Source organism: Podarcis cretensis (assembly GCF_951804945.1).
Source record: "Podarcis cretensis genome assembly, chromosome: 6".
Classification (NCBI taxonomy): domain Eukaryota; kingdom Metazoa; phylum Chordata; class Lepidosauria; order Squamata; family Lacertidae; genus Podarcis; species Podarcis cretensis.
This window is the reverse complement of record NC_137175.1, coordinates 58321740-58535317: the sequence shown is the minus strand read 5'-3', so window position 1 is coordinate 58535317 and position 213578 is coordinate 58321740. Positions and strand designations below refer to the sequence as shown.

The following is a 213578-nucleotide window of genomic DNA, read 5'->3' as shown; positions in this document are numbered from 1 at the left end:
TTCTTTTTAACCTTTATCTGAAGCTTCTAGAAGGCAACCCCAGGAATTTTGGAGTGAGGTGTCACCAATATGCAGGTGACACCCAAGCTTGTACCTTCTCAATCAGGAGAGGGGGCTGAGGTGCTAAACAGGTGTTTGGAGGCAATGATAGGCTGGATGTGGGCCAACAAATTGAAACTGAATTCTGAAATGCTGGAAGTATGATGTGCTCCAAGTTTTCAAGTCCAGGAGGTAGTAACACGACTTGGAAGGAGCAGGTTCATAGGCTGGAGTTTCTCCTGAATCCAACATTATTACTTGAGGCCCAGGTGGCCTTGGTGCCTAGGAGTGCCAATTTCCCACTCCAGCTGGTTCACTGGACCCTTTGGGATAGAGATGATACTCCATACACTGGCAACTTCCACACTGGAATATTGCAATGTGTTTGGGAGGGGGGGTACTCATGAAGATAACTTGGAAACTTCAACTGGTCCAAAATACAGCAGAAAACTGGGGTTTCCTTTAGAACATATTTGCATAAATTTGCATAATGTTTTATTGTTAAAAGCATTGCATTGGTTGCCAGTTCATTCCCAGTTTACCTTCCTGGGTGTTAAGATCAGCAGAGGGAGCCTTCATACACTGGGGGGGGGGGGGGCGTGGTCCAGGACAGTGCATTCCTTCTCAGAGAAGCACGCCTGGCACTTTCACTCTGGAGCAGCTGCGGAACCCAAGCGGCTTTGCACGTGGTTCCCAGGTCGTCACCCATCCAGGCTCCGAGCAGGCCAAAGCCGGCTAAGCTTCCGTGCTGGTGGCCTCTTCGATCACACGGTGGGCGAAGTCCTGCTGGTTCTCTCCCCCTCCCACTTTTAGTAAAGAAACAACGGTGGGTTGCCTCCAGGAATCCTGCCGGAAGCGAGCAAGGTGAAAGACTGATTGGTGGAAACCGCCAGCAGCTGCCGCCTCGCGCCCCCCACTGCTGGCTCCGAAGGCTTCCCAGCCCTAGAGGGGCGAGTGTGGGCCTTGGAGGGGGACTGGCTGTAGGGCTGGCCCCGCTTGCCGGCCGCCCACGTGGTGCCGCCTGCCGGGCGGGCGGGCCTGCCCAGGTCTGGCTGGCTCGCTCGCTGAAATCCCGCCCAGTCGGGAGCGTCACTGGCTCGGGCTGAAATGCACACACGCGGGAGGAGGAAGCAGCCGCCCGCAGTTCGCGCTCGGCTGGCGAAGGCTGCATGCGAGAGGCAGCCGCGCAGGGGCCCATAGCCGCCGAGGAGGGGACGCCATGTGCCGGCCAGCTCTCACCAGGCTGCTGCTCTTCCACCTGCTGCTCGTCAAGCTGCACATCGCCAAAGGTGGGTGGGTGGCTGGGCGGCACGGGCGGCGTAGCCGAGAGAGCGGGCCAGCGCCAGGCGCGCGCTGGCTGCCCCCAAACTCCTGGCCGACCCTCGGCGTGGCGGGTAGGACCCAGAGGCCACCCCGGAGGTGCGTGTGCGCGCAAAGGGGCAAGGCGCACAGAGCCACGGATATCCCGGTGCAAACTGCTCCAAGGGGATAATCGCTTTAAGCCAAAACGGGGGGGGGGGGGGGGGAGGACGACGACACCTCTCACCTGGGGACACCTTTTCCAGAGGACATCCTTCCTATTTAGCTGTGGTCCGATCAGCACCGTTTCAATTTGCCATCGGTCGTTACCGCCCCCCCCCCAAATGAGCTAATACAATGTGCCTTCAGGAATTGGGCTGAGGAAAGGTGACATATCTGCACCTTTGGCTCTCATTGCCCCCCCCATCTCTTTTTGAAACATTGCCGGGGGGGTGAGGCTTATGTTTTAGGAAGAAACAGCGGCGGCTCCCGCATCTTCTCCCACTTGGCTTGGAATGACCCTTTGTTGTTGTTGCTGCTGCTGCTGCTGCTGCTGCTGCTGCTGTTGTCATCCCGCCTGAGCCATGCCTGCCTTCTGTCCCCGAGCGCGATCCGTGCCGCCTCCCCAAAATGGGCACGCGCCGGGCGGGGGCGGCGGAGGAGCATTGTTTCCCGGCGGAGATGCTTCCTTGTATGCAGATGGGGCTTTGTGCGCTTTTCTGCGCCTTCTCGCGGAGAACGTGGCCTAGAACGCTCCGGGCTTGCTTGCCGTTTTGCAAGCGGGTTGTGGAAGGGATGGCTGGGGGATCGGAAGGAAGGAGGGAGGGAGGGAGCGGGCTCCCCCCCTCCACCCACCACCCCTCTAAACTCCGGGTGTCCCTTTGCCGCTTGCAGGCTCCGCCAAGGAGTGCGAAGAGGACCAGTTCCAGTGCCGGAATGAGCGGTGCATCCCTTCCATTTGGAAATGCGACGAGGATGACGATTGCTCAGATAATAGTGACGAGGCAGATTGCCGTGAGTATCAGGCGTGGGGAGGCGATCAGCCCCCTTTCAAATCCTCTCTTGCGAGCGGGAAGACAGCTGGCTGGGGGGGGGGAATGTGGGGGGCATCTGCTCCTGTTCTGCCGGGGTGTCTGCGGGGGGGGGGGAGATGAAGGCGCGACCCCGCTCGGTTTCGCCTGCCCTGGTCTCCCCCGATGGGCAGAATGGCGAGGGCAATGCTCTGCGTGCATCTCCCGAGAGACGTGTGTCATCAGCGGATTGACCCCGGTTGCAGGAAGGGAGTGGATTTCAGTTTATATGAGACGTGAGACGTGGGCGTTTGTGTTCGAAAGGATTACATGCAGTTCTGTGGCTCCCAGCCTGGAGCGAAGCCGCGCAGGGCTTCATGGTTCCGTCTTAAGAAGCTCAGAATATCAGTTGGCTCGCTTGGCTTTGGCAAAAATGGTCCCGTGCGAGAGAAATCCCGTTTCAAAGTTTCGTAGCACGGTGTAAGATTACACCCTCTTCCAGTTTATGAATGAAATTGCCTCTTGTGCCGGCGACTTTTTGATTGGCTGCCGGGTAAACGCCAGATAGGTCACATGGTACCGGATCCCTTATAGGAGCGGCGCTGTCTTTGTGTGTGTGTGTGTGTGTGTGTAAGTAAGTGTAAGTGTGTGTAAGTGTAAGAGTCCTGGACACACACTGAACCAGCCTCACCTTCGCTCTGCCCCTGGAAGGCCACACCTCCCTGTCATTGGTTTAGGCCCAGAGGACATGGTGGTGTGTGGAGGCAGCCTGACAATCTAAATTTATGCACTCAAAGCCGTTTAGTATTGCATAGTCATGATGAATCCTTTAGGGCAAGGGATGATTAAGCTCTTTAACAGCAAGTGCCAATGCAGGTGATGATTCAGTCTAGTAGTTTCAGAAATACAGAGCTTTCTCTTAGTGTGCGACAACTTTCTCAACTATGCTAAGGAAATGGCTTTTAGTGCTTTTATTGTTTTTTAGTTTTCTTTTTAAATATATCAGTTACTTCCCCAGTTGCTCAACCTACCTTCAGGCTTATCTTGCGTTCCAGGAAACAAAATTTTGAAGTTGTTTTACGCAAGTAGTAGTTTTATATTATTGTGATCTGGAGTGAACATTATTGTGTGTGAACTGCATTTCTGGTATTTTATGTGTTCATCATCCTAAGTAAACCTTTTCCCGAGTTGGGTTTTAGAAACAGCAGTATGTTTATTGTGTGCAGAAAAATGGATAGTTAAATTGCATGACGAGCTGTCCAGGTAAAACATAATCGAACTCTAGGCAGCTAATTCAGTAAGTTCTTAAAAAAAAAAAAAGAAATTTATTATGCATCTGGGGCTCCAAAAAGAAAGATTGTTGCCTTCTTCCTTTTATACCCATCTGAAGGTAAAGGTAAAGGGACCCCTGACCATTAGGTCCAGTCATGACCGACTCTGGAGTTGCGGCGCTCATCTCGCTTTATCAGCCGAGGGAGCTGGTGTACAGCTTCCGGGTCATGTGGCCAGCATGACTAAGCCGCTTCTGGTGAACCAGAGCAGCACACGGAAATGCCGTTTACCTTCCTGCCGGAGCGGTACCTATTTATCTACTTGCACTTTGACGTGCTTTAGAACTGCTAGGTTGGCAGGAGCAGGGACTGAGCAATGGGAGCTCACCCTGTCGTGGGGATTCAAACCACTGACCTTCTGATCGGCAAGTCCTAGGCTCTGTGGTTTAACCCACAGCGCCACCCGTGTCCCTTTTATCCATCTGGTGAAGCAGCAGAAAATCAGAAATTTGAATCACATCTACACCATCCTATTTAAAGCAGATGGCTTTACCCAGAAAATCCTGGGAATTTGCTCCCCACAGAGCTACAATTCCCAGCACCCTTAATGACAGTTCCCAGGATTATTTGAGGGAAGCCACACGCTTTAAATGGATGGTGTGGATGTGACCTCAGAGTAGTCCATAAGTGCTCCCTTCTCTCCATCTTTGTAAAAATCCCATGGTTTGTTTGGTAAGTTAGGCTGAAAGTTAGTGATTGGCTCATGGTCACCCAGTGAACATCATGGCTTAGTAAGGGTTTTGAACTCTGCTCTCCCCAGACCAAGTCAGGCACTTTTAGTTTATACTGCACTGCATTGTCAGCATGTACATGTGTCAGGGTGCTTTACTGAGTAATTATGCTATGCAAGCTTGATGAGCTGTTGATTCATGCTGACTGTTATGAATGGCAAAGGAGCATGAGATTAATGACAGATGAAGAAGAACATTATGCCTTTTGTGTTGAAGTCCTGCTTAATCTTCTGAGCTGTGGTAAAGTTTCCTATTTGATGGTGGAGCTAAAATACTAAATGTGTGTGCCTGAAGACTCATGTTCTAGTTGTTTAGGGAAATTGCTATTGAATGAATGAATGCTGCATTTGTAATTTATGAAGTCCTCAGTGCTGTTTCCGTGAATCGTAATTGCTTATTCTGTGGAATAAGTTGATAGCAGGCACTGGGGAAATGGTTACTTGTGCTACTTATGCTATGCTTTTGCTTAGGTTATCTCCTATTGCTGAATAATTTCACCATCTTTATCCCTGGCTAATGTTCAAGGCTTAGTTTTTGCGAAGAGAAGATGAGATGGTACGCCTGTGTCAAGATGTTTAATTTCTATACCACTTAATATATTTATACCTCCGAATGGTGTACAAAAAGCTGAAGCAACAACAGACAACTTAAACAAAATGTTACAAAAATACATTGTTATATATAAAAATGTTACATTAATACAAACTTACTTGTATATATAAATCAATATCGGTTCATTTTCCTTCTGACTCTGCCTCTTAGCCCTGGCTCCTCACCCAGGGTCGAATCAAACTCTCAGCTCACCCACAAAAGTCTCACGGGAAGAGTTACTGAAAAAGTTACCATCACCCTAGTCTCTCACTGTGACTGGTACTTCCTCAGTCTGCCCACAGCTATGTCCCATTCAGCTGCACTCTCCACACCCAGTTCCAGGGGTTCAAAGGATGGGAAAATGACCACCCTCTGCTCATAGCTCTTTCTTTGCCGTCTGTCCTCTCCTCTTCCAGCTGTTTTTTGCAGGTTGCTCTGGAAGTTCTTTGAGGGACCCCAGCAGGGAGAAGAGAGGCAAAGCCCCATTGTGCAAGTGGAAGTCCTTGTTCAGTGTTTCTGCTGAGGGGGCTGGTTGTGGGACTCTTGCCTTCGATCTTTTGTAGTTTAAGCTTTGATTATTTGCAGTTTGATATACAGTCGTACCTCGGAAGTCAAACAGAATCCGTTCTGGAAGTCCATTTGACTCCCAAGACGTTTGGAAATCAAAGTGTGGCTTCTGATTGGCTGCAGGAAGCTCCTGCAGCCAATCGGAAGCCCCGTCGGACATTCAGGTTCCAAAGAACATTCGCAAACCAGAACATTCACTTCCGGGTTTGCGGCATTTGGGAGCTAAAACGTTTGATTGCAGTACGTTTGACAACCAAGGTACGACTGTATTCACTCTTGCTTCCTTTCCCCTATTAAAAGTTCTCTTTTTTCTTCTTCACCTCCTCTGCTCTTCTTAAATGCATCTTCTCAATATGTGGTTGCAACATCTGATTAATGTAACTTGTTGTTTTGTGGCTGTATTGTTTGGAAGCCTGTTGTCAGGAAGAATATAACATGAGTGGTGACCAGATTGCTTTCTGGGTCTAGGACAGCATTTCTCACACTTGGGTCACCAGCTGTTTCTTGAACTGCAACTTCCATCATCCCTGATCATTGGTCCTACTAGCCAGGGATGATGGGAGTTGTAGTCCAACAAACAGCTGGAGACCCAAGTTTGGGAAACCTTGGTCTAGGAGGACCACTACTGGAGCAAAGCTTCCAGATCTACGCAGACACTTTCTATTTTTTGCTTCCTCCTCTTTTTTATTATTAAGTTCAGCAAGCAGGTAAAAGTTAATTGGCATCTCCGTAATAAACTGTAAATTGCTAGGGAGAAGGTAATTCTCACCCCCAAGCAGCTTCAAAACGTATACTGTTTAGGGGCAAACCATAAGTGAGCATTTTCACCCTAAATTTTAACTGCTTCAAAAAACATGAAATGTTTATTTTTGTTCAGGCTGTTACTTCTGCAAATAATCGGCTTATAAAACAAATTAGGCCTTGTAGGCGTAATGGTCTAAATATCTCCCAATTTCAAAAAGAATGTGGTATATTTGCAATGGCAATAATGAGCAAATTATGCTGTATCTTGCTCTGGGGAGGGGGGAAAGTGGTGTGGGGAGTTGGCGGTACTTGCTGTGCTTCTGGAAAGCATCCTGCTTTGAACAGGCTCTTGGTGTCCCTGCACTCCTCCTTCCTGGCTGTCCCGTTGCTTGTCTTACATCAAAGGCATGCTAGATTTAAGAGAGTCCGTTCATCAGCCAACCACAAGAAGGTGTTTCTTGGCATATTTTGTCATATCCCTGCCTGACCTGTGGTAAGAGCCTGAGGTCTGCGGTTTGGGTTATAAAGACACTGCTGAATTTGCATTGGCCGTTGGGGTGTATTGTAGAAGAATACAGGGAAGGGTGATCTCATGATGGGGAAAATTCTTTTGTGGAATTTGGTAGCTTTAACACGGGCTTCCTCAACCTCAGCCCTCCAGATGTTTTGAGACTACAATTCCCATCATCCCTGACCACTGGTCCTGCTAGCTAGGGATCATGGGAGTTGTAGGCCAAAAACATCTGGAGGGCCAAGATTGATGAAGCCTGCTTTAACGGAACATAAATACTTTGTGCATTCCTGCAAAGTTCACTGGGAATGGGATGGTACACACCTGCTTTTGGCCACTAGTCTTTCTTCCAGCTAAATACTGCTGGGAACATTTCTCTCCCTCTTCTCCCTTTTGAATAGAGTGGGGAGAATTTGATAAGAAGGCAAAAACAAAACAGATAAGCATACATATTTGTCTGTTTGTAGCAGTATTTCATTACAAAATTATACACAATGAGGGTTCCCACCACAATAAGACAAACAACAGCTAGTCAAAGAACTTCATAAAAATGTATTTTACATTCTCATAGTTGCAATGCCCCATATAGACCATGAATAACCATGCCAGTTACAGTACTAAGGAATATCAGTAAGACTCCATTCTGACTAGATGTCTTCTTTATCAAGTTTGTATAACAAAGTCCTATTTCCTGGGCTGGTTTGCAGTTGTAAGCAGCAGTGCCACAACTTCATACAACACAGCACGAGTTTCACTAAAAAGTCCAGGTCTTCTATTTTCATAAGCTGAGATGTTTATGATATAAGATTCAGTGTCCATGGGCAAAAGCTGGTTGTAGACAAAGTACTCTTGCTGTGGAATGCATAGTATTTTATACATTTGAGTTGCAGAGATGAATAGGCTAGATTGGGGGGGGGTTGGGCTAATTATTTCAACAAAAATGAGTCACTTGGTGAACATTCTTCCTTCAGCACACCTTGGAGCTGTGAAAAGGATGTGATAAAAGTACCCAGATCTCTGGAGCAAATTGCTTTCAATGGGGCTGCAAATGTTTCTAAGAGTCAGAGACATAAAACAGTGGAACAGTCTCTGAAGCAGTTCTGGGAGCAAAGGCATAGTTAAATGTAGATCTCTGAATAATACCTTCTGAATTCTGTTCTGTTACCTTAGTTCTGGCCTAGTTGGCCAGGTAAAATTTGCTAGCATTTCTACCCTGCATAATAGTTGGACTGCTTGTGAAGAATCGCAGGAATGGCACAAGTAGAGAGAGGAGGTGGTGGCATTTTATCATATCACTCTTCTTTGGGATAACTGGGATGGGTTTTGCTCTTGGCTGGAGTTTGTATTAGCAAGATAATTGCTGTGTCTTGGTTTTGGGGAAGAATAATCACCTGGGGCAGTGTATGTTCACATTGCACCTTGTGGGTTACCTTGCCTTCAATAGTCATCTTCTGCTTTGTAAGTGCCTCTTGCAATGAACAGACTTACCTTGTCAGCCAGATAGTATCTAGAGCAAGGCCTCATTAGCAAAGCTTAATGTACTTGGATGCCTTCTCTCTGGGCTGCGTTCTGGGTTGTTAAAAGTGCTGGATGTATTGGTGTCGGTACAGATGGGCCTTTGACAATTTAGTGATGGAGATGATTTTGAGCAAGAGGCACTGCTAATGCCAGATACTGTATTTCTCTTTGATTGGAGGCTTAGTGTTGTACATCTGATTTGGCCAAATTAAAAGAGTATAAGACAAGTCCTGTTGGATTAAATCAGCCTGCCTCAACCTTCTGCCCTCCAGATGTTTTGGACTACAACTAGCTGATTAGAGTTGTAGTCCCAAACATTTGGTTGGGGGAAGGCTGGATTAGACCAAACTCTATCCAGTCCATAATTCTGTTCTAAGCTGTGGTCCTTTAGCTTCTAGGATGCTTAGAAGCTGCTCGTAAAGGCAACAGCCCTTTCAGGTTTGTTCTCACCATCTGGTATTCACCAGTATGCGGTTCTTCTATGGGCATTCTCTTGCCCAGAACTTCATCCCTCTGTTTGTTTACTGTAATTAGTACTGGTTATGCTTTATTGAGGGGACACAGGTGGCGCTGTGGGTTAAAGCCTCAGCGCCTAGGACTTGCCGATTGAAAGGTCGGCGGTTCGAATCCCTGCGGCGGGGTGCGCTCCCGCTGCTCGGTCCCAGCGCCTGCCAACCTAGCAGTTCGAAAGCACCTCCGGGTGCAAGTAGATAAATAGGGACCGCTTACCAGCGGGAAGGTAAACGGCGTTTCCGTGTGTGGCTCTGGCTCGCCAGATGTAGCTTTGTCACGCTGGCCACGTGACCCGGAAGTGTCTCCGGACAGCGCTGGCCCCTGGCCTCTTAAGTGAGATGGGCGCACAACCCCAGAGTCTGTCAAGACTGGCCCGTACGGGCAGGGGTACCTTTACCTTTACCTTTACCTATGCTTTATTGTGACTGGTCCTTTGATTCCACAAGATATAGCATTGTTGGCAACCATTTGCAGCCTCCAAAAGGCCCTAATCACTGCTAATGCCATCTCCCAGTGACTCTAACTCATGAACACAATCATTACCACCATTTGTGGATGCATAAAATAACTGTTTTGAGCTTTTGTATGACCAGTACAAGAGAAATAGCATGGGTTCTACGTATTTAGCATAAATATTGTGTTGCTTCTTGGTGATACTGTTTTTGCATTCCCATCAACATGTTTTGAGACTGAGTGTGATTTAAAAAGCCCAGTGATGCATGAAAGATACATTGGTTTACAAAAATATCGCCTATCAGTACACATTTTGGGCAATCTAGATCTCCTTCAGCAGACTGCCTTCTTTATCATGTAGCTACAAGCCTTGGAGTGATAGCAACTGGATAGCTTGGATTGTGTTTGGACTCTGGATGTCCTTATGAGTTAATTAATCTTCTGTCCGCTCCACATTGTTTGCACAGCCACAACCATAATGTCTGTTCAGCTCTGGAATAGAGGAAAGGCTAAATTCAAGACTAGCAAAGGGATGAGTAGATACCTCGTCAGAATGTACACTATTTATCAAACTGCTCATTTTATGAAAGATGATGGCTATAAGCTGCTATTGGCAATTTGGAACAAGAATATTTCAATAACTGAAAAAAGATCACAATAAAGAAAATTTGATTGATTGTTGATTGTGTTGTAGATCACAGAATTAGCAGTGTCTTCAAGCTGAAATGCTTCCATTAATTAATTGATTTTGTTTACTTGGGTGTTTTTGGTACCTTAGTAGAGGTTATGAAATACGTCCTGCTTTAACTTTTCAAAGGTGGGGGGAGTATAGAAGAAACAGATATGAACTGCAGATACAATTTGGACCTAAAGCCTCAAGTGCCTGGTTATCAACCAAATTCATCAAAAGAGAAAGCATGAATAAACACTGTGGAAGTGTTAGAAATAATGAGTTATGTTCAGCGTGATCTTGCCTTAAAAGGACATGTCACTGCTTTCTCTCCTTTTTTCTTTGTAAATACTTAAATTTACAACCCTTTGAATTTTCAGTAGAATTCCTCCCACTCCTTTTGGAGACTGGCAAATATTGATTCCTTTATTTCTTTGTCTTAGGACAAAAGGCAGGCTGGCTTCATTTGGTTTGCCTCTCTTTTAGATCACCTCCCTCATTAGGGATGTTGGCAGGAGTGCAACAGGCCAGTTGGCATCAGCATCAGGGGCCAATTTAACCCGTGGTGTAACTCCAAAAAAGCCTAGAGTTCTTTTGGGAAGGAGAAAACATTCTTTCTTAGCTAAGGGTGAACTGGTTCATAGTCGCACACAAAGGCAGCTGTGTTGGCCCATTTAAAAAATTCGAAAATCAATAGTAGGGCAACACCTCTGTTAGGCCAACCAAGTTGTCACAAAATAGTGTGCAAGCTTTCAAGTCCTCTAGGACTCTGTTAGTCAACAAAGTAGGGTTATTGGGTGGGTGGAAAGTAGACCGATATTGAAGCCATGGAGTGGTATTCAACTCAGAGTAGAGCTCCTGAGATTAATAAGCATGATTAAGTTAGGTGCATTAATTTTAGTAGGTCTGAAACCTTGAGTCTGCATCTGGCCACAAGCTCAAGAAGGAACGTTAGAGAAGGTAGTAGACATGCCAAGGAGGCTCCAATAAGCAGCATGCACATTTCGAAGGCTGGTTACTACCCCCATATAAAATCCAGCTGTTATTAAGATTACTAGTATCCATGTTTTCACTTGGTTTCAGTTTCCTAGCAATTGATTGAAAAAAAAGTTACTGTATTGCCTTCTTTCAAAAATCATATTGTATTGAGAATCTTGCTACTTTTGAGGCTGATGGTTAGTGAGTTTTGTTCTTGATTTCAGATTTGCATTTATGAAAGAAGTGGCATAAGAGGAGTTTGACCAACTTTATGAGCTATAGAAGAACATAGCCCTCTTTTTAGTTTGTTACGTTCTAAGAATCTTCTGATTTTGCTTAGAAATGCATGTTCTTGAATGTTGCAGGTAAAAGATCAAAAACAAAACGGCAGTTTTGTTATACCACCTTACAAATAAAGAACACTGAGATGACACCGGTATTTACATTTTGGTCATATTCTTTTCCCAAGTTTCTCATGGTGGTGTATTTCTCTTCCAGCAAAGTTTGCTCGGACATGATTGTAAACGTGTGGAACTTCTATCAAGAGCCAGTGTGGTGTAGTGGTTAAGAGCGGTAGTCTCGTAATCTGGGGAACCGGGTTCGCGTCTCCGCTCCTCCACATGCAGCTGCTGGGTGACCTTGGGCTAGTCACACTTCTTTGAAGTCTCTCAGCCCCACTCACCTCAGAGTGTTTGTTGTGGGGGAGGAAGGGAAAGGAGAATGTTAGCCGCTTTGAGACTCCTTAAAGGGAGTGAAAGGCGGGATATCAAATCCAAACTCCTCCTCTTCTTCTTCTTCTTCTTCTTCTTCTTCTTCTTCTTCTTCTTCTTCTTCTTCTTCTCTCCTTTAAAAAAAAAAGTTTTAAATTAAAATGCCAGTGGCAGTAACTGTGGAAAGCCAGACCAACGATAAGCTTCTTCAGCTGAAATTAGTAGTTTGATGGTGGTCAAATGTGCCACTTGGAAACTGAAGGAAGGAAATTATCCTGGCTTGCTTAAGGGAATGGTCAAGGAATCCTTACTCATCCTTAGGAAGTGGGAGGCCTCACCCCTGTTCATTCCTTGTAATTCCCTCCCCACTAGCCTTCAAAAATACATGCATTTTTAAAACACAGTCTGTAACTTTAGCTGTAACTCTCTTGGAATGTAACAAGTTAGAATAAAATTCTAAATAAATAGTTTTGGGGAATAATTAAAGTGAAGACAGTGCTTACGGAACATCTTTAGCTTAGTTTTTGTGCTGAAGGCTTGCATTGCTACTTGCTTAAACATTACAAATGCTGGTATGTTTGAGCTGATATCCTAATTGTTTGTGGCCTGGAAAGAGAAAGACGTCTTAAATTCTCGGGTGTTTGTCCCTTGGTACCAACATCTGTTTCCTCCCTTTGGGAGGAATCCCAGTTTTATGCTACACACTTGGCAAGATATATAAAATGACGAGCCTGATCTTTTAGAAAATAATCGGTTTCATGTTAACTTCATGAATATTTACATTAATTCAAGTACAGGAAGGGAAAGTTTTGATATAATTAATGCAAATTTCTCTTCAGCTGGTTAAAAAGAGGTCTGTCAGGAATAAAAACAGCTTAAGTAGTTTAGTAAATACATGCTGGAAACCACAACCCTGTGGCGTGGAACTTATAAATATTGCTCAGAGTGAAGGAATATTTTACAAGGATTCCAAAGTCTGCTTCACGTAAGATACATTTTCTACCTGAAAGTCGCATCTATCTCAGAAGCAGCATGTAATTCTTTGCGTGTGATGATACAGGGTGGTGTCAGTAATAAAGAGTGCTAGAGAAGGACTGGGAAAACCTGGGTTCAAATCCCTGTCCAGTTATGAAGCTTGCTGGGTGAACTTCATATAGGATTGTTGTGTGAACTGAATCTTAGAGGCAGATGACTGGCTTTTATATGGTTTGGGGCTTGCAATCATGCCATTGTATTGAGTCCCATATTTCAAGGCAAAATGACCCCTCTGAAAGTTGGTTTTTGAAAGTTTGTTCCCTTGACTTCTTTCAAAATATGTGTGGGAACCATTGTGTTAATTCCTTGCTGGCCATGCCATTGAGAATGACTTTGAAGGCCATATTTTGAATGCTTCTGTGCATTACCTGGCAAAGATACTGCTCTCTACCCTCCCCTAAGAATCAAGTCCTTTATTTGTCTGTTGCTCTGGGAGATTGCAATCTTAGGGGGTTTCTTCTGCCTGAGCTGTGTATGGTCATTATACCAGCTGCTGGGCTGACTGATCGCGCTAGGATTAATTATTGTTAAAAGCTCCTGGCTTTGCTGAGCCAATTCCTACCAGATGTGACACCACTCAGCCTACTCCAAAGAATAGTCAAATGTCATAAGCTCAGGTCCTGTGTGAACATCGGTTGTCTGCCCTCCCAATAATAGACTATTGTACATGGCTTTCTGGAGATGGATAAAACCGCAGCTTGAGCCCTGTTTGAAAGAGAAGGCCCAAGATAAGATCATTTCTCATGCTCAGCAGAGAAATGGAGGATGCTGACACATTTTACTGACAAATAGGTGCAGAGAATGTGGGCATGCATTGAATGCAGAAGGTCTCAGGGAACCCACTGGTGAAGAAGACTCCTGCAGAGAGCAGGATTGAAGTCTCTGATCATCAGCTGGTGAGCAGAGAGGTCAGTCCTGCCCAGTAGCTCCCCACACCTCTGTGGGTCAGCTCTGATAGCTGGGTGGCCCTGCCAGATAAAGACCTGGCTCAAGGCAAAAAATGTAAATAGCACTGAGCTAGCTGGACCAATGATCAGATTTAAATGTATGAAAACAGACCATTCAGCTTCCTATATGCATATTCTGTCCTTAGTCCATTGCTTGGTTTTTGTAAGTGATGTCCCTCTACATAATAGTTTTTTAAATGACTGTCAGTTTTCTTAATATATAAAAAAATTTAAAAAATTGTCCAGTAGCACCTTAGAGACCAACTAAGTTTGTTCTTGGTATAAGCTTTCATGTGCATGCACACTTCTTCAGATACACATGAAAGCTTATACCAAGAACAAACTTAGTTGGTCTCTAAGGTGCTACTGGACAGTTTTTATATATATTTTGACTGCATCAGACCAACACCTGAGGTCTTATTACTTCATAGTCTATTTGCTCTGCTACTCTTTAGCTAGTTTAGTACAGCAGAATTTTTTTTCACTGAGTAAACTAAGACTAGCAGAAACAGCTTTAGTCTGATGAGCTGCATGCTCTTCAATGGGTTTTCAGCTGAGACCGAAAATAGTGACTTGCCAAAGGCAAAATCATAAATGCATAGGATATCTTTGCTGAGACCTGAGCATGCTATCCGCTGGAGTGCACTGGCTCTTTGTTCAAATTTTCCGCCTGAGTGACCTCTTCCATACCTATCCAGTGTCTCCTTTTAACTCCCAGCTGTGATTTGCTATATTTATCTTGTGGTCTTATTCTGTATGTATGCCGCTAGTGGTTTCTCGTTTTCAACTCATCTGGAGCAGAGCAGAGCTCTTTCCTCATGGAAATGTTAGATAATGGTTCATGCTCTGAAATGGGTTCCGGCTCATAATAAATCTGTTGCTCTTTTAAGGTGCCCCAAAGCTCTCTTGTCATGGGAAGCTCTGTAGTTGTGGGTACTACTAATTCCAGATTTTTTAAAAAGGAGGTGTGGGATTTGGATGCAAAACTAGAATTCACAAACAACATGAATCAATTTCCAACAGTGTTCTCCTCAGTGTGGTTGAATAAAGATTCATAATTTTTGTATTGATGTGAGGAAAGCTCATATTTGCCCTCTACAGGCTTAGAGGCTAGTTCAGCTAAGCAATATTGCCCTCGTTGCTTCTGCATCACCTGGTTTTGGGGCTCCTAACATGGCAGCAGCTGCTTTTACCTTAATGCAAATAAGAGAAGAAGAAATAATGAGTTTCCTTCAAAGTTATGAAAACTTCCAGAAAGTTTTCTTTCTGGAGCATGCCTTCACTATTCAGGGATCATCCCATCTCTTTGGGAATCCATGGTGTCTTCCTCTTGCAGATCAGACAGAGGCAGGAAAACTTCAGGCTTGCAGGGTATCTACTTTCTATTTTACTAAAACCCAGAGACCACCAACTGGATTTAGTTGCAAAAGACATACACCTAAAACTTAAGAATTCTGAGCCCAGGAATTTGTTTTGAGTATTGGAACCGAGCTATACGCTCAGAGTCCTTACACACTTTCTTTAGTTCAGTTGAATAATTTGGGTGGTGGGGGTGGAGAAAGCCATTTTGTTTTTGCCATTGTTGAGACAGTTTGGAGTCAGATATTTTTAATGATGTACTCCAGATCGCTCAGAGATCTTCTGGTAGATCCAGATCTACCTTCTGTTCACCACTGCTTTAGTCAAAACAGTCACTGTAATAGCATTTGCGCAATAGGCACTCACCTCATTCATAGCTAGCCATGGCTTCTTCCCCCAATTGTTGTTGTTTAGTCGTTTAGTCGTGTCCGACTCTTCATCACCCCATGGACCAAAGCACACCAGGCACTTCTGTCTTCCACTGCCTCCCGCAGTTTAGTCAAACTCATGCTGGTAGCTTCAAGAACACCGTCCAACCATCTCGTCCTCTGTTGTCCCCTTCTCCTAGTGCCCTCCATCTTTCCCAACATCAGGGTCTTTTCCAGGGAGTCTTCTCTTCTCATGAAGTGGCCAAAGTATTGGAGTCTCAGCTTCAGGATCTGTCCTTCCAGTGAGCACTCAGGGCTGATTTCCTTAAGAATGGACATCTTTGATCTTCTTGCAGTCCATGGGACTCTCAAGAGTCTCCTCCAGCACCATAATTCAAAAGCATCAATTCTTCGGCGATCAGCCTTCTTTATGGTCCAGCTCTTACTTCCATACATCACTACTGGGAAAACCATAGCTTTAACTAGACGGACCTTTGTTGGCAAGGTGATGGCCCTGCTTTTTAAGATGCTGTCTAGGTTTGTCATTGTCTTCCCCCAATTATGACTGCCCTATTGTTGTAATGCTAAACTGGAAATGAGGAGGGAGAGGCTGCTCAAGAAAGAGTGCCAGCAAGCTGAGGCATTGTTTAACCTGTACTACCTGTGGTTATTTTGCTAGACTCCTATGTGGACTAGTGGAGACAAGGCTGTGGGGTTCACAGGTGCCGGATACCCTGAAACAGTGCAGCTGGCATTTCAAACTTCAAAGCACTTTGTGTGGAAGCTGCCTCACTGTGTGCCTGGCATGCCAAGCACAAAAATTCGAAAACTTCTATCTAGCAACTGCTATATTTAAATTCCCTTGTTTGTTTTTGTAAATGCTGCACCTCTGTCTGTGGTAATGGCAATTAGCATACAAATTAGTCCTGTTGTTAATGAGAGTCTCTTCCACCGGTGCTGTAGAGCATCTTTTGTAGACAAGTTTTCCTAATGAGCCAACAAGTTCAAGCAGAGGCTATGGAAAAACCCCAGTCAGGATCTGATTTGGTTGCCCAAAATTGCTTGCTTTATTATTGCTAAATGTTAGGGTTGGGTCAAAGACTGAAGATGTAGATACACAGACTTGATTCAAGCATCACTTCTAATTGGCTGTGACTTCGCTAATATCAAACCAGCCAGGAAAACGGTTGGGCACACTCTGAGTTAGGAAAGGGCTACTGTCAGGGCTGTCCCTAAGGGGTGCAGGGCCCAGGGAAAATAATACTGTTTCCCCAGCCCCATATCCCCAGTTGCCTTTCTCTCCTGTGATTATGGGCAGCAAATCTGTTTTTATGAAATGTTTCTATGATATAGTTGTAAGGTTGGAATGGCAAGTGATGATGCAGGCAAAAAACCGGCTGTGTCCTTTAGTAATTCTTATCAAGGCCTTCTTGTTGGTTGAAGCTTAGTTGAAAGGGCCCATACATTGCAGTCTTTCTGATCTACGTGAACACAGATGTAAGCGCAACTGGAAATAATCAGCGGGTTATGCTCCAATACTTCTCAGGCTGTTGCTGCAAAGTATATACTGAAATGCTCAGTTCATTGTTAGTTGCTGTAAATCTTGAAGCATAAAGTTCATATTGGGGCATCTCTGGTTTAAAGCAAAATGTTTGCTATTGTGTTGATGGCTTAGATCAGTAGCTTAATATGGTTGGTTGGATTCTTTTTTCGGGATCTACTGACCTTAGTTGACTTCCTTATTGTTTAGCATAAAGCACAGTTTTCACAACTTCTGCTCATTGAGGGGGGAAAATCTGGGATAGGGGTTAAGTAGGGGAGTTGTATGACAGGATGGGTCTGTGGTGGGTCCTATCGGGAATTAAGACTGTGATCTTAACAGGGCTGTTTATGCTTACTGTATATGCTGTTGAAGATCTCCGATTGCCTGTTGGATATTATCAGTCCGCTAGTCCATTGTGTGTAATTTGGCAGTTAGGTAGGCAACCTGGATTGACAGGTGAGTTTGAAGAGAGAGGTTCCAACAAGGCAGAAATAATAGAATGGAACTTCAATTTGGTGTTTATGATTGAAAGCATCAAAAGACTGTTTAGCTTAATCTGAAGTGATTGTTCAGTTGCAGTTCAACTCAGTGCTGTAAGGTTCAGTACAGTTTAGTTACCTACCTAATAAATAAAACATACTGTATTTTGGGCTGTTGTCACTTTCTTTATAAAGTTACACTTACTATAAATGTTGTTGTTGCTTCTGTCTGTCTTCCCTTGCATCAATATGCAGTGTGACTATGTGCCCAGCGCTGGATTCACTGAGGCTGCTAACTTCATTATGTAGTAGCAAACATGCCCCTTGACCAAGAATGCTGTGGGTCATGCCTAAGCCACTGAACCATACGTAACATGTGTTGAAGTTTTATGCGATGTAGGCCAGCCCAAAGAGCTAAGGTCTCTGTGACCCTGGAATCTGCCAAGTGCCAAATGGCGCAGAAGAAGCTACAATCTAGGGAGCAGTTATTGGACTAGGCATCCTGTATAGGAGACATATCTACAGATTCTGACTTGGGGGGAGTTGGAGAAGTGCACCTCTGCTGGTTGATGCTTCCCATCAATTCAGCTTTTAACTTGTAAAGGAAGAATTTTTACAGTGAAGTTCTTTTTTTCCTTTTGCTTGGAAGTCTCTTCCTGGGGTTATAAAAATAAGAGTAATTGATCCCAAAGAAAGTAGAATAAGAGAAATTCGTTTTATTGTATTGCCACTTGCTGTGTACATTTCATTCATCATTTTGTCTCTGAAAGGCTTTTGTATCCCAAGACTTCTGAGTTGGGCCTGTTTGGCATCTAATTAGCATAGCCTGCTCTAGCCTCCTGCTTTCTTTGTTCTAAAGAGCTCAAAATTTATCCCTCTTGCAGCTTTGCATCCATTTACGGCTGCCAGAGAGCACTTGATTTTGGATAAGCTAATTTGGTCCTGAATTGTCACGCCAAAAAAGTATAGTGACTACTGCCCAAGGCCAATTAAGTATCTGTTTTATACTTAAGGGATGAATGTGTGTGTCATTATGGCATCTGTTTAGTGCAACTCCATATCCAGAGAGTGGTTTGCTAATTTGGACTGATTTTCTGAAGTCTAAGTATTGTTGATCCACCCTGTTTTTGGAAAATGAACAGTCCCAACTTGTATCTGCAATGCAGGCTATCTAGCTTCTGTAGCATATTGTATGGATATTGTTAGAAGATGGACCAGGCAATAGTAGTCCTGGATCTTTTGCTCTGCACCCCATATTCCTTTCTTTCTTTTTTTAAAAAAAACTTGACCATCTGTTTACTTTTATTTTTTCACTTTGCTTATGAAGTAACTGGCATATTACAACATGCCATGCTGGTGAGATCCCATCCTCCCATCATCTTTATTTACTCAGAGCATCTATAAATTAGCATATGCAAATTTATGCCATGGGCTTTGGCCCCAAGTCTCTTTTAAGTACCTAGCAATGTTCTAAGCCTACAGTATTGATTTGTAACAATTTATTTATATCTGGTTTTATGCTTCGTTTAGTTCTTCTATGTTGGACGCATATGCTGTGTTTTGAGGTTGGGCACTTGCAAGTCATTCACTTTCTATGTGACTCCAGTTATAACAGATGCGCAAATAAAAATATAATCCAGGAAAGCAGGGGCGGTGAACATGGTGCCTTCTAGATGTTTTGGGCTAAAGTGCCCATCATCCTTGGCCAATGGGCTAAAGGCGGTTGTAGTCCACAGCATCTGGAGGGAAGCACATTGCCTTCAGAGATGCAGTTGCTTCCACTGGAGATTCCTTAGTTAAAGAAAACAAGGCTACTTCATCACTGTCAGGGTTTTAGAATGACCGTTCACTGTTGCTGTGTTCCTTCCCTCTTGTCCATTTTCATAAGTTCAAAAAGCCCAGGTAAGATGAGATTTTTCTGCAAAAACTCTGAATGTTGCACTAAGCCAAACCATGGCTCAGCACAAATGTGTGAGCTCCCAGGGAGAAGATTCTGGCCACATCATTCCTTCCTGGTTGTTTTGCTGCTGTGCCACACTGAGTGTCATCTAGACCTAGGCTCTTGGTTTAGCTTTGTCCAGACTAACCATTGTCTGTAACAAATATTTGTTCTCTGATTAAGAAAGGTAAACCACGAGCCCTGATTTGGATGATATGCTAAGCCAAATTATGGTTCAGCTCAGTGTAGTGCAGCAATAAAATAATCAGGGGAGAAGCAAGACGTTAAAAGTATTTTCACCTGGATCCTTCAAACTAACACCAAGTTATATGTTGGCTTGGTGTGATGTGCGAATTAGACCACAGGGTAGTATCTAAGCCAATAAAGCGAGATGAGTGCCACAACCCCAGAGACATCCGCGACTGGACCTAATGGTCAGGGGTACCTTTACCTTTACACAAATGTGCTGGTTTCTCTCAGTGATCTGTATTTCCATTAACGTTTGAGAGTCCATCATCCAAAGTCCTGTGAAGAGTTCTTTCTAGTTTAAGTCCATATCACCATTTGTTTTTTCTCCTTTCCTATTTTTAAAAATTCCTTTCCCAAAAAGCTTGAACTCTTTTGTCTTTTCTAATACTAACTTTCCTGCTACTATTATTTTTGCCTGTGTAAAAGCAGGGCTAATTAGGTTCCTGGAACAGATGTTCTGGAAGCCTGCACTGCAGTGCAGTTTATTGTTTCGGGCTACAGAGACCCCATCGTAGGTATGTTTGGCTCCCCACCCACCAAGATTTAGCAGAGTTGAAGCCTTGTAAACAAACAGGCCTACCCATATAGCAACATTTAAAAAGGTGGTTGTGTATGTTAAAGTTCTTTTGAAACCAGGCCAACAAGCATCTGTTGGGTTGTGCTTTTTAAGGACTGTGGTTTGATAAATGTTTGGCGCAGCTGCAAGGAGCACACAGACTTTGTTTTGGTGCCTTTTGTGTGATCTGAGATTTGCTTGATGGTAGGAGGCAAGGATCTCTACAATTTGCACTCTCCTCCTATCACTTTAACATGAAAATAATTTGCACCCTCTGCGCACCCCGGGGAGGCAGGAATTCCACCACTGTTAAATCTGCATTCTAATATGCTTTGGGTTGGCTACTGCGGAAATGTAAAAACAAAGGGAGATATAAATAGCATAACATTGAAGTGAATCTGGAGAAATATGGTGATTTGTGGACATCCCTTCTGGTATCATGACACAATTCCTCCCCCTTTTGTATAGCTCATTTGCCTTTTAGATATCTTATTTGTTCATGTATGCATTTTACAATTCATAACCATATGGTATCATATTTATTTTGCATATAAGTTCTATGTGTGCGCAAACACACACATGCACAGGATCTTGGATATTTTTTGTTTCAGAGCAGCATAGAATAGATCAAGCAGAATTGTGATGCAGAATGTTAATAATTTATCTGGTGGGAGGATAACCCCACTAGGATTATATCGCTTGAGACGGCAGATGGGAATTGTCATGATTGATAGCTCCTCTTCACCACAAATCCTTGTTTTCGGAAAAGTAGCCTTTTGAAGAGAATGTCTTATTAATTTATTTATGAAAATATTCATATACCCTATTTCATTAAAAATATAAAAACGGTTTAGAACAAAATAAAATAAAATGCACTGTACAGTTAAAACCAAATAAAAAAGTTAAAAACAGACATCCGGTGACCATTGTGGAAAAGATGTATTCTTATCCCAGCCTTTACTCTGACTGAACCATGTGGCTCCCCTCACCTGCATTCTGAGGGTGTCTATCTGAACTGCATGCATTTTCCTGGATATGTATATTGACTACAGTTGCATATAATGCAGAACTATGGGCACCACTACCAAGAAGGCCCTCTGTCTGATTCCCTGTAATCTAACTTCTCACAATGCGGGAACCTCCAGAAGGCTCCCGGAGCTGGATCTCATTGTCTGGGCTGAATGATGGGGGTGGAGATGTTTTACTGAGTTCGAGTTTCAGTCTGACAACTCTTGAGAACCTACCACTTCTTAGAAGAGTGTAATGATGTACTGGAAAAGTCGTCACTGCTGTGCTTCCCGTCACATTCTTCTCTAAGTCATGCTGCTCAAATTTCTCCTCCGTCTTCTGTGAAATACAATAAATGTAACACCCTGCTGGATTTAGCAAACTGTGGGTGGATGGTTAGGAATCAGATCTTCTAGAAATGGAATGAGATGTGTAGTGGTGGCAGCTTGTTTTGCTGTATCATCAGTGGTAATGACAACACCCCCCTCCCCAAGGTTGTAATATAGTAACTGATATTGAGATCTCAGTCTGCTTTTGTTAAAGCCATGTTCATCTCTATTCTGATCCAGCAGGCTTCTGAGCGTGGTCTGAATGATACTTGGTTCCTATTGTGTCCAGGCATTAATCATGAAGAAAAGATGATTCAGGGAGTTTGCAGTTCCTTCTTGGGTTTTTCTCAGTCTTTGTAATGAAGCATGTCTTCAAATGCGTGACTGTTTCACAAGGCAGGGTTTTTCCTCTTCCTTCCCCCTCCCCCAGGAAAGGGAAAGGAAAACCTTGTGATCATACTTTTTCTTACAAAGATCAAACAGTATTGTGGTGCAGAAAATCAACATTTTCTATGGTGGAATGATATCTTGGAAGAATTAGGTCACATACAAGTTATCGTACCGTGTCAACAACTTTCTAGTCAGGAATCTGCTTTGCCAGTCCTCTACAAAGTCTGTCTGAGGACACTGGGAAATATCTTGGACTCAATCAGAGGTCTTGCTACAGTAGAATCTTATTTAAAATAAAGCAGGAATAGAATCTGTTTAATTTAAGTCTACCCAGACAACATGGTACCAGGTTGTTTGGGATTCTATAAAATGACCTTGCTTCCACGCTCTGTGCTGCCCTCTGCCCTCCTGGCATCCACAAATTGACATGGGGAAACGCTGAGCACTGCCACACCTGCTCCCGCTCTTACTACATCTTCACAGATAGCAAAAAACAATTATCTTCCCAGGACCTAGGTTGGGTAGCTCCTCCCCACTACAAATCTGCAGCAGGCTTAATGTCCACTTGAACCTTGTGCTATCATCCATTAGTGAGAAGGGTCCGTGGCTGTGTTGAGGGCACATGCCATTGCTGGGAGCTAAGCAACTGGTGGGGAGAAATAAGAGGGGTAGGCCATGGGTAGGCAAACTAAGGCCTAGGGGCCGGATCCAGCCCAATTGCCTTCTAAATCCAGCCTGCAGACGGTCTGGGAATCAGCATGTTTTTACATGAGTAGAATGTGCCCTTTTGTTTAAAATGCATCTCTGGGTTATTTGTGGGACCTGCCTGGCATTTTTACACGAGTAGAATGTGTGCTTTTATTTAAAATGCATCTCTGGGTTATTTGTGGGGCATAGGAATTTGTTCTTTTAATTTTTTTTTCAAAATATAGTCTGGCCCCCCACAAGGTCTGAGGGACAGTGGACTGGCCCCCTGCTGAAAAAGTTTGCTGACCCCTGGGATAGGCCCTGCTTGTAAGCATCTGGAGATATCTGGCTAGCCTCTGATTCAGGCACCAGAAACCTGTGGCTCTCCACATGCTGCTGGGCTGCAACCTCCATCACCCCTGACCATTGGTAAGGACTGATGGGAGCTGGAGTCTGTCAGCATATGGAGGTCTATAGGTTACCCATCCTTGCCCTATTTGAAACATAATGCTGCATGAAGTGACCCATAGTCTGGTCCAGAAAGGCAGTTCTGGCATTGGCCCTGACACTGTATGTAGAAAGTTTCCCATGACAGGTGTTATCAAGAAGCTGTAAGTTTTCAGAGTCCTAAAGTGAGGGTTATACTGTGGCTTCATGAAATTCCAAACAGGTTACGAAGTTTCCAGTGTGACAAGGCCAAAAATCTTTGGTCTAGATCTACGTATCTTACATCTTGCTTTCGGTGTCTGGACTGTTCCACCTAAGACTGCAGACGGTGGAGTGGTTCATATAATTGAAAGTCTTTTTTAAATATAAAAAATAATCTCTGTACATAGAAAACTAGATGTTAAGGAGAGAAATTGCGGATTAGCCTTCCTGGCATGCGACATCTCTATTTGGAGAATTATCACCTGTGTTTCCCGGTGGAAGAACATGAATTCCATCATGTGAGCTGCCAAATATAGTCTGAAGTGGAACAGGCAGGCATAGGTTTAGTGACAGTATGGGCTAGTTTAGTTTGGAGGTATTTCACCTGCAAATACTATTATAATATCTTTTTAAATGTGTTTTATTGGTAAATGCAGTTTCAAAAACCATTAAGGTTAAATGTGACTGGTCCCCAGAAGACTCTTCTCAGAACTGATTGTTTGGGAAAGGCCCATCCCAAAATACTCTCTTGTTCACGGTCACCCTGAAGGTCTTTTTGCGTATGTTGCTTGCTTAGGAGGCTTGTTTCATGCTTGCTAGTGCCTAGCTTTAATTGTGCTCAACTTTTTGCTCTTGGTGTCCGATTTAATGAGTTGAACAATTCATCAAGTGCACTAAATAAAGATCTTTAAAAGAAAGACCATTTGTCATTTTCATTGCATTCTATTCATAGGTGTATTTGACTTCGCTGCTGTTCCACTTTAGCAGGAAGAAAAACCTACATAAAATCTCTAGCTAAGACAAAGTTAATACTACACTCTCTAAGAGCTTTTGTACGCCAAGAGTTTTCTGATTAAGAAATTTATATTTTTGAAAAAATAATATAGGAGATTGGTACTAGGCCCTCCAAGTTATGTTTTGATACCATTATAGTATATACACAAATATATAGTTACAATAATCTTTATTGACATTGTCCCATACAGAACTACGAAATTGAAAAATCTGCATTTTTCAGAATCTACAAGCCTGCTATCCCAACCTGGTTAGCCCCCTAAAAACTCTGATACCCCATTTTTAAATACAATATACTCCCATACAGACTCCTTACAATGCGTTTAAAGCCAAAATCGCATTTGGGTAGATAATGTTCTGGAGCTGTCCTTTCATCAGATTTGCAAATTGGTCCATAACAGTTTCTAGCTTAAAATCTTACTTTGGGCCCAACTGCCCACATGTACAGTATCTAGTTTAGTCACTTGTGAAGCAACAAATTTATAAACAAACAAACAGACAGACAGACAAACAAACAAACAAACAAATTAAATAAAACCCCTGCCTGATAGCAGATCTTTATTTTATTTACAACATTTTTAAAATCATTCTTTTTGTCCTGCCAATTCATTCTCACAACAACCCTATGAGGTATGTTGGATGGAGGGATGGCGACTGGCCCAAGGGCATATAGTGAACTTCATGGCTGTAGCAGAATTTGTATCTTGAAAGGAGGCCAGGCAAGTGCCTTTTTACAAGGCTTGTCTCTAAACAAACAACACAAACAAATTATGCCTTCAGCAGTAGCTTTTGAAGCCAAACAAAAACTGCAAATTAATTAAGACATAGCCGGTTGGCTGAACTGTGTGTTTTATTCCAGTGGCTGCATCTGGACACTCATCAAAATTGAGCTGGTAAACAACAGGTATAGAGTAGAATCGGGCAAGAACTGGACTGTGGGAGGCGAAAATGTACCAAACAATTATCATGTGCATGCAGATGAAACACAGACCTTGAGACCTTTCTGTGTAACACATAAGAATCCCAAACCTGCTTGTTCATGGAAATAGATTATTTTAGTAATCCTACAACTTTTTTTAATATATATATATATAAATTAGCATTCTTTTGCATGCTAAAAGTCCTTATTAAGTGTCTCTGAAAGTACTTGCAGCAAAGGACTTATACAGAGGTAAATAACACAAAAACTCTCAAAACAGCAAACAGTAGCACACGCATAAGGGTTTTGTATAAATGATATAATTATCATAAAATTAATGAAGCAGGTCGTCCTCCTCCCAAAGTTCTGTCAGGTTGTATCACCATAAAAACCTATTCCTGAAGCCTGATCTTTCCGCTGGCTCAGTCACCTCAGCTCCTCGGCAGTCTTCTCAGAAGGTTTGGCACTCAGGAAACTTAAAGCCCTAGAGTAGGGGTCAGCAAACGTTTTCAGCAGGGGGCTAGTCCACTGTCCCTCAGACCTTGTGGGGGGCCGGACTATTTTTTTTTTTAATGAATGAATTCCTATGCCCCACAAATAACCCAGAGATGCATTTTAAATAAAAGGACACATTCTACTCATGTAAAAACACGCTGATTCCTGAATCATCTGCAGGCCAGATTTAGAAGGCTATTGGGCCGGATCCGGCCCCCAGGCCTTAGGTTGCCTACCCAGGCCTAGAGGAATGTGCAGTGTTGGGAAAATTTCAAAAGGGGGAAAGATTGATACGATCTGAAAAGAAACCAGAGTAAAATTTCAAACTCATTTTAAAACGTTAAGGGAAACCTCATTACTAACCTATTCTTAAGGTTTCTGGGCCTCACAGAAAAGAGGCAACAGGCACTATCCAACTGTTAAGGTAATAAGCTAGTAGCTCATAATGGTGGCTGCTGCCTGCTGCAACTCTCGCACTGAGCATGTGCAGGATTGTTGACGAGACATACAGCAGTGGGTTACAATTCTTTTCCCTGTAATTATTGTCATAAGTTTAAGGACTAAAGAATAATCAACACTGCAAGACTAGTAGGTGTTAATTGAGTATGGCGCCCCTTTCCAGCAGCTGTTAAAGAAGCGTATTTATCTACCCATGTGCGACCACGTTTCTAGCTTTCTAAAGGACTGGGATCTTGCATATAGGTTTGAATGCCTGTGGCTGATGTTTGAATGCCTATGGCTGATGTTTGAATGCTGTCTTCTTTCTTTGGCACCACAGTTGTGGTGAAGCCCACTGTGGAATTTAAGAAGAGAATTTAACCGCGATCAAATACATTAGAGTTATTACTATGCTCAATCATTTTTGACACTGAGAAATGGCGGTAGTTCAGTTGATGAGGGAAGAGAGTGAAAGGAGTCTCTCTGGAGCTGAATCAGTTTGATGGAGTCGACGTTGTATAAATTGTGTGTGGCGTTGGGTATAAGTCTTTGAGCTACTACAGGTCTACTTAACAGTATTGTCATTGGTGCAGATAAGTATAGTGGGTGATTGTGGTAGAGGTCTTCTTCAGTGTGCTTCTCATCATTGTTTGAGGCATTAATCTGGTGTTGCCATGATGTTTTACTAGCCCAGAAAGCCAGCACTGGCAGTGTAGCATCTGCAAATTGTGAGAACTTCAATTTATTTAATTCCACAACTGAAGGCCACCACGACAAATTATGTGGGAAATCTATGTCTGATTCCCCCCGCCACTCTGGCGCACAAAGATTCAGGCAGTGGAAGCAAATACTGGGCAGGAGGCCTAGAGAAGCAGGGGAGCTGTCCAGCAGGGAATGAGTAGAAGGAGCTAGATTGAAAGGCTGAGTGAGGGAGCTTCCTCCCCCAAAGCCGTTGAATTAACAGCTGGTCTCAGCTGAAGAGTTTTATAGCAGATCTGATTCCTCAGTTGTTTTCTGGATCTCAGCAGGGCCTTGTTCCAGCACATGCAGCAGTGCTCCTTCTGAGTAGGGTTGTTGACAGGGGATTCCTTGAACATGCAATGTACACTACCTGGACTTTGAGAATGACTCAGTATCTCTAACGTTCTGGAGGTGAAAAGGTGATGACAGACGGTCCAGAGCTTGGGGCAGGGGTGTGTCTGTCTGTCTTGGGAGTAGCTTCTGGGTGTTGATTCCACAAGGTGCCTATGTTTCCTAAGGGATAAAGTAGAATTCTGCTGTCCTTTGGAAGAGGTATCACTCATGGGTTCACGGACTGTGGGTCAGCAGGCCCTGATAGAATATCCCAAAACTACTACTACTTACTTTTTTTAAGTGCAGCTGTAAGAGCTTCTAATTTCCATAGTAGAGACAGGCAGGAATTGGGGGGGGGTGTTTAACGTTTGTGCTGTTCTCCTAATCACAACCACGCTTTCCACTGGGTCTTTGCCCAGCCTGAGTCCCTGACATGGTTATCTGGTGTTACCTATCCTCCTATAGTGGGTCCATTCAAACAAAACGGAAATGTACAGTGGTATCTCAGGTTACATACGCTTTGGGCTACAGGCTCCACTAACCCAGAAATAATACCTCAGGTTAAGAACTTTTCTTCAGGATAAGAACAGAAATTGTGCTCCGGCAGCGCAGCAGCAGCAGGAGGCCCCATTAGCTAAAGTGGTGCTTCAGGTTAAGAACAGTTTCAGGTTAGGTACGGACCTCTGGAACGAATTAAGTACTTAACCCGAGGTACCACTGTAGTTAAAAAAAAAAAGTGTATTGTGCTGTGAAGTCTCTTTATTACACATTTCATGTGCTTCTGATAATCAGAATGCATAAATTAGACATGGCCCCAGGACACTATTGTTTGGATTTCAGCTACCATCATTCCCAGACAGCATGACCAATGCTCCAAAGTGACAGATGTAGTTCATCAACATCTGGAAGGCCACAGGTTCTCCTGCACTACCTTATGCTGGGGAGTCTTATCCACTCGGTGAATGTATATACCAATGGCATAGACTCATCTGTCCTTTGTTTTTGGTTTGTGTGAAGAAATTATATAGCCAATAACAGATCTGATGACCCTTTTAACTGCTCTGATCTGGCACTGGGTTACAGGCAAACTGATAGGTTAACCTGAAGCCTTCCAGCAGTCTGGGCATCCAATAAGATGTGAAATTCCTCAGTGTATAGATATTCCATTAGGCAGTAGGTATGAAAGAAACTGCTATCAGTTGCTATATGACACAACAACTGCTGCTAGGTTATAAAATGATAACAATATATTGCATTGCACTCTTTCACTGAACCTGCACTGGGCACTGGGAAATAAAAAGCATTTGAATCAAGGTGCTTCATGAAATCTCTGCATAGCCCATGCTATTATCGCTTACTTGCTGCTGTTTGTTGCTGCTTACACAAAATCCATTGCGTATGTAATGATCGTATGGTGTTCTAATACAGCTGTATCATCAGTGCTGGTACTTAAGAGCTGAGCTAAACTCCCAAAGCAGCATTGCTTCAATGATCTGGCAATCTTGCAAGTAACTGCCTAACTGAGGTAGCTGAGGCAGTCACTGACAGAACACGTAGGTGTATTTGTGGCAAAACAAAATCTGATGCCAACTTCAATACCCAACAAGCGTACCAAATGTCTCTCTGTGTGTGTCAGCCATGCAGCAAAAGGAACAATTGCACTGGGCCTTGCATGCACTCAAATTGTAGCCAGTCACAGTTCCCTGCTGTGTGCACACATAGTGGAACAGATGCATGTCGCCACTTGAAAGGTGACACTCTTTGTCCTTAATGTGTGAAACTGCCCTTAGAGGCAGAGGATGAAACGGAACTGGTTGGAGCAGCTGAAGAGAACCTCCGTAGAATTGCTGAGCAGGTCTGGGGTGGGGGTGCCACTTCAGCTGAGTTCTTCTTAGCCCAAATCCCGCAAATGCTTACTTGGATGTGTTCCTTTTAAGCAACGGTGTTTACTTTTACCAGTTCCACCCCACTATAATCCTATCTAATGTCTGAGATCACACTACTTTCTCTTCTAGATGGTAGGGTAGGAGAAGTTCATTGTTGCAGACACAAAAATTGTTGACTGTGATTTTCTTTTTTTGACACTGGTGTTAAGAAGAGGGCACTCTGCCAAGAATGGCACGCTGAGCTGTTTATTGCTTGGATTATTTGTAGCTGCCTCTTCACAGAACACATGCCAGAATGTGTTTTGTCTTAATTTATAGCAAGCCAAATATACTTCACCTGGACTGATGGATGGATAGGGAGCTTGCATATGGAGCCTTTTCTTTGCAGGAAATCCTCTCTCTGCAATCCCCCCTCTACTCTTCTTTGGGAGAAAAAGCACATTAGCAAACATGTGAAGGTTTATTTTCTCTCGCCAGTCTGCAGCCTCTCATATTGGTTCTGCATCTGTAGAAAACGAATCTCCAGACTGGACCAAAGAGCAGGGTGTTAAATATTCCAAATATGTAAAAAACAAATATATTGGTTCCGTTTTTGAGAGAGATGCAGGGAATTGGCAAGACATTACAGTGAGGGCATAGTTTGATTTGTAAGGAACTGTCAGGAAGAGCTTTTGTAGTGCTGGAGTCTCTGGAGAGTGTATCCCCAGGGCATTGTAACTCCCAGGATAATGTCTGTGTTCGTCTTCTCTGCAATAGGTTAATCCATTGTAAAGCTCTATTATTTCTTTTATCTGCTAACTTGTAGTGGTGAATGTCATAGTCTGCTTTACTGTTCCTTTTTGTCATTTTTTTAAAAATAAATGTTATAAGAAAAGAGTAATTAAGGCTGCAGTCCTATGCCACCTTAAGGTAAAGGTAAAGGTACCCCTGCCCGTACGGGCCAGTCTTGACAGACTCTGGGGTTGTGCGCCCATCTCACTTAAGAGGCCAGGGGCCAGCGCTGTCCGGAGACACTTCCGGGTCACGTGGCCAGCGTGACATCGCTGCTCTGGCCAGAGCCAGAGCCAGAGCCGCACACGGAAACGCCGTTTACCTTCCCGCTGGTAAGCGGTCCCTATTTATCTACTTGCACCCGGAGGTGCTTTCGAACTGCTAGGTTGGCAGGTGCTGGGACTGAGCAGCGGGAGCACACCCGCCACAGGGATTCGAACCGCCGACCTTTCAATCGGCAAGTCCTAGGCGCTGAGGCTTTAACCCACAGCGCCACCTGCGTCCCCCTATGCCACCTTGCCACCTTACCTGGAAGTAAATACCACTGAACTCACTGGGACTTACATTTGAGCAGACATTGCACTCTCTCTAAATCATTCACTCATGCAAGTGTAGAGTAGATTATAGCTAAAGGGGCCTGCTGTGCGACCTTATTTCAAAGGTGGTTGATCTGGCATCCTCCTGAAAACTCCTGCTTGTTTAAATTACTTCCCTTCCTAAATGAGTTAGATGAACAAGTCAACTTACTTACCATTAAACACAGTATGGTGTGCTAGATACTGATTGTTTACATCAAAAGTGTAACATAAACAGCTCATGAAAGAAAAGTGAATTCCTCCTAGCTCAGTGGTATTTCTGTGAACTTTGGGTTCCTTATCAATGTTTAGTGATTTTACCCGTTCAGATGTAGCACCAAAGCATATTACTCAATTAAACCCGTGAACTGAGGTTCCTTTTTCCCTAGTTTTGTGGCAAGCTAGGATTGTTAACCAAGGTTTAATCATTGTCACTACACTAAACGTGGTTTTGTGTTACATCTGAACCACGTCTATGACTCATAGACTCCTTCTATCTGGGATGATCGTCCTCTTCCACCGAGCGCGCAGCTTCGGGAGGGACGCACATGGAGCGGTGAGGGAGGAAGGGGACACCCGCCTAGCCAGCCAGATCAGCCGAATCAACCCTGGCGATCAATGGGGTGACAGATGTCGCAGCCAGATCGCCCTCACATCCGACTCATAGACTCATTGCCTCATTGTAATAGAATTTGATAGCTACATTGCAGTGTTTTATTGGTTGTAAACAACTTTATGAGATGATTGTTTTGCAAAGCAGTATATGAGCCTTTAAAGAATAAATAAATGCATTTCCACCATCATGGTTTGGCATGATGCCTGAATATGGCATGGTGTCTGTAAATCCATGATGTCTTGCCAGATTTCCCTTTGATAAATGAATAGCTACCTTTTAAGAGCACTTTCTACTCTTGGATTGTACCCATGCAGTTAATGTTGAAGTCTTCTCATTGACAGATGCTTCAGTTAGATAAAACTCTGGCTATCAATACAAATGTTTCCTTGGCCAGATTTTTGTCTTGAGTGCTGATTTGTGAGGATGGAAGTGTGTGCTTCAGAAGTGTGGGCAGGTGTGCAGAAGATAAATGGATAAGATAGAGTATGTGAAGCAATGCAAAGATGTGTCCCTATCCATCTGTTCTATGTTGAATTGTTCTGATGTGACGCCCTTCCTGGGTAATGTAATGAAAGTGTTGTCATGGCTGAGGAAGAGCCAGATAAATTTGTTCCTGGAGAATGGAAAAGGAAGGTAGTCCAAGTGGGTGACTATATATTAGCGATGTCATTATGTTGCCTCTTGTGAATTATATTGTTCAATAAAGAAACTGCTCAGCGAAGCAAACACATCATTTGGTTTCCCTTTAAAAATTTGACAATGATTTTAGATGTTTTAGAACAGGGTGGTCTAACACGTGGCCTGTAAGGAACAATGTAAAGGATGCATGGGGAATTGGATCTGGCTTGTGGACCAGAACCTTATCTCCTCCACTGCCCATAAGCCAAATCTGACCAGGGGGCAGGACCACCTACCTTTCAATCAGTGGTGGAGGATGCCGCTGGAGCACCCGGACCTGCAAATATGACGCGCACCCAGGGGGTGGGGCGATCCTCCTGGGGGTGCTGTTGGCACCACGCCAATCCTCCCAGGGGTGCCAGCGCTGCCCACCGGTCACACAAATATGCCCGGCATGTGGCACTGGCTGCCAGGGATGCGAGCACTGCCCCCTGGGGGGGCCTGAATGCCACCTACTAGGGGGTGCATCTTCGCCACCTGCTGGGCATATTTGCATGATCGATGGGCGGCGCTAGCATCCCCAGGAGGATCGTTATGCCAGGGATAAGAGTGCCACCTGCCAATCAGTGGGCCCATTTTCGCAACGACGATCACGAAAATCCACCCGCCGGGGCATTTTGTCACACACCCTCTAGGCATGGCACCTGGGGTGCACCAACCCCTGCCTCCACCTTCGTCCACCAGTGCCGTCAATGACCTCACATCAGAGTTTAGCCCTCACGCTGCTTCCGAAAGCTGGGTAAGCGAGGTGCTGGGCTTTGGGAAAGAGGAGTGAGGGCTCTAGGACCCTGCCAGAGCCTCACGCCTCCTTCCCAAAGCCTGGTGACCTGCTTAGCTGGTTTTGCGAAGGCAGCGCAAAGGCTGGGGCGTGGGTCAAATTTGGCCTTGCTCCCCTCTCCCCATGAGACAAGGCATTGTGTGATCCACAGGTTCTGTGGCGAAGTACTCTTGCAGCCTGTATGTAAAAGTTAGACTGCCCTGCTTTAGAATTTACAGTACTTGTCAACTTCTTGTTGGTGGGTATGAATAGCTGGTGTTGTTTGCAGCTGGAACCAAAAAGTCACATTGAAAAATTCGACTTTGGCCAAAAAATAGCAACTAGTGATTCCATTCTGGTGAATGTAACCCTGGTTTAAGGAGCCATTTGGCACCTAGCTTAGATATCTGACTTTCTAACACTGCACAGAAGTTGTGAGTCAACTGTACTGGAAGTTATAGTTGTGAAACAACTTAAAGATGTATGTAATACAAGCAGCCACGGTGACAAGTTGCAAAGTATACAAAGAAACTACACAGGGAAAAGGAAATCCATGTGTATGATTTTCAGAAACTGAGTATTTTTTCCTCATACATAAAAATTATTATCCAAATAAGAACACGTGAAACAACACTCAGTACTTAAATTTGGCTGTGTTTTTTTTTTTAAAGGAAAGGAGTTTGCATTTGTGTATAATTAAAGTTTTTGCAAAACTGAAATGCCTCCTTTCAGGTGGAACAGCCAATTATTGATGGCTACTAGACAGTAAAATGGCAACAGCCGCAAAACCAGAATAATTACTGTGTTGATGTTAATGAAGAGAGACTTCCACAGCTTAGTGAACAAACCTAGTGGAACTTTATATACCCTCCCATGCCACACTGAAGGGAACAGATTCTGCCTGCCTTTTATTACCTAGCAAACTTCATTTTGTTGACACACTGACTAAAGATGAGATTGAACTTAAAAGTTGAGTGGCTAGGTAGGGAAAAGTGGTCATTTGAGGAAGGGCAGTTACAATCCTGAAGTTGTAAGTTTCAGGTGGAAAAGGCATACATTCCAACAGACACTAATGGGGGAAGCCCAAGTTCACATTCTCTCTTAGGTACAAATTTCACTGGGTGATCTTGAGTTGCTCATCCCTCAACCCAGCCTACCTTGCAGGGTGTTTTGGGGGTAAAATGGGAAGTCTTGTATGCCACCATGAACTCCTTTGAGGAATGATTGTATGAAAATCTAGTAAAAGTAAAACAATTTGCCTCTTCTCAGTCATATTAGACCAACCCCTGTGAACAAAATAATTGAATAGTCAAAGGCGATGGTGGAAGAGTGGTGATGACAGAGAATGCCCCAGCTCTTAACATGTTGAATAGTTAACGATCCAGAAATACATTGACCTATTGAGGAATGTAAAGGAAATGGTTATGCTATTGGCAGCATAGCCATTGCAGATCAAGATTACAAATCTTCTGCGCAGTCCACAAAAACTAATATATTGTGTACCTTGCTTTTTTGCATAATTTTGTGTCTCGTGTAGAAACAGAATGTACTACTCTTTAAGATAAATATGTAACTATTTAAAAAGCCTAGTTTTGTTTTAGTTGGAACCATACTTGAATGTTTGTGAACAGATCCCCTTGCCTCAAACCACAGACAATAGCATATATACAGTCTTTCAGGGCTGCTGCATTGGAATCTGGAATTCCTAAGACAGCTTCATACCTGGAGTTAACTGAGTGACTGGTATCTACAGTTCTGCAAAAGGGAGAGGACCTTTTGTCATAGTCTGCAGTTCCTTGCCCTGCATTCAGTATTTAATCAGCAGGGAGAAAATGGATGGGGGTGGGGAACCACCACATGCTTAGCTTAGGCTAACATCATTTAAAGTTTCTTCCACAAACAGATATGTGGTAATTAGTTGTTATTTCCATGTCTAAAGCTGCATTGAAAGATTTCTTTTCAGTCCAAGCAAGAACAAAAAACATCATTATTTTGGGGCATATTTGTTTTCCTGATAAAGCCAGCACATCATTATTGCATCTGTGTCTGTCACATAGGATAGATATAGAAGCCTTGCTCTGCTTTTCTCTTCGCTTTGGAATACCAGACATTGCTGGCAGCATTTTTACCTCTTGAAGTCTGATGTATAATAGAAAGTGTCTAAAAAGTCAGCCAGGCTATCAAAATGGTGCTTGGGTTGCTCATTAAAATGTGGTGGTTGGTAGATGCTTGGCAATGCTTGTGATCAGAGACTGGAGGATAGAAGCCCAAATAAAGATGTGTTCTTATTTAGGAACGGGGTGGGGAAGATGGTGGGCTTTAGCTGCCCATAAGCTCTGTTTATAAGCGGGACAAAAAGATTTTTTAATTTTAATTGCGTGTCTGGAAGATAGGTATCTCTGGGATACAAATAGAACTTCTCTTGCATCTTTTGCTTCATGGTACAGTTTATGAGTGTGTTGAATAGCTAAAAAGGGATTTTACCAGCTTCTTTGCTCTCCTGATTTTTAAAATTTTCTTACTAGAGTTCATTGGAGATGAAGCCCTTCTGGGAAATGATATATAATGAACTTTTTAAAATGTTGAAATATACATTTGTAAAAAAAACAACCCAGAAGCCTTCCTACTAGGAATCATAGGTAGAGAAATACACAGGCAGGATAATACATTATTTTTATAAGCTACAGCTGCTGCGAGAATATTATTAGCCCAATGATGGAAACAGGAAAAGATACCATCGAAAGAAGAGTGGCAGGTTGGGTATAACAATTTAAAATACAGTTTTAAACAGGTTTTTGAAACTTACAATTAAAAAAAGAGCTTGATGCAGGAATTTTACTTTACCAAATTTATATCCTATGTTTCCACTTCTAATGTTGTTGTTGTTTAGTTGTTTAGTCATGTCCGACTCTTCATGACCCCATGGACCAGAGCACGCCAGGCATTCCTGTCTTCCACTGCCTCCTGCAGTTTGGTCAGACTCATGTTTGTAGCTTCGCGAACACTGTCCAACCTCTGTTGTCCCCTTCTTCTTGTGCCCTCAATCTTTCCCAACATCAGGGTCTTTTCCAGGGAGTCTTCTCTTCTCATGAGGTGGCCAAAGTATTGGAGCCTCAGCTTCACGATCTGTCCTTCCAGTGAGCACTCAGGGCTGATTTCCTTCAGAATGGAGAGGTTTGATCTTCTTGCAGTCCATGGGACTCTCAAGAGTCTCCTCCAGTACCATAATTCAAAAGCATCAATTCTTCGGCGATCAGCCTTCTTTATGGTCCAGCTCTCACTTCCATACATCACTACTGGGAAAACCATGGCTTTAACTACACGGACCTTTGTTGGTAAGGTGATGTCTCTGCTTTTTAAGATGCTGTCTAGGTTTGCCATCGCCTTTCTCCCAAGGAGCAGGCGTCTTTTAATTTCGTGACTGCTGTCACCATCTGCAGTGATCATGGAGCCCAATAAAGTAAAATCTCTCACTGCCTCCATTTCTTCCCCTTCTATTTGCCAGGAGGTGATGTGACCAGTGGCCATGATCTTCGTTTTTTTGATGTTGAGCTTCAGACCATCTTTTGCGCTCTCCTCTTTCACCCCCATTAAAAGGTTCTTTAATTCCTCCTCACTTTCTGCCATCAAGGTTGTGTTATCTGCATATCTGAGGTTGTTGATATTTCTTCCGGCGATCTTAATTCCAGCTTGGGATTCATCCAGCCCAGCCTTTCGCATGATGAATTCTGCATATAAGTTAAATAAGCAGGGAGACAATATCCACTTCTAATTATGTGGGGACAACATGGATGGCATTCAACTAAGTCAGGCTTCCTCAACCTCGGCCCTCCAGATGTTTTTGGCCTACAACTCCCATGATCCCTAGCTAGCAGGACCAGTGGTCAGGGATGATGGGAATTGTAGTCTCAAAACATCTGGAGGGCCGAGGCTGAGGAAGCCTGCACTAAGTGTTCCTAAGAGTAAAGCCACTGAGATTAATACAGATAAGTTAGGACTATTAATTTCACTGGGTCACCTTTGAGTAAAACTTAGTTGAATAATGCCCTGTCAGTTGTTGTTTTTAACTCAATTAAACACTGCAGTCCTGATATTTCTCACTTTTTTTCTTTAGCCAATGCTCAGTGAAAACTGATAAAGGGCAGCAGTTCAAAACACCTAAAAGCCTGGAGGACTAAGTCCAAGCTTCCAAATACTTGGAAAAGCCAATGAATATCTTTTGGGACAATGTATTCTGGTGTTACTTTGGAAATAATATCATAAGCTTCCTGCTATTTGTGGAATAGATCCTCTGTCCATGGGATGATTTGTGATCCAGTAAAGAATCCTTTTGGTGAAAGGGGGAGCTGGGGGCGGCAATATCATCCAGTGCCCCTCCCCTTACTCTTCTAGAGGGTCCCCCCCCCCCAGCCCTCCAAAGCAGATTTTCATGGTGAGGAATCTGCAAAAGTCTCTAGCGTTCCTTCTACTAGCAAAAGCAACCCATGAGTTCTACTCAGGGGACTCTCCTGTTATCAGCAGGGAACTCTGTGTTCAAGGTTGAAGCAATTTTTTAAAGCAATGCAATCAACATTGCTCCGGAAATTCAGTAACTTTTTTTTTATAAGGTAACATTTTTGTGTGTCATCCTCTCCATTTCAGAATGAAAAGAGGTGCAGCTGATTATTTATATGCAGTATATACACATGCTTCCAATAAATGTTAATCCCTGTAACCACTTAATGTTGGTTAATCATCTATCTCTTTATCTCTTCCTCACTCACAACCCTGCTCTAAATCACAGTGGAAATACAAATGCTGTATTTCTTCATTCCCAGTTTGGGATCTGATCCTGCCCTCGCTGCAAGCTCATACAGTTAATTGCCGTTGCTTATGTGTTCTAATCAGTACAAATAGCATGTATGTAATTAGAGTCGACTATTATGCCAAAGTTTACTGCTTGGTTGATTTTTAAAATCAGTACTTTTATTTTAATGTTAGGAAAAATGTGCAGATCTCCCCTCCTTTCCAGGTTGCTGGGTTTGGTAACAAAAATGAGATTTAAACTGGGGGAAGGGAGAGAAAGGGGTTGAGGGAAAGCCAGTTTTCATGGAAATCAGCTGCCTCCTCCATTCTACAGATGGCAGCCTCTCCTTTGAATAGGCACTGGCATCGCCCAAAGTTGTGTTTCCTGTCTTTTCTTGGCTCCCTTGGCTCATTGCCTCAGAGGGATGAGGCTTTTTCTTTTCTTGTTTTGTACCACCACAAAAATCTACCAACTCCAAAATTTCAATCCAATTAACACAGCAGATTAGTGCTTGACTCCCCTTGTTAACTAGGGCACTTGTGAATTGAATGTTTTCAGAGGGGGGTGTTCACAAGTTTTATTGGTTGATGCTAGATAAAAACAAAAGACCCTCTCCCCTTCCCCTCCTTCTGCTTATTCCCTTTGATAACACAGGCCTCAAATTAGAATGATAATATTCTCTGTTTAGAGTAGCAGATACGCACCTGCCAAAGGTTCCTGCTGGTCCAGTAGGGCTATGGGGCACAGCCCTCCCAAAGAGAATTTAAGCATTCTTAAACCACTAGTATCCTGCAGATCTCAAAGCCACAAACTCTTTCCTGCCCCAGATACATTTTATACTTTTATTAGGATTTGGAGCTCTACAAACACTTCTGTCATTCTCCTGTTCTCTGGCCAATCAGTTCTTTGCAGTGCTCAGCTAATCCTAATACAAACATATAGCTATGGCCAAAAAAAGTCCCCTCACATGTTTCTCTGGGAAGAAAAAGGATGTGACATGTGAGTATCAGCAGGACTGCCAACTTTTCATCTCCATTTGTACAGGTTGCTCCTTGTGTTACTACAAAGCAATTTCAGCCTCTGCATAGGAGCAGGTAGGGGCTGCTTTAAGAGCAGTCCTGAGCATGCCTAGAGTTGTTTTCTTTAAGGCCCCCCCCTCCAAACAACTCAAAGCATATTATTTGTGGCTACCCAGGAGAAGGGTGTGGTTGCTAGTTTTAGTGGCTTGTGTTGCTTATTATTAATATTTGCTCAGAGACAGCAATAGTGGACAGGGAGCATGAGATACAGTGCATTTTTTCAGGCAGCACTCAAGTACGCACCTCTTTTTATTGTTAAAAAGTGTGACACTTACTGTAACAGCTTCGTAGAAAAAAAGGACCGGTGACATCTATTTTTTACTTATTCATTTTTATGTATCGGGGAGGAAGATTGGAATGCAAAATGGTGGATGGCTTCTGTAAGTGCTGCAACTTTCAACACTTGCATGTTATTGGAACTGTACGGTTTGTGTATGTCTCTAGGTTTGAGAGAAGTGTGGAGATGGCACCTTTAAGACCAGGCGTGGGCAAACTCCGGCCCTCCAGAAGTTTGGGGCTGGAATTCCCATCATCCCTAGCTAACAGGACCAGTGGTCAAGGATGATGGGAATTGTAGTCCCAAACATCTGGAGGGCCGGAGTTTGCCTATGCCTGTTTAAGACTAACCAATTAATGCTGCAGTCCTGTGCATACTTAACAGGGAGTATTTCCTATTGAATTCAGTAGGGCTTACTTCTGAGAAATGTATAGCTTCTTTGACATGAACCAACACTAGAACTGTTGACAGCAAGAACCCCTTCTGAACCAAGGTAAGACACTTTTACCAACAGTTATCACCCAAGTAAATTTAAAATTGCAATGAAGTGTCCACAGCTTTGCAGGGGAGGAAGATGGGAATTAAACCAGAACAACTTGGCCACCTTTCACCACTTTGTAAATGTGACTAGGAAGGGAATGACCCCATCTTCAGCTTCAACAAGACTGTGCCCGTTTGCTAGTGTTAACGGTAGACAATACTGCAGCTTGTTCCTTCAACAAGATAAAAGTGAGCAATAACAGTTAAGTTTTCCCTGTGCCACCTGTCACAGTTTAAGAGAATAGCCCTGTGAGTATTTGGCAGTGAGGATAACATCACATTTAAATGTCATCCCAGCTAATGGTTATGAACTCAGTTTGGTGTAATAAAGGGGAAAGGGTGAGGTTGCTATCTGCGATCTCTTCATATCCCTCCCTGATCCTAATGACAACCAGAATACCAATTGGGACCTGAGGTAATTTAGAGATGTTTAGGAACTTAAATTAAACACCGGCTGAGAACAGCTCTGCTAATTTGTTGGAACAACGCCCCATGACTGCCTTCAGCTAGCCCCTAATATATTCTCCAGTGTTTGTATGGCTTTCTCTAGGCAGTTGTTCCCTTTCTTATTTCATACTGGGCATTGGGAACTGATCTGCTGACCTACTTAATTGAGGATCGCACATTCTTTTCTGGAAAATCAAATTGGTCCTTATAACTTTTGTAATCGCTCTGTAGTTAATAAATGTGTATAGCAGTTTGAAGGATTACTCTGTAATCCAATGTTAAAAATAGTTGGATGCTTTAAAATAATTGCTGCAAGTGTTTGCTAAATACTGTGATTCAAGTTAAGTGGCATACAAAAGAGAAGTTGTATATTTATCAGCTGTTGGGGATCAGTTTTTATGGGAATATTGCTTTGGCACTCCAGCCACTTCCACAGATTGGGAACTAATTTATGCTTTGTTCATCTTTTGTTCCCTACCCTCCTTGTGTGAGAAATAGTGTTCCACATTGGCCTCAACTATAACTATACGTAATTCACATAAACACATAAAAATTTGACATAGAAAATTACTAACGCTTTCCTTTGAAGGAAAAACCAGGGCCCTTTTTCTTTGTTAATGAGGGGAAATCTCTTGGGAACAGTTAAAGCCCATGAAATATAATAATACTTTGATAGAACTATCATTTCCCTAGTATTTTATACCAAAGAACATTTTTCCATGGGTCATCTCAAAGCACTTTGTTGAATTTAATTAAAACATTATGACCTTGTGTGAGGCAACTTGAGAGTGCTCTTCTATCATTTTTTACCAAGAGGTGTCCAAAAAGCCAATTTGCCATACAGGGCATGGTCTCTGTGTGTGTCACTGTGGCAAGGCTATATGGCATTTAGTAGTAGGAAGTCATCTTATTAGTATTTTGGTTTTAAATGTGGCCTTTTGGAAAGATAGTCACAAAACATTTGTTGAAAGGACAGCAGATGTTTTCTCTTTGTAAAGCTCTTTGAGGTTTGTTTCTTTAAGAAAAAAACAAACGGTGTATTACTTTTATGAATATATAGAGGGTGTGTGTGGAATTGGGGGAGCATGGCCAATTTGGTCACACTGAGCTCAGAGTCCCAGTTGCACCACCAAGGACACCGCAAGTACGATTTACAGTGGAGCGTGAGAAGCGGAGGGGCAACACATTTTGGCGTAACACAAGGGGCCACTGAAATTTGAGACTCCGAGATACCCCCACCCACATACACACATTTACACACACACACAAATAGTACTGCTCCCCTGAACTGAATCAGCAGACCAAACCCATAAGTCGTTGTCAACCAAGCTCTTGACAGCTTCCCTCGTCCAAACAAGTTTATTGTGTTCTGGGTTTAGGGTACCGTACTTTGCAGCTAGGCTCCATTCAGTTTGTTGAGTCACACATTTTGTAGGCCTGCACTAGGTTTATGTTGTGGGCTGATGAGCTTTGTGGATAAGCTCAAGGGAGGAATTATTAGTCACAAGACAACAAGGCCCTGTTTAAAAGTTGGTGCTCAAACCCCTCAGGTGAGCAGATTCATGAGAAAGTGTTGACATTTTATTAATTTAGATTGCCTCTTAGTAGATATCTGCTCTCACTCCAGTGAGGGCTGTATCCCTAGTGTCTGCCATAAGATTGTTTTAGCCAGGCATCCCCAACCTTTGGCCCTCCAGATAATTTTGGACTACAATTCCCATCATCCTTGACCACTGGTCCTGTTAGCTAGGAATCATGGGAATTGTAGGCCAAAACATCTGGAGGGCCGCGGGTTGGGGGTGCCTGGTTTTAGCCATAATCTTGTGGTGTCTTGTGCTAATGCCAAGCAGTTAGGAACTGATTTAAACATCTACCTGAAAGTGGAAGCCACAGAAAAGTGCTCCCATGTGGTGGGTGGGCACAGTAGTTTAAAATCTCCTTGCCTCGTGCATTGGCATAAGAACATGAGAAGAGCTCTCCAGGAACAGGCCAAAGGCCTATCTAACTCAGCATCTTAGTCTCACAAGTGACCAACCAGATGCTTGTGGGAAACTAGCAAGCAGCACTTCATGGTGAAATATGAAAGGCGTTTAGCATATCTATGCCAGTGGTAATTGAAGAAAGAATTGGATGTTATGTGTGCTCCCCGCCTTCCCCTCCTTTTCTTGTGGTGTTGGTGAGCTAAATTTAGCTATAGATGTTCACATTTTAAATTCAGTTATTGTCTATTGTATATTTGGGTGACTTTCATTTAAATGTAGATAAACAAATTACTGCTTAATTTTTAATGCTTGATGGAAAACATTTACTAAAGTCAGCTGTTAATTTAAGACTGAAAAATGTGTTTTGTCCAATATGAGGCAGCCCCAAACATAGGATTTTTACACTGCTGTAGATATATTATGTATTCTTTTTGTTCCTACATTCTCATGAATATGACATGGATTCATTCTGCTAGGAACTGGCATTCCCCATGGTTAGAACTGGGCGCATAGATCAAGAATTTGAAAGAAGAAAAATGCAGAGAAGCCTTTACAAGAGCTCTTTGAATCAAATATATGTTCTAGGACCTATTTTGACAGTGGAGGAAAACCTTTGTTTTTGTCGCATGAGTTATCCAAAGAAAAATACACGTTACAATTGTTAGTTTTCCTTGCTGCTAGAAGCTGTTCCCAATTTATGCATAACCTCATTCCGTGCTTTTCATTGCAGAAACTTGCTATAATTAGCATGCAGTCTCCCTCACATTCTAACTCAAAGAAAGTGATTCCTAGATTTTGAATGGTACATTGTCAAGATAAGATGTTAAAATCCCTGAATTGCATGATGTGTGTATGTGTATTCTGCTTTGCTCACACAACTTCCAAATCTCAACTCTGATTGCCTGGCAGACACATTGTTTGCTAAACTAAGTCAGTGTTGGTGAGATTCTACAGGACAACTACCATATTTTTCTGTGTATAAGACGCCCCCATGTATAAGATGACCCCTATTTTTTTAACCCAAAATTAAGAAATTGCTTTATTTAGCTTTTGGGAGGGGGAGGTCACTTCCACCAATCACTAACCTGCCTGCCCGCCACTGCCAATCGCTTGCCACAGCCACTGCCAATTGCACACCTTGCCACAGCCAATTGTCTGCCTGCTTGCCGCCACCAACAACCCACCTGCCCACTTGCCGCAGCCGCAAATCGCCCACCTGCCCGCCTTGCCACAACCCCCAGTTGCCTGCCCAAGTGTGGCAGCCACAGCCAATCACCAGCAGGCCTTGCCGCAGCCACTAATCATTCACCCAATCGGCGCTGCCAATCTCCTGCTTGCTGCTGCCATTAATCACATGTCCCCCTTCTGTATTCACCACCTGTGTATAAGACAACACTCAGTTTTTGCCTAACTTTTAAAAACAAAAAGCATTGTCTTATACACAGAAAAATACGGTATTTTTAATTGCAAATGTGTCCTCTGTATCACTCTGGGTCAATGCTTTGGGAAAGAGCTAAGTTAATGGATTCATAACACCTGAAAGCTCCACTTTCTATGAAAAGAGAAATTTAATAATCCTAATGATCACAAAGAACGATAATGAAGCGATGGGCTTCATCCATGCATGGTGTTGCACGCCACCCCAATCCCCAAGCAGAAGGAGAATCCAGGGGTTTCAGGCAGTTGCCCAGGGTCTGTGTTTCTTTCTGGAAATGAGGCACAGCAGAGACAGTGGAGTCTTTATGATATATGGTTTATTTGCACATTATACAACCTGAGGCTTCAGTGGAGGGGCTGGCAGCATCATCACCCTAATTGGGTCAAGTTTCTCTTGTTGCCTTTGATTCGAACAGAAAGAAACATTGTGCTCTGACCTTCTCACCAGATTGCTGTGTTTACCAGCCTGCAACCGTTTTACCTCTAGGTCACACCCTAAAGGCTCTACTTCAAACTCCAGTTTTATCTTCTAACTAACTAAGAACTTGAGGAGGGGTCCCAACCATTTGCCATCTGCACAGAGCCCCCCCCCCCCCTCCTTTGCTCTCTGGCCCATCTCTCAGGTGCTTGTTGCTTTTGCCTGCAGCTTTTAGCTCACATAACAGCTAACTCAACTCCAAACTCTGGCTTTATTTCTCCTATCTACAAGTTGAGGGAAGGGCCCCACCCATTTGCCATCTCCCACAGAGCCCCTTTCTTTTCTCTCCTTGCACCTCACCAGGAGGCTAGTCTGGCTGTTTCCTGGAATTTGAAGGCTTGGTTAGCTTTTAACACCTGCTGAGTTCAGGGATTAGGTGTTTTGCACCCAATGAAATATCAGAAAATATAAGCAGCTATGTATGTATGTGAGTGAGATGCCTCTTAATTAATTTTTTTTTAATTTCATATTTATTAAGATTTTTGAATACAAATGCATAAATAAAAGTTACTTATATCATAACATAGTTTCGTCTCTTCTTTGGACTCCCTCTCATCTCCCGCTCCCACTTACATAGTTACAGAAGGTTTTTTCCAAGCAAATTACCCACTTGTTTACAATATTTATCACCGCTCATTTAGATAAAATCTAACAATTCTCCAAAATAAATTTATATTTTCCTTATTTCTCACTTATCATCAAAATCAAATCTAATTCGATGGTAGGCAATTATTTATGATCTAGCATCCTTCTTAGCATTCAACCAAATTACAGTATTTCTGTAAATAAGTCTTAAATTTCCCCCAGTCCTCCTCAACCCTCTCTTCTCCCAGGTCTCGGATCCTGCCAGTCATCTCGGCCAGTTGCATATAGTCTATCAGCTGCATCTGCCACTCTTCCAGTGTGGGTAGATCTTGAGTTTTCCAAGAGATGCCTCTTAATTAATAGAACAGAAAGTGTGGAGAAGTGAAGAGATGCAGCAGTTTCCTCATTATAAGGGAAAGGGAAATCAATACATCCTGCAAATGGTACTGATGCTTTATCCAGGGAATGCATGTGGGAAGGATGAGCAGAAACTACAACCTATTTCCTACATAGATATTCATGGGAAAGAGTGACAGAATGTCACCAGGGACTGTGGGTCCCCTCAGACATTATTTTTATTGTGCATGTATGATTATTTGTGCTCATGATGGTGTTGGGACGATACATGATCCCTCTTCCAAGACTGTTTGTGCCTGCAAATTTTTCCAGGTGAGCATACTGCTCTGTTTCCCATCACGGCATGCCCAATAGCTTCTTGCTGAAATCCAGTCACTTCTCATACCACTTAGGTTCCAAGGGTTCCCCCCAGCTTTTGTTGCACTGTAGTGCAAGAGTTATCCAGACAGCAATAATGCAGAAACATTGGATGAGCATTGCAGAACAACCCTTAAGGTGGAGCGATGCAGTATAAATGCAACATTAATGCAATATTATTGTGTAAGTGACATCATACAGAATCATAGAATTGCAGAGTTGGAAGAGGCCCTGAGGTTATCTAGTCCAACCCTTCAATGCAGGAATCTCAACTAAAGCATCCTTGAGAGTTGGCCATCTAACCTCTGCTTTAAAACTTCCAAGGAAGGAGAGTTCACCACCTTCTGAGGGAGTCTGTTCCACGGCTGAACAGCTCTTACTGTCGGAAAGTTCTTCCTAATGTTTAGTCAGAATCACCTTTCTTGTTAACTTGAATCCATTGATTTGGGGCTTAGCCTTCAGAGCAGGAGAAAATAAGTTTGCTCCATCTTTCATGTGACAGCTCTTTAGATGGTTGAAGATGGCTATCATATCTCCTCTCAGTCCCCTCTTATAAACCTGCACACACACACACACACACACACACACACACGTGTGTGTGTGTGTGTGTGTGTGTGGAGGGGCTCTGAATAAAGTAATGCTCAGACTGCAACATTTATGCCTCCGGGGTTAAGCTACAGAGTACCATCATTTCTTTGCCCTTCTTCCCTGACTGGAAAATGAGAATCATAATAACTTGCCCTCTTGGTTTGTTGTGAGTGTAAGTGTGTGTAGGGGTTATTGTTTTTGGTTATTTTGTTATGTATGTTGTTTTTCTGTGTTCTAAACAGCCCTGTGATCTTTGGCTGAAAGGGTGTATATATTATTGGTGTGTGTACACACACACATACTTTTTAAATCATGCCAGTTAAACTTTGGTTTCAGAGAAGTAGGCATTTACTTCTAGGATAGTGGAAGCTCGCAGAAATAGAGGAATTGGTGTAGAGAAAACTAAAAATCAAGTCATGATGTGACAATTTGTAGCAATCTAAATGCTAAGTATTTGTGGAGAATCATAGCATTGGCAAACTTTCTGTATCTCACAAAAAAACCCCACAGGGTAATTAAAGGAGTATGTACAATCCCATCTCTTTCATATCAGAATTGTTTATTCCTCATTTCTCTAACAAGGCAGATTTTGCAGCTGGGATTTTTGTTGCTGAGAGCTGTTGCTACTGTCCTCAGGCTCTATTCATAGGATACTGCGATGTTGTTTTTTTCCTTTTTCCTTTCTCTCCTAGCAAGCTCTTATTTTGAGATCATTCACTATATGCTCACTCCCACAGCAATTATTACGGTAGCAAGGGCATATTTCTAGTTCATTGGGAGAACTATCTGGCAGACGCCACTGGTGTAGCATTCTCCCCAAATTCAATGGCAGAAATCTCAATTTTGGATTTGGAAAAGACTAAACAAATAAGACACCGCCGGCATATATTTTAACATATGCTTACAATTCTACAGTTCCCTTTTGGAAACATTTTGCAGCTGCAGAATTTCTAGAGTCACGCATTGTATCTTTTAGGGTGTTAGCTGAGATTCATCCTTGGAGGAAGAATGTATTTGGGACTTTCCCCTTTAAATACATAGTTACTAGCTGTTCCCTGACCTTAATCTTGTCAGTGCTTTCAACTCTCCATAGGTCAACTGACACAGAAAATGAGATGGCCTAATTGCTATTACAGATGCACAGTGCACAGCTTCTCTTGGGATTTGAGTCATACCTGCTTCCTTTTCTGCCTTGTGAAAAGAACACACAGAAATGAGAGCCGATATTGTACTGTTATCTCTCCTCCTTGCCTCTCTTTTTCACATCCAAGGACAGCTCTGCCCTTGCTTGGAAGAGCAAGCATGCCGCCTGGTATGGCCCGTCTCAAGGCTTCTTAACTCTAGGAAATCGGGTGCTCTTCTCCATACGTCCTCCCTTGGGTTAGCCTGCTGTTAGCTGGAAGGAAATCTGGTTAGCCCTGTCACCTTGATAATTGCATTAGCTTCTAGCTGAAGCAGCAGTGAAAATTGTGTCATTTAATTTTCCTCTGAAAGACTAGATAAGAGGAGCCGTGATTGCTCCTCTCAGGAGAAGATGGAAGATTACTGATAAAGTTGGAGAATTATTTCTCTTTTCCAGCTATTTAGATAGACAGGGTGCTAATAAGTCTCTTAAAGGTGTTCTTTCTCCTTATCACATTTCCTGTCCATTTTGCTTGTGGTTGTGTTTCAGCAGCTCTGCCTCTATCTGCCCTGTGTGTTGTGTAGCATCTCCCCTCCAGAACCGAAAGGTTTTAATTTGAAGGATAAAATTACATTTCAGAGGGTTTATTTAAGGCTGTGACTGGAATGTTCAGGTTGGATGTGTAAGGACCTCAGGATCTCATTCCTGTTCTGATACTTGCCTTGTGGCATTGGATAGGCCACTTTCTACCTGAGCCCCCTCACAGGGTTGTTGTGAAGCTGAATCACTGCTGTGAGCTTAGAATAAGGTTAGCAAACAAATGGTGCATTAAAATGCTTTATTTCGGATTGAAATTGAGTTTTGTTTTTCATGCCGGCCACAACTTCATTTCACGGCATCCATGTTCCCTCGTTGTGAGTCAGTAATATCCCAATTGCGCTGCCTTGCTCTCGGTTTTCAAATTCCGCCTCAAAGCCTGTTTATTCCACACAGCATCCCATTAAGTTTTCACTACAGGCCCTAAATCTCCAGCACCATGTGTGCATACAGTGTTTTGGGTTTTTGTTTTTTTGCTGTCTTGATGGATAACTGTGATTTGTTTCCTACATTTCCATTCAGTTTTAGACTTCAGGCTCCTCTGGCTAGTGCTTTGTCTGTCTTTAAGAATTGTAAAGTACCAGCTGGCTTGAGGGTGCTGTTGAAATGTTGGTGTGTAATAGTGATGTTTCAGTAGAACAATGGATCATTACTCCTAAGCCATGCTAGAAAGAGAGGTTTCAAATCTGCTGAGGCACTGTGGTTCTTCAGACTTCATACCCTTTCTTTATCAAGTCATCTCTCCCATGGAACCCTAGAGGAAACTGGAGCATCTTCCAGGGTGTGGCCTGAGTTCATGGGGTACATATTAGCCAGGCTTCTGCCCTGCTTGAACTCAGTGCAACCTAGAACTTGACCAGCATGCTCCTGCAGCCATGCATTGCAAAGGAAGATCAATAACGATAGGCAACCAGTCCAGCTGGAAAGTTTGTTCACCATTTTTGTTCTTGTCAGTGATGAACTCTCTTTTAGGAAGCTCCAGTTTTGAAAGCCACTACTTTGAGGAGGAGGTAGCATAAATTAAACTCTAAATTCATTGCCTTAAGAATAAAGGTCTGCTTTTCTGAGGAGGGACAATGAATCCCTTTATAAATACAAACAAATATTCCAAGATTCTCATTTTTATCTTTGAAGATATCCTAACTTTCTAGAAGAGGATATTCTTTTTTCCGTTCTTAATCTTAGCAGAGGGTAAGTGGGGAGAATACTGCAATAATTTGGGTCTGACAATTCACTGTGAAGACTTTCCTGCCATGCAGATTAGCCTTACTATTATACTGCAGCAGTGAATTACTGCGAATGTTTTCATGTGTTCAGTATCTGGGAGTTACTGTAGATGGGAAGCTTTAAGCATTTATATAAGAATAATTTACGTGGCATTAACAAATGCAAAACTTCAGAAAGATTTGCAAGATTGGACAAGTTAAAACAATGGAGAAAATGAACATTGTGAAAATATGTATCTAGCCAAAAGTAAATATTTTATTTCAAAACGTACCATGCATGTTATCTGATCAAACTTCGCAAGGATGACAAAAGAAGTTTATCTGGGATAGGAAGAAAGCAAGAATGAATTACAGTCTAATAAGTGAATCACAGGCTAACGGTGTGTTAGGGATTCCAAATATTAAATATATTGTTGTTGATTATGCAATAGTTTAAAGAAGAACAAAGTAAACATTTCCCCAGCATCAGATGCAAAGTAGATTTGGTGTGGATTTCACCACAGTTTTATCCACCAAAGTTATTATGCCATAATTTATTTAAACACCCTTTAGGTCACTTAAAGGTAAAGGTAAAGGTACACCTGCCCGTACGGGCCAGTCGTGTCCGACGCTAAGGTTGTGCGCCCATCTCACTTAAGAGGCCGGGGGCCAGCGCTGTCTGGAGACACTTCCGGGTCACGTGGCCAGTGTGATGAAGCTGCTCTAGCGAGCCAGCACCAGCGCAGCACACGGAAACGCCATTTACCTTCCTGCTATAAAGCGGTACCTATTTATCTACTTGCACTTAGGGGTGCTTTCGAACTGCTAGGTGGGCAGGAGCTGGGACCAAAAGACAGGAGCTCACCCTGCCGCGGCGATTCGAACCGCCGACCATGCGATCGGCAAGCCCTAGGCACTGAGGTTTTACCCACAGCGCCACCCGCGTCCCTTAGGTCACTTGGGATGATGTAAATAAATAGAGGGTATTAGAGAGGCGAGGTGTGTGTCAGACAGAGAGAACCAGTTATTGCTTTAAATTTACAACAGTATGTGTGCCAGCTTGACTGAATGTGACTGTTAACACAGGTGAGCAGGTGAAGTTAACAAACTTGCCAGAGTGGGAATATGGGAGACAACCAAACATTTCATGTATCCTGATTTTTCCTGGGTGTTTGAGATGAGTAACTCCTGCAGCCATTCTAAACTCTGACCTTATGGTGCATAAGGTCCTGGGGTTAACCTGGAAAGTGGTCAGCATTGCTCTCTTGCAATAGCAGAGCATTTGTCAAGCCGACCACCAGGCATGAAATGAGGCCATGGTTGGACAGGTTCTTCAGAGCTGGGGAAGAAGGTGCTGCTGTGATGTATGCCTTTGAACTTTTTCTTTGCCTTGAGTGATCTTTATTACTCTTCCCCTCACCCCCCAATCCTGGTTTCAATAAAGGTAAGCCTTATCTGTAGCATAGAGAACCATACTTGTCAGTGGAACTTTTTCACATGCTGATCTGTGAGGGGCTGCATGTTCCCTCAGGAAATGTTCAATTTTCATTAAGATGCCAGCAAGTGCTGCTGCAAAGTTTGACGCTTTCTGACGAAAGCCCAAGGCTTTACATGATAGAGTTTGATGAAAATTCACAGCCACACAGAAAGCGTAAGTCTCCTAAATCCTTCTGTCGCCAGCTCTTTGTGTTTCCTCAGCCAGTGGGGCATACACCAGCCTTCATTCCCAGCTGTCATTCTTTTGATACCTGTGGCTGCCTTCATAGCTTTTTTATTTTTTTATTTTTTAAAAAAATATTAATAGCATAAGCAGAATAGATGACTTCATGATCTATTAGACAAAATATTCAGTAGGTATCCTGTGATAATGAATGCCAGAGATAATGGAAGTGGAGTCTGGTTCATTAGGGTGAATGGGGCACTGCCCCACCAACTTAGTCTGCTCCCAACTGCCTCCTTTCTCACCTGTCAGGGGGTGGCTTTGTCTTTCACTGGCTCTGGCTCCACCTAGTGGTGGTCTCCCTGCCTTTTACCCTACCAGCCTTAATGTGCACCAGCCACCAGTGGAATATGTGGATGACTCTGGTTTTTATCTAAAATGAAGAAAAAAACTTGTGGGGTAATTGAGACATGATGCTCTCCATTTAAGGAAATGTGATGAATGATGGGAATGTTTCTTTGTTAAGCAATATGATGAGAGACCAGGCTTCCTTACAGGGTAGCCTTGAGCAAATTGCTTCACCCAGCTCAGAGAGTGTCCTGACCAAAGTCTGTGAGACAATTTGATCCCTCCTTCCTTTCTGTAACTTCAAAAATGTGTGCTATTTTATTCGGGTAATTTTATTTGGGTGGCGCTGTGGTCTAAACCACAGAGCCTAGGGTTTGCTGATCAGAAGGTCGGCGGTTTGAATCCCTGCACTGGGGTGAGCTCCCGTTGCTCGGTCCCTGCTCCTGCCAACCTAGCCGTTCGAAAGCATGTCAAAATGCAAGTAGATAATAAGAGAGTTTGTGTACTGGTCCAGTAAACGCTTCCGCTGCGCAACCAGCAACAGTTCTCTTTGCAGAGCATTGATTAAGTCCAGTGCAGAGATTCTTGTTGCAGTACAAGCTTCAGAGTCTCAGCAGCAAAGAAATAACGACACAGGGAAGCCTGTCTTTCCAAAGACAGGTTTATTGCAGAAAGATAACAGAAACACCTCCGGAGCTTTCAGACATTTTTGTATCACACCCCCCACAGGCAGAGAAAACAAACACTCTTTATATACTGAGCAACTTAACAACTTAACGAGCTTGACTACTTAAAGTGACATGACATTGCTAACTTGCCAGCGTCTTAGGTTTCACACCCTAACACCCCCTCTCGCTGGCAATACAAAACTAAAATTACTTCAGACCCATTTCTTCACAAAAGTTTTCATGCCGCTGAAACCCAAGCGGTTTTGTAAAACCATCAGCTTGATTTTCATGACTGGGACAGTAATTTAATTTAACAATTCCTGCTTTTACCGTTTGACAAACATTTTGAAAACGGATATCCAAATGTTTTGTACGACCTTTAAACTGCCCATTTTGTGCTAACTTAAGACACGGTTGATTATCACCCCATACAGTGATTGGAGTGATAGCCTTTTCATACATCTCTTGTGCCAAGCATTTGTAAAATTCTAGATCTCTACATAACTCAGATAAGGCACAGAACTCAGCTTCTGTTGACGACAAAGCAATCAGGTTCTGTTTCTTGGATCTCCACCCAATCAGAGAGTTACCAAATTTTATTACACAGCCAGACACTGATTTTCTATCCTTTAAATTTCCCCAATCACTATCTGCCCAAGAAGTAATCTGTGTTTGTCCTTCAGAAGATAATTCAAGGCAAAAATCTTTAGTGTATTGTAAATATCTTAACACTCTTTGAATTCCTTTCCATGCATTTACACTAGGTTTTGAAGCTTCTCTGCTGAGTAAGTTAACAGCGTAAGCAATGTCTGGTCTACTCCATTGCGAAATATGAAGTAAGCTTCCCAGTGCTGACTGAAAGATTTCAGCACGCTTGAATTCAGCACTATCCTTGAACTCATTGTCTTTTACAAAACCCATTTCCATTGGTGTTCTAACACCTGCACACTCCGTCATGCCAAACTTTTTCAACATTTGCAATATCTTGCCTTTTTGATTCAGTAGAAAACTGCCATTTTTGGTCCTATCTATCTGAACACCAAGATAGACCTTTACATCACCAAGATTCTTAACTTTGAAGTGTTTATTTAACTCTTTGGCTAGTTTTTTTACTTGTTCTTGTGTCTTTGAAGTATAAATCAGGTCATCTACATAAACAAGCAAAGATTCTTGGGCATCTCCTGAACCTCTGAAATATAAGCAATTGTCAGCCTTGCTCCTGCTAAAACCAATGCCTACCAAAACGTCATTCAAACACTCATTCCAATTATGAGCAGATTGCTTGAGTCCATAAATAGATTTATGTAGTTTCCATACCTGATTTGATTTACCAACTTTCAATCCTGGCGGTAGCTCCATATAGAGCTCTTCAGCCAAGTCTGAATGAAGATAAGCTGTAGAGACATCAAATTGATTCACTTTGAATCCTTTCTGAGCAGCAACTGCTAATAGTGCCCGAAGGGTTTCACTCCTTGAAGTGGGTGCATAGACTTCGGAATAATGTAACCCCTCTCTTTGCGTAAAACCTCGAGCTACAAGCCTTGCTTTGTACTCTGGTTTCCCCATCGCTGTTGTCTTTATCCTGTACACCCACCTACAACTTACTGCCTTGGTACCTTCTGGCAGTTTGGTGATGGAAAACACACCCAGTTCTTTCATAGAATTCAACTCTTTTTGCATGGCCTCACGCCACCTACTGGCCTCCTCCTGGGGTAATTGCTCAACCTCTTCAAAACTTTCAGGTTCGCAATTTGCCAAACCAGCCCAAACACTAATAGCTTGGTACCTTTCAGGAGGTATCCCTTTGTTGGCACGCTTGGAACGCCTTAACAGTTCCTGGGATGTTCCTTCAGTTTCCCCCTCTGACCCAGAATCACTAGTCGTCACCTGTTTATCACTAGTAGTTGAAGAACTTTCTGATTCTGACTTTACACGTCTCTCTTGCTGTACGGGTGAACTTTTAGAGCTAGAAGATTCTGACTTTACAGACTTGGGTGAACTAGGCGATTTCTCACCTTCGTCCTCAGACTCAAATTCCTCAGCCTGTTCTGGAACTAATACCTGCCCTGGGGCCTGAGTTTCATTGTTACTGTTCACCACATCAAATAGTATGTCAGGATTTCCATGAATTTTATTCCAACCATCCTGTTCACAAAATTCCGCACTTCTGCTGATTGTGATTTTTGTTTGATTGCCTTCTACATTCACAAATCTCCAACCTTTTGTGTTTGCTTGATAACCACAGAAAAGCATTTCTTTAGATCTAGGATCGCCTTTCCTACGTTGTGCCCTAGGCACCAGCACATAAGCACGACATCCAAAAACTTTTAGATGATCAATTTTTGGTTTTTTTCCAAATAGCATGAAGTAAGGAGTGTTGCCTGCTGTGCTATTGTACACTCTGTTAAAAGTATAATTCGCATACAGTGCAGCCTCAGCCCAAAACCGCTGTGGAAGTCCAGAATCAAACAGCAAAGCAGCAATGGCTTCCTGTAATGTTCGAAATTTTCTTTCGGCAACTGCATTCTCCTGTGGTGAATAGGGATTGGTAAGTCTATGAACTATACCTTTCCTTTTTAACCACGTCTCCAGCATGTGGTTCACATATTCCCCACCACGATCTGATTGTATTTTACGCACCCTGGTGTCAAATTTACATTCGACTTCTTCAATCCAATCCATCAGGATGGAAGCTGCTTGTGATTTTTCTTTCAGAAAGAAAACCCAACTAGCCCTTGAAAAATCATCCACCAAAATTTGCATAAATCTCGCACCTCCAAGTGATTTGACTGGCATAGGGCCACACACGTCTGTGTGCACAAGTTCAAAGGGTTTCTTGCTTACTCTATCAGATCTAGGATAGTTACATGTCTTAACCTTAGCATGTTTACAAGCACAACAATCCAGAAAATTTGGACAGGGTTTAATGTTACACTCCTCAGCTAAATCTGGCATCTTGCTTACATACTTAAAGCATATATGAGCTAACCTTCTGTGTAGTAGATGTGCACAACCTGTATGAGGAGCCTTATTTACACACTTAGCTTGCGCTTCACCTGTTGAACATCTACCTGCTGCTAACTGCTCTTCATCCAAAACAAAAAGCCCATCCTCACAGGGAATTTTAACTAGCTTCTTCCCCTGTTTCGAAATGGTGCACACATCATTTTCAAACTCAACCTTAAAACCACTTTTTACCAGGCATGACACACTCAAAAGTCCATTCTTCATTCCTGGAAGAACGAAAACAGGAAGGTTAGTTTGCAAACAATTAACATAAATTGTGCCTTTAAGGTTCATTTCTCATTTACTATTGTCTGCTATAGTCACAGTTTTTGCAACTGGCAATGTCTTGCAGTTCATCAAGCTGCCACTAGATGTCGCTGGAACTAAATTGTGACTTGCTCCACTGTCAATTATCCACTTCAAGGTTTGTTGGCTCCTTTTAGGACTCTGTTGTGCTGCCATTGCAGATAGTCCCTTATCAGCACCTGCTCCCCCTCTGGATCGTTGATTCTTGTAGTTCTCACTTCGTCTTCCCCTGTAGCTCCGGAAACTGACCTTGGACTGTTGAAATTCCTGTTGCTTTTCTGGACACTTTGCTATCAAATGAAACCTGCTGCCACATCGAAAACATGACTTGCTGGCCATAGCAGACACTTGTGAGGCTTCCTTACAGCTCTGCCTGCTAGTTCCCCCACGCTCTATGGTGGCTCTATGGTGAATTCGCCTAAGAGCTTCCCAAATTTCAAATGCAGACCTTAAATTTTCCACATGAGGTAATTGGGAATCGTCTATCGATACCATCAACATGCATCTAGCTTTAGTGTCCATTTTATCATGTTCCCTGTTCTGAGCATGTGCAGCAGCCTGTTGCTCTGCTGTGGCATCTGCTGCAACAGCCACAAACGGCTTTCGCCTCTGGACATAGTCAGCCCACACTTCTTTGGCTTCCAACCAGACTTGAGCCCTCTTAGACCACTGCACGTAATTAGCAGAGTTCAACTTTGTAAAGGGAACCTGGAAATTTTCCACTGCCATTCTTGGGGTCGGCTGCTACTCCCTCTGTGTGCCCTTGCTTCTCTTTCCCCTTGGGATTTGTTTTACTCACTTTTCAGACGCCTCCAGCCTTCTCTGAAGCCTTTTAAATTTTTTTTCCGTCTCTTCACTAGCAACCTACCACCGTCCTCTGGTTTTATTAACAAAACAAAAACACAACGGGAGGTCAAGCTAGCCTTTTGCAGCCTAATGAAGCTGTAAATCTTCACTTACGCAGCTCTCTCAACTTTCTGCAGCCTCTCAGTTCCTTTAAGAGCTGGATTTACGACCAAGCCGGTCTTCTCTCATCCGAAAGCTGCTTTCACTTTCTCTGCACACAATACAGCTGTAGAAACGTAGAAAACCCATAACCTAAGAGAGTTTGTGTACTGGTCCAGTAAACGCTTCCGCTGCGCAACCAGCAACAGTTCTCTTTGCAGAGCATTGATTAAGTCCAGTGCAGAGATTCTTGTTGCAGTACAAGCTTCAGAGTCTCAGCAGCAAAGAAATAACGACACAGGGAAGCCTGTCTTTCCAAAGACAGGTTTATTGCAGAAAGATAACAGAAACACCTCCGGAGCTTTCAGACATTTTTGTATCACGCCCCCCACAGGCAGAGAAAACAAACACTCTTTATATACTGAGCAACTTAACAACTTAACGAGCTTGACTACTTAAAGTGACATGACATTGCTAACTTGCCAGCGTCTTAGGTTTCACACCCTAACAGATAAATAGGTACCACTCCGGCAGGAAGGTAAACGGTATTTCCTTGACTGGACCTAACGCGAGACATCTGTGACTGGACGTAACGGTCAGAGGTCCCTTTACCTTTACCTTTAATTTGCATGAGCATTTGTACCCCGACAATCAAGGATGACTGCTTCTTCCTACTTTAAGTGCAATGAAGTAAATGAGGAATTTGAGTGCCCTGTTTCCTACAGCCTCTTGGGGGGGTGTGTGTTTAGACTTCACTTTCAGTCCAAGTCCCAAAGGGCATCCCAAATCTAGAGTTATTAATTCAGCTGCTTTTTGAAACTTTACCCTCCCTGCATACTCCTCATGTTAATACTCAAATGTTTAAACACCAAAGAATTTGCCAATCAGCTGTTACGCTTTTTCATGGAGCAGCATTGCTCATATGAGCCTTCATTTACTGGCAAAAGGTATTTCATGGTTTCCTTCTGCGTGGCTCCTCCTCTGGTACCTTAAGGCTATACTTGTTTTGATTCCTTTGATTCAGTGCACAGGCACAACACCTGGTCTCCAGCTCTGGGATTATGCTCTGTTAATATGTTCAGTCTCTGAGCTACCATTCTCTCTCTCTCATTTATCAGAGACTTTTTTAATCACGAAAGGCAGAAATGAAAACAGTAGCGTTGCAGTGAAATCCACTGGCGCAAGAACCTTAAGCATACTTTAAACAATTTACAGGGCTAGCCTATGCTCATAAGGGCTAGATCTGCTCATAAGTAAGCCCCGCTGAATTCTTTTGGGATGTACTTCTAGGTACGGTAAATAGAAAGAGCTCCTCTCCCTTGAGTCCACCAAACTCACTGATCTAGAAAGCAGAATAGCAAACTGTGGTTTAGTGTTACAAGGATGAGCCTCAGCGAGCTTGACCACCCCCACCCCCCCTTCTGGCACAGCTGTGAACAAGTTGACTTCAGTTTGTCGTGCTTTGAAGCAGCATGATTAGAATATGTTTCTGGCATCATATGGGCTTCAGTTCTGAGTTGGACCATACAGTATATCTGACGCTTAGAAGCTTAATATCCAGTTCCCTTCATACACAATACTTTGTTCTTAGATGTTCACACAGCTTTGGTGGTGATTTTTTTTTTTTTACATTTAACTCACTTTAAGGGTCTTTCCCATTTGTTCAAGTTTGTATTTTAAACTGAGTTCTGCCCCCCAACAAAAGGCCTGTCCCCCATAACAAAAGGCCTGCCCCCCACATAAAAGGGCTATGCCCATGGCTCACTGCTTTTTCTTTACTATGTTCTATGTCTACAGCTTCCCCTTGCCTGTCCCTTGACCTCAATGTGTCTATCCCATTGCCCTCTAATTGACTCAACTTCCTGCTTTTGACAGACTGGAACAAAGTTATCCAAGGCTTTCTTGCCTAAATCCTGTACCATTGAAGCTTATTTCAGACGTATCTTTGTTTGCATAAAGTCCTGTCATTTGACCTGTGATGGTATGAAAATATATTTACTGGCAAAGATTCTTGTGGAAAACCTCATCCCTTTATATTCAGTTGCCATTGTTTTAAAAAAAACTCTCTGGTATTTCAGTCTTCATTCTCTGAATTGTGTGCCCCCTCACCTCCTGCCAATCAAAAGATGAGAGCTAGTTTGTTACCTGGCTGTGTATGAACAGTAATTCTTTCTTTCAGCGTCTTTGTCCCTGCACTATATTTATTTATTGAAAGCATTCTGAACAGAATCCATGCAATTTTTGACTGGGAGACACCTCACCTTCCTGCCAACTACAAATTTGCCAAGGAAGCTTCAAGAGACTGCACAAAGTCCTGGAAGGGATCACTATTTCTTGCTATAAACAAGCAATATTACTTATTGTGAATGAGGAGTCAATTAACTGGCTAATTAAAGCTATTTCTCATTGCATAATTGAATTCTTGTTCATCACTCTTTCTGTGCTGTAAGACTGTCCCAGAAATTAGAGCCCCAACCACAGTGCAAAGCTGCTTAAACATTTGTTACTAGGTATTAACATTTTCACACCAAGGGACATGGTCCTGATAAACAATGTGCTCTTTAGTTTGTTGGGCTAAGTATAAGGGGATGAAATGATTCTGTGGTTTCCACCATTTTATGGAAGCTGCCTGCTCACCTCATGCTTGCCAGCACATCTGAGGAAAATAGCACATTACTAACAAATAATAACTAAGTCATTATAAAGCCCAGAGGCCATTTCAAAGGGATTTTGCTCAAAAGGTTTACTTTTGAGAGAATAACAATGTACATTGTTGTTACCTTTTCGGGGGGGGGGGGGTAATTTATTTCCCAACTTTGAATCAACCCTTCAAACTTGGGACTGGGGCCCATTTCTTCCTACACTGCCCACCCCATACGTTCTCCTGCTGGTTCTGAAATGCAGGTATACAAAAGCCCTCCAGCCAAGTGTGTAGTGAAATCAGCATGTAAATTCTGCTAGTATAAAGAATGGCTGAGGTTCCACTTGAGGTGGTGGAGAGCTCTGTTGGGTTGCAGCACTGTGAAGTTCTTGAGAGCTTTTCTGCGCATTATCTGAAACCATTCCTCTGTTTTGTTGTTCTGCCACTGAGGAGGGTCCAACATTTTTTGCTTTATCCAATGTTGCAGGTCTTCTGGTAGAATGGACCTCTGTGTGCACAACAGAACTTTCTCCTCCTATGTCCTCTCCTGCCCCCTGAGCTTGGGCGATCCTCTGGAACTGATCTGGGGGGCAGCGAAAAGGGGAAACTGTTCTGTTGGTTTAGCACAGGATGCAACCCTGTTTAAAAACTAAAATTAAGTTTGGAGGCCCCCCAAAAAACTTTAGGCATCACAGTGTCACAGCAGGAAACCTTTTGGAGGGGTATAAATAATTTTAAATGAAAAATTGGGAGACATGTCTTTGGGGACCACCATGGACTTCAGGTTGGCTACAACTTTGAGATTAGCTTTAGGAAGGTCTGCTTTTGCAGCAAAACTCCAGTTTTGTGAAAGGGGAATGATAATATATATAGAGAGGTGGGGGAGAAACAAAAGGGGAAGAAGAGAGGAAAGGCAGAGTGCATAGCCTGCAAAGGCCCCTTTTAGTTGGTGCAACATTGGGAAACCTGTGTTTTGGCTCTCCTGCATTCTCTTCCCCCCACCCCGAAATTGTCCCCATTCCTGCCCTCGTACTGTGTGACTTCCTCTTGCATGGTAAGTTAACTTTCCTTCCATAGCAGTACAGTCCTCCACCACCTGCCTGCCCGCCCAGTAACTTCTGGAAAATAAAATGGACTATCTTATCATGGAACTGCCAATGTCATTCTAAGCCTGCCTCTGCAGATCTGAAGATTCCATCAATCTCCAGAGAAGCAGGGTTGACATTTTAACCAAAGGAGAATTTTCACCAGAGACAATATGAGGTGATGGTCAGATTGTGGCTTCTTGTGGGGCATCATTCAGTGCTTGAAATCCAGACCAAAAGGCAAATGAAACAAACATATGACAACACATTTGAGGCATTCTAGAGCTTGCCATAGTAGTGATGCGGGTGGCGCTGTGGGTAAAACCTTAGTGCCTAGGGCTTGCAAATCGCATGGTCAGCGGTTCGAATCCCCACGGCGGGGTGAGCTCCCGTCTTTCGGTCCCAGCTCCTGCCCACCTAGCAGTTCGAAAGCACCCCCAAGTGCAAGTAGATAAATAGGTACCGCTTTATAGCGGGAAGATAAATGGCGTTTCCGTGTGCTGCGCTGGTTCTGGCTTCATCACGCTGGCCACGTGACCCGGAAGTGTCTCCGGACAGCGCTGGCCCCCGGCCTCTTAAGTGAAATGGGCGCACAACCCTAGAGTCGGACACGACTGGCCCGTACGGGCAGGGGTACCTTTACCTTTACCTTTAGAGTTTGCCATAGTGAATTTAATGTATGTGTGCATGTATATCTTAAAACTTTTCATTTATAATAATCTTAAAAGTTAATTTTTCACAATATTTTCCTTGCTTTTGTGTTAAGATAACACAACAAAAAGATTAAATACTGAGACCCCAATGTAATAATTAGGCAGGCTGTACCCACTTTTTAAAAAATAGTCCAGGCCCACCTAGAGATGGGAAGGAATGGGAAAAACTGGGAAGAGAACTGGATGAGATTACTGAAACTAACCATTCACAAATCATTATTACTTAATTTATGAATGGTTTCCTATGAAGAAGCTTGAAATGTTTTCATAGTACAATAAAAACCATAAATATAACTATGTATAATAGACTAAAATGTCTCTCTAACAAGAGCTTTCTAGGTTATGACTTTGTTTGCAGACAAGATCCTGTTTTAATTATGCTTTCCATCATACTGATACAAGGAATTTTTTGTAATTATATTAATTTTTGTAACCAGTTTTCCCCTATTTTGCGTACTTATAAAAAATGTTGGTTACTTAACAGTATCCTCAGTGCCATGTGACAAAATTAAAGTTCTCATTAATAGTGAGTAAATACTTGAATTTAGTCCATTGTATGCCATCCTTTACTTCTTTGCTCAGATGGTCAGCAAAGGACGTTAATTGAAGTTAATTGGTCTGTGACCACCTCTCCATTAGGTTACTGGAAGGGTGCCACAATCTCCAGTCACATAGGTCTCCACAACAGCTGCCAAGTGGCAGTCGTTGTTGCTAATTTGCTTCATATCATTTCCTTCCCGATTCATCATTAAGTGATGTTGAATTGGGCAAAAAGTCAGAACAAATGTAAATTGCAAGAAAAGCTAAAGGGCGAAACATGGAAACAAGATTGACCTATTTCTTGGCGACAGCTTTCTGCTAACATTTACAGAGGGAGAAGCTTGGACTGACTGTAGAGGGAAAAGTATCTTAGGGCACCGCCTCCGAAATAAGTTAATACGTGCTTTTGTTCAGATATTAGAAAACGGGCTCATGACCCTTTATTATGCTAAGGAAGCTTGAGGTCTAGTAGGGATATTAAAGCTGACATACATTTTGCAAGACATTAGACAATACAGTAGAACTGCTGAGATATTGATTGGTCAACCAAACAACCTCCAAGCTTCATATGCTCTCTTCTACTCTTCCTCAAGCTGTTGCTACTGGAATCAGACATACTGCTGGGGGAGGGATAGAGACTTTGACAGGAAAAGATATGGGATAGCATAAAGCCAGGGTGGGGGGAAATCAGCCTCTAGTATAATGTTTGCGATATAAACATTATATTCTTTATGGTTGAAGATACTTCAATTAGATTGTAGCTTCAAGTAAATGAAGATGCTGCCCAATGAAATATCTAATCATAGAAATAGAAACTTTACTTTTTAGACTTTTTAAATGTCTTCTGCTGAAACCTTTGAATAACCATTGTGAGACTGACCTTTGACGCCTATCTTGAACACATGGCTTGACGTTCTGAGCCACTAGTCTGTTACACTGTATATACGAACTCTAATAGATTTATTTCTACTTTTTGAATGCTATCATTATTCTATTATAAATGCTTTAACAGTTATTAGCCTGCGTGTTGTGTCTATATTTCTGTGATTGGTTCTCATTGCAACACAGGGGTTTGTTTTTGGCAATGAAAAATCTATACATACAATCTCAGCAAATAATGCTAACATAGCCTTGGTTTAAACAGAGCCACTAGTCATAATGGGAAACAGATTTCAGTTGGCCTCCTCACTGAGGAAACGTTTTTTGGCTGACCATGTTTATGGAACACCTTGAGAGAAAATTCACTATGTATTTGGATGCGAGTTGAGGATAGTAGCTAGAATTCAATGAACTTGGGTAACGGTGGACAGAAATCAGACAAAATCCCCTTTGAGCCCATCACAACCTGATTAAAATACAGTGAGATGATTTAACTTATAATATTAATTAAAATAAACGGCCAGTCATTCAGTCTCTTAGCATCTGGTTAAGCATTTGGTTTAACTTTAAGCACTCAAATGTGTTAAATGTAGTACTTTGCTGGGTTGAAGCCTGTCAGCCACATTTGGCAATAGAATAGATCAGGATTATTTTGTAGTTGTGAGTGCAGAATGCAGCCCTGACATGAATGTGTATAGATGATGGACTGCTATTCCCTATGTTGCGTTCACTGGGTTTGGGGGTGGGGCATGGTATGTCACACTTTAGTACAAAAGTTAGGAGTGTGTGCATTTTGTACTCTTTAAAATTGCAAGCTATTAATGAAGTTTAAAGTTCCATCTGTCCGTCTGCCTCAAATCATTAATTTTGGAGTAGTTAAGGCACTTAAATGCTCAGTAAAATTGTTTGGAATGGACACTAAAAGGTCCCTTTAGTGTTAGCCACTATTTTTAACAGAGTAACATTTGGAGTAATAATCGGTGTTATAATTTGAGTTACCATATTAATTATCAAAAGGTTAATGATAAACATGAACTAGATTTTTGTAGTGCTAATGCCAGGATGGAACCAAAAGCTGGAAGTTCCAGATTGTGCTTTATGTTTTGTGAAACAGATTACTTGTAAAACAACGAGGGAAGCAAGGGAATGAATTTATTTTAAAACAGAATACCACTTAATATAGTAAAAAAGAAGAAGCTATTTACATAAAAACCATAGAAATCAGCAAAATGTTATTTAAACCAAATGATAACACAACACGACTGCATATCACAAATAAAACTGAGCAAATAAGCAACCTCCCTGGGGGAGAGTATTACACAAGCAAGGAACCACTGCAGAAAAGATCTGTTCTTGTGTTTCTGCTCTCCAGGCCTCTCATGGAGGAGGCACATGTAGAAAGTCCTCAGATGGTGATTGCAGGGTCCGGGGTGGTTCATATGGGGAGAGGCGGTCCTTGAGGTATTGTGGTTCTGAGCCGTTTAAGGCTCAAACCACCTTGCCCCAATGAGCAACCTGACTGCTGAATTCTGCACCAGCTGAAGTTCCCAAACTGTCTTCAGAAGCAGCCCTACATATAATGTGTTTCAGCAATCTAATCTATAGAGGTTACCAGAGTATAGACAACAGAAGTTAGGCCATCCCTGTCCAGATACAGGTGCAGCTGGGTAACCAGCTGAAGCTGATGGAAGGCACTCCATGCCACTGAAGCCACCTGATCCTCAAGCAACAGCAAAGGATCCAGAAGGCTCCCCAAGCTGTGGACACACTCCTTAAGTGGGCAAGCAACCTTGCATCATTCTGGTCTGGACAATCATCCACTAACAGTGCCTCAGTCTAATCAGGATTGAGCTTCAGTTTGTTGGCTCTTATCCAGTCCATTGCTGAGGCAATGCATGGGTCCAGCACATTCATGTTTTGGCATATTAAAGCATGGTACACTTTAGCCCTCCTTGGGTGAATCACACATGTGAGCATGAGTGTGGGGTGGTGCTGACTATCCCCATCCTGACATTACACACAGACTAGCCCTATGCCCTGGTGTCCATGTGCATAGTGTTGATGTCTGCAGGGAGGGAGTTTTTGCATGATTTGGAACTTCAGGTGATCTGGGTTCTAGATTTCATGGAGGCTTTCGTGAATACAGCCATACACATGAAGACTACCTCCCTGCAGGTGTGTGCTGCGTGTATGCTGGGGCTAGCCAGAATGCACAATGTTGGCATGGGCCTAGTCAGTACAACACTCAGTTTGCCCAAATAGATCTTCTCATAAAGATTTTTTAAATGTTACAAATTTATTCTGGATATTTTACGCAAACAGCTTGTGCTCTCTGGTATGAATAACCTATATAAGCATATTAAAATTGGCACCTCAATTCCAACACTTGTTTAACCAGGCCTAAGTCCCACAGAGTTCAATGAGGTGGGAGTATATAGGATTGCAGCCACACAATAGCAGCTCAGAGTGGTGTTTATCTTAAGGGAGGTGAGGCTCATTTTGCTAAGGTGCATTTTAGAGTGTGGAGAAAGTATGGAAAAATATGCCATTAGGAACTTGGGGAAATGGGGGAGAAGTGACTGATGGGACTCCTCCATATCCATCTTCTGGTTCACACTTGTGAATATTGAAATACATTTTGCTGCATAACACGTGTAGTCTTCAGTTATTCTCTTATCTAATGAACTGAGGCTTGTTATTGTTGGCATGCTGAATGCTTTAGAAAGGGTTAGTGATACTCCGGTTTAATTTTCAGGCTGTTATTCCTTACTAAAGTCCTTTTGTTGTTTGTTCTAAGTTATACATTCAGTCCTTGTTCCCTTGCAATCACACTGCCCATAGCCAGACAAAACATTAGCCCTGGCTCCCAAGGTAGTTCTTCCAACAATGCAAAGAAGTCTCATCAGGGTGTTAGCAATTTCCATGGCTGCTTTTGTAATGACATTTTGATGCCAAGTGAAAACATACTTGTTTCAGTAGGGCTTTGACCTGAGTGGCTTGCAAATGGTTATCCCCTTGGCTTTTTAAAGTTGATTTTTAATCTGCCACGCTGTCTGTGTTTTTCTGTTCTACTCTTACATGATATGGTTTTTGTGTGCATTTGATAGGTGCCTTGGAATAAAAAGGCAAGCTGGATAGAAGTATTTCATATAAATCAAGAGAAATCTCTAGACCTGTTGAGCTTTGCTAAATTAAGGACTCTGCTCATCTAGCCAGCAACTGAACCAATCACAAGTTTTAGGGTAGGAGTTGGCCTGCCCTTTCCTTGATCTCCCAATGGGCTCACTTGTCAGCTAGCAGTTGCTGATAAGGCAGGACTCTACGTTTCCTGAACATTTGGGTCTGCTATTGCTGTTAAGATTCTTTGGAGTCCTTGTTCCTGCCAACCAAACTAACAAATGGAATTCTTAGCCTACCTAAACCACACTGGACAAGCCTTGAGTGGGCCTGTCTGCTTTACTTATGTTCTGTTATTGGGTCCCATCCATACCAAACATTTAAAACACTCTTATACCGCTTTGACTGTCATGGCCTCCCTCCAAATAGTCCTGGCAACTGTAGTTTGTTAAGGGTGTTGGGAATTGTAACTTATTGAGGGGCACCACCTTTAACAAACTATTGTTCCCAGGATTCTTTAGAGGAAACTATGACTGTTAAAATGGTATAATAATGCCTCAAATGTATGGTGTGCATGTGACCTATATTCAGCTTCACTGGGGCGAATTTTGCAAATATTGATACCAGCCTTTTGTTGTTGCTTGACAAGAGCCTTGCTGTATCAGACCAAAGGCCTTAGTCCTGTTTCCCACAAAGGCCATTAAGATGCCTCTGGGAAGGCTACGAGCTGGACATGAAGGCAACAGCCCTACCGCTTTCTTTCTCTCAGGAGGAGTCCTATCTAAAAGCTTTTGATTTCCTCAGCTGCAATGATCATTCCAGTGTAATGCTGGAGCCCACAGTCTTTGGGGACAAAAGCAAATGCATTAATGACTCAACCATATAGTCCATAAGCAGATTTTGGTAGTTACCAGCTGATATTGCTTGGCAGGGAAAGCCCAGAGTTCTTTGTACATACTCCGCACATCTTTCCTCTGATTCAGAGGGCTGGCTGGCATTGTACACTGTGAAATAATATGCTAGCTATCAAAACAACGTGGCGAAAGCAGTGTGTGCAGCCTATGGGCTCATTAACATCCACTGACTATGTGGCGTGACAGGGAAGCACTTGAAGTGCTGGATGATCCCTTCAATTAAGAGCCAGCGCAACGATTATAGCCCATCGTTTCCTGAAGGCCTCTGAATGGCATGGATTAGAGGGGAACAGAAAAGTGGTTGATTGTAATGAGTGTGCATCATCCAGCACAATGTGACCAACTGCTCTATTGCCAGGGTCCAGGAAGGAACCAGTCCCAGTCTGAGCCAGCTGCTTGGCCTGTACATGTCAAGTCAGGCTGGCTTGGCTTGGCAGCTTGCCACAAACTTCTGAAGCATGAGGGCTAATCTGGGGGAAAATTGTTGTAATGTATGCAAAGAGCCATTACACTAGCTGCAGAGCAGCATAATACAAATGAATATGCATGGTTGAGGGTGCAGTCTTAGCCAGCTCAAAACACTGCCTCATGAATTTTGTGGATGCAGGAGTTGGAGAGCAGGCTGGCGGAAGTTTTGTGGCTGTCTCTTGTAATCTTCTAACCAGACAAAGCTGCTCTCTTATGAGGAATACCGTTCTAACCTGCATGGGTTCATTGATCTAGTATGTACGGCCCATTGGTTTTGGCTGAAAACGCACAAGATTAAATTAATGTTTGCAAAGCACCTCTGTGGCTTAGCATCTGTTTTCCATGATGGCTTTGCCCCTGTAGCCTTGAAACTACAGACTGAGAGTAATGTGCTGAAATGTTTTATTCCTTAGGAAATGATGCTGGCGAGGCTGGTATTTCCCCAAGAATGAGTTTATGGAACTTTGTGCAGGATGGGTGTTTTGATGCGTTTTGATGATGTGATGCAGTAAACCACCAAAGGCGATTTCTGCTCAGCCTTCTCCTGCTCTGTTACCCTCTGTGTGTTATGGTTGCAAAGCATGTTTTTTCTGCATGTTAGCTTTCTTGCTTTGGCACTGACTCCCTCATGGGCTATGCCTTCCTCAAGACCTTCTGTGGTCATCCGCCATACAAAAATTCCTTGGCTCAAATTAGAAGATAAGTGGACAAAATAAAGTTTTTCACTTCATCCCTGCATCAATCTGCAAAGCCTCTCTGGAGGGTCAGGGGAACAGGGCTCTACTGACGGAGGAGGAATTATCTCATTCTTCAGGATCCTCTTCTTGTAACTTCTCCTATGTCTAATTTTTGTGTGTGTTTGGCCTTGGTAAAGTACAATCAGGACTTGGGTAATGGCATTGAAATAAAAGCAGCTAGCCTCAGTGTAGTTTGCAAATTTTTATGACGTAGCTGTCATCTGCAACAGCTGAGGGAGCTGCTCTCTCATAACAATTGCTTGCTGTACTACAAGCCTCACATTGGGCAAAATATATTTGCATTGCAGGGGGTTGGACTAGATGACCCTTGTGGTCACTTCTGACTCTACAATTCCATGAATATTGGAAACATTTGCTTCTCTTCAGAAGATGAGAACGTGGAAATCAGTTTCCACTGAATACTTAGTGCTAATTTATAAGAAAGGAAAAACAGCCTTGCTGAAATAAACAGCTGTTTTAGATGACCACAATCAGATGAAACAAGTGTAAACATTATTTTCTACCCTGGAGAGATCTATATGACTTCAACAGAAAGCATAAATATGTATTTGTACAGATTGTGACCTACTACAAATTCTACTTCATTAAGGTTTAAAATACAAATAATAAAAAACCAGTAAGTGCATATTGGAGGCTATCGTATCCTCATCTATCCAGCATCATCTGTTATCTCAGTTTTTAAAGATTTTTAAAGAAGTGTGTCTTGAGTCTAGACCAGTGGTGTCCAAACTTTTTTCATAGAGGGCCAGATTTGATGAAGTGAAGGGCTATGGGGGCCGACCAAAGTTGCTGACCTTTTTTAGGATTGAGGTTGTTGAGGGTTTTTTCAGAATTTTACCCCAGGAAATAAACTGCCACAGGGGCAGGATTAAACCAGCCGGCGGGCCAGATTAGGCCCCCGAAACGGACTTTGGACATGCCTGGTCTTATAAAGCCAGGAGAATTTTTCTTCTTAGAACCATAATAAAAGCAGCAAAATGAAAACTCTCCTTCCCACCCCTGTTATGCCACTTCTTATTTTTGGCAAGGCATGTGTCTGTGTGGTCCCCTTCCTTGCCGCCTTCTTGGATTTATAGCATTAAAAGTTCTGAAGAGACAAGTTGATTAGTCAGTTCTTAAGCTTCATCTCAGGTGACAGCAGCTGAATTGATGTAGATGTAATGGAGCAGATAAAACGATCACCCAGTGTTAAGATAAGCTTTAATAGGAACAATTTAGTTGTTGATGCGCTTGGTAAATAATACTTCTGTTTACTAATCCTAATGGCTCCCTTTGTAGCTAATCAGTCATAAATAAACAAAGCTGATTAATACTCATTTTATTGGATTTCACCAGTTGTCAGAAAACATGGAGGTTCCGACGGAAGTTTTGCATTATTATTGTTGTTATTCAAAGGAACTGCATCAAAGCAAGTGGAACTGATTTGTGCCCAAGTAGAGGATGTGTAGAGGATGGGACGCAGGTGGTGCTGTGGGTTAAATCACAGAGCCTAGGGCTTGCCAATCAGAAGGTTGGCGGTTCGAATCCCCGCGACGGGGTGAGCTCCCGTTGCTCGGTCCCTGCTCCTGCCAACCTAGCAGTTCGAAAGCATGCCAGTGCAAGTAGATAAATAGGTACCGCTCTGGCGGGAAGGTAAACGGCGTTTCCATGTGCTGCTCTGGTTCGCCAAAAGTGGCTTAGTCATGGTGGCCACATGACCCGGAAGTTGTATGCCGGCTCCCTCAACCAGTAAAGCGAGATGAGTGCCGCAACCCCAGAGTCAGCCACGACTGGACCTGATGGTCAGGGGTCCCTTTACTTAGAGGATATGCAAGAAGGGAGGAGGGCCCTGTCTGAGAAACTGATCTGGTTTCAAGCACTTCTGCTTCTAAGGTCTGTCCCACTATACTTCCTAGAGGCAGATGATGGTTGTATTTCTCTCCCTCCCACACCTCTTTTCTAAACTTTCACAGAAATGTACTGAATTGCACAGTTGATTGCTGCAGGCTATCCAATATGGTTTCTGAACACATTCTTTGTCTTACATCCCCACCACCACCACGATGTGTATAATGCACAAAGATTTGGTTTGGGTGCTTCAGTTCAGAAGTGGGGCTAATTAACGTTATCGCCAAACCACAAACTAATTTAAATAATAAAAAAATAAAACTCCGACATAAAAATGCTACACTGAACTTATAACAAGCTAATGTTACATATAGCATTACCTGAATCAGTGATTCTAAATTTATAAAGCTGTCTAATCACCCCACCCCACCCCCAGATTATTTGGGTCAGGATAGTGAGTCTTGGCCGAGACCCTTGAGACAAAAGGATTCTTGCTGGGGGATGGGTCCCCCCATAGCTGGCTGGGGGCAAGCACACAGCTTTCCCCAGGCAAATCAGTGGAAACATCTTTGCCTTCCTGGGGTAGGAGGAAAAGCTGTATCATTTAAATGGCTGCTAGTTGGAAAGCTTGCCCCTCACCAAGGATCCTTGGGGTAGTGCAAGACTGTGTGTGTTTACTCTGAAGTAAGCCACACTGCCTTCTAAGTAAGTGTGCATACTGTTGCACCCACAGTGTGGCCCAGCAGATGGTATTTACCTATTTTTATTTTTATTTAGTTAATTTGTATATTACTTCACAGAAGACAGAAATGTCTTAAATTTCTATGTCCCAGCAAGAAGGGAATCAATATTAGAAATTCACTATAAATTCCACTTTCAAAACCAAACAATACCACTAAAGAATAGCAACAACTGTACCTAATTAAACAATAAATGTCTAATTACTTTACATAAGTAAAACAACTAAGAACAAAACCAAATCATAAATAAACATCAAAATACATAAATATACAAAAACCAAACAAAACAAGCTAAGCCTTGTGTATTGTGCCGTTAATACTAGTAACCATAATATAGAGCTTGGAGAGTCAGCAACATGATTGAATACAATTTTGCAAAAGGGATATTGTTTTAGAATAATAAAAGATGGTCAAATATGATAACCTGATCCTGTGATACTGATCCTGTGGTGTTCAAAGCTGCTATGATAGCCATTGGAGAAGAAAGGTGGAATAAATGTGGAAAAATAACAAAGAAGAGAGTTTGTCTTATAGCATTGCCATATGGTTTGTTTTCATACCAGTTGGATATCATTTTTTTAATGACAAAAACACACCAGAATTATGATACTAGGCAACAAACAACAGTAAATGTGCATACATCTAAATTAATTAAGAGATGCAAATAAATTAGAGGAACAGTTTCTTTTGGGGAAGGTGGAAGAGCCAATTAGACACTGTGCATACTTTTTCGAGCTGTCATCCTTTGATAAAGGATTCTTGGCTTGCTAAAAACAGTGCCAGAGATTTTCTTACATTGCCAGTTTTCAATTTCTTCAGCTCTGCAGAACTGTTCGTTTTGTGTTTCCTTTTATTTCAAGCCCATTCATACCTCATTATTTCAAGAAACCCCCATGATATGATCTTGGGTTGTTCTTTTAACGAACCTTTCATCATAGGATGAAAAAGGGATCCCAACTCAAGCAGCGGTTGCCTCCAGCATTCCATGTGATTACTTCTAATGCTGTCACTCGTGTCAAGTTGCTTAATTTTAGGATTGATTAAACTTGCCACTGTCTGGTTCTGAAACTACCTGCTAGGTGCATCTGTACAACACCTTCAGTTTATACAATTTATACACAGTGTTATATATGTAATCCATTTCTTAAAGAAAGCATTTCTACATGATGCCTCTGGCAGTGTGATATTCATGCTTCAGGAAGCTCTTTATGGTATTAATAAATCCTGTAGACACATCAGCATGGCTTTTACTAAAATCAAGGAAAATAACTGTGCTGTAATTAGGTAGCAATTAACCCTTTGAATTCAGAGTTTCTTTGATGGAAAAGCAATCTACATTTCGACCTCTCATGAGTTGCAAGACCAACTCTCTGAAGGAGGGCTATGTATTTGAGACTGCTAGTTGGTGGTAAGGGTAAAGGCTATTACACTTCTCAACGTTTCCTTATATGATCATTTGTACATTTTTTGGTGATCTTTCCCTTGAGGTAAAAGCCACTTCTGAAAATCTAGTGGAAGTTTGTCCGTGCTCATTGCTTCCAGGGGAGGGGGGGGAAATGCAATCCTGTCCACACGGAGAATTGCAGGAGTTTTGCGCTGTAATTTTCCCGCTGTTTTCATAGAGCATGAGAAGTAATGGAGCTTGCTCAGCTTTCTTATACATCTTGTCAGTTTACCAAGCAAATAGATCAAACACCTTTGTGTGGCAGATAAAGAGTGTTCGCTCCAGGCTTGATTCAGACAAAAGAAAAGAGAATTAGTTCACTTCTTGGACGAACTGGTTCCTGAGCTTGGATGCTCCGGAATGATCCATGCCATCTATTTACTAAAGTGCACAAGTTTTTAAAGGATGTTTTCGCCTTTTTTCATCTCAGCCACTTGCGTTGGTTTATTTTGCCTCCTTTGTGCTATAGGCCAAGAGAGAATTTGATCAAATACCAGTACCTTTTGGAGGACCAAAAGTACGTAAATTTGGATGAAACAAAATTCCTGTTTATTGTTCTGTACGTAATTAGATGAGTAACTACCAAATTACATTTTTCTTGAAGGGCTTGAGACTTTCTTAATAATTTTGTAAACTAGAGCAGAATGCAGGCAAGGCAGGGAGGATTGTTGGCTTTTATAAAGAAGCGTGGTAAATTCCACCTTTAATAGTTTTGTGATTTTGAAACAGGTTTCTAGCAAGGGCCTAGGGGCCCACCTGACACCATTTATTTTTTTAAACTGTGGTGCATCCTGGCCACTAGGAAAAGTGGCAAGGAATGGACAGATACAGAGTATGAGTGAATAATTCTGGATCATGATGGGAAGGGCATGTTTCCTCTTAGAACTGGCTTTCTGTTCTCCCTATAGCTTTTCTGCATGGATATTGCCAGGATTTTTATAAGAGGGGGCAGGTCTTTGCTGGGGGGGGGGGGGAGCAGAACCGATGTGGTTAGTCAGTTAGTTAAATATTTCTATTGTTTCACTTGATGGGAGGGGGCAGCTGCCTTGGCTACGCCCATGCTTTTCTGAGTGTGAAATCTCTCCCTGAAGAGTTAATAATCCATCGGCAAGCCACTCTTTGCTATGTCACTGCTTTCACCTCCTTTTGTGCTTCTCGGTTTATACAGGGACTGTTAAATTTTGACATCTATTTTTTTGCTTGGCAGTTTATAGCTTTAATTGTAGAAGGCAAGTAGGGGCTGTGAGGAGAGATCAGGGTGGTTTGGCTGACAGCAGTGCACACACAGGATGGGAAGCTTCTTTCTGTTGCAAAATAGGCATGCAACAGACCTCATCATTTCACATTGGTGTCATTATTATACTTTTCATCCTCTCTATTTGTGTGTACGTGGTCACACATATGGGGGTACAGCATATGCAGCAGAAGTCAAGTACAGTAGCGGATTTCCAAATATAGGAAGGCTACTCTTGTTCCTTTACATTTAATATTTTTCAGTCGATCTCTGATTTTATGTCTTTAAGAAAGGAAGGCGGGGAATGAGAGAATATTCCAGTTGAATAATCTGAGTCACTCTGTTGCCAAAACCAGTATACCACCTTCTTCTTCTTCTTAATTTATTATTATTAATTTATTGAATTTATATACCACCCTATACCCAGAGCTCTCAGGGTGGTTCACAGAACAAAATCAAAATATAAAACCACAAAACATATAATCAAAATGCATATGCTAGATACATTGCAGAGGATTGCAGAAGGGGAGTATCATTAGAAAAATACACTAATTGGACATCCATGGTGAACTCTTCCCATTCGGAATTTGTGACCTTAAGTAATTACATAGACATATTGCTAACTCTAAAAGTCTCCAAGTATTCTTCATCATATTATTTATGTTAATATATTTATATTAATTGTGCAACTTGGGCTCACAATATCGTAAGGACAAACTTAGTCTTTATGTCCCAGAGTGATCACTGAGAATCCCCCCTGGATCAGAAGCATAACTTACACCAACAAGGCGTCAGTGTAGTACACTCAATTCTGTGGAACTCTCTCCCATTAGAAACCAGACAGGCACTCTTCTTGCCAAGTTTCAGTTGCCACATTAAAACAGTTTTATTTCAGGAGGCCGTTGTTCTGTATATGCTGTTCTAATGCTTTATTCTTCAGTGCTTTAATCAATGATTTGATTTTTTAAAAAGCTGCTTTGAGATCCAGATATGATAAAAGGAGGGGTATAGTTTTTAAAATTAAAATAAATAATCAATAGAGTTAACCCTCTTAGATTAGCAGTTGTTGCTGTTTTATGGATAGATGAAAACCCAGGGCTAAAAATAACAACCTGCTCAGAGTTGGCAGTGTTGAGCTCAGTAAAGAAAAGAATAATCTACATTTTTCATGTAATCTGGAATCTTGGAGGAAATGTGTGCACCGCTATAGTTTCTTCCATATATATATTTTTACAAGTACGTGGCTGCTTTTTTGAATGAGTGTGCTAAATGTTACCTTGTAAATTTCATTTCTGAAGCTTCATATGGATAGATCTTGACAAGAATGATCAAGAGTCTACTACATAACCAATACCTATATTGGTTTTTTATTGAGTTGTATTGTAATCTTACTGCCTCACCAGCCTCTTATAACAACTGAAGACAACACTTCATATTTCAACCTGTAATTTCATGTGATCTGCTGATCTTCATAGACAATATTGGCAAATAGTTTCTCACTGCTGAAATGAAGTATTGGCTACTTGGTGCCAATTAAATGGGAGGCTGGGGGGAAAAGCTTCCCAATTGTAGATAGATGTCATGCACACATGCTTAGGGTAGCAAGTTGGCATTTGGAAAGTTGTCAATAGCTCTTAATGCTGTTAACTGATGCTGTGATTAGGTGGGAGCTTTCTTTCGTACTTGATGATACTGGTACCTATAGCTGTGACACCTTCAAAATTCCTATAATTTTGTAGCATCCACTGTAATCCCTCTAATAACCCCTGTACACTGAAACTGATTGTTCTTTCTCCCTGTGCTGCCAGCTTGATCTGCTTGGCAATATCAGAATATGTTGGAGGGGGCACTGGGTGAGACTGTTCTTGGAAGTGGAGCTTTCCGTTTTATTTTGAGAGTCTGATTCAAAAGGCTAAAAATGCTGTGAACAGGAAAGAGGTTTATTTTGCTTGAGCTGAAAGCTGTCAGTGTGTCATTTTCACTGTTGGAGAGAAATGGGTCGACTTATGGTATTTAAAGCCTGGTGATGCCAAAGGGTGTAGGAGTGCCTCAATCATTCTGCTGGGCGACTGTGGGATACTTTATGGAGGAGATCCAGCAAATACATGAGCGAGGTACTGAAAATAATTTTCTCCATAATATCACAGCTACAGCACATTTACCTATTAAAGAAAAGACATAGGCACAGATTTCTCCCCCACCCTGTAAATTGCTGGGTTTTTGTTTTTAAACTATACTGGGTGGCCTTTTGTCTTAGCAGCTTTATAGTTATGTAGAAGGATTCACTCTGATTTTTGATGGGTGCCTCTTAAAACTCATTCTGTCTACCTGCTAAGTGATATTTTGTCCCAATATAGACTTGGTACCTTCATTTTGTCATGGAATTATACTCAATATTGATCCAGAGCAGAACTCTTGATGTATAGTTAGCAGAGTAAAAACTTAAACACGTTGCAGGATTCCCAAAAAATGGACCAGAGCCAATTGTATTTCATCCAGCAGAGCTTTACTGCTACTGAATACAAATGAGTATAATGGTCACAAATCCAATACATTATACAGGATTGGCACTGTCCATAAGAAATCCAGTTGCAGCAGACTTAACTTAAACTTACAATAACTTACTATTATAGTCAGCAGGACCTTGACAGAAAGAAATAACAGGGCCAGTTTAAGCCAGCTGTACTCAGCTTTCTCTGAAGGAATAACCCAAACATCATGAACCTTCTGCTTGTTTCTTTAACACAGAGGAGCTTCCAGAACCCTCTTAAATTAATTAGAATAGGAAATATCTCTACATATCAGATCAACACTTTCTGTACTTAAAAATGCAAACTGACACATTTGTGGTATATCACCAACACAGTAACTTAACTAAGAAATTCAGGTACACTACAGATGCATTTTAAATACAGTACTGCTTTGGCACTATCATCTGGCATCATGCCACAGTAAACCAGATAGCTCCTCAAATGTCACTGTACACTTTCTGCTTCTTTGTCTTTACTCTCTGAATCACAGGCTGAGGGAGCTACCCAGGAGTGGAGGTCAGATGCGGATGAAGACATGGAAGAAAAACCCAGAATAAGTGGCTATGAGCCAGTGTAGGAGCAAAGAATGAGTATAAATCTGTAAGCTTCTGAAGCTAGCCCTGTTTTCCCAGTATTCAATATTTGGGGAATGGGGTGGGAGGCAATATGGAACTGTCCCCTGCACATCCAGAATGGGCCTAGTTCACAGTTAACACTAAGCCAAACTTTGGCCCACGTAAAAGCTCCTGGAGTGGAGAGCAGGACCACTTCGCTCCTTCTTAATCCTTTTGTTGCTGCACTGTGGTAAACTAAGCCATAGTTTGACTTAGCACATCATCAGAACCTGGACTTGGGGTTTACCTCTCTCCAGACAACCACGAGCAGTAACCAAGGTTTGTGTTTTGATTTCCAATTCATTCAAGCCTAGGTTTGGATAACACTTTAAGCCAAACCACACTTTAGCTCCATGCAGTAGCAAAACTATGAGGGAGAAGCGAAGCAGCCTCCTCTCGGGAAGCTTCCAGATTTGCTCCTTTGTGCCAAGCCATAGTATGGCTTGGCATTATGTGTGAATGAGAGCACTGTGGCATGCACCTGTCAGTCATAAAAGAAGGTCATGCAACAGAATGGACCTGGAAGTTATTTTTTTTCCTTTTGGGAGCTGAGATTCACCTGGCCATCTTGTGTTGTACATTTCTGCTGGAGATGTGTAGTTAATGAGGGTGTTGTGCCCCCTATAGTGGAACAAGGGAGACTGAAACACTCTTTTCTGAAATCATTGCAGAACAGTCGTGCCAAGAGATTAATATCTCTCTCTAGCTAAGTTAGCTGAAAACTACCATACAGTGTGCATTAGCTGAGGAAGGAGTCTGAAGGGAGAGAAGTAGAAATGAATAGGATTGGCTTGAGTGTGCTGCTCTGTGCAGCAGGCAGCAGCAGTTACTATGAGACGGAGTAAAAGATGTGCTCTCTGTGTGTCAGCTGACAATGCAAGGGATTTGTGTTAACACACTGCAAACACAAACAGTGTGTGTAATAACAACCCCCTTTTCCCTCTGTTCCTGCCAAGGTGGCAACGACAAAATGGAATTTGCAACCGGGTCTCGGTGCATTGCGATGGTGGGTCAAATGAATGAGGGGCATTGTTGAGGTACATGCTGGATTAATGCGTTGCTGGGAGAACAGGGCATTAGTCTATTAATGGTCATAGGAAACCTCTGTGCGACAATTGAGAAAGGAGTTTGGACTCGGCAGCGAAGCATGGACTCCCCCCCGCCCGCACTCCCCGCCCCACGCCTTCTGCTTGGAGCCTGTGTTTTTCTATCGTCTGTCTGTCAGCATCCCTTGGCGATCAATGCCCAGACACTGCTAATGCTGTGTGGAGAAAAGAGAAATGATTTGTAACAGACAGCTAAATACAGTCATTGTAATGCTCCATAGTCGGAGGGCGGGGAAGAAACAATCCAAATGAAAGTGCTTTAAAGCCAAGTTGGTAAATGTCTACTTCATAGATGCCTCCCCCTATGCCACTGTCATGACAACTTGCTTTTCAAAGACCTGGTTAAAAGTGCAAAAGGTCCAAGAGAAAAGTTGACTACTGTGCGCCTAGCATTTTAATACCTCTTGCCAGGAACCCCCTTGGTCACAATCTTGGTCACAAATTGTCCTTTTAATGTGGTCAGTGTTTTGTTGCTCCTCTTGTAGCTGAAAGCTCGGTGTGAATGAGGAGTAAAGAGGCAGAAAGGCTCAACTTTTGACCAGAGCAGTTTTTCCTTAATTGTTGAGGCACAGCCATAGCAACTATATTTATTATTATAGGATTATTCTTTTGAGGAGGTCAGGTTAGGAATTCACAAATAACTGTGATCTGTCTAAGTTATAATTCCTGGCTACAAAAGAGAAGAACAGCTCAGCAGGCATTCTGTTGAGGTGGACTGAGCAGTGGCGAAGTATTTCTGACTTTTGAGTACAAGTCATCTAAAAGTGTGTAGTGAGCTCCGGAGTCTGGAGACTGCAAACTTTGTCATATATGAGACCTCTTCAGGAGAGTCATTCCTCTTCAATATCATTTCTACAAGGATAACAAAAGCTACACCAGGCATTGGCAAACTTGGCCCTCCAGATGTTTTGGGACTACAACTCCCATCATCCTTAGCTAACAAGACCAGTGGGCAGGGATGATGGGAATTGTAGTCCCAAAACATCTGGAGGGCGAAGTTTGCCTATGCCTGTGCTACATGTTGTGAAAAGCTGGTCATTGAAATCCCTCTTGAGTGGCAAAGAAAAGGGATGAAGAAAACAGCTGTGCCTTTTATGGCATATTTTGGGTACATAGTTGTTTTGAGCATGTTAACTTAATACTACTAATTTGCCATAGCCCTTGCTAATTCCAGAATAAATCAAAACAATCCTGCACCACAAAGTGTAACTATGACAGCATAAGAGTTTGGCTTATATACACAATCTTGCTGCAAGAATGGTGGACCAGGAGAACTTAGGGTCTGCATGGATGGCACAGCCCCATGGTGGAAAGATGGCCATATGCAGCAAGGTGCTTTCCTGAATATAACTTCCACTTTTACGTTAAGGTTCCACCCAGAGTATGGAAAGTCCATGGATTACAACTTGTATCCTTCTGGTCATTGACCATGCCAGCTGGGGCTGATGAGAGTTCAACTCCAACAACACCTGGAGGATTACATGTTGTCTATCCCTTACATAAAATAGTGGTCTTCAATCTGGTTTCCCCTTTATGTTGAAAGACTACAGTTCCCATCAGCCTGAACCAGCATGATCAGTGATTTAGGGGGGGGGGAGATACAGGTTGTAATGCCATAGAGTTGCAGTCCTAAACATCTGGAGGGCACTTGGTTGTTTTAGGCTGGAGTAAAGAAAAGTCTCTGAGTTGACATAGTATTGTAGAAATAGTCTTGGGTTCCGGAGAAATTGAATTGCTGCTCTAATTTCGTCAGTAAACTGAAGACACTGCAAGCAAATTGGCACTACTTGGAACATTCCAGTTCATCTATCTTCTCTATGTTATATGGAGAACATGTTGAGATAGAAAGAACATACAGTTCCTTATGGGGTAAATGAATTCTCTTCACACTTGCTTCAATTAAGCATCTCTACAGGAGTCAGAACCGCATTCTGCTCTCTTCCTGCTCTTTTCCTCTCTCCTCCCTCCCCATAGTCAATGAAAACAACAGTTTCATTCTTGAGTTGCTGCTAGATAAGGATATTTGTAGGTTTTGCTTGAGGATTACCAGATAGATAGCCTAGTGAAGCAAATGCTTTGCAATTACACAGGTCAAATGTAGTACCTTGTTCCTGCTTTAACGTTAGCTGTTTGGCTTTCAATGGCAAAAGAAGATAATTCCCAACCTTTGATTGTAAATGCCAGCTGAAAGGGATGTAGCTTTAAACCTGTGTGCTGAAGTTTAAAGGGGGAAGTGCCTTATGGCATTATTAATCACAGAGCAAGTGAATGGGTCTGTGGGCTGGATTTAAGTTTGCACTACATTTTGAAATTACTGGGGGAGCAGATCAATCTTACAACTAGCAGTGCAACAATGATAAAATCACATGTTTTCATTTTTATTCTTTTGGTCTATGCTCCATTCAGCTGGTATGATCTATGTCCTGTTTATTAATGGAAATATCTGTGAACCTCAGGTGGCAAATAATTTTAGGTGCTCTATGTGTTTTTGTACCATCCCCCTTAACATTTATACACTAGGGAGATGGTCACTAAAGTGCTCCATTGGCTAACTGGAATTTGGAGCAGACAATAAGCATCTTCTGAGTAGCTTCTTGTAAATTTATAATCTAATCAGATAGACTTACAAACTGCTTGAGGTGCTTGAGAGAGCCAGTGTGGTGTAATGGTTAAGAGCGGTGGACTCGTAATCTGGTGAACTGGGTTTGCTTCCCCCCTCCTCCACATGCAGCTGCTGGGTGACCTTGGGCCAGTCACACTTCTCTGAAGTCTCTCAGCCTCACTCACCTCACAGAGTGTTTGTTGTGGGGGAGGAAGGAAAAGGAGATTGTTAACCGCTTTGAGACTCCTTAAGGGGAGTGAAAGGCGGGATATCAAGTCCAAATTATTATTCTTCTTAAGTATGTGCAGATGTGTATTTCTTTGACTTGGGCACAGTCGTCATTAGCAAACTGCATTGGAACAGAGAGAATGTGTTTAATAACTTAGTAGCAGCAGACTATCTAGGATTGTATCATATTAGATGTTTAGGTTTTCCTCCTTATATTCAAAGTGCTTGATCAGAAGGTAGGACTTGTAATTTGCTGGAGTGTATGGGGGTGGGCTGTAGACTGCTGTAGACCAGTCAAGCCAGCCTCATTGACTGTGGGTACCAGCTCAGATAGTGGAAAGGGCAAGAGTGCTGGCAGCAAATGTTGAGGAGCCCAGCCAGAATTGCAAACAGCCCAAAGCATCAGCCAGACGGTTGTTTCACTGCGGAAGACAAGTTGCAGGAATGTTTGTGGGTCATACTTAGCAGCTCACTGTTATGTTGTAGAATAGAACTGAAGTATTCCTCCCAATGAAAACTATTAACATGGCAACCACAAGTGTGCCTAGCCTTTTCTTACGCACAGTAGTAGGCTGTGTCTGCTGTGGCTCTTCAACGGGGTTTGCAAAAATATCTCAACCCCACTGTTATAGAAGAAGCAAGTTTGGGGGCACACACATACATTGGTTTTTAATAGAACCTTCTGATCTGTAAGTGGTTCTGTAAGGGGCTTTCCAGCAAGGGCTAAAGATTATAGAAAGCCATCACACCTGAGAGGCTGTGTAAACATTGATGTGCTTATTTGGCATATTGTGTGTGGGTTTCTTTGCTTTTCTTCTTCTTTGAAAATGTTATTAACTAGAGCATTAAATGTTGGCCTCCAGCAGGGTCCCTCCATATGTTTGGAACAAATGTTTCCTCTACAGAGATAGTGTATTGTGTGTTTGGGGGGAGAGAGAGGGAGGGAGGGAGGGAGGGAGGGAGAGAGACTGTGTACAAGAGCGAGAGAACACTCTTATACGTCCCAAAGCCAGGTTTCTCTATAGGCAGGAATAGATGTATTTGGAAATGTGGCTCCGTTTAGAGATATTCATATAGTAGCAGATTGCAAGGTTTCCCCCTGTTGTCCTATCCACCCATGGCAAAAAGAGAAGTGAGATATGTGGACCAGATGTATCTTTTTGGTGATGCATGAAGATTGGCCTACCCCCTAAGGCAGGAATGAAAGGTTCACATTCTTTCTATAAGGCACATACACTGAACGAAAGATACGCTGGAGTGAAATGTCAGTATTCCACTTGAGTTCTCGTTCTCTCCACCCCCATCTGGTCCCCAACTTCACCTGCTCTTAATATATTCATTCTGCTCATACACATAGGAGTTGCTGATTTCATGTCTCCAGTTAAAACAACATTGCCCTTTCACATGTGAGAGAGTGTACTAGCAGCTATAGACACTTAAAATTTGTTTGTCTATTCCACTATCCATCAGGCTTGCTGCAGTTTTGGCAACTGCCTTGATTTAGTTACTTGTCTCTGGAAATTATTTTTAAGATAATATGGTGTAATGGAGTTGGCCCAAGGAGACCTGCATTCAAATTCCCATTAACCTACATCTAAGGGTTGTCAAAAGGATAAAATGAAGATACAGATCCTAGATATGGATATGATTGATGATTTCATCTAACACAATGTTTTATTTATAGCGTAAATAACAGAAAAACAATCTTCATCTGCTTCCAGTTTAAGTGTTCTAGCTTATAAACTTTACTTTAACTCCCTGCTTTGGGCTGCTGAAGGGAATTAGTATTGAGTGAGCCTCTACATATGTCAGTGGACATGTGTGTGTGGGAAGACTTGTGGAGAGACCCAACATGGGGCATGGACCTGGCTGGCCATGGAACAGCTGGTACAGCTTCTGGAGAGAGGTCCCTCTACTGCACTGGCCTTGAACTAGCACAGCTGAAAACAATGTGAAAGCAGGGCTTTCATTGAAGTAGTGGCTCTGCTGCTCCATTCCAACCCATTGCTCCCTGTCTAGAGTCTGTTTGGCTTAGTTAAGGTACAATTGTATGCACAGTTACCTGGACTAAGCTCCATTGAAAATAGTGAGATTTACTTCTGAGTACAGGAATGCACTGTCAGGTACTTCTCTAACATCAGAATGGTTGTTCTCCATTTGTAAATCTTGGATCCCAGGGCCATTCAAGGAAAATACTACTACTACTACTACTACTAATAATAATAATAATAATAATAATAATTTATACCCTGCCCATCTGGTTGGGTTTCCCCAGCCACTCTGGGCGGCTCCCAACAGAATATTAAAAATAGAATCAAACATTAGAAACTTCCCTAAATAGAGCTGTCTTCAGATATTGACACTAGATTGATTTTATTTAGTATATTGATACCCAGTGGGCTGGTTTCGATATCCTGATGAATCACAATTTGTCTTAAACTATGGCTTAATTCAGAGCGTGCCTCCTCCTGTGACGTGAGTCCCTGCACAGCACTGCATGTTCAGACAAGACATAGTTTGGTTTGTCATGTTATCTGAACCTGGACCATGGCTTATTTGTTTCAAGCAAAGCACTAATGGTTAGCCAGAAATAAACTAAGAACGGACCTTAGTTTATTTCTGGATTACCCTTCTGGGGTCTGGGTTTGAATGACATGAAAAGCTATGCAATGGCTTGTTTGAGCTGCGTGCGGGTTGAGGTGCAAAGGCATGCAAGGGCCCTTGCAGCAAGGTGGAGGCAAGTTCACATTTAAACCTTGGCTTCAGACAAACATGATTCACAGAAGAGTGAGCTTAGGAAAATATTCAACTTAGTAAAATTCTTCCCACCAGGTGATTTGCCTTGACTGAGAAGCATTTCTCAGAATCACTCTAACAGCCCCACAGGGATGAGGCACTTGCTTTGTTGTTGTTCCCGACACGTTTCTGAAGACCCTGCCTCCACGGAGCTGCGGTGACCTGGCATGGAAGCTGGAGAACTGAGTGCATAATCAATGGAGCTGTCATATGAAATATGCATCTCTTCTCTTCTGAAGACTTGTTGCAAGGGGATGAAAATCCTCCCTCTGAATGAAATATGCGTGTGGCGTTCCTTTCCCCTCTAGTTTTCAAATCTGTTTGATTGTGTGATGTTTCTTTCATTAGGCAGCTGGAAGACACATGATACTAATTGACATTGGCTTCTGTCCCTTTTCATACCAAAGACAAAACTAAAAGCCAGAACCCAAAAGGAAAAGAAAGATGGTGTGAATGAGGCCCCCTTCCCTGGCTAACAGACAAGACACAGCAGGGCAGAGTACAGTCTGCCTTCCATATAGTGCTGTGTTTTCCTGTTCCACTGGTTGCGTATACAAAGGATAAGGATGGGTGAATACATCAACTTCAGTTTCTATCAGTTTCCCGTTTTTTTCTAAACTTGGGTTCAGTTCTCCATATTTCCACATTGGTTTGCATTTTTTCCTTTTAAAGGCATCGTGAAAATTCGTCAGAATTTTTGTGTGACTTTTTCGTAATAAGTACATATCTCTGTTCAGTTTTGCCTGTTGTACACATTTTGTGGAACAGTTTTCCCAATATAATGCATTTTATGTTATTTATTTATTAATGAATGCACACATTACCCTACTATATGCAGTGTTGTAAATATCACCTTGCTTGGATAACTGCATTGCGAAATTTGGAGAAGTGCAATTTTAAATGGATGGATGAATGGGTTTCAGAAAGTGTGAATTAGGGTGGCTCACCTTTAAATGCAAACTAAATAAAAAATTTTCCCCATCCACAACCAAGGAGGAAAAGCAGAAGACAAAAGTGCTGCCTACTAAACAAGCAAAGATGGATTACTGGTGGGATGTCCCCACTATGAGGCCAAAAGACAGAATATATACATGATAGATAGGTAGACAGACAGACAGACATACAAGAAGATGGGTGCTAAATCATTATGGTGGGAGGGTCACATATTTTCTTATCAGTAAACTTTCTGTGTCAAGTAAGGGGAAAGGCAGGGCCATATGGGGTAGATTATTCTGCATTTAAACAAAACTATTTACTGTTACTTTATGAATTAAGGCTTTATATTATTCAGTTTTCAAAATCTAAATTGTTTCAGTATAGCATAAGCCAATCCTCCTCTGTATTAGTTCATTTGTGAAAACACACCAGTGGAATTTTATGTAATTTCACTGTTTCTTTTGACTGGACACTTGATCCTTCAGTAAAGCTCTTGTGGCCTGCTGGTTGGGCCCTGGAGAACTGGTACACCAATGACACTTAGAGGTACAGTGGTACCTCAGTTTCTGAGCCTCTCGGAAGCTGAATGTTTCGGTTTTCGAATGCAAAAAATCCGGAAGTGTTTGCTTCCGTTTTTGAACGCACCTCAGAAGTCAAACAGCTTCCGCTGTGTCTCTCCCCCCCCCCCCCCAGTTTTTCCAATTAAACTTGCAGCCAGCCCTTTGCGCCTTGATTTTCAAACATTTTAGAAGTCAAACAGTCTTCCGGAATGGATTACATTCGAGATCCGAGGTATCACTGTATAGCAATGTTGTAAGATTATACAGCATTTTTGTCTGAGGCAGTGCTACTGAATGTTACTTAAAGTTGTGTGGAAAGTGGTAGTGCTTGTTACCAATGTTTAATTTTTTTTAAAGGCACAAGTGTGCCTAGAAGCCCTTGGCTGGAGATATATATATATATATATATATATACACACACACACACACACACACAGAGAGAGAGACAGAGAGACAGAGAGAGAGAGACTGTAGTTGGTGGTGAACAAAGAAGGCTCTGCATGTGTTCAGAGGTGCACTCTTGAGTCTTGTTTCCAGATGCAAAGGAAGAAAAATCCCCATTGCAGCATTCAGTGTAAGACTTTAGGCCAGACATCATCTTCTGAAGCAGAATCCAGGGAGTGGAAATTGACCACTGAAGCGGGCATTTTGATTATTATTGCCGTAAAAGTAATCTGGCCATATCAACCTACCCAGAGGTTATGATATGTATCCTCTTGCTGGATGTAACCTTGAGTAATAGGTATGTTGTATCACATATTTATCTATACAGTGGTGCCTCGCAAGACGAAATTAATCCGTTCCGTGAGTCTCTTCGTATAGCGGTTTTTTCGTCTTGCGAAGCAAGCCCATTGACAGCTTAGCGGATTAGCGCTATTAGCGGTTTAGCGGCTTTTAGCGATCAGCTGTTAAGCGGCTTATCAGCAGATCAGCTGATAAGCGGCTTAGCGCCTTAGGAAAAGGGGGGAAAAAGGGGGGAAACCTGCAGGAACTCGCAAGACATTTTCGTCTTGCAAAGCAAGCCCATAGGGAAATCGTTTTGCGAAGCGCCTCCAAAACGGAAAACCCTTTCGTCTAGCGGGTTTTCCGTCTTGCGAGGCGTTCGTCTTGCGGGGCACCACTGTATATCACATACACACATACAGTTACTGGGTGGGATGGGGATAAATGCTGAAATACATTTTTGCTTTACACCTGGATTTTGCTGAGCAGCTTGGGTATTTCTTTCATTTTATTTTTTTGCTGCATTTAATGGCATTGAGAGAGGCAGTGGCGTAGCGTGGGGGGTGCAGGGGGGGCCGGCCGCACCGGTCGCAACGTCTGGGGGTTAGGGAAATCCACGGGTTAGGGGGCGCAAATCCACGGGTTAGGGGGCGCAAATTACTTGCCTTGCCCCGGGTGCTGATAACCCACGCTACGCCACTGTTGAGAGGTGCTGTGTGTTGCTTGATAGAAAAGCAACAAAAGTCCTCCCCTGCTCCCCTGGTGCCTGAAAAGCAATGTCAGCAGTTTGCGGCAAATTGTTTAACAGTCAATGCAAATCCTTTTAGGATCTTTTCTCATTTGGGAGTTGGGTGCTGAAAATAGTTGCAGGTAGGCAGCCCTGACCCAAGTTAACCCTTGCACATTGCTGAAGACCTCAGGTGAGTTGAGGACCTCAAAGTGGCCTATGGCCATTTTTCTGAGGTATTAAGGTATATTAACCTTTCTAAGGTGGCATTTTAGGACATGGACTTTTAGGAGCAATTATTGTCTTTGTATAACATGAGCAGTTGTTCTGCATGTCAGAAGCACAACACATTATTTTTTTCCAGAGAGTGAAAAGCAAGTTTTTGCAAGTTTTTACTTTCTTATATTTGAATATTTCTGTGTTGGTCACCATGCCATGGATGGTGTGAGTTGATACAGTAAGAAGAGTATGTGTATCCTTATTTACAGAGTGCATCCTCACCATGCCAGTTATGTCAAATATTTGCAGTCTTGAGTCTTAGTTAAATGGCCACAGTCTGCCATATTCTCAATAGTTTGATAGCTAGCATGTTATGCTTCTATTAATGATTTGTGAAGCACATAGCAATCCCAAGTATCTTTTAAAGTGCTCATTTTCATAATGATATCCATTTGCAATGATTAAATAACATTTCATTTTCATTTGATTGCTCTAATAATGGTAACCATAAGGTTAATAACACAGGACCAGCAACATTAAATGTGCATTAGCATCTGCTGCTCGACCTAATGTCCTTTTCTGCTGCGATCCAGAATTGCACATGTTCTGAATCAATGCACAGTTCAACTTTGGACGGAAGCGAAACAAATGTTTAAGCGCTTGATTGCATTGTTGAGGATAGTTTAATAATATGAATGAAGAAAAAAAGGCAGTTCTAGCTGGCAACAAATATATTAGTGTGACATAAATGGCATTTATTAAACATGACATATTTTCAGACTTAGGTATAAATTTTGCAAAAACAAATCCACTTGGAAAGAGCTGGAAGGGAGCAAATGAGTATCAAGACATTTGAGTATAGATCACTGGCCATAATGGGGAGATGTTTCAGAAGGACTGGAGGTAACAGAATGTGCTTTTAGTTCAGGGTTTTCCTTGGTTGGGTGCATTCTGTCTAATTCAAATTGAGCCTAGCCAAGCAGATCAGAAGATGTGTGGTGTTTTGCTTGTTCCTTCTTAGAGGCAGAGGTTTAAAGAACTGCATCCTTTCCAGGTTATTCTGTCCTGCTTTCTGCTTGCTCTCTTTTTGTTCCCTGCTTGCCTCTTTCCCCCAGTACATCCAATACAGAAACTAAATAACAACAGAAGCAACAGTTTATTATTACTGCTATTACATATATACCTTCTCAATCACCATCATTATCATCAATACTACAGTTAAACCTTGTCTTTCCATTAGGGTTGCCATATTTCAAACAGTGAAAATCTGGACAGAAAAGTTGTTGAACTTTTTTCTTCGGCAAAATAACCAAAAATGCTGTTTTTGAGCTATTTTTATATCGGCAAAAACAGCACTGCTGCCATGGGCTGCTATTTGTCCTGGACATTTTGCCATTTTCCACCCAGACACTGCTTCTGACTGCTGTTTACCAGATATATCCCTACATTACTCAATGAGGCTTATGGCAGTATTTATTTAACTACATTTATCAACTGCCATGATTCCATCATGGAACTAGTCTAGGTGGGAATACATGGGGGTTTTCAGGTTGCCTCCCATCCTGGCATTGAGCGGACTCAGATTCGCTTAGCTTCAGCAATGTGGCAACATCATGTGCTCTCATGCCCTGAAACTACCAACCAGAATTATAAAAAGAGACCAGGAGATAGCAGACAAACCTAAAAAATGAAAGATTTTGCAATATGAACAGTTTCGGGAGTTTTTCACTGAGTCGGTAGAAGGCTATCAGGATAAGCAGGCCCCTCTCAGAAGGGACTCTTCTGTGATCCAAATCTTGTGCCTCTTTCATATTCCTACAACCAGGATATCTTCTGCCTGGTAAATACACCCATGAAGAGGAGACTACCCCCCCTTTAAAGATAATTCTTCTATATCCTCGGAAATAGTTATGTTTATAATTCATTTGCAGCAGCCTGTTTCCTTTAAAAATAATTGTTTCAACTGGCCCTGAGATTCAGCTAATCTGGGTTATAAATCAAAGTAGCTCTGCAAACAAGCTCCTGTTATAACACATGGCATTGATTATATTTCTTTTACGTTTATCCCTTTCATAGGTTTTAATCTACAAGACATATCACAACAATGTAAAAAAGTTTTAACTTAATAGTGTATTTTAGTAGCTGAGCAGTGAATCACTTCTTTTATTTACATTCCTCCATTTCCAGAGATGATTTAACCTTGCATCTGTCACATTAATAGATATAATATTTTTGTGTATATATAACACGAATAAGCAAACAATATAGTTCGGCAAAAACAAATGTAAAAATTGGCTATAGAAGCTGAATTTCCCTAGCTGCTTGTAGATCACCTCTAAGCGCACCATATGCAAAGTGCTGGCAAATATATGGAGGATGTCTAATACAGTTTATCTGTAGTAACCCAGTTTATCTGCATAAAGGCACTTCCAGCTGGAGGGTTTTCCGGGTGTTAGGCACAAAGATTCAGTGCACCTGATGCCCAAAAGCCTCATGGGGAAGTGCCAAACCCTAGCTGATGTTCAAACAGCAAACTGAGTTCTAGCACAGCAAGTGCAGGTGGTATAGCCCAATGGAGTAGCCAAAGGTGATGCCTTTCAGATGTTGTTGGACTACAACTCCCATCATCTCTGACCGTTGACAAATGTTGGCTGAGGCTGATGGGAGTTGGAGTCCCAATACCAACTTTTACAGGGCCCTTTGCTGGCTACTTTGTGCTAAAGTTCTAATTTAGTGTCACGGACAACTCAGTCATATGGAAAAGTGTTGTCAGGATGTAGCCAGAGTCTTTACAATTGAGTGGGATGAATAAACTGGGCCCCAGAGGATGGATGGGTAGATAGATGGATGGATGGATGGATGGATATATGCGCGCTCAGTATATGGCTTTTTCAGATTACAAATCTTATGAAAACAAAAAGCAATATAGAATCAGAGAATCATAGAGTTGGAAGAGACCACAAGGGCCATCGAGTCCAACCCCCTGCCAAGCAGGAAACACCATCAGAGCACTCCTGACATATGGTTGTCAAGCCTCTGCTTAAAGACCTCCAAAGAAGGAGACTCCACCACACTCCTTGGCAGCAAATTCCACTGTCGAACAGCTCTTACTGTCAGGAAGTTCTTCCTAATGTTTAGGTGGAATCTTTTTTCTTGTAGTTTGGAACCATTGCTCCGTGTCCGCTTCTCTGGAGCAGCAGAAAACAACCTTTCTCCCTCCTCTATGTGACATCCTTTTATATATTTGAACATGGCTATCATATCACCCCTTAACCTCCTCTTCTCCAGGCTAAACATGCCCAGCTCCTTTAGCCGTTCCTCATAAGGCATCGTTTCCAGGCCTTTGACCATTTTGGTTGCCCTCCTCTGGACACGTTCCAGTTTGTCAGTGTCCTTCTTGAACTGTGGTGCCCAGAACTGGACACAGTACTCCAGGTGAGGTCTGACCAGAGCAGAATACAGTGGCACTATTACTTCCCTTGATCTAGATGCTATACTCCTATTGATGCAGCCCAGAATTGCATTGGCTTTTTTAGCTGCCGCGTCACACTGTATTTAAAATATAGTTTTTAGCTTTTTTAGTTGCCGCGTCACTATATTTAAAATATAGTTTTAAAATGTTCAGAAACCACGAAAGTGGAGCAAGTTACAGCAATGTAAAAACCGCCTAACAGCTAGTCCAGCAATCTAAAAATTTTCTGTGAACAATATTCCTTGTTGAGAATGTTTATGTTTTTCGTAAGTGTGAATTGGCACACTTACCTGTTTTTCTTTAGGCTTTTATTCGTCGCAGGTTAACAGATTGCCTCTTTTTTCGTCATTTTTTTTTAACCATTCTGTTGGCTTCATTATGATTTTGTTTGCTTTATGCAACGGTTTTACTTCTGCTACTTATCCAGAGAATCTTTCCCATCTGATGTTTTGATAATCCATTTACATTAGGAAATAAATTTCTGACTGGGATATTACACCTGAGTGCTCTATTTGAACCAGAGTTGCTGGTGGCCTACAGGTTTCTTGTGTCGCTCTGCTTTTCTTTAGATCAAACTTGTTCAGTAATCGGTTATAGAGCATTTGAGTAAGTGGGATTTAGTATTTGTAATTCAGTGACATTCCTCGAAAGTGAGAAAAATGTCTCGGCATAAAGAGACTTCATGCTTTGAGAGTTACAGTATCTTACCACATTTAGTAGTTTCATCCAGCTAAATTCTACATCCAGATTATACTTTTTCTCTCTGTGTATATCTCTCTTTCTCAAATAAAAGCTGCTGTATCCACTGTAAATACTAAAGGTAGCTAGAGTGAAATTGCTAGAGGGACAGTAATTAACAGAGTTTTAATAGGTTGTCAGTGGGTGTGTTAATTCTAACAAGCTAATTACTATGGGAACAGCAATCAACACATGATAAAACATAAAGCACCCAAAAGTAATGAAGCAATTTGTAGAACTTCTTAGTTCTTACGTTCCCTTTTCAGAGAAGCACATTAAGAGCACCTTTATGCAACTGAATAAAGAGACTTTAATTCTACATCCACTCACTGAATTTTTAACCAAGATGGTACACAGCTAGGTGTTTTTTTAAGTGTTACAAATTGTTTGTCTGTAGCAGCAAAAACAGTGAAGGATCTTGTGGCACTACAGAAAGGCCAATAACTTCATTATGACCTAGTCTTCTGTAGACCAGACTTCAGATGTAAGGTGGGTTCTCATGCCATTACGATGTTACTGATCTTTAAGACAGCCTACACACAACAGTTTGGTGTTCATTCAGGGTCCTCTGTCTTTTAGCACTGATGCGCGCTACCTGCAAAGTATATGGGCACTGATGCACGCTACCTGCGAAGGAAATGGCAACCTGTATGCATGGCTGGCAGCTATATAGATAACACTTTAACTTTTGGCGTATGGACAACTGTGAAGCAATGTGTACAGAAGTATTCTTGGGGGTGGAGTGGGGAAGCAAGTGCTGCGCATTTCAGCCGCTTAGTGTGTGCACAGCCTAAGGTGCCATGTGACTTTGCCGGTCTTTACGGTGCTGTAACATGCTCTTGTTGCTGCTATAACATACTACCATGGCTATCTATCCATCTGCAAATTGTAACCTAAAAAAATTAGGGTGGTATTGCCAACTAAATAAAGTGTACAGCTAGTGCAACAGGAGGTCCCCCCCCCATCTTCTTCCACACACACCCCGGTGCAAATTCCAGAACAGACTTAGGGGCATGGGGGTGGGAGAGGGGGAGAATGTTTCATGAAACAAGAATACACTGGCAGAATGTACACCTTAGCCAGTGTCTTGATTATGGCTTACATGAATTTAAATAGAAACCATCAAAGAGCAATGCTCCTGAGATGTCCCTGCCCCCACCCCCAAGTGGTGGAATTCCAGTTCACTGTAAAGACAGACAAGCATTCTTCTACATCATCTAGTAGATGTTGAATCTACCGGACATCTCCAAATAATACTGGACTTGTTCAGTATTCGTTTGTTGTCCAGTTCGTTTGTTTTTTTGTTTTGTTTAACAAAACCAAAAGCAATACCCATGTTGTATGAAATAATAAATAATGAAATGTGTGAACTTTGGCCATGCCAACTGAGGCTGATGAGAGTTGTGGTCTAAAGCTTCTTCCGGAGGGTACCAGTCTGCGAAAGTCCGTTCTATAGGGTAATCATTGCCATTTCAGTGGGCATTCCTAGACATCTGTTTTCTGGATGGCAAGTTAAGACAACACTTCTTCCACACTTAGAATGTCTGTCTCTTGTCACCCTCAGTTGCTCTCTTATTTCCTCCTTCCTCCAGAAAGCTGACTCTTCAGGTTTCTTGCTCGTTTAAGGTAATTTAGTTGGAGAGAATGCCAGCTAATTGTCTGGCATAAATAGCCCTGTGCAAATTAGCCATCTGCATGAGAAGCGGCACCTGAATGCTGCTGTGAAAGAGCACTAATTTTTAATTTGGGTATTCACTGGGGAAATGTTGCCAGAGTTGGGTTCAGGCACTCGCTCAGCGTGAACTATAGCCTTCCTAAACACACCATGAGCTAATGTAACATGGAGGCGTTCATGTGGGAAATTAAAAAGTCAGATGGACAAATGATGCAGCTTTGAGAACTCAATAAAAACTTATTACCTACTAGAGTGATCCTAATATCCCAGTGATAGAAATGCCGGTGGTATTGCAATGGCAGCAGGAGATTTTCTTTCCTTGTATTTTGCATGTGTGTGAGAGAGAGATAGAGAGGGAATTTTTCAGAAGAGATTAGAATTTAATTTCCTTCTGGATATAGTTAGATTTAAATGGAAATGTCCCTCTTTTGCCCTTTCACAAAATGCCTTGGTTCCTTAGTTGTACTCGTCAACCCTTAAGCAATATGGGGAGCGTAAGTGCACTTAATATTTGACAAAATTCAGGGCAGTAGTGAGAATAGTGGTTTAGGCCTCTCATGACCCTCATTAAAACCATCTCTTATGTGGAGTAATGGGAAAGAACAAAAGAAATTAATTGTCTCCTGCTAGTATGTGAACATTGCTAACATGGGCAGGTGCAGTCACACAGACAGCACTGGGAGCAGATTTGGTAAAATATAAAAGGTTTAGACTGCTAAATTAGATTGAAGTTCCATTTAGTCCTCATCCAAAAGAGGTCTATAAGCAGAACATGAAGGAAGCATCCCTCCTTGGTTGTATGTCCCCAGCATTTGGTGTTCAGGAGGCATATGCATCTGCCCATGGATGTTTTATGTATCTAAACTGCCTAATAGGCCAGGATACCTCATGCAAAGCACAAGGCTTTGTTTTATTTCTAGGGTCTTTCACGAGTACCAGAGCCTTTTGAGACCACTTCACTCAAAACCGAAGTTTGAAAGCTACATGTTATGCTTGTAATCAGGGAAACAATGCTCAAAGGAGGAGAATGACAAAATGTAAATATTAATGCTGCATTTATTGTACATGACCAAGTGCCTCAGACTGATTGTGCCTGATGCACAGTTCCTTGTTTGCTCTGGAGGGGTAAGATTTTAATAGAAGTACCCAAAATGGGGGGGGGGGGAGGCAGTTAACCACTTCTTTTAAGGCAGTGTTCCTCAACCTTGGGTCCACAGATGATGTTGGACTATAACAGGGATGATTGAAGTTATAGTCTAACAACATGTGGGGGTGAGCATTTCATACTACAGTATTTTTGACTAGAGAAAGGTCTGTTGGTAGCACTCAATTTATTGAAATAGTTATGGAAATCTTCAGACATGTTTGAAAGAACTCTCAGTAAAATGACATGATGAACATGGAAAGATCTGTTGGGGGGAGCAGGAAATAGCTGGGGTATGGAAGACATTTGCCATGTGCTTTGGGAAGCTTCACTTTCCCTTTCCAGCCTGTCCTGTGTTAGCAAATAGATAATAGGCTGGGCGTACAAATTTACTATCTGAGCATACATCATGCATGTAGCTTTCAAAAGTATGAATTTGTCTCTTTGAGCTTTCCAGAGTTACAGGCATTCAATACACCCATACCCTTTGTGCTGAATCAGGGTCATCGTGACTGGTGGCATTTCCTAGCTGATTATGAAGAGCGTGTGAACAAGAAGAGGGCTAATGTCTGTCTAATGTCTCTCCAGAGGAGGCTCAGATCAAATCAGCCACCTGTGTGAGCTATGTAAACAATTGCTTATGTCATTGGTTTTCAGCTAAATCTGTGTCTGGTTCCATTCTTTTTATAGTTTGTATGGATTGCTTGTCTAGAACTAATCGCACTTACTTTCCCATTCATTAGTTTATATCCAAGCCTCCGCAGAGGAATTTCTGTGGGAGTTACTTGTTGAAGACCACTCGGCTTCAAGACGATTATAGAGCACCTGTCAAGGTTGCCAGTCCTACAAGCCTTTATGATACACTATAATCTGGAAGTTATGGATTAATCTCCCAAGTGGTGTTGGATATGGAGTTATCTCCTGCTTTCAGCACAAGGTCTTTGGACCAGCCTGGCTCCAAACTTCTTGTAAAAGAGAACATATCACTGACTGCTAAGACTCATTTTTCCCCCCATTGCCGATAAGAGCATTGAACTAAAAAAAAAAAAAAAGCTGAAACTTTGGAAAGGATGTGGTCAGATGAAAATGTACGAGTTAAAAACCTGAGATTTCTGCAGGGAGCCTGTTTTGCTTTTGTTTTGCTTGTTTTTTAAGCAGAAAGCATTTTCCGTATTTCCCTCTCCTGACTGCTTTGATATGCAGAGGACTCAAGAGATACTTTGGGAATTTTAAATAGTGAAAGAGATTCAGGCATAGATCGTTATACCTTGTTCAGCTGTAATGATGGTTCTTAGGAAGAAGTAGCCTACTTCCGCATGCTATTTTCTACTACTAGAGTGAGGAGGAGGCACCTGCAATTAATCATAATGGCAAGGAACAGTGCGGGGTTCCATATTTCATCTCAACGGAGGTTTGCACAGAGAAGTGTCTGCAGTCTCGGTGTACCACATTTTCTGAAGGATTTATTAGATAAGCAGTTGCATCTGTTGAAGTTGTGAATGTTGGATAATTTACTGTATTGTGGGGAGCACAGTATGTGTGTAAATAAAAGTGGTAAATAAAGTTAGTGCCATGAAATAGGGGACATAAATCTATAAACTGCAGTAAAAGAGGGCTTGTGTTTTCTATATGCCTCAAAGAAGTTCACAAATATTTCTGAGTGAAAGGTGTGGAGGTTCTATGAAATGAGGTGCAGGTAAGCATGCAGGGGTGCAGAGAGAGAAAGATGATTCCTTGGGCAGCTACACCAATCCTACTTGGTAAATCCTACTCCTTATAGGGTCTTCGCTGCGAGATCACATTCACCCGGTACTATACCAGCTGCACTGGCTCCCGGTGGAGTACAGGATCAGGTTTAAGGTGCTGGTTTTAACCTTTAAAGCCCTATACGGCCTAGGACCCTCATACCTACGGGACCGCCTCTCCTGGTATGCCCCACAGAGGAACTTACGGTCTTCACATAAAAACATCCTGAAGATCCCAGGCCACAGAGAGGTTAGGCTGGCCTCAACTAGAGCCAGGGCCTTTTTGGCCGCAGCTCCAATCTAGTGGAACGCTCTGTCACAAGAGACCAGGGCCCTGCGGGACTTGACATCTTTCCGCAGGGCCTGCAAAACAGAGCTGTTCCACCAGGCCTTTGGTCAGGGAGCAGCCTGACCCCCCTCCTCTGGCAATCTGGATAGAATTTTGCTTATTGGTTGCCATAAATTTGATTTTAATTAATTTTTATAATGAAATGTTTTTAGAATCGTTGGATTATTTTGATTGTTGTTAGCCGCCCTGAGCCCAGCTTCGCCTGGGGAGGGCGGGATATAAATAAAATTTATTATTATTATTATTATTAAATGTATCTACCAGCAGGAGGCTTATGAGGTATGCTGATAGAGGATTGCGTTCCAGAAATTGTTACAAGGAATGACCATTTGTGCAACTTCTTAATCTTCAAATAATATTCTGAACATTCCTGTGCTCTGTTTTCAGCTTTCAGTTCTATCTCACTCTTGAAGAGGATTAGACACATATTTATTGGGTGCATCCCTGTTCATCACAGGACAGTAGACTATATACTGGGCCAGTTTTTCAACAGGCCAAAATTTAGTAAATCATGAACGCACCTTTCTGAGCTATTTGTGTCTTCTGTGCTAGCGCACAGAGGAAACAAACCATAATCCCTGATTTAGCATTGTGTCCCAACTAGGGAGCAATACAGGCAACCTCCAATTTACGTGGGGGTTGCGTTCCTGGCTCCTACGCATGTTGGCAGAGACATGTAAGCCTGCCCTGTTCCACACCCCTCTCTGACCACTTCCAGGTTGCAGTGATGTGTGCCTGCATGTTCACGCCTGCTTTGAACATGCGCAAAACAGTCGTTGTCTGTAGTTTGTTTTGCTCTCAACATACCATGATCAGCAAGCCAAGAACAAACCTTGCCTGCAGATGATGGTTTGCAAGAAGATTGGTGGAGTGCTTTGAAGCACCAATGATCACCTGATTGGCAGGAATTGAAAGCACATTGCAGGGCTCTTTGCAAGCCCCTTTGAAAGAGCTCTGTTCTGTGCTTTGAAGTTCTATCAATCTGATTGGTGGGACTTCAGAAGCCTCTTTTAGCACAGCTCAGCTACCTTTTTACTTGCCCATCCAAACACCATATATGGCATCAGGTGACTGGATGTGGGCATGGTTTGGCCAAAATAACCTGGCAGGATAGTTGCGGACACGATCCGTTCCGGGGTGCTGTTCACACCCCAAAAAGTCTGCAGCTAGAGTGGCACTTCTGTGCAAGCATGGAGCACTATAGAGTGCTTCTGCGCATGCGGCGAAACCCAGAAGTATAAACTTACGGTTTGTCATGTTCGCAACCCAAAAAGCCGCAACATGAAGCAAACGCAACAAGAGATATGACTGTACTGACATTGCATCATCCAAGAATATTGTTTGCAAAATCCAGAGGCTCAAAGACTGTAGTTTACGTCCTTCTGATAAAGATAAAGGAATTTGTTAATCCAAGTGAACAGGAGCTTGATGTACTTTTATTATCTTCTCCATTTTTATTTGCTGCTGATGATACTTTATTGCAAAGCATTTAATGCAGAATTGTGGTTGACTGTTTTTGCTTATTTACGTTGTTAGTGCTTCCTATGGATATATGTGTATAAAGTATATCAACAGCTACTTTTATATTCTGTCCCTTCAGTTTTAGTCCTGGTATGCATATACACATTCTGTTTTGATGTTTTCTGCCTATACAAATGAGTTTGCTCATTAGCTCTCCCCCGCACTTTCTACCAATGACTGCAGATGCACCTTATCAATTATTCTCATTTATTCAAATGGAGGCTAGTAGCTGTCCATCTGAATTACTCCATAACATTTGCACCTTAAGCAGGCAGTTATTCAAATCCTAGGACAACACTGGTTCATCAAGTAAACTGGATAAGGTAGAGCTTTTTAAAATTGTGTCATAAATTTCTACGGTTTGTTCCTCATGGCTTTCTTACACAAATGCTTTGGGCATGATCCAGTCTACCGTTAGCACAGTTCCTGCATGTGATGGGATCCCCATAACAATAATGTTATGTAAGAACTCCCAGGTTCTTACTGCATCTGGCTGCTGTGGGGACTGCTCCACTTGGTCTTCAAACACAATGTTTCCTGGCTGGACAGAAGGAGAAAGAATATAGGAAGGCATGAACAGTCAAAGACATTTGGGGAAGACCCGCTATCAAATCTCTGCTCAGCTATGAAGCTCCATGGGCAGCCTTGGGCCAGTCACTTTCTCTCAATGTGTTTGTTGTTGTTATTTAGTCGTTTAGTCATGTCCGACTCTTCGGTTTAGCAAAAATAGTTGTTAGCTGCAAAAGCCATTAGATTAAAGACTTTTTCAATACTAATTTTGATCCAAACACGTTTCTGTTTGTCAGAAGTACTTGCTGTACACAGATGCTGGGTATTTTGATCACACTACAGTACGATCAGTAGAGGCTCTGGGGTATATAATTGCATATGATTCTGTAGGCAGCACATTCTCTGAACCATGAGAGTGTGCGTCTTGCTGTTTTCAGCTAATGGCTATTTCTGTATCATTAAATTAAATTAAAATCTGCCCTAAGCTCTCATGCCCTTTGGGCTGGTATAGTTAGGCATGCTACTTTCTGCAGCTTAGGGAGAAAGAACAGTATCAAACCACCACTTATTTTCCCATCTTGTTCTGCTTGAATTAGTGTATTCAGGGTTTGAAATAACTGAATCAATTATCAAGTATTACCTTGGAAAGAACAGAGTTAATAACTGTGGCCTAATATTTGGCATGACATCCAAAAAAAAGTTTCCAAATTGTGTGCACTTCCTCACTGCATGGGCAGGACAATAAGTGTAAGTGATGCCCATTTCTCAGCTATTACATATGGTTGCACACCACACCAATCTCCTAGCGGTGCAGGATTCCAGGGGTTTCAGGCACTTACCCAGGGTTTGTGTTTCCTTTTGGAAATGAGGCACAGCAGAGACTGTGGTGCCTTTAGGATATATGGTTTATTTACACACATATACAGTGGTACCTCGGGTTAAGTACTTAATTTGTTCCGGAGGTCCGTTCTTAACCTGAAACCTGAAGCACCACTTTAGCTAATGGGGCCTGCTGTTCCTGCTGCGTCGCCGGAGCACGATTTCTGTTCTTATCCTGAAGCAAAGTTCTTAACCTGAGGTACTATTTCTGGGTTAGCGGAGTCTGTAACCTGAAGCATATGTAATCTGAAGCGTATGTAACCCGAGGTACCACTGTATAGCAGTCTTCAAATATCTAAAGGGCTGTCATGATGAAGATGGAGCAGGCTTGTTTTCTGTTGCTCCAGAGGGAAGGATTTGAACCAGTGGGGAGAAACTTCAGGGAAGCTGATTTTGGTTAAATATTAGGAGAAACATCTGCATGGTAGGAACTTCTCTATAGCAGAACAGGCAGCTTTGGAAGATCGTGGAATGCTTAAGTGATGACTGGCCATTTGCCAGAGGTGCTGAAGCTGCACCTGGCATTGCAGACTCTTCACTGCCTGAATGGTGGCACCCCACTTCACTGCCAGGCCACTAGGGTAGCCCACCGGCAACAGAGGTGTCATTGCATTAATCCCTTCTTGCCACAATGCATTGTAGCTTAAGGCAGTGGTTGTGGAACTCTCACCAATTCATCATTATCTCCTTGGAAGTAGGGGCTTGCAAGTTGAATTCAAAGTCTCATTGGCGAAATCTTGTTGGCTTCAGTCTGTCACCCCTCCACTTAATGTAGCCCAAATGATCTAAACGACATGGTCTTCAGATAGCGGTACAGAGTTCAAGCAAAGAGAAACCATTGCACCTTTCTGTCTGAATCTTCAGTTATATGGGGCAAGTATGTGTTGAAATTCAGAATCTTCCTTTTGTAACTACGGTAACTTTGGCTTCTACATACACTCACTTATCTTGCTAGGAAAATCCACATTTTCTGAAGAGTTTCTTGGCAGGCTGCCTATGTAGACCTTTCAGCACTGACTATTAATTTCATGGGAGATTCTGTTCCAGAATAAAAGATGTGCCCGGTGTTTTTCTGCTGTGCGTTACTTTATCCTTCTGTTAGTTCGCTTCCTGTTATTAAATTACTCTTTTGTAGAGAATGGCAGATACACAAAGACTGTGTCTCTGTGTTGCTTCCCATCCCATATGTAGCAACTGTAGTGCCTGCTGTTGTTACAGTGATGAGCAGCTATACTGGGGATAACAGGTTAATGTTAGACTTCTAAATATAGTTCTTTTGTTCTATGGCACATTCTGGGTATTCTGCAGAAATTGGGATGTTTGTTCAAAGTACTTTTTGCTAGAGAGTAGGAAAGGAATACTTTGTGGAGATTATTGGTGCAGCTAGAACAACTTTGGAAACAAGGGAAAGGCTGAACTATCTTCACTAAATTTGCCAGAAGTCTGGAATGTATCTAAAGTTTTGGAGTTGTAGCCTTAAGGTCTTTGGGCAAGAAAGGTCATCTCAGAATAAGGGGCTAGAATCAAGCAGGGAGCAGGTTGTTTTTTGCTTAGCTTGAAATTATTTCCTGTTTTCTCTGCTCCCATGTCCATCAGGCTCCATCCGTGAGATACTAGGCATAGCCCTGCTCTTCACCTGCCTCCATCTCCACCAGGTGCCACTAAATCCACTCCCAGTGCTTTTCTTCTAGAAAAAAAAATGTTTCCCATACTGTGTACCCTTGAATTCCCCCAGAAAAAAAGCACTGCCCACTCCTACAGTACCAAGCTTCTTCCTCTGTAGGTCCCAGATGCTGCCCCTTGAATCTCAGGAGGTCTTTTTATGACCGTTGCTGGCTGGTTGAGGCAACACATGAGGGACTGCTGCTCTCAAGGAGATAGACCCTTGTGAAGCAACCAAGGGAGAGTCAATGATAGGGGAGGAAATAACTTGGACTAATACCATTCTGGTTTCTTAAAGCTTAGGTACATTTAGGAATGGACCGGTTGGGATTTCTGGTGAGATCTGAATAAAAAGGGAGAGGGGGTACTGTGTACCTGGTCCTTAAAACCTTTGCTTTATTCTACTACATAAGGGCTGTAGGCTAGTACCTTCCAGGGCGACAGAACATATGACTCTCACAAATAAGCCATTCTTGGGTAAGTGTTGCATGTAGCTATTGGAGATGGGGAAGATATAAAGCAGTCTTTTGCAGCTTGGTGCCTTCCAGATGTTTTAGTTCAAGACATCTGAATAGCACCAGACCCCTAGTTTCTGCCAGCTTTGCTCCACAGAAGGGCTAGCTTTTTATTCAGTCAACTACATACCCCCCCCCAACATTTCAGGAGGGCAAACCAGGATGCAAACCCTGCCACACTCACGGCACCCTCACTCATGCCCACCACCCACTCACCCTTCCCTTGCCCATCCATCCATCCATCCACCCACCCACCCACCCACTCACTTACTCCCTCCGCCCTTCACATCTTCACCTGCTGCCCCCGCCTCTGCTGCCACTGCAGCCTCCCAGAAAGCGAGCTGGCAATTATGAAAAGGTCACACCAGAGCGCTAGATATTGCCCAAGCGCCTTCACGTAAGTAAAAGAGTTGTGCCAGAGCGGAGGCTCTTTGGTGCAACCCTTTGGCGATTGCCAAAGCGATCCTGGAAGGTGTTCTGATGTTCGTCAGCAGGGGTGGGCACAGCCCTGCTGACTCGTGCCAGGGTGCCAGTCTTAAATGGGACATTCCAGGATCCAAATAGAAGCCAGGATTGGCTTCTGTGATCCAGGATGCCCCACTTAAAACAGAACAGTTGCAGGGTATGCTACTAGAGTAGCCATTTTGAGTGCCTCCGTAGAAAGGTGGAGTAGAAAGAGAGAAAGTGTGCAAATATTGTATCCTTCAGTACTTCCCAAATTCTCAACATGTTTCTGAGTTTTTTGGTAGCTGTTTTGGAGTCTTTAAATGAAGCCCTATTCAGCAGCCTTAGATTCATAGCAGCTGGGCTGTGACTAAGCCTGAAGTCACTGTGATTATTTTGATGGTATAGAAATCATCTCAGCATTTTCTCGGAATGTGCAGTTTTAGCTTCTATTTGTAGGAGCTATTATTGTTTCTTCCTAGTGCTCTCAACATCCAGAATGCCAGGGCCCCTGGGAAATAAGAGGCCTAAAGTACAAGCGGTTAGTGTTAATCAAACCTCTAAATAATCCTTCCTCCTACCTCCAAACTTCTGAGCATGTTCCTGAGCCACTCTTCATGCTGTGAATCTGTTTCATTTTCTTATTTTTAAGGACTCTCTCTCCCCTGCCCCAGCTTTTTAAAGTTAGCTGAACTGTTTGCAAAATGGACTGTTTTTCGGTTGCCAGCAGATCCAGGGGAGTGGGAATGGCTTAGCAAGGCCTAAAGATGTCTCCCTTCCTTTATTTTATTTTTTTAAGAGCTGTACATCTAAAGCAAATAGGTCAGCTTTTGTGCTGAGATGCGCAGCTTTTGGACTGAGCTCCGGTCCTGCCAACCTCATGCTGACAGATTCCAACTGAACTGCTCTGGGGTCTATTCCCAGGCCTTCCACAGGTGATTAGAATGTTTAAATTCTGTTTTAAAAGAGTTGGTAACACAGTTTCGACATAGCTTGCAAAATACATTGTTGCCCTTTTATAATTCTCAGATGTGGTAGATTTGAATTCAGGTTTAAAAACAAAATCCAAAATGTGGTGTCACATTTAAAATAAACACTTCCCCTCTCCAGAAAAGCAGATACACCCTCTCTCTCAATGAATTTGAGAAATGAGTATAAGCAGTGACAGACTGAACCCAATGAATAGCCATTAAGATTTTACAAATCTGGCTTACGGTGCTAAGGAACTGTAATTGTAGGTCGTAACACCAATATTGTCACACCTAAGATCGGATTCTGTAGTGAAGTTAGAATAATTGCAGTCTTTGGCTATCTGAAGATTAACTGTATAAATCACTTTTGGTCATGGTAGACTACATCGGTGGAGAGCACTGTATTGTCATTTATACTGAAATAGATTTTTCTTTGTAACCTGTGGGAGCTTTTATTTCTAAAGAATAACAGCACACACCTAGAGTTACCTACTCAAAAGTAAGCACCATTGAGTTCCATGGGGCTCATTCCCACATGTAAGTGAGTATAGAATTACAACTTAAGGTGCTTGCAAATTTTACCAGTCCTTTCTTCTTTGAGTCCCTTACCCTTTCTCCTATACTATATTGTGTTCATCCTACACACCATCTTTATGACTGAATCTGCTCATCAATCAAGGTACGTTGAAGGGAAATGTAATTGAATTAAACTTCTCTGCTTGGTGCAGAAACAGGTCTTACTTGTGAAAGTATATTTGGGGTTAATACTCCTCCCTTCTCCTTTTAAGTTGTCTAATGTGCCTTGCAAAAGAAAATAAAAAGGCTGTGCAGAAAAAAACATTACAAGTAAAACCCCCAAATAAACTCACTTGTATAAGCAGAAAAATGACAAGCACTCTAACCACTCTGTGCATTAAGCTGTTGAGAGAATTATTTCTTGAAACTTATATAAGCATATTAGGAGAAGCATTGGAATGAATAATACATGGAGTGCTGCATTATTAAGAGAATATATTTTATTTGCATCAGGGCTGTACACTTAATGGCTTTTGTTGTGCAGAGGCATGCGTGTGAAACTGTTATACAACTGGCTTCGACCAATTTAAACTTTTTGCTGCTGAATCTGAAACTACGCCACCGTGTCCTCAAACTACCACCTGCACTCTTAACTTCCTTAGTTCATGTTTTCTTTCCATTAGTGGGATATCAGATGATGACTTGCAACTCAGCCCAAACTGAGTTGGTTGGAAACATATTATGAGTATCCACAGAAGACTAGATTTGATTCCAGTCCTTCTCCAACACTTTGTAAAGTGGGTTGATTTAGCTGAGATCTCTTGGGAGGACACCAGCTTCCCCTGAATCAGAACCTTTCTTCAGAAAATCTGAATCTTCAGTCAACACATAGCTATAGCTTTTTTTGCTTTTTGGCAGAACTGGATGAAATTTGCACATTCAAGAATATTAATCATGCCAATTTTCAGGAAAGCGGGTGCAAGGGTTTTGTGCTAGGTGTCTTTAAATTTAAATTCTGGTTTGGAGATAAATCATCTATATGCAGATCTGTGTGCTTGGCTATTGTGGGTGAAGAAAATATTTGTTAGAACTGTGAAACTTTCAGCATCCTTTCTTTTGAAACATAATTGTCCTATACAGTTCTTAAGAACATTGCAGTTACAGTATTGTGCCATATGCTAGCATAGGAATCATTTATTTAACTGTATCTGCCTAAGCCAAACAGAACTAGAGACTGATCTATGATGTCCTTGCTTCAGGTAGCAAGTGGCTCACTGACGTAAGCGATGTAAATCAAGGAAGGGCTTGTGGGATATAAAGGTTGTGAACACATTCCTGCTGTATTATTGGAGAGCCTTACAGCAACCCCCAGGAGATCTCTGGAGTGTCGAGGAATGACACAGATGTGGGTGGCAGCTACAAGTTAAAAATGAAATGTAATGAAGTGGAAATTACTAGATTGAATTTTGAGTGGTCAAGTTGTTCCATTGTGTTATTTATCTTTTGGGATTGGGCAGAATAAAAATCTAAATATACATATTTATAATCTGGAGATTTATTATAACCAAGTTTAGCAGCGAAATCCAGTTATACAACAGATTGCAAAACTGAGCTGCGGTTGAAAGGAGACAGTGACCTGTAATATTGGCCTGTTTTCTCATCTCTTCACATGGGAGTAACTATAGAAAAGCACTTAATCCATTCTGATTTGTTCTATCAAATTACTTAGTCTGAGGCACAGATCTTATACATTTTAAGAAAAGCATTATTGAAATAAGCAATAAATTAAGCCAATAGGGATGTAGGATATAGGGTGAAATGGGCAGCTCTAACAAGATTATTCATTCTGCAGTAAGTTGCAGGGGCCAACCTGGGGAGCCCCATGAGATAATAACAAAAGGGATAAAAAAAGTGTCCTAGATTGCCCCATTCAAGGTTGTTAGGCAGATGTTCCTTAATTAACTCTGTAAAGGCATAATTCAATTTGAGGCGGATCACAATTATTTAATTATTTAGGCTTCTAAACCATTCTTAAAAATAATTCCAGAGCAGGGTACAATATAATAAAAATTATACGTAATAAAACATAAGTTATATCTATCTCTATCTCTCTATCTGTATCAAAATTGTAATGCTGTTGTCACGCTGCACTTTGTGTAGCTGCCAACAGGCAACCCCAGCATGATGACAGACTGGCAAGCAAGCAGTGCAGGTCTCAGGCAGTCTAAGCATACTATATAAAGGAGGGTAGAAGGTGATTCAGAGAGCTGTTTGGCAACTACTATCTGGAGCACCTTCCCCCTTTAATTAAACATTGCTGGAGCTGGCTGTAAGTAAGGAGGGGAGGGGCTTGTGGCAAGCTGGGAGGGGTGGGTGAAACATTTTGTGCAATTTCCAGAAACAGACTGTGGGGCAACAGGGCTGCTTAAAAATGGAGATATGGACAGGCAATCTTGAAAGGTCACCAGAGATTATGCAGGCATAGAAACATTTTTTGGAATTGGACATACAGTACTGAGTGTTTTTACTGTACACTGAGAGGGAAGATAATATGTCTAACATTTTTTGAAAAAAAATAAGTATTATTACTAAACAGCCACTGGTCAACACATACTGCGTATATTACTACTGAAATATATACATTGAAAAATATATGGTATTTTATCTGATCTTTCCAAAATATTAAATGCTCCTCACTTCTCCAAGCCATGGAAAGTTCCAGGGGAAGCACTATTGCAGGGGTAGTTCTTGCTACAGTTCCCATCATCACGCTGGTTGGGGCTGATGGGAGTTGGAGTTCAGCAACATCTGGAGGGCTCTACATAGGCTACCACTGACAGGCAGTGACTTCCCGAGATTTCAGGTCTTTCCCAATCCCACATGGAGATGCCATGGACTGAATTTGGGACCTTCTGTATGCAAAGCAGATGCTCCTCCACTGAACTATGGCCCTTCCCCAAGGCAACTCACATTTGTTGAATGGCAATGAAGCTGAGGATTTGTCAAAATCAAATATTAGCTTCTAAGGCCTCTCCGGGTAGTTCCTGTTTTCCATTCAGATCCATGCATCTGTCACTCCCACTGCTGCTATGTAACCTGGGGTGGAGGGGGAGAGAGACTGCCAAGAAGGCACAATGTGCTATTTCCGCACTTGGACTGCTGTCGTCTTCAACAAGTAGGTTTGAAAGATGTAAAGTGCCACTTGTGTTCATTAACATTGATCTGTGTCAGGCTGCATGTGGCAGTGCATATTTTGGAAGGATGATATGCTACAATGTCTCGTAAAGTGCCAGTCTTACGCTTTCATGAGAGGTCAAGAAGATGGGGGCATATTCATCCAATCAGCCCTAATGAGTTTCATGTAAAGCTGCTCTGCTGCCTACATGCAGAACCCCAGCCGGGTTATTCAGGTGCAGTAAGTCAGAAAAAGGAGCTGACGGGCTCTCTTAGGACAACTGAGCTTTTGCCTTTCTTTCCCTGGAAGTTCTTCATAGTATAGTGATAAGGTTATGGTGAACAAGAGAAAGCAGCACATTATAAATTGTACAGATACTGAGAAAGGCACCAATCTAGATTCTTCTTTATCATGGCAGGGATATGGAGCTTCAACAACTCCACTTCCCTTACAGAGGTAGGAACTTCCAATCTGCTGTAGCTTCATGTTGCTATTTATGGGTCCATGCATCACACTGTGGTCATTAGGATTTTGGACCAAATGCTTCCAAACTGAAAAACTGACTGTAGAGGTATTTATTTGGGTAGGAAGGCAAAGATGATTCAGAGCTCTTTCCCTTGATGTCTAGACACACCCTGTAATTAAATGAAAAGCTTGTGAGAATTAGGAAGGCAATGTATTGTGTTTTTTTGCAGTCTTTCTTCATACAGCACACAACCTACAGGCTTCCCTTGCTGCTGTGCAGCTTCTAGTGGAAGCTCTGTTCAAAAGAACAGAGATGTTACAAAAATCTTTGGGGAGCTGCACAAAATATTAACTATTTTAAATTGCAGCTTTCTCATATTTTTATGTTACATGGAATGATTTTATATAAGCCCACTTCCCTGGATAGATGATAAATTTGTAGCTCTAACTTTCAAAATTAAGTTCAAAGTTTTTATTTTTTAACTTTAATGTTTAAGGAAATGATTACTCTCTCAGGCAAGAGCTGCAACCTTAAAGGGAATTAATTGGTGAGCAAAGTCCATCTACGGCTCTCCTATTACTGTGCCACTTCAGACTTTGAAATGCTTCTAGTCTGGTATTGGAAAGCTGCTTCCCGGCTTGCTTGCTATCATTACTGATGGTGTAACAGTGTTCCTAAAAGGACCAGATGGAGAACTGGGATAAATTGAATTTGCCAGCATGTTCTCATCTTTCAAGCAGATTTCATTGATTCCCTAGTTTTTGTTCTCTAACTTTTTATTTAGCAGGTTTTTCCAGTAGAATTTTATCTTTATTCAAGGCCTCACATTTGAATAAATTTTGCCACTTACCAACTTGAACTGAATTTTGAATTCATTACCTGGAAAGAAAGACTCTACTCTCCTTTGCTTTTTTGTACTTTGTCTGAATGTCTTTTCCCAGTGCTAATGTCCAGCAGGGCTCCTGCTCAATGGAAGACAATAAGGGCAGGACAAAGTAATCTTACACCGATTCATCATCACCTTTGTTTCTTTTCTTTTGGAAGAAAGGAACTGTAGGGGGGGGAAAGTAGCGGGACTTCACCCGCTGATTGATGATGTTGAAATTAAACTGCCCAGTTCCTGCTGCAACAGGACAAGCCCATTAGTGCAAACTTATTTCTAATTTGCCAGAACTCCAAAGTGATTTGCAACCCTTGACTTCTCTAGACTTCTTTTTCCTGAGGATTTTTCTGTTATTTCTTCCCTGCTGCTTCTGTGGAAATGTGCATGTAGAAATGAGGGGGAGATGAAATGGTGCCCATTACCTACAGTTCTTCCTCTGCATTTGTGTCCTGCTGTTGTCGTCTGGCATGAGGGCTTGGAGAGAACATTGTTAGGATCTCTATAAATTGTAGAGATGGAAGGGGCTCTTGCCTTGCTCCTTTCTCTCTTTTTGAATTCTAGCTGTCCTTTCTCTTTCAGTATCCTGTTATGCAGTAGACGGCTGTATTCATGGCAGGGCACATAATGGTCCACTTGTTCTAGGTGATGGTGCATTAAAAAATAGCTTCTCATTGCCGTATGAGAATCCAAATAAGAAAACTTTGTGCCACTTTTCTGATTTCGGCAGATATTGATAACATGGGAGCCCCGGAGCTATTAGATAGCCAGAAAGAATACCTTTTGGTGTATTTTCAGGCTTCTGAATTGGTGTTATGGCAGTAATACTGGTAACATCATAAAAAGAGCCTTGGTGGAGCAGACCAAAGGTCTGCCAACTCCAGTATCCTTGTCTCCTCATGGCTAACCAGCTGCATCTATTGCCATGACTAACTGTAGTTGATAGGCCTATCCTCCATTAATTTGTCTAATCCTCTCTTTTAAAGCCATCTAGTGCAAGGATTAGGGGATGCGGGTGGCTCTGTGGTCTAAACCACAGAGCCTAGGGCTTGCCGATCGAAAGGTCACGGTTTGAATCCACGCGACAGGGTGCGCTCCTGTTGCTCAGTCCCTGCTCCTGCCAACCTAGCAGTTCAAAAGCACGTCAGAGTGCAAGTAGATAAATAGGTACCACTCCAGCAGGAAGGTAAATGGCGTTTTCCTGCACTGCTCTGGTTCGCCAGAAGCGGCTTAGTCATGCTGACCACATGACCTGGAAGCTGTACACCGGCTCCCTTGGCCAATAAAGCGAGATGAGTGCCGCAACATCAGAGTCATTCGTGACTGGACCTAATGGTCAGAGGTCCCCTTTACCTAGTGCAAGGATTAGTGCTAGTGCAGGGGGATCTCCCCCCTCTCCTTCCCCCCATATGATACTCAGATTTGCTTTGGAGGTTTAGGGCAAAGCAGTAGAACAGATTTTGGGGGGCACAAGGGAAGGGGAGATGGTTCTGTTGTGAAAGGAAAAATCCATGTGCTGTCAAAACAGCCTTAGCACTATGTTGAATACAACCCGAAAGTCTTTGAGAATTGTTAAAGTATCGTAAAGTATCAATAAGTTTTCATGCCATGTATCATCCGAATACATTTGTCAGACAGGATTGGCTGAAGATTCCTGTTGAGAGTACACTTGGCTTGTTGTTGTTACATACAGTGTTATAAATGACTTTTCAAGAGTGAATGAAATAGATGGAGGGTGGCAGGTAAAAAGAATCAGCTTTCCTGTGGAACTTTGTAACCCAAAGGAGAAATTTAGCCTGATGAAAAGAATTTGGAAAAGCTGCTCAATCTCTGGGTCAAGGGAGTTTTATTCATATTTTTTTTGTAATTTTATTTTATAAAGTATGTATAAAAAAAGTTAACTTACTTTTAACTCTGGTTTTTATGAATAATTTTAAGCCCTTCTTTTATGTTAGCTGCTTAGATGTTTTTACAATTAAGCGGACTACAAATTCTGTTAAATAATTTTTTTATGGTTGACTTTCTGCAGCAAGAGAAACAGCTCCTGTTTCTGCAGAGGAAAACAGCACCTGCTATTTTCCTCTCCCAGCTCCAGGGGTGAAATTACCATAAAATTTTAATAACCCCTGAAGCCTCTAAAATAGCTCTGGTTTTACTTCTGTGCATGTTCAGACCCTGCCAAAGGGTAGCAGGGAGGAATGAGATGGACCACACAAAGACTTAGAAGGTTGTGAGGTCAAGTTAAAAGGCACCATAGCTACCAAACACTGTACAGCCTGTTTATAAGACACATGGGGATTAGTGAGGAATAGTGGAATGAAGCTTCCCCTCAGCAAATGCTTTCCAGTCACCTAACCGTTACCAAGACAACTATGGCCTTTGGAATACAAATTATGTTTTGGGGTGCCACAGCAAAGTTTGATGGCAACTAACCCTGCATGCAAATTTAAATGACAACTGAGTAAACAACAGCTACTATAAACCATCAGAGGAATCAATGGGAGCTGTAGTCGGTTGGGGAGGGGGGAATGTTACACAAAATGGAGCAAGTAGAGGAGGAGACACAGACATTCACGCACAAATCCATTGGCCTTGTAATTCATGACTGCTGAGACTTGGAGCTCTAACTCCCTAGGAAACATCAGTTATTCTTGTCCTGAAAGTCAGCCACGAACATGGCCTGGGGTTAGGGGTAAAAGCTTTGGACATGAGAAGACTGCCGGTCCTCTGTGCTTTAGAAACTTTGAAAGCAGAGGGGGTCATGGTGACTTGGTTTTGAGTATTCCTGAAAGACAAAGATGTTATTACTTTGCCCAGTTGGATTTGGTACATTAGGCAATCTAAACTTCCAGCTGAGCCGTTCAACTAAAGTATGAGACTGGCTTTTTGGACTCTCAGGCTTTCAGCAATATCACTTGCACCACTGAGCACAGCAGCAAGCACACAAAAAGTGACCTGGAACAATACCATGCCAAGACTGATGATGTCCATTTATTATTATTTTGTCCTTTGATTATGAACACATACTCAACTGTGATAGAGATGTTCTGAAATGTTCAGAAATTTTGTTTCCCCGTGTTTGATGAGGGACTTCCAAGTTTTCATTCTGAGAGGAGTCTCTTTGTTTCATTAACAAATTTTGCAGAAAACTTGAAAACACTCAGGTTTGCTTACTTAGTAATGATGTTATTTTCACAGCAGTTGTGTGACAGAGATTTAGCTGAGGGCTCTTGAGACTTAACAACTTTGCAGGCAAGCAAAGATTTAAATAGGATTCCACATTCTCACACCAATTCTGACTCTCAATGAAAAATTATTCCTGAAGATACTGCTAGTGTTACTTGAAATCTATATCCTGTTCCGAGCCTGCTCTCATCCCAGCATGTGAGTTGGCCTACCTTCTTGAGAACACCTTCTTATAGTGGAACTTGCTACTTAAACATACATAGGATTGCATTGCATGGCTGAAATCCTAGGCATGATTAATTTGGGGTTAAGCATCATTGAACTAAAGAGGTCTTGCTTCCAATAAACTGTGCATAGGATAGGGCTGCATAGCTTTTTGTTCTGTCTCAAATTCATCTCGGTGTCTATTAATCCAACAATCTGTTATCATCTATCCCACTGCTTTCTGTTTTTACATGTCCCAGACTTCAAGGAGTGGGAGCCTAAAGTAGCTGAACATTTGAGGTATGTCTTTGGTGGCTCCGTTTTCCTACTTCCTGAGTAATGATTCAAATCCCAGATACCTCTGAATGTTAAAATATACAGCAGACTCTGTTGCACCTGCTAATTATGCATCTATAATCTATGTTTTAAAACCTATCTATCTTTCTGCAAAACCAAGGGAGTCACTGGCAGGCAAACACTTGCATATTAAATATATTGGAATAAAAGAACCCCATTGCTCTTTCTTGGAACTAAAAAGATCTAAAACTGTCTTTGAAACTGTTAGTTGTGGGGGGGAAATAAGATGGTCCACTGAAGCCAAAACAGCAGAAGAGTGCAGGAGATCCTCAGAGATCTGAACACCTGAAATATGAATTGGCAAGGCAGGTACCCCTTTATCATCACAAATATTTTGTCCTTGGTAGCTGCCCTTGTGGCTGGACAGAGCCACCCTTGCGGCACTGGCATCATTTCAGCTTACTTGGACATGGCTAGATGAGGCAGAGCTGTGTTGAGACCAGGGGTGCACCAGCAGAGCCTCAGCTATTGTGGCAACAAAGTGGGGGTGTCAGTGGGAATAGAGAGAGGAGGAATGAAGGTGGGGTGAAACAACACAGGCAGCACAATCTCTTGCATTGCCCCGGATAAGTTGGTAGATGCAGGAGATGTTAGAAAGTGATGATGGAATAACATAATTCGTACAAATATTTCTGAGTTAATGGCCTTATTCTGTTCTAAAGGGTCTGCTATATGAGGAAGGTTTGTTTGTTTGTTTGTTTGTTTTTAAACTGTTCTGAATTGATGTTCTTTCACTGTCCCAATATGTTCTACAGCAGAGAAAAACACTGTTTCTTTGATTACTTGCTTTTACTTTTGTGGAAACACGCTGAGAAGAAAGGGATGGTTTGTTAATATATGGTGCTTTATGGGCAAATCTTTTGGGGAAAGAAGGGGAGATTATCTCACACTGAAGCAAAAGGGAAGAGGCATGTTGATTGTAGCTAGGATTAATTTGATGTAATTGCCTAAATTCTATAAACTGCAACCAAGGCTTCCAGATATAAATAATGCATTTTAATTAATAGGTTGCCAGGAGCTGTAATGAAACTCAGGTCAATCTGCAGAACTACGGCGCCTGGCATTTTTAATAACTGGAATTTATTTGTGATTTTACTGCGCTTTGTGTTCCACCATCTCCTGATGATCTGAAATATGGGGCCAAATCTAATTTCCTAATGTAAGTAGCCCTATAGAAGTCAGTAAGGCTTCTCGCCAGTAAGAAGTTAACCTTCAGTGTTAATCATAAACTGAATGAATGAACAGTTGTTTACCCTTCATGTAAGACTTTCAGGGTCGTAAACAATAATGTTAAAATTGCAATAGCCAGTGAAATAGCTCTGTTTGTACAATGGAACTTCCCTTCCCTTCCCTCTTCATGTGTGTTGGAGGAACCCTTTGTTGTTGTTGTTTAGTCGTTTAGTCGTGTCCGACTCTTCGTGACCCCATGGACCAGAGAACGCCAGGCACTCCTGTCCTCCACTGCCGCCCGCAGCTTGGTCAGACTCATGCTGGTAACCTCGAAAACACTATCCAACCATCTCGTCCTCTGTCGCCCCCTTCTCTTTGTGCCCTCCATCTTTCCCAACATCAGGGTCTTCTCCAGGGAGTCTTCTCTTCTCATGAGGTGGCCAAAGTACTGGAGCCTCAGCTTCACAATCTGTCCTTCCAGTGAGCACTCAGGGCTGATTTCCTTCAGAATGGAGAGGTTTGATCTTCTTGCAGTCCATGGGACTCTCAAGAGTCTCCTCCAGCACCATAATTCAAAAGCATCAATTCTTCGGCGATCAGCCTTCTTTATGGTCCAGCTCTCACTTCCATACATCACTACTGGGAAAACCATAGCTTTAACTATACGGACCTTTGTTGGCAAGGTGATGTCTCTACTTCTCAAGATGCTGTCTAGGCCTGTCATTGCCCTTCTCCCAAGAAGCAGGCGTCTTTTAATTTCGTGGCTGCTGTCACCATCTGCAGTGATCATGGAGCCCAAGAAAGTAAAATCTCTCACTGCCTCCATTTCTTCCCCTTCTATTTGCCAGGAGGTGATGGGACCAGTAGCCATGATCTTCGTTTTTTTGATGTTGAGCTTCAGACCATATTTTGCACTCTCCTCTTTCACCCTCAATAAAAGGTTCTTTAATTCCTCCTCACTTTCTGCCATCAAGGTTGTGTCATCTGCATATCTGAGGTTGTTGATATTTCTTCCGGCAATCTTAATTCCGGCTAGGGATTCATCCAGCCCAGCCTTTCGCATGATGAATTCTGCATATAAGTTAAATAAGCAGGGAGACAAAATGCAGCCTTGTTTTACTCCTTTCCCAATTTTGAACCAGTCAGTTGTTCCATATCCAGTTCTAACTGTAGCTTCTTGTCCCACATAGAGATTTCTCAGGAGACAGATGAGGTGATCAGGCACTCCCATTTCTTTAAGAACTTGCCATAGTTTGCCATGGTCGACACAGTCAAAGGCTTTTGCATAGTCAATGAAGCAGAAGTAAATGTCTTTCTGGAACTCTCTAGCTTTCTCCATAATCCAGCGCATGTTTGCAATTTGGTCTCTGGTTCCTCTGCCTCTTCTAAATCCAGCTTGCACTTCTGGGAGTTCTCGGTCCACATACTGCTTGAGCCTTCCTTGTAGAATTTTAAGCATAACCTTGCTAGCCTGAGAAATTAGTGCAATTGTGCGATAGTTGGAGCATTCTTTGGCACTGCCCTTCTTTGGGATTGGGATGTAGACTGATCTTCTCCAATCTTCTGGCCACTGCTGAGTTTTCCAAACTTGCTGGCATATTGAGTGTAGCACCTTAACAGCATCATCTTTTAAAATTTTAAATAGTTCAGCTGGAATACCATCACTTCCACTGGCCTTGTTATTTGCAGTGCTTTCTAAGGCCCATTTGACTTCACTCTCCAGGATGTCTGGCTCAAGGTCAGCAACCACACTACCTGGGGTATATGAGACATCCGTTTCTTTCTGGTATAATTCCTCTGTGTATTCTTGCCACCTCTTCTTGATGTCTTCTGCTTCTGTTAGGTCCTTTCCACTTTTGTCCTTTATTATGGAAATCTTTGTACGAAATGTTCCTTTCATATCTCCAATTTTCTTGAACAGATCTCTGGTTCTTCCCATTCTATTGCTTTCCTCTATTTCTTTGCATTGCTTGTTTAAGAAGGTCTTCTTGTCTCTCCTTGCTATTCTTTGGAAATCTGCATTCAATTTCCTGTATGTTTCACGATCTCCCTTGCATTTTGCTTGCCTTCTCTCCCCCGCTATTTGTAAGGCCTCATTGGACAGCCACTTTGCTTTCTTGCATTTCCTTTTCATTCGGATGGTTTTCGTTGCTGCCTCCTGTATAATGTTACGAGCCTCCATGCATAGTTCTTCAGGCACTCTGTCCACCAAATCTAAATCCTTAAACCTGTTCCTCACTTCCACTGTGTATTCATAAGGGATTTGACTTAGATTGTATCTTACCGGCCCAGTGGTTTTTCCTACTTTCTTCAGTTTAAGCTTGAATTTTGCTATAAGAAGCTGATGATCTGAGCCACAGTCAGCTCCAGGTCTTGTTTTTGCTGACTGTATAGAGCTTCTCCATCTTTGGCTGCAGAGAATATAATCAATCTGATTTCGATGCTGCCCATCTGGTGATGTCCATGTGTAGAGTCGTCTCTTGTGTTGTTGGAAAAGCGTGTTTGTGATGACCAGCTTGTTCTCTTGACAGAACTCTATTAGCCTTTGCCCTGCTTCGTTTTGATCTCCAAGGCCAAACTTGCCAGTTGTTCCTTTTATCTCTTGACTCCCTACTTTAGCATTCCAATCCCCTATAATGAGAAGAACATCCTTCTTTGGTGTCACTTCTATAAGGTGTTGTAAGTCTTCATAGAATTGGTCAATTTCAGTTTCTTCAGCACCAGTAGTTGGTGCATAAACTTGGATTACTGTGATGTTAAAAGGTCTGCCTTGGATTCGTATCGAGATCATTCTATCATTTTTGAGATTGCATCCCAGTACAGCTTTTGCCACTCTTCTGTTGACTATGAGGGCCACTCCATTTCTTTTACGGGTTTCTTGCCCACAGTAGTAGATATGATGGTCATCCGAACTGAATTCACCCATTCCCGTCCATTTTAGTTCACTGATGCCCAGGATGTCAATATTTATTCTTGCCATCTCATTTTTGACCACCTCCAACTTACCCATGTTCATGGTTCTTACATTCCAGGTTCCTATGCAATATTTTTCTTTACAGCATTGGACTTTCCTTTCGCTTCCAGGCATATCCGCAACTGAGCGTCCTTTCGGCTTTGGCCCAGCCGCTTCATCAGCTCTGGATCTACTTGTACTTGCCCTCCGCTCTTCCCCAGTAGCATGTTGGACGCCTTCCGACCTGAGGGGCTCATCTTCCAGCGTCATAACTTTTATATGCCTGTTGTCTTTGTCCATGGAGTTTCCTTGGCAGGGATACTGGAGTGGCTTGCCGGTTCCTCCTCCAGGTGGATCACGTTTGGTCAAAACTCTCCACTATGACCTGTTCATCTTGGGTGCCCTGCTCGGCATAGTTCATAGCTTCTCTGAGTTCTTCAAGCCCCTTCGCCACGGCAAGGCAGTGATCCATGAAGGGGGGAGGAACCCTTAGAACACGTAATGTGGGGACAGGGGCAGCTGATCCCATTTCACTGCCAAAGGGGCCTCCCCACCCCCACAGCAGCTTCCAGGATGTGCAAGATCTTGCAAGAGGTGCACAAGTCCCCTCCCCCCCAGAAGCTGGGGGGGGGGGGGCGCCGCCTGCCATGGGAGAAGCAAAGAGGAGTGAGGTGGCGGTTTCTCACTGGAACCCAGTAGCTTTTCCTGCTGCTGCTGCTTCTCTCCTGCAGGGTCACCACCCCTTGGATTCTGTCGCCTGAGGCAGCTGCGTGGAGAAGAGGAAAGGGAGGGGAAGTTCCATTGCACAGCTGGAAGCCTTAACACTAATGGAACTGCTTCCATAAGCACATCAACATAATAAATAACCACTATAGTGGAACCTCGGTTCTTGAACTTCTCCGTTGATGAACGTTTCGGAACCTGAACACCGAAAACCCAGAAGTAACTGCTTCAGTTTTTGAACGATTTTCATTTTGAGTTTCCCTATTGAACTGAGGCTTCCGCTTTCGGTTTTCGAATGTTTTGGAAGCCGAACGGTCTTCCGGAATGGATTACATTCCAAAACCGAGATTCCACTGTACAAATAAAATAAGCAGCACAAGCAAAAATAAAATATACCGGTACTCACTTATTTCATCCCCATCCCCCCCCCCAAATCTACCTGTTTTTACTTGTCCTCTGAATAAAATTAATGCTGATGCATGACTTACCTACATGCACCTAAATGGCTTTAGATCACAGATAGATTTCGTGGTACAAAAGCCAATGGCAGACAGAATGGGACTCACTAATATGGTAAGCATTTTCATAGTGCTTTTGAAATGTTCAGAGAGTTGTAGTCTGGCCACCTCTGGAGGGCCCTGGTGCCCCATTCTCTGCATTAAACTGTAATTTATTTTAAACTATAGTTTAATATGAATGAGTAGTGTGCCAGTACATGCTGCTCAGATTTTCCTAGCCCACTCCACTCCTGCTAATCCTTTTCTGTGCAAGGGTGGAAATAAACTAGAAGCTAGCTTTCTTTACACGTGAACCAGTGCTTGTGGGGTTTTTTTTGGTGAAAATTAACCATGAGCATTGTGTTCACAAGTAACATGAAGTCAGCCTCTGGAATGTTTCCTTTCTGACACTGCAAAGGATTTTGCATTAAACCATAGTTTAAAATAAACTTTGGTTTATTTTAGTATGTGAACCAGTTCACACACCCATCAGCATATTTGTAAAGTGAGGGTTTTTTTGTTCCAGTGTGCATCACTTTGAATTTACTCTCTGCATTTAGGTGTGATAAAATTACTTTATTAATCTTTGCATTGAAATTGTGTAAGGTGGGACGTACTGTTTTGCTGAGGGCTGTAATGTAAATCCTTAAGCGACTCTGATTATTCAAGTTATTGCATGAGCACGAAAAACCAAGGAAACCAGCACTTTGTGTTAGAAAATTAATAGACATTTGCTTGGCATCGTTCCACTAACAGGCTTGGGTTGGAAGTGAAACCTGCTGTTCAATTTGCAACTGATGTTGGCTTTGGAAAGGTTTATTAAAATAGCTTTTATATTTAATTCAGCCAGCTTTATTGGTGATCAGGTTCAGTCAAGTCCAAAGTGAAGTGTGTCCTCATGAATAAACGGAACAGTATTATACTTCCAAATCTTTGTTCTTTATTGTATATGGTCAAGTTACGAGAGATGTCTGTCTTCATCTTGGTGTTCTTCATGTTGCATTTTATGTGTACAATTTCCATTCATTGGAAAGCCTTCCTACTGCAGATAGTTGCCATCATTAGCATCTGTTGCAGGTGCTTCTTTTCCTTTCCTTTTAAAAACATAACCCTTGTCTTATTTTAACTCAACACAAACATTTTAAGTCAATTGTCTACATTCTTGAGCACTTAAGTGTTCGATTTTGCTTAAATGGAAAACTTGGATTGTATAAAGTTTGTGCTATGCAAAATAGACTTGAGGGATACAAGCAGTTTTATGGTTGCATTGTTTGTTACTGCTTTGAATGGTGGGAAATTCCTGTAATACTTGTGGTTATCAAATTTGCACCTCTTGCATTGCGAATTCAGGATTCTCTTGCTTTCACCATGAGAATGTGGCAATTGTTAACAGCTTAATTTTTGAATTGCTTTAAAAATGTAATCCTTTTGTTAATGGAGTTGTGAGTTACTAACAAACATTATGATTCAATTTAAGGTGACTGCATAGTGTATAAAGCTATTTCACAATGCCGTGAAATTTTAAAAAGCAAAAAAACTCAGGCACAGTAAGGATTTTTTTTCTTTTCTTTTGCAAAGCAGAGTGATCTGGGCACATTGCTGCACATTTAATTTCCTATTCCATAGATTAGCCCAACAACTCATTTCCCAGTCGGCTGCTAGCAACAGATTCTGCTCATAACTCTAATAATGCCTTTTCTTGATAGTTCCAGACTGCTTTCTCGTTGCACACAAGCATCTGGGAAAAGAAACAAGCATTTCTGTATACATTTGTAAATAATACATTATTACACGTCTTGTTTCCTTCAGATGAGAGAACAGACTGAACTTTTAGTGCATCCATATGGTGAGTTCCAGTGTAGTGCAAGGGGGCACTCATCCATGCAATGGAATTTCTCACTCCTCTCTTCCTCCCTGCTGGCCCCCTCCCATGCATTACCAGTTTTGGGGGGCTCACGGGGGTGGAGGGCGGAGAATAGAAACAGGAAGTCCTGTTGCACAGTTGGATTTCTGCTCCATACAGTCCCGCTTTCCCTTAGGACGTCCCTATTTTCATTGGAGAAATGTTGAACAGCCTCCCCTGACATGGCTCTTGTCTTTTGCACTGGCCTGAATTTGCACAAGCAGAAGCTCCTCTTAACATGGAAGTACCTATCAAATGTGTATGCAAAATGTGTGTTCCAACTTAGAAAAAAAAAGGGTAATAAGCCCTGGGCATTTTGTGTATTGAATTCAATTCCCATGGATTTATCCAATCATTTACAAGGCATATGTTAAAGTCTGGCATGCACATTTTGCCTGGGGACACACAAATATTTGAGTATGCAGAGACTGGCATATTAATTTAGAGGTCTTGTCGACCTGCTGCAATATTTTTATGCCTTTGGGAACAAGATGAGCAGACCTTTTAAAATCAAGTGTGTAAACTCAATATATCCTGCAAGCTGGGCTTTTATTGAACAGAGCAAATCTCAAAGTTGGGCTTAGATAGTTGCTGAGCAGGAATCATTGTCACTTCCAAAATTTCTGACTGGACACAGACAGTGCAACAGAAGATGCTAAACTGAAGGCAGCTGTCATCTGCCGGCTTGAAACCTGCTGAGTTTACAGTCAGATGACATTGCTATTTTCCAATTTGAGGCTCTATGAAGATGCAGCTTTTGTACATGTCACAAACCTTGTCACAGACCTTTGTCTACATCATAGGTCTCCTGCTAATAAGGTGCTTGCAAGTATGCACTCAGTGATACTGTATATCCTCTCAGCCGTGGCCCTTTATGAAGATGTTCCAGGAGACTGGATGAGTATTTCTTGTGGGGGTGCTACAGAGCACTATATTTTTCCCAATTCTATTTGACATCTATATTGGGTGTGGTCAGCAGGAGATTTGGAACTAGATGTAATTAGTGCATTGATGATATCCAACACTCTTTCTCTCTAACATCTGGATCAGAAATGGATGAAAAGGCCATGGACCAGTGTCTGGATGCAAGCAAATAAACTGAATCTGAATTCTGGCAAGACAGGGGCTCTATGGTAGAGTGGTTCCCAGGTTCCCAGGTCTGGGAAATTGCCTGCCCTGGATGGGGTTGCACTCTACCTGAAGGGGCAGATGCATAGTCTGGAGGTGATCCTAGATCCATCAGTGGAGCCACAGGTGTCGTCAGTGACTAGGAGTGCTTTGTTTTACCAAATCCGGCTGATAAAGACAGCCGTGACTGTTTCTGGACTGAAATAGCTTGAGAACAGATGTCTGCGCACTGGTAACCTCAAGGCTGGATTCCTGCAATGTGCTGTATGTACAGTGTGCTGTACACTTGAGGTTGGCCCAGAGTCTGCAGCTAATGCAGAATGTGGCCCCTAGTTTGCTTGTGGGGGCAAACTAACACCAGCATATCACACCTTGGTTAGAGAATTTGTGCTTGCTGCCAATCTGCTACTGGGCCAAGTTCAAGGTTTTGATACTAATAGATAAAGTCCTACACCACTCAGAATCTGGTTATGTTTTATATAGGCAGTAGGTCTCTGAATTTTGCAGGTGAGGCACTGTGTGTTCTACCAATGCCTGGGCTTGGTAATGGAGCAGGAAACTGATAGTTAGTCCAGACAAGACAGAGATATCATTGGTGGGTGCTTCATCTGTCAAGGCTGGTGTATTCAACTTACCCTAAATTATTTTGCACTTACCCTAAAGGAGCAGGCTCATGGATAGGGTGCATTGTGTGTGCTCCTAGATCTAGTATTGTTGCTGAGCATCAGGGGGCTTGGTGGGATGGAGTGCTTTTGTCCATTTCAGTTGCAATCCTAGGTGAACAGAGATAGTATTGCAACTGCTACCCATCCTCTGGTAACCTCCCTGTTGGATTTCTGAAGTGTGCCTTCCTTACTTGCCCAGACCTTGAGAACTTTCTCAGAAGCCTGTCTCCAGGTTCCCCATCTAATGAAGTGAGGCGAATAACTGCTAAGGATAAAGCTTTTTCAGTGACAAAATCCCCTCCGCAGAGAGGCTCACCTTGTCTTCTAGTTACTAGGAGAAAAGCTTCCTGCTCCTCCCAGGCCTTCTTAATAATCCATTGATTGCTTTAGTTTTTGGACCATGTTCCCTTGGCTGGTTTTAGTGCTGGTTTTTGTTGTTTAAATCATTTTAGTGGTAGTGCCATGTGCCAATTCTAGGAGGTTTTTTGTTGGTCTTTTTGCTTTTGTAATTATTCTTCGTGTAAACTACCCTGTGAACTTGGTTGGATGAGCAGCACACAAATGTAAATAAATAAAATTCTTTTCAGCTGCCAATTTCCTGCGTCTTTTCCTTAGGCTCTTAGTTCCTCACCTTCTTATCTAACAGCAGTGGTACCTGCTTTTGTGACCCATTTCCTCAAGCATGCACCATTCCCCTTCTTCCCAGACCCTCAGACTGCCATCACCACAAATCTCTTTCCTTACCTGTTGACATTGTTTACGTCCTTCTTCGGATCATGCCTGTAATCTGATCTTTCAATTTCTGCAAACATAACCCATGTCTGATTGCAACAGAACTGTTACAGCTTGCGGATTTGTCATTGCCTTGTTGAATGATCCCATAAAAACCAGAGCAGATGGCTGCCTTTAAAGCAGCCGTTTATATAGTGTAGCACCCTTTCTCTTTTATCTTCTCCTTGCATTTAAATCATTAAACAAAAAGAACTGCCCTTCCCCAGCAATTCCAAAATCACAAGCACAAAAGAACAGATTCAGCCCTTGGTAACTGTTTTGAATGGCCACTGAAATGCTCATTGGAAAAGATTAATTTACATTTGATGAGTGTTTGAAATTGCCTTGTGGGCTAAAATAAACAGTTGGGTTTTATAAAAAAAAATAAAATTCTGTTATAATTTTGATGTCAAAACATCTATAAGAATGCTTGTACCAGGATGCACTTTCTCTTTGTTTCTAAGAATTGTTTTTCCTGTACAATATTCAATAGTCATTGATCAAGAGGGGCTGTACAGATGCTGGCTGATCTTGAGGGTAACCAATTTGGTAATACCTTGTAAGACAGGGAAGCTCAAATTTCTCTCTTCCAGGAACAACAAAGTCAAACTGAGCAGGGTTGTGTTTTTATGGGGGGTCTTTTGCACCTGTTTCCTGACAAGGGATTTAACAGGGAAGGAGTGGTAAGTGGGGCGACTACCTCTAGCAACCCATCCAATGCATGGCTCTGACTCTGGCAGGCTGATGACATTCTTGAAGAGGCACCATTTGCTTACCAGCATGGCTGGCAGCTGAAAAAACAAACAAACTCATTACACCTGTAGTAAAAGGTAAACTGATCTGACAATTGCATTTGTAGACCCCTGTCAATTACTGGGTATATAGTGGTTTTAGCCAATGAGATGGCAGGGTGGGGGGAGTTGGCGGAGGAAAGGAATTGCAGCTTGGCAGGAGTAGGTGAGACAAAGAAAGGTTATTAGACAGCTTATATTTTTCCATGAAGCTCACTTGTTTTTTCCATAATAAAAAAAATCCTTCCAGTAGCACCTTAGAGACCAACTAAGTTTGTTATTGGCACGAGCTTTCGTGTGCATGCACAGTTCTTCAGTTTTTTCCATGTTACCTTTCTGTTCTATGTGAGGAAATATTGGGCAAGTCTATGATGTACATTTCCTTAGATAAATCAATTGAGATAAATCAATTTTCATATACAATTTAATATTCAGCATTCCTGGTGTTTAAAATGTTTAAACTGACAACTGTGAAAAAGCTCATTATGATGCACAGATAAGAAATGGATAAACATAAATGGAATTTTATCTTCCCTTTTTTTTAAAAAAAAAAAGTCAGCTGCAATTAGAAGTCCTTCGCATCCTTAGAAATAAGTCACATTGAGTGCAATGGGGCATACCGCCAGGTAAATGTGTTCAGAATTGCAAATTTTCAATAAATATACATTTTTAAAAATGTACAGCAAAAATCAAGACAAAAGAATTCAGTTCAAGCCAAGTGTTCAAAACTCCCTGGGTGCCAGTCCCTGCTGCTGTCTCTCACTCCTGCTTGTGCAGCCCACCTTCATTTGGGAAAGCGGAGACTTTGAGCTCTTCAACCTGGTGGAAGAGGTCCTGAAAAACTTCTGCTCCTGGTGGTTGGACAGGAGTAGTGAACAGTGTTATAGTTAATTGCTGTAGCTTGTCTTCGCTTGCCCTACCCCACTGCCCTGGGGTTATAAACGGCCCATGTCACCATTAAGAAAAAGAGGTAGGAAAAGGCCAATACATATGAGAATTGTCCCTGCATTAAGTGACTTTTCTTCTTTAAGTTCTCAAAATTCTTAACCTAGCTTAAGGTTGTCATCTGCGCTAGCCAGATGTTTAACTGATAATCAATCACAGTCCATCATTCAAAAAATAAGACTTTAAAGCCATCTTGCCCCAAAATGGCAACTAGACATTCCATTTTGGTGACTGCAACCTAGGTTTAAGAAGCCATTTGTTCCCCATCTTATATATCTGAGTTCCTAATACTATTCAAGGATGCTGTCTTACTGCCACATCAAATGTTGTCTGATCCCCAGCTCTTTGCTCTGCAAAGTTCATCTGAAAATGTTAATACATGAAATATACTTGGAGTGGAGTGTGAATTTCAGGCTCTTTATTCAGCTCATAGTAGCAATGAATGAATCTTTCCCCAAAACGTCTAGCTATATATACATGATTTACACAATGGGCCCCGTGTGATTGGCTAATTCTGGGCTGCTTCTGTAGGCCAATCAGGTTGCGGATTCACTTCCTCCAGAAGCCTGATTGGCTGCTGCTGCAGGCCAATCAGGTTGCTGATTCACTTCCACCTGGAGCTGGATTGGGTGGCTTCTGTGGACGAATCCGACTGCTTCATTCTGGATCCTATTGTTCTAGGATTCAGCTCAGTACATAACATACAGGTTATCTTTATTTCAAACAGCAGCCATTAGAAACTTGTTTGAGTAGCAAAGGAATCCCTCTGGTTCTTTCCTAGCTGAATTGTTTTCCACACAGTTTAGGGAAATGATGATTATAAAAGCTTAATATCTTCTAATCTCATGCATTGTGTTGCACTCTTGAGCAGCAGAAACAGGCTCAACAGCAACAAATAGTAGCAGCGGGAGGGGAGCCACCCTTCTGCCAATAGCATTGTTGCTGCTAACCTAGATGAGCAGGCAAGTCGTTCTCCCCCCACCCTCAGTTCCCATCTATAAAATGGGAGGTCTCAGTCGCCTCCCTCACAGCTTTATTATGAGGATGACATAATTATGGCAAAGTAATTCAAATACAAATGAGTGACATGGAAATGTGATAAACAGTAAAAATAATAATAATGAAGAAATGGCCCACGAGTATAGTTTTGCCAAGGGCCTACACTTTCCCCCGAGGAGCGTTATATTTAGTGATTTGGTAGCAAATGAATTGCCTGTGTGAAATCTTCCAAGGTTAATCATATTCAGTGGCATTTGTTTAAATATATTTGTTTTAATTAAGAGAAAGGATTTGCACGCTGGGGGTGTGTTCACATTTCAAGATCCCTGAACTCTGTTGCGGTAGGAATAATTACAGCCCGGGAGTTTTATGTGTCTCTGCAGTGTCCTTTTGAGATATTTAGATGGCTTCTGTTGAGATGAAAGACCGTATGGATTTCTTTTCCTCTATTAATCTGGCACAGAATACCAGACCTCCTGGGTCAGTTTGCTTACCAGCAGTGTTTGTCCCTGCAGTTTAATCTGCAGATGTTGGCTTGGCACATATGACATTGCAGAGGAGAAGATGCTTCAGCCTGTCTGATTGTCGGGATGCACATCAAGCACATTAACATCTTCCAAAGGCCATCTTGTGGTTTATTGTCAACAATGTATTTCTTCTCGCCTTTTGTGATTTCTCATAATAAATTAGTTGTGCTTCCAAAAAAACAGTGCCAAGGGAACAAAGCAATCAGTGACACCATCTGCTGCCAGCAGGTTTGTGTGTTGAAGGAGCTGCATATCTCCATCACTCAGGAATGTCGACGGACCCTGATGCTGGCAGCAGTCCCTTGCTTCAAAGCCACAGGCCTGGGCATGTGTGAGTAGATCAGCGGGGAAATGGCTTTGTCAGACTAAGGTGAATAAATAGGTTTGGCAGTGGCAGGCTGGAAGCAGACATAACGGGCCCCTTGGGTGCAATGTTACTATCATAAGTTAGATGCTTAAGGCTGAAGCAGATCAAACAAAATGTGAAAAATTACTGGCCGCATACTTTATGAAGGCCATTAGACTTTAATGCTGTACTATCTAAATTCTTTTGATCTTTCCCTAAGAAGAAACTTTTGATCCTGAACATGGGAGTCATAGAATCATAGAATCATAGAGTTGGAAGAGACCACAAGGGCCATTGAGTCCAACCCCCTGCCAAGCAGGAAACACCATCAGAGCACTCCTGACATATGGTTGTCAAGCCTCTGCTTAAAGACCTCCAAAGAAGGAGACTCCACCACACTCCTTGGCAGCAAATTCCACTGTCGAACAGCTCTTACTGTCAGGAAGTTCTTCCTAATGTTTAGGTGGAATCTTCTTTCTTGTAGTTTGGATCCATTGCTCCGTGTCCGCTTCTCTGGAGCAGCAGAAAACAACCTTTCTCCCTCCTATATGTGACATCCTTTTATATATTTGAACATGGCTGTCATATCACCCCTTAACCTCCTCTTCTCCAGGCTAAACATGCCCAGCTCCCTTAGCCGTTCCTCATAAGGCATCGTTTCCAGGCCTTTGACCATTTTGGTTGCCCTCCTCTGGACCCGTTCCAGTTTGTCAGTGTCCTTCTTGAACTTTTCACATGTACTGCTCTCAAGCCAGGTGTCACCCATCTTGTATTTGTGCCTCTCATTTTTTTTGCCCAAGTGCAATACTTTACATTTCTCCCTGTTAAAATTCATCTTGTTTGTTTTGGCCCAGTTCTCTAATCTGTCAAGGTCGTTTTGAAGTGTGATCCTGTCCTCTGGGGTGTTAGCCACCCCTCCCAGTTTGGTGTCATCTGCAAATTTGATCAGGATGCCCTTGAGTCCATCATCCAAGTCGTTGATAAAGATGTTGAATAAGACCGGGCCCAAGACAGAACCATGTGGCACCCCACTAGTCACTCTTCTCCAGGATGAAGAGGAACCATTGATGAGCACCCTTTGGGTTCGGTCAGTCAGCCAGTTACAAATCCACTGAGTGGTAGCATAGTCAAGACCGCATTTTACCAGCTTCTTTACAAGAATATCATGGGGCACCTTGTCAAATGCCTTGCTTAAATCAAGGTAGGCTACATCCACTGCGTTCCCTTCATCTACCAGGGTTGTAATTCCGTCAAAAAATAAGATCAGGTTAGTCTGACATGACTTATTTTTCAGAAATCCATGCTGACTATTGGTGATCACAGCATTCCTTTCTAGGTGGTCACAGACTGTTTGCTTAATGATCTGCTCCAGAATCTTCCCTGGTATTGATGTCAGACTGACTGGGCGGTAATTATTTGGGTCCTCTCTTTCCCCCTTTTTGAAAATAAGGACAACATTTGCCCTCCTCCAGTCTGCCGGGACTTCGCCTGTTCTCCAGTCCATTCAAAGGCAAGCGTGTGAGTGTACAATCTGAGAGCTATATAACCGTTTTTCAATAAATGCTAAGCTAATTCTATCCTTAACTCTGAATTTTAAGATATGGCCTGCAGTGTATCTTAACACTGCTCAAGAGGGAGAATACCAACACCTGCAATTTTATTTTATTTTTGTATTTCCTTGTGTGCTGAAATTTCCCATTGTCTAACTCAGCAGACAATTTATATCACCGTGCACATAATGTCTGGAGATACCTTCAAAACCGAGTTTATATTCCGCTATTGGCTGTCTGCTCAAAGCGGGCTTCTTGAAAATGATGTAAGTTGGATATGGCTCATATTGCTGTCCAGTTTCAAAATCAGTGCCGGCACAAAGTTAAGCATTATGCACCATCTGTTTCTGTACAAAGACTCTGAAGCACCTGGAGCAGTCTGCACCAAGGTGTTATTTGATAATCCCTGGAATACAAAAAATAAAAATGAAATGAAAGGATGTAATTCAGCAAACATCACTCATGGACATTGAAGTTTAGATTCTAATTTTTCTTCAGATGCCCTAAGTACTCAGCTGCCTGGATTATGCCACCTTAGCTTCTCTGTGATGTTGAAATAATTAAGCCAATAGCAGCTAGAGGGTCTGTGACACTTCTTTCTGCAGAGCAGTTCAGCCAATGGCATCAAGAGGGAGCAGATACTGAGACCAAGTAGAAAATGCTGTGAGAACAAGGAAGTGAATCTACAGGAGAATGAAACTTGCAGACCATCATACTGATGGACCGTTAGTTAAATTGTTCTGTGTTAGTACAGAGCCATTATTGGTGACACTGAAGTAAATACCTGCTATTGTCAACTCATAATTCATATGTTGAATGCAAGGGAAAACAAATATACTTTGTTCTTATGGAATGCCTGTCTGAGTAGATTATGTTTATGTTTGATGAGGCTTTACAGCATTTATTTTTGGGATGCCACAGCAAGGAAACTGCATGTTTTATGAATCAGAAAATTAATGCTCCCATCACAGACCCTTTTTCACCTGCGTGTCCGCCTCTCTGTTGACATACTATTCCTTTACAGCTTGTCAGTTGACTTTGGTATAACAAAATTAATATTTTACCAAGTGGGCCAGTGATCATTCTTCATCCTACATACCATATTTGTGCCTCTCTCTGTTTTTCTAGCGGTTTTACTCTTCATGCCTCCTGTGGTGGGCTTTGGCAAGGCATGGCAACAACTCTTTCAGTCCCAAAGCTGCATTAATGTTGAGTGCTTGCATCAGGATAGAGGGACTTAATCTCTGTCTTCAGCTATTGTTAAGCTCATGTTCACCAGATCATTCACTCAGGCATGTCTATGCAACAAATATAAACTACTTTAAAATCCTAGGAACTGTAATTCTTTGCAAGAGCTGAGAGACTTTTATCATAAAATCTCAGCACCCTGTTCCAAAGTATAAGGACGCTTCAGGAATTAGGTATTTTGTGTGAGTGTGTGAATGCTGTTATGATCTCCCCTGATCCAGTCTCGCAGGATAATGTTTCACTTGGAATGCACGTTCTGCCCTAGGGCTGGGTGATATATTGTCCAAAAGCATTTTGAAGTGCATATTGTGATATCTGTTTCATAGTTTTTGACCTGGCAATATATTGCGAATCATGAGGTGTGTGCGCTATGCAAAAATCACAATGTGGGGAAAACCGTGAAGCCAGCCACGGTGGCTAAGACCATGAAAGTTAAACCAATAATAAACTGGTTTACATTTTTAAAATTTATATTTGTATCCTGCCTTATCCTTGCAATCAGTGAGTCTTAGAGCTATTTCATCAAATAGGTCATTGCATGTTTGGCCTGAAAGATCAAATGAGAGACGGACATCAAAGGTGGTGTGTACTGTTAGTTCTCCTCAGAGTAAACCTATTGAAAATAATGGACATGACTACCTTAATATCCATTATTTTTACAGCTCTACTTTGAGAAGCAGTGGAAAATAATTGTGTTGGATTGAATCCAACGGTCTAACGTTCCCTATTTCTTCTTTCAGCCAAGAAGACCTGTGCAGAAAGTGATTTCACTTGCAACAACGGCCACTGCATTCCTTCCAGGTGGAAATGTGATGGTGAAGAGGAATGCCCAGATGGATCTGATGAATCCGAAGCCTCATGCAGTGAGTACTCCTGCTAACTGGTTATGGAACATAGCTTTATAGCTGTTTGAAAAGTGGACTGATAAACAAAATAAATTATATATCATGTACACATGTGTGTGAGCTCCCCCTCTCCATACCACTGTCCTGAAAGCAATCAGTGGTGTGGTTTCATTATTATGTCTGGTTGAGGGCAACAAATGATATGTTGTGCACAAGTTAAATCTTGCCTCTTACTCAGGACTTAGCAGTTTACCTCTAGAAACTTGCAAGGCTAACCCTAAGCCTGGGGTGGGGAATCTTTGGCTTGTCGGCCTGATTAAGCCTGCCAAGCCTCTCCAGTTGTCCCAACAGGTCACTTTGGCCAAGTCATGTCCACTTGCCAGGGGGCTTTTCAGTTGGATGAATTTTATGTGATTAGCCAGCTCCTTAAGACATTTTCCACTTTTATATTTTAATTATGTTTATTGTGATTTTATATTTGTTGTGCACCACTTTATGTTTTCTGTAGAGTTTAGCGGTATATAAATATATATTTTATTAAATAACTAAAAGCTTTCTCCTTTTGCTGTAGAGAATTTCATTTGAAAAATGTGATTATGGGATTCAAAATAAGGAAGATTTTATGCTCAGACATTGCTAATAAAAAAACACCCCACCATTCATTGCTGACAGTTCTTTTTTTCAGAAGATTGATTGTAATTTAAATCTCCTCGGGCTTATGTTGTTTCCCAAAAGGCTGTGCAAATGGAAGACTACTGATGCAAATGTTTTCCACTGCTCATGGTTAGATTGGAATTATTGGAATTTCACCTGTTCCTCTCTTTTATATAATTGTCATGCCCTTAAATAGTAGTACTGTTGTCTAATTCTGTCATGAACCACTGTGTTCAGTAAGGGTTTTTCTATAGATCTCATTAGCTTTGAGTGGCACCCTGAAAGGAAGTCAACCTCAAAAATCTTTTTCAGGTTACATGTTGTCCTTTTGAAACTGTACCATATTGCATCTCTCTCCTGTTGCATTATAATAGTTCTCCAAGACAGCATGGCATTTCATGAGCTGTGCTTGTATTGGGCAGCACAAAGCAAGCAAGCTGGAGACTTCAAGTTAAGTAAAGAATGCTTGCAGGCAATAACTGACATGGAAACCAAATGTGGCAAATTTCCCCAGCAGGATAGACTCAGTTGCAAATGTGACATTATTGTAAGTGTCAAGAAACACTCATCTTTGCTTCAGTACCTTTTACCACATTGTTATTCTCATCCTATGGGACAGATCATCTATTTCCCATTGATTTTAGAGAGTTATTAAACATTTACTGATACTGACTAGATGGGGATTTACTCCAAATAAAAATTGAATTTAAATATTAGGTAACACACAAGTGTAAAAGTGTGTGTTTGAATATGATTGACATACTTTTTGTTTGGGAAAACAAACTCTATGAGTGGATACTGAGCTATGTGGACATAATGGACTAGTTACTTGGGTTTCAAGGTTTGTTTCAGGTCACACATGTTTAAAGTATGGAAAAGAATAGGTAGAACGTAAAGGTAAAGGACCCCTGGTTAAGTCCAGTCAGTGCGGTACTCATCTTGTTTCAGGCTGAAGGAGCCAGTGTTTGTCCACAGACAGCTTTCCGGATCATGTGGCCAGCATGACTAAACCACTTCTGGCACAACAGAACACCGTGATGGAAGCCAGAGTGCACGGAAATGCCGTTTACCTTTCCGTCGTAGCGGTACCTATTTATCTACTTGCACTGGTGTGCTTTAGAACTGCTATGTTGGCAGAAGCTGGGACAGAGCAACGGGAGCTCACCCCATTGTGTGGATTTAAATTAATGACCTTCCAATCAGCAAGCTCAAGAGGCTCAGTGATTTAGACCACAGCCCCACCCACTGGGTTGGGCAAAACACGTTCCACAATTGGTCAAAGGTTTCTCATTTTGTAAACGGCATAAGGATCTTACAATTTTAGTAGTATATGATGTTATTAATAACAGCTGCCTTGAAATGAACATGTGCAAATTTTAATCATGCCAGATGGAAGCATCAGGTAGAGAATGCTGGTGCCGTGTGTGTGTGTGTGTGTGTGTGTGTGTGTGTGTGTGATCAGAAAAGGAAGCATTCTGCATTATTCATTACTGGATGCCCAGACCAGCAAAACAGCTGGTTGGAAAGAGCAGGAAATGGTTAAGTGGGCAGTGCATGTGTCCAGCTAGAGTGCAGCTGTGGACATGACTATGGGTTTGCAGCATAGAATCTGAAGAAAAAGAGGCAACACAGGCCACAGAACATTATTTTTTTTAAGGTGCTAATATATTCCTCTCATTAACTGATAGCTACTCTCTTCAAGCTACCACAACCCTGTTGGGTCTTCTGGGACATTCTCCTGTTAGAAGAAACTGAATAGGCTCCAATAAGGATATATAATTGCCCTGTGATGACTTCTTATATTTAATTTATAGGCCAATTTTATGTTAAAGATATCCAAGGTAGCAAAACAGGTGTCCTCCTCCTCTGTCCCACTCCCTCCAACCCTGTTCATTGTCCCACTCCCTCCAACCCTGTTCATTCCCCTCTGAACGCCACCATGTGTTGCAGCCTTTCTAAGTCCATTGAAGACAGTGCATTGAATTTTCAAATATATGCCATTTAAGTGTATTTCCCCAGGATGGATGCTCCTAGCAAAAGGGAAGATGGTTTGTTTGACTTTGTCAGTGTGCAGTGCAAAGAGGAACGTACAATTATCCACCCTCTTTCCTCTTTATTTCGTTAGCCAACTCTGCATTGCTGCCTAATTAGGAAAGATACATGCTGCTTCCTAACAAAGCCCTCTTCTAAGCAGCAACACACAGTATCAACGTAATCATCTCAGCTGTGACATTAACATATTTATAATGCACTAGGGTTTGGTCTCTGCCTGCCTCTCTCCCTCTCAGCCAGAGTCTTCTTATTAATGCAATGCCACTCTCCCATTGGATGGGCTTAAATTAACTTAGCAGTTTCCTTCCCCAGAATTCCCTGCCTGCAAATCTCTCTAGCCTGAAGCAGCTATGTTTAGACTGCACAGTTCACTGTGAGGTCCATGAGGATTTCATTTGACCTCCGTCAGCCAGCAATGCAACTCTTCCTGTAAAGAAGATCATCCTGCGTTATAGAAAGGCTGAGCCTTCAGCTACCTGAGCATTGGCTTCAGTTATACTTGCATGCCTCTGGCTTAGTAGTCTTGCAAGAGGCTTCCATTTCACCTTGGAGCTTACAGTGCATTTTGACTCATATTATGTTCTGGTTAGAAACAGGAAAGCTGCATTGAGAGGAAAAACTTGGATATGGCTTCCAACTCCAGCTTAGCCATGGGCTTCTTGGTTGGCTCCTTCAGCAAGCCATTTCCTCCTGGCTTTAATGTGAATTTTCCAATTGCTTCATTAAGTCGCCACTGTTTCACAGCCATCCCAGCACAACAGCTCTATGGCTATCACCTTCGGTTAATTCCAGTTTGTCTACAGAGCTAACCATTGGCAATGATGGGAGTTGGCAGCAGGTTGAGGAAGTCTTCTGTAGGCAGCTTTGTGGAAGGATTTGCCACTTCATAAATAGAAACACAACTGCATTATCAGATGCGGGTAACTTTCTCACAGAGATCCACCACATGCATCTACACTAAATCATGTGACTGCACCGTGCTTATCAGAAGGTCAGCTGTTTTTGTAACTGGTGCGATCCAGTGTGAAAATGATCGGTTCTGAACTTGAGAATCCCTTAACTTTGGCCACTGAGTCTCCTAGGGGAACCACTATCTTTTGACCTGAGTTTTTTGTCTGTAAACTGCAAATAGTAGTTGGATAAAGAAATATTGTGATCCACCAGGAGTCTTTGAGGACAGTGTAGCCTTTAAATCTATAAACCTACAACAAGTTGACTGAAGAATTGGGAGTCTTACTCTGGACAACTGAAACTAATCTGCCTCTGGTTTTTGAGGCAGTATATTTTCACATGTTTATTCATATGCACGAGGGCTAGAGATTTTACTTCACTAAAAAAATGACAAGTCTTCTAAATGAGTTCCATCTTACTTTAAAGAGGTAAAGATTTAAATATTGAATTGTGTTTATTTAGCCCCGAGATCTTTGTGTGTGGTCAAAAATAAAATAAAAGCTCTAGGAAATCTAATATTGGCTAACGAATTGTGATAGTGCTAGTGAAAGCTCAAAGGGGTAGGACAAAAAGTGAGTACAAAAGGTGAGTCCAAAGGTCTTATGTGTGCAGGTGTATACAATGAAATCCAAGGATGTGAGCTGCATACTTTCCCCATCCACTTTCCCTCTTATTACATACACACAATGCTCTAACAGAAAACAGTAGAAATTGCTTTATGCAAATGTAATCTGAAGACCCGCATCATAAATAGAAAGAATAGGGAGGAAATCACTATAGCCTTTCATGAATCCATATTAATTTCACTAGAGGATATAGCAGGCAACCATTGATGAATGAGTCATCTGTCCAAAGCAATCGGTTCAGTTAAGCTGCACATTTATATGAACTAATGTATTTATGTATTTAAAGCATTTATAACTCGCCCTTCCTTTATACCAGCCTGACCCAAATCTGGTGCCCTTCAGATGGTTTGGACCACAATTCCCATCAACTCCAGGCAGTACATCTGTGCTAGCTGAGGCTGATTGGAAGTGCACTCTGGGTTGGGGAAGGCAGATACCATATAGAGACCAGGATAGGGTATAGAACAAATAATAAAATAAACAACAATTAATATTAAAATGCACAGTCGCGCATATAGGACAGTGAAAAACAACAGAGCAGGTTAAACAGTCATCAACTTATGAAACTAAGTTTCTGCTTCTCAAGACTCTTGATTCACTTAGCCTGGTATTGTCCAGTTTGAGGGTAGCCAATGTGGTGCCTTCTACCATATTTTTCACCCTATAGGATGCACCTTTTCCCCTCCAAAAATGAAGGGGAAATCTGTGTGCGTCCTATGGGGCGAATGCAGGCTTTCGCTGAATCTTGGAGGGCGAGAGGGGGCGGTGCGCACCAACCCCTCTCGCTCTGCAGGCTTCAGGAAGCTATCAGCAAGCCAGGGGAGCCCGCTGGAGTTCCCGCAGGGCTCCCTAGGCTGCGGATAGCAGCCTGCTGCACGGAGCGCGGGGCGCGCTGAAGCCGCGGCTGGGGGGGGAATAATTTTTTTTCTTTATCCCCCCCCAAAAAAAAAAACTAGGTGCGTCCTATGGGCCGGTGCATCCTATAGGGTGAAAAATACGGCAGGTGTTGTGGTCTCCAAGTCCCATCATCCCTGACAATTTGCCTTGTTGGTTGGGGCTGATGGGAGGCAGAGTTAAATAACATATTCCTGTTGATGGGAGCTGAAGTCCAACACCAGCTGCTTCGACTGGCAGCTTTACTCTTGACTGGAAGAAACTCATCAAGGAACTCAGGTAGAAATCAGGGATTAAACCTAGAACTTGTCTCTTTCACTGATTATGATTTTTCATAATTATGAGCTATGTGTTGGTCTTCAACAGTGCAAATTGTGTTTTAGCTAAAGAAAGAGGGTTCCTAGGCGAACAGTCCCATGTCATACATGCCACTTTGGTCTGCTAATGGCAGATAGTATGACAGAATCCTCCCTGGGAAAAGGACCTAGACATAAGATTTCAATACATAAGGGGTGCAGACTAAGCTGGAACTCTTCCTGTAGTCATCATGCAGGTCTTCTACAGGAATGATTATTTATAGATGTATAAGATTTTTAGACTACTTTTATTCAAAGGTCCCAAAGCTGTTTCCAACAATAAAAATGCAGATTAAAACCAGATACAATTTGAACAGTATAGAATAGGGCAACCTAAAGCACCGGGGCAAACTAAACAACTTTTCCAGAAGCCGAGGAGAACTGATAGGTCTTGACTTGATGACAGGAAGCCAGCCACAACACTGACATCTGTACTTCTAGGGGAGGAGTGTTCCTAGGTTGGGGCAAACTCGCTAAGGAGGCACTGTCTGGTGTCTAGCACGGCAAGTAATACTCATGGTGATACTGCAAGCAAGACCTCCCTCCCCAATTGGTCTCAGGTTCTGGGGTCACTGATATAGAGAAAGAGATTCCGTCAGATATCCAGATTCCAAGTCAGGGCCTTATACACCTTTAACTGAGCCTAGTAGCATATAGATTTACCCTTCAGTATTTCAGCTACCCCTTTTCTCTCATACTATGCTATAGTGAAACAAAGTTAATGTTGCCCTTGCAATTCTTCCCTAAGTCAGTTCTTTTCAGAGTTTGTTCATCAAATACTATGAATATAGTAGCAATGTCAAATTTCTGTTATTCCACTAATGCATTTGAGTAGTTCATAAACAAGGACAGCAGTAAAAAGCTTGATGGGATGACTTTTATAGCTGTTATGAATCTTGCACCCATTCAAGTGAAAGGGTAGAGGATGTGAGGGCATTGGTGATTACAATTGTAGTACTATCCTATTTTTAAAGACAGAAGAGGCTTTGGGTTGTACTGAGACAAGTTTTTGACACCCCCCTCTCCCAGCAAGTTTAACATAATTGTCTCCAGAAAGGGGTGTTTATTTCATTGCTTTCAGAAGAATCCTGGCTTTGGTACTGGCAAATGCAGTATGCTTTCAAGTAATAGATGGAAGCTTGGCATCTTCCTCTGAACAGGAGATTTAATGTGACTAGGAATGATTTTCTGTAAATCAATTAAAACTTTGGCTGCATGTACAGATCTTGATTAATGGTGCACAAGAACAGTAAATGAATACAAAAAGTGTGAGTTTTAACTGGGATAGGTAAAGTTACAAGCTGTAACCAATGACAACTTGACCGTAATGGTACTTAATGAAGAATATTCAAGAGCCAATGATCCGTTACTTGTGGCTAGAGTGCAGAAGGGGTGTGTTTTTGAGTGGTCACTACTGTTGCTGCTGTTGTGAAATCTGGTTGCATTTCCAAGCTTTCAAAACTTCTTCAGATATCTCTGAATGCACACGAAAAGCTTATACCCAGAACAAACTTAGTTGGTCTCTAAGGTGCTACTGGACAATTTTTAATTTAATTTATTTCGACTACATCAGACCAACACGGCTACCTACCTGAATCTAAAACTTTTATGCTTTGTCTGCCTGGATGGTAAGGTGAGGCGAAGACTTCTGTCATGAGAGGAGCAGGTGACAATCATCTGGTTGTCATAGGAAGCTGCTTTGATGTAGAACCCTGTTACTGATAGGGAAGACAATCCAAATTACATTGGTGGTGGAGGCTATCTAGGCGGTAGATAGGAAGCTGTGAAATGCTTTCTTTGTGTGGAACCAGTGAAAGAAACATCTACAGTGCAGAAGCAATTCTTAAAGTGAGAGTATGAGGCAGCTTCTGATCCCTTCTAAGTGGATTCCCCAAAGCATAGGAAGAAATATTTGTCCAGGAGTGGTTCCCTAGAGCGTGCGTGAAAAACTGGGTAGAGGAGAATATTCCCTCCAGAGGATATGACTCTTCTTTCTTTGCACGTACTCAGTTATATAAAAGCTTGCCGTTGGTAGTGCCGTGGCACTCCTATGACTGACAACGTAATGGAATGGGCAAGTCAATGTCTCATTCTTGCTGTTTAGATACATTGACTTGCCCTTTCCATTATCTTGTTGAATCCCAGATACTGATAGAGAAAGTTGGGATAGGCAGTACTGAGCTGCCCCATTAGTCACATTTCAGCCCTGTTGGCCATAGGTGCCATCATGTGGCATATAGCCTTGGTAAGCTAAAGTCAAGCTTTTGAGGTAATATAACCTTGAACCCACAAATGTATAGCAGGATTTCTTTCCCACAGAGCAGGGGTGGGCCCCAGCTCCAGCAAGTATGACCAGTTGTCAGGAATGATGGGAGTTATAGTTGAACACTTGGAGGTCAATAATTTAGCCAACCCTGGCAAAGAAGTATATGCCTTGATTATATGCAGCTTAGAGTTCAGTATTATCTGGCATACCTACATTAGGCTTCCCTTGTTTTTGGTGGTTGTTTTCATTATGCAGTCATTGAAAAGCTAAAGGGAAAGTATTTTTCCATCAATACAAAGGAAATGCATTAACTAATACAATAGAAATGCATTAACTTTTTAATGTATTACTTTCCTGCTCCAGCAGATATCAGGCAGCCGGATAAAAATAAAATTCCCAGCCCATGAAAGGCAATTTAACTTCTGTGTTGCTGCTGATTTCATTGAGACCTGCACAATTTGCCTTCATCATTTGATCACTTAGTTTGATTGGTTTAGTTTTATATCTGGGGACATGTTAGAAAATGATAGAGTTGTTAGGTTTGGGTTCTCAAAAAATCCAGAAAGTACATGCTGGACACAGACTCATGGTTGGCTTCTCCTTTGCATTGCCACAGGATAAAGAACAACTGTTCTTAAGGATGCATAAGCTTTCATAGTCTTCTCTTGGTTACAGTAGCTCCTTAATCATAGAGTTAGGAAGAGGCTGGGAGGTTGTGTAGTATGCAGTGAAGGTTCTCTAGCAGATGATTTTCCAGCCTCTGCTTAAGTATCACCAGAAAAGGAGAGCCTACCACCTGCTGAGGCAGTTGGTTCCATTACTGAACATCTATTATAGTTAGGAAGAGTCTCCATTTAATGTTTAGCCATAATATGCTTCCCGCCCATTTCCACAGGGATAAGGACTATAGCTTAGTGGCAGAGCATCTGTCCCAGGTTCATCTCTTGCCTAAAACCCTGGAGAGCTAGTGCCAAGTCACTGTAGACAGCACTGAGCTGGATGGACCAATATCTTAGACTAGGACAGCTTCCTATGTTCGTATATTCCACCCATTTGTTCTAGTCCATCCTTACTGAGCAACAGAGAACAAGTCTGTTCCATCTTCTGTATGACAGCCCTTCATTTGAAGACCACTCCCACGTCCTCCCTTTAATCTTCTCTTTTACAGCCTTCTACAACTTACCCAATTCTTTCAACAATTCATCATAGGATTTGGTCATCAGTGTCAGTGTCCTCCTTGGTGGTGTCCAGAACTGGACACAGTGTTTTGTCTTTAGTCTGAGCAATTATTTTTAAAAAAAGTGCTGATGTAAAGTGGAAAAGTATGGACTATTGGTAGAGTTTTTTCATGCTCTGCATTTGATGTTCTGTTGGAAGGTTTTGGGGTGCCTCAATAGAGAGGAAAGGCAATAGACAATTATAAGCTTCTATAACTGGGTGGTGCCAGAATGTGAGCTTTTGAAGGCTTTAGAATTCCTATATTTTACGCTGTATAGAAAATCTGTGTCAACAGTTTATACAAAAAGAGAGAGAACATAGCATAACGACATCCAGTCTTGACTTCAAGAGCACATTAATTATCTATTAATAGCGATGGTGTATAAAATGTATAATAGAACAATTTGCTTTTTTAAAATAAAAAATCCATAATGAAAACCTTTCCTCCCCATAATTATCCACTCATTTAATTGATGAAAAGCCATTTCCTTGCACATCTCATTACAAACCAGCAATGTAAAGAGCCTGTCTTAAAGGGATTGAAATACCGCATACTTAAAATACATTATATCCTTTTACATTATACCCTTCCCCCCCACCTCCCATTTGCTGTCATTTCATAATGTATAAAAAGGAGGCTAGGAGGCTGTTGAAGAGAAATTCAAAGCCAAACAGAGTCTCCCATTCACTATCCCTCTTCCAGTGTTTACTGAGTTTTGTCTTGTTTAATTATATTTACACTTAGTTTTATGTTTTGGTATCTTTAAGACCTTTTCCTTGCAGAAGGGCTACAGTTCGAAGGACTTTGTAGTGTCCATGGATCTGTGCAGCCATTCTGTGCCTTAGCATCACAGAATCTTAAGAGATGGAAGAGAGCCCAAGGGTCATCTAGTCCAACCCCTGCAATGCAGGAATCTCAGCTTAGACATCCATGACAGCCTTTTTGCTCCAAAATCTTTGTGCTCGTACAGTCATACCTCGTCTTGCATTCATGTTGTGTCTTTTCAGCTTGCGTATGCGGCAAACCCGGAAGTGTATACTTCTGGGTTTCGCCGTGTGCGCAGAAGCATTCTGTGTGCTTTGCGCATGTGCAGAAGTGCTTTATCGTGATCTGCGCTTGCGCAGAAGCGCCGCTTTAGTTGCGGACTTTTCGGGGTGCGAATGGCACCCCAGAACAGATTGTGTCTGCAACTAGAGATACCACTGTACTGATTTTACACATGACAAAATACCCATGGAACTCCTAATGCCAGTACAAAAACCAACATCATGTTATGAATCGTGTCGTTTTCCTGTGTAAACCATTCGTTTCATTTGAAAACCCTGCTTTAAAACAGTCATAGATGAAGATAGACAGCTGTTCTGAAATCAGTTTCATATCAAGGCATTTGTTTTCAAGCAAAGAATAGAAGTTCAAACTACTTCTGCCACATTTAGAACGTATGCTTTTTTATTTTTTATTTTTTCTCTTCTCTGTTAAAAAATAAATAAATATTTTTTTTAAAAAAATAGAATGTATGTCTACCTTTGTCCATTATACTGCATTTTCTTTACTTAACCCTGTATGCTTTAGAAGAAAAAGATCAGTTCTTAATTCTGTGCCTATATGGTCTGTCCAATGTAACAAATGGCAGCATCATAGAATTTGAAATAAAAAATATGACTGTTGTATTATGGTACTCAGTTTTGCAACTCTGGTCCATCAAGACCAAAGTGGAGCAAGCCAACTTGCATGACATCTGTGCAGTTCTGTAGTAGAGAAGCATTCCAATCACTCAATGTGGTCAGAAATAGAGTCATTTCAGATACTATATGTGAATAATTTTTATCCACTTGAGTGTGAGATTGGAAGTTTGGTGGTCTCCAATAATTTAAATGTCTCATTAAGAAATGAATTCCTATGTGGCTTTCACAAATAATTTAAATGGGCATGAACTGTAATTTCTCTCTCTCAACAACCAAGGACTGTATGTAATAAACAGATTTTGGAGAATTTAAATATAGCTCTCCTTATGCTACTGATTTTTAATAAGCAAAGCTATATTTATAGACCTTTTGTGTTATTTATAAAAACTGTACTAGTTTCAGGAATTGTAGGCATCTGCAACACAAATTGCTAGTGAAAGCAGGACTGTAATGCAAATTCTTTATAGTTTCCTAGGGAAACCTGTTCCGTTCCATCTGGATATACAAACATTTGAGGAAATGTCTAATTCTGATGGCAGGGAGATCTTGACATTTAGCATAATGGGCCTTCCCAAATTAAGGAGATAATTGACTAGTCTTTCTATATACAAGATTAGCAAAACATTCAGGAAGCAAGGTAAACTGTTGTCCTTCAGGAACAAGTAGATTAAAAAGCCAGGATGGGGAAAGGGGACAGGGTTATACAGGACAATAACATTCTTCAGGCTGCAAGGCAGAGGGACCTTTGGAAGTAAGACATGATTTCCACAGCTGTAGAAGAGAAAAGGATCAAACTGCATAGCAGAAATGTGGGAATTGACTTGTGAAGATAGTTGAGAAATGCAGTCACATGACATATACTTAGGTGGTTATATACAGATGTCAGAAGTAATCATGCTTAATATGTTTCTCTCTTTCCTTTTTTAAAATACTGTAATGTATTAATGTGTCTCTAGAAGCTACCACCCACTGTGCAACTTTCACACATGTTTTGCCCTGAACACACACACACCCCTTGCATACATACCTTCATAGATTAAAAAAAATGGTATGGAGACATACACATTAGTTGTTGAATGCATTCCTGATCATTACAGAATGAAAGTTGATGTTCTAGGACCAAGGACAGCTCCCCGGTAAAGCTGCAATCTGAATTGTTTACTGGAGCTGCATAGACATTTAATAGTCTCTCTAAATAAACTGTGGCTGATAATTTAAAATGGTGATTTTAAGTATATTATTACATATTTATCAACCAACAGAACATGATCTGAAATGCAAATTATCCCTAATTAATGTTTAATGTTTAATGTTTAACTTATATACTAGCTAATTTTCTCTTGCATGGTTAGGTAGAATAAGTTAACTCTACTATAACTTCTTTATTCTACATCTACCCTGAAATATTTTCAGCTTCTAATTTGTTAGATTTTCCCCCACCCCCACTATAATCAGGCCCATAGCAATAATGAAATTGAGAGTGTTGCTATAATATTAATTTGGATAGGCTTAGCCCAGTTCAACATAGATAACTAATTAATAATTTCTATCCTACTGTCTTTTGAAGCATTATAGAAGAGGACCATAACTCAGTGGCAGAACAAATGCTTTATATGCGAAAGGTCCCAGAATCAGTCCCAGGCACATACTGGTGGGCTATGAAAAAACTCCTGTCAGAAAACCTGAAGAGGTGCTGCTAGCCAGTAGATTGGGATAGGGAATTTGTGGCCGTCTAGATGATGGACTCCTTATCATCCCTGACTACTGGCTATGCTGGTTGGGACTGATGGGAGTTGGAGCCAGCCAACACTTGGAGGTTCCCCATCCCTGGTTCAGATAATGCTGATGTTATCCGTCACTTCCTGTTTCATGTTCGAGCAGCTTCCTGTTTGAGGTAGCATACAGTAGTACCTCGGGTTAAGTGCTTAATTCGTTCCGGAGGTCTGTTTGTAACCTGAAACTGTTCTTAACCTGAAGCACCACTTTAGCTAATGGGGCCTCCTGCTGCTGCTGTGCCGCCGCTGCCCAATTTCTGTTCTTATCCTGAAGCAAAGTTCTTAACCTGAAGCACTATTTCTGGGTAGGTGGAATCTGTAACCTGAAGCGTATGTAACCTGAAGTGTATGTAACCTGAGGTACCACTGTACTTGAAATTGTATACAACAAACAAAGACAGGCACTATTTCATTCCACAGTCTCTTTTCCATAATGCTTATTACTCAGTTTTTTTAAAAAACACGATCCTCCATTAGCTATGGAAAAGGGCATCTCTAGCTCTCTATGTAGTATTTGCCTAGATTCTTCTTTCCTATTTTATAGATTTACTGGTGTCAAATGCTATGAAGAATAATCAGCAATAACTTTCCAGCATGTGGATTTGGACCATTTCCCCATACAAGCCACAGTCCATCAAGCAACTGTCCGGCAGTACACAGTTTGGCACAGATTGTCTCAGTCTGTCACAGTGCTTTTGATATAAGTGGATCAAGGATGGTTGCAATCTGAATCAAGGGATAAAATATAAACTGGTATTATTATTTAAATGTGCTCAGGATGTTTCTTCTCTTGGCATGATAACTTTGATTAAAATAAGCTGCTTTAGGAGTGTAATGCATTTATAGAGGATGCAGTAACATTTATATTTCTATGCAGCCTTCAAATCAGTCTGCAGCTATTGAAACACACTGCTAAGTCATTTTTCTTCTCTTTATTTAACTTCATGGACATCATTCTAAGTGAAACACTTTATGACATCTGTGGGCAGAGTGGGAGATGTTGGAAGCGAAAGCCAGAATTATGCAAGCAGCTTTACTATGCCTTGCCAAACGAGGTGATTTTGTTTACAAGGGGTTTCTCTTACTCACCCATAAATACAGTCATGAAGTGGAAGGGGAGGGGGAAATGCTTATGGCTCAGTAGATTTGAATTGTGTGCAAAGGTATAAATAACCCCTGGATCCTCTTTAAATGAGACTAGCCAATCCCAACCAGCCCCCAATAAGGTGTGCAGACAGGTTACCTCATGTGGGTATCGCTATCTAATGTGATAGCATGCTATATGTGCACCAGCACATGTTCTGCAGCAAACCTGCACATGGAAATCAGTTCCTCTGTGCAGATCAGTGGACTGAATGAAGGGCAATTGAACGTTCTTGGACAACACACCTGCAGGGCTCTTTTGCCCATTTTTTCACCCTCCCTGAAAGTGGATCAAGGTTGGAAGAAGGTTCCTTCCCTGCAGTCCTGATTGCTCAGTATGAGCAAAATTTTGACATGTGCAGCCTTCTGCTGCTTTCCTTTCAGGTCAGACCAAAAGTGGTAATTGCCTGCCCCCTGTCTGTCAAGGCATGATGTCTCTAAATACCAGGTGGAGAGAGGGCTGCTTGTGAGCTTCCCATGGGCAACAGGCTGGCCAGGATGCTTTTGGCCTGACCTGATCCAGCAAAGCTCTTCTCATGTTCTTCTTTTCCCACCCCCTTGTCTGCTTTTCCTGCTCAAGAATGGGAAAGATGGTTTGGTGGAGTTGCCAGTTGAGCCTTGGCCACTCAGCTACCAAACAAACCTCAGGCTTCATTCCAAGTTTGGAGCTAGGAGGTGGGAGGAATCACTGTACAAACTCCCAGATGATCCCTGCCCACTTCTGCAGCTTCTGAGTTGGAAGGAAGGCTGACTGTATCATGCTTGCCAGAGGGTGGTGCCACACTTGCCATTATTTGCTGAAGCCTGGCTGCAAACCTGGTTCTCTAGAGCAGTGTTTCCCAACCTTGTGCCTCCAGCTGTTTTTGGACTACAACTCCCATCATCCCTTGCCACTGGTCTTGCTAGTCAGGGATGATGGGAGTTGTAGTTCAAAAACAGCTGGAGGCCCAAGGTTGGGAAACACTGCTCTAGAGGCCAGTGACATTTGGGAAATATGCTGCCTATAAGAATACAGGGATCAAATATTAGATTGAATCAAGAGTCTTATGGACAAGGATTCATTGGCTGGGTCCTTTGAGGAAATAGTATTTTGATTATTATTAATTGCATCTTGTTATATTCTTAAGAAAATGCTGCTCTGTCCTGTCTGTCAGGGTGGGCCCTGTGGGCAGTAAACAGCATTCAGCCCCCAACCCCGATCATTGTCAGGGAAACAAAAGATACAAAAATTCAAAATTAAGAAAAGTTTCACCAGTGAAATGAAGTTTGTTCCTTCCCTTTTGATAAGAAGAGTTTGATGAAAGGTGCAGCATGAGTTCTTCAAAGGCCATAATTAATTGTTATATTTAGAAATGGCTAAGCATATATTAATTATAAAGAAACTCTGAAGCAGCTGTGTCCTTGATGAACATCAACTATTGCAGCAGTGGAAGGTTGTGCAATTAATGTCATGAATATTCATGATGAGTTTTTAACAGGTACTAACCATTCTTAACTGTTTAGGTAGCCCACCTGTCTTAATACTTCACCACTTGGATATGGATGTATTGTATTAACAATGTCTGACATCTATAATTCAGCTTGCGTATCTACTGTTGGCTAATTGGAATAGACTAAGTTAGTCAGATGAATTTGAAAACCTGTCCTCCAGTTCCAGCCTCTGTTACAGAGTATAGAATCTGTTGCTCTGTGCTTAAGCAATGTGACTGGGTTGAATCCACATATGGCAGGTGCCCTTTGCTCATTGAAGCATTATTCTACATCTTGCATTAGAGTTTTTTATGCTAGCAATGAAATGAAATCCAAACAGTGAAACAAAATCCAAGTATGCCTACCATATTACAGAACCTGTTATAGTTCTGCATAAAGTCTTATGCACTCTAATTATCGTCATATGTGGTCTATGGTACATATTACAATGCCTCTTTAAACAGTAAAATGTAGGAAATCTCAGTTTTGATCCAGAGATTCCCTTCTTCTGATGGAGGAAGGTAACCTTTGAAGCCAACTCAAGGAGGACACACATTAGTGTTTAGAAGTAAAATAAAAATTTATAATGAAAAACAATTATAATTAATGCCAAATTTGGCATGCAAAATAAATTTCAGAGGTGTGAGTTGTATTTACAGATGTTTTCCTTAAGTGAATGACTGATGCCACTACAGTCCATACACACTGATCAGTTCATTTTCTGCTCAGTACTTTTATACAGTGTGTATGGGAGATGGGGTGTTTTTGGAACATCTAAGACCTGAGCTGGATTTCCAGTTATGGCCACTAGCACAGCTACAATAAAGGCAGTAAAGTCACTGAAATGAGCTGCCATATGTCCTCATTTTCCAGGACACATCCTCTATTTCATGGGCATGTAAAATAAGAGTTGTCATAGTGATCCATAGTTAAAAGTAGAAGTCAGCAAATGTGTCCTCTTTTTTGCTCTTCAAAATATGGCAACCCTACAAAATCAAGTAGGCCTGAGTTGCTTTGAAAGAGGAAAAGCAACTGGAATGAGAAATATGGTAGACTAGACCTAATAGAACTTTGCAAAGAAGGTTGTCAGTGTGGGTTGATTCTGATGGTTTTAATCAACGTATTCCAATTAAGATTTTAGACTTTGTCTGAACAAGAAACGGGGGGGAAGAGAATTAGGAAGAGAATTAGGTTGACTTAGGGAACTGATCTAGAAGAGCAATGAAAGCTTTAGTTCAAAGTCTACCTCAGACGACTGCTGCCATGAGGACTTTCCAGCTCTCTCCTGCCAATTCTAGGTTTGAATTGATTGATTGATTGATTGATTGATTGATTGATTTCCTAGCGCTGTGCTTGAGTTGATTCAATGTAAGGGGGGATGCCTGTATCCAGCAAAAGCAAGCTCACACCTCATGGAATTTGTATACATACATATGTAAGAGACTTTTTTATAATTACATTTTGTGAATAATTATGTTCTTATGTAGCTGCATTGTTTTATACTTTCTGGATGCCCCATGATTATATTGTAAAGTAGATGTGCGGGAGGCAGTGGAAGACAGGAGTGACTGGGGTGCTCTGGTCCATGGGGTCACAAAGAGTCGGACACGACTAAACGACTAAACAACAACAACAAAGATGTGCTCTGTGCTATAAATCAAGCACTGCTAGAAGTTGCTTCTTTTTGCTTTCCAATATATTTCTTATCAATAAAAAATTGGTGCAGTGCAAGCAAATTTTTATTCTGAAAGTGTTGCCCAGAGAAAAATGTTTGAGAACCACTGCTCTAGACACTGGATGGTACAATTCATCTCCAGGAAGAAGAATAGAACCTGAATACAGGTGAACTGGCAGCACCGTACTTTATTCCAGCTGATGTGTAAAGCTGTATGTAGCTTCTGAAATGTAAAATGATTTGACACCAGTGTGGTGTGGTGGTTAGAGTAGTGGATTTTGGCCCGGGAGACAAGTGTTCAAATCACTGCACCCCCATGAAGTTCCTTGGATAAAACTTGCTCCAGTAATAAACTCTCATCTTAACCTACCCTATAGGTTTCTTGTGGAGATAAAAATAGGCAAAACGCTGTGTAAGCTCTCCTGTGGAGGTGTTGCATACAAATATGATTTAAAAAAGAAAAGAAATGTACAACATGAGTTTGCAAAGAATGTCCTAAGGGTGTGCAGAAACTCCAGTCACACGAGTACCTGCAATTACCGTATCAGTTAAGATAAAACAATTTTTTTGTTCATTAAATGTTTTATGTACTTGAGAGCTTGTCCCTGTCCTCAAACCATCACTTAAGTCAATTAGCTGACTGAATGATTCCTCTGCCCTTCTCCATGTGATGCTTCCTTTGATCATATGAGCTCCTCTAAGCCACATTCCCAGTATACTTAACTTACTCAAAAGCATGCTTCATATAGGCAGCTTTCTGGCTTTAATAATTACCTCAAAGTATCCCCAACTTTTCCAAAACAATTAGATTCAACCTTTAGTTCAAAGTCTACCTCAGGCGACTGCTGTTTTTTCTTTTCTTTCCTTAATTCCTTGGGTAATCCCGTAAGGCAGGTTTGACTGAACAATTAAAAACTGTAGAATATTAGGCTTATGGGTCTAATTTGATTGAACAAAAGCAAGAAAATCCAGCATTAAACCTGCCAGAATGTAAAGAAAAAGCCCTCCAGTTTGACCAATATTCTAGCAAGTTCATATAGGGCAGGCATGACCAAAGTCTGTTTCAGGGGCCTAATCCGGTCTGCCGGTTGATTTAATCTGGCCCCGTGGCAGTATATGTCCTGGGGTAAAATGCTTTTTAAAAAGCTCAGCAACTTCAATCCTAAAAAAAACCTCAACAAATCACTTCATCAAATCTGGCCCTCTTTGAAAAAAGTTTGGGCACTCCTGATATAGGGGAAGGTATGTGAAGTAGTTATGCGATACCATCACAATGTATTCCTGATTAAAATTAATAAATAAATCTGTGGTATCTCTCCTAATGAATATGGGCTTGCCCATTGCTTAAATTTGGTTTTTGAGGCCGTGCTTTGAGTGCCACCATTTTCCAAAGTTGTGTGGGTGGAGACTGGAGATGAGGCCTTTTCTGTGGTGATGCATGATTGTGGAATCTCTCCCCAGAACCATTGCTGCCATCTTTTAGACAGCAAGTGTAAAACTGTTTTATTCATTTCAGCATCTGCTGGATGTCTTGCTGTTGAGTGTTGATGTTGTGGGCTGCTTTGGAGGCTTAACAGTGGGGAAGTGAAATAGAAATGTTTCAAATAAAATTAATAAAATAATAATAATGTTTATGTGCAAACACAACTTCAGCTCACTTCCTACACGTATCCTGGGCTATTTGAACACACACACTCCAGATTAATTAATAATGAATTATTTTTAATTAACTAGCCCTGAGCAACCTTGGCCTTGTCCATTTATTCTTCCTTTTAAATCCTTGAGTTGAAGGGTATTTTTCCTTGCATCAACTATTACAAGGAAGGGTTTTCTTCTGGATATAGAACTTGCCTAGCTTAGCAACATAGCTAATTATTCACTAAATTACATTTTCTGCGATCTCACATGGGACAGATGAAGAGGCATTTATGAAGCTTCCAATTTGTGTAAATCAAAGAGTGTCAAATATGTATTGAAGTAGTAAAAAAGTAATAAGCCTGTCAGGGGCTCAGGAGCAGAGGCACAGGGGAGAGAGGAAATGGAGAGCGAAGGGGAAGAATCGGAGGGCAGCGTAGGGGAGTATGAAAGTGGCCCGAGAGATTCCATGAGCTTATCCAGCGATTCGGAAGATTCCCAGAGGGGGGCGCCGATGGCCAGGGCAAGGGGGGTCCCAGGGGGGACACACCAGAAGCAAGGGGCCAGCGGGGACTCCCAAAGCAGCAGCGGGAGATCGGGACCAGCTCCTCCACCAGAGCGTAGTGGGGGGGAAGAGTCCCATGTATCAGGGCCAGCTTCTCCTCCAGCAGGGAGAGAAGATGAGTCAGGACTGACCACGCCTCTATCGGAGAGTGAGGGAACGGAGGGGAAGTCAGGTCCAGCTAGCCTCTCCGAAGGGGGAAGCAGTGACAGGAGCAGTGTAACGGTCAGAAGGAAGGTTGCCGGCTGGGCGCGCGCGCCAAGTTCAAATGTACAGGCGCACGGCACAGCAGGAAACCCGGATTGGGAACCAGGTCCTAAAGCCCGCCAGAGGGAGGGGGAAGACTCAGGGGACTCAGCGTCAGAAGAGTCTAGAAAGGGCAAGACCCCAGCGGACAGGCGGACCCAGAGGAGGAAAGAGCAAAGGAAGAGGTGGAGCAAGGCTAGAGTCTTAAACTGGTGTCTGGGGGGAGGAGATTCAGACGGAGCTTCAGCGGTCTAGAGTTTAAGACGTAGAGCTGCGCACCGCGGCTTTGAAATCGAAACTGCACTTCAATAAAGACTTTTATATATAACAACGGACTGGCGTTGGTCCTTTGTGAGCTGGGACCTCGGGCAGTTTCAACAAAAACTACATGTAGACATATCCATGCCTATGTGGTTTTTGAACTGCAAAGTTACAAATACCTCTGAAACAAGAGGATATATCAGAAGATATCTGACTGAGCACTGTAATATTTGTGTTGTTACAGCTGTATTTAAGATGGCCAGACTTTTAGCAGAAGCTAGTTCCAAGCTGCCTGAAAGACAGCATTTGTTTCTGATCCTGCATTTGATTCAGTTGTGTAAGAGCAGGGAGGTCTCTGGATGCAAAATGAATGGGGAAGTAATTGTTTTTAATTGAGCCTTGCTTTCAGGTTGTTACCTAATTTTGTAAAATTGTTCTTATGTTTTGTGATTGCATTATCAGAGTATTTTGTAAGTTGCCTTGACTGTTTTAGGCAGCTGATATAAAGAAAGAGGGAAGTCCAGTGCTCCACTTGGCATCGGCACCTGTTGGTGATTTGAGGTCTTACATTGGTTTTGGTCTGGACAGGGAAGGTGAGGCCCTAGGCATGGGGTAGCCAATGTGGTGCCCCCCCTAGCCAGATGTTTTGGACTCAGCTGTCCTCTTCCCTGACTATTGGCCATTCTGGCTTAGTACATGATATCTGAAGAGCACTTAGATAGCTACCCTTGCCCTAGCCACTACTTTGTCATCTGGGGGCAGTGCAGTGTATATGTGGCTGTTTTTCTCCAAACAAATGTGGTTCATCAAGAGGCACATCATGCCATGGAAATTGACATTCCTATGAGAATTACCGTATTTTTCCGTGTATAAGACACGCCCTATTTTGGGGGACTCCAAATTAAGAAAATACCCCTCAACACTACCCGTGTATAAGACGAGCCCCAATTTTAAACCTAATTTTTTGGTAAAAACACACACGAAGAAATACAGTATAACATGTCCAGAAGGCTTACTGGTCAAAGATGATACCCAGCCTCCCAAACTCAGATTGATTGATTTTATTTGACATGATTTATATGGCACTTTTCTGTTCATTAACAAAAACCGCAAGTAGTTTACATCAGTGTTTCCCAACCTTTTTTCGATTGTGGCACTCTTCCAACCTTGTTTCCTTCCTGTGCCCCCCCCATGGGTGTAGCCAAGGGGGGCAGCAAGGCAGCTGCCCCCTCAGTAAATAAAAACCAATACAAATCAATACAAATCTGAGGTTCTGCCCCACCTAACAAAAGCCTCCACCCCCAACAAGCCTAAGTGACAATAAAGTTACCGGAGATCCATCTTTCTCACTTAGATCATTAGTCTCAAAAATAATTTGATTTATAAGGCCTGATTTATAAGGTCTGTGAGCACCTAGAAAGGAATGCTGTGATCACCAATAGTCAGCATGGATTTCTGAAAAATAAGTCATGTCAGACTAACCTGATCTCGTTTTTTGACAGAATTACAAGCCTGGTAGATGAAGGGAACGCAGTGGATGTAGCCTACCTTGATTTCAGCAAGGCATTTGACAAGGTGCCCCATGATATTCTTGTAAAGAAGCTGGTAAAATGCGGTCTTGACTATGCTACCACTCAGTGGATTTGTAACTGGCTGACTGACCGAACCCAAAGGGTGCTCATCAATGGTTCCTCTTCATCCTGGAGAAGAGTGACTAGTGGGGTGCTACAAGGTTCTGTCTTGGGCCCGGTCTTATTCAACATCTTTATCAACGACTTGGATGATGGACTCAAGGGCATCCTGATCAAATTTGCAGATGACACCAAACTGGGAGGGGTGGCTAACACCCCAGAGGACAGGATCACACTTCAAAACGACCTTGACAGATTAGAGAACTGGGCCAAAACAAACAAGATGAATTTTAACAGGGAGAAACGTAAAGTATTGCACTTGGGCAAAAAAAATGAGAGGCACAAATACAAGATGGGTGACACCTGGCTTGAGAGCAGTACATGTGAAAAGGATCTAGGAGTCTTGGTTGACCACAAACTTGACATGAGCCAACAGTGTGACACGGCAGCTAAAAAAGCCAATGCAATTCTGGGCTGCATCAATAGGAGTATAGCATCTAGATCAAGGGAAGTAATAGTGCCACTGTATTCTGCTCTGGTCAGACCTCACCTGGAGTACTGTGTCCAGTTCTTGGCACCACAGTTCAAGAAGGACACTGACTAACTGGAACGTGTCCAGAGGAGGGCAACCAAAATGGTCAAAGGCCTGGAAACGATGCCTTATGAGGAACGGCTAAGGGAGCTGGGCATGTTTAGCCTGGAGAAGAGGAGGTTAAGGGGTGATATGATAGCCATGTTCAAATATATAAAAGGATGTCACATAGAGGAGGGAGAAAGGTTGTTTACTGCTGCTCCAGAGAAGCGGACACAGAGCAATGGATCCAAACTACAAGAAAGAAGATTCCACCTAAACATTAGGAAGAACTTCCTGACAGTAAGAGCTGTTTGACGGTGGAATTTGCTGCCAAGGAGTGTGGTGGAGTCTCCTTCTTTGGAGGTCTTTAAGCAGAGGCTTGACAACCATATGTCAGGAGTGCTCTGATGGTGTTTCCTGCTTGGCAGGGGGTTGGACTCGATGGCCCTTGTGGTCTCTTCCAACTCTATGATTCTATGATTCTTAGTGGCATGTCCTGAAATGAATGCCTATCACTGTGTTCTAAGCTCCTGCTATAAAATGTAGAATTTCAGTGTTTAGGATTAAGTCTGGGATTTTGAATGCCTGATTATTTACTCTTATCTCCAATATGATAATTATGTGTGTTAATCTACATTAAAGCAAGGCAACTGATTGCTTTGTCCAATGGTTGCCATGTTTATTTGATGATGAACAAGCTTCAGATGATCCACAGAGTCAGTGAAAGGGGGATGGAGAGACTAGTCTGTAACCCTGGTTGACCAAATACAACAGTTTTGGCCACAAAATCCCAAGACTTACATTTGTGAGAGGGCTGTGCGGCTTCATCCAAAGGAATTAAGCTCAAGGAAATCCTTTTCTATTCTCCTGGGAATGTGAAAAAAATAATCTGTATCAAACAAAATCACATACTAGGAGCTAATTTTTATCAGCCTTCACAGCTATGATCCTATTAATACTGTGCTCTGACCATAAAGTTTTGCTGTTCATGTTTGATATTTTCTCTACTTCCTTGGCTTCTCTGCAGTAATATGCAATTAAAGTCTTAAAGCCGTAGGTTAATTATATGAATCTGAAAATGTTATAATTTTCACCAGGGTGTGGTTTCCTATTAATCTGCCTTAGCAGTGTCACCCCCAGCTGTTTCATATACATATAAAGTTGTTAACTGAAAAATAAAAATAAATTACATGGATTATGCCAGCACCAGCCTTCTCAACCTCCACAACAGGGCACCAGTTCAAGTACTTTTAACCCATATTGTGACCTTTTCCTACCACAAGCAATATTTGACTGAGATTTGTGGTAAGCCTTGGCCAGCCTTCAGAAATGTGTCTCTTTGATATGCCACTTTGTTGAGGTTGTTGCCACAGCAAAACCACTACTGCCTCATACTAATCTATGTCCTCAGGAGAAATCAAGAATAGTGTTAGGGATTCTTAACATGGTGGTAGTGGGAAAGCAGGCCTCATTGTTCAAGATGACACATTTCCACAAAATGGGCCTTTTTTTCATGCTCCCAGATACTGTCTAGCCTGCTAATGAAGAGATCTATAGGTTTCCCACATGCAGAATTTGCTGAATTCCCGTTTGTACGTGGTTGCAGAGTACCTGCATGGTGAGAACCTGACAAATGGTCTTGTGAAAGGAAATCCATTTTGTTATCTCCCCCTTTCCTTGAATATGCATAATGCTTCTATGCTTGAAAAGCTCAGCAGTGGCGTAAGAGGAAGCCAAGCAGTGGGGCGCCAGTTAGGCTCTACGATTTCTGTAAAAGAATTTGTAGCGTTGGGGTGTAAAGAAAACAAGAAGAATGAATGGGCCATTTGCTGTGGCTAGTCAATGGAACCGTCTTGTCGTCTTCGCTCTTGTCTCTGTATAAATAAAGCATTGTTGTCCATCCTTGGCATTTGTGCTTCATTGTGATAAATTAGTCTTGATGTGTCTGACATTTTTTTAACCAAGTCTTTTTCATTGGCTGTTTTGGAAAAGTCCAGCTTCCTTATACTTTGCGTCAACACAAACCTCAAGAGCCTTGATAGCAGTCACTATCAAGTACAAGTTAACCTTCTCTTTCTCTGCAAGATTAGGGAAGACCAGAGTAAAAGAGTGTGAGAAAAATTTGGGTAGACAAATTTGCGAAAGCCTAAAATAAATGAAAGCAAGCAAGCAGAGGAGATCTACACCTTCAACTCGACCCTTCTTTCATGACCTGTTGGCTAGTATTTTCATAGCATTTTTATTTGAAATGAAGCAATCCAAAATAGCATTGACTTTTCCTCTACACTTTTGATTTGATTTGTCATTTCTTTGCCCAAGTTCCTTTCCTTACCTTTGCATTTCATAGTGAAACGCTGAGATTGAAATGATTCAGGCTTAGCTGCCAGTTGTGTTTGAACTCCCTATAGTTGATGTACACTGACAACTGATGGCTTTCTGCTTTGAGGGTTAACTGCTCAGATTTACTTTTCAAAATGCATGTAATTACTTGTATCACTGTGGTGATTAACCCGGTGTCCTTTTCATAAACAGATGCTGCCTGTCCTGCCATTCTCATATCCATTATTCTTCCAAAGGTATTTGTGGCCGTGGGCTCTGAGATCAAATTGATACTGAGAGTCCTACATAACCTTCCTGCCACTTTGCTGCATTTCACCATAATTTTTATATTTTTATTGCTTGTTTTTGTTCCCCAAAAGCACAAGTTTAAGACAACTCTGAGCTATTTTACCTTCAGGCTTTTTCTGATGGCGAGAGAAATTTCTTCTATCACATAAACAGAAATGGCCAATTCCTCAGAGACTTGCTCTCAAATAAATTTCAGCTGAACAACTCTATTATGTTCTGTTTCTTTCCCAAAACTGCGGTCTCTTAGGTTCTTCTATTTTGGGAGAGTTGCAAGTAAGCATGTAAGTATATAGAAATTAAATTGCTTACATGTCAGGCCAGGAAAAAAAACTTCCATAGCTGGAGGGTTTCCAGATATTCTTCTTCCATTCAGGGCACAGTGGGAGCAAAGTTAGAATACCATCACTCTGGTACTCCAAAAGTGTAAACGTTGGAAAAACCAGCTGTTCAGACAGTCATTTAATCTAGTGGTTTACTAACCACATATGTTTCCAGCTATTTAGAAACTCCCAACTGATGTGATCCAGACAAATGCATGGCTACCTCTGTGCACTCTGTAACTCCTTTTGCATTGGACACTGAGCTAATGCACAACATTTGGGGAGCTTTCAGAACTTCATTTTGCAGTATTGTGGGGCTAGTGTTTGTTTGGAGAAGGGCAGGTGGATTAAGAGCCCCACTTGGCATGTACAGTTCTTTGATGTTCACGGGCAGTGTGATCATTTGTATATGACATTAATAGAGTTATATGTCCATAAGCTCTGAGAACCTGATTTATGGGCCTTGTTTGTGATGAGGGACAGGTGGATGCCTTCTACATTCCAGGCCTGTGGCTGTTACGATGTTCATATAAATGCCCTCCAGATGTATTGGAAGCTATAATCTAAAATATCTGGAGGTCACCAGGTTGGCAGAGGCTGGTCTAAAATGAAATTAGTTTATGTCTTCAAAACGGTTTCACTAAGTTAGGTAATGACAGCATCCACTCTATAATTATTCAGGGTTGGTTTTTTCCCAACTTCAGTAACATGCTACATTTTTAATGACAGCTCCTGGTGGCCTTTCATTCTCCTGTTAGAATGATGAGCTACCTAGAAGAAAAAAAACCAGGCGGTGAAGCTGCAGCTGCTTTGATTGCCTTCAGATTGGAAACCCACTAAGAAAATGTCAATGACGGCAGTTTCATTCACTAAGCACTTTTATGGCCTCAGTGTAGGGATGGGAGTGGGGTGGCAGAGAAGCATCACCTTTCGGACACTATTAAATGCTTGATTAATCCCTTAATTTCCAGTTCCTTTTCAATTTCAGTGGTGCCCACCAGACACTTCTTTCCTCTTGTTATTAGGTCAGTGGTGCATTTGTGGGAAGCAGAGAAATTCGAACTTATGGATATGTATCTTAGTGTTGCAAAGGCAGATCTGCCTGTCAAACTTCTGTGATCAAAATTAACTTGTGTTCCAAAACAGTTCCATGTTAAATATCATCATATGAAACCACAATAAGGGAAGGGAATCTGGACTTGTATACTGGGTAAGAGACAGTGTCTCCAAAGGCAGCAGCCTGATCTTCTGCAATGGTACCCACAAGAGCAAGAAGAGTAGTAAGGACTGCTTTTCACCACCCTTTCTCCTTATCCTGGAATAGGTAGCTAGTATTTGCATTTCTAAATACAGTATCTCAAAGAAGTACTTTTTTAAAAAAGATTTAATCCTATTCTTTGGGTGTGTTCATCTATGGTATTGTAGTCAAGGACATTGCAATGGGTTCAAAGTGTTGCAAAAGAGATTTCAGACTGAAACCGATTCTTGTTTTTGTAATGAACTAGGCAGCTTTCCCCCTCCGCCTTATTGTTTAAATCTATTCAGAATTAAATTAAATTCCTAAATTCTTTCTCCATACACTCATGGTACACTGGGTTTAGCTTCAGTATAGTGATTTTGGGTACACTGTCTTCTAATTTACACCTGTTTATATTCCTTTATAACATCCTGAGGTTATGAGATTATTCAGCCTGCTATACTTGGAGGAGATCTATTCTTTTTAACTCTGTTACTGTGCTTCAGGTAGTGAAAATATATCAAACCAATAAACAGGAAAATACATGCCAGCTAAATTATTTGCATAGTATTTTGATCAAGTTTAGAAAGCATTCTAGAAAGCAAAGCAGCAATGAGAGTGTCTTGTACAAAGCTTTCAGATATAATTGTACAAAGCTTTCAGTGAATCATTCCTTCCGCCCACAAAGGACATCCACCTGTCTTTCTACTGTGTCTGCTGCCTGATGAAAATATGGGGCACTCTGAGGTAAAGTTATATATAGTTCTTTTTTTATTCATTAATTATGTTATTTTTGTGCTTCTTTTTTTAGCCAAACAAGTATGCTTAGCTGAAAAAATCAGCTGTGGAGACTCCAGCAACAAATGCATCCCATCTTCATGGAGGTGTGATGGAGAAAAAGACTGTGAAAGTGGAATTGATGAGGCCGGGTGCACTAATGGTGAGTCTGAATGATCCTGGGCCTTTCATACTGATGCTGTTATTTGACCTCAATGAACTCAAACTCCAAATGATCTGATGCCAGTTTTTGTATCCCTTCCCTCCTGTATTTCCTATCTACCCCAGCCTTTCTGATTAAATGTGTTTGTACTACATCTTAAGCCACAAAAATCAATATTTGTTTTTCCATATGCTGTAGGTTTTAGGAAGGGCGTTGAAGACAATCTTACCAACATTAGATTGTAGGGACACACATGCCACCCAGCCTATGCAAGATCCACAGACCACCCCCTCCCGGAGCATAGATGAGTTTGGAACTAGTGTGGGCTGCAGATCCACTGCCTCTACCCATGAGTAGGTGTAGTGGTGGAGAAACATTGAATTGGCACTTTATTCCTTTAAGAGGATTCCATTCTATATTCAAACTCTGGAAAGAATATTCTAGGCAGGGTCAGAATCTACAGCACATAATAATAGTCCTTCAGGGAGAAAATGCCACTCCGTAAAGCACACTGCAGAGTTAAAATGAGAAAATAATTTGTGGGATTCCCCAGAAGGCTGGATATGTTTTCTGTTTCCCAAACACTGCAGTAAGATTTTCTCAAGCTGTTGAAGTCGCAGGTAATTCATTTTCAGCTATTAATTTTTTGCTGCAAGTTCCACCTACATATTAGCTAGTACTTGGGAATGTGGACTGAGAGACTGATCTTGCTCCAGTACTCTTCAGCCATTAGCCACTGAATAGGTGACTGTTGTGTTTTTAGTAACCCACAAAGATCGAAAGGCAATATCTATTGTAAATGGTTTCAAGGAAGCAGATAGTGCTACTGTCTTTATCCTCCCAATAGCTCTATGTACAGTATTGTAAAACCTCTATGGGTGAGTAAAGAATCATACATTAAGGAACAAAGCAGTGTCTCTTGTAGGGACAGGGGGACAAATTCAATTTAGTTCATGCTTAAAGGCAAATCTATCAGATTTGTACATTCCATAGCAATGCACAAACCAAAACAAGCTATCCTTCAGAATTTACACTTCAGCTAGCAATTCTCCAGACAAGTAATATGTACAAAAACATATATATTAGTGAAAATAATATACAAAAATAAGAACACAAGAAGAGCCTTGTGGATTGGGCTAATGGCCCATCTAGTCCAGCACCCTCACAGTGGCCAACCAGATCCTTATGGGAAACCACAAGCAGGATTCAGGCACAAGAGCACACTCACCTGCTGTGAGAGCCAGTGTGGTGTAGTGGTTAAGAGCAGTAGTCTCGTAATCTGGGGAACCAGGTTCGCGTCTCTGCTCCTCCACATGCAGCTGCTGGGTGACCTTGGGCCAGTCGCACTTCTTTGAAGTCTCTCAGCCCCACTCACCTCACAGAGTGTTTGTTGTGGGGGAGGAAGGGAAAGGAGAATGTTAGCCGCTTTGAGACTCCTTAAAGGGAGTGAAAGGTGGGATATCAAATCCAAACTCTTCCAAAACTCTTCTGTGGTTTCCAGCAGCTGCTTTTCAGAAGCATTGGGGTCTCCATTCTTGGAGGCAGAGCATAGCCATCAACAGCCCTTTTTATGCTCTATATTGGGGGAAATTGCTTTGCAAAAATGTGTACATTGGGAGGAAATGCAGGCAAAAATGTATACATTAGCAGAAAAGTGAACTAAAACGGTAATGAATTTTCATGATATATATAGTGCTTGCGTGCATTTGTGCGCACGCATGCAAACTGATGTGGAAATGTGTGAGGACAAGAAATAGGAGAAACCAAAATCCTGAAATCGACAGATTCCCCCATCCCTAGTCTCCCTTCATTTGTGTGAATAGCTGCACAGCCATACAAGAGGCTGGTTTTATTCGTACAGCTGGGGGCTTGTTTTACACACTGCGTGGCAGACTAAGCATGGCAGAACCAGAGAATGGAAAGGTTGCTTTTGTGGCCTAGGTGTCTCCACATCTCTTCTCCGCGTTGGGTTGTGGTCAGTTCTCTTTTCTTGGAAAGGAGCACATTTGTCAAATCAAGCCATTCTTCTCCGGATGAAGATGACCCCCTCTCTGCTGTTTGCAAGCCTTCTGAGTTTTAAAGGATTGATTTCAATCCTTTCTGTTATCCAAATCTGATAAAATCCCTCTAAGCTTATCTACTGATACTCTGTAAGCATCCCTGTTTCTTCTCTGCTTAGAATCTTTGTCATCTTCTTTCTCATCTTTGCTGTTTGCTTGTCCTCAACATGGATGGGGGGTGAGAACAGGGGGAAAGAGGAGGTTTTACTTATCTCTTCATTCTTCCTGAGCTTACTTTGGGGGAGGGGGGAGGGGGGACTTTCTTTCCTTTTTGCCTTGCTTGCTTACTTGCTTGGAGTTAAATTTGAAGCTATCAAGCTCATCCTCTGAAATGTGATGTCTCCTTGTCACATTAGAGGCTGTGCCTTTCACAGAAAGTATCTGAATTTCAAAGTAACATCACATTTCATATATCTATTTGAAGGGGAGTTCATCATTGTTGGAGATAATTTTCACATCTCGCTGTGCAAAACACACAGACACAAATCCCTTAAAAACCAGAGGAAGTGTCCAGGAAGAAAACTCAGTGGCTGTTTCTAAAATCCAAACAAACAACATATCTGCATGGAAAATAGCACGACTGGCTTTTCTGAGGGCTTTGCTAAGTTTCTACCTGAGACTTGTGCAAAACCTATGCCACACTGAATTTTAGTTGGAAGGTGTTGCCCTCTGATGAAGCAGAGCTCAAATGGCAATGAATCCATTTGATAATTGCTGGAAAATACAGGGACTTTTCATATGGTGAGGTTTACGGGTGAGGGATTGTATAGCCATATCAGACTTCATGTCAATAAATGCTCTGGTGTGGGAGAAAACTTGTGTTTCACATTCAAACTTTTAAGTCAGAAAGTTGTGAAGGAAGCAAATGCAGCAGCCATAAATGGTCTTGTGGAAGGTGGGAGGACAGAATCTCTTTGCAATAACAGTGCTCCTACAGGAAGCAGTGATGGCCATTAGCTTGGATACTCTAAAAGAGGACTGGACAAATTCATGGAGGATAAGGCTATCATTGGCTGCTAGCCATGATGGCAGAGCTCTTCCTCTGTGGTTTGAGGTGGTAATGCTTATGGATAAAAAGAGCCTGCTTGATCAGGGCAATGGCTCATCTAGTCCAGCATCCTGTTCTCACAGTGGCCAAGCAGATGCATGTAGGAAGCCTATAAGCGGTACTTGAGTACAACAGTGCTGTCCCCACTTGGGATTCTGAGTAGCTGGTATTCAGGAGTATATAGCCTCCAACAGTGGAGGCAAATCATAGGTTTCTGATGGCTGTAGGGGGAAGGCATCAGTTCCTTAAGAATGAAAGGAGATACAGGGGTTTATTGCAAGTAAAACAAAGCCTCTGGCAAGGCTCTAGAGCAGGCATAGGAAAGCTCAGCCCTCCAGATGTTTTGGGACTACAACTCCCATCATCCCTAGCTAACAGGACCAGTGGTCAGGGATGATGGGAGTTGTAGTCCCAAAATATCTGGAGGGCTGAGTTTGCCTATGCTTGCCCTAGAGACAGTGTGCTTGATGATCCTCAACCTCCTCCTGGGAAACTGCCAGTGCATAAGCACCTTAATTCTCCCGAGCATTGATTTGTTGGCTTAGTTATGCTAAAAAAAATTTTAAAAACTGTTTCTTTATCCGTCTTTGTAAGGATCTCTGCATTTTCTAGCTTCAGTGATTTTATTCCAGAGAATGTGAAGGTAATCAGTGTCCCTTGCCCCTACCAGGTAGGAAATTCTGAGCTAAATAAGCTGTTATAAACTGCTGTATTTGATTTGGGAATTCCGATAATACAAAGCAAAACTTCCTTTTTAAGGAGTGGTTCTGCCGGCATGTAAGATAATCTCCCAAAGAGATGGCAAAAGGCCTCCAGTTGAGTTGTTGTAGAAGCAGCAGTGGGAGAGTAATCATCAAGCACAGTGGGATTTGTGCTACAAAAGCTGCAGTCTATTCCCTCCCTCCCCGCCAGTACCCACTCATGCCATAGTTAATTATAGACCCCTAAATGCTCTTTGCTAGGCAGCATAGAGACCTAAGTGCCAACCTAAGCAGGAAGAACTTCATCCCACAGTGAGCAGAGAGAGCAAAATCTTTCTGAAAGACTCAGGCGGCATCTTAAAACTATGTGTTCAGCTTCATTTTATGTCTTATGGCAAGCTTGTTCATGTGTAGGAAATTCACCTGCCCTGCTGCCACATCAGCATCCTTGAGTTGGAGCTTTCCTTACCTGGCATGCAGGGAGAAAGATGTAAACTGAATGTAAATATGCAGTTGCTACATTGAAACAGCCCCTTTGTCTGATTCTGCGCTGATACTTTCTTTCCTTCTTATTTGTTTATTTCATTTACTATTTGCATATATAGCCTGCCCCATTCACCAACTGGTCCTAGGACATCTTACAAAAATACTGCACTTAAAATACGTAAAATTCACATTTAAATCATGAAATAGAACCGCATAACAAATGTGGCAAAACAGTAGCACAGACTAGCAGTGCACAGCAACGCTGGTGAAGGGAAGATATCCACTTAGGCAAAGCTCTGGGTAAAAAGGTGCATCTTGGCCAATTGTCAAACTGCTTACAATAAAGGCACAAGATGCATCTCAGAGGGAAGTCATTCCAACACCTGGGGGCCACCATAGAGAAGGCCCTTACGTGTTTTGCCCACAAAGCTTTCCCTGCTGATCTTAACTCCCTTGGCAGGTTGATGCCTGGTCATTTTGATTTTTGACATTGTAGAGATCCCCATCAGTATTTCTTCCCTGTTTAAAAAATACCTCCTGCACTTGGTATGTGAACCCACTCTACTGTGGGCCATAATCTTCCCTGAACACCCACAACAGAACATTTTGTAGCCTCATTCCCCTACCAGAGTTTGGTATAGTTACTTGTAAGTTTGAGTTCAATGGCTTACATATTGCAAGAATCCCTTCGGCAATGTCTTACCATACAGGCAACTAAGATTGGAACTACACAGTGGCAAGTGTATATTTCCAAACCTGCATCTGTCAGAGCCAGAACATTTGTAGGGGAGAAGTGATAGGCAGGAAGAAGGAATGCTTAAGCTTTTCTGCTGCCAGAAGCTATTGAAACAGAGTGCAATAAGATAAAACAAGATAAAATACAAAACATCAAGCTCTTACAAACAAGAAAACAGTTTCTACAATTGAATTTCCATAAAATGTCTTCTTAAACAAAAACACCTTCAGTGGCCTGAACATCTTGTTTGCCTAATTTCAGCTGGTAACTGATTCCAAAGGGCTACATCCGGTTTCTTGTACAACTAAGCACATCTCTGGGGAGTATTGGTACTCTCAGTGCCATCTGAGGAGTGCTGTTGCTGCTTATGGCTATACATACAGTCATTTGCCAAGCAGTAACTTACAGAGTAATCTACTACCACCACTCCTTACACCAGGCTGGAAGTGTAGGGGGTTGGATTAGGTAGAAATGTTCTTCCACTCAGCTCAGCTAATCAGCAGGAGGCCTGCTGGCTTGGACCAGTAGAAACATGGAGTTCACGGGGGCTGAGCTGACTTGAGATCTAGTGCTCACAAACTCCATGTGGTAGCATGGGGCCTGGTTGTCCTTCTCCCTACCTCCCACTGCCATGAGTGGCTCTGACACTCTGCAAAACCCCTCCTTCATGTGATGGGAGATACAATTGTGCCCTTACTTGAAAGGTATCATCCTGCTGAGTAATATGGAAGGTGTTTGCCATCTTTCTACAACTGATGAGAAATTTGTGGAAGCAGAGCAATAGTAAAGCTGTCCTCTTCATTTGGCAAGATGATACAGAGGACTGGCTTAGCAGGTGGCTACAGCACACTGTGACAAATCTGTACTTGCCCATAAAGGGGGGGGGGGGGAAGAAGGCTAGTTTCTTCCCATATTAAAATGAGACATTCACTGCCTGTCTCCCTGGCCTGGAGGACTGATTTTAAGTACTCCCCGAACCATCTACTCTTTAGTTTTAACCAATGTGTACCATTAACAGGACACATCTTGTTTAATTCTACTCCAGAGACTAAGCCACCTACAGTTCAGTGGTCTCCTAGATTAAATTATCAATACTATTAATGGCTACAACTCTCTCTATTGATCTATTGAGTTGGGCATCCAAAGGGATGTTTTTATCAAGGAAGGGAATCATTGAAGAGTAGCAGAAGCTTTAGATTGGTTTTACTGACAGCATCACTTACTAAAACTAGGAAAAGATTAAGCAGGTTCAGTGCCCCTTCTTCCCTTCAGCTATTTCAGCATGAACTAGAGAAATATTGCACACTGTTTTTAGCATGTACTTGTTAGGGACTGGCTGGATGAGGAAGAGTGGTGGCAGGCACCAGGCAGGGAACTCCCTAGGGATGCATCAAAGGAGGAAAGATCAGAGCCCAGGAGTGGTGGTGTGACACGGAGGACAGGTCATAGGGGGAAGGAGGGGAGGAGTGGTTGGATTCTGAAAAGGCAACAGACTTTAGTGAGCAAGAAGAGCCAAGGGCAGAAAGAAGTTTCTGACTCAGCTGATGAAATATCCCAGGAGCTTGCTGCTCCTACTGTACTAAGCTCCCCTTCCCACTTCTCTCCAAGGTCACAGAGGGCTATACAGTATGTGTAGCAAAACAAAGGGCACAGATCCGCACACACTACACATAGTTTGAGGTTGCTTGGCAAAACATCCAGCTTGGGGGCGGGGGAGCTTAGAGGGAAGTAGAAGATGAAAACCTTCAGTCCTGGCAACTGTTTCATAGGGGCCAGTCCTGTTTGTAGGCATTGCTGTCTGGTGGTATGCTGTTTTCTTGAATAAAAGAGCTAACTTTTCTGCTTGTCTCTGCATCTCACAGTACGGCTTTATAGCATGCTCAAAGAGGTCTCTTAAAATGCCATGAGTGACTTCTCTGGAGTTGCCCTGCCATAGCACTACTGCCCAGCTTCCTAACTTCAAAGCACATTGGATCTTTCAAAGCATTCTTGTTTCGTCTCTGAGAAGCAGAAAAATAATTTCATAGGATTTTTTTTGTTCTTCTGGTAGTAGGATTTTTATTATTTTATCACAACATGGGTACATCCTCTGTGACAGATTTATGGATGAGTGGAGGTATGTCTTCTTTCATGATTTAGCTCGCAGGATAGCTCAGTCAGTAGAGCATGAGACTCTTAATTGCAGGGTCATGAGTTTGAGCCTCATGTGGGACAAAAAGATTTCTGCACTGCGGGAAGTTGGACTAGATGATCCTCACGGTCCCTTCCAACTCTACAATTCTAGGATTCTAGGATTTATTTTATTTTTTACTACAATCTCTATAATGCACTGCTGTATGAGTATACAAAGTGGTTTATAAGTCTTAATCTAAGGGCTGCAACACACAAGATGAAAATTTCCCACATAGCAGTCAATTCCATTTTTCTAAGCAGCGTGACTCTCCTGTGTAGATTTGTCATTTTGGATAAATGCACATGCATCTGTTTCTCCACAAGTATACACTGTGGTAAAATGCCTTGGCAAAATACACACACACACACACACACACACACACACACACACACTGAACAAACTATATGTAAGATCTATGGCCTTTCCTGCCTACCTAAAAGTGACTTCCACATACCAAATTTTGCATGGTGAAGCAGCCATCATTTACCTTCCCAATAACCCTGTTTCCTATTTTGAATAACTGGGATGAAAGAACAGTAACTTGCTCCAAGCCTTCCTGGAGGTCCAAGGTCCTACTTTTCTGCTTCTGCACCTCCCTCAACCCAGTCCCTCCATTTCACATTAAAGAGAGTTATGCGGAGGACTTCTCTGTGCAAGAGAAACAAGAGCACCTGTGTCCCCGTTCTTTGGCAAGCGAGGTTGCTCTCATAATGTGCAAAGAAAAATTATTTGCCCAATTTAAGTGTCAGGCTGAATGCTCCATGAATGCACTGCTTTGCATTTAACTATGACAAACAGCTAATATGTTCATGCCAAAAGCACCCTCATTTCTGTTTGTGAGTGTGTGATTACAGGCAACCACAGAGACAATTTTATTTTATTTTTTGCCTCTTTGTTGTGAACCTGCAGGATAAATCTGAATATGAGATGAGGTAGTAACTAAAGAACAATTTCTCCTGCTTTCTAAGGAGCTCTAATACCTTAAGCAGTAATAAAGTAGCAGCTGGCACACTATGTTTTAATTTCTGAATAGCCAGGGCATAATGCACAGCATTAATCCTTCCAGCTGTCCAGTAGTTAAACAGCATGTAAAATCAATGGTGTAGTATTCTTTCCTGCCTTATCTTATTTATCAAAGACTTACACTTGATAAACCTGCAACTATTATTGTTTCCATCTCTGTGTTCCTTTTAGATTCTTCTGTGTTCTTTGACTGTGACAAAATAATGAAATGGGGGAATTTGGAAGAAACATTTTGCTCTAATGGCTTGGAAGAGAGCCAAGGGGCTATTCCAGTCTCCACTAGGCATAAGTTCAGATAATGAGATATGTATTGCTATAATGTTTAGCATCAGACTTCATATTTAGTTGGAAGTACTAACTGAAGAGCCCATTACCTTGTATTTTACTTGAAAACTATTTTTGAAGATAATTTCTTCATAATGTCTCCTGTTTTCCTTCCACTCCTTCCCACGGGCCTTTTTCTCCACCTGTCCCAACCTTTTATGGGTAAAATTTGATGTGCCAAACTCCAGATTTCTCCTGATTCTTTTCCTCTTTGCTTCAGTGGAGTTAATGACAAAATGTGCTAAATACTGGGGATATTTAGGCCTTGAAATGCAGCAGTCTTCATCTCTGCCCTAGTGGAGAATTCCCATCAAGAGAATTAAATTAGCGGAAGTAGAAGTTTTATGGGGCGATGACCCCACTTACTCGTACTAGGAGCAGTGCCTTATACATCATTATTCAGTAGAGTTGCACTGCTGGGAGTCTGTGTCTCAGTCGTTGTAGCTGCAAGGTTCTCTTACTGAATGAAGCAAGCTTTTCTTATTCCTTTTGATCAGCTTAGATTATTCTTATTCTGCTCATTGACTCAGAAGTTGACCGTGAGCGTAGAAGTTGGGAGGGAGTTTCTGCTCTGCTTCTGATAGATGGGTTTCCAGGGCATCCTCATCTCCGGGGCCTGTATCTGCTTGAGAATTTGAAATCCAAAATGTGTATCATTTGGATATGGGAGGATAGCATTTTTCAAAGGTTGTGCACCTATATATTCATTATAAAAATGTGTCATTACTTTGTTTATATAATGCAAAACTGGCCTGTTTTTCATTAATTCATTGAATTCTTTTTAAAAAGATCATAATAATACAACTTTTTAAAATTTACACTCAAACCTTCAATAACTACTCTTTTTAAGGCAGTTTTACAATTCAGTAAAAGCACTTGGGACGCGGGTGGCGCTGTAGGTTAAACCACAGAGCCTAGAACTTGACGATCAGAAGGTCGGCGGTTCGAATCCCCGCGATGGGGTGAGCTCCCATTGCTCGGTCCCTGCTCCTGCCAACCTAGCAGCTTGAAAGCACGTCAAAGTGCAAGTAGATAAATAGGTACCGCTCCAGCGGGAAGGTAAACGGCGTTTCCGTGCGCTGCTCTGGTTCACCAGAAGCGGCTTAGTCATGCTGGCCACATGACCCGGAAGCTCCCTCGGCCAATAAAGCGAGATGAGCGCTACAACCCTAGAGTTGGCCACGACTGGACCTAATGGTCAGGGGTCCCTTTCCCCTTTACCTTACAATGCCACACTAGCTGCTACAGTAGCTTTGTTAATAGTAGTCTGTCTAAATTGAAAAAGTCCTTCTTGCGTTCAGATAGGTTGGCCAGAGCATGAAATGAAAGCTCCTTCCTTGGCCCTAACTCCTTTAGCTCATGTCCTGCTTTCCAGCTCCACTTCTGGATAACTCCAGTACTTTGGAACAAGTAGCACAAAATAGCTAACAGAAGGTTATGTGGAAGTGAAGCGTTCTTTACTGATTCCAGTGGAGCCATTCTGAGATACCAGACTAGCCTTCATCAGCCATTGATTTGATCCAGTTCATTTTCAAAATGAGTAATGGTTCCTTTGCATCCACAGTGTTTCCAGGGAAATTGTTCCAAAATTTTACTCTATGCATTTCAGGAATATGTTTTCCTGCCACAGTTCCTATCACTGGACCATGTTTTATTATGTGACAAATAATATTAGCTGTTTCAACATGCCATGCCATGTACCAAATATGTGAGCTAATAGTCAATTACACGCACAACCTCATTTGTTTCTGGGAAAGCTGTTGCGAAATTGCTAGTTTAGCTGACAAGTCTCATCCAGACTGGAGAAAAATGGGCACATACCAAAGCAATTCAGTACAAACTGAACATAACACTCTGGGAATGTTAATTGTTTATAATGCTGCACTTGTTGTATTGAGGGGTAAAGTGCATTAAATAACCTGATGGACCATTTTGTGATTGGCAGATTGAAAAGAACTTGCCTGAAAAGCACCATTGCCTCGGAAACTATTTTGGGAAAAGTTGTTTTCACAACAATACATTACCTGTGATATTTGTGAGGAAAATTGTTACCTTTATTACATAGGCCAAAAGTGCTGTGGCATGTATATTGATTGATTTACCAGTTAATTGGTTAAATTGGCTACAGTTAGTCAACTAAAAACAAAAGTAGGACATTTATAGCGGTTTATAAACTTTTAAACTTGATATGAACTCTAAACATTTCTCACGCTTAAAAAACCCAACTGAAAAACCCCAAGGGTTTATTACCACCAACCCACAGAGATGTAGTCATCTCAGGTAGTAGACTGGGATTCTATTGAAGGAGAGTTTCCCCTCCCCGCTCTTAAGTGCTACAGTCTCTCAGAGGTCATCTTTCAGGGGTGACTTGCCAGTAGTGGAGTCAAAAGTGAGCAGAATCCCACCCTCACTCTGACACCCCCTTTCCCCTCTCTTTTTGACACCCTTTTCTCTATCTCTCACTCTCCTCCTTCCTTTCCTCCCAGTGGTTTGCAAGGAGAGAAACAGATCTCTCTTGCTAGCAGTCTGAGCTGATCCCTTGCAAAGGGCTTTTGAAATTAAGTCACATGTGGCAGTAGGACCATAGTTTGCCCATCCCTACATTAAAGTATGGTAATTTTGTCAAATTAGGAGTGCCACTCTTTGGACTTTCAGTCTCAAGTAGCAATATACCTAACATCTCTTCTGGAGCTATTTTCCCAGTATTGTTCTCCCCAGGGTTAATGATCTGACTAACCATTCAGTCAAAGCACTTGTATGGAAATTTACAGTTAGAGAAGCTTTTTTTGCTTGTCCCTTCTTTTATTACAAAGCACTCTTAAGGAAAAGAATGCAAGAGACATCTAAATGCCCTTACATGCATATTGAGTCAGTGCTTTTTTTTCTTTCCTTCCATTTCCCCCCTCCACATACACACAGACAAATAACTGTAGGAAATGAGGTGCATTATGCCAGTTTTCATAATATACTCTTCTTAACTGCATCATTTCAGTTTTCTAGTGAACAAAACATGTATGGGGGCGTTTGGTCATAAGATATATATTGGTCTATAGATGACTAAATATGCTTCTCCATCTCTCTCTCTCTTCTACCCCACTCCACATTTTTCTTTCTTTTTAGAGGAAGAGATAGGGAAAGTAAAGCTGCATTATTGTTTACTGCTCTCATTTTAATGCTCCTGGTACAACTTTCCTTGGTATCTAGGATCCTGAAGATTACTTTTGAGAGCTCTTTAAGTGGCAACTGCAATTGCAGCAGCTCTTTCTTGGAACCTTGAAGAACAAAACTAAAAAGAAATCCATATCTTTCCCCTCGCAAGTAAAGAAACTCATACCGTAAATCAAAGAAACAGATGGCTTCTGTTAAAGCCAGCACATCTTATTTATTATCATTTAGCATTGCATCCATTGGTTATTTGAGATGGCCTTTGATGTGAGAACACATAGGTCCATAAGCAGGCGCAGAGGAGATGAGGAAGAAGCATTATATTAATTTGTATCAGCTGCTGGTGGAGGGTCATTTTTGTGCATATGTGTGGAATTGTCTTATTTGCATGTTTGGCAGATTTCAATAGACAGAGAAAAGGTATACAAGCAGAAGGAAGGGCGGAGATGAGCTAATGAAGAATGAAAGAAAGAAATGCTTGTTAGACCCACAGGAAAGATAAATAAATTCACAGCTGAAGTTTATAAATTGCATCAGCCCTGCCAAAAAAAAAGGAGGGTTGCTTATGCAAACTTTGCTCATTGATTTGTAATCCACTCAAATGAAATCTACAAAGGCAATTTCCTCTATGCAACCTGGAGTGCTACATTAGCAGCGTACAGTCACTGCATCTTTCACGTTTATCAAAACTCTTTGAACTTTTCAGGAAAGCTTTTATCCTTGCTACCGTAAATTATTATCTAATAAGGGAATGAGGCTAGTGATCCAAGAGGGCTGCTGTTGAGCTATTAAGCAAGATGAATAGGCCAGTTGAAAGTGCCAATTAAGTACAGGGTACTTGGGGGAACCGAAGGGAGAGATGGCCACTCTCTGGCTGTAAGAAAGTGTTAGCTACGATGGTCATGGGTTGGATCATGTCTGCATGATCATGAAGTTCTGAAATCTTAGACTTCTGGCGGTTTGAAATAAGCACCAGAAGGACTGGCATTAAGGTATGTCACAAACCCTTTTGTATAGGAGACTGAATTACATGCTATGTAGCCCATGTGGACTTGTTTATAGGATTGAGGAGAGATTTCACAGCAACTTGATAATTCAGGATTGCAGTTCCAAAACCATCAGGCTCAATCTTGGAATGCATGAACAACCCCCAAAGTATCTCTGATCCCCCTACAAAAACACAAGGAGCCCCCATCAGTATAAATACCATAATTTTTTGCTCTATAAAACTCACTTTTTCCCTCCTAAAAAGTAAGGGGAAATGTGTGTGCGTCTTATGGAGCGAATGCAGGCTGCACAGCTATCACAGAAGCCAGAACAGCAAGAGGGATTGCTGCTTTCACTGCGCAGCTATCCCTCTTGCTGTTTTGGCTTCTGAGATTCAGAATATTTTTTTTTCTTGTTTTCCTCCTCCAAAAACTAGGTGCGTCTTGTGGTCTGGTGCGTCTTATAGAGCGAAAAATACGGTAGGTTTGTGGAACTGTTGCCAAAGCCTTCCTCCACTCCTGACCCAGTTGGTGCAAAGCTACTGCAATGCTGTTGTCTTTAAGCTCAGCCTACAATCACAACAGAGGTGAGGGGAAAGTGCCCAGTTTTCTTTAGCGTCCTTCAGCCATGGGCCGGGGCGTCAGGCTGAGAAAGGCTGCTTTTCACTTAAGCAGACAGGAGCCTCCAAAAGAGTTGCTTGTACCACCAGGGCCTGTGGGCAAAAGCCAGAACTTACAGGTGTCTTCCTTTGCTCCTGAGGATCCAAAGCCCTCTCACAGCACCTCTCAAGCCCAGTGGTACAGGGAGTGTACCAGGTGGTAGGCTAAGGAATGGAGGAGGCAGTGCCTATCTTCAAGCCAGAAGGTTGGCCCCCTGAAGCTCTCAACAAGGGGGCAGAGCCCAGGAGAGGAAGTCTTAAAAAGGCTCAGTCTACTCTCAAGCTCTATTTGAGCAAGTTGGTCACTTGGAGCTTTCTGTGGTCAGGCAATTCTTGCCCTGTAGAATCCAGCAGCAGACCAGAACACCTTTTGGGAGCTGGGGTGGTCAAGGTGTTAATTAAAAAGGAAAGTGCCAAGTCTTTTCTCAGTATTTCAAAGGAAGTCTCCGATTGTGTTTTCATAAGTGGTGGGAATTAGGTGGCTTGGCAGCTTTTAGCTGTAATGGGGAACTTAAATAGATTCAGGGTCGGCCTTTGTCACACCACACCTGTCTTGTGCCTTAGCTCACTGCACTCTACTGTTTTAAGCTGTTCTTTCCCAGCTGACTTACTTCTGGCATTGGAGCCAAGCTTGGGAGAAGCAGTTAGCTCAGTTGGTTAGAGCATGGTGCTGATGATGCCAAGGTTGCAAGTTTGATCCCCGTATGGGACAGCTGCATATTCCTGCATTGAAGTGGGTTGAACTAGATGATCCTTAGGGTCCCTTCCAAGTCTACAATTCTATGATTTCTATGAGTTTAAAGCAGCAGAGTATGGTAAAGTGAAGTAGGAGGAGGATGTGGGCTTCACTCTCCTCTTCTACTGCTTTTTACATAAAACATTAACCCACCCCCTGCCTTAAAGTCAAGCAGGCATGTTTCATAAACACTTCTATGTACAGTTTGACCCAATTCTGTGCACCTCCATCCTGCAGTTAAGTTGCATATCACAGTCTTTGGGCACAAGCCACCTGATGCTGCAAATGAAACAAGGAAAGAAATTTAGAATTGAGGCTTGCCTCTACAGTAATTAGATACCTTGGCATAAATAAAGACCAGTGGACCAGTTGTGGGGGTTTTTTAACGGCCTCCTCCAGCTTAACCCCCCTCCTCCATATTGTTATTATCTCAGCTACTAGTAAGCTGTGTGGGATCTCACTGGAATGGTATAGGAGGAGCAATGTTTACTTCAACTGTTAACAAAAAAATGCCCTCTTGCGCCAATTAAAAGAACTTGTTTCCGAGAGTGATGTTTCATGTTGCATAATTTGTAAAAATAATCATTTCCCTATGGATCCTTGAAAGCGCTGAAGCAGAGGTGTGTGTGTCTGTGTCTTAATAGCGAAACAAATTACACACAGTTAAGAGTTTTCAATGGTAGCTCTTGATGGGGGGGGTTGAATTTGCTTTTGGTAAGCTAAGTGACCATTAGTTCCCTGCCACTAGGGCACCTGGAAGTTTTAATTTGAACTACTTCCTCTAGTTCAACTTTGAATCAGGCATGCAGAGATTGGAGGAGAGAGAAAAATATCAATCCCAACTTTACAGCTCAGAAAACTCTCATTTGTATGCAAATGCCACACGGTGACTTCCAGGGGAAAATTTCACTGTGTTGCAAAGGGGCTTATCAGTGCAACTCAGAAGCTAAATCCCTGCGTACCTCACTGAGCATTTGCCCTATGCATACCTCTTAATGTGTTCAAAACAAGACATGCTGTGAAATTCAGAAATCTACTTACGTTTGGAGGGGAATGAAATTGGCACTCATGAAGGGCCAGAGCAGAGTATACTGTAGTGCAGATAACAAGCCTGCATGCACTTGAGTCATCCCCTGGTCTTTAACTGGGGCATTCTGATATCTGGCCTCCCCAACTGGCTGCAATGCTGATCTCCAGCCTTTCTATGCAACTGATTTGCTCTTTTTTCCCCTCCAAATTTGTACAGTTGTTCCCTCTCACTGTTTTATAAAAAGGTAAAGGTAAAGGTACCCCTGCCCGTATGGGCCAGTCGTGTCCGACTCTAGGGTTGTGCGCTCATCTCACTCTATAGGCCGGGCGCCAGCGCTGTCCGGAGACACTTCCGGGTTACGTGGCCAGCGTGAAGAAGCTGCTCTGGCAAGCCGGCACCAGCGCAGCACACGGAAACGCCGTTTACACTGTTTTATAGTGACCTGCAATTCTTGGACTACTCCAGTTAGATTTGCCACTTTGCTGCTTTCACACTTAAAAGAGATTTTGGACCATCTGGCCATTTTTTCCTTTAGCTCAGCCCCGATGCTAGACATTTTCCCATTTGCATTCATTTTGAAGAGCGAGCATGAGCAAATGAGACTGAAGTGTTCTCCCCCTCTTGATCTCCCTTGGGGGTGGGTAGAATGCACATTGCAGGGGCAACTTCTTGAGTTCCTAGTTGCATATTGCATTGCGCAGCTGAAGGCACCTCTTCTCCCCCTGCCCCTTGACACGCTTGCACTCACTACAGACATAAAGATGGCACAGGACACGCCATCCTTTTTGGGTTCTTGTTGGGTTAGCAGGCACCAGCAAGGAGAGAAGTATTAAAATGAACCTTTCCTTAGTTGAGTATTCAAGATATATTTTATGACCCTTCTGATCACCTGGAGTAAACTGAATACCCCTTATCCATTTGTTTGCCATCTTTGCGACTCATCCACTTCTTTTTTGTTTAGTCCTGTAGCACACAATCAGGAATGCAAGAAGTATCCCTGGGAAAGACAGGTAGCTGATTTCCCCCTGACGCTCTCTCTGCTGATGAGCAGGAAGCAGGCCATGGAAGCTGTGCACCCTTTGGTTCTGTAGTTACCATTATGAATTGGGTTGGTGTTGGTGCAGTAATATAAGCTATATCAGATGCACTGTGTGGACCTTCCAGTCCCTGAAATAGAGGTGTAGCTGTGCCCTTGGTGGTAGTGGATAAGAATGAGGATAGCAAGAGCAATCTCTATTATTTCTTTCAATGAGGAGCAAGTGGAAGCATCGGAATGGAACAAAGTAGGAGGCAGTGGTGATAAAATACACACATGTGCATGCAGTAAAAATGCATGTTAATCCCCACCCCCATTGGGAAATAGGAAACAAAAAGAGATTTGGGTGACTCTTTGGAGAAAGGCTGAAATGCTGAAAATATGGGAGACTATGTCTGCTGGGTAGGCTTGAGCTCTCCTAACTCGCCTCTTTTGCTTTTATTCCACAGTCTGTTCCCCTACTGAGTTCCAGTGCAGCAACAAGACCTGCATAGCTACAATTTTTGTCTGTGATGGTGACGATGATTGTGGTGATGGCAGTGATGAGAGGAAGTGCCCACCCCTCACCTGCAACCCCAACGAGTTCCAGTGCAATAACAGCCTGTGCATCCCAGAGATCTGGGTCTGTGATAATCAGCCTGATTGTGAGGACCATTCCGATGAGTCAGCGGAGAAGTGTGGCTACAAAGCCAAGCCGCAAGCCACGAGCACCTGTGCAGCTCACGAGTTCCGGTGCGGCAATGGAGAATGCATCCATCTGAACTGGAAATGTGACGGAGATGAGGACTGTAAAGACAAGTCGGATGAGCAAGATTGTCGTAAGTGTCCACGGGGCATTGAATGGCACATGGGGAGTTAGTCTTCTTATGGGGTATTTTTGTGGGCCTGTCAACGGTCATCTATCCTAAAGTGATTGCCCTTGCAATCCAGCCCTATGCATGCTTACTTGGAGGTAACATCTCACTGAGTTCAGAGGGTCTTACTCCCAGAGATGCATAGAACTGCAGCCTTTCATGATTACATGTGAATCAGTGAATCGGAGGTAGAAATGAGTTGCAAAAGAGCTGCCACCACCAAGCAAACCAGGGCTGCTTCTTTCATGCATCTTTTATCCCAAGATAAGGTGTCATTAGTGGATTCGGTTGCTGTTCCATACTGACCTGTGAATCACCCAAGATAATCAGGAAAATAGTGTTGCTGAAACTCCAGGTTGTTATTTCAAGATAAAAATTCTGAAGTGCAGCCCCATGATAGCTAAATTATTATGGTAGAAATGAGCCCACAGGCTCCCAAGAGCAACATGTTATATTTTTAAAAGCAAACTTTATTACTGTGTGTGTGTGTGTATACGCACGCGCACACAGACAGAGCAAAATACATACAATGTGTACCCAAATGTGACTTCAGCAGTTTCAGAAAAGCATGTACAGTGGTGCACCGCAAGACGAATGCCTCGCAAGACGAAAAACTTGCTAGACGAAAGAGTTTTTCGTTTTTGAGGTGCTTCGCAAGACGAATTTCCCTATGGGCTTGCTTCGCAAGACAAAAACGTCTTGCGAGTTCTTGCGAGTTTTTTCCCCTTTTCCCCCCCTTTTCTAAACCGCTAATAGCCACTAAGCCGCTAATAGCGCTAATCCGCTAAGCCGCTAATGGCCGTGCTTCACAAGACGAAAAAACCACAAGACGAAGAGACTCGCGGAACAAATTAATTTCGTCTTGCGAGGCACCACTGTATTTTAGATAGAACCTGCTTCAGATTTTCCTTTTTATAAATTATTTCCTTTAAATGATAATATTCTCATCATCTTATTCCTTTTTACATTTTCTTTATATGGTCTGTAGGATTATACCCATTTGGGGTATTTCAGCTACTGTTTTACAATTACTATTATTTCCATTTTCTTTCTATGTATATAGTACAGTGGTACTTTGGTTGTCAAACGGCTTGGCTCCCAAACAAATCGGCTCCTGAACACTGCAAACCCGGAAGTGAGTGTTTCAGTTTGTGAACGTTTTTTGGAAGCCAAACATCCGACATGGCTTCCATGGCTTCTGATTGAGTGCAGGAAGTTCCTACAGTCAATCGGAAGCCATGCCTTGGTTTTTGAATAGTTCTGGGAGTCGAACGGACTCCTGGAACAGATTAAGTTCAACAACCAAGGTACCACTGTATAATAATCTACACCCTTATTTATTGAATTACATATTAGCCCTTGAATCCATGAGCAACAGTTCTAGGCAAAGTGATAATGCTGCTGGCTTCTGTATAACATTTCTCCTGGCAGTTGGGTAGCCAGTCAGAGTTGATGGGCTAGTTAATTCTGTTAAGGCTATCCATAGAAAAGCATTTGCAGGACACTTTTCTGCTCCCGAACTGAGGCTATTGAAGAACCACTGCTATCTACAGCTGCATAAGTTTTGCATGCTAAAATAGAAGCTCCTCTCACAGAAGTCATCACGGTGTTCACAGCCCTAAGTTACTGAATAATGGATTTCTCTCCAGTTAGCTTTGTGCCTTCCACAGATTGCTGAAATGTTTGGGGATGTTTCATCCATTTTTCAGATGCTAAAAAGCTTAAGCTGGTCATTCACCCAATGACTGTGGGAGAGAGAGAAGGAAATGGAGAAAATGTTTCACTGAAATATTCATAATTGTGACACAGGAATGACATGAAATATTTACATTTAACAGCTACGTGTAAGCAGGATGCCTGATGAATGGCCATCTGTGAAAGATGAATTTTTTCGTTCCCTTTAGAAAGCCTCTTTCAATTTACATACAAAACTATGGGGGATATCATATGAATAAGTCCAATAACTAAGCGATGCCTGCCTTCAGGAATTTAACTCTGGTTTAAAAATCTCCCTTTGGGCTCCTGCATATACCACTTATTTTTCCTATCCAATCTTTGTTTTCTATCTTGCTTTTGTGACACCTCTTTCCTATATTGTGGCAAGGAATCTTAACAGGAACAGCCTAGAATTTTCTTCTTCCTTCCATGCTTTTTTGTTTTTAATAGCTTGTTCGGGTCAGTAAGATGGTGTCTTATCCAACATGTGTCATTTTGATGTCTTGGAGACAAACATTATTTTATTTATTTATTTATTTATTTATTTATTTATTTATTTATTTATACCCCGCCCATCTGGCTGGGTCTCCCCAGCCACTCTGGGTGGCTTCTAACAAAGATTAAAAATACATTAAAATGTCACACATTAAAAAAAATTCCCTAAACAGGGCTGCCTTCAGATGTCTTCTAAATGTTAGGTAGTTGTTTATCTCTTTGACATCTGATGAGAGGGTGTTCCACAGGGTGGGCGCCACTAGCGAAAAGGCCCTCTGCCTGGTTCCCTGTAGCTTTGCTTCTCGCAGTGAGGGAACCGCCAGAAGGCCCTTGGTGCTGGACCTCAGTGTCCGGGCAGAACGATGGGGTGGAGACGCTCCTTCAGGTATACTGGGCCGAGGCCGTTTAGGGCTATAAAGGTCAGCACCAACACTTTGAATTGTGCTCAGAAACGTACTGGGAGCCAATGTAGGTCTTTCAGGACTGGTGTTATATGGTCTCAGCGGCCGCTCCCAGTCACTAGTCTAGCTGCCGCATTCTGGATTAGTTGTAGTTTCCGGGTCACCTTCAAAGGTAGCCCCACGTAGAGCGCATTGCAATAGTCCAAGCGGGAGATAACTAGAGCATGCACCACTCTGGCGAGATAGTCCACGGGCAGGTAGGGTCTCAGCCTGCACACCAGATGGAGCTGATAGACCGCTGCCCTGAATACAGAATTAACCTGTGCCTCCATGGACAGCTGTGAGTCCAAAATGACTCCCAGGCTACGCACCTGGTCCTTCAGGGGCACAGTTACCCCATTCAGGACCAGGGAGTCCTCCACACCAGCCCGCCCCCTGTCCCCCAAGAACAGTACTTCTGTCTTGTCAGGATTCAACCTCAATCCATTAGCCACCATCCATCCTCCAACCGCCTCCAGGCACTCACACAGGACCTTCACTGGTTCTGATTTAAAAGAGAGGTAGACGTAGAGAGGTTTGACGTAGGCTAGAAATAAGCCTTCTGCCTGCATGTTCTCTCTTCTCTTTCCTTTCCCCTGTTTTTGCATGCCTTAATTCAATACCTTCTGGTTTGTTAAAACCACAGTTTTCTGTGACACTGAGCTGATAAATCACGATTTGATATCTTTGTTTGCAGGGAATGGTCAAACCACAGTTTGAGTGTGGCTTGCTATTCTGGTGTATACTGAGTGCTCAAACCACAGTTTTCAAATGTGAACATAATACAGAGAGTATTGAATTAAGGCACAAGAGAGAGGAGAGGAAGCCACAGGCATGCAGCACATCCCTGGCCCAACAAACCATAGAAACCATGATTTGTTGGGCAAAGACCGTCAGGTCTGAAGCAGGCCACAGTGATTTGTTTTCTTCCTGGAGATTTATTCCCATGTACACATTCCAATACTGTGGACCATGTTCAACCTAGTAGAAGTGGAAGCAAGCACAAGGGCTCCTGCTAACTCCTCTCCCTGAGGACTCCCAGAATTGCACGTTGAGGAGGTTGTTCTGCTGGGCAAACAGAAATGCTTGAGCTGGCATAATGTTTGCTTTAGTGCAATACTGAATTCTTCTCATCATGTTTATTGTGTTAAGTTCAAAATTCTCCTTTAAAAACATTGACATTACAAGCTCTGCTCTGGTCCCACTACACTTCTTTGTAGTGCACGTAATACAGGGATGTCAGGAATTAAAACTGAATCTGTCCTGAGGCCAGGTTCTTTCACTTGTTGCTGTAATTACTTTGAAAGAATGAAAGCACTGGCTATGTGTTAATTATGATAAATAGTAAAAATGCTTTGGCAGAGAAACAAAAAGGGAGATGAGCAGATGAACCAAAAAATAGAAAAGGTTTGCTTCGGTGGGTGATATTTCTTGTTTCTGTAGAAGTATTAAATATTTTTTAAATCCCTTAAAATGTGCTTAGTGACAGAGCACTGTGTGTGGCATCTCCTGCAAAATAATCTGAGGTGATGGTACTGAAAGAGGCCTTTGCTTGAGATAACTGGCAAATGACTGCTGATCTAGATAGACCCTCAGAATAAGGCAACTCATAGTATCCCTAAAGACATGCATGCCTTTAAAATTATTCATATGACATACAATACATTTACCTTTGAACAATATGAAATGTAATATAAGGAGTGTTTCAGCTATTAACGACATAGCCATAAGGAGACAGGCAGGAGATCAGCATGGATTGAATATGAGCATCGCAGGGCTTGCAGCAGGTCTGATATGCTTAATGAGTGTGGCAAGCCTCTGGAAATAACCCCGCACAGGTGCATTCTTCACAGTTCCCATTTGTGCTACAAATTTTCACGTGCAACTTTGGACTAATTACTCCAAATGCCTCCATATGGCACATTTTACCAGCTGGCAACAGAAGCCCTAAGCAGTTTGGTGGGTAGGCTTTTCTGGCTGATAGAGCAGGAGAACAACCTCATCACCAAACCCTTCAAGCATTTGCATTCCATAATTCAAGTTAGTGAAGAACGACGCTGCATTGTCCCATCCTTCTATGTTTTCAACCTGCCTTATTTTTTTGTGTTTCCATATTGCTTCACATTAACAGGCTAAATGGATTGTTAACAGGCTGTCATGGACAAATAAGTACCAGCTTGGTTCTATGGCTGCTCAGATCCCAAGGTGGCAATTTTCAGAATATTTGAATTGCTGATTTTTTGTTGAATTAGCTTAGTCCCATAGACTTCAATGAGGCCAAAGTGGCTTAAGTTGAAGAGGGCTGTGCTTGACAGTAGGTCCCCTATCCAAAACACGGTGATAAAACTGCAGTCCCCCAATGTACCATATGTCAGAAGGTAAACATGTAAAATGTGCCTTTTGGAATAAAAAATACCAGAGATGTTCAGGACAGTGCCTTGCAATGCAACATCCACTTTTTCTGGTGCTTTCTGCCACATGTTGCTGGATCTAAAAAGAATCCCCGTAGGATAATTGCACAAAGTCCTTTTTAAAAGATGTGCTAACATGCAGCACAGAGTGGAAACCTTGGCACACTCCCACATCTGACTTTCAACATACCTGCAAAGACACTTTTGCACTTTTTGACACTTTGGCGAGTTGGGAGGCATTTGTAACTTACTAAGGACAAACAGAAGCACTATAAAGCATTGTGCAAACAGTTCTCCTTGCCAGAGCATGGTTCAACATAGTGATCTTGAGTCCCTGCTGTGTGTATGTCCAGCATGGGGGATTGTACCATATCATGTTCTCATGCCTTATGGTGCCTGCTGTGCTTGTTGCTTGTTGCCTCCTTGCTGTGCCCCAGGGTATTGAGGAGCCATAATTTCTGATCTCCGGGACAGTTTGCGAAATTGCCGCAGAGATTCTCCCGGGAGGCTCTTGGATCACATGAATTAGTGTCTGTGTCATACTGCTCCAGCAACTCAATGGCAGTGATTTTCTGTCATTTAGGATAAGGATGCAATTCCCCAAAGAGGAGGCACTCAAATGAGTGCTTTGAGATAGGTTTATTCAGGGACACTGCGGCAGCTGTAAGCTTTGAAATTCAGCTCGGAGGTTGCTGTTTTGCACCCTCTAAAACCTTCAGTTGTTGCTGTTTTTTACTGACAGTTTTTTTGAAATGATAGAGACAATTAAGCTTGCTGAGCGAAAAGGTCCAGAATAAAAAGGGATTGGAAGCAGCTAGGACAGAAGAAGATATCCCCATGGTAGAAGGAACTGTTGTCAACAGCAAGGCCTACTGAGAAAACCATTCCCAGCAGGAAACTGGTCAAGACCATAAGGAGAGTTAATGTACTGAATAGGGTATTGGACTTTTTAAAAAGACAATTCAGACTGCCTCAACAGAATATGTCTATATTTGGAATGCTTTTGCGGGGGGTGACATTGATAATTTTTGATGGTGTTTTAGACTCCCTTTCTCTTATATGTACCTGCATAAGGATTTTTAAAAATGATTTATAACATTTCACCACTCGCTTCCTGTTCAGTTGACAGTTTGTTTTTTCACAGCCTCTATTTTCTCACACTGGTGAACTTTTAAGAATTTTCTTCTTTTAGATATGTATTTATTTATGAATCTGTCCCCCACATCTCAGTATAAGTATGTATGTATTTTTGTTTGCCTTGAAAATTGAATAAGGAGGAAGTACCGTAATCAAAGAAAATCTATGCTCAGCTATGAAGCTCACTGAGCGGCCCTGGGCTATTCACCCTCTTTCAGCCTAACCTCCATAACTGAGGTTCTGGCTGTGAGGTCAGAATTGGGCAAGTCCCTCTCCCCATGTATGCCGCACTGAATTCTAGTGTGGTAAGCAATGGTGCCAGTCCCCATGGAAGAAACTTCAGAAGAATAAAAAATATAAACAGCAATGTAAAATACAAGATAATTTCTACAAATCGCTCTCAGCGCCAAATGACCAGCAATAATAAAAAAGCACCCACTCAGCCCAAAATATAAAAACACAATTCCTCTAACTCTTCCTTTTCTAATAACAGTGCAGCAATAAAAATATGATTCACATATTGGTTACCTGAAGAAAATAATTACTTTAGGTCCTTTCCAACAGATGGGAGTGCAGTAGATTTCCAGAGGTCAAATGGCAATGAATTCCAGAACCCAGAGACTACCGCTAGAAACAGAACTGTTTATTTTATTTTATTTAAGTTTTCATTTATTTAAGTCCTGCTCTTTAGGACTAGTCTATCCAAGGCAACTCACAAAGTACAGTGGCACCTCAAGTTACAAATGCCTCAAGTTACAAACACTTCAGGTTACAAACTCCGCTAACCTGGAAGAGTTACCTCAAGTTGAGAACTTTGCCCCAGGATGAGAATGAAAATCGTGTGCTGGCAGCGCAGTGGCAGCAAGAGGCCCCATTAGCAAAAGCACACCTCAGGTTAAGAACAGTTTCAGGTTAAGAACGGACCTCTGGAACGAATTAAGTTGGTAACTAGAGGTACCACTGTAATAAGAAGATAGAGTTAATTACAATAAAATCACAATCTGTTTTAAAAACAGCATTAACACTGAGGCAGAAAACGTGTCAAAATACTCAGAAGTATGTTAATTTTTATTCCTTTTTTCCCCCCAAGCTCTGGTGACCTGCAGCCCTGATGAGTTCCAGTGTGGCGATGGGACTTGCATCCATGGAGCCAAACAGTGCAACAAAGTGCATGACTGCCCTGACAACAGTGATGAGGCTGGCTGCGTTAACGGTAGGTGTAATTGGTGTCCTTGTATGGGGTATAGCAGAAACCGTTGCTCTGGAAAAGCTCACATAGATGCTAGAGATGGCATCTAGTCCATTTTTCACAACTCAGCTGCTCCTCACTGTGAACTTCTGGACCACCCAGCAATGAGGCTTCCTCAGGGAAATACCCCCCACCCAAAAAAAACAACACTTTAGTAGGCTTTGCTTTTGTCACATGTTGCAGCTAAATACCCCATTGCCTAATCCCATCCCATTTCTTCTAAATTTCCTCTTCTTGCATCTTTATGTCCTTTCTTCATTTTCACGTGCCTAATCTAACGTCATCTGCTTTCCCTCCCTTGCCTGACGCAACAGAAGCGGCGTGCGAGAATCCCACCAAGTTTCAGTGTAAGAGTGGAGAGTGCATAGAGGAAGTCAAGGTGTGCGATTCGCACAGGGACTGCAGGGACTGGTCTGACGAGCCCCTGAAAGCATGTGGTACAGTACACTACTCTTCTTTATTTTGTCCTCCTGTTTTAACAATCCCTCACATCCTCTGTCTGCTTAGGGCCGTCAGAACAGGGGCATATGGCTGCTGGTGATGTGCCTAATGTAGTTTTTCTGCTCGCCTTGTTTGTGTGTCTATTGCATGGGTGCAAAAGGAACTGGAATCTAATAGTTTGAGTCATAGGCCAGACATTGTTCTGAGGAAATGCCCTGTCACATCAGGAAATAAATCCAGGTTGATTGCAAAGAGGTTTGAACTCACACATGATATGAATTTCCCTCGTCTCCTGACCTCTTGCTGATGCTAATTATTTGTTGTAGCTATTGTAAAGTATAAGACAAGGTTTATGTGAATGTTCACATTTCTCTTACAGTTAGGTCTTATGAATGGGTGGCGTGAAGTCAACACACAGGCTCAATTCATTCTTCCATACATTTTATTTGTATGCCTTTTTTCCCCAAACGAAATCATGCTCAACACTGGTTACAAGAAAGAATACAGGAATGCATTTCAAATGAACACTACAAAAACAATTTCACAATAATATGGCAAAACAATGGCATAGGAATAATGTAGCAAAACAATAGCAAATAGAATAACATATCCCCAAAAATATATTTCAATACCATAAATATAATATGGTTACTTCAGGGGTCAGTAAACTTTTTAAGGAGTGGGCCGGTTCACAGCCCCTCAGTGGCGGGCCAGACTGTGTGCACACACAATGCACACAGTGGATGGGGGCTTCCCTCTCTCCCCCAACCCCTCTCCTCCCTTTCCTACCTCCTCCGCTGCTCTGCCTGCAGTTGGGAGCCGCTGGCGGCAGTGGTGCCTCTCCTTTCCGGGTCACCAGCTTTCCTGGGTGCCAGGCGTGGGGCCAGGAGGCGTGCCAAGCTCCAGCCGAAGCCCCGCAACACGCCCATCACGATGTGCCCGTCATGATGCCCATAGTGCGGCCATGGATGGAGAGGTCGGCGGACGAGTGGCGAGTCTGAGCCACACCTCAGCGCGTGGGCGGCAAGGCTTCGGATTGGCTGGCTGCTGGCACCAATCAAAGCCCAGCTCCCTTCCTCTGCAGGGCAGGGAGAAGCCAGGGGGAGGGAGGAGGCACCCCCACGGTGGGGGGGGGGAATGGTGCCCGAAAAAAATTGCAGAAAAAAATGGTGCAGCCCGAATGATCATGCCAATCCAAGTGGCAATTCCAGGACCGTCCACGGGTCAGATCCAGAGGGCAATTGGGCCTGATCCGGCCCACGAGCCTTAGTTTGCCAACATCGGGATTACTTAAACAGCATGCAGCATCCAGTAGCAAAAATAGCGCGGTCCCGAGCTTCACCTTAGTCCTAGGAACACCCCTCTTGTGATGATGCTCAGTGTCCCTCTCCTGCTGCAGCTTCTTAGAAGACTTCCAAGGGCAAGGGGTGGGGTAGCTGGAAACACCCCTCCCACGATGTTGCTTCAGATGTGCACCCAGGTAGTGACAGCATACATGTGGTAGAGAAGTGGGCAAACATGCCCCACTCTCCAGTCTACAGATAATGTCACACGCAGCTCCACGCAGGGCATTATTTACACAAGCCCCACTACTCTTTCCTAAGGACCACACAAGTCAGGCATCCACAACAGCATATACCTACATGGGCATCACTGATATGTATGAAGTTGTTAGGGGCAGGAGGCTTACCTTCTCCCATGCCATGTGAGAGGTGTTGGCACCTGGGTAAGTGCCTGAATGGGACTGTGCAAATGCATCCTCACTTAAAATTTGCCTTTATTTTGATTGCACTCAGCAGGGGTGTGTTTATAAGAAAAGGCCTCCATGGAAGAACAGCAGCTGATTCTTTCCATAAAAATGTATCATGTAAACTCATTATAAAAACTCTGAGTGATGAGGCGCTGGGCAAATGTCATTAAGGTATAGGAATAATTCAGTTATCTGTGACTTGGAGGTGTATTCAAAAATAGCATAATCCTGATCACGTCATTAAATAAGCCAAATATGTATTGACTGAATAATATTCACCAACAGAGTCGTCTCTTTTGGCATGTTTTTTTATTGACAAGTGATCATGAATTCAGAATAGCGTGTTCCCTTAGAGCAGAGAAAGTATAAGATCTCTTTCTAGGATGATCAAACAAAGCTATTCTCATTGATGTGGACATGACTGAACTGTTAACGCTGCTGAATACACTCCTCGCCACGAACAGAATCAGTTTCTCTCTGAATACATTATCAAGAAGGGGATTGAACAGACTGAATCTTACCATTATGGCTGTTTTTACTGCTGGTACTGTACATGACTGTTTGTTTTTGTGACATCTTGAAGGCTCTGGTTATTTATTATTTATTTAGCATCAATGATAAGGTGCTGTGTAGAACATTCCTCTGTGCCTTGGCCCCATGGTTTCACCTTTTTACCCCAGTTTCTGTTTCTGGGCAACAGCAAGTCTGCCTTATTTGGCTTTGGTAAGGATTACCTTAGTGCAGGAATTGGGACCCTTGGACCCTTGTTGGATTCCGGTTTCCATCTGCCCTCGCTGGCATGGCCAATGGTCAGAGGTGGTGATAGCTGAACACCACCTCAGTTCCATACCCCTGCTGTTGGGCTGGGTGAGAAGAAGAAGAGTTTGGATTTGATACCCCGCTTTATCACTACCCGAAGGAGTCTCAAAGCGGCTAACATTCTCCTTTCCCTTCCTCCCCCACAACAAACACTCTGTGAGGTGAGTGAGGCTGAGAGACTTCAAAGAAGTGTGACTAGCCCAAGGTCACCCAGTAGCTGCATGTGGAGGAGTGGGGAAGCGAACCCAGTTCCCCAGATTACGAGTCCACTGCTCTTAACCACTACACCACACTGGCTCAAGCTGAAGCTTGACAAGCTAAAGCTCAGTCCAGAAAAGTCAGAGATGGCTTAGCAATTGTATGTACCATCTGTTCTGAATTGTGTCAAGGGTATTTGGGGGTTATTCTTGGATTTGCTTGTGCTTCTGGATGGCTAGGTAGTAATGCTCATCCAAAGTAGCTTTTTCCACGTTTGGCTGCACCTTCTCTTGGGAGATGGGGACCTTGGCGCAGTCATGTGTGCCTGGACATCCTCAATATGGGACTGTTGTAATGCACTTGACATTGATAACCCTTGATAACTATTCAGAAGCTTGAGTTGGTCCAGAATGCAGCAGCATGATTACTTGCAAATTACAAAGGGATGGAAAATAAAACTGCAAAAATCATAATGCTGTTATATGATCTATGCCGCAATTGTACATTGCATACAATATTTTCTAAAAATAAAAACCAAACCACACACACAAGGTGCCTCCACAGCTATCTATGCACATGCCCTGTCTGTACTTAATTGGCATAATAGAAGCAGCACATTAGAAAGCAGGACAAACACAAAAGAGAACGCCTGCTGGTATGAATGGGCAAGATCAAAGTTGTTCCTCATTTATAAATTCAAATACATCTGTGGACTACTCTGGTCTAATCTGAATGGGAGAAAAGCAGATAAACAGCCAAATGCTCAAGTGTGGACAAGCCCTAAGTGCAGAGACAAGCCCTAAGTGCAGAGATGAGGAGTTCCTCTGTTCTCCTTGCTAACCTCTGAACAAGACCTCCAACATTAATTATTTCCAGGCGCATGAGCACTCCCACAAGTCATCCCAGTGTTTCAGAATTAGTGTTAATCGTACCGTTTGACAACAGAAGCATCTATTCAGTGTCAAGAGCCCAGAGGCACGACTTTTTCAGTTCAAAGGTTTTGTATTGGTCATTGCACCTGCTGGGGCACTTGATATACACCCAGTTTGAGACATGAGAGTGACTTGCAGAAGCGAGACTGCTTTAACAGATGTGGCGTAGGCTGTGTTGAGTAAACCTGTCATTCTCCTCATTTCAATAAGATGGTTATAGAACTTGGCATACTATGCTGCAACGACCTACTGTAAACAAAAATAACAATTAATATTGAAGACCTTCTTCACGTTCCAGCAACCTTCAGTAGTGTTTCACTATGCGTATGGCCTAATTGGCTAATGTCCAATCTAGCCAATAGTCACAGCAAGATCAATCTAAACAATGGATAGCAGACAACATGCACCACCATCATAATCTGAGGGATTGTTCTGGTCTCTGTGTACTTCCTCCTGTTAATAACATTGTTAACTGTAACATTTCTGTTCAGATAGGGTGAGAATGCTGCACCAAAGCTGTTGTGGAAATCTTTCCAGTGCAGTGTTTTCCGCCTGTTACATTTTCTTCCAAGGTTCACGTCTTACCCACTAAATAACTGCATTCATGAAAAGACGGGTAGTTGGACAGCGAGGGTCAGGGAGAGAATGCATCAGCAGCTTTTCCCCCTCATGTCTTAGATTCAGACTGGTCCCAACAAATCTTCTTACTGCGGGATTCCTACATTGAACTGTACAGCAAATCCCACACTAGGAAGAAAACATTGTTCCTCACTTTGTGTAGGTTAATTGAAATGGCAAGCGAAATGTTGTTTCGGGCATTGAAATGACCTCCTTCAACCCCCTCTGCAGTTTAGAGTTGCCAGGATAAAATTGTAGTGGATTTTCAATTTCAGCTCCTGCCAATGGGGGAACAAATGGTCTGGAGTCCCCACCCTCCACCCCCTACAAGTTGTCAGGGTTAGACAGGATTATTACTGGCAGGGTATCTGGAACTGCAGAGTTCCTTTGTTCCTCCTTCCATTGCGTTCCTCAAATGGAAAAACTGACATAGATTGGCTTAGTTAATTCACAGTGTAGTTGGTTAGAGTGCCAGACTGGGACAGAGGAGACCAGAAATTTCAGGTCCAAAAACAGCATCTATTGCAGAATGCTGCTGCTGGAGTTTTTGCAGGCACTTTGTGGAGGAGCCATCTTACACTTAGTTTGTGGGATGTGCCGTGGCTGCCTATATGTTAACTGGCCCAATTCAAGGTGTTACCTTGAAATTTAAAGCGCTGGACAACTTGGGACCTGGACATTTGAGGCAGCAGCCTCTCTGCATACCAGCCATCACTGAAATTGATCAAGGGGACCTCGCTTGTAGTCTCACTGACTTCTTTTGCTCATGGAATGTGAGACAGGGCCTTCTTGGTGATTGCTCCCCAACTCTAAAATTCATTTCCCTTAGAAGAGCAGACAGCAATGTCACCTAGTTACAACCCATCTTCTCCCCAGGCCTTTGGGAGTACTAATATTGCCTTAGTGCTAGGCTGTGTACTGTATTGTTTTAGTTGTATTGTAATGTGTGGAATTCATTTTAATTTAGTTTGTATGCTGTTTTATTACCATTGTACACAACTGTGGGACTGTTTTTTGTTAAAAACAGTGATAATTTCTATGAAATAACACATCTGGAGGGCTAATAGGTTTCCCACCACTGGTGATCAGTGTGATCAGTGTGTGTCTGTTTTTTGCTAACTTGCTTATTATTTAAAAGTTCCATCCTTCTTCTTTGGCTTTCGGAGCACATAACAGATCATAAACAAACAATAAACATAATTTGGACAAGGAGATGCACGTTAAGGCGAAGTTCTGTGAACAGGTCTTCTGTTCAAATTGCTTCTCTGGGAGAAAAGAGATTTGGTGGCTATTTCTGTTTAGGACATCTTATACTGAGGGAATACCATCAGTGATACCTGGTAATATTTAATAATTCTGGTCTTTTTGGAAATTTGCAGTCTTAGGACTGAACCTTTTGTTAAGTCTAAATAGCCCATACCTCTCTTCTAGGAGTGAATGAGTGTGCACTCAACAATGGCGGCTGCTCCCACATATGCAGAGATTTGAAGATTGGCTATGAGTGTGAGTGTCCTCCTGGATACAAGCTTCTCGACAAGAAAACATGTGGAGGTAATTTGCATAGAAGCAGCAGCTCTTTGTGTTTCTCTGTACAGCAGCACATAATTATAGTCGCTCCAGGCTCTTTTTTTTTATAATAATATTTATTAAATTTTGTATAACCAATAAAAAACATACATAATAACATAATATTTTCCATTATCCAGATTTCATTCTCAACTTTGGACTTCCTCACATCTCTTGTTCCCGCTTTCTAAACATAAGTTTTACCAGCAAATTATTAACTTGATTTAATTCATATTATATAATTTTCCAATATTTAATATCTCAAATTTTGGGATTTAACATACACTTATTGAAGCTTACTCATAAAATATTACTTATCCCAGATTTATCTTTTCATCTTCCAGTTGAATTTAAATTTATATTCTTTATAGCTAGTTTGTTGAAGCCATATTTTTGCTAATCTTACATCTTTCTTAGCAATCATACAATTTACAATATTTTTGTAGATAGTCCTTGAATTTCTTCCAGTCTTCCTCCACCAGTTCTTCTCCCAGGTCTCGGATTCTGCCTGTCATCTCCGCCAATTCCATATAGTCTATCAGTTGCATCTGCCATTCTTCCAGTGTGGGTAATTCTTGAGTTTTCCAGCTTTTAGCGATGAGTATCCTTGCTGCTGTTGTAGCGCGCTCCAGGCTCACTCCACATCCTGATGGGCTTAATTACAAGTTACTGATGATTTTTAAACTTCCCTTCCAGACATAGATGAATGTGAGAATCCCGACGCTTGTAGCCAGATCTGCATCAACTACAAGGGAGACTATAAATGCGAATGCTATGAGGGTTACGAGATGGACACTCTGTCCAAAAACTGCAAAGCTGTAGGTAAGGAAATGCTCTCATCCATTCTGCATGATCCATAGAAAGCCAGGTGCAGGCTTGAGAACCCACAAGTAGAATTGACAAGTAACTCTGTTGAGATGATTGCTCAAAAGTCAAACATGATAGATGGCTCAGTTTGCAGAGTGGAAGGAAAGTGCTTGTTCTAAAATCTAGAGGATGCAAACAGCTCTGTTTGGACTAATTCACATGCTACATTTCTGCAGAAACAGGCAGGAACTGCTATTCCATGTACTTGCAAAGGAAAACCTAATGAATGAATTGTTACTTGCAGAATTCTAAAATGAATTCTTACAACGTTTAGTTTTCTTTGCAAGGTATATAGAATTTGTTTTCATCAAGCTACCCTCTTGCTTTCGCATTATCTGTGAGGTGGTAGTCAACATATGCTGTAATACTCAAATATCCTTTATTAGACATAGCAAATCACACATTATCAAACAAACACCGTATACAAATTGTGCAAAATACAAGCTTAATATGCTGTAATAGAATCTGTACTCCTTCCTAAATGCCTTGGTGCCATCTTAGATTAATTCTCTAGACCTGCCCCTTTGAGGAAGCTGTGGAGGTGTGCATGTGTGTGTGCATATATATCTCTAATCTAGACGGGGTGGGGGGAATCTCCCAATTATTTCTTCAGTAACTAGATATAATAATGGTTGCTTGAAGCATTTTCTTTCTAAATTTTTAATGACAGAAAAATCTAATTGTGGAACATTGTCTGCATTAGGACCTCATGATAAACCATAAATATCATGATGGAAGTAAGCCTAGCTCTCACCCCCAGGTCATGCACTCCTCTCATTTTCTTCCAGCACAGCTGCAAGGATGAGTTTGGAAGCTTTGCCTTCCATTTTCAATTGCCCAGCCAATATTTCATGGAACTTGCCCTTGATTTTATTTTTTAATAGACAGATTTCACTGCAGGGGAGATTCCTGTGTTACTCTTAATGCAGTGTTCCCAATCCTTCCCCCAGTGTTCAGGTGTGTGAGTAACTCTTCCATCTGCCAAGTTGAGAGAAATAATGTGTGAGTTGCCACTTAGCTGCAGCAAATGTGACTTGCTAGTGCTGGTAAGAACAGCAGCCACTACTGATCCTTCCTGTTGTTCTAGCCAGTTTCAGATACTCCCAAAGCTTCTATTTTCCTTCCAGCTCAGACATGCTCTTATGACAAAGCAACAGAAGTGAGATCTAACTCTGCACCAGAGAGCAATGCTATTTTGCAAGCTGCTTAAAACGATAAAAATAAAGTAACTTCCGGAGTTCTGTTCCATGCAGGGAAGAGCCCGTATTTGGTTTTCACAAATCGCCATGAAGTACGCAAGATAGACTTGGTGAAAAGGGACTACTCTCGCATCATCCCCATGCTGAAGAACGTGGTTGCTTTGGATGTGGAGGTGGCAACAAACAGGATATACTGGTGTGATTTATTCTACAGGAAAATATACAGGTGCGGGGCTCTCATTTGGCTACCCAAACAGCCACATCTTATGTCAACTTAATTGCAAGCTCTTTCAGAACTCAGATTTTTTCCCCTCTTCAATGTGGCATCAGAAATGTGCCTGTTGAAAGTGTGCATCTGTGTGCCTTTGGGGTGCAACGCCCAGATGCATGTGCTGAGACTGTGTCTAATTACACAGTGAAACAGCATTTGCTTGATGCAACAAAACTGACCGCCTCTCTTAGGCACTCAGATCTGAATTACTATTGCCCCCTGCTGCACCATCTGTAGTTCCTCATGCTTGTTTCCAGCTAATAATCAGAGGCAGGTTCACTGTGACCTGCAGACTAGGAAAGGTGATTTCAAAGATCAGCAAGCCAACTCCGGGAGAAGAGGAAGCTTTTCTAAGATAATATTTCAGTTAATAATACTGAAATAGCTGGCTGAGGATTCAAAGAGAGTGATGGAGCCTACAAAAAAGAAAGAGCCAGCAGAAATGTGGGGGAAGGGAGACTTGCTCTATAAACTGTGAACCTTGCAAAATGTATAGTAAAGGACAAAGCTAGGATCTGCCCTTTAAAACCTGGATAATTATTTAACATTGCACTTCTCCTATACCCTACTGGCAGCAAATATCTTTCAGGCTTAAGATCTGAGCTTCTTTTATTGCCAATGGTTTATTCTCCTCGTTACCAGCAACTGTAACCGTTTTGCCCTGAGCTTTATAGCTATACTTGGTTATGGTTATTGCTGTTGTTTTTCCATCGGTGCCCATTTGAAGCCCATGGCATGGGCAGCTGACTTTTGTTGCTTTCAACAAATAAGCTACACTTCTATTTTTCTGCATAGGGATAGAGGAAGAGAGGTGATTTTCATGCCCTAAGTTCTGCTTTTGCAGAAACCATATATTGTTATTGCTATATATTGTAATTGCTGCTTCCTCTTCTAAAGCACCCCTCTTCCCCCCACTCTCCATGGAGAAAAGAAGGGTCTGGCTTCCCCTTCCCATTGGAATTCTGCAGAGGGCAGAAGCAGCAAGGCACTGGAGAAAATGGGTAGAGAATGGTTATTCTCCCTGTCTTATAACACTAGAATTCATAGAAATCCAATGAAGAGGAATGTTGGAAGATTCGGGACAGGTAAAAGAAAGTACTTCTTCACCCACCAATTGGGATGGCCACCAATTGGATGACTTTAAACGAGGATAAGATGAATTCATGGAGGATAAGTTATTGATGGCTATTAGCCATGATAACTATGCTCTGTCTCCATGGTCAACGATGGTAATGCTTCTGAATGCCTGTTGCTGAAAACTGCGGGAGGGGAGAGCGCTGTTTTGCTCAGATCCTCTTTTCAGGTTTCCCACAGGGCTCTGGTTGGCTACTGTGAGAACAGGATGGTGGACCAGGCATGCCAGATCTAGGTGTGCCTGTTATAGACATAAGCTCCAGGAAAGTACAACAGGGTGAAAGCCACCTCTCCTTTCGTCCTTGCTCTCTGTGGAGGAAAGACGAGAGAGTTTTGTTTCCACAAAAATAAAAAAACAACAACCTAGCTGTGCCTTTCTGCCTCCTGAAAAAATTTTGGGGGAGGTCAGAAATAAATGACCACTTCTTTTCTGCATGGGGTGTAGGGAATATAGAAGGTGTGAATGTGTCTCTCCCCTCCATCCCCATTTGTTTTTTCTGCAAGAGAACAGCGAGGCATGGCTGGCAATTTATGAAAAACCACAATTCAGAGCAAAACTACCTTTCCTTCTTCTTGAGAAGGAAAAAGAAAAGTGCTATTTCCCCCTGCAAGTTGGGCTTTGGGGGAAGGCACCAGAAGCAGCATCTGCCTCTGTCCTGCTGCTAAACAGTCTTTCTCTAACAAACCATATCTCAAGAATGGAAGAGCTGGCCAGTAGAAACAACTGTGCATGTTGAGAGCTGCCCCTATCCAGGAACATGCAAATGTGCATAATATGTTTATTTGATGAATAAGCTTTCCTTTTTTTAGTATGGCTTTTCTCATTGTAGAATGTCAAACTGGGCTGTATTGTGGGTGCAGAATTATCCTATCATGATCCTAATGGCGAAGTTCCGTGCCTTGTTTGCAACTCTTTTCCTTTCCTTCTGCATAAAGGTGGCCTTTCCTCCACCTCCCTGAATAAATACAGTGATAATTTTAGTCTCCTCTCCGCAGTGCCTACATAGACAAAGCCAGCGACACAGCTGAGCAAATGGTCCTAATTGATAGCCACTTGAACTCTCCTGAAGGCCTGGCAATGGATTGGGTTCACAAGAACATCTACTGGACAGATTCGGGAAACAAGACCATTTCTGTTGCCACAGCTGATGGGAGTAAGAGGAGGACACTTTTCAGTACTAACTTAAGTGAGCCCAGAGCCATTGTGGTGGATCCAACACGGGGGTAGGTGTAAAAGAGGGAACACTCATGTCATATATTGCTGAACATATTCCCTGCTTTGCCTTGGTCCTTCTAGCTTGCCAGGGTGTAGAACGCAATGCAATCAGAGTTTATTGTCTAGGGCGCTTTGCTAAGATAATCAGTGCATTACAGCATACAGAAGTCTGATTGCTAGGCGGAATGATTTTAAAATGACGGTATCAGCAGGACTGATTCATACGTTTCTTCATGATTAACCAAGGGATTGGAGTTCGTGAAGTGTTAGAAACATAGAGGGTGTGGGATCCTTCCTCAGAACAGGAAATTGGATCAGATGTCCTTTTGTATTCTTCCCATCTTTATAGTTCTTTTTAGAACCCAGATTGCCCCATTCTAGTCTGGTTCTGTTTTATGAATTCATCAACTCTATCTCCTAATTCTGCTGAAGTGATATGAAGAATGCTGCAAATGGCTTTCTTCCTCAGTGCATTTATGCCAAATCAGTCTTTATAGTCAGAGGCTCATCACACAGCTGCATTGCTAGATATTTGTGTTAGGCAGCCATTGGTTGACTTGCTGCTTCATGGTTAACCTAGACTTCATGAGAACTACTACATGAATGTAGGACCATTCTCGGCCAAATTAATCCTTCTTACAGAACCCAATCATCTGAAATAGTTTAAGTTTTCAGAAGCAGTCTGCAGCAACTCAAAATTAGCACCACATTTTTAAAAACAGCTCAGTTCAGTAATTGTGTGAGCTTTGTCACAGCACGTGGCCTTCTCTCATCTGCTTTCTCTGCCCTTCTCCGATAGATTCATGTATTGGTCTGACTGGGGTGACATAGCAAAAATTGAGAAGTCTGGCTTGAACGGCGTAGATCGGCAAGTGCTTGTGATGGACAACATTGAATGGCCCAATGGCATCACACTAGGTAAGGCTACAATCCTAAACCCATCTGCCTGGGACTAAACCCTGTTGAATTTCAATTGGACTTACTTCTGAGTAGACATGATTAGGATTTTTCTGTAGGGTGCATAAATGGAACCAGATCATTGTAAATTACCAGTGTTCCTGGAAATAGGAACATAGGAAGCTGTCACATACCCAGCCAGACCATTGGCCAAGCAAACTCAGTGTTGTCTACAGTGACTTCGCATTGGGTTTCAGATAGTCTTTCTGAGGCCCACCTAGAGATGCCAAAGATTGAACCAGGGATCTTCCTTTTGCATTCAGAATAAATGCTCTACCACTGAGCAACAGCCCTTCCCACAGACTCCTCATATCTGTAGTTTTTAAAGCTAACTAAACAAGGGGAGGGGGAATAATTGTATTAGTCTCAGGTGGGTTTTTTCACCACTCACTTATATATATGGACAGTCCATTCAATCTAATCAAAAGGTTTGCTGACACAGCTCCTCCTGAATTCCTCCTGTTGATTCAGCAATTCCTGCTCCCTTCGAAGCCTCCTTCAAAACCTTTCTATAAGGCCAAATTAGACAATACATGTTTTCAAAAAACTGAGAAGCATCATCAAATTCTGTACTTGAGAGCAGAAAAGGGTAGGTGGGAGGAAGCAGCTAACTAGTCTTCCTTCCTGCTATTTTTCCACTCAGAATCACCTCTCACCTGTTTCTCCACTTACAGAGGAATTGATACAACCCTCTCCTCTCATTTTTCTCCCTATGCAAGGGGGGCGGGGAATACTTGAGGAAGCGGGGGTGGGTTTCAAGCAAACAAATAGCAGGAAGGAAAAGTTCTTTGCTGCCATTCCCCCTTTCCTCTGCTGAAATTAGCATCCTCTCACAGCTGCTGTACAGTTTTTTTTAAAAAAAGAAGAAAAGGCAGGAGACTACCCCCCGCCAAGTATTGTCTAGTTTGGCCCTTACCTGAATTGCATAGGAGATGTTTGTGGAACAAGATTAGCAACTAAGTTGGTAAGCTATTTAGCCAAATGAACCATATAGGTAGCTAATGTCGTAGACTAAAAATAAGATATGATTAAAAAATGCCAACTGTTGATGTTAATGAGAGTTCAGATAATATGTCTATGAATTTATTCAGATTCTCTGTTTGGATCCTCCCCCACAATCCAAAAGCACGGAGAAAAGTCAGCCCAGAAAGTGAGGACAGTATGGCAAAGGGTTGCCTCATTCCAACATTGTTTCTGTAGTTATTTGGCCTGATTCAGGCCTGATTCAGGCCTGATTCTTCCTTGTATGAAGCATAAATGAACAAAGAATTAACCTGGGTCCAGACACCACCACTCTATCACGGGGGGGGGGGGATGACCAGTGGGTCTGTGGATCTCTAAATGTGACCCACAAGGCCGTTTGGGGCAAACCATGCTCACTTAGCCTATCTCCACACTGGACATCATATCATAAGGGATCTCCATCTCAGTGCTATGCATCACATTGCTAATAAGCCTCTGCTTGCTCTCTGATGGTAAATGTCAGCAGCAGCAGAGATTTATTTCTGATCTTAGTGCTCTGATCCCGCAGTGCTAAGATCAGAGAGATGTTAGTCTCTGCCTGGTGCATTTGAAAGAGCAAGCAGAGGCTTCTGTCTCTGATCTTAGTGTTGAGGGACTACAGCACTAAGCCTGGAGTTAAGCCTGTTCCTGTTTCAGCTTGAACTTTCAATCACCTGATGTCAGGTGACTGACTGGTGGGTGGCCCCACACACCTGTCAGAAATGTCGCATGCAGGATGAGCCAGTTCTGGGTCCATTTCTCAGACGTTGAAAAAGGTTCCCCACCCTATGGTGTGTGGTAGTCGAATACACTGAGATTATTAAGAAATTCCACCTGTAGCACATGAACTCACTTTCAGGTTCTGTCCTCAATTCGTTATTTGCAGAAATAGCTTATTTACAGTTTCCCAAAATTCTGAAGCAGTAACAGTAGTGTCAAACAGGCAAATGTACCTAGATATAATTCTGCCTTGATGTGTTTGCTCTTCAGATTTGTTAAATCAGCGCCTCTACTGGGTAGACTCCAAGTTGCACTTGCTTTCAAGTGTAGATTTCAATGGCAGCAACAGGAAAGTTCTCATCTCTTCTGTGGATGACCTCAGCCATCCGTTTGGATTAGCAGTCTTTGAGGTATGAGATGTGGAGGGGAGACCAACACTAGCCAGTCAGTTATCTAAGTCAAGGGAGCAATGAGAGGCACTATGAGCATATGACTCAACAATGGTTGAACATGAGATGAGGTACAAGCCATATTTCCTATTCAAGAAGTACAGGGATGTGTATGTGTTGTGTTGTGTTGTGTTGTGTTGTGTTGTGTTGTGGGTGAGAGTAGCACCAAAGAAAGGAATGAGTCAACATCAGAATCAAAGAAAAAAAGGAGAAGACCTTAGCATTAATTTGCAACAATGAGAAGAGACTAGGACTGAAGTTCAAGAGTGTCCCTTTCAGTTTGAAATGAATTGGGCTCAGTAATAGTTATGTAATAAGAGGTCACATCTTTCTTTTTTCCTTTCTCGCATCAGAACTGGTCAAAAGTTGTGGCTGAAACTTTTTCTCACTCTGGTAGGGATGGAAAATGCTAAACAACACACACACACACACACACACACACACACACACACAGTGGATTCATTACTGTTTAATTAGGGCCAGATTTAGTTAGTTAAGAATTTATATGCTGCCCTACAAAGCACTGACAAGGCAGCTCACATAAAGATAAACATGAAGCCACAATCTATTTAAGTGAATTTAAGAGTGTTAAATTCCTCAAATTCTATAACTAACACTGAGTGCAGCGCTCAGGGTTACTGCTTCCTTCTCCAAAATTTAGAGTTTCTGGCAAGGACTAGTATTCACATAACTAGTCCTATTAGCATAAGCCCTGCAGAAGGACTTTCCTCTGTGTGGCCTCCCGCCCCAGCAATTGGCTTGGGGCAGTGCTGGATTACCAAATAGGCACAGTAGGCACTGGTCTATGGGCTCCACACCTTTTAACAACAGATCAAAATAATATTGTGTAACAAAATTGATTTATTAAAATGGTTGGTTGGTAAAATCAAAAACGTTGCCACAATGTGTAGGTCTCTAAATTAAACCTAAATATATTATTATCAAATGTATTGGCAGCCAGAGAAGCCAAGGGATTTGATAACAAAAGTATTATGCCAATATCACCAGTCATGTTAGAAAAATTAAACCCCTAAATCCTAACTCCCCCACGTTTCCATTTTCACTTCTCCCATTCAGCTTTACCATGTAATTTTACCATTTCGCTGCTATCTTCACCGTTCTACAATGAAATACAGCTCCTTATTGAATGGTAGGCTTTCATATCTTCTCTGTTCTGTTATCTCATCTCCTCAACATGTAGGAGTTGCCACTAAGTGTGTCTCACTGTCGAATAGCAAGGCAAAGTTGTTTTGCTTCCTCTTGAATCGTGTATCTCTACAGTCTATCTCGAGCCACAGAGTTCTCCTTTAAGAAATTGGCAGGCCACACGTTTGGACAGAGAAAGAAGATTAGCCTGGGATGCCATTTTTGCTGGGATGCCAGGGATCACTCCACTTTCTAATAAATCCCCTGAAATCCTATTCATGAACCATTCTGACCACAAGTCAGAGAAATGCAGCTCAGAGCACAAGTTGGACTGCTGATAAGTAGGCCAGGCACGTCTGCATAACTGTTAGGGTTATGTCAGAGGAAGTATCATCATAACCTGATTATACAGACATCACCTTCTTTGCTTTTTTGCAGAATATAATATGGGAGGGGGGATTTCTCTCTGAAAGTGAAGGATAAATTCAAAGTAAAATTTTCCTTCCATAAAGAAAGCAGGGAAGTTACCTTCTTCACACCTTTCACTTCTTCACAGTCTAATTCTGGGCACTGATTGCTAATCAGCCTGAATTTTCCAGCACTTGGTATTGCTGTATTGTTTATAGATTTCCTACCATTACCAGGAACAGTGCAAAAATCAAAACAAACCCTGGCTGGAGGCTTCCAGCCTATCCTCTTAGTGGACTTCCATCTGCTTGTGATTTTGTGCATCAGGAATTATAAGCATAAATTGGATGTGCATCTTAAATTGCAAGTGGTGTCTCTCAGCACTGTGTTGCATTGATAAGATGCGCATCTGAAGGTAAATGGAGATGTAGGTCCAAATGTTCATCCTAGTGGGGAAAAGGCAGGGCAAATAAGGAGCAGCCACACTTGGATGCACCTCCAATTTGTGTCAGATCCAGCAAGTAATACGTGCGATAAGAGAGCCTTCCTCCATGAATGAATCTCATTTGTTGGATTGGGGTAAGGAAGGTGTGGCTAGAGAGAAAGAGTGAAAAGGAGAAAAATGTTGCCCTCTTTGTCCTGTTACTCTTCTCCATTGAAACAGAAATATAAATGTGTGTATTGTCACTGTTGTTTGCGGTTATATAGGCAGGTCCCCCACAACTATATAATAAAAAGTTAATCCAATATGCATAACCCATACACAACCGATAACATTTTCCAAGGGCCCGTGTAGAATTTTCAAAGCCCAAATGTCAAGCTAAAGTCACTGCTCCATGGGACAGAAACTCTTTCCTTTTAAAGAAGAAGGTGGCCACCCTAGGCAGCAAGAGGAAGGGCACTACTTCAAATAGCAGCATAAAGAGGGAGGGATGGAGGTGGGAACTGGTGTGTGAACGGTGCCGTTTTTAAACTCTAGCCAGTAGTGGAAGGCGAATGTCATTTGGACACTGATTAAAATGGCTTATGTTAATTCTGCAGTGAAGGACCCAGTCATTTAAATTGCATGATGGTTAAGTCTATGGGCCTAAAATATACTGGGCACCATCCATTTCAATGGGCTGTATGGTATCTTACAACAGGGGTGGTTGTAAGGTAGATTAGGATCTACTGGTAGAGATCCCTGAGTAATCTGCAGTACGTCAGCAAAGATTTTTGACTCCCAATTGTTTAACGGTAGCAGCAATGAAATGACTCCCTCCCCAAATGATACTGCTGAGATGATGAAATAAGGGTGTAAGCAGAAGTAGATTTTTTTTTATCTAAAAGGAGCAGTGGTGCAGTTCTATGGTGCACACAGACCATCGTTCCATTAGCACAAGTAATTCTGCTGGCCAGACAGAATGATCTACCTGATCCTCCCCATGTGCCGTTCTGAGAGTTCTGCTAACCCTCCAGAGCAGATTTGGGGAGAAGCATAAGGGGCATGTCGGCGGAGGGGGGAAGCCCTGTTGCACTAGCAGGGGTCCTTGTGCTGGCTTCCACTTGTACACCAGATTAGTGAAATCTGGCCCTATGAGCTCAGTTCTGGAGCTCAGAACATCTCTCTGTGCTCAGCAGCTGTTCAGAGGCAACATGTTCTTTACATGTTTTTCATATTGGCTCCAGCTGTTGGATCTTGAGGTTCTGCTAAAACACAATGTAGATCAGGCAAGCCTGAAGTGTGCCTCCCCTGCCTCACAATACTCAGAAAAGACCTCATTTCTTTTTATTTAGAAAGTATTGTATATGAGTTGGTTGTTAAAAATGCTAAAGTTATTGATGCACTCTCAAAAGGCTCCTGTGATTTCTGTTCTTGCAGGATAGGGTATTCTGGACTGATCTAGAGAATGAAGCAATCTTCAGTGCCAATAGGCTGAATGGTCTGGACATCTCCATTTTAGCGGAGAACCTCAATAACCCTCATGATATTGTAGTCTTTCATGAGCTAAAGCAACCTAAAGGTAAGGCCATTGGTCTTTGAAGCTTAAACAGTCCTGAGTGCTTGTGTAGCTGTCTCTGGTTCACTGAATGGGAATAATTAGCAAATCCAGTCATTGAACCAGTACAGGAAAAAATAGTCTTCCCCAACCAGGTGCCCTTCAGGTGTTATGGGATACACCTCCCATTAGCCCCTGCCAGCATGGCCAAAGATTAGATATGATGAGAGCTGTCATCCAACATCTGGAGGATAACAGGTTTGAGGAAGACTGGGGTATGAGGATCATTCAGTTCTGAAGTACTAATAGTCTTTATTACAATTACAATTTTTTCATTACAATTTTTTAAATACCAAATTTAAAATACATTTGAAGATTAAAAATATCTTTATCCTCAAAAAGTGTTCATAAAAGGGGCACATCCTATCCCTCTCAACTAAAAGGTGAACACCAATTAAGAGCAAGATGTGTAGGTGAATAGGAACATCTTCACCTGGTGCCTAAAGACTGATAGTGATGGCACTAGACACATATCTCTGGTGACCTTGTGTTGGAGGAGACACATGAAGAAAGACCTCAGATGATGAACACAAAGTCTGAGTTGGATCTTGTGGGGAAAACATTGGTCCCTAAGGTATTGGGGTCCTGAGCTGCATAAGGCTTTATAGGTCGAAACCAGAACTTTGAATTGAGCCTGGAAATTAATTGGCAGCCAGTGCTCTTGGGTCAGGATCAGTGTTGTATAATAAAACTTCCTACTTCCAATTAACAATCTGGCTGCTCAGTTCTGCACCAGCTGCAGTTTCCAAACCATATTCAAAGACAGCAAGCACCACTACAGGTTACCAGAACACAGACATGGAGGCCAAACCCAGAACTAAATTTCAATTGAATTGAATCTAGAAAATCCATCTCATCCAAGAGAGCATGGGTCTTTAGAAGCAGTGTAACTAGTTATGGATTAAAGAAACAATAATCTTCTACTACCTTGATATTAGGAGGGCTGCAGGATCTTGTTAGAGGCCTCACACCTCCTTCCCAAAGTCCGGGAAACTTCGGCCCGGCTTAGGGAAGAAGGTGCAGTGCTCTGGCAGGATCTGAGAGCCCTCCCTTGCGTGGTGAGTTCCAGCACCATTTTTTCTAGAAAAAAAAGCACTGACAAGAATGTTTAATTGACCTTTTTCATTTTCTCTTCCCACATATAGCTCCAGATGCTTGTGAGCTCAGTTCTCTGCCAAATGGAGGTTGTGAATACCTATGTCTTCCTGCACCCCAAATCTCTTCACATTCTCCCAAGTATACCTGTGTTTGTCCTGATAATATGTGGTTGGGTCCCGACATGAAAAAGTGCTATAAAGGTAAAAAGCATTAGCCTTCACTCTGTGAACCTTCCCGCACACTGTTTAGCGCAAATCCACTTCTGCTTTTAATAGACACTCCACCATTTCTGCTTTTCAGAACTCTGTGAATAAACATGTTATGTTCATTGTTTTTATTCTACACTTTTCATGGCATTATATACACTATTTGCTTTTCCCCTCAGTCGTTTCCGTTCAGATGTAGGATGAGTTGATAGCTGACATTTTTTCCTCTCTGTTCTCTAGCTCCGTTATATCCCTAGAGACACTGAACTTCATTCATCAGTGAACTGGGATTGCATGCAGTATTCTAAACCGGGAGTACTTGGGTGCCTTCTCTTTAACTAGATTTCCAATTAGCTTCTATGTGAAATAATTCCCTGACTTCTGGAGAAAATGAAACTGTTCTGTGTAGCTGTTGAGGTGACTGTATATTGCTTATGTTTTCAGAGCTTCCAACTACCTCAACTAATGTGCCTACTACTCCTGCTACTACTGTTGCTACTGCTACAACTCACTTGTCCAATTTTACTGCCATCACTACGGTTGTTATGACTACTACTACCACCACCATTACAACTGGCAACAACAGTAACGATAGTACAGAAGGCCAAGAGACCACATCGCGCATCTTCCTGGGCACTACAAGCCTACATTCACCCACAACCACATCCAGCCTGGCAGACTCTAAGATAACAACAACAGGAAACAGCAACCTCTCCCAACACTGTAAGCAAAGTGGCTTTGAACCGTTTTTCATCCTGATTCTCCAAGGCTCATAACTTGGACATTTGGGCTAGTAATGGTGCAGTTTGGTTGAAGTAGTTGGCATTGCACATCTCCCTGCAGAAGTAAAATTGGGAATCTTTTGTCTATTCCCAACCCCCTTTATTTAATAAAATTCCTTTCAGTTTAATATAAACTCTCATCACCACAGTAAAGAATCTAGCTTCAGGAGTTTCTTCAAGAACTTTGTTTTCCTGTGGTTACCATAGTCTGTTCTATGGTAATAGGAGTAATTTTTTAATTAATTAATTAATTAATTAATTAAAATAGAATATCTGCCTCAGGAGTGAAGAACCTGTGGTCCTCCAGATGTTAATACATACCTGATTTGTTTCCATAGCAAAACTCAGAGTGAATACTGAAATTTGTTCCCAACTTCATTTTTACCTCAGGCTACAAGCCAAACCAATGAGGCCATGTGCCTATTAAAACATTGGCGGGTGTGGTAGTACTTATTAGCAACATTATTTCCTTATTAGCAAGCTAATGTCTCTTGTTAATAGCCTTGTGTGCCATCAGGATTCTCTTCAGATAACAATTGGCCTTTTTTCTTACAAAAAAATAAGAGGCACCAGAGGTTCCTTACTTGGCACTTAGTGATATTTTAAGTGTGAACAAATGGTTTTGGAACCAGTGGTTTACAGTCTTCACAGTTTTGTGAGAGCCTGTCACACTGAAAGTAGAAACTCCAATGTACAATATGGAAAAAAGCCAGTTTTGAACCAAGCTGATGAGCCCCAAGAAATCACCACACAGGAATTGCTCTTCCTTGCAGGACCTGGAAAACATCAGCAGATGGTGGTGTGTCTGAATCCAAAGTCTCCATTCACATAAAGAAGCAAATGCCTGGCAGATATTAAGTGTTCCTTGTTTCTCAGCTCTGAGATGGAGCTCCCATTTGCCTTTCCCATTGTATTTTCAAAGCTAGTTCACATGCATGAATGGCTTCAAGAGTTATCTGCATCCATTCTTGTGTGAAAACACACAACGGTCTGTTACCCTACGATTTCCAAACACACATGGCAAAGTAAATTTTTATACAATTTTCTGCCTTTTCACTTATTCCACTAGTGCATACCATGCAGACACAAAGGCCTCTAAGCAGACAGGTTAATGAATCACTGAATCAGTGTGGCAGTTACAGGAGCCTGCCTATGCCTAGTGAGATCTATTAAATTGGCTATACCTGCAAAGTCTGGTGGCATCTCCACCTGCTCCCTCATTGGAGTGGAATCTAGCTGAGGTGGGCCTAAATATTCTCTAAAACCCTCAATTTATATCCATAAATTAATCCACAGAATTCACCCCCCCCCCAACTTGGTGTGTCTTTTTCTAGTTTTGAAACTTGCTGCGCTACATAGAGGATTATGGCTACAGCAGTGATTTCTCTGTACTTTAACAGCAACATAATTCTGTTTATAGAAAAGCTGGGTTCTGTATATTCTGGTGCATTTTCTGGTGCTGTCCATGAATTGTTGTTTGATTGAATCTTCTCTGGTTGCAGATGCCAACAGTGGGCAAGGTTTCGGATCAACGGTGATGGCTGCCATTATTGGAATTGTGGTTCCTGTTGGTAAGCATGTTTTTACTATATTTAAAGAGTGAGTTTTCCTGTTCACTTCCATTTTGTGGACCTGAACTGGCATAAAGAATTAAGAATGGAAACACCCATGGAGAGCCAATTTGAGAACTACAGTCTCCCTTGTGGCAACCATATGTGCTTATTCCCTTCTCTCTTTTACCCCCCTAGTGGTAATTGGTTTGTTGTGCATGGGAGGGTATCTCATCTGGAGGAACTGGAAACGGAAAAACACAAAAAGCATGAACTTTGATAATCCTGTGTACAGGAAAACTACAGAAGAGGAAGAGGAAGATGAAATCCATATCGGGAGAACAGCACAGATTGGGCATGTGTATCCAGCAGTAAGTGTCTGATTTTATCTTTCTGAATGGTCTCCTGGTATCTGCTTTTATAAAGTATGTGGGTGTGTATCAAAATCATTAACTATTTTAGCTTCACAGTGCAGAGGAAGGAGATGCATTTTGGTGTGAGCCACCAAAGACTGCATTGGCCATGTTCATTATATTGTCATAACACTGACCATCACCTCCAACAGCTGTATCTACAAATAAGCAGAAAAAGCCAAAGCCTCAGGCACAGACATGAACTATATGAATCATTTGGGTGCTGCAAAATTATATCAAGTCCCTGAAATGCATCATGCAGATGTGCCTTTAAGGCTACAATTCTAAGCATAGTTATTGGGCATAGTGGGATTCCCTTGCATACACTAGGAATTACCTTCAAATAAAAATGTATAGGATAGATGTCTTTTGAGGTACAGAAGAGCAGGAAAGAGCAAGAGCAGCACTTCTTCATTTAACATGGGTAGAGATTAAGAGTCAGGTGCTTCCCATCATCCAGACTCTTAAAACGTTAGTGCATATTTTTACAGTACTCTTGTCCTCTACCTTGTGAGCAGCCACACTGAAACCACTGCACATAAATGAGGATGTCAGAATTTGATTCCGAATATTAAAACATTCCACTAACTCAGGGATGGGGAACCTGTGGCCCTCCAGATGTAATACTACAGTACCCATCATCCCTGACTGGCCTCTGCTTCAGCCTCCAAGTCTGGTCTGCTCTCTGCCACAGCCTCTTCCTGCTCAGCAAACCCTGTTCCCTCTTCAGCTTCTGACACCTCCTCCTTCTCTTCTCCCTCTTCTGTCTCTGAACACTCGTTGCCGTCGTCCCACCACCGAGGCCCTCACTCTGAGCCTTTCCCTGGGGCTTCCTTTGGGGGGGTTTCCCAGCTGGTGCCTCCCACCATTTCTCTGCATCCAGCTAGTCCATGACACCAGTATTCTGTATTCTAGAGGCACTGACACCTTTCTGTTTTCCTTCCCAACAGCGTGTAGCATTAAGCCTAGAAGACGATGGGTTACCATGAGGACCGCACCTGCACCAACCCCACAGCCGGTGGATTGATAGATATGCACTGAACACGGCTGCTGTGGATCACGGAGTCCACTTTCTTTTATCTCCTTCTCTCCTTTAACGGTTTATTTATGTTGCAGAAGGGTAACCACAAAGTAATAATGAACTGCAAACATCCAAAGGATGTGAGAGTTTTGTATGTATAATCTTTTATACACCTTTTAAGCTTCTTGCACTATCCATCCGTAATGGCGAGGAGGCTGCTCTGCTGTGGGGCTACTAACTCGGTGTATAGAACCAGCCAGACCCAAGGGTCGGTAGCATATGTGTCATTTTTAAAAGCTATATTTATAGAAATTTTGTAAATATGTCGGACATACTTTGTGGCTATCCATCAACATAAGAAAGAAAAGGAAAAAAAGAGGTCTATACAAGCCGTTTAGGATATTTATTAACAAATTCTGGATATATGGTTTGTTCTGTACATACACTTAGAGGATGAGAGTATTTATTTTTTGTATGCTTGGCTCGCTGTGCATAGATTGTGTATAAACCTATCTACACTGGATAGGTATATAGACATACGCATATATAAATAAGTATATATATATATATAAATATATATATATATAAATATATTTTAGAAAGACTAGCCCAGCTTTATGGGAAATAGGGTAATAAAATTCTTAAGGGATGTTTTGTGGAAGATTTTGCTTTGAAATCTAAAGCCTCTGAGTAAGGATTACAGCTGTTACAGTAGGATAGTCCATGACTGTCAAAGAAACAAATGTGCCCCCATAATGAACAAACCAAATTCTGTCCTGGCAGATGAACCAGCTCATAGCTTAGACATCTTTGAACAATTGTTGCACTCCAGGAAATCCTCATAGGCACAGGAGTTCTCACTCACACACATGGTGAACCTCCCGAATACGATTCCCCATTCATTGTAAATGGAGGGAACAGCTTTGCACAGAAAGGGCTGTGTCTTCTCTCCACAGAAGTGAACGGGGAAGCCCAGAACCTCATCACAGACATCGAGGGCAATGCCTGCAATCCCAAACCATTAATCTGGCAGGTTTAGACATACATTAGCAAATTTAGGGTGCCAATCTTAGCATCTATTCAAAGAAGTCTCGTTAAGTTTAACTGAATATACTTCAAAGTGTGCATGTTTAGGATTACGCTTAATGGGGGTGAGTTGGGTTGCTCTGCCCCATGGATTATTCTCAGTTTTGATTTGGTTATACCTCCCACCCCCCTTCAAAAACAAAAAACAAAAAACCAACAGCACACAGGACAAAAAAGTCAATGATAAAGGTGACAGTGGTATCCAGAGAGGTAATCTGAACACTTTCCTGTGACAGATTTCTGTAGCTTTTGAACAGTAAGACAAATGGTGCTGAGTAATATTATGCCCTCAAGGGTATGTCTACACCAGCACAACTTTACATTGTTTTTTACTTCACTCTGATTAGCTTTATGCTTTGTTGTACTGGTCTTAATTTGTACCCATTTCCCTACATTCATGCAATTCCTCATGGATTTCCTTTGTGGGGTGGTTTAAATCATGGCAAATTCATGCTGCTATAACAATTCACCCTTGCACCCATCTCTGTACTAATAGCTTTAGTATGAGGTGGTGGGAGAAACTTTAATGCAGCCCTATGCATGTTTACTTGGAAGTAACTGAGCAATCCTAATTCCCAGTCTGCATAAGTAGAGGGGTTTAGGGTGTAGCTTCCATCTGCTGTGATCAGTGAACCTGAGGCATGTCTGTGGGAATGTCAAGGAGCCTAGATTATTCAAAAACAGAAATACCTTTTTTCTCTTTCTCAAAAAAGAAATGAGAGAGGTATATATTTGGCCAACATTAACAAGGTACTAACCTGCATGTGAAAAACACCTGTAGAGTGGAATGCTAGCCAGGGTGCCAAGATGCAAGCTAAGACAAAGGCAGAAGTTGAAGAATTCATGAAAATATGCTGGTGCAGACATAAAGGTAAAGGTAAAGGTACCCCTGCCCGTACGGGCCAGTCTTGACAGACTCTGGGGTTGTGCGCCCATCTCACTTAAGAGGCCAGGGGCCAGCGCTGTCCGGAGACACTTCCGGGTCACGTGGCCAGCGTGACATCGCTGCTCTGGCGAGCCAGAGCCGCACACGGAAACGCCGTTTACCTTCCCGCTGGTAAGCGGTCCCTATTTATCTACTTGCACCCGGAGGTGCTTTCGAACTGCTAGGTTGGCAGACCCGACCCCCGCGAAGTAAAATGAAGACACAGGGACACGATATAAGGTTAATGGGCTAGAAAAGGCCACTAGGTTGGCAGGTGCAGACATACATCACACTTAATCATAGTTTAGCATAATGAGAATGAGCTGCAGCAAACCTCAGGCTCATATTCTTCCTTTCTCCTCCAGAGCAGCTGCTAGGAGGAGTTTGGAAGCTTTCACTTCAGCTTATAATTAATCATAGTTTGGTGCATCATCTGAACTGGGCCAACTGTGGTTAATTTTAACTGTGGCTCTTTTGAAACAGCCAACTTCAAACCATAGTTAACACTAACCATAGTTTAGGGTGCAAATGACACACTGAACTGCTGCTCATTGAAATCAGAAGCAAAGGCTCCCAAGCTTCTCACAGCCACACTGGAGGCAGGGAAGCACTCATTCATCCAAACATGTTGATCTGTTTTTATACACACCCTGTGCTAATTTCTGAAGACTGGTTCATACTATTAGCTTGTGCGTCGGGACTTCACTTTTTTCTGTGCAATATGCTGCAGCTTATCTCGTCATTGCTTGTTTATATAAAGCTGTTGAGTTTCTTCCTGCAAACCTTTTATCAGTAGTTCCTCAATGAGAAGATCAGTAAGGACAAACTTTCCCTGAAAGGCATCTTGGCCACCACTGCTGATCTTCCCCTGCAATCCATGGCTTGGAATGTGTCCTGGGGTGCATTTTCAATAGATGGGCTGTGAGGACCAAAAAGATCCATGTGGTCGGAATATTCATCCTTAAACATGTCCCCAGAATCCCCTGCAACATGCGTAAAGTTACTCAGTAGACAAGTATTCGAAAGGGTCCATTGAAGGTAGAAAGTTTGAAAATTGTTGAGCTAGCAGATATGGGAAAGCAGAAAATGTACTCCCCCAGAGTCCAGAAGAGTCTGGCCATGATTCAGCCCAAGATAAAAATTTGTTATCATTATCTTCCCTTCCCCCAAATAGTTCAGGGCAACACATGTGAGTCCCTCCTCCTTTTATCTTCTCAGCAACCTTGTGAAGTAGGTTGGGCTGAGAATGAGTGACAGAAAGCTTCCTGACAACAGGAATTTGAACCTTTGAGGTCTAATTAAACTTTTGGCTGAATAATTTATTATTTGTACCCCACCCATCTGACTGGGTTGCCCCAGCCACTCTGGGCAGCTTCCAACAGAATATAAAAAACACAAGAAGACATTAAAAACTTCCCGATTCAGGGCTGTCTTCAGATGTCTACAGAAAGCCATACAATTGTTGAATTCATATAAATCTGTAGCTGTCTATGGCCACTGAACCTCCAAACTGCAATCATTCTGGTTATTTTCCCTGTAGTTAATCTCCTGCAGCTCCTGTAAAATGCAAAGTTTCCAGTTCATCTGTAGTCTTTTCAGATCTATCCACTAGCACAAGAATCCCACTAGAACTGAACAGACATTTTGTACTGCTTAGTAGTCTCAAGTTAACATCAGTAACTTAAAACCCTGGATTGACATTATGAAGGAATCTCCATCTTGCAGGAAACACTTAACATGATGTGGAATCAGGCCTTTGATTTGAAGTTTAATCGTTATGAATAAAAATTTGCTGTTTTTATACTTGAGTCTATTACAAAATGTGACTGTTTGATTTATAAAGGCCACACTGTTGTTTCTATATCACTTTCAGAAAATAAATAATTTTGCAAACATAATGGCCAACCCACTTTCATAAAAGAAATCCACTTGCACAATGGATACTTTTCGTATGGATTCTCTTCTCCTCCTTCTAGCCCCTTATTTGTCCCAAAAATTCTGCTCTGGAGGTCCGCTACCTCTCCAGAGCAGATTTTAGTGGACATGCAAGGGAGAGTGATGAGAAGAAGCAGCTCACTTCCACTATGTTGGATTTCACCTCAAGTGATTTAAGTGATGACTTTTGTATGGTAAGCAGCCATTGCAGATGAAGCCCAGCCGGCACGGTTTTCATATTGCTTTATGCCACCTCAGACAAAATGCCTCACAGGTTCCACTGCAGACATGACGTGATGTATGGATATATTTATGTGTGGACTCGGCATATTACACACTCGTGGTTTTTATTTTTTCAAAATCTACTGCAGAACACTCCCCAAACTATTTGATACTTGAAACTCAAGTTTGCATTCTTTCTCCAACAGATGCTGGTCTAACAAGGCCTCTCTTCTCTACTTTTTGACTGTTTTTGGCATACATGACAGCTTGGCTTAGCATGATGTGCATGAGCTGGAACAAACCCAAATGAGCATCAGGCTCACACACTCTCCCCCTCCCCTCTCTTCCACCAGTGTGGCTGGGAAGAAGACTTTGGCACTGTTTACTTTCATTTTTACTGCCTCTTAGGCTATATGCGTATTAGCAGCTTAAAACGCAGCAAGGTCCTTTTCCCACACTCCTTTTCAAGTCACTTTTTTTTTTTTACACCACTATACACCTCAGAGATGGAGCAGGGATGTTTCCATGCTCATTATCTCATTTGTTCCTCTGTATCAAACTATTCAGTTAAGTTGTCATCTACACATGTGCAACAGTTATCTCCAATGTACATATCTCAGTTTAAGCACAGTTTATACTTTCAAATTAGATGGAAGCTGATTTGAGAGGAAGTGCATTAAATAGCATTATTTCTCAAGATACATATTGTGGATAACATCATATGTATTCGGCTTCAAACACCAGTGGTGTGAGCATACTGGACCAGGAGTAAACATTAATAAGTGCACAGTCTCAGTTGATTGTTGGATGTAGACCAAAAACTGAATTGTAACAAACAGGTCAATTTCAAAACCAGTCAATTTCAAATCATGGGTGAGCTGGCTTGTTAAATTAAAATAAATTTAATTAACCAGTGTTGTTGTAAACCACGATCCCAGATTCGCATCCAACAGCAAGCCAAAAAAATGAAAAGTAAACACTGCTGAAGTCGTCCTTCCCATTGTGCAGGAAGAAAGGGAACAAGAGGTGCTTGTTTTCTAACATGCATATTGTACTAAGCCATGGTTTAGCATGACATGCAAACCAGGTCAGAGTTTCCCATGTTTTCTGGTATCCGTGGTTCATCTCCCAGTTTATTAAGCAGCACTTGGGAGGAAGGCAATAGTAGTTACTCATAAAAATGTAAGGATTGCTACACCTGCAGTACTTAGTGCACAGCCCTTTTTCACAGTCAGTCAGCTGTTTCACACATGTCTATACATCAGGTGTGGGGAGCCTTTGGCTTGCCTGACATTGCAGAATTATAACTTCCATCATCCCAATGCTTGCTGGGACTCATGGGAGTTGTAGTTCAGCAACATCTGGAGTGTCAAAGGTTCTACACATCCACTATATATTACTTGTGTGGTATGATGACTCTCCAGCTGAATGTTTGAACTGTCCTCATGGAAAATATTGTTTTATATGAAATCTGTGATAGTTCATTCACATGTGTGAGTCATCTCTTAATGACAAATGAGTGATGAAATCATGTTTGAACTGGCCACACAGGTCCCATTAAAAGAGTGTTTGTTTTTTAAGGATGTAGTATAATTTGCACTTTCAGAAGGATATGCCCTTTGTTTATAACATGTATTGAAAAACAAATGTTTCCCATTTCTACTAGATTTTGCAAACAGAGGCCTATGAGTAAATACATACTTTTGAAGAAAGCTGGAGAGGGAGAAAAGAAAATGTGATTCAGTTGTTAATTTTACTACAAGGTCATGCACTATGTGCATGAAGAACAATAACAAGGAGAGATCTTTGTATGTAATAACTGTAACTAACCTCAATCTGTAAATAGATTTGAAGGCTCTACAGTTTTGATACTTTTTTAAGAAAAAACAATAAAAACCTTGTATAAATCCCATGTGTAAAAAGGCTGGAATTCCCCACCCCCCAAATCATTGTAAATTACTATGATGTGACATTTTCCTGCTTTCCAACTTGACAGATTTGTAACTAAATCAAGTCAATAACCAAATTTTCTTTTAAAAAAAGAAAAATGATTTGTTTTCCATGTGTTAATTGGGAGCGTTATAATCTTGTTTAACATTGTAACCATTTCTGACCTCTGTCTTTGTCATATGGAAGTTTCATTAGGATGCGTTCTTGGTGCCTTTTGTGTTTCTGTTTTTCTGAACAAAAGGTCTAGGGATTTGGGATGTGGGAGGGCTCTGCTATTTATAACATTTGCTGTACTTACATCAGTAGGGGGTACTGAAAACCAAATGAATACATTTGTAAGACAGTGCACTGTTTCTATAGAGATTAAATTTTTTTATTGGCAGATTGTAATGTGTTGTTTTGTTTAATGACACCCACCACCGCTGAAGAAAATATCAAACTGCTCCTAAATCAACTTGACAGATTACACACACAAGCCTACACATGGGTTTAGCACAAATGGCTAATTTCAGTATGAACACAAACATAGGTTAACCATTTGTAGGATGTCATTGGCCTAAATTGGAAGCAAGCAGGAGGACTAACGCTTCCACATTTACAAAAATTATTTGCCTTGATTTATATTTTACATGTCACAGGTGGTTATTTACAAGCTTGTTCTGACTCGTGGACTTTCAACATCAGAGTCTTCCTCTCATGAAACTAGTCAGTTCTCTCAATAACTGTACCTTTTAGCTACTTGCAAAGAAAAGCTACTTAGGCTACAGTCCAACATATATTCACTTAGGAGTAAGTCTCATTAAAGTCAATCAAACTTTATTTTTTTATAAAACCCTTTATGCCAGTGCTATTTTTCTAGAAAAAGAGACAGACAACATCAATTGGCATAGCCAACTTCAAAATAATTAGAAAACGCTCTTGTTTTCTAATGACATCTATATTTAGTAAAACTTGTTTCTGTCATTTTTTAAAATTGGTTGTGGATTTCCTATCGCGCACATCTGCACTGGGTTTGTTTTTTTCAAGTATACATATGCCAGGGGCAGGGCGACTGTAACACCAATATAACTGTCTTCTCTACGTCCCCACCCTCCAAATGTGCCGTATCTGAACTGCACAATGTGCTTTTGTCTTTCAAGCATGCCCTTGGAAGATTCCCAAGGGATGAAATGGGACATACATTCCTTCATCAATCCCACAAACACACCAAATGGGATTTATAGTTTTGCTGTTCACTGAAATGCTGTGGATTCAATACAAATTCAAGTGTTCAATGCAAATCCTAATTTAATCCAGGTTATCCCTACTTGGTGATCCAATTAAAGTCAATGCAATCCCTGGCGCCAATTTTGGCATTCCTGTAACCTGAAAGACCATAAACAGTTCACATATCCTGGCTGAATAGTGAACAATATAGTTGCCACATTGTCTGTCTCAGGATTTCAGTGCCTTTAACAACTTTGCAGAAACAAGACACTGTACAGTCTTCTCCATCGCTACATCAAGGAGGCACTGGATAAATTTAGGGTTGCTCCTGAGCATATACCAAACGCCTTCCGATCCTATGTAAAAGGCAGAGCACGTCTGAGCATATGTAGAGGGCAGAAGGCTCTTTTCAAAAATAACCACCAGAATTTAAAGCGCACCCCCCTCGCGGATTTGTAACCTGTCAGGCAACTGCCAGTATGAAATTTGGGCTAACCGGACAACCCCAACTGAATCACTGCCAGTCATCTCGTGTTAGGACCCTCCCTAGGTTGGCACCCCAGAAATGCTGAAGCTCTTCCCTCGCTCTCTTCTGAGCGTTGCTGGGTTTAACCGCGACGTTTAACGGGGCTGGAAAGCGATCGGTAGAAGCATTTCTTCCAAGCAGAAATTCATTATTTTTAATGGGGCTCCCCTTTGCTATAACTTTTCAGGGGCGGAGGTGCAATTCACAAATACAGCTCGCTAAAATCCTGCTTTGAAATAATAATAATAATAATAATAATAATAATAATAATAATATGCTTTTTATCGCTGTTAATAGCAATTCATCCCCCAAAAGATATAGAAATCCCATACCCTATTTTGCCCTGCAATAAACATGCAAAAGCGGGAAAAGAGCCCGGAAGCTAGGCAGCCTATATGAATCTAACCATAAGTCTATACATCGGCCTGGGTCTAGCGGCTTCGCTCTACTTGACCCTCGTCATCACTATGGCGAAAGCCCTTTGCACTTCGCATTGGAAGTTAAAGCAGGGCATTTAAAGTCGGAAGTGAACATAGATATTGACAGCGATGGCGTTTGACTCTATAACTCTTCTATCTCTATGGTCTTTAAACTGCGCGGTGAGGCCCGCGACAAGCAAAACCTTGAGTCGTCCGTGTGCGCCTGCGCAACCCTGCCCTTCGATGACGCACATTTCCCGCGCTAGCTCGCTCGCTTGCAAGGAGCTTCCCGCGCGCGGTGCATGCTGGTGTCTCGGCGAGCCGGCGGGGCGTATGCGGCCATGGCGAGCGACTTCTACCTGCGTTATTACGTTGGGCACAAGGGCAAGTTCGGCCACGAGTTTCTCGAGTTCGAGTTCCGCCCTGACGGTGAGGCTCAGGGTTTCCGCTTGGGGAAGGCGAGAGAGGAGCTCCCCGGGGATCTGAAGCCTGGCGGGACGGAGGAGCGAGGGAGCCCCTTGCACCCGGGAGGGAAGAAGGGGCCTGTCGCCTGAGGAGGGAGAAGAGACCCCCGGGGGGTGGTTGGCGTGGAGGGAGGCGGGAAGGGGGTATTGCTCGTTGAGAAAAGGAAATGGGGTCGGGGGAAATTAGCCATTGCCCGAAGAGAGGAAGGAGGAGACCTGCGTTTCATTAGCAAGAGGGGTTGGTAAGTGGCAGGCAGGCATCGGTCCAGTATACCTGAAGGAGCATCTCCACCCCCATCGTTCTGCCCGGACACTGAGGTCCAGCGCCAAGGGCCTTCTGGTGGTTCCCTCACTGCGAGAAGCAAAGCTACAGGGAACCAGGCAGAGGGCCTTCTCGGTAGTGGCGCCAACCCTGTGGAACGCCCTCCCACCAGATGTCAAAGAGAACAACAACTACCAAACTTTTAGAAGACATCTGAAGGCAGCCCTGTTTAGGGAAGCTTTTAATGTTTAATAGGTTAATGTATTTTAGTGTTCTGTTGGAAGCCGCCCAAAGTGGCTGGGGAAACCCAGCCAGATGGGAGGGGTATAAATAATAAATTATTATTATTATATGAAACCCTCAGTGGGGTAAAGTAAGTTACAGTTTTTGACGGAGGGTTTTTGAGAGCTGTCTTTTCCTGCCGGTGCATGAGTGCTAGAATAAGATCCCTCTTAGAGTTTATGGGGAGAGGAAGGGAGAGGGAAATTGGAGAGAAAAGCATCCCCTCTGCTGTGAAGGCACTGAAAAGCTGGTTGTACACCCTCCCTGTTGGTTGACTGAGGAGGGAGCAAGTCACTCCTTAAAGTGGTCCAGAACACTTCCCTTTGCAGGGAGCAAACTCTACTTGCAAGTAATGGTCTTTGTGAGCCTGCAGAACTTGGGTATATCTAGGGTGGGTGTATGCTGAACAGAAAGGGCCTCAGAAACCAGGTGTTTTTAAGTCACTGGGCAACAGTTATCTCTCTGGCCTGACTTTCAACCCATAGCCTTCTTTAGCCTCTTCAAGACTTTGCAGGCACAAGTTAAAGGGAAAAATGTAAATTAAATTAAGCCCAAGTTCTGTGTTGCTTTGTGTAGTGTAGTGTTGAATGTCATATTATCTCTTTCAACAGGGAAACTGAGATATGCAAACAACAGCAATTATAAAAATGATGTCATGATCAGAAAAGAAGTAAGTTGACTGTGTTTAAATAATTTATAGAATTTTGTATTCTACAGCATGAGTTCTCTGGGTACCTCACAACACAAATTAAAATATAAACGTAATATAAAATATTAATTTAATTTTTATTCATTTAGTTAATAAAAACAAATTAAGCAGGTGGAAAAATCTTGACATCTCTTGTATTTTAGCTGTATCTTTGATTTAGAGTGACCAGTGGATGTCTTGAGTTTATATAACTGTGTATTCAGTGCAAGCCATTAAATTTGCCTATTATTGTCTTTTACTACATATCTAATGTTCCCCTTTTAGCTGCATTATTGAAACTTGGACTCAAAATATTAAATTGTAGCTAGTAGGATTTAGCTTTTTGTTTCTCTACATATCTCCACACATCTTAAGTGTATGTATTTGGATAGTAAAAATCTGCAAACTACAAAAAATGTCATAAATAATCTATGTCTGTATCTCAAAAGTTATATCTAGTATTCACTCTATAAATTTGTTTGCAGATGTTTTGCCCAATATATGCTGAGCTCATTCCAGTGGATAGCAAAGCATGTACTTAGTTATTGATCAAAATAAATTAATACACATACTTCAACAAGCAGGTAGTGGGCAAATGACACACATGTATTTCTATACTAAACTTTATTTTAAAGTTAAAATGCCTACTATTTACATGCTGCTCTAGGCCTACGTACACAAAAGTGTGATGGAAGAGCTAAAGAGGATAATCGATGACAGTGAAATCACGAAAGAAGATGATGCATTATGGCCACCTCCTGACAGAGTTGGCCGGCAGGTTAGCAAATTCACAGCTTCCCATATAAATATTTTAAGTTGACAGGTGTACAGCAGTTAATGTGTACACTTGCAGCTGCTATTTCTGTAAACAGATGGGTGGAAATCTTATATCTGTTTCTTGTGAACAGAATATCTTGTTGGAGTAGATCTTGAAAGACATCTGGGAGAAAGTTATTGGAGGTGGGAACAAGCAATCCATATCTCTCCTCTTTCTTTCTTTCTCTCCCTCCCTCCGGGTAGGTGTGAAATGGTCATTTTATTATTGATCTTCAAACAGTGCTCTGAAATTATTTATTTATTTTTCCAGGAGCTTGAAATTGTAATTGGTGATGAACACATCTCTTTTACCACATCAAAAATTGGTTCTCTTATTGATGTAAATCAGTCCAAGTAAGTGCTCTTTGACCAGCCGCCACAACCATTGTAGTGCTCTTTTTGAAGACTATTCACTAAGCTAGTTTTGTTAGCGGATTGGGAAGAAGGTGAGGCAGAAGCAGTACAGCTCTGTCTAGTTGTCTTGCTTAAGATGCCTCTATAAATGTATTTGTGGCCAATCTGGAAATACAGTTATTACATTGATTTTAAGTAATAATAATTTAGCAAACCTGAAGAACAGCATATAGAATTTGTCTCAGCTGTGGCATTGCATTATTTGCTCACTCATTTAACTCAATCTACCCTGAGGACAAACAGAACCTTTCATAAATGCCCTACTAAAGCCATCTGGTTTATCCCCAGCTGCTAAAAGCCAGTCAAATAAATCTTTCAGTACAGTGGTACCTCAGTTTAAGAACAGCTCTGTTTACGAAATATTTGGTTTACCAACTATGCAATATTGGTAGTGTCCTGGTTTGCGAACTTTACCTCGGTTTAAGAACGGAAGCTGAACGGTGGAAGGTCACTGGGGGTGGGAGGCCTCATTAGGGAAAGCGCGCCTCAGTGTAAGAATGGTTTCAGTTTAAGAACAGACTTCCAGAACGGATTAAGTTCGTAAACTGAGGAACCACTGTACTACCAAAAGATGCTTGGATTTTGATAAGTGACTAGGAGATTCTCATACTGAGTTCCTGAAACAGTATGATTATGAGTTGGTCACATAATATTTTTAAAAATATTTTATTTCTATTTGTTTTTCCTTTTGCACTTCAGGGATCCAGAAGGTCTAAGAGTGTTTTACTACCTTGTCCAGGACCTCAAGTGTCTCGTCTTCAGCCTCATTGGATTACACTTCAAGATTAAGCCAATTTAAATTGTATGGATATAAATTTGTACTGTAAAGTTTCTTTCGGTGGGGTCACTTTCCATTCCTTATCTCTCATTGGTTTTATGTGTGTCAGATTTTTTACAGAGTGAATTTAATAAATGCTAAAAAGCTTTTTTCCCCTTTTTATTTAAAATGTGTTTGTTATCGAGACTAAACTTTTGGGAAAGCATTAAGATTTTTTAAAAGTATGGCTGGCTTAATTTCTGCTGGGAAGGGAAAATGAGGGTCAGCAACACAACAATATGGACATTTTTAAGTATCTGTTAACCCCTCCCTTTTTAGTGAGGTTTTAATGAGGATTAGATAGTTGATATCCCTGTGCAGTATTGAGGCTGATTCTCGGATGCCAACACCATTAATACATGGAAGAGCTGTTTCATACATTTCAATGAATGTTTGTCTACTTGCTTTGAAACATTACAGCTGGGAGTAGAATCCCTTCTCCAGAGTTCCAGAAAAGTGAAAAAAGAAGAAATTTGCAGGGATTGGATAACAATCTCCACTAAAAGATTGTTGAAAGAAGGTGTTAGGTACCAAAGGACAATAGATATGAAACTTGTCTGATACATAAAAGGAGCGATGAGCAGTGAAGTCGTCAAGTTTGCTGCTGAAACCAAATTGCTTTGGTATCAGGGTGGTTAAAACAATAAGGGGTTGCAGAGAGCTCCAGAAGAATCTCTCCAAATTTGGCAGATGGACAGTTAAATGGCAGGTGCAATTCAGTGTAAGCAAGTGTTACACATTGGGGCAAAGAAAAACAAAAACGTTTTGCATATATGCCCATGGACTCTGAAGTGGTGGTTTCTGACCAGGAAGAAGACCTTGTAATTGATATCTCAAAGATGTCAACACAGTGTGCAACAGCTGTGAAAAAGGTGAAGATTATGATAGGAATCATTAGCAGAAGGACTGAAAGTAAAAGTGCTGTACCAGCTTTGGGTGCAAGTGCACTTGGACTGTGTTACCTATGTTTTAAAAAGCACCCTCTCCCTTTTGAAACTAACAAAAATGGCACAAGTATTGTTAGGGAAGTGGGACTCTGGGGATACTGTACACCATGCAAAACATGTCTGCAACACTTCTGCCCACATTGTACTCATTGCAATGGCAGCACTAGCTATGGAATGCACTTTTTCAGAGACTATTATATCTGAAGGGCTAGGAAAGGAGAATGTGGTTTTCTGTACGAGCAGGGTAGCTAGGTCTACAGTATTTTAAGCTGGAAATCTTTTATCATAACTGGCTAAATCCTAATATCCTGAATCGTAAGTATGTTGCTGTGTAAGAAAAAGCCTAATTGAGAAAGCAAGTATGCCTAAGAGTTGCAGCGCTATGCAACCACTTGGTAAAGCAAACCAATAATTTATCAGGAACGCTGCTAAAGTTTGTGTAGATTATAAAATATCAAAAAGTATTAGCTCATTTGCAGACTATTTTCTAGGGTTTTTTAAATTTTTTGATAAGAATGCACATCCATCCTCCACCTCAAAAAATGCAAAAATAAAAACAAGACTTGAATCCTACAGGGAAATGGACTGCAGGGTGAGGGTTGTTTTACAACAAATAAAAAATGCTGCAAATGTAACTACAGCTGACACTCAATTTATGCTGGGGTTACTGTCCATGATGGATAGAACCTAAAGCCAGAATCGC

At 42.1% G+C, this 213578-nt stretch overlaps 2 protein-coding genes across 5 annotated transcripts; both read left to right on the top strand.

Annotated features, from left to right (window-relative positions):
* The first annotated feature begins 1139 nt into the window (after positions 1-1139).
* LRP8 (LDL receptor related protein 8) lies at positions 1140-200359 on the top strand. 4 transcript variants are annotated; one of them, XM_079980722.1, is made up of 19 exons: positions 1140-1328; positions 2233-2352; positions 125745-125867; positions 152521-152649; positions 169262-169630; positions 176956-177078; positions 177429-177551; positions 183304-183423; positions 184135-184260; positions 185559-185730; positions 187906-188133; positions 188925-189043; positions 191075-191214; positions 194669-194810; positions 195992-196144; positions 196595-196873; positions 198435-198503; positions 198681-198853; positions 199846-200359. In XM_079980722.1, the coding sequence occupies exons 1-19, from the start codon at positions 1259-1261 to the stop codon at positions 199882-199884; spliced, it is 2817 nt and encodes a 938-aa protein (XP_079836848.1). In that variant the 5' UTR covers positions 1140-1258; the 3' UTR covers positions 199885-200359. The 4 variants fall into 4 exon arrangements, with proteins under 4 accessions (XP_079836848.1, XP_079836850.1, XP_079836847.1 ...); XM_079980724.1 differs by lacking the exon at positions 177429-177551; XM_079980721.1 differs by lacking the exons at positions 1140-1328; positions 2233-2352 and adding an exon at positions 121831-122191.
* Positions 200360-208446: 8087 nt separating this feature from the next.
* Positions 208447-212036, top strand: MAGOH (mago homolog, exon junction complex subunit). Its single transcript, XM_079980812.1, has 5 exons — positions 208447-208614; positions 209805-209863; positions 210549-210659; positions 210969-211051; positions 211811-212036. Exons 1-5 carry the CDS (start codon positions 208488-208490, stop codon positions 211908-211910), a joined length of 480 nt encoding a protein of 159 aa, XP_079836938.1. The 5' UTR covers positions 208447-208487; the 3' UTR covers positions 211911-212036.
* The last annotated feature ends 1542 nt before the right edge of the window (positions 212037-213578 follow it).

Excerpts from the sequence above, each read along its gene's own strand:
- MAGOH (XM_079980812.1), top strand. The coding sequence starts at position 208,488 with ATGCTGGTGTCTCGGCGAGCCGGCGGGGCGTATGCGGCCATGGCGAGC. Across the intron at positions 210,660-210,968 it reads CTGACAGAGTTGGCCGGCAG|GAGCTTGAAATTGTAATTGG; the intron begins GTTAGCAAATTC and ends TTATTTTTCCAG. Across the intron at positions 211,052-211,810 it reads ATTGATGTAAATCAGTCCAA|GGATCCAGAAGGTCTAAGAG; the intron begins GTAAGTGCTCTT and ends TTTGCACTTCAG.
- LRP8 (XM_079980721.1), top strand. The coding sequence starts at position 121,924 with ATGCACATCAAGCACATTAACATCTTCCAAAGGCCATCTTGTGGTTTA. Across the intron at positions 183,424-184,134 it reads CGACAAGAAAACATGTGGAG|ACATAGATGAATGTGAGAAT; the intron begins GTAATTTGCATA and ends CTTCCCTTCCAG. Across the intron at positions 185,731-187,905 it reads TTCTACAGGAAAATATACAG|TGCCTACATAGACAAAGCCA; the intron begins GTGCGGGGCTCT and ends TCCTCTCCGCAG.